This window comes from Rhinichthys klamathensis, unplaced genomic scaffold, assembly GCF_029890125.1.
Source record: "Rhinichthys klamathensis goyatoka isolate OS25496 unplaced genomic scaffold, OSU_Roscu_1.1 h1tg000635l_1, whole genome shotgun sequence".
NCBI lineage: Eukaryota > Metazoa > Chordata > Actinopteri > Cypriniformes > Leuciscidae > Rhinichthys > Rhinichthys klamathensis.
Genome location: NW_026607081.1, coordinates 17,982 through 267,500, shown reverse-complemented (window position 1 = coordinate 267,500; position 249,519 = coordinate 17,982). Strand labels below are relative to the sequence as shown.

General features: G+C 38.3%; 6 protein-coding genes and 2 long non-coding RNA genes across 9 annotated transcripts; 4 read left to right on the top strand and 4 right to left on the bottom strand.

Moving 5' to 3' along the window:
- Positions 1–7,346: 7,346 nt before the first annotated feature.
- On the bottom strand, positions 7,347–11,145 carry rnf146 (ring finger protein 146). The gene is made up of 2 exons (XM_056241247.1): positions 10,959–11,145; positions 7,347–9,293 (listed from the first exon to the last, which is right to left on the bottom strand). Exon 2 carries the CDS (start codon positions 9,290–9,292, stop codon positions 8,177–8,179), a length of 1,116 nt encoding a protein of 371 aa, XP_056097222.1. The 5' UTR covers position 9,293; positions 10,959–11,145; the 3' UTR covers positions 7,347–8,176.
- A 4,393-nt stretch (positions 11,146–15,538) lies between these two features.
- Positions 15,539–120,634, top strand: LOC130076234 (cadherin-11). The gene is made up of 14 exons (XM_056241249.1): positions 15,539–15,644; positions 35,102–36,137; positions 62,910–63,204; positions 63,346–63,465; positions 67,818–67,985; positions 97,563–97,744; positions 105,121–105,377; positions 107,080–107,216; positions 107,871–107,992; positions 110,492–110,609; positions 111,204–111,530; positions 114,300–114,504; positions 117,717–118,068; positions 119,560–120,634. The coding sequence occupies exons 2-14, from the start codon at positions 35,349–35,351 to the stop codon at positions 120,463–120,465; spliced, it is 3,978 nt and encodes a 1,325-aa protein (XP_056097224.1). The 5' UTR covers positions 15,539–15,644; positions 35,102–35,348; the 3' UTR covers positions 120,466–120,634.
- An 8,961-nt stretch (positions 120,635–129,595) lies between these two features.
- Positions 129,596–131,810, bottom strand: mdp1 (magnesium dependent phosphatase 1). Its single transcript, XM_056241254.1, has 6 exons — positions 131,770–131,810; positions 131,142–131,205; positions 130,925–131,032; positions 130,597–130,704; positions 130,039–130,124; positions 129,596–129,940 (listed from the first exon to the last, which is right to left on the bottom strand). Exons 1-6 carry the CDS (start codon positions 131,801–131,803, stop codon positions 129,861–129,863), a joined length of 480 nt encoding a protein of 159 aa, XP_056097229.1. The 5' UTR covers positions 131,804–131,810; the 3' UTR covers positions 129,596–129,860.
- A 2,679-nt stretch (positions 131,811–134,489) lies between these two features.
- On the bottom strand, positions 134,490–140,444 carry LOC130076253 (uncharacterized). The gene is made up of 7 exons (XM_056241276.1): positions 140,048–140,444; positions 139,075–139,389; positions 137,870–138,496; positions 136,210–137,308; positions 135,846–136,108; positions 135,481–135,765; positions 134,490–134,554 (listed from the first exon to the last, which is right to left on the bottom strand). The coding sequence occupies exons 1-7, from the start codon at positions 140,442–140,444 to the stop codon at positions 134,490–134,492; spliced, it is 3,051 nt and encodes a 1,016-aa protein (XP_056097251.1).
- Positions 140,445–160,852: 20,408 nt separating this feature from the next.
- On the bottom strand, positions 160,853–170,691 carry cltrn (collectrin, amino acid transport regulator). The gene is made up of 6 exons (XM_056241253.1): positions 170,563–170,691; positions 168,597–168,655; positions 168,379–168,473; positions 164,775–164,891; positions 163,064–163,258; positions 160,853–161,309 (listed from the first exon to the last, which is right to left on the bottom strand). The coding sequence occupies exons 1-6, from the start codon at positions 170,624–170,626 to the stop codon at positions 161,168–161,170; spliced, it is 672 nt and encodes a 223-aa protein (XP_056097228.1). The 5' UTR covers positions 170,627–170,691; the 3' UTR covers positions 160,853–161,167.
- Positions 170,692–174,546: 3,855 nt separating this feature from the next.
- Positions 174,547–235,564, top strand: reps2 (RALBP1 associated Eps domain containing 2). Of its 2 annotated transcripts, none has more exons than XM_056241252.1 (19): positions 174,547–174,806; positions 200,849–200,972; positions 204,404–204,579; positions 206,768–206,876; positions 210,733–210,836; positions 212,540–212,678; positions 212,766–212,829; positions 212,923–213,091; positions 213,262–213,318; positions 214,134–214,218; positions 215,678–215,746; positions 217,903–217,951; positions 218,878–219,014; positions 221,075–221,136; positions 221,805–221,894; positions 229,779–229,829; positions 230,027–230,160; positions 230,785–230,890; positions 235,393–235,564. In XM_056241252.1, exons 1-19 carry the CDS (start codon positions 174,627–174,629, stop codon positions 235,459–235,461), a joined length of 1,974 nt encoding a protein of 657 aa, XP_056097227.1. In that variant the 5' UTR covers positions 174,547–174,626; the 3' UTR covers positions 235,462–235,564. The 2 variants fall into 2 exon arrangements, with proteins under 2 accessions (XP_056097227.1, XP_056097225.1); XM_056241250.1 differs by having other exon boundaries at positions 229,776–229,829.
- LOC130076239 (uncharacterized) lies at positions 186,408–186,851 on the top strand. The gene is made up of 2 exons (XR_008805621.1): positions 186,408–186,550; positions 186,638–186,851. It is a non-coding gene; the product is annotated as an uncharacterized LOC130076239 (long non-coding RNA).
- On the top strand, positions 192,379–192,822 carry LOC130076238 (uncharacterized). The gene is made up of 2 exons (XR_008805620.1): positions 192,379–192,521; positions 192,609–192,822. It is a non-coding gene; the product is annotated as an uncharacterized LOC130076238 (long non-coding RNA).
- Positions 235,565–249,519: the final 13,955 nt, after the last annotated feature.

The following is a 249,519-nucleotide window of genomic DNA, read 5'->3' as shown; positions in this document are numbered from 1 at the left end:
TCTTACTGATAGCTAATTTTTTGAGATATCAAGTTCAAATTTGATAATTAAGTACCATAAAATCCCTTAAAAATTAAAAAACATTATCGAACTAAAATACAGAACATGAATTTATAAAATAATAAAAAAAAAAAAAAACATTTTTGACCGTCACAAGAAGAGCACCAGAAAGATATATATACACACAGATATATACACAGATGATAGATGATAGATAGATAGATAGATGATAGATAGATAGATAGATAGATAAATCTGCATTGTTTATACTTCCATAAAAAAAAAACAGGAAAAAAATCGAAAGATAATTGTGGCCAACGTGTATTAGTGAGCGCGTACAGGTGCTGGTCAACGAATTAGAATTATTTTAAATAGTGCAATCATGAAATTCTTTGAATGCATTTTTTGTGCAGAAAGCAAATCAGGTGTTCACCGCACCTGTCCTACTCGTTAGACTAATCACAGAACTCGTTATCTGGAAAAAAATTTGCTCAGCTGAGCTTTCCAAAAGGCCCATTTAGGCCATTTAACTGTGACACTGTTGTTTTATTGAATTAGAATAATGGTGAAAGCGTTTCATTGAATTAGAATAAATGCTCAAATTTTTGTTTTCTGTGAAGAGTGTTCACTGTGCAGTATAAAGTCAGGGTTGAGTAGAATTTCTAAGTTGTAAAATCAATCATGGGTAAGCAGCGCGACCTCTCAACCGGAATAGTGGCTCAAATTCAAGCCCTTCGCCAACAAGGCTTGACCCAAACTAAAATTGCTGAGCAGCTCGGCATCAGCCAGTCTTCCGTCTGCAAAGCTCTCAAGAAAAACTGCAGCAAGCGCACCAACTGTTCCGGCGTCCGAAAAACTTCTGCTCGCGACAACAAGCAGCTGAGAAAGATCGCAGTCAGCAACCGGTTCAAGTCCACTTCCGAGCTCACCGACTTGTGGAACAAGCAGACCGGCGCTGACGTCTCCAGATCAACCACTTACCGTCGTCTGCGCGAACTCGGCTTCAAATCTCGCGTTCCAGCAGTAAAACCGATGCTGAACAAGAAACAAATGGTGAAACGGCTGAAGTGGGCCAAAGAACACGGCGAGTGGACTGCTGAAGACTGGCAGAAAGTGGTCTTCAGTGACGAATCACGCTTCTGCATCTCCTTCGGTGACCAAGGTCCTCGTGTCTGGCGTCGTGGTGGCGAAACCTACAACCACGAGTGCGTGAAAAGATCCGTCAAGTTTCCCCAGAGCGTTATGGTCTGGGGATGCATGTCCGCTCGAGGTGTAGGGAAACTCTGCTTCCTCAAGAAGACTGTCAATGCTGCCGTATATCAAGATGTTCTGGAAACGTTCCTGATTCCGACTGTTGAGGAACAGTTCGGCGAAGAAGACTTCATATTTCAACAGGATCTTGCACCGGCTCATGCGGCAAAGTCGACCAAAGATTGGTTCACTAAAAAACAGCTTGAAGTTTTGGCATGGCCGGCCAACTCGCCTGACCTCAATGTCATTGAAAGCCTTTGGGCCATCGTCAAGCGGAAAATTCGCGACAGAAAGCCTACTACGCTGGACCAACTGAAGCAGAACATCGCCACTGCCTGGGAAGCTGTGAGTGCGGAAACTTGCGACAAGCTGGTCAAATCGATGCCGCGGAGACTTCAGGCAGTCATACAAGCCAAAGGGGCAGCCACAAAATACTGAGAAAGTGATGATTGTAATTATAATAAAAATTATTGCAATTCAATGAAACGCTTTCACCATTATTCTAATTCAATAAAACAACAGTGTCACAGTTAAATGGCCTAAATGGGCCTTTTGGAAAGCTCAGCTGAGCAAATTTTTTTCCAGATAACGAGTTCTGTGATTAGTCTAACGAGTAGGACAGGTGCGGTGAACACCTGATTTGCTTTCTGCACAAAAAATGCATTCAAAGAATTTCATGATTGCACTATTTAAAATAATTCTAATTCGTTGACCAGCACCTGTAGTTCACTAATACACGTTGGCCACAATTATTGGTACCCCTGGAAATTCTTATGAGTTCAATATCTCATATCTGTACATTTTTTAGCACACCAGGTGATACATAAATAACATATCCTTATTTTTATTTATTTACATTAAAAGGTTAGTTCACCCAAAAACGAAAAAAACAAAACAATTGTCATTAATTACAATTGTCCAGCCATTTCTTCTTGTTTCAAAGGAGTCATGGCCGGACACAAAGGTCAAATTCCCTTAATGGGTAAAACCAAAGAATATTCTGATGTGCAGAAAATTTTTTTTGAGCTTCACAAAATAAAAATTGTAAGAAAATAGCTAAAATAGCACCATTAGGGCAATAATTAAGAAGTTCCTATAGAAAATGTTGTGAATCTACATGGAAGAGGACGTGTGTCTACATCGTCCTAATGTACTAGGAGGAAGGTTTGAGTGGCCAAAGACTCTCCAAGGATCTCAGATGGAGAATTGCAGAAAATAGTTGTGTTGGGGTCAGAAAACATTATATATATACACACATATAAAAGTCTCATACATTTCTTACTACTCTCATCAAAAACAAACTCCAGCATATTCAGTTGTCAGACTTCAAGCGGGACTGGAATCTATGGTCAGATTAAAAAAAGAGAGAGCTTTTTGGCAGCAAACCCACCAGAGGGATAAAAAAATGTGTATGAATAAATATATTGCTGAATCTTATTGTTGTGGGCCTATTTTTGTTCAGATACATGGCATCATGGATTCTATCAAAAAACAACAGATTAAAAAAAAATTCAAACCTTGACAGCCTCTGCTAGCAATCTTATAATGGGCCGTGGTTGGATCTTCCATCAGGACAGTGATCCAAAACAAACATCACAATCAACACAAAAATGGGTCACTGATCACAAAATGAAGGTAATGCCATGACCTGAACCCTACAGAAAACAGAAGAGGAGAAAGTATCAACATGGACTTGTGTGGTTGTCAAATGAACAGATTCAATACGCTGACAAAATGTAGAAGAAGGGATCTACAAATCTAGTTTATGCCCCAAAAGCCTACAATCCCTCTAAAAAGCATAAATCAGTTTTTGCTTGAACTATTTATGCCCTTTCCCTGACAAAAACACATTGGCGGTTTAAGCACAATCATGTAAAATGACTCACGCTTACATTTGCACCAAAAGCTGATGACTATTAAAAATCAGCTCGTTATAAAACACAAGAAATAACATGACTGTTTTTTTAAACCAGCCCGACACAACATTGACTCAACTAAATGCGTGAGTTTAAGGAGAAATCACCTGTTTGTCCAAACAATAGCAGTCAGGAGAACTGTTGGGGAAACCTGTCTGAATACAATGATTATTATTCTATTTAGCGACGCTAGTGGCACATAAATTGCACTCTTTTAAGGTAATTATTTCACCGAGGCACATAAACACCACTGAGTAAGATGTGGTTTACAGTGGGGATACAGCTATTCAAATCAACATATTCAAACTCTAGCATACAGGCGGCCTTATTCCCAGTATATCGTGCCTTTAAAATCGTTGACTGGTTGAAAAGCCGACTGTGATCTGATCCCAGGGAATGACCCATGCATACTTGCCGGCGCCGTGACTAGAGCACAGCAGAAAATGAGCTGAGATATCATCAGCGGAGTGAGGTGTCATATGAAAGTTATTAATGATTACAGACATTACAGAATGAGATCATCTCAGATGCAGTGCCAACATGTTGGGCACATAGCGTCAGCCAGAGACACGACATTGTCCTTAAATACACACTCACATGCACAATAAAAACATGTTCGATTCTCAGAGAAAGAACATATAGGCCTAAGCATTATTTCCTTTATTTTAGGCATGTCCTGGAATATCAAGTTGCCAAGTTTGGTTAAAGCTAGGAAGGTGAACAGCGACTATACAAACATTCCCATTGCTATTCCAGGAGCGAGATGCTACTGCAGATCAGTCAGTCCACCCCCCCTGTAGTGGAGGGATAGAGATGCAATGACGGATGTCTGTCTGTTGGACAAGAGGAAGGGCGTGCCATCAGGGTCATCGCAGACTGAGTTTAACGAGTTTACTGGAGTGCCACAGGGGTCTGTCCTGGGAGATGCTCAGTTTCATGAACCTCGGACTCCACACTGTCTGAAGACGAGCATAAAACCCTCACTATGACACACTGATCACTATATATGTCACAATCGCACACATCCTTATACTGTACAGACAGTCATGCACACACAAATAGCATGATGACCTATTGCATCAGTTACAAAAATTTGAACTGGTTCGTTTAAAGACTTTGTTGGTGGTTTTTAGTCCATGTCTGTAAGCTTTGAGGATAATCTATATGGTAGTGTGAATTTAAAGAACACATGAAATCGCTTGACACTGAAAACAAGACAGACGAATTTCTATTTTAAATGTATAGAGGACCCCGAAGCAAACATATAAAAAGCACCACAAATCACATCACTTTAAAAGTACACAATAAGATTTTACTAGATGCACACTTAGGCCTGGTTTCACAGACAGGGCTTAGAATAAGCCAGGATTAGGCCTTAGTTCAATCAAGACATTTAAGTAGCTTTTATAAACGTGCCTTAGAAAAAAATCATTACTTGTGTTCATCTTACTTAAAAAAAAAGGAAAAAAAAGAAGTTGCTTTTAGTTAAAAGTTAAAACAACTCAAAAATGCATTTTAGTCTAGGACTAGGCTCAAGCTTTGTCTGTGAAACCGAGCAATAATGTTTAGGATAATATATAACAAAGAAATTGTAACTTATGTTGCAAACAGGGTTATCTAAACTTTGCTGAGTTGGGGAATTCAGCCTAAAACTTGTGATCTGCTGTACACAGAAACCCATGTATGATAAAAGTCGAGGGCTGCATCCGAAATCACATAATTTCCTACTATATAGACCTTATGCGAAACGAGGGCGCCGCCATCTTTAGAATGTTGTCTTTGAACTTCCGTTTTTGCAGTTGCTCTGTATATTTCTATGGCATCGCTGTCCAGGAGTAATTAGCTGGTGAAGTTGATTTACTTATTGTAGAGTTAACGAAAGTTATCATGAGCATTGTAATGTTTATGATAAGTATTGTAAAGCATATGTCTTAACAAATGGACCTTGGGAATTTTTTTTAACGAGCCGTTCATTCATAACTAGGCAAGATCGCTGTGAAAATACAGACCGGAAGTCAAAAGACAATGAGCGCAGCGCTGAAAAGGGGCGTGGCTACATAAGGTCTTATAGGTGGCGAAAAACAGTATGTGACAAAAGATGTCCGAATTCACAGTACTCATAAAAGTGTAGGCAAAATGTACCCGGAAGTCCTACAAATTCTGGTGAGATTCTGTGTGCATAGGATGGCCACTTTACTGTCCCATGAGGCCACGGGAGAGGATTTTGCAGTGGCAGTGAAGCGACGCAACTGACGCTGGTAGGTCACATGATAATGACAACATGGCAAATGTAGTACGTCGGTACGTCCAGATTACATTCATACTACATAAAACACACCTTTTTTTGTGGTCTTTACGTAATTACTTATTCAAAATAAGTATAATTAAGAGAGTGTGCGATTTCAGACACAGCCAAAGTGCATAGACATCAGCATAACTGAAGGTTAATATTAATAATAATAATAATTGCAAACACATTAAATTCAAGTCAGATGACTTTATGAATAGGACTTCTACAAGTTCTTTTTTTTTTGCTGGAAACTTATTTTACACATACTGTACATTACATACTTACTGCAAGTTTATGGCCATTTATTATTATTCTAATACTGTATCTTAAGATGCAAGTCTTACATCTTAAGATACAGTATTGGAATAATAATAAAACTTGAGTTTAAAGTCTTTGTTTCCATCTTACCCCGATTGTTGATCGCCTCAAGCTAGTTCCAGTATCATCTGCATATTGCTTTCTCAAAAATCTCGACTGCAATCAGCTGGCTTTACACAATTTCTAGAAGTCTGGGTGCACAAGATTTAAATCGGTTCAGCTGCAAACAATAAGTCAGTGAGCACTTTTCAGAAAGAACTCCTTTAAGGCCCGGTTTCACAGAGAGGGCTTAGATTAAGCCAGGATTAGGCCTTAGTTTAATCAGGGATTTTAAGTGGCTTTTATAAACGTGCCTTAGAAGAATAAAACATTACTGGTGTGCATCTCGAGACAAAACAATGTCTCTGACATATTTTAAGATACATCAGTGCAAATTCCTTTCAGGTAAACCAGCTCAAACATGCATTTTAGTCTGGGACTAGCTTAAGCCTTGTCTGTGAAACCGGGGGCAAGGAGGCCTCTACTTTAAACCTTATTAGCAAAAACAGGCTCAGAAGATGAGATTCACATTAGTAAATCTGTTCTTTCAACTGTCCGTTGTAATGAATTTTGAAGTCTTGAAGAGTAGAAAGTCTTGCTGCTGATTTTTGAAATTTTGTATTGGTGGCTAATTCTGGTTTCAACATGTTTGGATTAAAAATACAGAATAAAGAGAGTAGAGTAAACCTTCTTATATTGAGAAATACATCAGGACAGTTAACAGACAACACTTTATTTCTCAGATAAATCTTGTAACAAAACAACACATTTAAAACAGAAATACATCAAAAAGAAGTTATTCTCGATTTTAGTTTTCATTTAGTTTTGCCGACAACAAAGAACCTGAACAAATGGAGATGAGAATTAGCAGGGTTGAAAATAACGGATTAAAATGTCAAAAAACTTCAAATCGGACACCAATGCTGGAAACCCACTCGCTCAACTCAGTCTGAGGACTATAACAACTACAACTTATGACATCTGATAAAACTCGCCTTTCCCAGAGTTCAAAGCGCCATAGTCCAGGGCTCCATCCTCACTCACAGCAACACATGCAAATCAATGAAACGGATAAAGCACACAAGATGAGACAAGAGTAAAGACGAGTTGCGTAAAAATAAAAGCAAATGCACACACACGCAATTAAAGATTTTTAAACCTCACATTATGAAACACTAGAAGTAGTAAATGTAAGATGACTGAAGGTTTTCTAATGACTAGAGCTTAAAGAGGAATCCTTGGCAAAACTACAATAAATTCTCATTAGTTTCTGCATTTGAAATTATGCTGGTATTGCATCTAATGCTTGTCATTTTACCAACAAAAAAAAACATTCTTAACACTTGTTGCAGATTTAGAAGGATCTGTACCAGGTGGTTTCCATGAAAATGCTGATAGCAAAATAAATAATTTGATATACAGCATAACTGTCATATTCAAAACAGTAAAGATGCAACCTGTACAGGTTTCCAACCAAAAATATGCTAAGGGTAAAAACTGATATGGCATATTTTTTATGAAAAAAAACAAACAAAAAAACTTCCATTACACCACAGAACATTCATTTATTACTGTACGACTCTATAACCACTGGATAACGGTGTTGATCCATGCTAGATGTAATGAAATCTCGTGATTAGAAAATTGGGTGAATCTCACAAAACTTGTCAAGAACATGTTCAGGTCATATTTTTCACCCCAAAATCAAAAGAAAAAAATAAATAAATGATTAGTTATTTCACTGTTCACACATAAAGATGAAATGAATGCTGTGTTTAGGATCACTAACATATTTTTGCACTGTGAAATTAAGCACATTTCTTCTGAAATTCCCATTACTGTAATGCATAATGTATTGAGAATTAAGGTTCAAATGTACTTACAAAAACCCTCCTGAAAACGCAAAAATCTTAATGATCATAAAAGCGCTTAAAATAGCCTTGTGCAAAACATAATTCTGCACTTTTTTTCTTTTCATTTTAGGGTGAAAAGTGGTTTTACCATCACAGTTTTATTGTGAATAGGCGTTTTCTTTTCTTTTTTAAATGAATGACAAAGAAAAAGAAATGGCTGGACCGATTCATAAGAATTCTAGGCATGGTAAAAAGCAAGTATTATTGTAGTTTTGCCTGTAATTTCCATTAAAGAGTACAGCCCTGGTACAGTCCTCTAAAAGACTGATAGAGAAAGACAAGCACTATTCTTACACCAAAACCATCCGCGCCCCCTCAGCCTCCACCCTCATCCAAGACCGAGTCTCTGCGATTTGAATAATTCGTTCACTTTTTTTGCGTTTCAGAGATTGGTTCGAAATACCCAGCGGTTGTGGTGGTTGGGTAGGAGTTCTGTAGTTGTGCTGAGGTCAGACCTTCGTAACAGTGCACTGACCGTCGGGACACCCAGACCGATCGCCGCTACTCGCAGGCCCGCCACCAGGGGGCGGTCTGTCCAACTGCTGCAGTCTTTGCCTACTACCCTGAGAGCCCTCCGTGTTCTCCTCTTCACTTTCCTCCGCACCCTCCTCATCATTATCCTCACTCGTGCCAGACTCGGACTCGTACCCCGAGGCGTCCGGAGCGGCCGAATCCTCTTCGTTCTCTGCGTCTTCCTCTTCCGGCTCGGCGGGGTTCATATTGAGTTGGCCGAGAGCGTGTACGAGCTGAATGTCGCTTGAGGAAGCAGGGCTGGTCAGGTGACCTCCTAAGACAGTCGGCGGCCTTACGGGAGCCGGAGCAAAGACTCCCTGAGGACGTCCTCCGTTGATCCCAGTGATCCCAGTGTCCGCTCCATCCGCAGAGCTCTCTCGCTCCACTGTGGCTCCATCCACACTCACGTTTAAATCCGCGACGGCGGGCGCTGCAATGGGAACCGTTCCCGCTGTTACATTAGGATCCGGATCGAGTCTCAGCCCGGCTACGCCTTTTTTAGGGATGTCCATCACATCCCTCTTCATCCTCCGCCTACGCCCGTGTTCGTTCCTCCTGTACTGCACCATGTTCTCCAGATCGGCCACGTAGAGGAATCCGGCGATTAGCATCTCGGCGCTCTTTTTGCCCTTGTTGAAAGCATCCTCTAGCTCTCGGCTAGTCCTCTCGTCGTACTGCCACCATCCGTTACGCCCCTCGTAGTACCAAGCGTGCCCACCGGTCCCCGCGCCGCGTCCACCCGTCGCCGAAGCCTTCAGCTCATCGGGCGAGAGCAAAGTGGGACGCTCAAGGAAATCCTCAGGCACTTCTTGTCTGCAAAGTGCGCAGCGTTTGCTGTGCCACGAAGCGCCTTTCACGCAGAGGAAGCAGAAGACATGGCGGCAGGGCAGGCGCACGGGGTGGACGCAGCTCTGAAGGCAGATTGCGCACTCTGGGACGGGCAGGGAAGGAGACGACGGTGACGGACTTCCCTCAGTCACAGACTCCCCACTCACCTTCTTCCCCGAAGTCAGGGAGTCCATGGAAAGATTAACCTCGCCGCAACTAGCCATACTGTGAAGAAAACAAAAATACAATCAATTCACACGCAGATCAGGGAGAAATGTGCTGCCTACGCAAGATAATGTCAGCGGTACGTACGTAGATGTTACAAAGAAGGCACTGTTTACCAAACTATGTTGCCCAAGTCGACAAAAATCACGAGTAAACAGAGGCTTGCAGGAGTTCTTTGTTCATTGTGGCTCTGTATAATTAAAGCTTTTGCAATTCTACTCTCTCATCTGATAAGTATTACTCCACTTATATAAGAAAAAGAGCGCCATTCATGTAATATCTGTACATTTAAAAAAACTCATCAAGTGAATATAACTGTTAATATCGGGAAGCACATGTAAAGTGGAACCAGAAGCACAACGAATGAGACGAACGACTACACTTTAATGCTTTCTTGAAAACATTTCTACTGACTCTAACATAACCGTTTGGCTTGAATTTTGATTAGACAACCCGTGTAACATGCTCACAATAGCAGCCGGCCCAAATCTGATGCAGAAACGATCTAAATATATCATGACCCAAATCCTTCACATGCAAACCATTTACGGGACATTTTATGATGCTAACTACTAGCGGAAAATACTAGAATATCAGACATTCATTTTAGGTTAGGTTTATAATCAGGAAACGGCTAGAATGCAAAAGGCACAAACTGATAAAATAAATGATAAGTTACAAAATATAATGTTTCTATGCAAACATTTACAATAAATATCAGCTATAAATAATCAGTTGCATGTGTAGGCTATATTTGTTAACAAAATTTACAATAACATGTCAACTTGGCTGACTAGATGTTTAAAACTATTATTAATACTAATAGTGGTGATGATAATATCAAAATTCAATATACATATTTAAAAAAGTATTTTAAATAATCAATTTATAATTTATAAATCAGTAAAATGGTAAATGTACTAACAAAAGCTAAAAATTATCGGGGAAAAAAGGTAATAATATTAGTAAAACAATTAGTAAATTATTTATAAGCAAACATTTAAAATAAATGTCAGCCATAAAGAATTAGTTACATGTGTTTATTAACAAAAGTTACAATAAAATGTCAGCAAGGCTGGGTGGTTTAAAAGAACACCAAACATTAAAAAAAAACCCATTTAAACAGTAAAATACAAAAACAGCATATTAACAGACGCTAAAAAAAAAAGTAAGATAGATTGAAAAAATAATATTTATAAAACAATATTAATATACAAATATGTATATTCTAATAAAAAAATCAACTGGGTTCAATTGCGTTTGACTGTGATCATTGTGTTTTTAAATTGCATCACAGGCCCAAATCCCTCAACAACTCAAACACGAAACAGAAATCTATCCATTTATACTTTTAGCTATTATATTGGCAAATGATCTCACTCCATATGAAAGATTTCTGAGGCTTTGCTTGCGCTGATGTTGAGATCAGATCATTGATGGATCAGATTGAGGCCTGTCCACAAGACAACACCCCTGACCAAAACACAGCAACAACAGCCTAATTTCACACCAAACCACAATACCTGAACCCTTCACAATGGTCAAATCATAAGCTACAAACATGTAAAATGACAAATCTTCATAATCGGTAGGGTTGCTTGAATATGCGTTTCGATTTTTGCTGATTTTGCTGCGTGTTGTCTAAATGTCTTTCAGATTACTCACCTGAGAAAATATCCGAAATTTCGCCTCTTTCTTTCAGCGATGATCAGATTTGGCTCATCTGCTAGTCACCGGATGACCGATCATTGTTCGTTTATTGGCGTAAATTGATCGGTAACGCTAAAATTCGTTCGACGCAGATGAACACAATAATGTTTTCACGGCTCCTCTGTGATAACAAGAGCTCTGATGTGTGTTCGTGCGCATCCGCTCTGCGCAAAACTTACGCATTCAAAAATACTCTCTCATTCCATGAAATACAGTTATCGTGTTTTAGTAGTGTTTAAATCGCTGCGAAAGATTACATGAACGTGAACGGATCCGTATCATCCTGAGACCCAGCATAGAAGGGTTTACCACTTAAGAATTTTACATAATTATAGTATTTGGTACAAAACAATAACTCGACAAAGTATTAAAAAACAAACTTATTTCAAACAAAAAGCATGGCCTACCAGAAAATATTATAGTAGGCTACTCTCATAATTCATCAACTCAAGAGTTAAAAATCGGTCATTTGTATAATATTTTACCTTATATCTAACAATATAGTTTTATTAGTTTTGTAGGTTGGCTGTTGGCAGACGAAATTGGGGCCTGCCATTGAGTTATTTGAATATGATACGCATTTTGGACATGCACAACATATACCAACCATGGTATACTTTGGTTTGGAGCATCTTTTTAATACTATGGCAGCTACATTAATAGGGTAACCATACCATCGAATTCTGTACCATGGTACCACAAGACATTTTGTAAAATTATTATTATCGGTTAAGATAAAACATTTAGTTGTGAAAGGATGATTTGTAAAAGCATCTGATTTCACATGTCTGGAGTGTAACATTATCTTGCTGCTGAGACTTATTAATGAAATCATATGCATCCATTTTGTGTTTATTTTCAAGACATTGTCACTAGATGGCACAATTGTGTTAAAAAAGAAGAAGAGTTGAAACAGACGCTTGTGCTTTAGGGATTAGCAGTAAATCTGTCTACACAACGAACCAACTAATTCAACTAGAAAAGGAATCTATTTTTATTTTTTGCAAGTGGGTTAAGTCCACTTCCGGTTGTAGTTCTACTTACAATCAAACATATTTTTCTCTTAAAAATGTGATTGAATACTCAGCACCCTGGAACAGAGGATATCAGATTATAAAGTTGGCATCTTTCCTGTTATGCTCACCGAACTGCATAATCTCAATTATAGCAGGTATAGTAATAAACAGATCCGTGCCTATCCTATTCACACTGCACGCCTGCAGGATTTTGCTTAAGTAACAGCATGTTCACTGCAGCCCATCTGTAGGCCTTGTTCTTCCAGTATTACACTTTAAAATCTCACGTCGTTGGATGTTCTTTGTCACATCTGTGCTCGAGGGAATGCGGTTTCATAGAGGATCAAATAACTCTTCTCGGTGTCTTGGTGTTGTGATGCAGAGATAATCAGTTGATGCGTGCAATCGTGTGTAATACACGGCATTAAATGAGAAAAGTTCTTAAATTAGAACGGAAAAGAATGCGTTATTCCCTGTGGCTTTGTTACGCTAGGATGGCTGTGTGTTCAGTGTGTGTGTTTACATGTGTGGGAGCCAATGCATGAAATCAATGAGTGCTCATTTTCCACAGCTGTTATACGACGGCACATAAACCCTCTCAGTGTGAATGACAGAGATCTTCCACACGAGACCTCTCTCCTTCCTCGGGAGGGTTTCTTTCCCATGCGCCATCAGTCTCCATTTCACCCTTCTGCTCCGCAAACTTCCCTCTAATTCCCACTTTTTCATTCATTGGCACTTCTGAACTATTGCAGCGTTGGCTACCCAGGCCCTCGAGGATGATGGTATGAACCATCATCTAAAGCACAGGAACTCGCTGGAACGTTTCCCCGGGGATCTCGTTCCTAACATGGTTTCCTCATCCCCTACGCCGTCGCGAGGAAGAACCGCACTGCTCGCTTGTCCTCCTTTTTCACGTTTTTCTTTGAGCCGTGGCTTATTGTCAGCAGTTTTTCAAGGCTCCTGTCACTGGCAGCCACCTGGTAACAATAAGATACCATCAACTGCGGAGGAGAGGAGGCAGCTAAACTGGGGCGTTGTAATGAACGCACACACAGACTCGCAGTATAAGTACTATGCCACACATCCATCTTCTCCGGTTATTGGGGCTGCATGCAAGCAAATGTTCTCCCAGTCATTGTTGTATACGGTAAAATTAGAAATAAACATAGCTAGTGGAGCTGGATTCCTGCTGAAATTACACTCGCAGGGAAATGAGCTGACAGGAATTTCACTTGAGACCCCATTTGCAAACCCAGGTCACAGTTTGCATGGCACACATTTATCATTACATATTATGTAGGGGATTGCATGTAGATTATTAGGCGATAGTTCTAGTTCTAGATGTGCTGCACCAAAACTCCCAAGCAATATCCTCTGTGACAGACTATAAACTTCAGGGCAATTAAAAGGCAATTACGCTTCGATCTTGGATTTTGAACAGAAAAAGAGCAACGTCTAGAGAATGCATGCGAAATATGAAACTTTTATGGCTCTATAAAATCCCCAAATAGAACAAACTTTCTGTTTAAATTGAGAATCTTTCAATGAGCATTATATGGGTAATTTGTGGAACAATAATGATAATTAGGATGAGGCTTTATGTTAAGGTGGTATATAAAACAACCTGAGCTCTGTGTCCATAAATCTGAGCATTAATATCAGAATTTAAACTTCAAAGCAATGAAACCTCCACAAAACAGAGCAGCATTAATCTCAAGATTATGCAATATATTAAACATGCATGGTTGCATTACATCTGCAAATAGTTTTTGAGTTATGAAAGATTTCTATCTTGTGTTTAAGTTACTGTTGATAATAATTCAGTGAACATTACAGGCAGGTGATACATGGAACAGTTATGATAATAAGAATATGATTTTATGATTCTGTGGTATATAAAATATCCGTGTGTGTGTTCAGTAGACTTTAAATTTCAAGGCAATGAAACTCAATTTGGCAAAATAGAAAAAGAGCAACATTTAGATGAATTATTATATCCATTTCTGTTCTCCTACTGGAATAAAATGTGTGTGTGTGTGTGTGTGTGTGTGTGTGTGTGTGTGTGTGTGTGTGTGTGTGTGTGTGTGTGTGTGTGTGTGTGTGTGTGTGTGTGTGTGTGTGTGTGTGTGTGTGTGTGTGTGTGTGTGTGTGTGTGTGTGTGTGTGTAAAATACTGTTGCATGCAGGTAATTTGATGATCATTAATAAGTAGACTTCATGTGTTCTTCTCAAGAAAATGTGAGTGGTGCTTTACAAAAACCCCATCCCAACTGTGGGTTGTTGCCAGGGAATTGTTATGCAGTTGCTAAGGTGTTTTGGGTGATGCTTAGTGGGCCAAGTCAAAAATGTCCAGCCTAAAAAATGACAAATAAAATGGCTTAAAAAAATGTCCAGCCTATATTCAGGGTGCTACTGTATTTTGGTTTTATCATCCAACAGTTCAAAGTCATTTGGATGACATCAGTAATAAATTACAAAGAAAATGTGTTGCCTATTATATTTAACAAATTAATTCTGGTGCTTTGTGCCCAATAAAATATTGTTAAAAATATCGTGACATTTTTAGAAGTGAACTTATTCACATTTTTCTTATCAGTTTTTTACACTGGGTTTATGTTGCATCTTAATATTATTAATTATTAGTAAATATTCAGCACAATATCGTGCTGTGTGTGTGTTATTACCTCGTTTGCTGGAAGGCCAGGATCTATTATATTGTGTTGTTATCAGGACATTTTCGGTTACCAACATAATCTAATAGGTAAAAAATATTTGACATAATCATCAATGTGTCATTTTATTAAAAGATTCCCAGGCATGCTTAATTTTGTTTTTGTTTCAATTAGCGCATTCATCGGTCAAATATTTCTGAACAATCACCGCTCATCCCTCATATCATTCCGCGCGCTCTCTTTATAAAAGGTAGAACGTGGAATAGCACACGTCAGAAGTTTGAATAGCTAATTGGCGCCATCTAACGGTTCTAACAGTTATCCGACTGTGGGAAAATATTTTGTGTATAAAAAATGAAACATCGATTGAGAAAACAAAAAAAACGAACCGGTAAGAGGCACAAAAGAACTGGATAAAAAGAACTAGAATTTATTTAGAATCGCAAATGAATAGGCCTATTGATTTTTATTGTAGTTTTAGCGAATCAATATAGCCTACATGAATTTATTAATTAGTCTAGTAGCCGTGCAATAAGCTGAATAATGTAGCCTACTGTCAGCCGGCCAAACTTTTCTATCTCTGATTAGGACCGAATTGTAAAAAAAAAAAACTAAAAAAAAACATAATGCACAAAATGCCTCAAGTAGCTAGCCTAATGTTTGTGACATCCCGTATTTCTACGGTTAAGTTATTTGTTCCAAAGCTGGCCACCGTAAATTTAGGGGGGGAAAAATTATTTTGAGTGTGCGCGCGCAGATTTGAGCGCTGTATGATGATGCGGAGAGAGAGAGAGAGAGAGAGAGAGAGAGAGAGAGAGAGAGAGAGAGAGAGAGAGAGAGAGAGAGAGAGAGAGAGAGAGAACGCGCTCCTCTTTGTGCGCGTGTCTGTCTGTCAGACCTTCACCAACACAAGACTCAAGTCAAGACTCTCCAGCTGTCATGTAAAATCAGGTAAGACCTGATACCTTTTATAAGCGGCAGGTTTTGCATTTCTCATCATCAGCATTTCAAACTTATTAAAGCGGAAACATGCGCTGAATGTCTGGATATCTACAGGCACTTATGGTGAGTCCATAGACATGTGCTGTGGAAAACGACAGATACTCGCTGATGTGTTCTGGCTGGCTGGATGTGTCTCATGTGGCATGTGGATACATTTGGGGAAAAATACACCTTTTGCTTTCGCTCATGCTGAATTTCTGACAGATGGAGACGCTCCGCCGCCGCGCGCTGGTGACCGGTTACCGGAGCGCGCGGACTCGAAGTGCACTATAGGCTGCTCGTTTACTAATTAGTGCTCCAATCGTAGTGTCTTTGGGTCAGTTATTACGGGTTCAGTCATGTTTGAATAATCTGAGGTCAGCGGTCTATCGAAGGCACGTTGTAGTTTGTGATTCATGAACCGGTTCATGAACAATACAGTGGATAGTTCATCAAGCCTTCTGGGGTTTGAACCTACAACCTTAGCAGCTGCTCAAACTGTCTCAGTTAGGGCAGTTAACAGCTGTGTGCGCATGCGCTGTAGGAGACACCGGGGCAAGTTGTCACACCTCTAAATCAAAATTAAATTAGTCACCTAGGCTAGATAGATCACTACAGGGGGAAAAAAATATTTCTGTAATTGGACTTTTGACTCGAAATCTTATGCTATTTAAATATAGACCTTGTGACAACTTCCTCATGCAATTATAGACCTGCTCTCTCCTACTTGTGAGGAATCCAAAAATGTCTGTAAAGTTTGTAGTGATTATAAATTGCCTGATGTGAGAACAATTGAAGTTTATGGGAGGCCATCAGAAGTCTATGGCTCTATTCCAAAACCTAGCAAGCTGCATACGTGGGCCGCATCATAAGAACGTTCCAGACGTGAAGTCTTTTCCAAAAAAATACCTTCTTTGAGAATTTTTTGAAGCAGGCATTGCATGTATCATTTGCAAAACAGGTATTCCCACAATGCATTGTGAGTAAATTCCAAGATGGAAGAAAGAGTGAGTAGTTTAACATTTCTGCATTTCTATCTGCATATGTAAGCAATATAGTACTATAATTAAAAATAAATAAAAACAAAACGAGAAATATTACTCTTTTAATATTTCACTCTAAAATATTATTTTATAATAATTTTATTTTACATTACAACTGTAAAATTATAATAATAATGTCTTAATCTCTTCATTTTCAAACGTTAAACCATCAAAAAAATTACTGTATTCATATCCCATGTTATTATAAGAAGGAACTTTGTTAGTGATATTCGTGTGTGTGAGTAGAAACTTGGTTTCAGTACGTGTTGCAAGAAAATAATGATCTTTATGACAGCTCAAACCTGGCTGTCAGGCTATTGTGCTTGTTCATATGTCTTGGTTCATGTTTACCCTTTCAGTTTAGTCTTCATCGTGCCCTATTTAGTTTCCTTAGTTTCCTTAGTCACCTGTTGTTCATTTAGTGCCCTTGTTAACTCGGTGTGTAAATACTCCCAGTTCTGTTCAGTCCCTTCCGTTCTCGTGTGATGCAAGCGTGTTTGTTCCCTTGCGTATATTCTCTGTTTAATAAAAGTATCTCTATTGATTTCCTGCGTCATGCATCTCCTGAACACCAGCAAATTCGTGACACTGGCAAACTGGCATTAATAGGGAAGTGTTTTGTCTTCTCCTTGATTTCTAGTTTGTCTCTCTTAATGGATTCTATGCATCAGTCTGAGCATTAAAGCAATATTACTGCAACAACTCACTGTAATTAAATTCTCGCCCGGTCAGGGTGTGTGTAGGCCTATATGTGTGTGTGCGTTTGCTCCAGCTTGTTCATTAAGAACAAATTTGTTCAACAAATGTTCTGCGAATTATCAGTCCCGGACTGCCTGTTAAGGATGGATTCAGCTCAGCTTGCAAGAAGAAGCTCAGATCTGCGTGAGATACTCAAGTGAGTTTCATATCCAGTGCCTTTGTGGGGTCAACCATTTAAGGCTTTACCATTCTCTGAATCTCACACATGCAATATGTGTACGTCTCCTGTCATATGCCTGTGCGAATCTGACAAGCTCGTGGGTTATTTTTACTGGCGGCTGTGTTTGAGTCCAGTGAAGTGAGACTGGAACAGCGATTTGCCATTTGAGATGCAGTGACCATTCATCGTTACCCTTTCGAGCCTGCATGAATCAAAAATATTCATAAACCTCTCACATGCACTCTAAAATGTATTCGGTTTTATTTTTTGGCCACTTCCATAGCTCTCTTTTTTAATATGTAATACTCTTATTTAATATTATATTATTATGATGTTTTATTATTTTATTTTTAAATCTAACAAGCTGATGCATTCATTTTCAAATCGAAAACGAAATAAAAAAATATATATGTATTTTCTGAAGTTCTTATTTTGTTCTGTTAAGTTTCTTTTTAACCTTCACCCACAGCAGAAGTTCTCACTTGCTTTAAACACAGTTTTCCTATTACAGATTAAATCTTAATCAAAAGAACTTTTTAGAAGTTCTTATGCACCGGAGAAGCTGTGTGTCCCTAATGAACAGAGCTCTAATATCTGCTCTCCATAATAATGCGGAGTTTGTTTTTGATCATTTGGCCTGAAGACTGCATATTATTCATACTGACAGTCAGTTCAAATTTATGTTTTGAGGTAGTGCTAAATGATTTACTTTACACTTTGTAAGCTAAGCAATTCCAACGCAAACCTCTCTCTTTCACCGTCTAAAAGTTCAAAATTGTGCATTTATAATGTGGCTATTTCAGAAACTACGGAGTGGTGGATCCAAGCGCAGCAGAAACAGTTATTTAAAGAAAAGCAGCAAAAGTAAATCCAGGCAAAACTAGAACTAAAACAAACACACATGTATTATTCATCGAGGAAAACAACACACCAATAACATAGCAAACCACTCGGGTTTGAATACACAAGACAACCAGGGATGTAACAAGGAACAGGTGTAAGTGAGCTATGGAGATAAATATGGGCTGTGTCCGAAAATTGCCCCCTATACCCTACCCTTAAATAGGGCACGATTAAGCTTGTTTGAGATGCGCTTCGAACACAGCTATGGAAATAACCCAGTGACTAAGCCATCGGCAGGCGGGAGGAGCTGAAAACTGACACTTTCTGCTTCCCGTAGTGACCGCACGTGGTGTTTGCATACTTTATGAGTGAAATAAATGCAATATTTGTCAAATACACAGACGTTTCAGATACGTTTCCATAATACTTTATGTACTACAGCGTCTGTTTGTACAAGAATATTTGTTTGTTCAACATAAGCCTATACTATTTAAATATCCAACACTATCTCACGACCAATTCGTACGAATTCGTACGAGTGATTAAAAGGTGGCTAATTCGTACGATTTGTCTAAACCCACGTGATGGATAGGTTTAGGAGCGGGGTCAGGGGTAGGTCATTCATACAAATTTGGTAACTTGTAAAATATGTACGAATTAGCAAAAATCGTACGAATTTGTACGAGTGAGGTCGTATGAATTCGTACGAATTAGCCACCTTGTAAAGTTCGTACGAATTGCCGTGAGATCGGGTTGAAATATCAATGTAGTCTACGTTTTTTTTTTATTACAGGGTTTTATTTTGATAAACATGACACAATATAATAATGTGACTACATGAAAAGAGATTTTACTGTTGTAAAAATGCTGATTTGTGAGCATTAGTGGAACTGAAGGTGTTCGAACAAACACGAAACACACATGATCGTTGTCATGCGGTGAATCCGGCCAATCGCGAAACAGCATAAGACTGCCATAAATTCAAAATGATGTTATCCATCATTTAATCGTGATATTTGTTGGAAAACTAAGGTAATACAAACATTTATCAATCACAAAACCATTGTTAATTTTCCAGGAGCGGTGAACAGTCTTACGAAAAACGAGAGCTTACAAAAGCAACAGAAAACAATCCGTTCTCCATAAAATGTGCAGCGCACAGATAAACGTTTGGGTTTTAATGTTCAGGAACAGTGTTTAAAATACATTTTAACCACTGTAAGTTCATCAGCCTTAGGAAGGTCAAACAAATGAGTTTTGGAAATGTTGTGGAAAAAACAGCATCTCTTTGACATGGCAGCAGCTCAACCAGGCCTCGTCCCATTTTATTTAAATGATTTACCTTATGACTTCACAAAGCCCGGAAAAAAACACGTTGTAATCCAAATGAGCCGTTCGTTGTAGTTCTTGGAAAGTGGATTCTGTTTAATAAAATATATCCCTTTGGAGGGGACTTTGAGCTTTGTGCCTTCTCTGATTTTGTAATGCTCAAACAGCAACATTACACACTAACTAAAGTTGAAAAAGTGGAAAAGCATAATAGGACCCCTTTAAGAGTGATCTTGCCTATGCAAAAGTGACCATTGTGATTTCATAGCAATGCTTTGATGTTGTGAGTGTTGATTTTTTTCACTTGTTGCTATGCGGCCACTAGGGTGTTCTGGGTGGTTGCTATGTGATTGCTAGTTGAAGTCAAAAGAGCCATCTCGAGTCTCATGATATTCTGGTATCTGGTTCCCAGTTATTGTGCATACGGTATAATTTTATGTAAAGAAAGAAGACGCATTGCATTGTAAGTGTATTCTAGTTGTAATGCACATGTTGGCAAATGTATTAAGTCATCAGGGAGTGTAGTGCATTTAGGCAGTTGGCATACTGCAAAATTATATACCACAGGAATAGTACGAGTAGCATGGTAGTTTTCTCTTCCAAAGATAGCAAGAGCCAAAGTGAGTTTAATGGGTTGGGGAAAGGGGTTTAGGCCTCAGTGAAACTGAAGTGTATCAGAAGGAGCATGCGATGAGATGAGATGAAAAGGAAAGATACAAGTTTGATGTTAATATTGATGAGCAAGTGTTAATGTGATCCTAAAAGCAGCTCTAGCAGAGATGACATTATCCCCCCTTTTTTACCTTTGAGAAGGGCTTGAAAAATGGGACGAGAAAGAGGAAAAGAATAAAAAACACAGATTGAGCCATAGAGCAAGTCAAAGTTTTATGATCAGAAGCTCAAAACACTTACTGCGCTCCCCTATGACACAGAGCAACGCTGTGAAATTATAGAATAAACAAAAAGTTGTTGTCTTTTTTCATCTCTTTGGTAAACACTCCAGTTTGGGTCAATAAAAAGCAGCTGTACACACTCAGAGGGCCGGCCCGTTCCTCATTTCCATTTTAATGAATGAGGCTTAGTGAGCTATTGAGCAAGTTATAATTGTGTTGTGGTGTAGAGACCTGCGAAAGTGTAGGATACTAAAAAGGATTTGTAAAAGTGCGGTGTGCGTCTGTATATTTCAGAGGTGCAATGTTGGGCTTTTCTTTAGTGTAGGTATAAATACAAATACTTTAAAATATGTGACATCTAAACCAGTGTGTGGAGGTTTTATATTAGAAAGTAGAGGCACCAAAGCAAATACTGCATGCAAACACGACTTAAGCAATACACATCCTTTCATACACTCACCTAAAGGATTATTAGGAACACCATACTAATACTGTGATTGACCCCCTTTCGCCTTCAGAACTGCCTTAATTCTACGTGGCATTGATTCAACAAGGTGCTGAAAGCATTCTTTAGAAATGTTGGCCCATATTGATAGGATAGCATCTTGCAGTTGATGGAGATTTGTGGGATGCACATCCAGGGCACGAAGCTCCCGTTCCACCACATCCCAAAGATGCTCTATTGGGTTGAGATCTGGTGACTGTGGGGGCCATTTTAGTACAGTGAACTCATTGTCATGTTCAAGAAACCAATTTGAAATGATTCGAGCTTTGTGACATGGTGCATTATCCTGCTAGAAGAAGCCATCAGAGGATGAATACATGGTGGCCATAAAGGGATGGACATGGTCAGAAACAATGCTCAGGTAGGCCGTGGCATTTAAACGATGCCCAATTGGCACTAAGGGGCCTAAAGTGTGCCAAGAAAACATCCCCCACACCATTACACCACCACCACCAGCCTGCACAGTGGTAACAAGGCATGATGGATCCATGTTCTCATTCTGTTTACGCCAAATTCTGACTCTACCATCTGAATGTCTCAACAGAAATCGAGACTCATCAGACCAGGCAACATTTTTCCAGTCTTCAACTGTCCAATTTTGGTGAGCTCTTGCAAATTGTAGCCTCTTTTTCCTATTTGTAGTGGAGATGAGTGGTACCCGGTGGAGTCTTCTGCTGTTGTAGCCCATCCGCCTCAAGGTTGTGCGTGTTGTGGCTTCACAAATGCTTTGCTGCATACCTCGGTTGTAACGAGTGGTTATTTCAGTCAAAGTTGCTCTTCTATCAGCTTAAATCAGTCGGCCCATTCTCCTCTGACCTCTAGCATCAACAAGGCATTTTCGCCCACAGGACTGCCGCATACTGGATGTTTTTCCCTTTTCACACCATTCTTTGTAAACCCTAGAAATGGTTGTGCGTGAAAATCCCAGTAACTGAGCAGATTGTGAAATACTCAGACCGGCCCGTCTGGCACCAACAACCATGCCATAAAAATGTATCAGAATACACAGCTGATTATGAGTGGCTGTTAATGTAGAAAACACCATAATTTTGCTGCAAGATGGTGTACCAGCAGAAAAAGATTAAAAATGTCACTCCCGTCTGCCATTGGACAGACAAAACAGAGAGTCCCGCCTCAAAATCGTGCCATTTGTTAGCCAGAATTCGTGATGCTCAATAAGTGAGATACCTTTTTTGTGTGTGTTAAACTTTTCAGAAAAATTGAATGGGAAAACTTTGCATGTTAAGAAATATTTTAGCATCAAAAAAAATTCACACATCATCTTTAAGTCATAATCAAAAGATGCTTTTGAAGGTCTTACTCAGCAGGGAAGCTGTGTATATCCTATGTGAAAGAGCTGTAATATTTGCTCAGCATAATAATGCTGGGTTTGCTTTTGATCATTTGATCTGGTAAATTATCAGTCAGCGGAAGTGTGTTAATAAAGCTCAAATGCTAATTATTTATTACGCGTAAAATTTGTTAAGGAATGTCAGGCAAATCTCTCACTCTCTCAGCTTAAAAGACCTTAAAAAGTAAAAATGTTGATTCTGTATTTTGTGTTTTATTCTGAAAAGTGTCTAATACATTACCTTTCAAATGTTAACTTTATCTTATTCTTGATTACAATACAGTGAAAACATGCAGTAATATTGTGGAATATTGTTACAAATATGTTAATATAAAAAAAGAAAAATGTATTTTATTCCTGTGATGCAAAGCTGAATTTTCAGCATCATTGCTCCAGTCTTCAGTGTCACATGATCCTTCAGAAATCACTCTAATATGATGATTCGCTGCTTAAGAAACATCTCCATAGAAGTAAAATAATGACAAATTAAAAAAAAAAGCTTGTTGAATTGCACTTAATGAAAATAATGAAACCGTGTGTGAAATGTTTTGGATTGAAACATTCACAGCTTAAATATACAACCATGTTGAATTTCAGCCCATAAAAATACAGTGCATTAAAATACAAGCAGGGTTAATGGTGCAATGCATATTTTTTCAAGTAGTGCAATTCAACAAGCTTTTTTTGTTTCAAAACCATTTGTCATTATTTTACTTCCATACATCTCTTATGTTGAAAACAGTTGTGCTACTTAATGTTTTTTTTTTTTGGGGAAACCGTGTGATACATTTTTTTACAGGATTCTTTGGTGAATTGAAAGAGAACAGCGTTTATTTGAAATAGAAAACTTTTGTAACATTAAAAAAAATCTTTACTGTCACTTTTTGCACAATTTAATGCATCCTTGTTGGATAAAATTATACATTTCTTAAAAAACATTCTTACTGACCCCAAACTTTGAAACGGCAGTGTATTTTCTGAAAATAGTATCACCTTTAGTTTAAGAGCGTTATTGTGGGAGAATGATGGATGGAGGAGGGAGATGGGAAGGAGGATTGAGGAAGAGAAATGTCTGGTAATTATAGTTCTTAAGTCTCGTTATGTTGGTGACAGGCTCCATCATGGCCTGGGGCTCTTAAGATCAATGGCTGGGACCTGACTCTAATGCTAACGAACGCCAGATCGTTAAATGTATGGCTGCAGAACACAGGAATTAATTATGCCATTTATGGCTTCAATTTATCAGCTCAAGGAGATGTTTCTGATAGTTCGCACTCCTCGAGATGATTGGCCCGAGGGGTCCTAAGTCAGTAGATCCAATTTGGACCCATGACAAGAACTCCATTGAATTCTCGGCCTAGTAGAGCAACACTTTAGAGGAAGACTCTTGAAGTTCCTGCGGATTATGCTGTGTTTTGGCCCTCACAGTGGGAAATGAGATTCAAAATCAGGTCTCATGTTAATCATAAAAAATGCTAGCTCATATAAAGAATTCGATGGCACGTAAAAAAGGCCTTATAGCCGGTGTAGCGCTCATGAATACAAAGCAACCTCTGACAGTCAGAAACAATATTATCAGCTCAGAGGGACTGACACAATTCCCTGTTGCTCAGCAAGCATTAACTGGAAACACACTGACAAGGAAAAACATAGTTTGTCACAAGCTTTATTCATTTGTTCTGTCACTTCCGTCGGAGGCTGTTGATTAATTCCTCTTAGTTACGCAAAGAAGGCTTTGTAAAAGAAAGTACTGTAGCTATAGTTCGACTCCAATATTGCTAAATACTTTTGTTCTAGTAAAGCTTGAATATTGGGACATTTTGTAGTAAAAAAATGTAGTAAAGCTTAAACACGGTTAAATACTTCAAATTGAGGAAAGGGAGAATGTGGTCAAATAATAAAGCCAGAATGTGATAAAATAGATAAGTAAAGTGCAAATATGGTAAAATACTGCAGTTATTGTTAAATATTTAAGATGTATTATTGCTGGAACGTGGTAAAGTGCTTGATGTAGTAAAGCCAGAAAGTAGTAAAATACTTGATATGTGGTCAATCTTGCGTATGGTAAAATACTTAAAATATAGAAAAGCTAAAATATTGTAAAAAGTAGTAAAACTTGAATGCTATATAGAAAAATAAATATGGAAAATACTTAAGGTGTGGTAAAGCTGAATTTAAAATAGGCCTACTTGAGATGTAGTAAAACTTGAATATGGTAAAATGTTTGATGTAGTAAATCTGAAATATAGTAAAATACTTAACATGTAAAGCTTGAATATGGTAAATATACTTCATATGTGATAAAGCTGGATTATGGAGAAATGCTTGATGTAGTAAATCTGAAATATAGTAAAATACTTAACATGTAAAGCTTGAATATGGTAAAATATACTTCATATGTGATAAAGCTGGATTATGGAGAAATGCTTGATGTAATAAATCAGAAATATAGTAAAATACTTAACATGTAAAGGTTGAATATGGTAAAATATACCTCATAAAGCTGTATTTTGGTGAAATGCTTGATGTAATAAATCTGAAACATAGTAAAATACTTAACATGTAAAGCTGGAAGATGGTAAAATACTCGATGTAGCAAAGCCGAAATATTGTAATACAGAGATACATATGGAGATGTGGTAAAGCTAGTGTAGCAAAGCTATATGCTAAGATGCAACATGATTGGAAGTTGAACTATTCTTGACATACAGTATATTAAAGCAGCAATATGGTAAAATGCTTGATGTATTAGAGATAAATCGGTGTAAAAGGCTTGATTTAGTAGAGCTGGAATATGATGTGTTCAGATGTAATGAAGCACAAATGTTGCAGGCCTAACACAACCCCTTATTTCTCAGCATTAACTGAACACACAGTGACGAGGAAAAACACACACGGATGAGTTTGTCCTGATCTTTATTTGTTTGTTTGCTGTCACATCCATCAAAGGCTGCTGATTAATTGGATTCAGTTGCAAAAGTTTGGCCTTGGCGTTCCATTACAGCCATGTTCAGCCCACCCACTTCCACCTGTCTCTATTACTTTCTCCCGCGATACAGTTGCTGTCACCGCCGCTGATGTGTGGAAACAATATTGATCCACAGCCGGGGAGGCGGCGGCCCGAACAGACACTTTATTGCTTTCTATTAATGATGCGTTTCATGGCCGATGGTACAAGCTCTTGCGAGGTGAACAAAGACCCAGGGCAGGAAGACTGTCACGGGGATTTGTACTGTACATATCGCATTTGTTTTATTCAGCCGGGGCACGGGAGTGCTTCAGAATAATGAAAGTTAATGTACTTTGGGGTTTCATGGACTCGAGTGTGAATGCTGTGGCTTGGTGCAAAAGGTTTTCTCATCTCGGACATTGCTGAGTTTCAACTAAATGGCAATTCACTGCGATCGAAAACCAATCTTAGTCAAGGTCTAATGCGCTTGTCCTGCACTAGGTGCTGTCTTTATATTCTTCCTGAGAAGAATCTGTAAAAAAAGTTTTGGGTTGAGGTCCAGACATGACTGTCCTCCATTATAGAAAATCTATAATGTAAGAATATTATTATTATTGCTTATACTTCGGGTTATTGTCATTTGAACAAACCCCTAACTGTGCACTACTGGTCAAAATGTGAAACTTTTTTTTGCAAAAGAAGTGTCTTCTGCTCATCAAGGCTGCATTTATTCGATAAAAAAATTCACTAAAAACAGTAATATTGTGAAATATTATTACAATTTAAAATAACTGACCAGGTTACTTTTCGGTTACTTTTGATATTAAACATTAAACAAAGTCTCACCTTTCAAATTTGGTCATTTTTTAAAATGAAATTTAAACAATAAATACCGTTTTGTGGCTCTTTAATGTGTCGTGACAGACATGATTTATCTGTGCACTTCATTATTTTTTTTAAATTCATGTACCCTTATAATCTTTAATCAAATAAATTACCCTTCCCTCCCCCCTCGAAACGACCTCTCTTCTCTTTCGGTCACGTGCAATGGCGAAAGGGTGCGGCCAGAGCCGATGAGGGTGCGGCTATCGGTGCACCGCCTCTCAGAGAAGATGCATTCAAATCTGCCTCCATTTTGTTTGCAACACCCAACCTCCAACGATCCAATCAATTCCCGAACGACGAAATCAAGCCCCGCCCTACATTTTTTTTTCTAATTTCAGAAGCCGTTTCACTCGGATATACGTCACAACAAGGAAAAAATGACAATCTCAACTTCCGTTTCATGCCGACTTTAAAGCTGCTCGTGATCCGATCATCTCTTCCTTCTAGTTCATTTATAGCATCAAATAAACATGAACATCAGAAGGAATGTTGTTTTAACCGCAGAAAGGCATCAGTACATTCCGTTTTTCAAGTTCAAATCCTCCCATGTTAATCTACTAACTCTCCTGACTGCTTTGTCGGACAAAATGGCGGATGGCGAAGTATGATTGGTCAGATCACCTGTCAATCAAGCTCCCTGCGAAGGGTCAATTGATTATATTTTAATATGTGAATTTATTCCTGCCACATTACTCCAGTCTTCAGTGTCACATGATCCTTCAGAAATCATTCTGTTATGCTGATTTGCTGCTCAAGAAACATTTTTTATTTTTATCAATGTTGAAACTACGGAGCACTGCACATGACACACGGAAAAAAAAATATATCGTTCCACAAATTAAGAATTTGTTCTCATGTTTTAGTAAATCGTGTGCACAATAATTTGTTCCCTCGGTTTAGTAAATTGTGGCAACGTTGTACTAATTTTTTCTCTTGTTTTGATTGAACTAAATTGGAACAAATTATAATATCGTAAGCATGATTTTGTAAAACGAGGTAAAGAATTAATTATATCATTTGCACAATTTACTTAAAACGTGAAAACAAAATGGTCAAATGTGCTGATGTGTTAGTAAATTGGTAATTTGTGGCCACAATATACATTTTTTTTCCTGCATGTCATGTGTAGGGCTCTGCTTTGTTTTTTTGTGGGTTTTTTTTTTTCCACAGTTTTTGCTACTTAATATTTTTGTAGAAACTGTGATACACTACCATTCAAAAAACGTTTGGGGTTAAAAAAATACTTTCATTCAGCAAGGGCACATTAAATTGATCAAAAGTGACAGTAAAGGCATTTATAATGTTAAAAAATTATCACTGATTCCACAAAAATATGAAGCAACTGTTTTCAACATTGATAATAACAAATGTTTCTTGAGCACCAAATCAGCAATAGATACAATACATATTTTGCACAGACAAACACCACACATTTTATTCAGTAAATGTTCAAATCTAGTTTCTTCAAAGTTTCCTCTCTTGACTTTTCTGTGTTGCTCCCGGTTGTAAAGAAACACAATTACAAAATGTCCCTTCTGTGCAAACATCGAGGTTCACGAGTCACACAACTCTGATAATTGAAAGTTTGGATGTAGCCTGAGTCTCGGCTCTCAAACCATAGCCTGAGCTCAGAGACAGTCCAGATTGTGAAAGCTGACATTTGTGGTTTCCGTCTGAATCATTGATCAGAGATTACTTCCACCGCCGTGGTCTCCTGAGAGATGTGCCTATAGTTCAACATGACCGTATTGTTTTTCTGAGACACGCTAAGTACTGTAAGCAAGGCATTTGAAGCTGGATTTAGCCTCTTTTCTTTCCTTTTTTTTTTTTTGTAAATGAGACTCATTAGACAATCAGGGAAAAGGGAAAAATAACAGCTCTTAAATTTAGCTCCAGTGCCATGGCCATACGAATACATTTGCTGAAAGTGTGCTCTTATCTTCTGTCTCGCAGGAAACCCGAGTTGGATGTGTAAATGTGAGGAGAGTTACAAGGTTGACTGGTTCAGGACATGGCCATTTCTCTCCTGCTTTTAATCTGTTTAGGGAAAGCTGTCTGAATGTTTAGACAGCAGCAGGATTTGAGAGAAAGAGAAAAAATTACAAACATTACCAACATGGGTAAAATACATTAGATGCAGTAAAGCGAGAATATGGTCAAATAGATGTATATGTTAAAAAGTGCCCTTGATGTGTAGCCTACCTGTAGTGTATTTCAAATCTTACATTTATATATTAATACGGTAACACTTTACAATAAGGTTTGTTAACTACATTAGTTAACATGAACTACTAATGAACTGCATGTATACAGCATTCATTAATCTTTGTTCATGTTAATTTCAACATTTACTAATACTTTATGCAAATCTTGTTAACATTAGTTAATGCACTGTGAACTAACATGAACAAACAATGAACAGCTGTATTTTTATTAACATTAGGGTGGGAGACATATAAGCCTGAAAAAAGTTTTTATTTTTTACTTCAAATATTAGGCATAAAAAAAATTTAGTTGTGTTGTACTGACTCTTGCATTTCCCAAAATATATGTGGTCTTTTAGATTTTGTATTTGAAATTGGATTTATTCACCAATTTGTTGCATTCGTGCCTAAAATTGTCATATGGTGTGACAAAAGTTATTCTATTTAAAATTAAAATGGGATATACTCTCCCTAAGTAACTAACTTCAACATAAATCGTTACCATTACTATTTTAAGATTAAAAAAAAAATGTGCAGATTCATTAGATTTTGTATTGTTTTTCTAAATCATCATGCAAAGGAAATCTTCTTTCCTCAGCCTTTCCAGATATTTTAAATTAATTATGTTAAACCTGGTTATAAATCTATGAAAATGCTTGTGACTCTTGCTGATACTATTTCTCTTGTGTTCCGTTAACTTTTTATGATTTATAATTAAGAAAGTATTTTTAGTGGCACAATTCTGAATGTCACACCAAATTATATAGTGTCACACTAAATGATGAACTGCACCACACCACAATTTGTCAATGCAAAAAACTGTATTTTATTTGCATTTAACATTCAATTCAGTTAACATTAATCAAAATAAAAAACATACTAACATTGTTTTAAAACTTTTAAATTTATAAGAAACTCAGACAAATCAAGAGATGGAGGGATTAGGTTCATAATGGCATTCACTTCTTTTTTCCTTTTTCTGTATTTCTTTTGTGCATCTCTCCACATCTCTCTCATTTGTTCTTGTCTTGAAGGAGGAAGAGACTGTACACTGAATGCCTTGAGTTTTCCCTTTTGTTTCTTCTCTTTATACCTGGTAATGAAAAATATGTAATTAAGATATTTTCGTTCCTTTCAGGTTCACCATCTTGATAATAGTATCATGTGTTGAAGTTACACTATGTTGTGGCCTAGACTTTCATACCTATAGTAGGTGTCTATTCTGTGTGAACTGGCATGATCTCTTTACTTTTTCCTCCTTTCCCTCAGGACCTCCTCTCTCCTTTCATGGTCACCATTGAGTCTTTCCCTGTATTTTTGTGTCCTCTCTTTACTTGACATTTCTGCCTGACAGACAAAACATTGCATCTTTTAATAGGCAAATATGGTGAAACATGGTTAAATTAAGTATAAAATTGAAAAGAAATACATTAATTGTATAGGTAATTTAATGTTCACTATTAAATTAATTTAATATGTTTTGAATGGTTATTTATTTATCATTAAAAAAGGTGTATGTAATATTGTGTGACAAATATATCATATGGTGTGACTTAAAAAACAGTCACACCATATGATACAGTGTCACACCATATGACGTTTTGTTCAGTTAAGCTAATCTCTTGGTTAACTAAAAACAGCTAGCTTATACTTAGCATGCAAATTACCACATGGCAGGACTGATTTTTAAGAATTAATAAGTAAAATTAGTATAAAAGTGTTTAATTTTTATGTAAATAATGTCACACCATAAGACACAAAACATTGACCACTAGTGAGCATATCAGATACAGAGCTTTTTAATTAAAAATGAAAAAGCCAGAACTCACCTCTTGACCTTGCAAACCACTCCAGAGATGACACTGCAACTTCCTGGTTGAGTGTGGACTTCTTCATCATAATGATGTCCAAATTATTGCCCGTTCAAAATATAAATTGCAATGTCACACCATATGATGCCCATTTTACGGACAAAATGTATTTGGCCAGAACTTGCTTTAAAATTATACATAGACATCAACACTTTCTGTGTCTGTTGAAATAGCCTAATTCTGTTACTTAAACTGTAAATCTATCAATTATTTATACTTTGCTGAAATATATTGTCATATTTGTTAGGTCACACATATCCCGGACAGTCACACCACATGACAATTTTGATGTTTAGATAAAAATTTGAAGTAGAGGTCTTTATACACCAACTACAGCATCAACATGAAGATATATATTTTTAACAAATACCCATTTTTATTAGGTTATGACATCATGGACGGGTAGAATTGCATGTCATATCTCCCACCCATTAACAAAGATTAACAAATACAGTAACAGATGTATTCCTCGTGGTTTGTTCATGTTCGTTAAAGGCACACTGTGGAACTTTTCAACCTTTATAATATATTACCAAAACCCATTGAGATGGTACATCGACTTACAATAGGTTGAATGACACGTCTGCCGAAGCCTGAAGGTGTCTGTATCGCTTTTACCAGCACTATGTAACTTCGGGTTTCGGGTAGGAACCCGAGCACAAAAAGAACTACAAAATTCGACCGCTTTACGGCATACGTCACTTCCCCCACCAGCCCAACTTCCTCTAACGTGAGAGCTCAACTCGCGTTTGATTACCGGCTTCTGTATATTGTCGTCATGACTGAATCAACAGCTACTCGGAAGAAAGCGAAGAAAGCAAAGATTTTGTCAGAGGAGACCAAAAAAAGAAAAAGGGAGAGTTTAAAATAAACATCGGCATAAAAGTGTATATATAATGTAATATTTACTGCGAATTCGTGTAACAAAACTGATATAAGTCACAACATACTGCCGTATACAAATGTAAATGTTTTTTTTTTTCCTTTCAGCTCATATATGTTTGTATTTGTTTAAAATGAAAAACAAACTGAAGACTACAAATAACGGAAATATGTAGTGAGTTATATCAGTTTTGTTACACGATTTCCCGACTACTCGATTTCATCTCCAACCCATTGCAAAGATATCCTGAAGACGTTAATTGTTTGCTTCAGGTGTGTTTGATTAGGGTTGGAGATGAACTGTGCAGGACAGACGATCGGCAGGAGCAGGATTGGGCAACCCTTGTCAATGCGACTTACCTGATCAGACATTGTTTTCTGCGTATGCTACTTTTATTCAATTTGTTTTCTTTATAGGATTTATATTATTAATCTTATATTTATATTATTATTTTGGTCTGTAGTGAATCGATTAACTTTCTCCAACATACAAATCAAATGCCGTCTGCACACACATAAAGACACGGGAGGTTGACCGGTTGACTGTTTGTTGACTTTTGCGACAATGCTGCGGCGCTTGTGGCCTCTAGGGGCACTAGACGTGAAAATTACAGGTCGAGCGCACCCTAGTGGCCAAAAATTCCACAGTGTGCCTTTAATACAATAACTAATGAACCTTATTGTAAAGTGTTACCATTAATACAATTGCAGATAATAGGATTTTAATTAAATCAAAGGCCAGTTAAGAGTAGGCCTACTTAAAGAGAGTTCAATTTCATGACTATGTTTCTTAACACACCCAAGTGCATTTTTAAAACGTTAACTTTAATGTCAAATACATTTTTTTTTACTTTAAAGTACATTTTAAATCACTGTTGTATAAACCTTCTGTTGTGCAATTATTTTGATGTGTTGATGACTAACATACTAAAGCACATGTAAAGTAGTGTGTTATTCGATATTACATTGAAAGTTAATATATTGTAAATGTACTAAATTGCTGCTTCTTCATTTGAAATGTCTATTTACAAATATTTTTAAGTGCATGAGATACACGTTTCAGTAGAAATGACATTTAAGATATATTTAATTTTAGCATAAATGCTAACCAGTGGCGGATTTAGCAAATTGGGGGCCCAAAGCGAAGGTACGTATGCCACCCCCCCCCCCCCCCCCCCATCACATCTTTATGAGAACGGAAATTTTTTTTTACCGACTGAATGGTAGGAAAAGCTAATCTACGGGGAGGTAAAGGTTGGAGAGGAGAAAAAAAAGTCTTCCCCAACAAAGAATAGGGTTTCAGATAACACCTCTCTTTGCCAAAATGCCAGGAAACCCAGCACTGTTTATTCTTTTTTTAAGATCAAATCAATATCAATATAACCAGCAAGACAAGTAGTTAGGGTAAACCCCCACAAACAGCCATATACTTAGCAAATATTGCCAAGATGAATAATTGACTTTGTATGAGTGAGTGAGGTTGCAATTGGCATTTCAAATGAGATTGACATTTCAAACATTCTACAAACAAACATTTTTATAGGTTTGTATTAGTTTATATATTTTATAATGTAATAATTTCACAGTTAATCTACAAATGAATGTAGAGATAACATAAAGACAGTATATTTTAAATACTTGTTTAATGGCATCTTTTTATGAATGAAGGTCAGTACAGCTATTGATGTCTGGATAGAAAATATTTTTTCCCCTAATTTTAAACATTAATTATAGCCAGCCATCAAACATTACAGTGTAATTGAAAGCCAAAAAATTTACATTTTGTTAGGCTTCAAAAAAAAAACTTTTAATTTACGTGAACTTAAAACAATCATCAGATAAACCCATAATAAATGTCATATTTACTTTTGCCCTTTCAGTAGGATGTATACACGTTATCCTCAACTAGCGTTACTTCACAGCTGCTGCTGTAGCGGCATGTGTCCCCAACAGTAGGCGTAATGGTTTGTCATTTTTGGCAGCGTTGCCAAATACATATCGGCGTCTTTTGTCTTTTTTTCTTTTATTTGAGCCGCTTGGTCGTTTCATTTTCGCGTTTAGACTCGTCTTGCTTCGTTGTGTACTTCCCAGTCCTCCTGTCGTGTTTATCTTTCGCGGTTTCGCGCCGTGCACAATTACGGACTAGTCCATTTTATTGCGAAAGTAGGGGGTGTTATGTGTAGGGACAGATAACCATGAACTGGACATTTTAACTACTACTTCAACATTTCAACGTATTTCTTAAGAATATTAATAACATTTACTATGCTTTTGAAGCGTTCATGATGATAAGGGGCTTTTTCTTTTCTTTTATATATATATTTTTTGAGGTTGGCTGGGGGGCCCCCTACTACGACCGCTGGTAGGGGGCCCCAATCAGCCGCCTACCTATGCCTCTATGTTAAGACCGCCACTGATGCTAACCATATTTCAAAGATAATAGAAATAAATATGAAACTGCATTATAATACATTTTCATTGAATTTTAAATTTACATGCAAATGTAAATTTGCACGACTGTTTACACGACACCGTTTTCAACAAAAAAAAAAACGTAAACCTTTGTATGCATTTGGCCGTCTCGGTCTCTGTGTAATCACCAAAAACTCAAATCTCTGAAGATGATGACATCATGCACATGCGCTTTACTGGTTCATAAGTGTGTGAAAAAATGACATTACATTTGCACTTAGGAATATTCTTTTAGAGAATTTTTTTCTGTAGTAAGTGTTCTTTATAAAAGTATGCTAAAGTGTTCTTCTTATTCACAAGGGTGGTAAAGCTAGAACATTCAGTTGTAGTCAAAGACAGCTGCTGGATTATTATAAAATACTCGAGTCAGTTTTACGCTTTGATATTTTAAAAGGACAGTTAGTGACAAATAGCCTTGTTTAAAGATAGAGTCGGTATTGCTTGTTGAAATAGTCGAGCTGTAGTGCAGTTTAGAGCCTCCATGTGCCTCTAAAAATGTGCCGCATAAAAGTGAATGAGTGCCAGAATTTGAAATGGTCGAGTGTTAATGTGGATGGAAATAACCTCGTCCGTACAGTTAGAAACAGCCCTGTAAAATGCTCAATCACGCAAATCAACACGTTTTTAAGAACTAGCCTAAGTGATTGACTGTTTCAAAGTGCTTAGCCATCTAAAATGCAAGCGATTAATTACATTTCACGAGCATAAAGTTTGTGAGATGGCCAAGGGCAGTTTAAGGAATATTGCAATATTGTTTTTTGCTTCTAAAGCTGTTGCATAAAAGATGCATGATTGTCATTTATTTTGAACATGTTTAGACTAGAGAAGCTGTCTGTTTTTTTGTTGTTGTTGTTGTTGTTGTTTTTGCTTTTTACTTTTAATAGCATGCCATATCCTTAAATCAAGTATTGGATATCAGGATGTGTGACAAAAAGAAAATAAATTATAAGAAATAATGAATCACATTTGTCAATCACATGTTTTTTCTCAATTTGAATGCTCTAAAAGACTTTGAAATCCTCAACTCAACCTCATTTTGGGGAAGTAATGGAAATGAATGTGCTTTGGAAGGCTTCTTTGGAGCAGTCCCAGATTTTAAGAGATTGAAAGTTTTATGAACCTTGGCTAGTCATGCACGTTTCTGTACCCATGATCCTGCAGAGACCCCAAACTGTTACCTAATTGAAACTGTGCTAGTTTTCCAGTAATCCCAACAGCAAATCCCAATTAACTTTTCTCATGATCAGCACTGATTCTCATCCTCTTATCTCTTTGAACAGGTTTGCCCAATCAAACCCAAACCATGGGAATCGCCCTCTGTGTTTAACCCGACCCAAAGAGAGAAATGTAATCCACAAAAACGGATAAGATGCTAAATGACCACTGAGCCTCATGAAGAATAAGGAATTGAGAAGAGGAGATGAATGGAGCAGCCGCCCACTCAGCGAGACAGAGCGTGAGTGAAGGTCGATCTTATTGTTCTTCCCCCCGTGGCAAACATTGTGACTAATAACAAAGTGAGGCAAGATGAGTGGCAGTATCTGGGTTGCGTTGCTCTTTCTGTGCATGTGCTTGGAGCTCGGGGAAAGTAGTGCTCGTCTGAGAAAATGGAAAAGTGAGGAGCATTTGCAAACTGCAAGGGAAGACAGTCAGGTAGAAAGTCTAGACGTGGAGGAAGGGCAAAGTGAGATGTCATTTGCCAACAAAGCAGGAACACCAAGCTTGAGATTAGCACATAAAAATGAGGATGATTTGCCAAAAAGCAACAAAGACGCTATTGACTCTGTATCAGGATTGCATCACACACAGATTGAAGAAATTGCAAAAACTAGATTTGAAATCACATTGACTCCAGTTTTGTTGTCTGATGCAAGTGTGAACACAGATTCTACTCCACGTATTCTGAATCAATTTGATCCCAATTCCAAAGATATCCCAGAAATCACTAAGACAACAGTATCACCTCTTGACCAGAACTCCAAAATATCTAGAATATCTCAAGATCGCTTCGTTCCCGCTGATCTAACTCCTGCAGTAGAGGAAACTGAAGCTGAACCTGGTGAAAAAGGACCTCTATCAGACGCCAGCGTGATCCTGCTGAAGCCTCCTTCTGGGTTAAAAAACAGCACACAGGAAGTACAAACTATAATGATTGGCAGCCAAGATGCAGAGAGCAGTGGTGATTTCCACAGGACCTTTACTGGACCAAATCTGGATGAGATGCCCTCACAATCCCGGAGCCGGAGAAGCTGGATATGGAACCAGTTTTTTGTGATAGAGGAATATAGTGGACCAGAACCGGTGCTGATTGGACGGGTAAGGTGAACATTTGATTGTTATGGTTGCAGAACTTAATTTGATGAAACGGTGTTTGCAACTAATTGAGCGAAACATGATATCAATGTGAAAAATAAAAGGGCTTGGTGGCATAAGCCAAAGAGAAAAGTCTTTTCATAAGAGGTTTAGGTAGAAATTGTGATAGTATTACAAATGCATAGTTCACTCAAAATGATAATTTCTGGACATCCTTATGTTGTTCCAAGGCTAAGAAGATATTTAGAAAAATGTATTTTATTGTCCATCCGTGTTTTCAAAGAAAATTGTGGCCAGTGCATGAAGGTTTTGAACGACTCGATGGTAGGTAAAACACAATTCTTATCCCTTTAAAGTTGTGTCGATTTTCTTCAAGATGTTTTAATCTTGCAAACATGTAACACTATCCTTGTTGCTAAGCAGGTCAATTTGGGAGGTTCTTTTATATAAATCAAGGCTATTGCATTGCCTCAGAGTTTGTTAAACGCAGGATTTTGACAGTAATTATTAGATGTCACCAGAAAAAAAACTGCAAAACACAATTACATGCTCGGTGGTCACATTTAGTAACACATGCACAGACACATGCACTCAAAAACACAGATGCTCGCACACGCACTGCGGTAATGAGCTGCGCTGTATAGGTCGCATTAGCTGCGATTCACACTGAGTAAGTTTGCCAGCTGCTTATACAGAACACAAGGCTTTAAAGAGTCTGGCGCTAAACCAACACGAGATCAAGAGAGCGCACCTCATAAATGTTGCATCCGCTTCTCTGCCTGTCCCTGTGCTGACACTGTATCCTAGTAAATGTTTATCTGATGGGCCAGGACACGCTGTTGTCACTGTTGTTGTTCATCACGATGCACCGTTTACCTGTACGATCCAGAGAACTGCATTGTGAATCAGTTATGGCTGAATGGAGGGCAGCTGTCTTAGAGAAAACACTGAAGTTGACCATTCCACTGCTAAGAGTCGAAACACAAGCACTGACTTTGATGTATGAACTAGGAACTTTCCTATTGGACTTGTAGTAAAAGCAATTGAATCGGTGGGTTGTTCGACATGACATAGGCTGTGTTAGATGCCATGCAATTTAAAAGGCTTTTAGGAGGCGTTTGCACGACACTGAAAACTTTGGTTACACTTTATTTTGATGGTACCCTCTTGACATTCTGTTGACTATAAGTAACGTTGCACCTACATTTCAATTCATTCTCATTAGAGTATAGAGGGAATGCGTATGACGTCACCGTCAGCTGGAGTGATTGCGGTCACGCCCACTCGAGTGGCAAAAAGACTGAGCGGCAGCATTGGTTTTCAGCGTGAATGCCGTGAAAAACACAAAAAACACATCTAAAATGGGAAAGAGCTTTGCGATTGACTGTACAACTACATTTCACAAGAAATCTGAGGTATATTTTTACAGACTGCCAAAAGCTACAGAACAGAGAAGCAAATGGATCGATGCAATTCATAGAATCAACTTGACTCCAGAGAAAAGTGGATTTGCAGTTATCATTGAGCACGTTTACATGCACACCAGTAAGATGATAACTCACATATATCAGCTTATTGAAATAACCAGTTTCCCGTTTACATGCAAACCAGTAACCATGACAACACAAGTAAACCGTGTTTACATGACTTTATTAATAAATCAGGCCATGACCGTGTGACGACAAAACAATCATTTGCGTATCTGACTTCATTTGTTTTGTCGGTTGATGTTAAATAAAGCTTGCAACATGTCAGCGGGAAACTTACAGCTCGTATATTCTCTCATGTCATGCAGTTACAGATGCAGCGTTTTGACTGAACCACTTCTACTTCTGCTGCACGAGATGAGAAAAAAAAGCAGAAAGCAGGTTAATGCGTTTACATAATGCGAAATCCGAGTAAGAGGCAAAAAACTACCAGTGTAAAAGAAAACGGGTTTCCCGTGTTTACATGACCACATGCGTTGTCATGACAAAAAAAAACTATAGGCTACAAGTTTTAGGGCTGGACGATATGATTATAGCCTATATATAACATTGATATGAGTGATCACCTGGATTTAGACCTACCTATATTGTATTTATATAAAGCATTCACAGGCAAATTTGCTTCACGTATTTCCCCGGCGTCGAAATCAGGCACACAAATGTCAGGAAACACAATGGCTGCGTGTCAATATGGATCACTGGATCTTTGGTAGGCCTAAATTGTAAGGAACACTTATATCGAGTCCAAACATCGTTTGTTTTACTCTCGTTTCCGCAGTTTCCCCTATTAAATCCAGTCACGCAGCAGCTCTTTTGCCACTCAGTCCAGCTGAGGGGGCGTGTTCACGTGAGACACGTGACATCAATGCATTCCCTCTATTAGTTGAGTATGCGTAGACGGTTAGGGTTAGTAGATAAAAGGGTTAGACAAAAAGTTGACATGCACTTGCAAAGTAACTTATTGTGGACCAGTCTGTTGTGGACCATCATAATAAAGTGTTAGCAGATATTAGGGCTGGGTATTGACACAAATTTCACAATTCGATTCGATTTCGATTCACAAGCTTGCAATTCGATTCGATTCGATTCAATTATTGATTATTTTGGATATCAGGTACAATACATGGCAAATTTTTTCAAGGAAAACAAATCTCTTAACTAATGCTGTGGGAGTCAGTTGTAGCCTACTAGGCTTCATTAGCCTACTATAATATTGAAGGTAAAAATTAACTGATTTGTAGCTATACAAACACTTAAATTACACTTATTTATTTTTATAATAATAAAGTTATATGAAATATAAACATTTAAATGGTGGCTGTCATAAAAACTTGCCAGATTTATTCAAACATTCATTAAATATCGAAGAACATTAAAAATTATAATGAATATGTAATATGGTGCATATATTTAGCAAAATGCTCCTCTTTAGAGTTAATTTTTCTAGCTGACTAACGAGTTTATGGTCACATATGGTTTTTCTGAGGTAAATGTGATGTTACATGTTTTACTGACGTCCTTCCGCTGTTGAAACACTGATTGAGCGATTCCATGTGACATGATACGGATTTCGATAAGTTGTACTCTATCTTTTAACACACTTTCAGACGTTCATTCATGTTTATTTCGCACTGTAACTGGTATTATTAAGGCAGAAGAGGAGATCATGTGCTTCTCTTGAGCTGAGCCAGAGCGATCTCACGCCACAGCGCCAAAACGGTATTTCTGTTTTTGAATTTCGTAAGAAAATGGACGTAATTTGAAATTTGAGACTTTATTTAGTATCAATAGTAACAAAGCTCAAAGATTATTGCGATTTATTGGATGGGATGCACGCTACAATGTTCCATTCATTCATCAAATGAAAACAGGATGACTAATCGATTCTTGAGATTTAAGAATCGATATCGGTTCGAAAAATGAGAATCGATTAATATCGAGAAATCGATATTTTTTACCCAACCCTAGCAGATATTAAGCAGATTAACGAGAGTTAGTTGGCATGTTGGTGCAACATTACTTATAGTCAACAGAATGTCCATCAAAACCATTGAAGTCCCCCTTAATATGCAAATTAGCCCCGCCTCCACTCACTCACAGCAGCTCAGAGATCCACTCGTTGGCGATCACACGTTGACCTGATTGGTTACAAGGTAGTTTGTGACGTCAGAAACACCAGCGATTTCAAACCGTGTTTTTGAGACTGTCTTTGGTTCACTGCAGTTTTAAGGAGAAAATACTCAAATTTACACATGGTTTGTCTTAAAGCATATTAATAACACCACATAGATGTATAAACAACATTAAAAGCTTGATTTTCACTACAGGGGGACTTTGAAAATGAACCATGGTTTTAATACAAATACTAAAAATACGTGGTTATTGTAGTTAAACCATGGTAACCACAAATTAACCATGGTTTTGCTACACCTACCATAGATTAACAATGGCATTTTGTAGAAAAACTGTGGTTCTACAAATGCTAATCAATTCACAGCAGCGTTTTGGGGGCCTGAAACAAACTATTTTGAAAGCGCAAGGTTTTGAAAACGAGACAGTTATCATGACGTAATGCGCGTATTACATGTTCAGTCTATAGGCAGCGCAAGTTCTTGACAACCAAAAAACTATGGCGGACTGATTGTGTTTGTGCTGCTCAAGATACTGAGTTTATAAACACTTCTCCAGCAAAGTGTATCTGTTGGTATTCACTGCTCTACAGAAGAATGTGCATGTGCACAGGCACGTAGTGTTTCTTTACAAAGTGACATCGCCAACCATTCGCCAATTAATAATGACTCACCCTCATGTCGTTCCAAGCCCGTAAGACCTCCGTTCATCTTCAGAACACAGTTTAAGATATTTTAGATTTAGTCCGAGAGCTTTCTGTCCCTCCATTGAAAATGTATGTACGGTATACTGTCCTTGTCCAGAAAGGAAATAAAGACATCATCAAAGTAGTCCATGTGACATCAGTGGGTTAGTTAGAATGTTTTGAAGCATCGAAAATACATTTTGGTCCAAAAATAACAAAAACTAGGACTTTATTGAGCATTGTATTGTCTTCCGGTTCTGTTGTGGATCCGCGTTCAGTGCCGCTGCTGACGTAAGACGCTGCTGACGTGTGTCTGGTGTGTGTGTGTGTGTATTCTGGTTCTGTTGTGGATCCGCGTTCAGTGCCGCTGCTGACGTAAGACGCTGCTGACGTGTGTCTGGTGCGCCCGAGCTTCGTTTACAGTCTGAGGGAGACGCACGCTGGAAACAAAACAATCTTCGCAAACATGTCTAAGGATTTCCACACAGAGGAAGACTTGTATTTTTTTGCCCAGCCATATTTATTTGAACCCGAATACACGGACGCACCAGACACACGTCAGCAGCGTCTTACGTCAGCAGCGTCACTGTTACGATCCTTTTAAAGTCTAGGAGATGTTACGCAACATTTGTTTTATTAGTACTGCTGATGGATGAATACGGTGGAGAGGAAACCATGACAGACTCAACTTGAAGAGAAACAAACTGGATTTTTATTGTCACAAAGCCGAAGCCACTAGTTCCAGTTCGGATGATCAATGGGTGTGCTATTTACAATGTTTAAAGAATAACAATAATCAAATAATAGGAAAGAGAACCAAAAAGTGGCGCCAAAGAAAAGAACAGAATATAACAAAACAAGCCTTATACTAAACCTAAACCTAACCAAAGGAAAAGGTGAAAAGAAAACCGAAATCTTCAGTGCATTCGGCACCTAAATAAACTAACTATTAAACAAAACATACACAGAGTGGCGCTCACTCCTAACCTAGTGTATCTAACAAATAAACACTACGGGCATTATGTATACCGCGGCATACTGACCTGTCGTTCTCTTTCCCAGAGAGAGTCGAATTACAGGACCCCACAGCGTCAAACTGGGATACACATTGAAACTATGATCTCTACGACTAAAACATACTGAATATTAAGGTACATATAAACAAAGCATAAAGCACCCAACTCATTCCACTACAAAGAGCCAGTCATCACTATCTGAATCTCCATTCACAGGTTTAGTAACCTCACAACGCTACACGAGCTCATGGCCGCTTCCGAGAGATCGAATGAATGAAAACGCCATCCTTTTGAACCCAGCTGGACAACTCTGATTGGCTCCCGGGCGCCGCCCCAACGATGAGTGACGTCCCGCTAGGCCAATCACAACAGCCTGCCAGCCAAGAGTGAGCTAGAAACAGAAACAGATAATGAGCATATACTATCAACACGTGCGGAATATGCCAGCGTGCACAGACTAGTGAAAACAAAACAAACCCCACGTGGAACGTAACAGTCACTGAACGCGGATCCACAACAGAACCAGAATACACACACACACACACACAGACACCAGACACACGTCAGCAGCGTCTTACGTCAGCAGCGGCACTGAACGCGGATCCACAACAGAACCGGAAGACAATACAATGCTCAATAAAGTCCTAGTTTTTGTTATTTTTGGACCAAAATGTATTTTCGATGCTTCAAAACATTCTAACTAACCCACTGATGTCACATGGACTACTTTGATGATGTCTTTATTTCCTTTCTGGACAAGGACAGTATACCGTACATACATTTTCAATGGAGGGACAGAAAGCTCTCGGACTAAATCTAAAATATCTTAAACTGTGTTCCGAAGATGAACGGAGGTCTCACGGGCTTGGAACGACATAGGGGCGAGTCATTAATGACATAATTTTCCTTTTTGGGTGAACTAACCCTTTAATGGTAGTTAGTATATCATCAGTTGTGTGAGTTTGGCGCTATAGCCTATGTTTTGTCCAATCTATACAAGCTGTGCAGAGAATAACACACTTCACCTTTAAGAGATTCATACCCATCACTGCCTTTGCTCTACAAACACAAATAGGCCACTGAGGTCCATTTAGAAGTTACAATATTCTTCAAGAGTAGAGACGCAAATTAGAAGCATCTATTCAGTATTTTATTTTTCCCAAAAACTTCAAGGTCTGTATTTATTATTGAGAAGTTGAGTGTGCACATTTGTGCGTGCATGTGTTTAGGTATTTATGTGATGTGTGCATTTTGCCTTCTTTGAACCCATTAGTGGAGGAATCACACATAGGAGAGGAGTGCATGTGGTGTTTCTGAAAGAACATATTTGGACACTGTAGAATCAAAAAGAGGAAAAAATCGTATAGATCAAGGAGAAGAGTGCACAATGAAAGAAAATGAGAAGCGGGGAGGGGCTTTTCCTGCTGGGAAACTCTTGAGAGATCATTTCCCAAATTTCATTCTTTTTTTACCATCTCTTTTTTTTTTACGGTCTCTAATTTTGTTTTGCTTTTTTACGGATTGGATTCATTTAATTCCCACAGTGAAACATTTTGGTGTACAGATGACTGCAGTGGAGCAATTAAAGCACAAATCTGAGAGCAGATGATTAGGAGATTTATATAACAGATTTGAGAGGAGGTGAAAAAAACAGAGAAAATGGGATGCGGAAATACAGATTGAGGATAAAGATGGTGTCTCAAATCACATGCTTCTGCTGTAGAGTTTCTCTATTCTGCCCTACAAACTGAGGGAAAATGGATTCAGTTTATTTGATTGTGCAGCATTACCTTGTTAACAACTTGTTAAGTTCCAGTATTTGTAAAGCCATCGCACACCAGATATGGTAGGCAGATGACACACAGAGATACAGTACTTTAAAAATCATTTTAGAAATATTTTTTTGTGTAGTTAAGGACGTAAAGACTAGGCTATTTTGTAGAATTTGCATAATAAACATACTTTCTCATCTGTTGCATCTTTTTATCCTTTCAAACTCATCAACACTGTTCATTTTTGACGAAGTGCAAAAACATTTGTTTATGTCTGTACAGTGATTTGCCACATGTGTTAATTTATACAGCCTACTATTTGTCACGGTGTGGGTTTTGTGTCTTGTTCCTTGTTCTTGTTCTTGTCTGTCATGTGAGCCTGCCATGTGTCTTGTCAATTGTTAATTCTTGTCTCATGATTGTTCCCAGGTGTGTCTTGTTCGCCAATCTCCCCTTGAGTGTATATATACCCAAGTGTTTCTCATGTTCTTTGTCTTGTTGTCAGTTTTGTTCGCCTTCCTTGCATGTGTCTGCGTTTATCAGTTTTGCCTGGATTTACTTTTATTATGTTTGTTTGAATAAATGTTTTCTGCATATGGATCCCACTCTCGTTCCTCTGAAACAGCCACTCTTAAGGCCTGTTCACACCGGGACGAATTTTGTGCGCGTTATTCGCCGACGTTTAACGCCTCGTGACTAAACAAAGGGCGCCAATGTGAGTGTGCACACCGACGCGATAAACGGCACGCGTAAAAGCGTCATTTTAAAAAAAACGCCTCGGGTTCGTTTTTTTGGTTTGACGCGCGCCGCGTCAAAAACTATCCGACCAATGAGATTGCCGCTTTTGCTCACGTGTCTGGAGCTTCTGAAGTTACAGTAAAACACAACTTGGGGGCGCTCAAACACAAAACGGTCTTCCCGAGCACACATACGTAACGGCGAAAAAGACATACGCCAAGTAGCGTCTACGCCATAGATATCCATAATAAAGGCTAGATGTCTCGTCCGCGCTGCTGGCCAAATATGGCCTTTATTATGGATATCTATGGTCTACACTGCTGGGAAGAAATAACACGAGGAAGATGCAAGGCAAGATGAATGTAACGCTAGAGCTGCTGGTCTCGTTGGTGTCGGAACATAAAGAACTATATGACAAACGCGACAGCGACTACAAAATAGGACTATTTCTGTTTTACATTAAGCGCCATCTAATGTCAGGGAATGAATATGCATGTTCACTCGGCTCAACGTCAGCAAAAATCGCTTGGGTGTGAACACAAAAAATGCGTTGAAAAACGCTGACGAATAACGCGCGCCGATATTCGTCCCGGTGTGTACGGGGCTTTACACTATTATAGTATTTATTAATATTTTAAAAGAGCTCCTTTTTAATCATTTTTTAATCTCTTTTTTAATCGAGCTCTTGTTTTTGTCATTTGTATTAGTTTAATTAGTTATTAATTTTTGTTTAGCTTTCATTTATTTGTATTAAAGTTTTCTAATTTTAGTGCTTCAACTTATTTTACTTCCATAGTTTTTATTCAACTTTTTAAAAGTTTAAGTTTTTGCGTCCAATATTTTTATTTGATTATATTTCAGCTTTATTTTAATGTAATGAACTTATTTTTAGGTTTAATTTTAGTTGCACTCATTAAAATACTTATTTAGTTATGACATAACTCATATATGATTGTTTATTAATGCTACTAAATATTCCAGCCAAGAGCAGTGAGTGTTTTTTTTTTTCTCTTTTTTTTTCTTGTCGTCAATAGTGTTGGATAATTACTAACCACATAATATGGCACGAAGATTTCATTGCATTTGCAACAACATTTTTTGACATACCAATTTTACCCTGTCAATTTGGCCATTTTAAGCAAGATGTTTATTTTATCTCAATTAATATATGTGATATGCATTTACATTCTGACACATTTTAAAATGTGCGATGACTGCAAATTCATACCTGTGACACATTCTCTATTAATGACAGTCTCGAACAGCCCATGATTAGATGCAGTATAAATGCAGAATATTATTTGGTGGAAGAGTTGTTTATTCCATTAAATTTCACTTCTAGTGCACTTTGGCATCTTTCATCAAATTGCTGTTGCCGCTGGCTCACGTCGTGGCTAATAACACCCTGTAGCCGTGGTTAAGTCATACCGCTGACAACATGTCAATGAGCAACAAAGAATAAGAGCTTGTCGTCGTTTTTACTCTGAATGGCTAAATATGGACGAGACAGTGGTTGAGGAGACGTGGGCAGAAGTTTGTTTCGCTCTTCGACACTTCCCACTGTCTTGGCCTTCTCTTGCGCTCTTTCGTTTTCTCGCAGTTTCATTGGCTGGTGGTCATTGCAGTTATTTAGTTTGACTAGTCGCAGTGCTTGTATGTACTCTGTGCATGGAGGCTATATTTGTATCCCAAATGACCCACTAGATCTACACCTCTACTCGATCGTGTAATGTGAGAATTTGATAAGGTTATTTCAGCGGAGTCGCATGATTGGTTGCATGAACGTGCACGCGTGATTTTTCAGGTTGATTGAAGTGCATCATCTGCATATTTAAAGTGCAATTTTCTTTTTGGTATTTTCAGTGTGAACGCTACCACTATTTACAGTATAGGCCTATTACAAAACGGCATAGAATAATGCATAAGTATGTGAATTGGGACACACCTTATGACCTGTTTATTATTTTCATTTTTTATGTGAATGGTGAAGTTTTATGGGATTTGCTACCTGTATACTGCAGATTTTAGCAAATTGGTCATCTTTCTACGAATTCAGAAAATAGTAAGAGCAATTTGGTCGTGTTTAATAATGGGCGTAATTTTTTGAAAATGCCAATGAAAGGTGTTAATGTGCCTACTATATACGTACCTATCTAATGTATATGAGAACATGTTTGTGAGAGGATGTGTTGAGAGACGTTTGTTCTTTGTATTTTGTACTGTCTTTGTAAAAACTGCAGAAGGGACAGAGTCCAAAACAAATTTCCCTTCGGGGTCAATAAAGTATATCTTATCTTATCTCAATTCCGAACACATCTGAGGTTAAAACACTGAATACTAGAGCTAAAGGAGGCAGTGTGTGTTCTGTCAGCCTGCTGTTAATTGGCAGGTTTAAAGGTGCCATTTATCACCGTTTATTATTGAGGAGAGAAAGCTAAAGTTGGTTCTGGCGGTCCTGAGCTAGCAGTGGTGGGTTTATCTCTGCCTGTTTACTTATGGGTTGGCACTTTTGGAAGCTTTTGGCTGCTCTTTGCTGTGTGTGTCTGTTAAGCTCAGGGTCTTAGTTTACATGTAGGCGGTAAACCTGCCCATCACTGGACCATGAGCGCCGCTGAAGCCCCTCTTAGCATGTGGTCAGATTCGACACACTCTGTGAGCAGCGCGATACAGTCCCTGCACAATCTGGGCTCTTATAGTGTTTGTGTTTATGTGTGCTGTGAAAATTCATGTGTGCATTTTTGCATTAATCATTTGTCATTTTATTTTGTGTTTTTAATTCATATCATGGGAACTTTTTGGCTGTTTGTTTCTGTTGTTTTATATATTCTTTTGACAATAATAAAATAAAATAAAGTCAAATAATTTTATTTTATTCACTTGTTATTTGTGTTAATGATTTAGCAATACTAGAGAATAGACAAATCAATTAAAATAAATAAAAACAGAATTAATAAATCACTTAAAGGGTAACTAAACACCAAACCAACTTTTTTTAGTTAATGATCTGTAAGACTGGGGCTTTATTAGTGCTGTTCATTGATTCGAGTAACTTTTTTGACATTTGGGTATAAAGTGTTTTAATTCTACAATATATGGTGTAAAAACGTCTGAGTGCTGCCCTCTTCAGGTTGAACAGTGGCTACTGCACTTGAATTTTCCTATTGGATGTTTGCGGTAGTTCGTGACGGTAGCGGTGAGAGCTGACGTAAGCAGGTTTCAGCTTAACACGCCCTTGGTACGAGCTACCACGCCCATGGCAGTATAAAAACCATCTTGTTTCGTCAAAACCACTGTAGCGAGTCAGGAGTTGGAATTGCGAGTATTGAAAACGATCAGGATAGAGTATCCTGTGGAGTCAGGCTCTGACCAGGGGTTTAGTTACCCTTTAATACATTATTTAAAAAGTAATTGGTTTATTAAAGCTGCAGTCCGTAGTTTTTCCTCTTTGTCGCCATCTTTGTTCGAAATCTGCAATTGCAGTTATTTGCGGAATTATCAACTTAATGTGGGTTGTGCCTCGGCACCCTCGGCAGATGAACACAATGTTTTGAGGAGAATGTGCAGCTGTCAGTCGCCACGCTGGTGTGGATACCTTTTTGCAAGTATGACCAACATACGAATTTTCACCGGAAAATGTAATCTGAACAAGTAAGTAACATCCATGTTTGTTCTGACCAACTAAGGGGAAAAAAGCTAAATCTAACGATCGCTTATCATATCACGTCAAACCGTGCAAATTATACTTTGTTCTCAAATTGTTTATGTTAACAACATCAGCATTGCGTAACTACATGTTATGTCCTTCCGATATTATCCTTGTTTTCGCCCGGTTGCAGTCTCTTTTTTTCTGTAGCCACTCCGAAGTCTTTTGCATTTTACAGCGGGTGAATCTCTAGTTGTCACTGGTGATTGTCGTTTGAACCTTTCTGGATCCGCCATCAAATTGATAAGTTTAATTATATCAAGTGCTGTGAGAAAAGGCTATAAATCTCCACCTTCAGCATCCCCACACGCAATATAACCTACTAGCCGAGACTCTTCTTTATGTGTACAGATGTGTGTGTGCAGATGTGACGTAATGACGCAAACACATGCTCGAATTTGGAAATCCACCAGTACAAGGGTCAATGACATGACATGTATTTTTTGTGTCCAAATGCATTATTTTCCTAAAAAGAATTTGAATAAATACATGTCATATATCAAATGGATCTAAAATATCTCCTTTATAAGAAACCCTCTTCATTTTATTGAAGTTTTTCATTTTTTTTTTTTTTTGGTGTTTGAAAGACCAAAAATGTCAGGTGGTGCGACCGTCCGAACGTACAAGCAGAGAAAAAAACTGCAATAAAAAGGTTAATTTTCTCAAAAAAATTCTTAATCAAATAGTTTGGCATGATTTTATGTTAAATTCCTTATAAATGAGGGGAAATAGTGTATCGGTCCTATTTCAAAACTATTCTATTACTTAAACAACTTTTGTCCGAAAAATTTACTTCTACCAATGTCAGGGAGGGCGACCGACATAAAAATGCAATTTTATGCAATGTTCCTTTAATAAAACCATGTGACAGCATATGACATCACACAGAAGACCCCAAAGGACCCCTTTGATGCAGTAACAAGGTTAATCACCCTCCCATAAATATTAGATAATTTGACATTTTGGAGTAATGATGAGGTTGATTCAAATGATCATGTCAGGTGGTATGACCCCTGGAAAACTTTGAAAATGTGTTGTTATTATAAAAATGTGTATTGGATTTAGAAAATGTATGTATAACCTTGAGCACATGGTCAAACATTTGTATAGGTGTCCAAGTTAATGCCTGCTAGATTTGAATTGAGTTTGAAATGTCAGGTGGTGTGACCAATATGTCAGGTGTCGCGACCAGAGTTACAGTTAAACCAACAAAAAAAGTCATGTTAATTCACGTTTTTGAATATATTAAATACATTTTAATAAATATATAAAGCTTTTAATTTGTTTAAAGGTGTGATCTACATATGCATATATATATATTTTTATTTTATTATGGTATGGGTGACAATTAAAAGAGCACATTGTCCATCTTAAAGTCCTATTCTTCAAGAATATAGGACTGTATGACCAACATTGATACTAACACAATTGCATCTTTAAATTAATCTATTTTAATTTGTTTTTGTATACTGTGTATGTCATTATCAAGCAAGGATAAAACAGCACGACACAGAGCTTGTTTAAAAAGTGATCCAGTTGCAAGGGCAGAGTACATTGTAAAAATATCTAGATAAATTACAACTTAAGTTAATATGGTGTTCTGTTATTTTTTGTGTGGTAATTACAGTTATTACATGTTAATAATACATACTTTATAGCAGTGTCATACAGAATTACAGAAGAGACCATTATATAATTAACAAACCACTACCCATTCTATTCAATATTTAAACTAAAATAATTTATTTTACAAATGATATAGTACAGGTGAAACTCAAAAAAAAAATTAAATCGTGCAAAAGTTCATTTATTTCACTAATTCAACTTAAAAGGTGAAACTAATATAGACTCATTACATGCAAAGTGAAATATTTCAAGCCTTTGTTGGGGTTTTCATAAGCTGTAAGCCATAATCAACAAAATTATAACAAATGTACTCTGTACTCTGTACTCATCAAATGTTTTCATAACATGCTGTATTGTTTAGCAATTTCTTGTTAATGAAATTTAATTATATGATGGAGATACACTATAAATTGGTCAGAGGATTAAATTAAATTAAATTAATTGACATATCTTTCTTTTTATTTTGTGAATATCAATCATTATTGATCACAACGTCAGGTGGTGCGATCGGTCATGGTCAGGTGGTGCAACCAGCAAATTTACATTTAACTGTTTCAATTCCCACTGCAATTGCAAAATGAAGTAAGAAATATAACTCTAAACCTTTATATAATGTATACAAAAAATTGTCACAGTTAAAAACAAAACATAAAAATTTCTTATGGAAAAATGGGTGTTTGAACACAGAAAAGCAGCCGTTTATATGATTTGGAATAAAAGGGCAATAAATAAAGAAATGGAAAGGAAATTTACCATGTGACATGCATTTTAGACACTACAACGATTCATATTTACAAGTCTCAGTAGTGCTAAGTACATTAAATGTATATTATTTTAAATTAATATATGGTCGCACCACCTGACATTTTCTGGGTGGTAAAATCAGAAATCTTGTTTAATAATGAATTAATGCTGCCTAAAATGCTTTAAAACCAATATGAATCAACACCATACATTTTTTTGGACATAAAAATGCATTTTAATACTGTTTTGCTTAAAATATATATTTTTTCATCTTGAAAATCTTATTTGTCATTGACCCACAACTGGAGTTAAAAACATTATTACAAGCTTACCGCTTTGAATCGAGCTAAGGCAAGCAGAGAGTTTTGAACACTGGCTGGTTATGTACCTGCTCAAACAAGTATTTTGAATCATTTTTAACCTAAAAAAGTTACGGACTGCAGCTTTAACTTAATTTTAATTTGTTTTATTATTACATTTTACTTATCACTGGCACCTTTGCTTTAGCTATATTGGGGGGGAAAAACACACTATAAAATGCAATAAATATTCCATTTACTGAGTGATTATTACTTAATCATTCAATAATTAAAATAATTAATGTATATTGTATTTTTAGTTTATTTGTAAATATTATAATTTATTGTTAATATTATATAATTTTATTTTTACCACCATCACTGCCATCTTTTCTCTGTTGTTGTTTCTGTTATTTGTGTAGATGCTTTGAATTTTCACATTGTAATGTAATTGCATTGATTCAACCAATCACGTGACTTTGGGACGAGATTACTTGAAAACGGTCATTGTTTTTGCATTTCATTTGGAAATGCTAGTCAGAAACCATTAGTTTGCAACCCCTTTTTACTTCTGTAATGTGATATTATTTTCGGAATGGGATATTCAGCTGGGGGGGAAAAAATGTAGGGTGGAGATTTTTGACAAGTTGTGTGTACAACAACACCAAACCAGTAATGTGAATCACAGAAGTAAATAGGGTGCGTTTTGATTTTATGTTTGCTTTAAATACGTGTACATCTGTGTTAGTGTGTGTGTGTGTTTTGACTGGTTAGAGTAATAGGCAGTGAATGTGCTTTGACATCATGGCCATGCTGTGTTCTGGAACTCACACACGCGTGAACGCAGACTGCTCAGCCCGGGGCTTCATGTAGCTCACCACAGAGAGAGAGAGAGAGAGCGAGGCTCCTCTAAGCTGCACTTTGATGCCGTGCTTCTTTCCTTGTCTGACACACAGCAATGTTTGCTTTATTGCCTCCCAAAATCAACCAAGCGTGCTCCTATGTGACCCCCTCAGGACAGGAAGTCTCTCTGACTGCAGGAAGTGTAAATCTCTCCCACTTTTCATCACTCGGGGCTGAATTTGTCTTTGGCTTTGCGCTCTTAGGTTTTCAAGGATGAATTTCCTGTATTTCAGAGAACATTTGTCAGTTTGTCGGGTTTGGGACCGCTGTCAGCGGGTTTGTAAATATATTACAGAAGGATTCTGGAATGAAACACGGAGGACTGTGTGGTTTTTTTCTGTCCGTTACGACTGTTACTTGTCAGATTGTGTTATATGATGAGATTTGGGGTAAAAGCCAAGGTAGGCTGTGCAACGTCACTGTACGTCTTTTATGATGGTCTAGATGATTAATGTTTTACGACTGGTCACTACTGACAGTGTTTACACAGTGTCTTCAATCATGTCATGCTCTGACATCCTCGTTGATGTGTGAAATTGAAAGGGTACAACAAAAACTCAAGCAAGATTTTGGCTAATTTTGGCAACATTTCGTCTACATACAAAAAGAAACAAATTAGAATATACGTATATTTGTCCGTCCATCCATCCATCCACCCATCCATCCATCCATCCATCCATCCATCCATCCATCCATCCATCCATCCATCCATCCATCCATCTATCCATCCACCCATTCATCCATCCACCCATCCATCCATCCATCCACCCATCCATCCATCCACCCATCCATCCATCCACCCATCCATCCATCCACCCACCCATCCATCCACCCACCCACCCATCCATCCACCCATCCATCCACCCACCCATCCATCCATCCACCCATCCATCCATCCATCCATCCATCCATCCATCCATCCACTCATCCATCACCCATCCACCCATCCACCCACCCACCCATCCATCCATCCACCCACCCACCCATCCATCCATCCATCCATCACCCATCCACCCATCCACCCACCCATCCATCCATCCATCCACCCACCCACCCACCCATCCATCCATCCATCCATCCACTCATCCATCACCCATCCACCCATCCATCCACCCACCCATCCATCCATCCATCCATCCACCCATTCATCCATCCACCCATCCATCCATCCATCCACCCATCCATCCATCCACCCATCCATCCATCCATCCACCCACCCATCCATCCACCCATCCATCCATCCACCCATCCATCCACCCATCCATCCATCCATCCATCCATCCATCCATCCATCCATCCATCCATCCACTCATCCATCACCCATCCACCCATCCATCCATCCATCCACCCATCCACCCACCCACCCATCCATCCATCCACCCACCCACCCATCCATCCATCCATCCATCCATCCATCCATCCACTCATCCATCACCCATCCACCCATCCATCCACCCATCCATCCACCCATCCATCCATCCATCCATCCACCCATCCATCCACCCACCCATCCATCCATCCATCCACCCACCCATCCACCCATCCATCCATCCATCCATCCACCCATCCATGTCTGTCCAAATAATTACAGTTTTTCTCAGTCGCTTTGGAACATTTCTTGAATCATCCTCGACATTTGCAAAACAGTAAGTGCATTTCTCAAAACAACTCGTACAAATAGCAAAACACCATGGATTTCCTGCAAAAGCCAGTCTCTTGCTCAAAATCCTTAGTTCATCTCTCAAAGGTGAATATCTGTGTCAATGAACATGTCAGTGCCATCAGAATGACAAGTCCTTGTGTCATTGTGTACGGATAAGACAGTCAAATTGCTAAGTCATGTTGTCAATATAACAGTGTCCCTGGAGGGATGTTCTGATGTAAACTATGGCTAAAGTTTTGATGACAATTATTGTAAATTGTAGGTTACACACATTAGTGTATGTGGGAGTGTGATTGCAAGAGACTGGACAAGATTCACATACACTTTTACTGTTTGTACTGTAATTTGTTGACAGACCATGTCATTGCAATACAGAAAGGAAAAGACAGCACTGCAAAGCACAAAGAAAAAACCCCAGAAATGTGAACAGGACAGATTTAGAAGTCTAATGGAAATGTATAGAAATATGCTTGATTATGACAACTTGTTCAACCATTTTGCATGTAAAGACTTATGCTATGAACTAATGCCTAAATGTTGTGGGGTGAGACTATTCAACAGACCCATTATAATACATTTTGATCAACACAACATAAGCAACTGATAATTTAGGAAACAGCAGGGAATTCTACATAATCATTTGCATGCATGTACCAAAGCATTTGCAACTTGTTCAAAGAAATGAGAAACGGCTTTTTTGATGTGCACAAGTGACACAATGACGTGAAGATTGAACAGGTAGTTTTGAGAATTTCAGTTCTGATCTGAGAAATGTACCAAAGCGACTGAGAAAAACTGTAAAACTAGTTACATTTATTTGAATTTCAGTTGATCATAACTCTACTTTCTTGCATTCAAATTCGAATCGCAATTCTGCATCCTGCTTGCTTCCTAAATTCAGATTCAGTTCAAATGCAATACTGGCACTTCTATATTTGAATCTGTAGCATACCCTCACTTTTTCTTGAGTACCAGCACTTCTAACTTGTTGCTGGTACTCTGAACGCGACTTGTTTTCCCCACTTCAAGCACAGACTCAAATAGAATTGAAGAGGAATTATCAATTCTGAATGCAATATTCTCCTTTTCCGGCCATTTAAATCATAGTGCATTCTTCTTCAGTAGCTCTGTTGATCATGTCCATCCTCTCTCTGATTTCAGAATAAACGTGTTTGTCTCTCACGGCTCTGAGATCTGTCGGGTCTTGCTGCTCTGGTGCTAATATCTATTAGAGTTGATTCTGAGATCTACTTGACGCTTTGTTCTGTGTCTATCTTTCTTTGTTTCTTTCTTTCAGAGGAGCAACTCCTCCTCTGTCTCTTGCTGTCACACATACATCCTCTCTCTCTCTGACTACAAATGGCTTCAGAGTGCACTAAAGAAAAGCACTCGGCGTACCTCAGAGCTCTTATTATGATCAAAAGCCTTCATGCCTCTCAAAATTTGAACCAACCATATGGTACAAGTTTCTCTGGCTGTGTTTGGAAAAGCACACTACCATGCAGTGTTGAGGAGCAGCTAACTATAAAAGTACTGACGCTACATGCTTAAATACATTTCTTCAGTGTAATTTACATTTATGCATTTGGCAGACGCTTTTATCTAAAGCGACTTACATTGTATTTCAGGGTACACATTTACATTGTTATCAGTTCTTGCTTTCCCTGGGAATCGAACCCATGACCTTAGCGTTGCAAGCGCTAACACATACTGTTTGAGCTACAGGAAAGCTAATAACAAGTTCAGCTGTTTTAAAAAAGCTACTTTTCTAATCTAGTAGTAGTTTAGCATGAAAAAATAGCTGTTTTTATTTATTTTATTGTGTATTGGATTGTATTGTGCATGCATCTTTACAGATGAGCGAGTTAATGAAACACACTCTCCTTCAAATCTCCCTATCAAGCGACTTTAGGAAATTCAGATTACCAAATTGCTTAGTTCATGTTAATGTAAATCTGTGTGTTTTTGGGACTTTCTGGTTGTTTTTAGTGTAAATTGAACTGTTCAAGTGTGATGCTGTCGCCCTAATTAGGAACTGCTCATGCATGCAATTGTTTTTGTGCTGGAATTTGCTGGTGTTAATACGATTTTTAAATCAATTAATACTTTTATTTAGCATTTAGTGATCAAAAATGACAGTACAGACATGGCAATGTTACAAAAGATTTCTGTTTCAAATAAACGTTCTTGTACTGTATTATCTTTTGAACTTTCTAAGCTGGAACCTGGAAAAAATGATCACGATTTCCACCAAAATATGATGCATGAATAAATGTTTCTTGAGCATCAAATCATCATATTAGAATGATTTCTGAAGGATCATGTGACACTGAAGACTGGAGTAATGATGATGAAAATTCAGATTTTGTATAAATTACATTTTACAATATATTGCAGACTTGGTAAACATGAGAAACTTCTTTCAAAAACATTTAAAAATCCTACAGACACCAAACTTTTGAACGGAAGTGTATTTAAAAATATATTTTTGTAAACATGTTGTATAGCTATTTACTTTTCTAAAGACTATAGTTTGACTGCGATTTAATTAGTAGATTGTAGCTTGAACTGGAAAAGATATCAAACATCAATTTTTAACATTTCCGTCAAGTAATTTTTTGAACAGAATGACAAGAGATACAATTCCTATGCTAAAATCAGTTAAAAATGCAGTTACCACGTCCTACTGACAGTCCTTCCAACAGTTAAAATAGATGTTTAATTCTGTAATTTGAGCGAAACAAGCACAATTTATGATACCAAACTTGACTAATTTTGGTCTTCCCCCATTCTGAGCTGACTTATCTTAATGTTTACTCATTTACTTTTTTTTAAAAAAATTTTATAGAATGCAATAATTATCCAAACATCATTCCAAGCATCTGTCTCTGTAGCAAATGCAGGGCTTTTCTCCATAGAAGGACGAGCGTTAATATGAGATTATGAATCCATGTTCTTTACCTCACTTATTTAAAACACTCTGACAGCTTGTGCACTCGTGTTCTGCTACGGCTGAGCGCTGCCATGTCTGAATTTACAGCTCCGGTCTGACGTATGCAAATGCATTTGTGTGTGTGTGTGTAAGGTACTTTCCGTGCTAATTTGTAGATTTAAAGACCTATGCTGTCAGATGCACAGCAGTGCAGTGGTGGTGTGTGTGTGTGTGTGTGTGTGTGTGTGTGTGTGTGTGTGTGTGTGTGTGTGTGTGTGTGTGTGTGTGTGTGTGTGTGTGTGTGTGGAGAGGAGACATGGTAATGAGGGATGATCAATGCACAGATCCATTAATCCAGACGTCTTGACAGAACTGCAGAGCTCCGGTCCATCTATGTATTTATTTATATGTATGTAGAAATACACACTATGTTCTTAGTGTGTGTGTTTCTGCAAGAAAAGATTAATAATACCAGCTTATTGAATAATAATAGAATAGAATATTTTTCAGCCAAAAGTGACAAAAAGCATCATAAGAGTTCATAAAACTTGAGCGCTGTATTCCAAGTCTGACATGACATCATTCAGACTGGATCTGATTGTGTGTGTGTGTGTGTGTGCGTGTGTGTGTGTGTGACATGACATCATTCAGATGGGATCTGAGTGTGTGTGTGTGTGTGTGACATCATTCAGACGGGATCTGTGTGCTTTTGTTTTTGTGATATATGAGGACACAAATGTGTATAATGACATGCATATTACACTGGTATTACAACTTACACGTCATATATGAGGACATTGCATGAGTCCTCATTTTTCAAATGAATTTTCATTTTTCTAAAAAATTATTTATACTTTAAGTATTATAGAACTAAGGGGAACTTATTCTACTATTATGATATAACATTCTTACATTTGGGAGCAATTTAGCGAGAACACTGCGTACCTTTTTGAAATAATGGTGAACCAATACATACTGTATATAGGCTTTATAAATGCATAGATATGTACCCTGTAATTTTTAAAATGTAATCTTTTTAACTAAAGTGCACTGAAAACGAAAACTATTGCAACTTTTGCTTAAATATTGTGGAAAGATACTCTTGTTCCATGTAGTTACAGGGTAACAATAAAAATGCATACACACAATCTTATATCACTCAGTGTTCTCGCTAAATTGCTCCCAAATGTAAGATTGTTGTATCATAATAGTAGAATAAGTTCCCCTTAGTTCTATAATACTTACAGTATAAATATTTTTTTAATTCTCCTGGTTGTTTCCCCTTTATTCCCCAAACTTTACATATATTGTTCCCTTATACTTACATGCAAGTACTTTATAGGTACACTATAATTACATAAAGTTACACTGTAAATTCCTCTTAATTACACAGTACTTTCCGGGCTGAAATCTAAAGCGTTACCGTTTTTTTTTTTTTACATTTTTGCTTTTTACATTTTTTTTTGACATAAAAAGCCATATGAATTCATAAAATCACAAGTACTGACATTTAAATATGAAAAATTGTTGCACAAAACAATCACTGTATTTGCAAAAGTTTGCAAGGTTAATATCATCAATATGAAAATATATTTAGAGTTTAGTTTGAGACTGCCGTGCTATTATTACCACGGTATGTTAGTATGGTATCATAGTTTAGATAATCCTGCCCTTAAACAATATGATCTGTGATTGATCCTGAGCAATTCTTAACCAGAATAATCTGATAGTCAAGGCTAGCCTCCACCAGACTATATGTATATCTACAGCACAGGTTGTACGTATGTGTGCACTCACTGGATGTTTGTGCTGAGGATGTGGGTGTGTGTTCGACATCTTGGTAATTGAGTCTAAAAAATAGTCTGAAAGTCTAAAAGTACTGGAAAATGGGTTTGGAGAGACTCAAACAAATGAAAAAGATGGAAAGTTGTCACTGTTTTAAGACTAAAAGCAGGGGGAAGAGATTTTAGATGCTGGAGGAAAGAGCCTAAGAGCTCCTTTAATCACAAACTCCCTCAACTCACTTCAGTTTCCCAGCATGCCAAGCTTGAGTGTGATCACAGGATGGGAAACCACTGTAAAGCCGCCTTCTGACCACACACACACACACACACTCTCCTTCTGTACTAAAGTACTACTCCAAAAAGCTGTGAGAACAAGACAAAGATAAGACGGAGAAAGAGACCGGAGTGAAGGATGAATAATCCCTTCAGCTCCCTCTAGCTGGCCGTCAGCTCACTCTCTCTCTCTCACCCTGACCCAGCTTAGAAATAATAACTTAATTCCCATTAAACTCTCCTCTCCTCCCTCACACACACTTACAGAAGCAGACAAAGGCAGAATATTAGCTGTCGGAAACGTGCAGGATGGATGAACATGACAGAGAGGTGTTAGATGAGGGTTAAACAGATGGACAAACAGAAAGAGAGAGAGGGAGAGAGCGAAACAGATGGACTAAGAGGGTGAGAGGCAAACAGCTGAGAGATGAGGACAACACAGATGGACATGTAGACTGCTATTGTGCATGCGTGTGTGTGTGTGTAGGTGAGGGGAAAATCCAGAGAATTGTTATGCCACAATAACATACTGCTCATATACTACATCTGCACTGTGTGGATAAAGAGATATTGCCACCGAATAAGTAGCTTCAATGTACAACAGTTTACTACTTTTTGTTAGTAGCCTGAAGTGTTGGGGAAGTAATTCAGCTGTGTAATATAGCATTTATTTATTTTGTATTTGATCGGAAGCCAGCTTGAACTAGGTAATTACCATAAATGGTCCAGCTAATGCTAATTACATTTTAAATCAATATTTTTTTGTAATTGACCATTCAGTCATCACTTAAAAATAATAAAGTAAAATAAAAAGAAAAAAGAAAATAAGCGGGTGATTCATAGTTTAAAGGAGTCATAATGTAGTATTAACTTTGATACCCACGCTCTATTATAGTAATTTCATGCCCTTCTAAAAAAGAAAAATTGGAAAAAAATAAACACAGAGCTCGTTTGACCCTTATTTCTAAATGCATTATTGTCTCGCGAGATCTGTTGCGAGGTTTTGGCTGTCGTGACGGTCATTTTAATAATGCAAATGAGGGGCGCGTTGATTGGTGGCAGGAAGGAGGAGGCTTGACACCGCAGGTAACTTCAGCATATCATTCCAAAAAGAGATCATGGCGCAAGTTGTTAATGAACCCGACCTGGCCGCGACCTACGGGATTCAACCGTATATGTTTGAGCCAGACTCTGAACCAGAGCTGGAAACGGAAGAGGAACAACAGTCAATTGAAGGACGTCTACATCAACATGTCTCTGAATGGTAAAGACAATTTTTTTGACTGAGACATACATTAACATCAGTAACGAGCTAAAACGTTTTTTTTGCTATTTTCTCCCACATAAGTTTAGCTTTAATTTAATGTAGATTACATTAACGGAGATGTAGTCTACTTTATTTTCAGTTTACAGTGGTTGTAGAGATTAACGTTTGCTATAATGTGTTGTTTTTGCCTTTTTTGACGTTGTGGTTTTTTAGATATTTAATCATTTTCATCTGCAGACATGTAACGTTATGTTTTTCTTTATGTTTATTAATTCTTGACTGTTTTTTAAATGTATCTATCCTTATCACATACATTAACCGTATTAGTAGTTAGCTGTTTGTTACACAAATTATAGTAATAGAAACACAGTCTTACCGTTTCAAATTCAGGCAAGTCCCTGATTGTTGGAATGGCACCTTTTTCCAAACGTAGCTTCGATGCCAACTTCGCCTGATATTGCCCCAAATTTGTAATTGTAAAAGATTATTTTGTGAAATGTTTAGCGCAGACACCTAACGTTGAGCAAGTTGAGATGGTTGTTGGAACAGCGTCATTAAAAATAAGTTTCATCCACTTGTCCCTTGTAGTTTGGTCAGTTTTGGGTAAAGAAAAAACATTAGAATGTGGATTATGACAGTCAACCACAGAGCAACTCACGTGTGCACTACGTTTCTGCATCTTTCTTGACTGAATATGATGGGGAGAGGGGCAGGGCGGGCCTCCTCTGCGGTGTCCATATATGGTATATCCGGCCCCGTCTTGACGTCAAGTCGGGGGAGAAATTGAAATCTCGTATTTGAGTGCGCGTGCACGTTGGCTAGTTTAAGAACCCTGGGGTAAACAAACGCTTCACTTTTGAATATCGGCATCCCGGCCAATGTATAATCGTTAGTCAATCATAACATACATTGATTCTCATGGAAAAGTGAAAATTGCACATTATGACTCCTTTAAATCATTCATTTATTTAATTTTAATTTTTGGAAGCCAGCTCCAGCTCGAACCATGCGATAAGGTCCAGCTAGAAACCACATTAAAAATGAAATTCAATTTTAAATCATATAATTTTTTATATGTCATCATAACCTAAAATTACAATGATAGTGATTTATAGTTTAAATCTTTTATTTATTTAAATGCTATACTGTTTTTAAAGTCCTGTTGTTTGCGAACGGTAGCTTCGAAAAGTTTGATTTCCATTTAGTGAATCGGTTCGTTTGTACAGTTAAAGGGTTAGTTCACCCAAAAATGAAAATTCTGTCAGTAATTACTCTCCCTCGTGTTGTTCCAACCCCGTAAGACCTTCGTTCATCTTCGGAACACGAATTAAGATATTTTTGATGAAATCTGAGAGCTGGATCACTCCTCCATAGGCTTCTTCAGGGATTGAACTTGCCGGCCTCGAAAAGTTATTAAAGACATCGTTAAAATAGTCCAAGTGACTACAGTGGCTCAATCTTAAGTTTATCAAGCGACGAGAATACTTTTTGTGCGAAAAAAACAACAAAAATAACGACTTTATTCAACTATTCGGGAGTGAGACAGCTCTCAGATTTAATCAAAAATATTTTAATTTGTGTTCCAAAGATGAACGAATGTCTTACGGGGTTGGAACAACATGAGGGTGAGTAATTACATTTTTGGGTGAACTATCCCTTTAATAAATCCCAGTCAGCGGAAGATTGTGCGCACATGCGTCTCCTCCCCGCAGTAACCATATATGGAGCTGACAACGCCTAGTTTTACTATGCATATCCTCATCTGCATATCATTTGCATATGCATATTCATCCACGTGATACCATGATTAACGGTACAAGACATTAGGAACATATGAAATACGGACGTGCCGTCACATTACATTGCTAAAAATCATTTAGTACCCTATCCTTGCCTGAAAAATATACTTTTTAACGCTGTTTGAGCATAAGAAACAACATTTATGGGACAGTTCAATTCAGATTTTTTTTTTTTTTTTTGGGATTTGAAATGTGTTATTTAATTGTGAGTTTGGCAAGCAGTTTTTGAGTGAAACAACAAAGAGAATGAAATTTTGCTCAGAATTCAGACAATACTACAAAATGTTTGACACTTGATATAGTGCAGCATTTATGGAATCCAAAACAATTTCAGACACATAATATTATCAACATGTGATTTTGAATTTTTTTTTTTTTAAATCATTATTTAATCAGATTGCCATGAGTTTTTAAACATTTTCACACATACTGGATTAAAAATGTTTTATTTTTTCGCAGTAATGACAGGCTGCGTTGTTTACAATTATAAAAAAATAGAAAGGCAATAAGCAGTGAACACTATTCTATTGTTTCTTCATAGCCAAAGCATGTTTGGTTTTCAGGTTTATTTGGCACGTTTATGTTCCATGTTTCTCACAGGTCCCCTGTGACCTTATTGGTCGGCTGAGCTAATGAATTTTCTGCCCGGCCAATCATCAGCCCCGTATCAGTCCAAAAACACCTGGTGCTCCTCGTATCAGACACACTGGATATCTGGACACAGAGGTCTTTTTTAGCCCCTGGTGAAAGGTGCCCTTTCACAGTGATCCTGGATTAGTCTGCCTGCCCAGAGCTCAACCATAGCAATTATGACTTTGTCGGAAAGTATTAAAAAGGGAAATGCCTTTTTATTAGTAAAGCTGCACTTTTATTACAGACAGTTTTTCCCTCATGTCATTTTTTTATGCTCGGATGTTACATTTGTGTGGTTAGGCCGTAGAGGATCTCAGTTACTGAAAACAACAAACACATCTCATTACCTCATGGAGTTATTTATTCACATGGAACCAAACGGTCTCTGAAGTCATTATTTTCACGGGATGTTTTTAGAAAAGAGTATTATCCAAGTGAGAAAATAGCATTAGATTTAGGTAACACCTTCTGTTGGGCCTGTGTACTGTATAAAATGCATTATAAATTTAGGGGAAATTGTTCTTCATATCTCAAAGTCTACTTCAGATTTACCTGCTGCCTTCCTGGTATGCAATATAATTTATTCCTGTGATCAAAGCTGAATTTTCATCATCATTATTCCAGTCTTCAGTGTCACATGATCCTTCAGAAATCATTCGAATATGCGGATTTGATGCTAAAAAATCATTTCTGATTATTATCAATGTTGTGCAGTTTGTACTGTCATATTTTTGTGGAAATTGTGATTCATTTTTTTCTGGAATCTTTGATGAATAGAAAGTTCTAATTTATTGAGTCTTTATTTACTGTCACTATTGATCAATTAAATGCGTCCTTGCTGAAAATTTCTTTCAACAACAAGAACAAAAAAATTCTTTTTGCCCCCAAACATTTCAACCTTGGCATTATGTGCCAACAGTAATAGTATCTTTAATATATTAATTTTTAGAAAGACTTGAGCATATTGCATTTACAGAATGAAACAATCACCCTAAATATCAAATGAGACCACACATAAAAGCCTTAGAAAGCCATAATAAATAAAAATAAAAATAAAAAAGCCTTTAATAAATAATAATATTATTGAATAATTTTCATCTTTTCATCTTTGTGTTTTACATAAGCTAAAATATTTTGATCAGCTGAAGTCTTCAACCAAATTATTTGCAAACTATTAAAAATATGTTGTATTACACTACAGATCATATTATAATTCCCTTTAATACTGTATAGACAGGCTTCATAGAAATGGAATTTGGGAATGATTTTGGGAATTTCTTAACATATTTTGTGTTTTTCTACCTTTTATTCATTCCTTCAGCTTCATTCGAGTGTGGACAGGGGTGATGGACGCACGAAATACATTTTAAAAGGTGAAGGGGCCGGCTCGGTGTTCGTCATTGACAGCAGGACGGGGAATATCCACGTCACCAAACCCCTAGACCGCGAGGAGAAGGACCAGTACCGCCTTATCGCCACGGCAACAGACCGACAGACCGGCCGAGCCCTGGAGCCATCCTCCCAGTTCATCATCCGCGTGCAAGACATCAACGATAACCCACCTGTGTTCCAGGGCGATCTGTACAGCGCCACCGTGCCTGAGATGGCCAACATCGGTACTGCGCTCGGATGCACACGCAAATGTCCTCTGACTGCTGTCATTGAGCTGTGTTTGGAAGAAAAGATGGAGGGTCACATGCTCATTGAACCTTGACTTTGTCAAAAACGTCTCTTATTTCGTCTCTTTCTTTCCCTAGGCACATCGGTTATTCAAGTGACAGCCACAGATGCTGATGACCCAACGTATGGGAGCAGTGCCAAACTGGTGTATTCAGTGATTCAAGGCCAGCAATACTTCACTGTGGACCCGCAGTCAGGTGTGTGTTCTGTTAGATTCTGTAAAATTTCTTATTTTTAAGTGAAGGGTTATTGACTATTGGGCTGTGGTCCAAAAACCTCATTAAAAACATGCACTCAGCTTTTTTAACAAAATGACTATGGTTAAATGTGCACCATCAGAGTAAGGGCTTAATCGCAGAAAGATGTTAACATGACACGAGCAACCCTCTTCACTCCCGTTTACATGCAATCTTCATTATTCTGAATATGCTAAGAAGTGTGGTTATTTTTAACACCATTATTCACATATGCACAGCACAAATGATGGCCACTGTTGTAATCCACTTTCATCAAGTGCAAAACACATTTCTATGTGTAACCGCTCCTACTCGACTCGCTCTGAGGTGCGTTTCCCAAAAGCATCGTCAGCCAACTATGTTCACAAGCTCCGTCGTTATCAGCATAGTTCAACGAGTCCAACGAACATTCCCAAGCAGCATCGCAAAGTTGTGTGGTTGGAACGACAGCTCTCGACCTGTGCTTAGAAGCAGAGTTTCTTGTCAGCAAAATAAGCAAGCTGACATTCAGTACAATCTGTGTCTTTTATTTAGAATACATACAAATGTCATTTATGTCTTTTAGTTTGTCAAGAGATTTAAAGCACCGTTTTTGAAGAGTGCGCATGAGCTATGATTGAATCTGGAAATAAAGCAAAATAACTGAGAAAAATTAGAAATACTCCTAATTTATAGCAAAACATCTAGCATTAATTCGATCTCAAACAGATTAATTAAAAGAAGTTATTACTCCAAAACCTGCTTGACATCATTAATCAACGACCACTTTGCAACAATACGGTTTCGTCGTGACTAGCTAGTTGATTTCTTCAACGATGCCTCGTACAATGGGAGTTAAGCAGCGAGTTTAGTCGTTGTATGGGAAATGCACCCCTGAGCGGGATTCGAACCTGGGTCTCCGGCGTGGGAGGCGGGTGCTCTAACAAGGACGTTACCAACTGCAGTCGCTAGTGTGCCTCTTGAGATTTGAATGAGTGAGGTTCACACAGCTCTTTCTGGTCTACTTTACACTCACCCCCTAAACCTCATTCCCATCTGGGTCGCGGCAAATGTAACCGGTCCTTCTCAACCCGCTCCGAGGAGGATTCGAACCAGGGTCACCGGCATGAGCTGCGGTCTTTAGCATCCTTGTTAGCACGCCCGTTTCCCATGCAGACAACCCCGATTTGAATCCCGCTCAGAGCGGGTCGAGTAGGTCCGGATACATATAGACGTATTGGATATTATTCTGCGCCGTGATGCCACTGTAACCATTGTAATTGTAAGATAAGGAGCAGAGACAGATTTCAGCTATTCGGAGTAGACGGAAAACTTCATGAAATAATTTCATGAAGTTGTGTGAACAACACACGGCATCTGTGTACGTCCGAGCGCATGCACACTTCGGTCAGAGAGGTAATGCGATTAAGGCGTTTGCATGCCAGTTTATTGCGATTAAAATCGCTGTACCCACATATTTAACTGCGATTATGGTTACTATGATTATGAGCTTAATCGCATTTGTTTGATCGGAATTTTATGTTTACATGTGGTAAAGTTTAATCGCAACATTGCCAAAATCCCATTATAATTGTGCATGTGTAACCCCTCCACCCAGGGTCCTACTCGCCCCGCTCTGTGCCTAAACCTCACTCCCATCCAGGTCACGGCACCAATGTAACCCCTCCACCCAGGGTCCTACTCGCCCCGCTCTGTGCCTAAACTTCACTCCCATCCGGGTCACGGCACCAATGTAACCCCTCCACCCGGGTCCTACTCGCCCCGCTCTGTGCCTAAACCTCACTCCCATCCGGGTCACGGCACCAATGTAACCCCTCCACCCGGGTCCTACTCGTCCCGCTCTGTGCCTAAACCTCACTCCCATCCGGGTCACGGCACCAATGTAACCCCTCCGCCCGGGTCCTACTTGCCCCGCTCTGTGCCTAAACCTCACTCCCATCCGGGTCACGGCACCAATGTAACCCCTCCACCCGGGTCCTACTCGCCTCTGTGCGGGCCTCGAAACCGGGTCTCCGGCGTGAGAGTCGGGCGCTCTAACAAGGAGGCTAAAGACTGCAGCCTCTAGTGTCTATCGCTAGAGCTCTTACTGAGATCAGAGGAGTGAGGTTTACTTGCACAGCAACTACTAACTGGCCTCCGTTACACATGTAAGCGTACTCATTTGTAGTGCAAGAATGAGACTGAGTCATGTTCAAAATCACCCCAGCTCAGTCGGGCATGATCATTGCAGTGAGCAAGTGAACACCTCCCATTATACGAGTGTACAGAACTTTGTAGAATTTGAGTACATGTAATTAGTTACTGTATCTTTTTGGCTACTTTTCTCTTGTATTCTCTACTTGACTACATTTTTGAAGTATATGTACACTTTACTCCAATACATTTGTAAAGAGTAATGCATAAATCATTAGGTTTTGTATGGCACCTAACTTTTTCTGCAGCAGTTTATTTCTGCTACAAAAGAAGCGATATCGCCATCTACAGGGCATTGAAGGTACTATACATTGTGTGTTTTGCTCTTACTCTCCCAAACTTGTCAGCATGGCTACTTTAAGCATATGTGAGTGCATTAGCAGGTAGTTGTGAATTCCAGGTGTTTCTTCATACATGAGATTAGGACATGACTGCAGACCGAAACTAAGCAAGTAGGATTTGACTATTTCATTTCACGTAACACTATTATATTTATCGTTATATTGAAGAAACCTCTTTGAATGATATTGGTTTACTTATGCCCTTTTTGAGCACTTGAGCTTAATTAAAACTTGAGTGTCTGTAGACGCTTAAGAGGCTGTGGTGTCGACCTTGATTTATTGCAATATTGAGGTTCAGTTTTATTTCGACTTTAGAAAATAAATATGTGATTGCTCTCCTCACAAATCAACTGTTTCTTATTTTCACTGGCATGTCTCTTAGGTGTGGAGAACTAGTGCATCTTTGAGCCTACATTCAGTACAAGTAAAATATTTAAGCACTGATAAAACCAGATACTCTAAGACTTTTACTCAAGTGGTATTGGAATTGGTGAACTTGTAATGGAGTCCTTTTTGCTATTTTCACTTTTATTTGAGTGTGGTTTTCAGGTGCGCTTCACACCTCTGCGAAAATGAAAAGACCCAGGCTTTAGGAAGTGATGTAATCCTGAAAAGTCATCATGATTTTGAATAGTCAAAAATGATCATAAAAGACCAGAATTTAAATGTAACATTTTGTTTAAAACAAAATCTAAAGTGACTGTAAAGAAAATTGTAATCTCTTTCTATTTAAAATAAATGTTGTTCTTTTGAACTTTCTATTCTACAAATAATTATGTTGTTTCTTAAAAATATATATAAATCAGCATATTAGAATTATTTCTGAAGGATCATGTGACACTGAAGACTGGAGTAATGATGCTGAATAGATTACTACTTTCAAACGCTCCTGTGTGTATCTGTGTAACCGCTCGGTGAAAAGCATCATTGATGTATATTTACAACATGTTTTTGAAGCACTGATCATTGTTGTCAATCACATATTTGATGAGCGCGTGAACACAATGGCCAATCAGAGGGGTTTACGATTCCGCTCAACAGCGCTCAATGCGTCACATTTTTTAAATTTCAGTACCGACTTGGTACCGAAGTCGGTACTTTTGACAACACTAGCGCAGGCTGATAGGTCCTTAACTCAATCTGTGTAGAATCACATCATTCTCTATAGGGCACAGCTGATTGGTTCCTGCTGTATCAGTAGCCAATGAACTCGCTGCTCAACCTTCAATACTGGTCAGCATTTGCTGTAGCAGTTGCAGTGCGCTTTCAGAAACCCTCCACCTTCCCCAGTTCCACCTGTATAGATCTGCTATGGGTAACTTATGAATATTGCACACCAGCAGCATGTCTTGTATGTATTGGCAGTAGCAAGTCCCGTACTCGCTCTGCAGCAGCAACAACCATCATCAGATCTATTCCACCAAGACCAAACATATCAACATTATCATATTCATTACCATCCCAAACACTCAGAGTTTTCATGGCATAAATAATATTGTACAGTGTCACTGTTTTTTACTGTTATTTTGATCAAATAAATGCATCTTACCGACCCCAAATTCAAAACGCAGTGAATGTTCCATATACTGTAAGATTTGTTTGACCCATTAGTCAAGTAGTCAGATCTCCAGCAGTGTGATGGTGTGGGATGTTCAATGTGATTCCTTTTAATTCAGTTTAACCTAATTAACTCACTGGCATGAAAAATGCTCAGTATTGCCAAAGTGAGATATGCTGTGAGTGATCTGCACCTGTCTCTCTCTCTGTGTGTCTCTGCAGGTATAGTTCGTACGGCAGTCCCAGATATGGACAGAGAAGCTCAGGCGCAGTACCATGTGGTGCTTCAGGCAAGAGACATGGGCGGCCATCAGGGGGGTCTGACAGGGACCACCACTCTCACTGTGCACCTTAGTGACGTCAATGACAACCCACCGCGCTTCACTCAAAGTGAGTCACACATCCAGCTCTGTTCCAGAACCTCCAAACACGTCTGTCTACTGTGATCTGCTTCACTCTTCTGTTCTGTTCTATTCTATTCTATTCTATTCTATTCTATTCTATTCTATTCTATTCTATTCTATTCTATTCTTTTCTATTCTATTCTATTCTATTCTATTCTATTATATTCAATTCTATTCTGTTCTATTCTATTCTATTATATTATATTCAATTCTATTCTGTTCTATTCTATTAAATTCTATTCTGTTCTATTATATTCAATTATATTCTGTTCTGTTCTGTTCTATTCTATTCTATTATATTGTAATCTGCTCTAGTCTACTAAACTTTATTTTATTCTAGTTGTCTAATCTGGTCTAGTCTAGTCTGGTTTCCTCTGTTGTAGTCTAGTCTGTCTAGTCTATCTAGACTGGTACATCTGTTGCACTTTACTGTTCTATTCCATTCTGTTCTTTTTAAGATATTATATTCTGTTGTGATTCTATCAGCTGCATTTATTACTCTATTTAAGTTTATTGTCCTAGTCTAGTCTAGTGTAATCTACTTTGTTTTATTCTAGTTGTCTACTTTGGTCTGATCTATTCTAGTCCATTCTAGTGTACTCTGTTATATTCTAGTCTAGTCTATCTGCTTTAATCTACTTCACTTTACTCTTCTATTCAATTCTATGAAGGATCATATCTGCTCTACTCCACCAAACTGTTTGATTCTGTTCTATTCTATTTTTTTCTATTCTGATAATCTAATCTGCTATACTTTGTTACTCAATGAAATTTTATTGTATTATGTTCTAGTCTAGCCTGTCTGGTCTATCTAGACTAGTAAGTCTATTCCACTCTATTTAATTAGTTATTTATTGTAATCTGTTTTAGTCTAGTCTAGTTTAGTCTACTAAGATTTGTTTTATTCTAGTTGTCTACTTTGGTCTGGTCTAGTCTAGTCTAAGCCCTTTGAGTACCCAGAAAAGCGCTATGTAAATTTAACAAAATTATTATAATTATTATTATTAGTCTATTCTGTTCTATTCTATTCTAATCTATTCTGTTCTGTTCTGTTTTGTTCTGTTGTAATCATCTGCTGTATTTTATTACTGTATTTAATTGTTTTGTAATCTGTTCTTGTCTAATCTAGTTTTATAATCTGTCCCAGCCTATTAGTTTTAGTTTAACTTACTTTATTTTCTAGTCTTGTCTATATACTATAATAATTGTAGAAAATCCTGCTGAGATCTGATTGGCTGATTGAGTCCTGATAAGATCACCTGTTGCCACTAACTAATCATGCTTCAGTCTCAGTTTGCTTGTATATAAGAAGCCGTCTCCCCCATTCATACATGGTCTGTGTGGAATTGTTGCGTTGTTGACAATGTACGTTTCTTTCTGATTGTTTGTTTAAAGGATTGTGTTTGATATGATATATTGAATTCTAGTTATGTATAGTTTCTCTTTGGTGTTATATTCATTTGAATTGTTAAAGTTGATATCAGATGTATGGTTTAAGATCTGCAGATGTGTTTGTAATCTATTAATTGTTTCTATGTTTATGTTTAGAAACCAACAATTACCACCATAAGAAATGTCTACTCCTACATGTTGAGTACAATAAACTGAGAGCAATAACTGATGACTGAATGAGTTTTAATGGACCCACCGTTCCAGTAGCAACAGCTGAATCAGCCTAAATGTACCACTAGTTTTTACATGGTCCTTCGAGCCGGAGAGGCTGCTGAAATGGAGACTGAGGATGACTGTGTGAGACCTAAACGTTCATCTAGGATCGTAAAACCTCCAAGATGGCACCAAGATTATATGATGGCTCAGTCAAATCCATCAATTCATCCAATTGGACAATTGTCAAATCAGCCAGAGGATTTGAGCCATTTTGTTGCCTCACAAGGAGCTTCCATTACCGCAACTCAAAATGAAGTGAAGTCTTTATCTGAGGAGATTAAACAAATGAAAGGAATGTTGTTGGATGTGGGACAAATGATAAAAGATCTGCAAAGGAAAAGACATTCTTCATTTTCTACTAGCTCTGAATGCAGTTCTATTCAAGCATCCCCAGTTCATATCCCAATGCAAGCAAAGCAGCAAGAAGAGATGAATGCTAGAGATTCTATTGTGGATGAGTTGAGTGAATGTATGCGACAACATCAAACCAGGCCGGACAATGTGCTTTCTACACCACCAAAGATTCAGGGACAAAATACTTTGCCCCCCGCACAGTATGCGCAGCCTACCATCCCATTAGCGACCACTAGAGAGCCATCAGAGAGACAACACCAGCAGCTTTCTGATCCATGTCTACTTAATAGGCCATCAACTCCTTTACCAGAAAACCTCAGGTCACAACCTTTAATGGATCCCATCGCCAGGGGTGACAGCTTAATCCAGCCACAACGTAATGGTCCTCCATGGCTATCTTCAGTCAGTCATCAAATGAATCCCAGTTTCTATCCAAGTGATCAACAAGTAGGAAGGGATCAAAGCTTATTGCCATCTGGTCAAATGCAGGGAAATGCATTTTGTATGCCCGGTCATCAATGGATGCCTCCAAGTTGGCCAACCTACTTCCCAAGTGGAGGCTTGTTAAACCCACCGTACCTACCTGATATCCCTTATCCAGTATTATATCCATCTCATAGTCAAAATGCTCCACTTAATTGGGTTCCTCCTAGAGTTGCCACGTTGCCTCCTAGAGATTTATCAGTTGGATTTCCTTATACTTCTCTTGGACATTTACATCAAACTTCCTTAGAACAGCAGACAGCTAGAACAGCTGTACGTCAGCAAGATAACCCTTCCATTATGTTGCCACAGAATCATTTGACACCAAGAGTTATTACTACGGCATCAGCACCTCAGGGCCAGCAAAGAGATGTGAATCAAATAACTGCATTCTCCCCAAATGGAATTCAGATGATGGTACCTGATCAGCATACGTCTATTCATTCAGCAGTGAATGTGCCCCACCCAGCTATGTCAGCTCTACTTCCTTCCAGGTCAGCCCGTATTGAGCGACTTTCATTTCCAAATTTGAAGAGTGATGACCCCCAAGAGTTTGCCATGCTGAATATGGCTCTGAAGAATTTGTTACCCTTAGAGGAAACTGAGCAATATAAGTACCATATTCTTCTGGATCATTTGAAGTTGGATGCAGCTCGACTTCTTGCCTTAGCTTATGCCCATCATTCGCAGCCTTATACCATGGCCTTAAAGGCTCTACAGAAGAGATATGGTCAACAACCCCAGCTGGTGCTCCGAGAGATTGCTACTATTAAGAACTTGCCCGCTGTACGTTCAGGCGATTCTGCTGGATTTGGCGCATTTGCTGTACGAGTTCAAGCTCTTGTGGGAATGCTTCAATCCTGGGATCATGAAGAAGGAGCAAAGGAGTTATCATGTGCATCCCATGTCCATCAGTTACTCAGTAAACTTCCAGCACATCAGGTTGCTAGTTTTGCAAGATATGCCAAAACAACCCGACCAGACCAGTCCTATGACTTAGTGAATTTCTCAGTTTGGTTAGAAGAGGAATCAGATTGTCAGAATCTAGCAACCCAAGTGTTTGAACAACACCAAGGTATGAAGAAGTTCCAGGTAAGAGAAGGAAGGCCTACCAAGAGCCAATACCACACAGCTACTTTCCTTCATGGTGTGAGTCAAGAAGTTTATCCCACTCAAAGGAACACTGAAACTGCGAACCATGAAATTAATCAGCGACAGGGCAAGAAGGAGGGCCTTAAACCATCATGTGCATACTGTGGCAGTAAGGATCATCATCTCAGTCATTGTCCTGAATTTCAGAGCTTTGATATGGTAGCCAAACGGAAATGGATTGTTGACAACAATCGTTGTTGGAGATGTGGTTGGGCCCATAGATCATCCAAGTGTGACTTAAGAGGAAAATGTCCGTTGTGTCAGGATCGTCACTTAGGAGTATTGCATGAAGTAAATGCTCGCAAACCAGACTCTAGGATATTCTATTTGAGCCGAGCAAGTGGCCTTAACTCTGTTCTTCTGAAAATTGTGAAGGTAGTTCTGAGCCACAAAGGAAATACTCTGGAGACATATGCCATCCTAGATGATGGTTCAGAAAGATCCATGCTAATGTCTTCTGCAGCAGAGAGTTTAGGTCTTCATGGGGCGGCAGAATCATTGGTTCTTCGAACCATTCGGCAAGACACAGAGAAAATTGAAGGTGCAACAGTTTCCTTTTCCATATCTCCAGCTTCTCATAAGCAAAGTAAATACCAGATACAAGGTGCCTTTACTGCTCAAATGATTGATTTACCCGAACAGACTTATCCTGTGCAAATCTTACAGCGACGCTACCAACATCTAAGAGGCCTCCCTCTGGAGGAGTTTCAGAAAGTTAAACCTTTGCTACTAGTGGGAGCTGATCATCCTCACCTTCTTAGCCCCAAAGAGCGAGTACGTTTTGGACCACCTGGAAGTCCAGCAGCTTTGCATACTCGACTGGGGTGGGCATTACAAGGACCTACTTCTTTGGGTGAAAAGACAAATCCCCAGACTCAGTGTTTCTTCCAAGCTTCTCGCTCAATGGACCAATTGCATAACGATGTGGAGAAGTTATGGCAAGTTGACGTACTTCCTTTTTCTCAGAATCCTAGGCATGCTCTGCGTTCTAAGCAAGATAAGGATGCTATCGAGTGTCTAGACCAGAAAACAAAGCGTGAAGAAATCAATGGTATCAAAAGATATGCGACTCCTTTACTTCGTGTCAAGAATGCACCTCTCCTTAAAGCATCTCCGGAGGCAGTGATGCCAGCTTTGCGTAGAATGGAGAGACAACTAGCCAAGGATCCTGATCATGCAGCTATCTATGAGCATGAGATTCAGAAACTCATTGAAGCTGGATGTGTTAAGAAACTGAAACCAAATGAGATTGACCTCAGAGATGAATCTTGGTACATTCCTCACCATCTTGTGGAACATAATGGCAAACATCGTGTGGTATTTAATTGTTCCCATCAGTATCGAGGTGAGAGTTTGAATGCCTATTTGTTACCTGGACCGGTACTGGGCCCTTCCTTGATTGGAGTTTTACTTCGGTTTAGAGAACATCAAGTTGCTATAAGTGGAGACATCAAATCCATGTTTCATCAAGTCCGCCTCTTGTCTTCTGATTCGCCTTTGCTACGCTTCTTGTGGCGAAATATGAGAAGAAATGATTCAGCCGATGTCTACGAGTGGCAGGTTTTGCCTTTTGGTGCTACATGTAGTCCGTGTTGTGCGACCTATGTGCTCCAGAAATGTGTTCAGAGCCTTCCTGTTGAGTTTCAAGATGTGCAATCTTCTGTCATGCATTCCTTTTATGTGGATAATTGCCTACAAAGTTTTCCAACTACTAAAGAGGCTAAGGAGATGCTGATGAACTTACGTTCTTCCTTGGCTGAAGGCGGTTTTGAGATTCGGCAGTGGGCCAGTAACCATATTTCTGTGATTGACCACTTACCAACAGAAGCTCGTTCAGTAAGCACTGACTTGTGGTTAAGTCATAATTGCACCGATCCGTGCGAGGGTACTCTTGGGCTCAGTTGGCATTGCTTGCAGGATACTTTGAGCTACAAGCACCGTCTAGTGGAGTATCCTGTCCTAACATTGCGGGTTGTATATCGGGTACTTGCTCGTCAGTACGACCCTCTGGGTTTCATTATTCCATTTACGACACGTGCTAAAGTTCTTCTGCAACAATTGTGGATGAAACCTAATAGAGGATGGGATAATCCAGATATCCCAGAGGGGATTAAAACCGCCTGGATGGCATGGGAAGGAGAGTTGCCAGATTTGGTCAAGATCCAAGTACCTCGATGGTGTGGTCAAAAAACCCACAGGGAAGATCCAGTCATCCGAGAGCTTCACATATTCTGCGACGCATCCGAAAAGGCATATGGTTCAGTTGCCTACTTGCATATGAGAAATGGAATTGGTGAGATTTCTATATCTCTGGTCATGGCTCGTTCAAGGGTAGCACCGAAGAAGACCATTTCTATTCCTCGTTTGGAACTGTGTGCTGCTCTGACTGGGGCACAGCTAGCTAACCTGTTGCAAAAGGAACTTACCTTGGCTGTTCAAAAAGTGACACTTTGGTCTGATTCTACAACTGTGTTGACCTGGATCCAGTCCGAATCCTGTCGGTACAAGATCTTCGTGGCAAACCGCATTACGGAGATTCTTGATTATACTAGACCGGATCAGTGGAGATATGTTGACACTGCCAGTAATCCAGCAGATGACATCACTCGAGGCAAGAGACTTGCTGAATTGTCTGCAAATAGTTCTTGGTTTCAAGGACCTACCTTTCTCTATTTGCCCCATCAGCAATGGCCAAAATCTCCAGCCTTAATGACAGAGGAGGTTGGGACAGAGCTGAGAAAACCTTTGTTTTGTGGGCTTAATCAAGCACCAGTTAACTCTCCAAAGTCTAGTGAGTCTCAGTTTAATACCTGGTCAGAGCTGATTGCAGCAACTGTTGAAAACCTCTCGTTGGACTTGGGAGCTGAGATCAAACCTTCTCAAACTGAAGCAGAAGTATATATCCTGCGTCAAGCCCAGATGGAAGATTTCCCTGAGGAATATAAGCTGCTTAAAGATGGTCATGGAGTTCCTTCGCACAGCCGTTTAGTTGGTCTGGCACCAGAGTATGATCCCGTTACAGAGCTAATAAGAGTGGGTGGACGTCTTCGTCAAAGCGAGGATTTGGATCTTGAAGCTATTTACCCAATTGTCTTAGATCCTAAGAATCATGTAACCAAACTTTTGGTTGCTAACTATGATACAACTCTGTATCATCCCGGACCACAAAGAGTATTCGCCCAGCTTCGCCGGAAATACTGGGTTCTGAGAGGGCGACAGTTAATCAAGAAAATCCAGAGATCATGCTTTGAGTGTAGGAAGTGGAAAGGTGTGCCTTCAGTTCCCAGAATGGCTGATTTACCCGTTTCCAGACTTCGCTTGTATAAGCCTCCATTTTGGTCGACGGGTATGGATTGTTTCGGGCCTTTAACCATCAAAGTAGGTCGCCGACATGAGAAGAGGTGGGGCATTATATTTAAATGCCAGACGACCCGATGTCTTCATTTGGAACTACTTTCTAGTATGGATACTGACAGTTTCCTTATGGCCCTTCGAAGATTTGTAGCCCGTAGAGGTAGGCCCCATGAAATATTATCTGATCAAGGGACTAATTTCAAGGGAGGAGAAAGAGAACTCCGGGAGGCATTTTCGCAGCTTAGTCCCTCCTTTCAGGAGATACTTGCCCAACAGCAAATTAAATTCTCATTTAATCCGCCATATTCCCCCCATTTTGGAGGTACTTGGGAGAGAGAGGTACGGTCTGTTAAGACGGCATTACGAGCAGTCTTGGGAAAACAAGTAGTTTCAGAGGAAGTTCTGTATACAGTGCTCGTTGAAATTGAGGAGTTGCTAAACTCAAAACCTCTTGGCTATGTGTCTTCAAATCTTTCAGACCCTGATCCAATCACCCCAAATATCCTACTGATGGGGCGGCGAGATGCCTCTCTTCCACAAGTGATGTATGCAGATTCAGAACTACTTACTCGTAGAAAGTGGAGACACAGTCAAGTTCTTGCGGATCGATTCTGGGTCAGTTTTGTCCGAGATTATCTTCCAAGTCTTCAGACTCGTCAAAAGTGGGAACGTGATGGTAATCCTATTGCTCCTTCTGCCATTGTCATGATTGTGGACCCTCAGCTTCCGCGTGGACACTGGCCTATCGGGACTGTTAGTAAGATTTTGCCAAGTCCTGATGGAAGAGTGAGAGTTGCTGAGATCTTCAGCAAAGGGAAATCTTTAATTCGTCCTGTCAGCCGTCTAATTGTTCTTTCTGAATTGACTGATACGGATCATCCAATTGTATGAATTTCCTGTAGATACAAATATGTTAACATATTTGGGGGCGGCTGTAGAAAATCCTGCTGAGATCTGATTGGCTGATTGAGTCCTGATAAGATCACCTGTTGCCACTAACTAATCATGCTTCAGTCTCAGTTTGCTTGTATATAAGAAGCCGTCTCCCCCATTCATACATGGTCTGTGTGGAATTGTTGCGTTGTTGACAATGTACGTTTCTTTCTGATTGTTTGTTTAAAGGATTGTGTTTGATATGATATATTGAATTCTAGTTATGTATAGTTTCTCTTTGGTGTTATATTCATTTGAATTGTTAAAGTTGATATCAGATGTATGGTTTAAGATCTGCAGATGTGTTTGTAATCTATTAATTGTTTCTATGTTTATGTTTAGAAACCAACAATTACCACCATAAGAAATGTCTACTCCTACATGTTGAGTACAATAAACTGAGAGCAATAACTGATGACTGAATGAGTTTTAATGGACCCACCGTTCCAGTAGCAACAGCTGAATCAGCCTAAATGTACCACTAGTTTTTACAATAATCTATTCCACTTTACTGTTCTGTTCTATTCGGTTTAAGATATTCAATTCTGTTTTAATCTAATCTACTGTATTTTACTACTCAATTTTATTCTAATCTATAGTCTAGCCTACTGAACTCTTTTCCATTCTAGTCACCTAATTTGGTCTGGACTACTCTGTTATGTTCTATTCTAGAGTAGTCTGCCATATCTCGTCTAGTGTTCTATTCTATTCTATTCTGATAATCTAATCTGCTATACTTTATTATTTAATTTTATTGTAATATGTTCTATAGTCTAATCTAGTCTGGATTACTCCGTTCTATTCTAGAGTAGTCTGTCATATTGTAGTCTCATCAAGTGTTCTATTCTGTTCTATTCTATTCTATTCTGATATATGTGTATATATATATGTATGTATATATGTTCTAGTCTAGTCTTTGTCTGTTTCTGGTCTCGTCTAGTGTTCTCTGTTCTGTTCCAGTCTGTTTTGGTCTGTTCTAGTCTAATTTTTGTCCATGTACTCTGTTTCAAGAATATAAACTCAGAATTCAATAGCTATTTTGTTGAAGATCAAAGAGTTGTGGTGGTGTGGGCTCTTTATATCTCTGTCAGCATGTACGGTGCCCATTAGCTGGTCTAATGACACGCAGTTCACTGTTTGCTAACATCACAAGTGCTGTTTCCACGTCCGCGGTTAGACTAACCACCAGCAGGAAGAGAAGACATGTGGGCGTTCAGATTTGTGTGTGACATGATGTAACCTTTTGAAATGGATTCATGCTTTATTTCTCTTCTGCTTTAAGTCTCTCTGTCCTATTTTCCTGACTGCACTTCTGTCCACTTGTTAGCTGCAGCGAGCTTATTACACACGTTCTATTCATGCTGCGGATGCGGTCTTATTGAAGTAATTGATTGACAGCTCAAAGACGTGAGTGGTGGTTTGGAGACTGTGGGCGTGATGTCAGAAGACGACACATGAGGGACCGACTTGCGTCTGCTGTATTATATTCTCTCTGATTGGGATGCGATCTTATCAGTCGTACGCTAGAGAGTCATGACGTACACAATTACTTAGCCGCATAAATTGTATCCCAAGTCAGATTTTTGCGAAATAGATTATTTCCCTTGAAATGTGTAATACTGTTAGTTGAATTTTGCGGCGTATCATATTTGTTGTGCTTCAATTATAGATTCGCTTGTGTTCATCGGCTCCCTGAATCAATCTCTCTAATCACAAGCACTTAAACCAACTGTTGTTTGTTTCTCTCACAAAAATGGGCTGTTCTGTTCTGAAAAGATGGATAATAGAAGACAAAATAATTTACACAAATATCTTGTTTCTAAGTTTTACATACCCCTGGTTGTTTAATATCGCATGTTGCCTTCTTGAGCATCAATAACGGCTTGTGATAGTTGTGTTTGAGTCCCTCAGAAAAGTTGGACCTCAACATTCATTGATTAATACAGAAATTTCGACATGCATTAAATCAATTCTTTATACTGTGTGAATGCTGATTCATACTTATATTTGCCCCATATGTTTGTAATTAAAGCCATCAGCAGTTTAAAACCTAATGGAGTGATGAATTCGTCTCATATACCATCTGATTGTAATCCTGAATCCGCAACCATTGCATCCAATTACTATGAGAGAGCACCATCTCTCAAATTTATAGTGAATTTGCTGTCTTGAATATGAAGAAGATATTTGCATCTGAAGATGAAATGGTAATGCATTTATGTTATCGTGTTTACAGTACAATTCACACGACTTCATGTTATGGGAAGTAAAAAGGGTCTTCCATAGACCAATCAGCACTTATGGCTGTTTTGATTAATGAGGTAATAAAAAAAAATGAGGCTGATCTAAGATTGGTTGTGGTTGTTGATGGATTTTGCACATTTTAAAAACATTAAGTTATGCATATTGGGCTGCTTAATTCACTGCCCATGGTCACTCATCTTAAAAAAAAAAAGAAGTTTATAAAGATTGTAATATGAAAAATAAAGTTTGCTTTAATGTAGCATATCAAGTAAAAATCATAAAATAAAAACTTTCCTTAACATCCAATCCTGCTCAACTAATATTAAATATTAAAATATTAAAACTGTGCATGAGCCACTTGGTCATGCTTAAAAATGACAGCCTATAAGGCCAATTAAAAAATGATAATAATAAAAAAAAAACATGCCAAAGCATTAAAATGAGATATGTTCCCCGTTTTTCCTGGATTTTTAATTAAAAGAAGCAGTACTGGACCCTCAGAGTTAAAACTTTCTTTTTTTAAATTATTGAGGGTCTCTTAGCACTGATAACAAAACAGTTAATTGTCTTTTTGAACTATTCATTTTATTCAGGTTTAAAGGCGTCCATTTATCACCGTTTATTATTGAGGAGAGAAAGCTAAAGTTGGTTCTGGCGGTCCTGAGCTAGCAGTGGTGGGTTTATCTCTGCCTGTTTACTTATGGGTTGGCACTTTTGGAAGCTTTTGGCTGCTCTTTGCTGTGTGTGTCTGTTAAGCTCAGGGTCTTAGTTTACATGTAGGCGGTAAACCTGCCCATCACTGGACCATGAGCGCCGCTGAAGCCCCTCTTAGCATGTGGTCAGATTCGACACACTCTGTGAGCAGCGCGATACAGTCCCTGCACAATCTGGGCTCTTATAGTGTTTGTGTTTATGTGTGCTGTGAAAATTCATGTGTGCATTTTTGCATTAATCATTTGTCATTTTATTTTGTGTTTTTAATTCATATCATGGGAACTTTTTGGCTGTTTGTTTCTGTTGTTTTATATATTCTTTTGACAATAATAAAATAAAATAAAGTCAAATAATTTTATTTTATTCACTTGTTATTTGTGTTGATGATTTAACAATACTAGAGAATAGAGAAATCAATTAAAATAAATAAAAACAGAATTAATAAATCACTTAAAGGGTAACTAAACACCAAACCAACTTTTTTTAGTTAATGATCTGTAAGACTGGGGCTTTATTAGTGCTGTTCATTGATTCGAGTAACTTTTTTGACATTTGGGTATAAAGTGTTTTAATTCTACAATATATGGTGTAAAAACGTCTGAGTGCTGCCCTCTTCAGGTTGAACAGTGGCTACTGCACTTGAATTTTCCTATTGGATGTTTGCGGTAGTTCGTGACGTAGCGGTGAGAGCTGACGTAAGCAGGTTTCAGCTTAACACGCCCTTGGTACGAGCTACCACGCCCATGGCAGTATAAAAACCATCTTGTTTCGTCAAAACCACTGTTTTGCAACACATCAGGAGTTGGAATTGCGAGTATTGAAAACGATCAGGATAGAGTATCCTGTGGAGTCAGGCTCTGACCAGGGGTTTAGTTACCCTTTAATACATTATTTAAAAAGTAATTGGTTTATTAAAGCTGCAGTCCGTAGTTTTTCCTCTTTGTCGCCATCTTTGTTCGAAATCTGCAATTGCAGTTATTTGCGGAATTATCAACTTAATGTGGGTTGTGCCTCGGCACCCTCGGCAGATGAACACAATGTTTTGAGGAGAATGTGCAGCTGTCAGTCGCCACGCTGGTGTGGATACCTTTTTGCAAGTATGACCAACATACGTATTTTCACCGGAAAATGTAATCTGAACAAGTAAGTAACATCCACGTTTGTTCTGACCAACTAAGGGGAAAAAAAGCTAAATCTAACGATCGCTTATCATATCACGTCAAACCGTGCAAATTATACTTTGTTCTCAAATTGTTTATGTTAACAACATCAGCATTGCGTAACTACATGTTATGTCCTTCCGATATTATCCTTGTTTTCGCCCGGTTGCAGTCTCTTTTTTTCTGTAGCCACTCCGAAGTCTTTTGCATTTTACAGCGGGTGAATCTCTAGTTGTCACTGGTGATTGTCGTTTGAACCTTTCTGGATCCGCCATCAAATTGATAAGTTTAATTATATCAAGTGCTGTGAGAAAAGGCTATAAATCTCCAGCTTCAGCATCCCCACACGCAATATAGCCTACTAGCTGAGACTCTTCTTTATGTGTACAGATGTGTGTGTGCAGATGTGACGTAATGACGCAAACACATGCTCGAATTTGGAAATCCACCAGTACAACTGGAGTTAAAAACATTATTACAAGCTTACCGCTTTGAATCGAGCTAAGGCAAGCAGAGAGTTTTGAACACTGGCTGGTTATGTACCTGCTCAAACAAGTATTTTGGATCATTTTTAACCTAAAAAAGTTACGGACTGCAGCTTTAACTTAATTTTAATTTGTTTTATTATTACATTTTACTTATCACTGGCACCTTTGCTTTAGCTATATTGGGGGGAAAAACACACTATAAAATGCAATAAATATTCCATTTACTGAGTGATTATTACTTAATCATTCAATAATTAAAATAATTAATGTATATTGTATTTTTAGTTTATTTGTAAATATTATAATTTATTGTTAATATTATATAATTTTATTTTTACCACCATCACTGCCATCTTTTCTCTGTTGTTGTTTCTGTTATTTGTGTAGATGCTTTGAATTTTCACATTGTAATTTAATTGCATTGATTCAACCAATCACGTGACTTTGGGACGAGATTACTTGAAAACGGTCATTGTTTTTGCATTTCATTTGGAAATGCTAGTCAGAAACCATTAGTTTGCAACCCCTTTTTACTTCTGTAATGTGATATTATTTTCGGAATGGGATATTCAGCTGGGGGGGAAAAAATGTAGGGTGGAGATTTTTGACAAGTTGTGTGTACAACAACACCAAACCAGTAATGTGAATCACAGAAGTAAATAGGGTGCGTTTTGTTTTATGTTTCTACATGGAGCGTTAAAGTCGCGTGACGTCACCCATAGGAATAAAGCCGTGACCGTGACGGTGCAGATCCACTTGTCCGCGCGACACTTCTGTTGCGGTGCGCTCCACTTTATTCCTATGGGTGACGTCACGCGACTTTAACGCGCCCGCAAAGCATCCCGGGAAGGCGCCGCTTCATTTGGAAAAATGCTGCGCGTCAAAAAGCTGGCCGATGCCCATCTTTATGCAAATGAATTCCGTTGAACGCGACGCGACTATCCAATAGAAGTAGAGCACATGGAGACGGGGGGGAAGTCTCTCGCAGGTCCTCTGTTCTAGACTGGCCGCTGGCTCAAAACCACGCCCATAGCGGTAAACTTGAGGAACGCCCATCAACAGTGGCGGCTGGTGAAAAATATCTTAGGTGGGGCTGTGTCATATTCTGTCGGTTTCAATAGTCTGGTAACATGGGAGTCTTTTAGTGTAGTGGCTTCAAGGTTGTGGAATGCTCTTCCTCAAGACATCCGGCCAACATCCACCCTTCTCTCCTTCAAAAACACATATTTTATCTGTATATTACTCTTCAGCTCGTCTGTAAATTATACATTGTTATTGATATGCTATTTGTTTGAATCCCTCTTTGTTTGTATCTTTAACCTAACTTTATAAGTGACCTCTGTATATTAGGCCTACTTTCTGCCCTTGGTATGTGTATTGTGCTTTGATGTTGATTGTTCCATTGGTTCTCAATCTTTTTAGAGTTGTACCCCATGAGGCTTTTAACATCCTTCTGCGTACCCCCACTCTTCAGTCACACCTTTTTCAGTAAGGGACCATATTTGCCCCCTTAAATCGATTTTTCCAGTATTTTTTTCATCTTTACAAATATCTTTATAAAATAAATAATGCTTAAAAAAAAAAAAAAAAATTCAATAGAGAAATGTGAAATGATGGTAAAAACTAAGTGATGCTTTTAAATATTTAATTAAAACCGCCATTCACACAGGGAATGTGTCTGTATCGAAGAGAGTTTGAATCTTAGATCGATCTCCATGCACAGCCTGTGTCTATATTTGTTCTGCATGCTAGTTAGTGCTAAATCCCTTATTTAACAAAGGTACATTGTCTAGAAAAGTAGTATAGTGTGATTTGCCATGGCAGCAATCTGCACGAGGATGTCATATATTATTTACAGAATTTTACCTGATAGAAAAACATGCTCAGTTTAAATCTTATTGAGGTAGAATTAAATGAACGGCAAAATTCAGCATTTTGTTCCCGTTCCCCCTTCTGTCACCTCCTCACGTACTCCAGTTTGAGAACCACTGCCTTTACATATATTTGTAAAGGGACCTTGGGTACTGGAAAGACACTAAATACAAATAATAATAATAATAATTATTATTAATAACCACCCAAACACATTTTAACACAAACTGCATGACACCAGTGCTTTATGATAAAGTCAGTAATTATTTAATGCCATATTACAAGGCTGAGGCATTCTTACACAAAAACAAACAAATTGCACAAACTTTCCATTTGCTTTTGAAATTTAACTCAAATTGTTTAGTTACTTTCTCAGATAGGTGCTGCTTCCCTCACTCCGGTAACTGTCCATGCTGGATCTGTCACTGTTGTTTTAAAAATTAATAACCAAAACAAGGCATTAGCATGACCGCGTCCAGCTAGCCAGGCCTTTCTAGTGTACAGCTCCGATAGTCCGCAGTCTGATAGAGATGCGCGCGCAGCTTGGGGCGCTAGAAGAATCGCCCATAGCTGACCTGATTTGAGCACGCTGATTGGCTACAGTTTATGTCAAACATTTATATCTTAAATCAGCAATTGACTAAACTGCTCTAGAGACCCGCCTTTCTGGGGCGATTTCTCCAGCGCCCCAGAGCTGATCACGTGCACAGAGCTGGAGGGGACGTGTAGAAAAAACAGAGATTTTGAATTTCTATCATATTTTTCCACATATACTGGGTGCATTTAATATCTCAAACACACAAATATTGACAATTTGTATATATTATTTATTTATGTATGTGGCTCATAAACTGTGGTCTGGCTCATGGGGGGGCGGCGCCCTAGCGCCCTCTATTGGCCAGCCGCCCCTGCCCATCAATGTACAAATGTGGGGAGGCGTCGCGACAACACGTGACTGTCGTGTCGCAAAAGTGGATCTCTACCGTGAGAGTCATTCGTTTTGGGTACTACATTGGTCGCACTCTATTTCTGATTCACCAAAAGAACCGACACATTAGAGTCATTCATTTGGCAAAAGCTGTATGTATTTGATTTCCTACAAAGAACTGTGTCATATTATTAATTCGTTCGGGAATCAGAATACTATGATTGTGCTTTATGTATTTGATTTACAAAAAACAAACCAGTGTATATCAGCCATTTGTGGTCTAATCGAACTAAACTGGTCACATTGTAGAAATATTGTAAGAATACTTTTAGTGTTGAGCTTTGTTTAATATTTTGTGTTTGCATTTAATTCGACTGACTTGATTCTTCAAGTGTGACAGTGGATTTTCCATACTGAACTGACCATTTTGTTTTGCGCTATTTGTTATTTGCTTTTAGTACACTGCTTTACCAAAACTTGGCGACATGAACAAAATAAGGATGCTTTCATGCACCCGTAAAATAAGGGATATGATTTTAATGAAATTAATTTGTTTAATTAATACATCAAATAAGTAGCATATCATGTAATTAAGTCAATTAAATTTGTAATCATCTGTAGGCTTTAAAGAGACACCCACTCTTTCATTGCACAGAAGAGAATTAATCAGTTATAATGTCACACAGTGATATACAATGGATAGAGAGCATACTGTGGTTACTATTACTATAGATACAGGATAAATCATAAGAGTATGATATTCTGAATTTAGCTGATGTGCTCATTTGCACATATAAGAACTGCATGATCACAGAAATGCATGATTTTTTTCTGATCCTGTTCCTCTTCTTTCTCTCTATTCCTCCACTGTCCAATATAATACATGACAAAAAGGCCTATAAATAAGATATGGGGATGTAAAAAAATGTTTAAAAATGATTTTTTTTATTACGCACAAGTTTGGTATTGTTGTAAAGCACAGCATTCCAACTTTGTGAAAATTCATAGTAATTTCTCAATGGCATGAGTCATGAACCAATGAAATGTGATTTTCAATCTAATTTTCTTATGCAAACAAAACGATCTTTCTCGCACTGACTGATGCCTCTCAGACAGCACGCGATCCCGATATATAGCATACACATATATACACACAATTACGGTATTTCAAAATATTTGTCTTGGCGAGTATTGACACAAACATTCTCTGTTATGTCTTAAGTGAACGTTTGGTTAACTGTTGGGGAAAAACATCTGATGTATAACATTATATTACATCCGTCCTGTACAGTAGGTCGGACTGTCTGTTTCATTAACGTTAAAGGGGTCATATAATGGTACATGCACTTGTTGATTGTACTGAAATGTGTGTTGGCAGTGCCTGTACACAACCATCATATAATGATAAAAATCCATCCAGTGTTTTTGTTTTAATTTCCTTATATGTTTTCCCCTTCCTCAAATTGAGCCGTTCGTTTTTGTGACGTCACACGCTCGGAAGCCCCTCCCACGATTGTTGATTGACAGCAGCATTTCAACACAGACCCGCCCTGAGCGAGCTGTCATAATAGTCCGCCATTGTCGATACGCTGGAGCAGAATGGCGTCTAAGAGATTGTGGTGTTTGTTCTTGGGTGTAATAATAAACAGAGGGTACATTACGGCATGTTTTCTATACGACGTTCTCAATATAATTCATAATCCCACGTTTATAATGAACAATGCGTTATGGTTATTACAAACTGAGTATGTATACATCAGTAATAAACACACAGCGTTCGTACATCTCACTAAGTTACTTTACCCTGCCAGTACACAAAGATAGATCAAAGTAACATTATGTTAACCAACCATTCAGAAGCGTCCTGTTCGAGCCTTAATTGTCGAACTTCTTCGGGCCGTCATCTTGTTCCGGGTCCGACTCCGGTTTAAACTGATACGGTTGCACAGATGTGTCCTCAGAGACTCCCGCTGCCTTTCTTTCTCCAAAATATACCCTCAACCGTTGTCAAGGCAACACTCCACATGCGTTGTCAAAACGTCCGCAGAACAGAGGGGCGGAGTCAGCGAAGCTCATTATCATTTAAAGGCACATGCACTGAAACAGCGTGCTGTTTTTGACCAGGTAAAATGAGTGTTTTCTTACAATACTAATGATAATTTTTAATTAAAGTATATTACAAACTTTTCATTTAGACCCTAAAGAATCAAATTAACTTGTATGAAAATCACATTATATGACCCCTTTAATCAAACAATTGTGGTATCATGGGAAAAAAGTTGAATATATATTTTTCCTATAGATATTTGGTTTTGACTTGGTGTGTGCCAAATTTGGTGGGGATTTTAACCCTCATGTGGTGTTCAAAACCCTATAACACCTGTGGTGTTCCCGGTCAAAAATGACCGGGCCATAAAAAAAACCTTATAAATCACTCATTATACCATATTTTCACCCAATCTTGGATTCAATCTTTTTGTCAACATGTTCTCTTTCAATTAGGACTGGTTTTATATTTTGATTTGCATCTGAATAACCATAGGCCTCATTTATTTGAGAGTAGGCATTTCATTTTTTGAGTAATTTTTGTACAATTTTTGAATAATTTTGGAAATATTAAATAAAATCTGAAGAAAATTGGTATTGTTGATCACACTAGTCAACTTAACATTTTCACCAGGAATTTTGTTTTGATACTTTTGTTTTGTAAAAAATATGGCACATAGTCACACTTGTGGTGTTCCCGGTCAAAAATGACCGGCCTATAAAAAATAGCTTATAAGTCACTCATTATACCATATTTTCACCCAATCTTGGATTCAATCTTTTTGTCAACTTGTTCTCTTTCAATTAGGACTGGTTTTATATTTCTGTTTGCATCTGATTAATCGTGGGCCTCATTTGTCTGAGAGTAGGCATCTCATTTTTTTAGTAAAAAACAAATCATTTATGAGTAAATTTGGAAATATGAAAAAAAAAAAGAAAAAAAATGGCTACTGTTGATCACACTAGTCTACTCTAATGTTTCACCAGGAATTTTGTTTTGAAACTTTTGTTTTGTAAAAAATATGGCACATAGTCACACTTGTGGTGTTCCCGGTCAAAAATGACCGGCCTATAAAAAATAGCTTATAAATCACTCATTATACCATATTTTCACCCAATCTTGGATTCAATCTTTTTGTCAACTTGTTCTCTTTCAATTAGGACTGGTTTTATATTTCTGTTTGCATCTGATTAATCGTGGGCCTCATTTGTCTGAGAGTAGGCATCTCATTTTTTGAGTAAAAAACAAATAATTTATGAGTAAATTTGGAAATATGAAAAGTAAATATGAAAAAAATGGCTACTGTTAATCACACTAGTCTACTCTAATGTTTCACAAGGAATTTTGTTATGAAACTTTTGTTTTGTAAAAAATATGGCACATAGTCACACTTGTGGTGTTCCCGGTCAAAAATGACCGGCCTATAAAAAATAGTTTATAAATCACTCATAATACCATATTTTCACCCAATCTTGGATTCAATCTTTTTGTCAACTTGTTCTCTTTCAATTAGGACTGGTTTTATATTTCTGTTTGCATCTGATTAGTCGTGGGCCTCATTTATCTGAGAGTAGGCATGGTCAAAAATGGTCACAATGGCCGACCATTGAAAGTGAATGGGAGAGACTGAAAATAACAGAACAATTTAGTTTTCAGGAGCATGTTCATTATTTTCATGTACACATATGAGCATGTGTGCTTGCAAACATCGAGCCCTTGGACCTGTGCATGTATCGATACATTTATACACACGCTACCCAGACACACACGTTAAAACACACAAACTTTTTTAAATATTACACACATTCTTTTCCACAGAGAGAAATTTGATCCTACCCTAACCTGCATCTAATATACATTTATCCATCTGACATTACCACACACACACACACACACACACACACACACACACACACACAGGCCGTGATCAGATTTTTGACTCAGAAACTAGTGAGGAGGAGGAAATTCAGGATGCATCTTGCAGTGAAGATGTTTCTGAAGAGGAAGGCACCACTGAATCGGCTACGGAGCTTGAAACAACTGATGAGGAGCAGTCTTCCAGTGATGAGGGCCCAGCTGAGGTTACCGTTTCATTCTGGTCAAAAGATGGAACTTTGTCCTGGCGTTCATCCCCACCTATGAGGCAAGGCAGGTTTTCTTCTGAAGGCCTTCCTCTTCAGAAACATCTTCACTGCAAGATGCATCCTGCATGTCCTCCTCCTCACTAGTTTCTGAGTCAAAAATCTGATGAATAACATCATGTGCAGAGAGCTGTTTTGCATTGTGCTGCCACAAATGAATGACAAGCAAGGTGCTGTGAGGCATTTTATATATGCCTGTGCTATCACATGATGTATATTTGTAAATATTGTCTAGTTCTGTTTGAGAACCTCACAGTTCCAAAACAAAATGTCATAATATTTTGTCTGAAAGCTGTGATGAAACAAGACCATGAAAGAAAGATTCTTTTGAAGCCGGGTCACTGCAGTCATGGCCAGTTTGTGTGTGTGTGTGTGTGTGTGTGGTAATGTCAGATGGATAAATGTATACTAGATGCAGGTTAGGGTAGGATCAAATTTCTCTCTGTGGAAAATAATGTGTGTAATACTCAAAAAAGTTTGTGTGTTTTAACGTGTGTGTGTGTCTGGGTAGCGTGTGTATAAATGTATCGATACATGCACAGGTCCAAGGGCTCGATGTTTGCAAGCACACATGCTCATATGTGTACATGAAAATAATGAACATGCTCCTGAAAACTAAATTGTTCTGTTATTTTCAGTCTCTCCCATTCACTTTCAATGGTCGGCCATTGTGACCATTTTTGACCATGCCTACTCTCAGATAAATGAGGCCCACGATTAATCAGATGCAAACAGAAATATAAAACCAGTCCTAATTGAAAGAGAACAAGTTGACAAAAAGATTGAATCCAAGATTGGGTGAAAATATGGTATTATGAGTGATTTATAAACTATTTTTTGTAGGCCGGTCATTTTTGACCGGGAACACCACAAGTGTGACTATGTGCCATATTTTTTACAAAACAAAAGTTTCAAAACAAAATTCCTTGTGAAACATTAGAGTAGACTAGTGTGATTAACAGTAGCCATTTTTTTCATATTTTCTTTTCATATTTCCAAATTTACTCATAAATTATTTGTTTTTTACTCAAAAAATGAGATGCCTACTCTCAGACAAATGAGGCCCACGATTAATCAGATGCAAACAGAAATATAAAACCAGTCCTAATTGAAAGAGAACAAGTTGACAAAAAGATTGAATCCAAGATTGGGTGAAAATATGGTATAATGAGTGATTTATAAGCTATTTTTTATAGGCCGGTCATTTTTGACCGGGAACACCACAAGTGTGACTATGTGCCATATTTTTTACAAAACAAAAGTTTCAAAACAAAATTCCTGGTGAAACATTAGAGTAGACTAGTGTGATCAACAGTAGCCATTTTTTTCATTTTTTTTTTCATATTTCCAAATTTACTCATAAATTATTTGTTTTTTACTCAAAAAATGAGATGCCTACTTTCAGACAAATGAGGCCCACGATTAATCAGATGCAAACAGAAATATAAAACCAGTCCTAATTGAAAGAGAACAAGTTGACAAAAAGATTGAATCCAAGATTGGGTGAAAATATGGTATAATGAGTGACTTATAAGCTATTTTTTATAGGCCGGTCATTTTTGACCGGGAACACCACAAGTGTAACAAGGTAACAAAACTCCCACAAAAAAATAAGAAAATTTTCAAAAAACCCCTGAGATTTAGTTAAACCGTTTGGGAACAAAGTCACTAAGTTTCAGTCCAAAGCGATAACATTAACTAGTATTTTCGGGAAAAAGAAAATCTTCTCCGGGTCAAATTGACCCGAACACCACATGAGGGTTAAGGTATGGTTGCTAGGTGAATTTGTTTTGAAACCTTCAGAAACCTTTAACTCGATTTTTCTCAAAATTGACTCTGCTGACTGTATCGACTTCAAACAGGTGTAGCTCTGTCATTTTTTCTGATTCCAACAAGCCATGCATCATTTTGAAGGTTTTTTAATAGAGAATGTGAAAATAACAATAACTCATTTTCTGACTCATTTTGCAGGCACGGGTCACAAATGCAGCCTTAGTGAGCAGAAGATACTACTTTAAAAAAACATTAAAAAATCTCACAGATCCCAGACTTTTGAATGGTGGAGTGCAAATTTAATTCATATTGAGTGTTAAGTCCTATTTTACGATTAAAAGAGACAGTCGCCTGTTTGTTTTACTCTAGAATATGCATGCCCATAGACCACCATGAAAAATACAGATTTTTGTGTGTGATTTAAGCCAAGAAGATGCCATTGTTGTCAGATTTTATTCCAGATTTGAAATAATTTAGGCGAATAAGTATGCAAATGTTGATGTTTCTCCATTGAAATAGATAGGAGCTGTACTTGCATGATTGAAAATAGCCTTATGAGTATGTTCCCTGATTCAATTTGCATTAAAGGAAAAAAAAATCTGATCTTGTAGGCTTTTCCAATGAGTTAAATCAGGTGCATTGGATTAGGAAGCCATCTAAATTGTGTGTTTTTGGGTCAGTGATTGTGTGTGATGATCCTCTACAGGATCTGACAGTGATCACAGAGTGAAGTCACTGAGCATCTTAACCTTATCCTCCGTGTCTCTCGGGAAGCTGTGCTTTATTTCCAGGTCTGGCCTGTGTGTTACGGACGTTGTTTTCTGGTGTGTGGATTGAATCCTGGCTCTTAGCAGGAACTGATTCACAGTATTGTGAAAAGTGTCGCTGAATCTCTCAAACAAGCCTTGTGCCCACTGACCCGTGATGACTGCTTTCATTCTCTGTGCAGCTCTCTGGAAGTGCTAAAAACCTCTGCGCTGGGTGTTTGAAGGAGAGATATGAAAGTGTGGTTTGGTGTCGTGGGGGTGGGAAGCATCTGTGTGTACGTGTGGATGAAGTATTTGATGATGTCTATGAAGATAGGACGCTTGTGGTATGTGCTGTGTGTGAGAGATATCAAACTTTGAGAGGTGAGTGTGAGTAACTGTGGATTTGATAAGGCTTATGGGTTTCTGTCAGTCCATATCCGTCGACTTTAATAAATGCGTGTGCGAGTGAGTAAACAAAGCCTGAAGCCATTCACAGCGTCTGAGTCACCTCTGAGCAAGAGAGGTCCGGTGAGTTGGCGCGAGTCTTAGACTCGTAACTCAATGTGGCCCTCCCAAGTTCAACAGTTCTGCTCATTTTGGCGATATAAATCACCATCCAGATCAGCTCAGAGCTTCACTCGCAAAAACCCTCGACTATAAAGGATCCAAATAGGGGCTTTTGCAGCTATGCCTTAGATAGAAGAACCATTTCTGTGCCATTAGCCACGTTTCCATTACAGATTTGCGCAAAACTTTTGTAATATTTTCGAAATGTTGATAGAAACCTACTGTGAAATGACGGCGTTTCCATTAACCGAAGTTATGCGACTAAAATGTAATTTTATTCCTCTCGCGATAAGTCATTCCAAAAATCATGGCAACGGATGTTGGTAGGTTTAAGTACTGCATATCCCAGCAAAGGCCCTTATACTTGGGAGTGGCACATATGAGGTGTTTCTGGGTGTTTCTCCCTCATATCTGCTTCAAGGTCTTGATAAATTGTGGCATTTTTTGGTTGTTTAGAATCCAGTATTCCCGTAATACTTTTGTCTTTTATGAGTTTAATAAGAACCCTGTTTCGTCTTCTGTCTAAACCAGTGTTGTGCCTGAACGCATTCAATGAACTCGTTCATATTTTGGGGCGAACGTGAACTGAACGTACTGAATTACTGCCTGATGAACGTTACTATGAACGCGTTCATTCTGGTGTCTGTGAACGCACGCTCTCTCAGTTTAACTTCGTTCAATAGGGTGCCAGATTTCTATAGAGCCTTCCAGGCGAAAACCCGGCTAAAACATGCGTAAACAGGCCTTAATATGTAGCGAAAAAAACACCCAATCTGGCAACACCAGCCACCAGTGTCGCACCGCGGCCGCCGCATGCGTCATCAAGACAAGAAGCAGCATGTAGTCGACAAAGCAGGTCGGTGATGATGGGAAAAATCGGACATTTCTGTGCAAAATTTGCCCGTCGATAAAATAATCGCCGTCTGTGGTTGTATATGGGCTGTGGCAATAATAAAAAAAAAAAAAAAAAAAACCTTGCAGCAACATATGGAAAAAAAAGAACTATGACCTAGTTCCTTTTTTGAAGTATGACCTATGAACTGAATTAGTTCATTTTAAAATTTATGAACTGAACTTTGAACTAGTTCATGTAGAAAATGAACTTTCCCAACACTGATCTAAACATCCCGCTCCATCTATGTCAAGTGACCTAATCCTTTTTCGAATTGCCTGAAAAACCACCTCATGCGAGCGTAAAAACTTTTTTGCAATATATGGGAGTTTTTTGCGAAATTGATGTGTTTCCAATGGGCGTATTTTCAATTTTCATATTCAATTTGCACAATTTGAAGGGTAATGGAAATGCGGCTATTGAGGAACCTTTCAGTGAACATTTCTTAAAAGAACCATTATTTTTCTTAGTGTTAAGAACATTTTTTATAATCAAATGAACTGCTACGCAGTCACAAGCTTATCATTTGCATGTAATTTTAAGTATTGCAGTTTAAAAACAAGTGAATTTAAACTATTGAAGCGCAGTTAGCAGCGACAGACAACTTATTTTGCTATATGTGCGCGCTCTCTGAGAGACTGTTTCTCAGCACTGTCTGAGAGACACACGACACGAAGCCGCTGCTCATAGAGCGTGAGAGCTTTTTGCCAAATAATTTGGCTTGAACGGTTAAATACACATACTCATATGTCCAAGTGACTTTGTCTTTGCAAGTAAACAGTCATTTATGTCTTAAAGGGATACTCCACTTTTTTTGGAAATAGGCTCATTTTACAACTCCCCCAGAGTTAAACTGTTGAGTTTTACCGTTTTTGAATCCATTCAGCCGATCTCCGGTTCTGGCGGTACCACTTTTAGCATAGCTTAGCATACATCATTGAAGTGGACAAGACCATTAGCATTTCTAAAAAAAAAATGACCAAAGAGTTTCGATATTTTTCCTATTTAAAACTTGACTCTTCTGTAGTTACATCGTGCACTAAGACCGACGGAAAATGTAAAGTTGCGATTTTCTAGGCTGATATGGCTAGGAACTATACTCTCATTCCTGCGTAATAATCAAGAAACTTTACTGCCGTACCATGAGAGCAGCAGGCGTAATGATATGACGCAGCGCCTGAAAATAGTTCCGTTGTGTTGACGGAAGGTGGCCTATTTTCAGGCGCTGCGTCATATCATTACGCCTGCTGCTCTCATGGTACGGCAGTGAAGTTTAAACTTTACATTTTCCGTCGGTCTTAGTGCACGATGTAACTACAGAAGAGTCAAGTTTTAAATAGGAAAAATATCGAAACTCTTTGGTCATTTTTTTTTTTAGAAATGCTAATGGTCTTGTCCACTTCAATGATGTATGCTAAGCTATGCTAAAAGTGGTACCGCCAGAACCAGAGATCGGCTGAATGGATTCAAAAACGGTAAAACTCGACAGTTTAACTCTGGGGGAGTTGTAAAATGAGCCTATTTCCAAAAAAAGTGGAGTATCCCTTTAAGTGAACATAAACAGTTGAGAAAGAAAACGTACAAGTATATTGGATACGTACAGTCGGTCTTAAAGTGACAGCAGCCTTATAAACCTACTGTCATTATTAATGTTAATCAAACAAGAAACAACAATTGAAAATCACTTTGTAACTTTAATATGAATTAATGTAGATTTAATTTACACAGGGAAGACTATGCAATGCTTTTTTATACATTTGATTACTTATTTATGTAGTACAATTTAAAACAATTGTGTTTCTTTTTTCTAGTGCTTGAAGTTTTTCAGGTAGGTCTATTTCATTTGTGTCTTTGTTTTCTTTGCTCTTTCTTTATCACTGTTTACTTTCAGTAAGCTTGAGAGGTTTTTTTCTTAGGCTAGTATTAGTTTTTTGTGATATTGAAAATGGTGACAAGAATGATGCAATATCAATGGAATCAAACATTGTTATATCATAAAAACCTTATTTAAAGCAACAAAAAAAAAAAAAAAACTACAGTATATCGTGATCTATATCGTTATCGTGAAATAAAATTACTCGTATCGTGATATAAGATTTTTTTTCATTATAAAGAACCTTTTTTGGAATGGAAAGATTCCAGGGATATTAAAGGTTCTTAATCAAATCATAGATGCCAATAAAGAACCGTTATGCTTCTGAAAGTGTAAATATTTCAGTCAAATTCATGTAAACCTGTTTATCTGATGCTTCCCTGTTAAAAAATACAGATGCCAACAAACCTGTTTTTCCCTTCTAGTTTTTGAGTGATTCCCAGCATACTTTTTTGGGTTTGTCTAAACTTTCTGAAGTTTACAGAGTAGATTGTAATGCTTGTGTTTGTTGGGATTGCCGGGTTTGGTTCCGGAGCGCCGCTCGTTTTCCACCTCGTTAGTCTGAATTTTTGTTTACAACAACAAAGATGTTGACCCCGTGAACTTAGAATTAGAGTTTTCTGTTTTTTTATTGTGTGTTTGTTAGCTTTTAGAGTAGTGTAGCTACACTTGACAGAATACACTTTTAGCAGATGTTTGTGTTTAAAATGCTCTGTTTCTGCCTCTTCTGGAAAAACAGACCTCTAATACCACTGCTGACTAGCAAGAAGCAAATCGTAGTTTGGCCTTTAATCTTTAAACTTGTCATATGCGGGTGTTTCTTCCGCTTCAGGCACTTAAATGTCTCAGGGATTGATTTAAAAAAAAAAAAAAAAAAACTGATTTCAATGTTTGTTTTTTTAACATGAAAATGATTGTCTTGGAAACTTGACCATACCTTCATCATGTATTTTTGCTGCCTTTCAAATAACTTTTATATGTCGATTTTATTGTTTTACCCTGGTCCCAGGCCTAGATTTTTAATCTTACAGTATAAAATCCATTATATAACGTGTTTAAATGTACAATAATCTAAATCAAAAGTGAGAGTAAAGACTGTAGGAAAATATTTCTATTTCAAATAAATGTTGTTCTTTTGAACTTTCTATTCATTAAAGAATCCCGAAAAAAATGTTTCAAAGTTTCAGTTTTCAACATTGATAATAATAATAAATGCTTCTTGAGCAGCAAATCATCATATTAGAATGAATTCTGGAGGATCATGTGACACTGAAGACTGGAGTAATGATGCTGAAAATTGGAATACAGTAAATACATTTTGCAATATATTCACATAGAAAACAGTTTTTTACAATATTACTGTTTTTGCTCAATTTTGATTTTGTGGTGAACAGAAGAGACTTTAAAAACATTAAAGAAATCTTACAGACCTTAAACTTTTTAACATGTACATAATGTGCTATCTATGAAATTAGGCTTAACCAGATAAAGGATTTGTCCAGGATTTTACAGTTTAATTTAAACCCTGTAAACTACACCGTTCAAGAGTTTTGAATGTCTCTTCTGCTCACCTGCATTTATTCGATCAAAAATACAGTAAAGACAGTAGTATTGTGTAATATTAAATCATGAAAACTCATCCTTGGGACTAGTGATATGCCCTAAAGTATACTCAAACAGTATAATAGCTAATTATTAGTGATATTTATTCCAAACTCAACAATGATCTTTAATGGCGAACGCTACAAAGATTGACTGTTGTTGGCCCTCTGAGAAACGATTACGGTATATAGTGCATATCATAATTATAAAGTGGATTACGGTGCTGATGATGCTCTTGACTATTATCAGCGTTCCAGAGATAATGATAATCTGTGTTACGTTTCTTTCAGAGGGCTTCGGTCTGTCTGTGGAGTGCAGGGGTTTCTATCCGCCTTCCCTACGGATTCTCTCTTCAAAATCAGCGTGTTTAATATTTCATTTAAAGTTCAGAGCTTTCTGCATCAGTGCGCAGTAAAATCACAGCTGAAAGATACAGCTTGGAGACCAACAATACATCTTCCTCCCTCTCCCTCCTACATGAATACACTCTTTCTGCCTGTATTTTGCTCTCTGCCTCCTTTTCCCGGCTCTCCTACTGCCTTTCCCTCTTTTGTTCTTTCTATCTCTCCCCTAATCTCTCCTCATCCCTTTCTCCTCCTATGAATAATACACAGTGATAATACACTGTGCAAAGAAGCCATATTGTATTCCCACAGTGTGTTTCTGTGATCATCTTCTCTTGGCTGCACTCAGCTTTAATGAATGTTAGGAGTTATTAGCTGGCACAAACTGCCTCTGGTGAATCACACTGTCTCAGCCTTTGTTGTTTGCATGATTCATTTTCTGTTCTGGAGCAAATTTGGCTCTTAAAAGAAGCAAGGAATCATCAGTGTCCCGCTTTATATTTCTATCACACTCTCTTCTTGGACCTTTTTCATCCTGTCTCTTTGAAATTCTCTTTCCAAAAGCATGTTTGGAATTTGTGGAATTAATCATTTCAGTGTTTGTGTAGCAGTACTGGAGTGATCTTCCTCAAACCTTCTGCTTATGGGGTTTTATAAATCCCCTTTAATGTTATTATCCTCAGGTCTTTATCTATCCATCCATCCATCCATCCATCGGCCTTTTTGTCTGTCTATCGGCTCTATTGGCTTTTTTTGTCTGTCTGTCTGTCTATCCATCCGTCCATCCATCCATCCATCCATCCATCCATCCATCCATCCATCCATCCATCCATCGGCCTTTTTGTCTGTCTGTCGGCTCTATTGGCTTTTTTGTCCGTCTATCTATCTATCTATCTATCTATCTATCTATCTATCTATCTATCTATCTATCTATCTATCTATCTATCTATCTATCTATCTATCTATCTATCTATCTATCTGTCTGTCTGTCTGTCTGTCTGTCTGTCTGTCTGTCTGTCTATCTATCTATCGGCCTTTTTGTCTGTCTATCTATCTATCTATCTATCTATCTATCTATCTATCTATCTATCTATCTATCTATCTATCTATCTATCTATCTATCTATCTATCTATCTATCTATCTATCTATCTATCGGCCTTTTTGTCTATCTATCTATCTATCTATCTATCTATCTATCTATCTATCTATCTATCTATCTATCTATCTATCTATCTATCTATCTATCTATCTATCTATCTATCTATCTATCTGTCTGTCTGTCTGTCTGTCTGTCTGTCTGTCTATCAGCCTTTTTGTCTGTCTGTCTGTCTGTCTATCTATCTATTTATTGGCTCTGTTGGCTTTTTTTGTCTGTCTGTCTGTCTATCATCTATCTATCTTTTGTTAATGGCGCTTACATCACAGATATTGTTACTCATATTTGAAAATTAGGGATTGATTCAATTAACTAACTAAACTAAGTAAACAAAATGTAAGGAGCATAACTCATATGTTTGTGCTATGGGCAAATGACCCCATATGTCTTGTTGAGGAGAGTTGTGCTGTTACTTTTTTAAGCAGTCAGACACATGACTTTTGCCTTGTGGGTGATAAAACGGATGGAAAAATTCAGACATACATTGTAGCGGCACCCAAGCCATATTTTGGGATCAGAATATCACTTTTTTGACTTGATCCGGTAAGCAACCACCCAAAACACCCTAATATCCAAATAAAAGTTAACTCAGAACCACTCAGAACCCTTTGGCAACACATTTGTTTTTATTACTGAGATTGATCATGGTATAAGATATGATGTGTGTCTCTAGTGTGAGATGAGAAACACTTTTCATTCTGTTATGGAATGCAGTAGATTGCCTGTGTTATTTGCTGTCTCTAATTAGGTTTAAACAGACTCAGGCAGGTTTTTTCTTCTTTTATTTTTGGCCCATGATATAGCCACCGCATACAAAGACTGTAGAGCCAGTTATTAAACTGCAGAAAAAATGTCTATGTGAACAAAAGGCAAGCCATGGCCTCCTTTGCAGTGTCTTTTTATGGAAGTCTAGTTTTGGGTAGGGGTTAAATTGATTTGAAAAGCTGTTCGATGCTTTAGGGGGTTTGCCTTACGTATCTAATGAGATTAATGATGATGTTCTAATTTTAGGTTATCGGCATGTTTTGCCTGATTATTTACTTCACCCTCTCGATCTGTCTCCTTTAGGTATGTGGTCGTTTTCGGTGTCTGAGTTGGCCGTCGCCGGGGTGGAGATCGGTCGTCTCTCGGCAACAGATGCAGACCTGGGTGAAAATGCACGGGTGGACTTTACGATCGTGGACGGAGAGGCAGGGGACACTTTCAACATAACTGGATTGAACCAAGAGGCAGTGATTTTGTTAAACAAGGTGGGAGTGGTGAAACGGAAATACCTACAGTAATGTTGTTTTCTTCCATGCATTCCCAAATCAAAACCAAATCCAATTTTATGGTGTATCTGACTCAAAACTGTTATTAGTTTGTAGTCTTAACAGTGAAAACCACATGAATAGTAAATGAGTGAGTGGGTTCGGACACATCATATGTATAAATATGCATATGAGCAGAGATGATCGCAAACGTTCCCATTTTTTGTCCTCTTTTTCTCCAGAGACATTCTCTTACGTCTTTTGGCATCATACTAATGCTTACATTTCTATGGCAACCAATGTAGCCCCACCAGATATGGATTACATTAACTGTCTGGACAAATGGATTCGATTTCATTACTTGCAAAATGACAGTGCAAATAGTCAGTCCCAACGGTTGAGTGCGGTAAATATGCAGTGTTAGAAAAGCCATATTGGGGTGGGCTCTTTTGAGTGTGGCTAATGAGCAACTACTTAACGCTCCCTAGCAACTGCATAGCAACCAGTATTATTTTAGTATATACTATAGTATTTATTCATATTTTGAATTAGCTTTTATTAGCAATATGTTAATCCAACCAGAACACCTATGCAACTGCATAGCAGCACATTAAAAACACTCCAAAAACAACCCCATAGCAATGTAAAAATGCAAATAAATAAATCAATAAACTGGAAAACCCTAGCAACCACACGGCAACGCGCTAAAATGCTCAAAACACTCTAGCATGGCAATGTCCTAAATCCATGCAGAACAACATAGCAGCCGTATAGCAACACCCTGGCAACCACATAGGAACATTCTAGCAGCCATTTAGTGCACTAAAAATGTGCTGAAAAGGTCTCGGTTATGTATGGTAACCCTTGTTCCCTGAAGGAGTGAACGGAGACGTACGTCGGAGTGACCGAATGAAATGGAACCCAAACACCCTAGCATAGTAATGTTAAACCCATGCAGAACACCTTATCAGATGCATAGCAACACCCTGGCAACCACCCAGAACACCCTAGCTACCAAATAGCAAAACGTAAAAAAAAACACACTCAGAACACCCTAGCAACCGCCTAGCAAAGCTTTAGTCTAAACCACCTAGAACACACTAGCAACCATACAGCAATGTGCTAAAAATGCTCAAAACACCCTAGCATAGCAATGTTCTAAATCCATGCAGAACAACTTAGCAACAACATAGCAACACCCTGGCAACTGCCCATAACACCCTAGCTACCACATAGCAATCTGCTGAAAACCCTAACAACCTCAAAGAAGCATGCTGAAAACACTCAAATCATCTTAGCAACTGCATAGCAACACCCTGTTATCTACCCAGAGCACCCTAGCAACCACATTGAAGTACATTAAACAAAAACACTCAGAACACCCTAGAAACCACATAGCAACATTCTAGCAACCATTTGGTGCACTAAAAATGTGCTGAAAACCTTAACCACCTCAAAGCAACACTTGAAAACAATCAGAACATCTTAGCAACTGCATAGCAACACCCTGGCAACCGCCGAGAACACCCTAGCTACCACATAGGAACATTCTAGCAACCATTTACTGCACTAGATGTGTGCTGAAAACCCTAAGAATATCTTAGCAACTGCATAGCAACACTGTAGCAACCACATAGCAACAAATGAAAAAACACTCAGATCACCTTAGCAACTGCATAGCAACACCCAGGCAACCACCCACAACCTCAGCATTGTGGTAATGACTTTTTTGGCACTGGCTTCGTAGTTTCTTCAGAAAATGAAAAACTTTAATTGTATTTTTGTTGTATTTATTTTAGTGAGAGGGCAGAGGGAAAAGCAAAGCAATAACAAAGAAAGAAGGTACAGCAGAATGAATCACAAATGAGTTAAATTGAATCTGAGTTCAAATGTAAATGAGGATAATCTGCACCACAAACGTCTGCCAGCGAACATGCATATTAGTGCCGGCGGAAAGAGAAGGTAACCTGCGGCCCCGTGAGAGACCTCATCACAGCACACACAGGGAGCCGTTTATTTAAATACAAACTTTGCAAGGATTGAAAATGTGCATTTCATATAAAAGGACTTTGTGTGGTGCCAAGTCACACGTAACTAATTGAAAAGTGAAGAGATTCCACCTTTTTTTAGCCGAATCAAAATAAGAAAACTGGATAATGAAAAGCAAGCTATTTTCTGCCCTGATAAGTGCTTATAAAGACGTGTGTGTGTGTGTGTGTGTGTGTGTGAATGAGTGATCCTTACCCATCTGCACCTCCACTCAATACTTCAATGACAGGTATGTGTGCTAGTTAAAGACACAGCCAGAACAAACAGATCGAGGAGAGGAGCTGATAAAAAGAAAAACAGGAAAGAGCAGGTTGTGAGGAACAAGATGAATCAGAGACGTGGGGGGGCGGGGGGGGGGGGGGGGGGGGGGGGGGGTGAGGAAAAAAAGAGTGCATACGAAAAGCAAATTAGAGGAAGAGTGAAGGGAGACTAATGCCGCTGAGTAACAAGGGAGAGGAAGCGAGTGGAGATGTTGATTAACACACGGCTGTAGTTCAAGTGACAGAGCTTGTTGTGTATTTGTGTGTGTGTGTGTGTGTGTGTGTGTGTGTGTTAGTGGCTCTCAGCACTCCTCATGCCCACTGCTCCAGTACAGTGACAACATTACACACTAGATACAGTCTTTCAGTGTGTCACCACGCGCTACATTCTACACTTTTGCAACGTTTTATTTTTCCCATGAAGTCCACTTATACTCTTAGTTATGAGTGGGTGTTGTGACCCAAATTTTGTATCACGACACAAGTAATATCTATCCATCTATCTATCTATCCATCTATCCATCCATCCATCTATCCATCTATAAATAGCTTTATTGGCATGGTGAAAAAATAAAATCAATTTTTACATGAAAATAAACATAGCAATAAAAATGTTAAATCTTCTAATATTTATACGTCTCTAGGCGTAGTTGGTAGCTCTGTCCTGCCGGAGGCTCTTTCGTCGTGACAGGACCTCACACACCTGGCAGCCAGGTTTGAGCTCGCTGGGCTTTCTCCTCGCAGGAGTGGGAGTTTGTCCATATTTGATTTCTGATGGAAGTCTTTCTGGAGGGATGTGAAAAGGTGATAGAAAGTGTCCCTAATGTTTGTATAATTGGGGGCAGCATGTCAAAAAGTGGAGCTCTGTTTCCACTTGATTCTCTGTGCAGTGAGGGCACAGACACTCTTCCTTCAGCAGCCAGGTCTGTGTGTGTGTGTGTGTGTGTGTGTGTGCAGTGAGGGCACAGACACTCTTCCTTCAGCAGCCAGGTCTGCGTGTGTGTGTGTGTGTGTGCAGTGAGGGCACAGACACTCTTCCTTCAGCAGCCAGGTCTGTGTGTGTGTGTGTGTGTGTGTGCAGTGAGGGCACAGACACTCTTCCTTCAGCAGCCAGGTCTGTGTGTGTGTGTGTGTGTGTGTGCAGTGAGGGCACAGACACTCTTCCTTCAGCAGCCAGGTCTGTGTGTGTGTGTGTGTGTGTGTGTGTGTGTGTGTGTGTGCAGTGAGGGCACAGACACTCTTCCTTCAGCAGCCAGGTCTGTGTGTGTGTGTGTGCAGTGAGGGCACAGACACTCTTCCTTCAGCAGCCAGGTCTGTGTGTGTGTGTGTGTGTGTGTGTGTGCAGTGAGGGCACAGACACTCTTCCTTCAGCAGCCAGGTCTGTGTGTGTGTGTGTGTGTGTGTGTGTGTGCAGTGAGGGCACAGACACTCTTCCTTCAGCAGCCAGGTCTGTGTGTGTGTGTGTGTGTGTGTGTGTGTGCAGTGAGGGCAGACATTCTTCCTTCAGCAGCCAGGTCTCTGTGTGTGTGTGTGTGTGTGTGTGTGTGTGTGTGTGTGTGTGTGCAGTGAGGGCACAGACACTCTTCCTTCAGCAGCCAGGTCTGTGTGTGTGTGTGTGTGTGTGTGTGTGCAGTGAGGGCACAGACACTCTTCCTTCAGCAGCCAGGTCTGTGTGTGTGTGTGTGTGTGTGCAGTGAGGGCAGACATTCTTCCTTCAGCAGCCAGGTCTCTGTGTGTGTGTGTGTGTGTGTGTGTGTGTGTGTGTGTGTGTGTGTGTGTGTGTGCAGTGAGGGCACAGACACTCTTCCTTCAGCAGCCAGGTCTGTGTGTGTGTGTGTGTGTGTGTGCAGTGAGGGCAGACATTCTTCCTTCAGCAGCCAGGTCTCTGTGTGTGTGTGTGTGTGCAGTGAGGGCACACACACACACACAGACCTGGCTGCTAAAGGAAGAGTGTCTGTGCCCTCACTGCACACACACACACACACACACACACAGACCTGGCTGCTGAAGGAAGAGTGCCTGTGGCCTCACTGCACACACACACACACACACAGACCTGGCTGCTGAAGGAAGAGTGCCTGTGGCCTCACTGCACACACACACACACACACAGACCTGGCTGGCACAGACACTGTGTGCAGTGAGGGCACAGACAGGTTTAGCTCCGCAGTACTTGAGCGAGCTTTTAACGCATTATAGTCCTTCACGTCTATTGCGATCTCAAAATTCCGGCCAGTTGATAATACCTAGAATATCTAAATCGACTGCAGGCGGGAGATCCTTTTCCTATTTAGCACCAAAACTTTGGAACAGTCTTCCTACCATTGTCCGGGAAGCAGACACACTCTGTCAGTTCAAAGCTAGACTAAAAACACATCTCTTTGACCTAGCATACACATAATACATTATAGACTTCTATAATTCAATGTTAGGCTGCATAGATTAGGACAGCCGGAACTGGGAACACTTCCCTTAAATCTTGATGTACTCGCTACATCATAAGAAGAATGGCATCTACGCTAATATTAGTGTCTTTGTTTCTCCCGAGGTTTTCCCGCAGCCTGCCGGATCCAGGCCGTGTCCAGATCTGACGAGGGAGCTTTGCCTGGACCCGATGACAATGCAGTGCTGAAGTATCCACTATCCTCTCCCTATGGAGGATCCCTTTCCCACTCTACAGATAAAGCGCTGTGAATTCCGGCTCGCGTACCCCGAAGTGATAAAATAAAACAAAATTCTGTATCAAAATTTTTAGGCAAGAAAAGTAGTTTGTTTAGGCTGGGTTGTATGAATTACAAACCTGCGCACATATTTTAAAAAGCACATAACTATAGAATTCTGAATGAGCATGTGAACGCCGTCAGCGTTAATCACAGGTTCGCGTTTAAAGTCTGATCATTTCGACGGAGGTGAATCAATCAAAGTTAACTTTAGCTGGAAGTAACATTATTCAAGAACCGCTATAACGCCAAAACAATCTGTTACCTTAAATTATATGTTTATCTCTGTAAAGCTGCTTTGAAACAATCCATTGTTAAAAGCGCTATATAAATGAAGATGACTTGACTTGACTTCCTTCAGCAGCCAGGTCTGTGTGTGTGTGTGTGTGTGTGTGCAGTGAGGGCACAGACACTCTTCCTTCAGCAGCCAGGTCTGCGTGTGTGTGTGTGTGTGTGTGCAGTGAGGGCACAGACACTCTTCCTTCAGCAGCCAGGTCTGTGTGTGTGTGTGTGTGTGTGTGTGTGTGTGTGTGTGTGCAGTGAGGGCACAGACACTCTTCCTTCAGCAGCCAGGTCTGTGTGTGTGTGTGTGTGTGTGTGCAGTGAGGGCACAGACACTCTTCCTTCAGCAGCCAGGTCTGTGTGTGTGTGTGTGTGTGTGTGTGTGTGTGTGCAGTGAGGGCACAGACACTCTTCCTTCAGCAGCCAGGTCTGTGTGTGTGTGTGTGTGTGTAGTGAGGGCACAGACACTCTTCCTTCAGCAGCCAGGTCTGTGTGTGTGTGTGTGTGTGTGTGTGCAGTGAGGGCACAGACACTCTTCCTTCAGCAGCCAGGTCTGTGTGTGTGTGTGTGTGTGTAGTGAGGGCACAGACACTCTTCCTTCAGCAGCCAGGTCTGTGTGTGTGTGTGTGTGTGTGTGTGTGTGTGTGTGCAGTGAGGGCACAGACACTCTTCCTTCAGCAGCCAGGTCTGTGTGTGTGTGTGTGTGTGTGTGTGTGTGTGCAGTGAGGGCACAGACACTCTTCCTTCAGCAGCCAGGTCTGTGTGTGTGTGTGTGTGCAGTGAGGGCACAGACACTCTTCCTTCAGCAGCCAGGTCTGCGTGTGTGTGTGTGTGTGTGTGTGTGTGCAGTGAGGGCACAGACACTCTTCCTTCAGCAGCCAGGTCTGTGTGTGTGTGTGTGTGTGTGTGTGCAGTGAGGGCACAGACACTCTTCCTTCAGCAGCCAGGTCTGCGTGTGTGTGTGTGTGTGTGCAGTGAGGGCACAGACACTCTTCCTTCAGCAGCCAGGTCTGCGTGTGTGTGTGTGCAGTGAGGGCAAAGACACTCTTCCTTCAGCAGCCAGGTCTGCGTGTGTGTGTGTGTGTGTGTGTGTGCAGTGAGGGCACAGACACTCTTCCTTCAGCAGCCAGGTCTGTGTGTGTGTGTGTGTGTGTGTGTGCAGTGAGGGCACAGACACTCTTCCTTCAGCAGCCAGGTCTGTGTGTGTGTGTGTGTGTGTGTGTGTGCAGTGAGGGCACAGACACTCTTCCTTCAGCAGCCAGGTCTGTGTGTGTGTGTGCAGTAAGGGCACAGACACTTCCTTCGGCAGCCAGGTCTGTCTGCGTGTGTGTGTGTGTCCATCTATCCATCTGTCTTTTATTACGTTTTTCACGACTATTTTCCACTTTCTCTTTGATTCTTTTGGCCAAAACTACGCAAAATATGTAAGTGCAGATGTAAGCTCTTAGCCAGTGCTTTTCATGCTTGCGTTTCAGAACGCAACAATGCATGAAATTGAGCTTCGGTAGCCATCGCTACTGCACCTTTAAATTCTCTTTATGTTATGTAAATACGGTTGGTCATATGTGCTCATGTCACTCCCGGTTTACTTGACGCCTCCTTTAAAGTCAACATGACATTAAATAGACCCCATTTACTTTCTTGACAGGCTTTTAATATGTGTCTAATTAATTTACATTGCTCCTACGGTTCTCCACTCTCATCGTGTCCAGCGTCACAAGTGCATCCATAACCCCTAATACAGTTCTGAAGCAGTTATGGATGTTAATATAACCAAATCCATGACTTCCTTCCATCTTAATACCAGCAGAACAAGCCCTGCAGTCGTTTAAGTTATGAAATGCTGAAACCCAGACACATTGCTTTTTCTTCTTCTTCTATTTTGGTAATCTACAGGGGTGCAGGAATGAAAAAGAAGTGTATGTGGGAGTTTCAACATCTCACTGAAATGAAAAGATATTTTAGTGCGCCTTCTGGAGCCAAAACACAGTATAAAGAATGATGGCATATGTGAGTTTCAATAAATGAGTGTTTTATGAGGATGTGTTTTTATCTTCAACACCAGGCCGTGGACTATGAGAGGCGAAGCACCTACTCTTTCACTGTGGAGGTGCAAAATCCAAACGTGGACTCGCGGTTCCTCAGGCGAGGTCCGTTTAAGGACCGTGCTATGGTGCGCATCACGGTTCTGAATGCAGACGAGCCGCCGCGCTTCTCCCGCTCTCGGTACCGGCTCGACGTGTCGGAAAACTGTCCTCCGGCATGTGTGGTGGGGAGAGTGGCCGCCGTGGACCCGGATACAGGCCTCAGTAACAACATTAAGTAAACACACTCTTTTTACCTTGTTTACTCAGTATGGTTTGCTCTGTAGTCATACGTGTAAATGGGTGAATCTCACAAGAACACATGTGGGTCACATTCACCCCAAAATCAATGCAAAATGCAAATATTTTAGGAATGTTACATTGTTTTATATACATAGACATTATTTTCATGACAATTAAGCACATTTTCCCTATATTCTCATTACTATAATGTGTCCATACATTTTACTTTTTGAGTTTTTGAGTGTGTGCTTTTTTATGATTTTAATGACTTTTATTTTATTTTTTTAATTCATCAGCATAAATTAAAAGGCAGCATACACAAGTACTTGTATTTATGAGTGAGTTTCTTCAATTATACTTTTATGTCCCATGGACATTGTATTTATATTAAAATTAGCAGATTAAAATGTTTTCTTATTTTTAAATGAAGGCCACATTAAAGCTATTTTGGAATCTTTTCACCATTTATTTGTGCTAGTTTTCAAATTAATTGCATGTATGTATTTTTTTTTTACCCAAAATATGAAAATGAATTACCGGTATACAAAAATGAATTAGTATTTTTAAAACTAGTTCTAAAATAAGAGCTGTTTCATTATAAATCATGACTACTATGCGTAAAACTTGCTATGCATTATTTTCGCATTTCCACTATTGCCACTAAAAAAGGTTTGTGAAAAAAAGTGTATTATTTTCAATTAAGCTGTAATTACCAAATTATGCAAAAAGTGTAAAAACTTCCAACACCATTTGTGAAAGTATTGAATTTGATTCGAGTCATTTCCAGCAGGTTGTGTTTGAGATTTGTGTTTTTGTTTCAGATTTCTAAGATTAAGAATTTCCACAAATTCATTTATCATACAAGCAGTCAGAATGTTTTCATGGCAAAAGTTTAGTGATCTAGTGATTGTCGAACACGACCGAATCATCCCACATCAAACCACGTTTACAGTATTAAACCGAGGTGAATATATGGAGGTTATCAAGCGTTTTAGGTTTCTTCTCATCATTTACGTGCATGCTATCACTTTTAGAAAACCAGAGAAAATAAAAATATTTACAGATGACTGTACCAAATATAATGCTGTATGAACCATTTATGTTAAATATGGTCTGGACACAATTGTATTATTTTATTGTGTTTATTTAGGGTTTACAATGTTATTAGCCTTATTAAAATAAAGGAGTATCTTATTCCCCCCACCATAGAATGCTAAATATTGAGATGTGATGGAAATGACATTTCTTGGCTCTGAAAAATGATGTCTAGGATAAAATGTGACAATTCTCCTGTGATGCATGTATATGCACTGTCCACAGAGAAAGAAGAAAGTAGTGGGGGTGTAAAAGTGTTTATTTTCTACAAGTCCACAAGGACAAAAGTGCCCACAGGTGCATGATGTGGGTTTCTGTTTTGCATTACAGTAATGAGAATGAGATTGTATAGTTTTCTTCCTGTAGATTTTGAGTTGAAATATCACCTGGGCATGTTCTAATCGTGACAGGTTTTTGTGAGTTTTGCTCATACAGCACATGCATTATTAGTTATAAATGTTGCATCATGTTTCTGTCTTTCACAGGAGCTATGTGGGCTGTTTTCACTTAACCTGCTCCTTTTCACTTGCTAAACCCTGTTATCCTTTATATCTTCTAATCTGTCTGCCCTCCTTCTTTTATTCCTGTCCATTTCTTCTCAGGTACTCAATTGATCCCGAGTCAGACCCCGAGGCGCTGTTCCGTATCGCCTCTGACAATGGTCTCATCACCACGGCCGTGGAATTAGATCGGGAACAGGAGCGATGGCATAACATTACTGTCATCGCCACACAGAGAGGTATACCAGAACTCCTCGCCTTCACTCTTAAAGGGACATTGCATCAATTCTGAGCGCTTGACGATTTCACACAGGTAGCAGCGTGAAATCGGTCCACAGGAAAGCTATTACTTCTGCAGCGGCTGTGAACATGAAAGCTCAAGGCAGAGACACGCGCAAACAGAAAGGGAAGAGTAAGAATGATAGAATGATAACTCAAATTGCTTTTGAGTCTGGTCCACACAAGCTCAAGGTCGCCCATTTGTGCTCCCCGTTGGCCCTCATAAAACACTATCTTGCATCCTCAGAAGTGACTCTGAGAATGGAGTGGATTTGTTCAGCTCATATTCAGTAATTACTTTCATATTAGACACACACACACACTAAATGCGATAAGTGTGGCTTTGTTATGTCTTTATATAATGTCATATTCTGAACATCAGATGTCGACGTTCGGGCCACTTCTGGTCGTGATGTAACGTTATGTCCCAAGAGAGCACAGAGCGTATGGAGAACAGTAAACCAGACAGATTGGAGTTAGCTTCTGTTTTCATGGTCAGTAAGATTTAGCTGACCTACTTGGGGCTTAAAAGCTTTTGATTTCTAACTTCCTTGCTTTTTTATATAGTGTACTTCTCAGAATTTCCCATCACCCTGTTCTTTTCTCTTTCTTAGACAGCCCCAACCAAGTTACCAGGGTAGCGGTTGCCATAGAGACACTGGACATCAATGACAACGCCCCCGAGCTGGACCGACAATATAACACTGCCGTGTGTGACTCCAGCGCTGCTGGACAGGTCAGTGACCCGATGAAGCCTGCTATGAAGAGATTATACAGTCCACTTTGAAAGATTATTCTTGTCAAGAAGCGCCCACTTAAGGCCCTTGCACACTGAGTCCGAAATTTGCGTCCGAAATTTTCGCACGTTAAAAAATAAATACAACCTCACGTTATGCCAATCACGCTTGTACACTGCCTCCGAAACTTTCGTCCGTCATTAAAAAAAATCTGATTTTCTGCTTTTTTCGCATCAATAGCAAGCAGTTTGAATCCGAATCACGAATACGAAAAAACGCATACGAAAATTTCGGACTCAGTGTGCAAGGGCCTTTACAAGGAAAGACTTATAAAACAACCAGAAACATATATTATTTATTTCATTTTGCTTAGATCTATAAGTTGTTGCCTCACAACACCCGTTAACTATGTTAAAATTACTAATGCATGTCGTCTCTTGTCATATTGGCTTTAGAAAATGGTGGCAAAGCAATATGATAAATTAGAAATGTGTATGTGGATTATGATTGTTTTAATGTTTTTTTAGTTTGTGATGTGATGCCACTGCCCTAATGTAATTGCCCCTTGTGGGATTAATAAAGTGGCTAACTTAACTTAAAATACACCAGTGTTCAATAAACTGGAATAAACAGTTCTTCTGCCAAGTAACATAATTGAATATCTGAGATGCTTGATTCTGATTGGTCAGTTGCAGCATTCTGCATTAAAATATTATTGGGTAATTAATCGCTGCCCCAGGCAACAGATTTCCTACAATAGCTGTGCCAGCTTTATGTTTGTTATATCTGTTTCTTCTCGCATATTTAGATAATGAACACAAAATAAATCCCTTCAGGGTGAGACCTATTTCTGATCACCCTGGCAGGGTTTTATTTTGCAATAATGATCAGCTCACTGCAAATTGTCTTATATTTATAATACTTTCTATATCTGACCAAACTAGTATGGTAAAACTGACCCTATGCAATCTTGCAAAGAGATTCGATTAACAAAGGCATTTCAGAACAGCATTTCGATTTAACCGACTGATGTTATTAGTGATGCCAGTGCACACAGTGAGTCAGCCTAATCATGACGTGCTGTTAAACTGCTAATCCTTGCTGTTCAGTGGCAAAAAAACTGACTTATTTGTGCAAATCATGAACACAGAAAAATAATGTGCGCACATTGAAATTACAGCTCCAATGTATTTATAAACAGTGCAACGTTTCGACCAAAAAGGTCTTCATCGGTGAAGTGTGAGATGCAACTTGTTATAAGCACTGGTGATAAACATTAATTAGAAGCACAGTCAGAATGGTGTGTTACGTGGTGTGTTAGTGTAACGGAGGCCAGCTAACAAGGGCTGTGGCCTTTAGCATCTGTGTTAGCTCGCCTGCATCCCATGCTGGAAACGCTGGTTGGAATCTCGCTCGCTCGATGCAAGTAGAACCGAATGGGTTACATTGGTGCCGTGACCCGGATAGGAGAGAGGTGTAGGGGAGTTAGTGTTGAGTCCGAAATTCTTGAAATTTTTTGCACGTTAAAAATCAAATACGACCTCATGTTGTGTCAATCACGTTTACACACTGCCTCCGAAACGTCTGTCCGTCATAAAAAAAATTCACATCCGTAGCAAGCATTTTAAAAGGTGTTTTGACAATTCAGAGCCACCGTACAAGCGAACGCCAAAATCCAGCAAAGCATCAAACTGAGACACTGACATCCTGAAGTAAACTTTGAATCGCTTGGGATAATCCCGCAGCTCCTTAATAGGGAGGTGGAACTTTCTCTCTACGCAATCTCAGGATGCGTTGGATAGACCCAATATTTCCTCATTCTTTTTATCTTTCTAAGAAGAGAGAGGACAAAATCATCCTCAATGCTTGAAGACTCCATTTTGTTTAGTTTTGCAATTTTTTTCACAACAGATTAATTAATGCGCATCGGACTAAGTGTGTAAGGTTTCAGTGCGTGACAAATTTTTTAGCTTGACGAATACAAAAAAAAACGCATACGAAAATTTCAGACTCAGTGTGCAAGGACTTCACTCCCCTGGCCTCAATAGGTGTGCTAGTGACTGATGCTAAAGGCTGTGGTCTTTAGTGTCCTTGTTAGCGCCCTCGCCTCCCGTGCTGGAAACGGCAGTTTGAATCCCACTCGGAGCGATGCAAGTAGAACCAGAGGGGTAAAATTGGTGCCGTGACCCGGATGGGAGTGAGGTTTAGGGAGGTGAGTGTAACAGAGGCTAGCTAGTAAGAGCTGTGCGAGTAAACGTCACTCCCCTGGCCTTAAGAGGCACATTAGCGACTGACACTAGAGGCTGTGGTCTTTAGTGTCTTTGTTAGCGCGCCCGCCTCCCATGCCGGAAACGCCGGTTTGAATCTTGCGGGGAGTATAGAACCAGAGGGATTACATTAGACTGCAAATCCTTGCTGTTCAGTGGCAAAAAAACAACAAAAAAACCTGACTTATTTATGAAAATCATTGTGTCAGTCTTTCTCCATTTGCGTTTCAGGTGGTGCAGGTGATTCGAGCGATAGATAAAGACCAAAGCAGCTCCAACTCTCCCATCCACTTCAGTATTCCCGCAGAATCCAGCAGTGCGCTCAACTTCTCCGTCAGAGAGCGAGGAGGTGCGCTCTCCAGATATCTCCTGTCATCCATCCGTCTTCTCTTCCCCATCAGTTTCCCTCATCTCCCTCCCGGTCTCTGTCCAGACATATATCCTCCTTCATTACGCTCATCCATTTATCTTTTTTTGTCACATTCCGCTCAGATGAACACAGCAAACTCCCTGCTCTGTGCTCCAGCAATCCTTTCTTTCATTATCCTGTTCTCCGCTTCAATCTGCTGGTTTCTAATTTGCACCCCAGAATAAAAAATTATTCATCATTCATTTCTCTCTAAACCTGAATGCTGTTATTTTTGCTGTGGAACACAAAGGGAGAAATTTGAGAAATCTGGTGTAAGGAAAATATCTGTATTATATATTGTATAAAATGGTATAATATGATATGATAATAATTTATTATATAAATATAACAAATATAGTTAGTGTGTGTGTGTGTATATATATACCGGTATATATATACTAAATATGTTTGTTATATTTCTATATATAATAAATTATTATATTATTATCATATCATATTATACCTTTTCATTTAATTTTTCATAATGAGTCACATGACTGATGATTGTTTATGTTCCATTTCTTTTGCTTCCAGACCACACGGCGAGTCTGGTGCTTTTGTCGTCCCTGAAGGCTTTTCCTCGCTCTTCCTCTTTACCAACTCTAAACATACCCATAATGCTCCATGACGGTGCGTCAGACCTCAGGAGCACAGGAACGATTACCGTTACGGTGTGTCCGTGCCAAAACGGAGGCATGTGGACAGAGGAACAGAAACAACAAACGGACGAGAAGGATAAACCATCTTTGCCGGACTGGGAGAGGCAAGCGGCGTGTTCGCCTGTACCGTCGAACTCCTCGCTGCTGGGAATCAGCTCGGCCGCCATGTTGGCGATCCTGGCCTGTGCGTCAACTTTTCTGGGTCAGTTTTGATTTCCAGTCCATTTCATCAGATTTATGTTTGCTACTTGCCCTTCGCTCCGCCTCTATAACCGGCTGGTATAATGATGTGTTGTTGCTACATCTGTCCATCATTCCCTGTCTTCATCCACCATTGCCTCCTGGTGTGTCTTAAAATTGCTGCTTTTCTTCCATATATGTATGTTTTTGTGGGTCGTTCGAACTTTCCACCAACCTGCCTCATTTTTTCTGCTCTGTTTGTCAGTTGGGCTTGCTAATGGACATGTTTGGGTTTGATTTCTGCTCTAAGTCAGTCATAATAAATAGCATTTGATGAGTGCTGACGGCATCGTATGGCATTTTGAGATTGCGGAACAACCCTTTCCCTCCCTCAAGGTACCCCAAATGACATTGAACACTCAAACCCCACTAAGTAAGTAAGTAAGTGAGAGGTGGAATAGGCATTTTCTACAAATACACTTTGATGTCTTCCAATGAAGCCATATGGCAACATATCATTTTCCTTCACTGTGCAAAAACCCCCCAATAATATACTGCTTTTAAAGGAGAACTCCGGCGCAAAATGAACCTTTGGTCTAATTACACATTGTTACCTAGTCAACCGTTATCTGAGATTTGTTTTCATGATTATCGAATGTAAATAGTTTTATCTCTAAAAACAGTTTAGCCTATAAAGCTAGTATAACGCTAGTATATTGGGCATAGTGTAATGACAAATAAAAATCGCTTGTTAATACCACTAACAAGGCTCAAAATAGCCCCACACTAACACGGTAGCATAATGAGGGTCCCTACCTTCAAACCGAAGCATTGAGAACTTTGTCAGTGTCCAGACAGTTTAATAAGAAGATATTTTAAACATACAGTCAACTTCGTGTATACAGGCAGAAGCCATCTTTGAAATACAGCCTTTACCAGTCGATCTACGAACGCCGATCCAAGCCTGCTGTTCGCGCTCACCTTATCATTCTCACCAGCGCACTTGGATCGGCGTTCGTAGATCGACTGGTAAAGACTGTATTTCAAAGATGGCTTCTGCCTGTATACACGAAGTTGACTGTATGTTTAAAATATCTTCTTATTAAACTGTCTGTACACTTACAAAGTTCTCAATGCTTCGGTTTGAAGGTAGGGACCCTCATTATGCTACCGTGTTAGTGTGGGGCTATTTTGAGCCTTGTTAGTGGTATTAACAAGCGATTTTTATTTGTCATTACACTATGCCCAATATCCTAGCGTTATACTAGCTTTATAGGCTAAACTGTTTTTAGAGATAAAACTATTTACATTCGATAATCATGAAAACAAATCTCAGATAACGGTTGACTAGGTAACAATGTGTAATTAGACCAAAGGTTCATTTTGCGCCGGAGTTCTCCTTTAAACCCCATTACTCCTTCAAAACTCTTTACATGGACACTTGCTGAAATGCTCTACAAATTGCTTTGTTAAACACATTTTGATATGTTGCTTGAAGTAAATCATTACTTTCATCAAGTTATTTAGTTGCTGTTGTTAACAACAGTTAACAGTTGTTATCAACTTTATATGACATCGTTTTACAGAAAATTAGGAAAATATGTACTGTGCCATAATGGAAAAAATGCTTAGAATTGGAACCGGTCTAATATATTTTCTCAGTGGGAATTTTATAGATATTGGCATCAGTTATGTTATTACATTTTCTTGGAAGTGTTTACCATGATATAATTGCATTTCTGCAGAAATAACAATTTTCATTTGTATTTATTATTTTTTTTAGCCAAAAATCAAAAATGAACCGTGAGAAAAAGCATTTAGGAACGACGTGGAAGAAACCTTGAGAATGATTCACTCAATTTTAGTTTTAAAGATATTTCAATTTAGTACATTATAAATCATTTTTAAGATAGAACTATTTTTTAAGAATAAGAATACGTTTAAGAATAGTTTTTAAACCATTTTCCCTTGCCGTATGGCAATGTTTCCCCCATTTTTTTCCCTTAAATATCCTTGAATACATTTTCATTATTAGAGCTATTTTTAAACTGACAGTTATGAATCATCAGAAGTTAGCACTGAAACTAAAATGAATCATATTGGTAACTTTGAAGAAGCTGATGTAGTATATTTGTTCTGACTGAAAGACTGATGGTTGGTGCACTAGATGCAGGTTTTCCTTTAAAAGGTTGAAGGTTTATTCTTTTAGGAACAATATTGAAGAAACATTGATAATTATTGATTTGATTAAATATGAATTTAGTTCAAGGAGATATTCATAATTTTGAAGAAACATTGAGCTACAGAGTTGCCACATGGCAATGTTTCCTTTTGTATCTGTTATTAAAGCTATTTTATATCTGAAAACTAAAGGGAAAAATATTCCACGGTTTGAACACAGTGCACAGTTGCACACATTACTTATAATGAAACCCAATTAGCAATCTAAAATAAGATGTTTAACTTACTTAGGTTGACTGTGAACAATTTCTGAAGGTTACACACCTTTTGTTACAGATTATTAAAAAAAAGAAATAGTCTATTTTGCACCATATTTAGCCTCTACATCTTCCTATGGCTCAAACAGTGGAGAATGGCGCCTAGCAACATCATGGTCATGGGTTCAATTCCCAGGGAATGCATTAATTGGAAAAATAAATGTATAGCATGAATTCAGTGCAAGTCGCTTCGGATAAAAGTGTCAGTCAAAAGCTTAAACGAATGTACTTGTATCTGTGGAAAGTGGCTGTAACTTCCTCTGGTTTTTTTCTCGCTGTCTTTTGTCCGATAGTGGTGGCTGCTCTTTCGCTATCGTTGCGAAGGCAGAAGCGGGACACTCAGTCTCCTGTGGAAGATGATGAGATCAGGGAGAACATCATCACGTATGATGACGAGGGAGGCGGGGAGGCGGACACGGCCGCGTTCGATATCGCGACCCTGAAGAGCGCCCCCCAGAGCATGCGCAGGGCACAGCGCCTTCGAGACAACAACAACATGTGAGTGTGTTTGTGCATGTGTTCACATAAATAGACGTCTCATTTCATTTTTCCAATCGCCTTGGTCTAATGCTGCCACTATCTGATCTTTCAAATCACATGTCATTTCTTGACATTTGGTTTAGAAAATGCCATATTATATTATAAGCCCATGTGAATCATTCAGCTGACATTCGCAACAAACACAAACTTGTGTATCTTTCCCTGGAATCTCTGGTTACTCGAAATACGTTCAGTCGCTCTAAATGATGTTAACTGTTTATCTGATTAATGAGGGCTCTGTACTCGGGGTGTGTGTGTGATTTAATGAGCCTTCACATGCAAATCTGACAGCTGTTTCAGTGCAAAGTTCATCTAGTTAATATTTATGCTGTTCAAACCCACACGGTGTCCTCTATCCATCATATTCCTGTTAGATGTCATTGTAATACTCCTGGGCAGGTTGACGAAAGTACATCACATGCAACTATGTTTAAAGATACAACTGGCAGTTTTTGAATCGTTGCATCAGGAGTCACAACTCTGGGACTAACAGATCTTTTAATTAAAACGAAACAACTTACTGTAACTCAGAAGTATCTGGTTTTGGTGAAATAGCTGGATGCAGTTTTCCTTTAAAAGCCCCATTAAAAGCTTAGAGCTGTACAGTTTTCTTGAATTTGGTGATGTATTACCCAATTACACAGAGGGGTTATGCAATATTTGCATAACTAGCCCAAAGGCTTAACTATGGAAGCCCATTTCTGCCACATAAGAGACTTTTTTTTTTTCGAAACTATGAGATAAAAAGTCAAAACTGTAAGATACTGTTATAATGTTGAGATAAAGTTGAAGTTGAAAGTTATAATGACAAGTCTTGAACAATATTAGACTAAAGGGGGTCGCACACCGAACGAGAAGCGCCACGTCTTTAAAATTCGAACATATATTATTCTCTATGAGTGGACACACACCGGTGGCACCATTCGACGTCTGTCCGCGGCGCCCAGCAATGGCTCACGACCTTGTTCAAAAGGTCAGAACAGAGCTCCATTTACATAGTTTTATATTAAAGTTAAATTTTAATTTCATAATGTCCTTAAACATAACAATATTGATGGCCATAAACTGAGAAAGTGCGCGTACGGTGTGCGATACCTCGAGTTGTCCTAAACGCGGCGGTGCGCTTCTCGTCCAGTGTGCGACCCCCTTAAGTTGCAATTATTATGAGATAAAAACTGAAATTATGGCAAACTACACTCACCGGCCACTTTATTAGGTACACCTGTCCAACTGCTCGTTAACACTTAATTTCTAAGCAGCCAATCACATGGCGGCAACTCAGTGCATTTAGGCATGTAGACATGGTCAAGACAATCTCCTGCAGTTCAAACCGAGCATCAGTATGGGGAAGAAAGTTGATTTGAGTGACTTTGAACGTGGCATGATTGTTGGTGCCAGAAGGGCTGGTCTGAGTATTTCAGAAACTGCTAATCTACTGGGATTTTCACACACAACCATCTCTAGGGTTTACAGAGAATGGTCCGAAAAAGAAAAAACATCCAGTGAGCGGCAGTTCTGTGGGCGGAAATGCCTTGTTGATGCCAGAGGTCAGAGGAGAATGGCCAGACTGGTTCGAGCTGATAGAAGGGCAACAGTGACTGAAATAACCACTCGTTACAACCGAGGTATGCAGCAAAGCATTTGTGAAGCCACAACACGCACAACCTTGAGGCGGATGGGCTACAACAGCAGAAGACTCCACCGGGTACCACTCATCTCCACTACAAATAGGAAAAAGAGGCTACAATTTGCAAGAGCTCACCAAAATTGAACAGTTGAAGACTGGAAAAATGTTGCCTGGTCTGATGAGTCTCGATTTCTGTTGAGACATTCAGATGTTAGAGTCAGAATTTGGCGTAAACAGAATGAGAACATGGAACCATCATGCCTTGTTACCACTGTGCAGGCTGGTGGTGGTGGTGTAATGGTGTGGGGGATGTTTTCCTGGCACACTTTAGGCCCCTTAGTGCCAATTGGGCATCGTTTAAATGCCACGGCCTACCTGAGCATTGTTTCTGACCATGTCCATCCCTTTATGGCCACCATGTACCCATCCTCTGATGGCTACTTCCACCATGTCACAAAGCTCTAATCATTTCAAATTGGTTTCTTGAACATGACAATGAGTTCACTGTACTAAAATGGCCTCCACAGTCACCAGATCTCAACCCAATAGAGCATCTTTGGGATGTGGTGGAACGGGAGATTCGCATCATGGATGTGCAGCCGACAAATCTGCGGCAACTGTGTGATGCCATCATGTCAATATGGACCAAACTCCCTGAGGAATGCTTCCAGCACCTTGTTGAATCTATGCCACGAAGAATTGAGGCAGTTCTGAAGGCAAAAGGGGGTCCAACCCGTTACTAGCATGGGGTACCTAATAAAGTGGCCGGTGAGTGTAAGTCACAATTAAGAGTTAAAAAGTTGAAACTTTATCTGTTGTGATTTCTTATTTCTTAAAAAGTCTTAAATATGAGATACTATGTCATAATTTTGAGATAAAAAGGCAAAATTGTAAGATGACATAAAGTTGAAATTGACATGACAAGTCAAAATATAAGATAGTATGTTGTAATTTTATAAAAATTCGAAATTATGAGATACAAGTTGAAACTGACAGTTATAATTATAAGTCAAAATATTAGATATGTCAAAATGATAAATTATGAAAATTATAACACACTAAGGAGTTAAAAAGATGCCATTTTATCTCAGTTATGATGGGTCTAATTTCTTTTATGTCATATTTTGACATTACAAGTCGAAATTATGAGATACTATGTCATAATTATGAGATAAAAAGTCAAAATTGTAAGATACCGTAATAATTTTGAGATAAAGTTGAAATTGACAAAGAGTTATAATTATAAGACAAACTGTCACAATTAGATACAATTTTGACAAAGTTGAAATGGACAGGCCAAGTAATAATTCTGATGAAAACTTTGAAATGATGACATACTAAGTCATAATTTGGAGTTAAAAAGTTTTATGCAATAATTATAATTTCTTTTTAGGTCATATTGTCGACTTCATAATTATGATTTACCAAAGCCCCCCCCCCCCCCCCCCCCCCCCCCCCGTATGTGGCAGAAATGGGCTTCCATACTTAACTGCTATAATAATTGAACCATTTTAGTTTCTTAATTTCTCTGTTATTATAACAGGTATTCTCAGGATAACCTGGACAGCGTCAGAACCTTCAGCTGGAGTCAGAGTTTGGGTTTGGACCCACGGCGTCCCGTCTCTGCACCCCTCTACGGACGGTACTGTTACACCATCCAGACCCTTCCAGCTCCGAGAAACAGACTCGGCCTCGACCTCGCCAAACTGCCGTACGTTCTCCCCGCCAGCCAGGGCCAGTCCCGCGGCCCTTTAGAATCCGCTTCTGTGTTTATTGACAAAATCAGGGAGGGATCAGAATGTAAAGGAGCAGACGGATCCACCGACAGCATTCCGAAAGAGAGCGAGACAGGAAGTGAGGTCATCTCTGAGAGCCACACACTCAGCCAGGATCAGGTAAACTAATATTATCACACGGCAATCCTAAAAATCCCAATTATTGTCTTAATAAACTAATAGATTTTTATAAACTTACCTAAACAGACCTATGATGAGCTCTGGAGTTGGTTAGCTATGAGATGTGCTTCTTTTAAAGCAACAAATCAGTGTGATTTAAGATCAAATTGACACATTTTCTTTGGAGACTTAAACTACCCATAATCCTGAAGAGACATCCACCAATCAGAGAAGTCGCTGTTGCAATGGAAATGAAAAAGTAGTGATCAATAGTGAGTTCCTATAATCTCAAACTACTTATATTAGTATATTTCTGAATATTTTGCTAAATATATTGTTTTATAGTTATAATAATAAACAATATACATAAAAAACATTTATATTAATTTTATATAGTAGATTACATCATGCACAGTGCTTCTTGGGATATGAAGTTTGATTTAAAATACTTTCTTTGATTTAAGTCAAGTCATGTTGCCGAGGTCCAGGGAGTTCAGGGTTCAAGGTTTAGGGTCATTACATTTTTTTTATTTTTTTGAAAGAAATTAATACTTCGGAAATTAATTCTTCAGCAAGAACATATTAAATTGTTCAAAAGTGACAGCAAAGACATTTACAATGTTACAAAAGATTTATATTTCATATAAATGCTGTTCTTTTGAATGTTCTGTTCATCAAATTTTCCACAAAAATATGAAGCAGCCAACATTGATAATAAAAATGATCTTCTTGATTTCTGAAGGATCATGTGACACTGAAGACAAATATATTCAAATAAAAAAAACAGTTATTTTAAATTGTAATAATATTTCACAATATTACCGTCTTAAAGGATTAGTTCACTTTTAAAAAAACTTTTGCTGATAATTTACTCACCCCCATGTCATCCAAGATGTCCATGTCTTTCTTTCTTCAGTCGAAAAGAAATTAAGGTTTTTGATGAAAACATTCCAGGATTTTTCTCCATATAATGCACTTTACTGGGCACCAAACGGTCCAAGGTCCAAATGACAGTTTCAGTGCAAACTCCAAACTGTTCAAATGGTTTTAAACGACACCAGACGATGAATAAGGGTCTTATCAAGCGAAACGATTGGTCATTTAAAAAAAAAACCCCAAAGTTTAAGTTTGATAAGCTCAAATGCTCGCCTTGCTCTGTTCTGTGTAACTCTCCTGTTCGAACTCGTTCATCAAAATGAACAAATCTTTTTCCGAGTCAATTCGTTCATTTCGGTCGTTAAATGAATCAAATGACTCGTAAAAAGATTCGACATCTTGGATGACATGGGGGTGAGTAAATTATCAGCAAAAGTTTTTTTAAAAGTGAACTAATCCTTTAACTATTTTTGATCAAATAAATGCAGCCTTGGTGAGCAAAAGAAATCAAAAAAATGTTTTATGATAGAGCATATATAAATATGAAGTAACTTAAATGGCTTAAGGTTTAAATATGTCATGTACCTCACCGTTTTCGATTGTTTTCTTCCTCAGTCTGTTCATTCAGACCAGGCTCTGTTTGTGAAGGGCTCCAGTTCCTACTCGGAGACCTCCAGCTCTTCAGTGGGCCATAAACCGGAGTCGTCCCCTCACTGCTTGACCACGCGAGCCTCCATTTCCACCATCACCACGGACGACTCCGCCCCCGCCTCGGCTTTGGACAAGAACGGAGACGTTACTCCCATCAGCACCAGCCAGAGCACAGCCAGCCTCGCCACGACGGAGATGCCCTTCAGGACGATGGAAGGTACTCTTCTGAGGGTCGGCGGAGGGGTACCTGTGACCGGGACCACGCTCCTCTACCCAGAAGCTGTCGGCCTAATGGGCTTGTACGGGGTGGGCGGGCAGAACTATGTGCCACACCTAGTGATGCCCCTCCCTGGAGGGGCGGGGCTGTATGAAAGGGGGTGGGGCTTGGGGAATGGGACGGTTGGACAAGCGAACTCGGAAAAGGCAAGCGGCGATTCGCTGACTAACAGAATGGGCGACTTCCTGCAACATCGGCTTGCCCTGGTGACCTTTGACCCCATGCAGCCGCCATACGACTCGCTGCAGACGTACGGATTGGAGGGGGGCGGCTCTCAGGCGACGTCTCTCAGCTCGCTTGAAAGCGAGGCCGAAAAAGATGCAGAGGGACAGAAAGACAGATTTGAGGAATGGGGACCCAAGTTTGACAAGCTGTTTGATATTTTCAGGGAACGAGCGAAGGAAAAAGAGGAGGACAGAAAGCACGAGGGTGATTTGTTAAACGATGAACACCAGGAAGAGGAAATGAACAAGACAGAGAGTGAGACAGAAACGAGAAAAGAGGACGAAGCGACTGAATCGAACGAGACACGACGGGTCGAGGAGGAAAACACTGAAGAAATGGAACAAATGCAAAACAGAAAGAGACACTAAATAGGAAATGGGAACAAAGAGAGAGGATGTGATGTCACATCGTGAGCGTTCAAAAGCAATAAGTGCTGAAAGGAGCCAATGAGCACAATCTGGACAAAGAGAATTTTATATGGACCTGCCAAAAACTAGTATGTCAGTGTTTTAGAGGAGCAGTCGGTCTTATGTAAGTCACTCGCTCAGTTTTTACACTCGTCCAGCCACACTCACAGTGCTTACATCGTAACATACAAGCTCATCTTTATCTTAATAAATCTTGCATTTATTTTCAGGCTTAAATCTCAGATTTTCAATGTGGTCTCAGACTTTTATACCCAGCATTAACCAGTGTTTTTAGTATAAAAACATTTATAAACAAAGTATTTATTGTTGTATTATTTATAAATATTTTGAATTAGCTTTTATTTTTATATTTTTCGTTTTCATTTGAATTCTAGCTCAAGTTTGAACTTGTCATTTTTTTTTTATTTCTGTATGGGTTTAATTTATTTCAGATTTAGTTTGTAATTACTTGAGCTTAAATCAACTTAGATATATTTCAGTTATTTGCCTGAATAAGTAACCTTTCTAAGTTTAGTTAAAACAATGTTTTCAATTACCGAAAATAGCAATAGCAAAACACTGAATTACGCCTGGAATCTTGTTTCTCTCCCTAATGAGAGCACTTTAAAGCTTTTTCTCACCTTTTCTTCACTTCTGATAACTATTGAAATCCTTGCTGAGGGGTAAGTGAAGAAAAGAAATGCAAGAAATGCTGAAAAACATTCGTCAATGTTTTAAAAATTCCATAAATGGCAGGAATGTTTCAGTTATTAGAACCTGCATTTTTCCAAGAAAAGGTTCTATATAGAACCTTTAAGGGTTCCGTCAGGTGCCTCATACACTGTATAGAACCTTCAATGAGTTTTTTTTTTTATGAGTAAAATAAAGCCTGTGGTAAATGATATTTTGACGTTTTGTTCTACAATGTATATTACATGCACCCATACCAAAAACATGAATTTTGAAGGAGTTATGTTTCATTTTGAATATGTTTCTAATAAGTTACTATTAGGCAGCTTGGGGTGCGAGTGTGTGCAATTTAAGTTATAGAACAAAAGGTCGAAGTATTGTCAAGTTACTGTATGTTTACCACAGGCTTTATTTAACTCATGAATAAAAAAACAACAACATTATAAAACCCCACTGGCAAATCTCGAGGGAACCATGGCGAATTGATCTTCCGGGTTTTGGCGTTAACCCTGCATCACACAATTGTGCAATCATTTTAGACATTTCTCCTTTTTGGTATACAGTAAATGGTCCTTTAAAATTGAGCAAAGAACCTTAAAGTTCTAAATAGAACACAAATTAACCTTTTTTTTTTCTAAGAGTGTGTAATAAATTGCAACAGTCAGGCTCCAGAAGTAAAAACTTCATTTATTTTCTCTATAGGGAAATTTAAAAAAAAGAAACGTATAAACCGTTCAAGACAGCCCTACTGTGAGCGACGAGGTTGCTAATCGATAGTATTGAAGCCGTCAGCCCGCATTATTTAAACTTATTCTTAAAATAATCGTGTTTAACAGTGGAATTCGTGGTGAAAACTACATTACCCATGATGCTGTACAGAAAATTCCACCAATCAGAGTCGTCACAATCAAATTGTGCCAAAATTTGCTCTTTAGCTCCGCCCCCTCTCATGAAGCACTGGAGTGACGTAATCGAGAATCCGTTTTCTCTCTCAAAATACTTAAATATTTGTGTATATGTGCATATTTTATTGCATTAAATTAAAATATATTGTTATATATATAAAAATAAAGTCGACATTTGTAAATGAGTAGTTTTATATTTCTCCAATGTTTTTAATTTGATTATGCTGTTTGCAATGCTTCATGGGATTGTAGTTCTTTCCGTCACTAAAGCCGTTAAGTACACAGTCTTTACCTTTGTATTTTTATCTGATTTAATCAAGGTTTGTAATGTTGTGATTCACCTCGTAGCTGGTTGGATGGTTCATGGCTTATAACGCTTCAACAAAGCCTTTTTTTAAAATCCCTATGGGAGAAATGAATGGAAAAAATACTTCTGAAACCAACGCCTCTGAAAAAGTGGGCGGGCACTAATGCACTCTATATGTAAGCGGTGATTTGCCTTGATTTTTCTTCAAACATGTACAGGTCAGAGCATAAATATGAGCTGGGGGATCCACTAAAACCTGGCCTGTCTCGTTCAGCAGACACACATTAGCAGCACACGTCTTAGTCGGCTCTCTCAGCGCTCTCGTGTTACACTTAAGTTAATAATTCACATCGGCGTGACAAGTCAAAGTTATGAAACATCTCATTTTTGAAATATTGATTTCAGGCCTGCGAGCGGCATTGTTTGAAAAATAGGTCTCATTAAATATGTACAATCGCTAATAAATTCATATTGACGCTTGTGTATTAATAAGGCAGCTCTTTCGCACGGATTTTGATCCGAGAAAGCTAAGCTTAAAATGGTTCGACAAAAGGCTGTTTTTACTAGGTCACCGCAACCACACACACGTCAGTGCATAAAGACGATTTGCGCATGGCTTACTTCTATCTGTTTTTAGATCAGTTTTCCTGTGTTCACTAGTCAGGATGCTTTGTCTGGTTTAGCTGAACTGCTTCTTCTTTTACCCTCTTAAGTTTTAAAGGAAGACCTATGCAACTGAAACTCTGAGAACATTAACTTCTGAACTGAATGTGATCATGTTTCATGTGGGTTTTTTTTTCAGCCTGTAACGCTGTTTGCATTCTCATGTACAGATGTAAATATCGTTGGAGAACTGACAAGCTTTTTTGGACCTGAGAGTTTATGTAAATCTGAATCTGTTCATGTAAATGTTGAATTCAATCCTAAAAAACCACAGCAGGAAGATCCTGAGAATTTCCCAATGTGTTGTATGGTCTCTTGTCAAACTGATAATGAACTGTCATCTGATGTTTAATAAATGGTGTACAGTGAACTTTGGTTAATGTGGACGCACAGAAGTATGACTTCATTTCTTCAGTAAAGCACTTAAAGGGATACTTCACCTCTGGAAAGATTAATGTGTATTTAAAATGGGTCATTTGTGTAGAAAAATGTGAAATTATTTTTGAATTTGGAGCTTTCTAGACTGAGAAAAGCCAGAAAATGTATTTTTGGCTTATGTGGATGAAAGACAACAACTCCCAGAATGCACTTGCTTCGCTGCCCTAGGAGGCCACGCCTACCGGTAACAGAGCGCAGTAGTTAAACAACAAGTCTAGGCTACTAGTGAGTCTCCGTGATGAGTCTGCCCGGGATTTCGAGATCGCCCAAAATGTCCGGGATTCGGCTTTTGCGTTCTACAGTCGCCATTAATTATGTTTACTGTGGCGAGCAGGACGAGTGAGGGCCGCGGGAGAACGACACGAGTCATGTTTACAGTAGCGAGCAGGACGAGTGAGGGCCGCGGGAGAACGACACGAGTCATGTTTACTGTGGCGAGCAGGACGAGTGAGGGCCGCGGGAGAACGACACGAGTCATGTTTACTGTAGCAAGCAGGACGAGTGAGGGCCGCGGGAGAACGACACGAGTCATGTTTACTGTGGCGAGCAGGACGAGTGAGGGCCGCGGGAGAACGACGCGAGACATGTTTACTGTGGCGAGCAGGACGAGTGAGGGCCGCGGGAGAACGACGCGAGTCATGTTTACTGTGGCGAGCAGGACGAGTGAGGGCCGCGGGAGAACGACACAAGTCATGTTTACTGTGGCGAGCAGGACGAGTGAGGGCCGCGGGAGAACGACACGAGTCATGTTTACTGTGGCGAGCAGGACGAGTGAGGGCCGCGGGAGAACGACACGAGTCATGTTTACTGTGGCGAGCAGGACGAGTGAGGGCCGCGGGAGAACGACACGAGTCATGTTTACTGTGGCGAGCAGGACGAGTGAGGGCCGCGGGAGAACGACACGAGTCATGTTTACAGTAGCGAGCAGGACGAGTGAGGGCCGCGGGAGAACGACACGAGTCATGTTTACTGTGGCGAGCAGGACGAGTGAGGGCCGCGGGAGAACGACACGAGTCATGTTTACTGTGGCGAGCAGGACGAGTGAGGGCCGCGGGAGAACGACACGAGTCATGTTTACTGTGGCGAGCAGGACGAGTGAGGGCCGCGGGAGAACGACACGAGTCATGTTTACTGTGGCGAGCAGGACGAGTGAGGGCCGCGGGAGAACGACACGAGTCATGTTTACTGTGGCGAGCAGGACGAGTGAGGGCCGCGGGAGAACGACACGAGTCATGTTTACTGTGGCGAGCAGGACGAGTGAGGGCTGCGGGAGAACGACACGAGTCATGTTTACTGTGGCGAGCAGGACGAGTGAGGGCCGCGGGAGAACGACACGAGTCATGTTTACTGTGGCGAGCAGGACGAGTGAGGGCCGCGGGAGAACGACACGAGTCATGTTTACAGTAGCGAGCAGGACGAGTGAGGGCCGCGGGAGAACGACACGAGTCATGTTTACTGTGGCGAGCAGGACGAGTGAGGGCCGCGGGAGAACGACACAAGTCATGTTTACTGTGGCGAGCAGGACGAGTGAGGGCCGCGGGAGAACGACACGAGTCATGTTTACTGTGGCGAGCAGGACGAGTGAGGGCCGCGGGAGAACGACACAAGTCATGTTTACTGTGGCGAGCAGGCAAGTGAGGGCCGCGGGAGAACGACACGAGTCATGTTTACTGTGGCGAGCAGGACGAGTGAGGGCCGCGGGAGAACGACACGAGTCATGTTTACTGTGGCGAGCAGGACGAGTGAGGGCCGCGGGAGAACGGCACGAGTCATGTTTACTGTGGCGAGCAGGACGAGTGAGGGCCGCGGGAGAACGACACGAGTCATGTTTACTGTGGCGAGCAGGACGAGTGAGGGCCGCGGGAGAACGACACGAGTCATGTTTACTGTGGCGAGCAGGACGAGTGAGGGCCGCGGGAGAACGACACGAGTCATGTTTACTGTGGCGAGCAGGACGAGCGAGGGCAGTGGGAGAACGACACGAGTCATGTTTACTGTGGCGAGCAGGACGAGTGAGGGCCGCGGGAGAACGACACGAGTCATGTTTACTGTGGCGAGCAGGACGAGTGAGGGCCGCGGGAGAACGCCGCGAGTCATGTTTACTGTGGCGAGCAGGACGAGTGAGGGCCGCGGGAGAACGACACGAGTCATGTTTACTGTGGCGAGCAGGACGAGTGAGGGCCGCGGGAGAACGACACGAGTCATGTTTACTGTGGCGAGCAGGACGAGTGAGGGCCGCGGGAGAACGACACGAGTCATGTTTACTGTGGCGAGCAGGACGAGTGAGGGCCGCGGGAGAACGACACGAGTCATGTTTACTGTGGCGAGCAGGACGAGTGAGGGCCGCGGGAGAACGACACGAGTCATGTTTACTGTGGCGAGCAGGACGAGTGAGGGCCGCGGGAGAACGACACGAGTCATGTTTACTGTGGCGAGCAGGACGAGTGAGGGCCGCGGGAGAACGACACGAGTCATGTTTACAGTAGCGAGCAGGACGAGTGAGGGCCGCGGGAGAACGGCGCGAGTCATGTTTACTGTGGCGAGCAGGACGAGTGAGGGCTGCGGGAGAACGACACGAGTCATGTTTACAGTAGCGAGCAGGACGAGTGAGGGCCGCGGGAGAACGACACGAGTCATGTTTACTGTGGCGAGCAGGACGAGTGAGGGCCGCGGGAGAACGACACGAGTCATGTTTACTGTGGCGAGCAGGACGAGTGAGGGCTGCGGGAGAACGACACGAGTCATGTTTACTGTGGCGAGCAGGACGAGTGAGGGCCGCGGGAGAACGACACGAGTCATGTTTACAGTAGCGAGCAGGACGAGTGAGGGCCGCGGGAGAACGACACGAGTCATGTTTACAGTAGCGAGCAGGACAAGTGAGGGCCGCGGGAGAACGACACGAGTCATGTTTACTGTGGCGAGCAGGACGAGGCTAGGGCCGCGGGAGAACGGCGCGAGGCCGGTGGCGTGATTACCGATGAGCGACACCTGTGAGACGCACCGGTCTCGTATCTCTCACAGAGGAGCGGGAATTTTCTTAGCAATGTTAAAACGCACATCAACCGATCACTTGTTTAGCGTTTATGTAAACACTACATTCAGATTCACCAATCGGAATGAATTCAGTTAGATTGAAACAAAAGGTGTGCATGTAAACAATGAATGGCGACTGCAGAAAGCAAAAGCTGAATTCCGGACATCGACGGCCGGACATGTCCGGGAAAAAGAGGATGGTAACCCCTACTACTCAGCTTTCTCCACAGAACAAGAGCCTGCTAGCTTAGCTTCCAAAAAAAGATGGCTGACACTGTGTACATTCTGTGAGTGAGATCCCACCCTCTATGGGCGGGTTGAGAACATGCGGGACAGCCCCTACTGACTGTAAGCTTTAGCCTCTGGCCAGAAAATCCTCCGAAAATGATGATTTTTGCGTCATCGGAGGATTTTTCCAGACAAAAAAATACATAAATCTCTCGTCTCAGGGGATGTTCACGCTGCTCTTTTCCATGCAGTGAAAGTTTGCAGTGATCAGGCTCTCAGACGGACAAAATGCACCACACAAGCATTATAAAAGTAGTCCATATGACAACTGTCTGAATAGTTTTAGCATGTTATTGAATATGGCAATGTTAATGTATTTGGTCTGGGTGAACTAGATCTGATACACTGATGCTGCCGCAGAGCAATATGGATTTATATATACACTCGCTGCTGTAAACATGTAATAAATGCTGCTGCTGCATGAATAGACATATAAATCCTGTAGCAGATCTAGACAGGTGGAGCTGGGGGAGGTGGAGGGGTTCAGAGGAACTCTACAGGACCAGCTTACAGCAAACAATGAACCAGACTATTTAAATGTTGAGCAAGCAATCTCATTGGCTGCAGGATGAGCAGAGGCCAATCAGCTTGTGCCATGCTGTAATGATGTGATTGCTTGCAGATTGCAATCACATCATTGTGATTGCATTGTGATTAAATCTTGTGAAGTCATTGTGATGAACAGATTGAACTGCAAGTCATTATTAACTGAAAATGTTTGCATCTGAAATATAATTTGGGCTTATTCATATTCAAAATTAGCACAAATTCGATGCACAAAAAACAGTAATGTTTGACCTGGAGTAATGTTTGATGCAGATCCTTGAATACGTGCAAGTATTAAAGCAGGGTTATTATAGTTAACTACACTGTATGTATATATATATATATATATATATGTTGTTAGTTAAAATAAATGTTAATTGAAATAAAAATAAAATTTCCAAAATACAACAAAATGACTAAAACTTAAGTAAAATTAAAATGAAAGCAGCAATTCCATATTACTAGGCTAATTCAAAACTAATTAAAAACATTAAAAAAACTCAACAATACTAAAATAACACTGTTAATAAGATTTGAAAGCAATTTATTCCACAAAAAAGTATTGCACATAAACTTCAGATTATAAATTCATATATTTAGGAGGAGTGAAAGTGTCACTGACTGCACTCAAGCATATGTTTTGATTTAACAATAAAACCTGTTTTTCTTTGGGTTGGGTGCTGTGAATCACATAACTGAATGGAATGTGTGAGATCCACCTATAAGATAATTGTTTAATTATGAATGATAACTTTTGACCGGCGCACATTTATATCAGTCATCGTAGTAACAGGTTCTACAGTAGCTTCATGGCATAGCATTTTAATTTGAACGCATGTTTTGGTTAATTATATCTTCCATGTTCAATCTGTCAATTATCATAGAATTAAAAAAATATATTTCAAAACTTTTGCGTTCCCCTGAGAAACTTTAAGTTTGCTTTTGCGAGTGAACACAAAGTTTCTTGGGCGAATGGAAACATTTTGTGAGGGAATACAAAATGTATTTGTCCCTGTAGGGGCTCCGTCATATTCATAGTCACATAATGCTTATTTTTGTATTTTAAGTGCTTATAATGGGCGGTGCATTACAATAACGAGACTTGGTGTTTTAATGAGGAATATTAAAAGGTCCCTGCATGTATCTGATATGAAATCATAAAATTGATAAATCAGAATAATTCCCAGGACTCCAGCTTGTGTATCTTTAATGCATTGAGAATAGAAACGCTTATTAAAATGAACTGTTTCTTTCAAAAGCCATTAATATGACTCAACTCAAACACGTTTTTAAACATTTATCATACGCAAAGGATTTCATTTAGCGGTTCATTGAAACCTTTAAATATACATTGTTTCCAGTCCGTAATTATAATCCACTGCATACATTTTTAAGACGGCGTGAATTATTAAAATAATTTTAAGATTTAGCATCACACGACAGACACACCGCAAACTTCCCAACTACAGTCCTCATCTGACACGGAGACGCTGTGATGTTCGTCGGGGAATGCTAAAGCTCACATCACATTCATTGCACTGTCACTTCGCTTTCTGCACGAGACGGAGGAGAAGAAAGAGAGGAAGAAGCACGCTTTAGGCTTCAGACCTCAGGATGAGAAATCCAGATCAAGTGCATCTTTCCGTCTGTCTCTTCAACTGTGTGATGTGCAGCACTTTCTGCTTTTATCTAAACAGGTTGTCAGCGAGACAGAATCACTTATTCAGAAGAGAGGCAAAGGCACACCGCCATTAATATACCCGGAGCCGGAATAGCGTTAAATTAGAGGAAAAGGAGGCCAGCGGGCTTTTAGACCTTTAGCGATGTGGCCCGCTGTTGCTCCTGACGCTAAATTATTCAGCAAAACACACAAACCGCCACAGAGCGATAAAATGTTATTAAAGTTTAAAGCGGCTATACCTTCCAGACAGTATTATCTGCTGTATGTAATTCCAGTGGCTTAACTTTGTTTAAAAAAGTGGGTGGGACAGATGTGTGTGTGGGTTGCTAAATCAGATATATTTACAAAAAAATAACATTACAATGTCCAGAAATAAACTTCAATAGTACATTGCATTGGGTTAAATTGGTCGTTTAATGAGATCTACTAATATATTGTTAGTACTAATATATTGTCACGTGAATGAATTTCTAGATCTGCAAAATTTGTGTATGTACTTCAGTAGTCTTGTGGTATAACTTTAACAAACGAACTAAATGAATGCTCTGCTGCTGGTTAACCGGAGATGTTTTATCTATTTGTGTTAGATACACCCGTCCCGCGAGATGTTTTAAAAAGTGGTGGGGACATGTCCCACCCGTCCTACTTTGCAAGTTACACCTATACAAATAATTTAAAAACATTGAACAGTTGATTACACAGACAGAACCACTGAACACGACAGTCCTAGTTCTCTCTACCAGTCAGTTTTTGGGATTGTTCTTGATTGGCAGCCGCTGCTTCTCTGCGGGACCAGACGCCGTCACTACTTCTTGCTGAACTGCTCCAGTGCTTTATGGACTAGATCAGAGGTCATCTCATCACGAACCAACACGCAGTGAACCCCTGAAAGAGCGGGAAACAGCTGGTGATTCAACCCAACCAACAGTCTCCATCTCTCTATAAAGGTTTGAGTCGGAGAATGAGCCGAGAGCGAGACCTACCCAGCCTGCCCACCTCCATGATGTTCCTACTCTCATCATCAAAGAACATCATGTCAGAAAACTGGACGCCGCTGTCAGCTTTCAGCCTGGAGACAGAACAACAGTCGTCAGACGGTCTAAGGTAGCACGCTCTCACACACACACACACAATGATTGATGGCATTGCTATGGGTTTACTCGTGTTCTGATTGTTTTCCAGCGTTGCTATGTGGTTGCTAGGGGGAAAAAGAGCTCATCCTATCCACCCATAGACTGTAAAAAAAGATGGACGACGCCCCTTCGCTCTCTTCCATTGGTCAGAAGTGAAGCCGCCAGTGTCCCGATATGGCGCTGACATCTTGGGACTTGAGTCTGCACAGAAGCGATCTCGGGACCAGACATGCGCAGTCGTGAGCCGGAAGTAAAGCTGCGAAATCAAGGCCCCGCCCTCACTCTCGCAGAATCAATCGCAAGAACACGCTCCAGCACTTTTTTTAAAAATGAATTATAGAAATTTAGATATTAAATTCAAAGCTACAATCTCCTCAGTCGTCCGAAGATCCCGAGCTCATCCTATACCTCTTAAAGTGAGTGACCTTTGACCCAGGGTAGATCTCTTTGAAGGAGATGTATTGGTTGAAATTATAGAGTGACAGCAGCTGATTGGCTCCTTCTGGATCAGTGGATCTTTGAGAAACAGAGAAAGACCACAGCTTTGATATATATATAGTCAACGTTTGAAGTGGATCAAAAAAGTTCATCAAAGTTGTCCTAAGACATGAACGGGTATTCTCAAAATTCATGTATAACTTTGATGAAAGGTTTTGATCCACTTCAAATGTTGACTACTGTATATACAGTATATATATATATAGATCAGATGATATTTTCTGATTTCAAATCTTACCGTGATGCAATGGCGATCTTGAATCCCTGACTATGGAGTGAGCTCAGGATCTTTTCAGTATCTTGATAAACGGGAACAAAGGCAAATCTTGAATCTCGCACCACTCCGCTGGAAACGAGTCAGAGTGTCAGCAAAGAAACAACAGCAAAAACAACTGGGTAAACATCTTTACATCAAAACAACAAACAATGAATGAACACTATAGCTGAACACAAACCTGTCATCGATGTGGAAAGGTGGATCAACATGAGCATCAGAATATAATGGCCAGAGGGTGAAATCTGAAAAATAAAATAAATAAAATGTATATATACACACACACACACACACACACACACACAATGCCGTTCAAAAGTTTGGGATCGGTAAGATTTTTTATGTTTTTAAAAGAAGTCTCTTCTGATCACCAACGCTACATTTATTTAATTAAAAATACAGTAAAAACAGTAATATTGTAAAATATTATTATAATTTAAAAGAATAAAATAAATGCAGCCTTGGTAAGCATAAGAGACTTTGGCTTTTAACAACATTAAAAAAACTTACCCCTCCCAAAATTTTGAACGGCATTGTACACTATAAAAGTATTTTATTTCTAATAATATTTCTCTCTCTCTCTCTCTCTCTACACATAGATACAAAAAAAAAAAAACATAGTACAGCTATTGTTACAGTAAAACTTATTTGGTATCAGCCACGGGTGTCCTCAAAAATATTCTGTGGTGTTTACAATATGAAAGATCAAATAAGGAAGTCAAGTGTATTTATCCTCTCATTTACTGAGGCTTATAAAACCATACAGTTATTCTGAAGTAAAACGCTAAAAATTAACTGTGAAAACTTACCGAGGTCGAACACTATTAATTTCGGTTTAGACATCTTTGATTCGCGACTGACAGGCAGAAAAACTTAACCGAACTCGAACCACATGAACAGACTGAACACTTTCGTTTACCGGTATTGCGGAAGTGGCGTCGTGACGTCATCGACGCGTAGGAGGTGAAGACAAAACAACAATAAAGACTGGTCGTGTTTCTATGGTTTCTATACCAAACTACTATGGACAAATATTGACATATATATTAAAGATAATATCCAGCAAGATATATCAGTAACCTTTAAAGACATTATTTGTTGATACTTTGATTCTGACCCCACTAAAGCCTGCTTTGTTGCTAAATTTTATTGGCAAATTTTATATCCATACATGTAAATTAACCAACAACAAACCACTTTTTTTTTTTTTTAAAGAATTTAAAATGTACCTTAACACTATTTCATCCTCAGTAAACAAGAAAGCAATTAAAACAATTTTAAATTGTAATTTAATTTGTGTACACTAATGATGTATAAAATAATATCTTACCCTCATCTCCTTTTTTTTATTATTTACTTTATTTATTGTTTTTTTCTATCATCTATTGCTCTTTTTTTCCTTTTTCTTTAGTCAGTTATACATTGCTAACTTCCTTTATTCTGTATGTTCAGATGACATTGTACATTTTATTGTTATATTTGTACAGACATGTTTGCAATTTTGTTACAAAATTGTATACCATGATTGTCATCTTTGTATTGTTTGCAAGCATAATAAAAAAAAAATACAGACAAAGAGAAACACATAGCTTTTTTAGAAGCTCTGAAACATTTTGACAAACTCATTTTTTTCCCCATTTACAAGGATGGATTTGGTATTTACCCATCAATAAACAAAATCTACTACATCAGAGAAGGGTGAATTAAAATCACACTTAAACAAAAATTATAGGAGGAATTTTTACTGAGAACCAGCTATGCATATCAGCCCAAAAATGAGAAGTAACCTCCCAGTAAAAGAATAGGTGACAGTGTTTCAGGAAGAGAAGAACAAAAGCCACAAGGATCCACCTCGAAATGAAATAGTTTCTGTATAAAATCACTAACTGGGTAAATCTTAAACATAATATTTTAATGAGTCTCCTTGACCTTTGGAGAAACCATGCCATGCCATCATATGTAAAAGAAAATAACACTGATAATCACCAGTGATACGTTTAAGTTCTTCGTACCTTATAATATTATTTATTGTAATTCTAACTCTATATGTATTATTAAAATCATTATGAGATAAGAAACACCCATTATCATCTAATAGATCATGAATAAAATACAAACAGATTTTAAACAGAGATTTCCTATTAATAACTACAGGCCTATTATTCCAAAGAGTGGAGTTGTGAGGGGATTTTTTTGTTCATTTGTTATGAATAGAGACATTAATTCGACTGCAAGATTAAAAAGTAATGGTGAAATAAGGCATCCCTGTCGGTTTCCTCGTTTAATTTGAATTCTGGGTGAAGAACGGGAAACACTTCTAAAAATCTCACTATAGAACATGGAAATTACTCTACAAAGTATTGGACCAAAGCCAAACAAAAATACTAAAGACTTAAACAGAAAAGGGTGTTCGAGGGTATCAAACGCCTCAAAGAAGTCTGAAATAAAAGTATAAGCTTTTATTTTATAATTAAATAATTACAATACGTCTCCCTTTGATAAAAGCTGATTGTGTTTCACTGATAATTTCACAAATGCCTTTTTAAAGTCGATTTGCAAAAACACGAGAAAGCGATTTGAAATCGTTACGTAAAAGAGTTGTTGTCTAAATATAATTTATCCTTGTTCGACTTTGGAACTAGAATAATTAAACCATGCTTCATTGATGGCCATAATTCAGCTTTATCTATACGCTCTTTTAGTGCTTCAAGATTCTAATTTCAGGCCAATTTCTTTTTTATATAGTTCTACTGTGATGTCATCAGTACCTGGAGACTTTCCATTGGACATTTGTTTAATAGCAATGTCTAATTCTGAAATCTCAATGTCAGCTTCCATCATATTTATATAAGTCTATAATATGAACTTTATCTTTTAAGAAGGAAAAGTAAAGATCACGTCTCTCTCTGTATATTTTGATTTATAAAAATCATTATAGAAGGAATGAATCTAATCATCATATACCTGTACTGTTGTTGTATTGTTGTTTGTTTTTATGAATATTGCAAAGCACATTGGACAATGTAAATTGTATTTAATCGTGCTATATAAATAAATTACCATACCATACCAGTTAATCAGTGTTTTCTCTTCACCTATATAGTTATTGATGCTAAGTGTATTAATAGGTAGCCTAAGGCTTGTTTGTCTTTTTTCTAAGTTAAAGAAATATACAAAGAAATATAAAGAATTGTTTTCCCCCTCCTCAATCCACCTGGCTCTAGATCGTATAAACGCTCCTTTAGTCTTTTCTGTATAAAAATCATCCAGCTCTGATTGAAGAAAGTGAAGTTCTCTCTCACACACACAAAGGATGTCTTTATTGCCTAAATAATTATAATTGTTATCTGCCTTAATTTTCTAACAATTACAATTCGTTTTTCTTTAATTGCCAATATTTTAATGCTAAATTTAACCCAATCCCATTTGCCAATTGAAGTTTAATTCAGACATAGTTTTAACATTGTTAATCATCAACAGAACAGAATTACAAAAGGATTCACATTTGAACGTATTATTGTTAAACTTCTCATGAGTTCTGGTAGGCGGTGAGCTGCCATTGAGAGAGTGATATGGCACTGTGATCAGGTGAAACTGAAGGAGAAATATTACAGTCAAATGGGGAAGAAAGAAGAGTACTAGTTATCAACCAAAAATCCAATGTAGAATGTTGAATGCGCCCTGAAAATGATTATTTTTTTAATGTGGGTTCTTTACACGCCAAGAAACTGGGATATATTATTAATCAGGGGGTTAAAGGAAAAAGTGTTGAAAGGAATGGGGTATCTATCCTGCCATTCATCTGGAACAGAGTTAAAATCATAATAATTTTGTCTGTAAAATATGTGTTCTTCCAGTCAACTTAATAACATAACTTGTTAGTGTAACCATAAACATTAATCAAGATGTAATTACATTAATTTGATCCACCATAATCCAGTGACCCTCCTTATCAACTTATAGTTCAGGGTATTATGTTATGGTAAGTTAACCTTGCTTTCTGGAATACCCCCAGGAAACTGCTGCCATTAAAACCAGATGTCACCAACCAACCAATTGTACGGAAGCGTATTGCAGAAAAAAAAAATCAACTCTGTTTTTCTGAATTACTCATAATTTTGAGATAATTAAGTCATTAATTCAGAAAAACAGAGCAAAAACTTTTTTCCATGAAAAATTCTCTCGTAATTCTGAGATAATTAACTCGTTAATTCAGAAAAACAGAGTAGATTTTTTTTTTCCTCAAGTGAATGCAATACGCTTCTGTACAATTCTCTCACTTTTCCTCTTCGGAAAACTGGTTTCTAAAAAGTTTGGTATTTGTTTTTAGAAAAAGACATTAATGTGAAGACGAGTGTCATATCAAACGCACACCACAAGCAGATTAAGAAGTGATGTGAACACTGACAACACTGCATCTCAAATTGTAATATTTTTATTGAAAAGGTTTAAGGTTGCACTTTTTTAATATGTGCGATAAAAAGATCTAAAAAGTGCGCATTTTCTCTTAATCCGTCCACACTTCTTAATCTGTGTCCTGCAGCACTTTTTTTGCAGTATTTTGGCTGCCAGCTTCTTTATCCAGATGTTGTTTTCCCTTCTATATGTTGTAGCTGTATTGTGCTTAAGTTCCTCATTGAGGATTTCCAGCTGCTTCAGGAAGTCTACGTCAGGCTTGATGTATCTTACCTGTATGAGATAATCAATGGCTTCCTCCGCTGTCATGTAATGGTGGATCATGAGGTATGCCAGAAAAAGAGTAGGGGCGTAGCTGACACCCTCAGTGCAGTGAATGAACACCTTATCTGTTGAAATAAAATCAGAAAGACAGTCAGAAAAGTCCCAAACAGTTTGACACTCCAGAACACTTGATAAAAGATCTTACTTTCTGGGTTTTTCCTGGCCTTGTGGATGAATTTGGCAGCTGGCAAGAAGTACTTGCTGATGTTGGAACTGTGCGTTGTAGGCAAGCCACAATAAGTGATGTTCATGCCTCTGTAGTATTTCGCCCCTGTATTAACTGCTTCTCTCAGGTCTTGCTCCCATGGGACTCCCAACATGACCCTCAGCTTCTTCTTCACAGCAGCAGCATTGAGGATGTGAGTAATACCCAGCTCCTTCAGTATCATTCGGTCCTCTGCTATCTCTCTGCACAACAACACAACAATTACAATGTAGAAATGCATGTAATCCTGCATTACATTATTAATCACATGGTTTATATTAGTCTAAATGTGTTGTAGACTTACTGATTTCCAATGAAGATGTTGTTCCAGACCTCTGTGACAGATTTCAGATGCTTTGTACAGCCCTTCACACGCTCCTCCAATCGGAAACCAGTTTCTTCTTGAACTAGTTCCTGCTCGGAAGTGCATGCATAAGGAACGCTTGGACCTGCAACACACGATTCATCTGAATCGGACAGATCCCATTCGAAATCCATCTCAGGAAAGCTTGGACCTGCAACACACGATTCATCTGAATCGGACAGATCCGATTCAGAATCCATCTCAGGAAAGCTTGGACCTGAAACACACGATTCATATGAATCGGACAGATCCGATTCAGAATCCATCTCAGGAAAGCTTGGACCTGAAACACACGATTCATATGAATCGGACAGATCCGATTCAGAATCCATCTCAAGAAAGCTTGGACCTGCAACACACGATTCATATGAATCGGACAGATCCGATTCAGAATCCATCTCAGGAACGCTTGGACCTGGGACACACGATTCATCTGAATCAGCCAGATCCAAATTAGATTTCGACTCAGGAACGCTTGGAACCGGGACACACGATTCCTTGGGATCGAACAGATCCAATTCAGGTTCCGGCTCAGGATTGCTTGGTAACGGGACACACGATTCCTTGGGATCGACCAGATCGAATTCAGGTTCCGGCTCAGGATTGCTTGGAAACGGGACACACGATTCCTTGGGATCGACCAGATCCAATTCAGGTTCTGGCTCAGGATTGCTTGGAACCAGGACACACGATTCCTTGGGATCGACCAGATCCAATTCAGGTTCCGGCTCAGGATTGCTTGGAAACGGGACACACGATTCCTTGGGATCGACCAGATCCAATTCAGGTTCCGGCTCAGGATTGCTTGGAAACGGGACACACGATTCCTTGGGATCGACCAGATCCAATTCAGGTTCCGGCTCAGGATTGCTTGGAAACGGGACACACGATTCCTTGGGATCGACCAAATCTAATTCAGGTTCCGGCTCAGGAACGCTTGCATCTGGGAGACACAAGGTCTCTGGAACAGCCGGATCAATCCTAAAAAGCTTTTGGAAGAATGCCCCAATTTTTCCCTTCTTCCTCACTTTAGTACTTTCTAAAAAAAGAAGAAAACAAATATGTTATTAGAAACATCACTAACCACAGATTAAAAATGAATAATTAGTCCAACTTGAAAGACATTTCTGTTTGCATCTCATTTGTTCCACACACAGTTCAGTGTGTGACAACTGCAATTACAAAAATTCTACACAGTGTGTACGGAACCGAACTGGACAACTAGTTGTTAATGATGTACGACTAGAGATATGACAGATGTGTATCTCGTCTTTATGTGCGGTGCAAGACAGTGGTATGAGCCTTGACTCATTCTTGTTGTTAGACATTGCAAGCAAATCGGTGAACAAGCCCATACAAAAGCGAAATAAATTAAATACTGTGACCCGCACCTGCTCACTTTAATAACGCCATATTCGATCGCTGTGTGAGCCAAGCTTAAACAAAAACGCTTATAATAAAAGCATATAGCAACACTGCAGGAGTCGTGATAATTTAGTGGACTCGCTCCTGCATTTAAATGTGGTTGTCACCCCTAAAACTTTACAGAGTGTACATAGCCATTGTAATGTTGCATCTCAAATGCTCTGTTGACATTCACCTTTTGGGCTGATCTTTACAGGGGTTTCAGGAGAAGCATCCATGCCACCCTGATCGATCCCGCTGGTTCTCCCTGAAGGCCCTGCGGAGTCGCTCAGATCGTCACACACCAGAGTAGGGCTCTTCAGATCTGAGATGGCATCCCTGACTTCAACTTCCTGACCTTCAGAGGACACTGGTTCTGGCTCAGAACGGTTTAGACCTGAGACACTGGACTCCTCTAGATCAACCAGATCCACTTGAGTTTCCTGCTCAGAAACTCTTGGACCTGGGACACACGATTCATCTGAATCAGCCAGATCCAAATTAGATTTCGACTCAGGATTGCTTGGAAACGGGACACACGATTCCTTGGGATCGACCAGATCCAATTCAGGTTCTGGCTCAGGATTGCTTGGAAACGGGACACACGATTCCTTGGGATCGACCAGATCCAATTCAGGTTCTGGCTCAGGATTGCTTGGAAACGGGACACACGATTCCTTGGGATCGACCAAATCTAATTCAGGTTCCGGCTCAGGAACGCTTGCATCTGGGAGACACAAGGTCTCTGGAACAGCCGGATCAATCCTAAAAAGCTTTTGGAAGAATACCCCAATTTTTCCCTTCTTCCTCACTTTAGTACTTTCTAAAAATAAGAAGAAAACAAATATGTTATTAGAAACATCACTAACCACAGATTAAAAATGAATAATTAGTCCAACTTGAAAGACATTTCTGTTTGCATCTCATTTGTTCTGTACACACACAGTTCAGTGTGTGACAACTGCATTTACAAAAATTCTACAGTGTGTACGGAACCGAACTGGACAACTAGTTGTCAATGATGTACGACGAGAGATATGAGAGATGACAGATGTGTATCTCGTCTTTATGTGCGGTGCAAGACAGTGGTATGAGCCTTGACTCATTTTTGTTGTTGTTAGACATTGCAAGCAAATCGGTGAACAAGCCCATACAAAAGCGAAATAAATTAAATACTGTGACCCGCACCTGCTCACTTTAATAACGCCATATTCGATCGCTGTGTGAGCCAAGCTTAAACAAAAACGCTTATAATAAAAGCATATGGCAACACTGCAGGAGTCGTGATAATTTAGTGGACTCGCTCCTGCATTTAAATGTGGTTGTCAGTCACCACTAAAACTTTACAGAGTGTACATAGCCATTGTAATGTTGCATCTCAAATGCTCTGTTGACATTCACCTTTTGGGCTGATCTTTACAGGGGTTTCAGGAGAAGCATCCATGCCACCCTGATCGATCCCGCTGGTTCTCCCTGAAGGCCCTGCGGAGTCGCTCAGATCGTCACACACCAGAGTAGGGCTCTTCAGATCTGAGATGGCATCCCTGACTTCAACTTCCTGACCTTCAGAGGACACTGGTTCTGGCTCAGAACGGTTTAGACCTGAGACACTGGACTCCTCTAGATCAACCAGATCCACTTGAGTTTCCTGCTCAGAAACTCTTGGACCTGGGACACACGATTCATCTGAATCAGCCAGATCCAAATTAGAAGGCCCTGCGGAGTCGATAAATAATGGATAAATGGATATGAGAACGTATGCATACAACTAAATTGAATGAACTTGGACCTTTCATTAAAAAGGCTTATTCTATTTTAGGCTCATTTTGTAAATGTGATCAACTAATTTAGACATTCGCAAACTGGGTGCTGGTGTGATGAGACATGCTCGGCCAGATTTGCCTCGAAGTCGTGCATCTTCGGAAGCGGAGCCGCGCGATAAGTTACAAAAAATGGCGTGCACGCGCACTCAACCCGCACACCGCGATGACGTCATTTTTGAAGCGCTCAGGAGTTTGTTTTATTTTAATTGAAAAATAAACAAATTTACATACAAAATAAGCATCGAACAAACTATATTAATGTTAAACAATATTAACACCTTACAATTCTCAAAAGGCAGACGTCTGCAAGGGTCACACATATGACGTCACACACTGCGCGCACTTTTTAAAAAACATAATTCAACATTTCGATGACACTTTTTGATAGCCCACTTAAAGTGTTTATTACAAATAAATTACTAATGCTAAAAATGTATGTAATAAATATAAATTAAATCGGTTTTCGTTGCGTTTACAATCCTATGAAAAGTTCCCCACTCCCCGTGCCCCTGCCCTGAATATATAGAAAATTTATCAGTGGTCATGTTAACCTGTTGGGCTGTTCTCAGGGGTTTCAGGAGAAGCGTCGATCCCGCTGCTGCTCCCTGCCACTTCTGTTGGTGACACCAACACTGAGAAGACATTTTTGGCGTCATTCTCCAGCTGCCCATCTCTCTCAACACTAGCTGAGGTTGAGTCCTTCACATCAAAGCCATCCTGCACAGCGCCCCCCTCTAAAACACTGGAACTGACTGGCATGTCCTCAGGTGTATCAACCTCCACCTGGGAATTGATCACTGCCGAGCTACCGAAAATGTCGTAGATGGCATCGGTGACCCTAAACTCCACCTCCGCATCTTCCTCTGCTGATATCTGGAAACTCTTACTGCTATGGAACACGCCGTTGACGTAAATCTCCAGACTCACATCTCTGAAGCTTGTAGACATTGCGATTTTGGTATATAATGCCGACAAATCAAAGACGTAACTTACAGTTGTCAAACTGTATGCGACAGTTACACACTGTGCGTGACTCTGTACAGTTTGAGTCTATCAACCGAGTATGTAGGCTACACGCTGAGAATAGACTCTGTTTGTAAAGAATGACGTCTTATTGCAGTGTTTCTAAAGTTTGTATCGGTAGGTTTCTGCTGTTATGTATAGGTATATAACTTGCTTCTGACCGGAATATCGCTCAACTGCAGTGACTGCAAGCGAGTCTTTATAGTCTGCTGTCTGTGACGTAATCGAACTCGATGACGCGCAGCCATGGTTGCCATAGAAACAGATTGTTTGGCAATCGCAGTGGGCTCAACGGTTTGTTTTTGCTTATAGCTGGGTTTCAGTCACGTGATTATGATGACGCGCGAAATTCAGATGGAGGGCAGGGAGTGAAGAGCGCAATGGACGAGATGGAGGAAAGTCCGTACTGTACTACTTTACACGCTATTACAAGAGAAAGAAATAAACAAAAAATCAAACATATGTTGGACGTGATCCTTACGTTATGAAGAGGAGCGATTTTTCAACTGAATTTAAAGATTTTCCTGCTATCGAGGCGGTAGATATCAGCAACTACCTCGTCTTACAGACATACTTTGACTTTACAAAGTTCGGAAACGTTACACAAACATAGCCACTTAAGTTGCATTAACTCACCTTTGACGAAGTGATCACTGCACACACGGGTATTTTCCCATTCGGCTCCTCCCGACCGCAGACGTAGGTTTGCAAGCCGTTTTTCCGGAGTTTTTCGGTCAATTTCTTGCATTTTCCCCCCTTATGAACAACAACTTTTGGTACACGATAAAAACTCATCGTGGTTTGATCGATTTAAGAAACCATAAACGACGCAAAACATAGGCATTTTGAGTTTGTTATAGTGCTTTCTAAATACAGCAAATCACTTCCTGCCCTCCATTTGCATTTCGCGCCATGGCAACGCAGTGGCGTGACGTCATATGAAAACAAGCTATTCTCGAATTATATATATATAATTATATTATTATTATTATTAATAATAATATAAATTAAACAATTTAACACAAATTTATGTACTCAGAATACCTTTACTAAATCGATTTCAATCACCTCAGAAGTGGGCAATATATCGGTGATTTACTGGTTTTCGCGTAACGTTATTCTTTCAGTGTGTGCGATGCGAATTCTCCAGCGTCACAATATATATATATATATATATATATATATATATATATATATATATATATATATAAATCAGTTTTGAAGGCTGTATTGAATGTGGTAATAAAAACACAATTTGTCCTATCCTCGCGAGCTGAATGCCAAAAACAAACAATGTTAACTTTAGTGTAACGTTTGTTCGATTCACGAACAAATGACTGAGCAGCTTCTTTTCATGATTCATTTTATTTTCCCCCACTTAAGTTACTGGTGGTTTGAACCAGTCTACTCATTCACAGAATGAACCTCAGGAATTCGCCAGAGCGGTTAGTAACGTTACTGAACCAACATTAACGCAAGTTATCGTTCTTTCAACGATGCTCGTTTCAAGACGAGTGTAAGTTACCGAAGACTCGTGCAACGTAATTCGTAATTTCTGACTGGTTATGTGGAAGTGAAGTGAACCCACACAGCCCACCGCTAAGTCCCGCTGTCAAGTTTAGGCCTAACGTTAACGTTACATGTTGCCTAACTTACCTGCTGTCAAACTCTGAACCGACGAGTGATGTGAGTGAATCAACTGTTACCTCATGAAATATAGATTCATATTTGGATAAAGCATGCATTTGCGTCGAGTAGTTGCTGAAAGTTTTTCGGGTAAGTTACAATGGGGCTTTATAACGGGGTATTTTTAAAGGAACATATTTTAATGTCATAATTTAGTTTATTTGCTGAATAAAAATACATTATTTATCAAAATAAACAAAATATGGTTGGCAAACTTCAGAATTGCTGAAAAACTTCAGAATTGCTGATTCTTTTGAAAAAGAATGAAACAAAACATGAAAATGCTCAATGCTAAACTAGGATGGTTAAACTTCCCTGTTTAAATGGGAAATGTGACATTATAAATAAGACATATTTTTTTGTGTTAGAAATAGATAAAACAGTATTTATTTATTAAGCCATTTCATTGCAGTGTTACTTTGGAAATAATCTCAAGGAAGGACCATTATTTTTCAGTACTTCCATCAAAATGTGTATACAAACACTCGAGCTGGTATATCACTGTGCGTGACAAAGTTATCACAACCACACTTTCCTGTTTTAATATTAAAAAGCAAGCACAGACTACTTAAAAGCGACGCAATCGATGCCTGAATTCGCACTACAGTATGTCTCTGCCATCTTTCATTTCCTGCTCGAATGAAATGACATGAAATATCATGGATGTTACAGATGGTATCCCTCTCTTACTCTTTCCCTCTCTTCAGGCGTGTTTGATTAAACTCTCTTCTGAGCCTGAAGGCTGTGGTGTGAGAGGACAATGCCCATCAGAAGCGTCCGCCACAGGAGGCTGAGAGGAACTGGGTTGCTAGGAGACATTCAAATTCCACACTCATCTTTGAAGAAGCTGCTATTGATGCATTCCTGGGATAACTGAAGTAAACAGACATGAAAGTGAAGCACTAATGATTTACAACCACCCTGATGTGTTGTGAGTAATTATTCACTCATTCTCAACCAATCATTCATAGATAATGTCACTGGTGAAAATATGTTAAGCTGTCAGATTTGTGAAAGTTGATGATTATAGTCACTCATTACTCAAGGCTTTAAGACTCTTGATTAACCCTATAAAGTTCTGTGTCATATTTGATACTCAAATTTTTAAGACCTCTAAATAATCAAAACGGCTGAAAAACCTGTTGCACACAATAACATGCCTTCTGTCGTCTGATTGATAGTCTATTCGTTTTTATCAAGCAAAAGGTCATTTAGTATAATTCTGTACGACTTTTAGGTTAAGACTGAGCATTATAAAGTAAATGTAAGAATACATTTGATATAAGCAGGAGGTTGAACAACTTGCTGTTAGTAATGGAAAGTTCGATTCTTTTCCACGAACTTGTTCTTTCGGACAGTTCGCTTCAATGAACCGTTTAAAAAAAACAATTCACCATTTACATAATCACACAATGATGTCACATAAACACAATTCTATTATTAAAGCACCCAATAATGATGTGAAACGCGGATGTTTTACATAAAGCATATAGTGAATAAGTAAGGAATAATTGACGACGGGCCGTTGAATTATTAGAAAAAATAATGCACAACCGAGGTTGTGATGCAGCTATGACGCGGAGCAGAGTAATATGAAACTGTAATGCGGTCAAGACCTGCCTGGAACTATTTTAGCCGTGTGTTTCCCTGAAATTAACAGAGGGTATGCGAGTGACGTCACCGTCGGCCGGAGTGACTGCGTTTACACACACTGAGTGGCAAAAAGGCTGAGCGGCAGCATTGGTTTTCAGCGTGAATGCAGCAAAAAACACACAAAACATTTAAAACAGGAAAGAGCTTTGAGATTGACTGTATAAACATATTTGACAAGAAATCTGAGGTATAATATTTCTACAGACTTCTGAAAGCTACAGAAAAGAGACGCAAATGGACCGCTGCAATTCACAGAAACAACTGGACTCCAGGCAGCGAAAGGTGGATTTGCATTTATCATTTTGTCTCAATATACTGAATTTTGGGGTAAAATCATAGCCTATACATATTGTATATTGTATATTGTTATATATTGTATCGACAACTCATCATTTAACTATTTACCATCGTATATTTTGCCTAATTTGATGTTTTTTTTTTTTTTTAAATAAACACTGACAAAAACTATAGGCTACAAGTTTAAGGGCTGGACGATATGATGATATATATATATAACACTGATAGCCTATAAGTGATCACCCGGATTTGACCTACCTATATTGTTTTTTATATAAAGTGATCACAGGCAGATTTGCTTTATGTATTTCCCTGGTGTCGAAATCAGGCACATAAATGTCAGGAAACACGTTTCCTGGCTGGATGTCAATATCCATGGATCACTGGATATTTGAAAGTCCATGAAAACAAACTAACTGAACATAGAGAGTCGTGTTATTGTAAGTTGAAATTATAATGAAACAAGCCTTATTTATTGCTGGTAATTTACAGTAGTACTTCCCAGTCAGCTCCTCAGCTTCCTGAATCTACATTACACCCCCCCCCCCCCTTGGCCTGCAGTGTGTTAAAAATGACAATTAACCTCCATTTGACATTAAGTAAGAGCTTAAGGGTAAGAATTTTGTAGAAACACCTTTGAAGAGATACCTTCAGGGATACCCTTCGGTCCAACTTCTTCAGGCATTTTTTGATGAACATTAAGCTCAATGAAAAGACCACTTTTAACCAGCCTAGGTGGTTTGCTGGTCTAACTAGTCTGAGTCTTCAGCCTATAAAGTGCCCAAAACTCCTCTAAAATCCTAACATCATTTCTAAAACACTCCGTTCTGCAACGCATATGACGGTATAATACTTGACCTCCAGACCATCACAGCTGCTGGCCATAATTACTGCCTTCATCTGATTGGTGTAGAGGGAGGGACGAGGCTGTAATTGAGGGTCATCAGAGCTGCGGCTGATGAACTGAATTTAATGACCAACTTGATAATGTAGGTTCAGTTGTAAGGATCAAATAGGCTACATTCATTCTTGCTGATAATGTTGTGATTTTAAAATGTATTTTGGACAACCAACAGAAAACTTTCTTGAACTGCAAAAATACCCATTATGCTTCACACATCCTTAAACGCACCAGTGAGATTCAAAGAGAGTCATTTTTTTAATGATTAAAACAGGTTTTAACTTTTTTGGTGTACGAAGGTCATATTGAAATGGTCTTGTGAACCATTTTATCCTATCTTCATTTATTTTTTATTTTGTTTTTAAAAAATGCATTTTATGTCATATATTTTAATGTTTTTTGCCTTAGATTTTTATTTTCTATCAGACAAATATGAATAATTATATAGTTACAAATATATGTATTGTTGTTTAAATGTGCAATAATTATAAGCTACTTCAATATTTATTGTTTGAATACATTCCTTCAGTTTTGGTGACATTACCAATAGTCTACTCTAGAACAAACAATCTTGCCCCTAATATTTTTTTTTCTTTTTTCCCCCTCAGTGTACCGGTACTTGATTATCAAGGAGACAACAGTGTCAGTAAGAGCCTGAGATGGAATATGACACAACAAAGAAATTTCAAGGTAAATCTCACAGCTTTTTTATTGTGTAATTTCCTAGCTCTCAAGCTGTAAGTTTGTCGAACTTACTATGCAAAAAGTTTTAAAATATGATTTCATTGTGTAGGCCTACATTTAGAATACATAATGTGCTAGCCATTTCATTCCAGACGGTGTTTAAATTGTCATTTCAGTGATGTTATTGTAAATCACACTGCATCATTTGAGATGTGGTGGAAATGCTCGTTACTTTCAGGGGGAAAAAAAATAAAAAAGTTTGTTTTAAGATATAATTTCTTTGAACGACAGCCTGCAAAATGGACATTACAACGTTCCTTTTGTCTTTTGAACATTCAAAACCGACGGCTCATTTCAGGACACTTGAACAGATGCAGATTGAGTTGAGATTGAAGAACAGGAAGTTCACCCGCTGCTCGTCGTAATGAAATTCTAGCGCAATTGCAGGTTTAAGCAAGTACACTTCATTCTCACTTCACGGATCTTCGCTAAGTGAATCTCTCTTTTCATTTCCTTCTTTTTGTCATTCATTTCTCCTAAGTTCACTCTGCCTTTCTCCATTTGATCTGTCAGACCGAGTGTTGCTGCATTTCACTGTTTCTACATCACGTCCTCTTTCACAGCAATTCCCAATTCTTACAGTCATTTTCCTCAGATGGATTCACCTGCTCCCGCTGAGATTTGATTGACAGGCTCTTAAGTTCAGATGTTGCCGACTAAACAGCCCTTCCCTCTGCGAGCTTCCCTTTGAAGACATCCGAATCTGTAGAGTATAGAAAGTACACGGAAATATAAAAGAACTCATTGCAAAGTTTTCCGGCACGGCGCAGGTTTATGTAACCGATTTGGGTACAAATCTAATTCACTCCCCCAACAGCACACAAAAAACATTATCTGTTAATCTTCCTGCAGAGAAAAACTTTAAAAGTGATTCTGAGGGCAAGCGGGCATTTATTTGAGAATTACATTTTTATTTTTATAGCCTCAAACAACGCAGCTGTGCGTCAATCTAATCAACACGCGGATCTCATTCATAATGCTCCTCTTAACGAGACATCTATAACAATGATTATTGTAATACTTACAGGACTAGTGTATCATCATCACAAGCCTTTATGGTTCCCCAGCAGGAATTTGTTCTACCTAACCGTGTATATTCATATTCAAACAATAATCAACGAATCCCCGCAGGGAAGAGTAATCACAAATGAGACCTTTTTAATATCGCAATGATTTCTTCAACACTGCAATTCTACAGTTCAATCTTCAATGAGAAAAAGATCCCAGGATTCTTACACGTCCGCTAGAGTTTCAGAAAATCTCTTAAACTTTGCTCAGATATGCCAATATAAGTCAGCAATCAAAAGTTAATTTGAACTCAAACATTTCTCATCAAATTTGTCCAAGACCAAGTTATGGTAAAATATAAATTGTATTAATGTTAGAGCTGCATGATTCGGGATAAATTGAGAATCACAATTTGTTACAGTTATTTTTGTGACAATAGAGATCACGATTCTTGTCTCAGTGATTTACAAAACCTGCACTAAACATAGTTGTAGCTCTTTTAATAATACAGTAAACAATGAAACAATGTGAATCAAAAATATAAATGAAAGTTTAAATAAACTGTTTAGCTGTTAAACCATTTTAGAACGCCAGACTCTCTTTGAAGAGATGAGCAGACATTGAAAAAGACTTTTAACGTTTTTACACAAATATTTATTCATTTGAAGTAATTGATTCTCAAATAAATCAGCTGTATGAATGTTTCAGTGACTCATTTACTAAAGCCCTGTAGTCAATAATTTTATCCCTTAAAACTCATCTTTGATCACCAAAATTATTTAAAGGGCATATTGCAGGTTAGAGGACCCAACGAGTAAATGTATAGAAAAACAATGTAGTAATTAGATTTTCTTTAAAATATACTTATAAATACGTTACATTGGCTTCTGGAGTCGTTTTTGTGAGAGAATTTTACTTCCGCATCTGAAAATGGGCGTGACGGTCGTGACGTAACGGGCGGGAGAGCGGTCGATTCAAACCATTCAAACAACAGGAAAACAATGGATCGCAATGGCATTTCGGACTTACTCGTATGACAGACCACGGACGACAGCCTTACAATTATGAGCCTGCTATGCTGCTGAGAGAGCAGGGACAGGCCAGGATTAAATGTTAGACAGAACAACGGTCAGAGGACACACACATTATTGCAAAAGTATTATTATAAAAAAACTTGTGTGGAGTGAGTGTGCGCAGCCGCAGTTTATTGCATCACTTAATCGCACGTATTTTTGATTAGCCTAGCTGTCAGATACTGAGTAAACATTAAAAGAACAGGCCTATTCAATCTTCCCTGGATGTTTTTTTAAGAAGAAATTAAATAATAGCAATCAGGAGAATGGAAGCAGCAATAAAAAAATGAGGACTGTAGTGCTGTCGGCAAAACATTATACCACTGCAATAAACACTGCACTGCAACAAAAAGGTAAGGCATATGTGTTTTTATATTTAATGCTGTTCACTGTGAGTTTTAATTAATAGTGTAATAGAGTTAACAGAGCATCGTTCATTCTGTTTGGTAAAATGAGGTGTATATCGATTATTACCATCGTATCAGTTAATAGCAAAGCTATTATTGGTCATCTAGGAGTATTAGATTTTACCATTATCAGAATAAACTATATAAGCTTTGATCAGGCGCGTATGTCATGCTCATTAATATCCGTCCAGACTAACGTTACGTAATATAACTTAGCTCATCGAGAGACACATAGATATTTTTATTCCTGATATACACGTTTTTGTTCCTCAGATCTGGTGTACGCTACACACGATCGCGTTTTTGGAAGCCGATGCGGAAGAGAAATCCTGTCTCTACAGCTGCACACACCGCACACAGGCACGATAGACAGCACCGTCCCTTTTCTTGTTAGGAAACCTGACTCGATGTCCTGACAGGCCGGAGTTTTTGCAACCTCCACAAACACAATAATTTACAATGATGACGATGATAAATTAAAATATAAAAACTACCGAAAACACTGATTCACGACCGCTCTTACTGACTTTTTTTTTAAATTCGATGCCACAAGAACAAAAGGGTTTTACATATTCACAATATCACATTAACATTAGCTGCCAGGAATAAAAAAAAAAAAAAAAAAGTTTTACATAAAATCCTGTGCTTTCAAAGCATTACATGTTTTCATTGCTTTTTTGTTTTTAGTTTGTTTGTTCCAAAAGATGTACATATAATGTGAAGTCATTTATAAAACGTGAAAAAAGCCCAATCCTTTTTTGTACATGGTATTTTCCTAATGAAACAAATAACTGTATAATATGTTGTTCTTTACATTCCAAATTGTCATTCTGAGTATAAAAAAGCAAATTTACCCGCTCTACTGAATACAAACCTATCTGCGCTACTGAGGCTCCCTCCCTCTGGTGACGTAAAATGACGCGATGCTGAAAAAAAAAAACGGGTTTTACGAGCAGTCGAAGAAACGCTCACTTTATCTACTAAATGTGTGCCCTTATGTCGTTTTAAAACATTTTAAATCCTGCATTACCTTTTCATATGGTATTTTCATACAAGGTTAGATATTAATTTAGATTTTTTTTTAACCTGCAATATGCTCTTTAAACGTTTTTCCTTGAAAAAAAATTCTTCATGCCTTAAAGGGATACTCCACCCAAAAATGAAAATTCTCATACAGGTTTGCAACAACTTGAGGGTGAGTAAATGATGACAGAATTTTCATTTTTGGGTGGAGTATCCCTTTAAAATAGCTTGAATGTATCTCTACACCCTTGCCTCATTTAGTATGTGCGGTTTTATAAGTATGCAAATGAGCCCCGCCTCCACTCACTCACAGCGGCTCAGAGATCCTTTCATTGACGATCACACGTTGACCTGATTGGTTACAAGGTAGTTTGTGACGTCAGAAACACCAGCGATTTCAAACCGTGTTTTTGAGACTGTCTTTTGTTCACTGCAGTTTTAAGGAGAAAATACTCAGCAATGGTGTTGACATGAATTTACACATGGTTTGTCTCAAAGCATTAATAACACCACATAGATATATAAACAACATTAAAAGCTTGATTTTCACCACAGGGATCCTCAACCATCCAATCAATCCCCATGGACAAAGTCACTCAGACTTATACAAAGTTTCTAGTATCTAAAAAGTTTATAAAATCATAAAGTGAAGTTCATCACTTTGGAGCTGTACTCTTAGATTTGTGTTTCCCTGGGGAAATACACAACATTTGCTTAATTATTTCTAAAGATGCCAAAACAACAGACAGACTGTTAAATCACCAATTACGCTGGTTGCTACATTTATTTATTTAGTGTTTATCCATTTATCCCTTCAAAACAAGGAAACCACTGTCTTCATGGTTGCTAAGTGAAAAGAATCTGGATAATTGCAATTGACCTCAAAAGTCACTCATCACAACTCGTAGTATTTAAATAAATGTTAATCTACCACAGCTTTCTTCAGGGATGCTTCTTTCAGAAGATGTGCTTCTCCAGCACTGTGATCTAAAATCCATCCATCTGAATGTTTAAATTATGACAAAAAGTTTAGGGTAGGTGCTATGATTGAATATGACTAAGTTTTAACAACAGTCTAGTAAGATAAATGATCATCTGTTAATGATTTAAATAGTTATCTTGTGTCAGCTGGCAGCAAGGGGTCGGCAAGCCTGCAACTAATTTTCATGATGGATGGTGGAATTCAATTACCCTTAATCTGTAATTAAAGTGAGAAGAGGCAGCCAGTGGCTGTGATTTATTACATCAGAAATGTTCGAGACACAATCAGGATAGCAATCTATAATTGTATATGTGAGAAGGGTCGCTCGCCTTATCCGAGTTTCTTTTTTGAGTAAAAACCTTTTTATGATCTACCTTCTTAAAAATAAAGGTTCTTACGGGTCTTTAACATAGATGGAACTTTTCAAAGCTCAAAGATGCTTAGATTATTAAAGTTGCTATAGTCTTTTCTTCTCTATTGTGACACATATCAGAGTGAAACTGCCTTTTGAGCAAGAAAAATTGTTGGGCGGGACTTGATTTGTTCATGGAGAATACTGCAATATTCTAGCTTGGGAAAACCCAGACAACTTCCGGCAAATTTAGATTTGCTCTGAAAGTTAGTCTGGCAAAGAGCTCATTCAAACCCATTTCCAATCCGGCGAAATCGCGGCACCAATCAGAAACGTTGGGGCGGGCTTCACACGATGACGACAGCGCTGGGATTTTGAAGCAGATTTTGTAGCCTACATTACAAAGATGGATGCCGCCGTCGAACATCACTCGTTCCTATCAGCTATCGGGTCTGTTTTAAGCGATTTGAACGTTTCCTTTTTGTTAAAAACCGAGCAAAGAACAACACTCGGAGATGTTTCTCCGCCGCTCTGCATACGTCATCTCCTTCACCGCTCTGATTGGGTTAAGGTCTATCCGCGACGTCCGTTGGTGACGCCCCTCTGGAAATGATTTGTCAATGACGCTTGACTCAGTTACAACTGAGAATGGTCTGGTTTTAACCAGGCTAGCAATATTCCATTATTGTCAACATAATTGGTGACTAACACACTTGGTTCTTTTAAGTGAACTTCTTACTGAAATTCAAAATGGTTTTTCTATGGCACCCCCTTTTGGAAACTTTATTTATAATAGTTGAGAAAACATCTAGTACCAGTGCTCTAAAGAACCCAGACACGAATATACTGATCGAAAGAAGCTGTATTGTCACATCAAGAACTTTTTTAGCTCTACAGAACGTCGTGAACTCTATTCGGTGAAAATTAGGTTGCGATGAGTCCTTATATAAGAGTGTGAAGAACATTCCATGATGCCTTTGCAATTCTTTATCGAAGTGTTCACCACATGGAAGTTGAAGAATAAGGAATTTGACGGTTTTTCAATATCGTGGCCAATTTTGGAACATTTCTAAGTGCATAAATACGATGTCTTGCCAGGTCTGGGATATCTAGCTCTGAGCAGGCACTGCAGATTTGTAGTGATGTCAAATGATGTCAAGCCACTGGCTTATTTCACCAAGGTGTTTCACCAAGTGCTCCTGGGATGTTTTTCTGCCTGCTGTCATCAGACTGTACAACGCCTCCTCATCTTCCGGTCCTCACAGGAGTCTGGGCTGCCTCCCCAGTCACGATTAATGATGCTGTCTCTGCTCCTGGTGCTTGTGCAGTTGAGGACTGAGCACTTTACAATCATGCTGCTGTTTATGCATCAAACATCCTTTTGGGGTTCAGTAATGACCGATTCAGTCTAGTGAATCACTTAGTGTGGACATGCACTGATTCAGTGAGTCTTATGTTTTTTGTCTTCTTTTTGTACTACATTTCAGTGCTGCTGGATGGACGAAAGTGTGAAACGACCGACCGACGTCCAAATGAACGAACAATCTCAATTACGGTGACAGAATTAAACTTGCACATACACTACTGTTCAAACGTTTGGGGGCTTTTTCATGCATTAAATTGAGCAAACATGGCAAAGACATGTGAAAATATTACAAAAAAAATATATTTCAAATAAATGCTGTTCTTTTGAACTTTCTGTTCATCAAAGAATCCAGATTTACACAAAAATATATAGCAGCACAACTGTTTTTAACATTGATAATAATAAGAAATATACCAAATCATCATATTAGAGTGATTTCTAAAGGATCTTGTGACACTGAAGACTGGAGTAATGATGCTGAAAATTCAGCTTTGATCACAGGAATAAAGTACATTTTACAATATATTCAAATAGAAAACTATAATATAATATTTCAAAATATTAATTCTTTTCTGTATTTTTGATCAAATAAGCACAGCCTTGGTGAGAAGAAGAGACTTCTTTCAAGAACATCAAAACTTTTTACCAACCCCGCGTAGTGTAACTCAAGTCGAAACAGTAATGAACAACCGCAAATACTTTGCTATAAAAAGACAACTTAAATGGGACATAAATCAGGAAATCATTTTACATTTACATTGACTGTCCGATCAAAATGATTCATTGGAATGAACTGGACTTTCAAAAACATTAAAAAGAAAACCTTTCAGACCTCAAACCTTTTAACGGTAGGGTTAGTTTACACTAACTAGAAACTACATTCATAAAACATATTAATCTATAATAGCATATTCTTTCAGTATAAAAAAGAAGACCTAAAATGCCAGTTGAATCAGTTCATGTCCGAACAAACGCTCGCTCGGCTTTAATTAAAATGTGATGTTAAAAACAGTCTTGTCAAGTTACACTACAGTTTGTTGGAAAACAAATCGCATGTCAATTTAATGCTAAATGTAAGTTAACAGCTAGAAACACAATAACACCAGGCCTCTTAATAAAATAAAAAATAAAGACAAAACGAATCTTCACCGCTCAAATGCAGTTTTAAATCATTTCAGTACAGCTGCCATTAAACTTCATTAGCTTCTCTATGAAATTAAAAAATCATGGAACTATAAAATAACTGCCAGTATCTTGCAGCTAGAAATCTAGTTTATGAGAAAACAAAAAGAGTTAGTGAATATAATGACTCCATAATGGCACTTTAATGACAATCAATATTGCCCAAAAACATCCCATTCATCTTCAGGAGTGAGATGAGTCTGAGGAGGCTCTTTCATTAGTTACACACAACTACAATACATTACAATGCTTACCTGTTCCTAGTTAAACATACAAGTTTAAAGGGTTAGTTCACCCAAAAATGAAAATTCTGTCATTAATTACTCGCCCTCATGTCATTCCAGACCCGTAAGACCTTCGTTCATCTTCGAAACACAAATGAAGATATTTTTGATGAAATCCGATGGCTCAGGGCGGGCTCCATTGACAGCTATTTAATTAACAATTTGAAGGCCCAGAAAGGTAGGAAAGACATCGTTAAAATAGTCCATGTGACTACAGTGGTTAAACCTTGATTTTATGAAGCGACGAGAATACTTTTTGTGCACCACAAAAACAAAATAACGACTTTATTCAACAATTTCTTCTCTTCCGTATCAGTCTCCGACGCGCGTTCACGAGAGCACCACATGCGTGTGTCTTCCTCTGCTTGTAGGTCATTACAAGCATTCTTTAAAAAAAAAATATTTATTGAACTTTTAAAATTACTGAATTCAATAGCAAGTTCTTGACACATTTCTTTTACACATTTTCACAAGTATAAATTGAAACAACAATAATTTGAACAAAAAGAAACAAAAAATATGAAACTTAAAAATAAAAGGCATCACAAACTAAATTCATTTAGCAGAGATACAGTTCTTTGGGCTTTTCGATTTTTTAAAAAACTTTACAGATATACACTACCGTTCAAAAGTTTGGGGTCAGTGAGAATTTTATTTTTATTTTTTGGAGGAAAGAAATCAATACTTTTATTTATTAAGGAATAATTAATTTGATCGAAAGTGACAGTAAAGACATTTATAATGTTACAAAAGTCTTTTGAACTTCCAATTCATCAAAGAATCCTAAAAAAAAAAAAAAAAAAAACTACAACTGACAGACCAACAACTGTTTCAACATTGATAATAATAATAAATGTTTCTTGAGCATCAAATCCTCATATTATACTGATTTGTGAAGGATCATTTGACACTGAAGACACTGACACTGGTGATGCTGAAAATTCAGCTTTGATCACAGGAATAAATTACACTTTACTATATATTCACACAGAAAACAGCTGATTTACACTGGAATAATATTTAACACTATAACTGATTTTTGTTGTATTTTTAATCAAATAAGCGCAGCCATGGTTAGCAGAAGAGAATTCTTTTAAAAGTATTTAAAATCGTACCGACCCCAAACTTTTGAACGGTAGTGTATATTTCATTTGAATGAAGTCTGACATATGACCTACAAGCAGAGGAAGACACACGCGAGGTCACGCATGTGGTGCTCTCGTGAACGCGCGTCGGAGACTGATACGGAAGAGAAGAAATTGTTGAATAAAGTCGTTATTTTGTTTTGTGGTGCACAAAAAGTATTCTCGTCGCTTCATAAAATCAAGGTTTAACCACTGTAGTCACATGGACTATTTTAACAATGTCTTTCCTACCTTTCTGGGCCTTCAAATTGTTAATTAAATAGCTGTCAATGGAGCCCGCCCTGAGCCATCGGATTTCATCCAAAATATCTTCATTTGTGTTTCGAAGATGAACGGAGGTCTTACAGGTTTGGAATGACATGAGGGCGAGTAATTAATGACAGAATTTAAATTTTTGGGTGAACTAACCCTTTAATGCATTGTTTCTTAATGCATCATACAAGTTAAAGGTGCAAAATAAAATACATTACAAAAAGATAATGCATTACAACAATATGTATTATAAGAAATTATATTAAAAAAAACAGCATCATTGTCATAATTATGATTTTTTAATTGTTTTTGAAAGAAGTCTCTTCTGCTCACCGAGGCTGTATTTATTTGATTAAAATACAGTAAAAACAGCAATATTGTGAAATATTATTATAATTTAAAATATACTTTATTCCTGTGATCAAAGCTGAATTTTCAGCATCATTACTCCAGTCTTCAGTGTCACATGATCCTTCAGAAATCATTCCAATGAATGCTACTGTATCACAGTTTCCAAAAAATTATGAAGCAGCACAATTATTTTCAACATTGATAATAATCAAAAATGTTTCTTGAGCGGCAAATCATCATTAGAATGATTTCTGAATCATGTGACACTGAAGACTGAAGTAATGATGCTGAAAATTCATCTTTGATCACAGGAATAAATTACATTTGAAAATATATTCAAATAGAAAACATTTCTTTTAAATTGTAATATTATTTTATAATAATATTTTACTGTATTTTTGATGCAGCCTTGGTAAACATAAGAAAAAATCTAAACTTTTGAATGGTATATAGAAAATGGAAATAATAATAAAAAAATGATGCATCCCATTATTTGAGAATGGTGTGTAATCATATGCCAGCTGACTAAATATATATTTAAAGATTTAATATTTGGAGCCATATGAGATCATATCTGTTTTTTTCAGCTCAAAGGCCAGACATAATAGCAGGTAAATCGTTTTAATGGTCACATAACGCCGGGCAGATATATGACATTACATCTGTTTCAGCTCAGTCCGTTTAACCGGCAGCGTCAAATGTCATGGTTTATGAACTCAGCGACATATCTCCTCATTTTATGTTTATTTGATGACTCATAATAGTTAAAGATCTTCCCAAACTCATCTGCGTTCTAATGGCTACAGAACTTTGTCCCCTGCTGTACTCGAGGTTAAACGATTGTGTACACGTGCTGTGACTGGCATGCACTTATTATAGCCATATTTTCAAATATCATCTTTTTCACTGTGATCATTTCTAGAACTGACTGTTTCCATGGTGATATTCAAATGACTTGACATCAATTTTCTTAACTTTTCTTTGATGCTACATCGTTAAAATCCCATAGTAACCTCCGATACCTTTGAGATCTTACTGCGTGGCAACTGTTGTTTCATAGCAAAATGATTTAACACCAGGTTAATGCGTAACCAAATATAGTTCTCATCCCCGTGGAACTAACGTGTGCGTGCCATCTAAACTCAGTCAAATCTTTAAAAAAAGGTTGTGACATTCTTGAAATTGACTCGAAAAACTCTCTTATTGCTTTAATATAAGCACAATCAACTTGTTTCGATTCTTGTTCTCATGTTAAAATGCCGTTCGAGGCTGTAAATTACACTGTACGTGAGTTTAGCCATTATATGCTTTTAAAATAGAAAGGTAAATGGCAATTTTACAGGTTATTGTTCTTATCGCAAAAGCAGAGGTGGAAATGTCAAACACACGCTGCTTTAGGCTGAGATACGCTTCATAAAGAAGATTAGCCGACTAGATTAGACACAGTCAATTAAAAGCACTTTAAATGCTATTATTAATGCAAATGCACAAGCACAATCCTTCTGGCAGACGTACAATGGGAAGCATACATTATGTATGGATGTAAAAGAAAAACAATCAAAGGGTGTTATTCATTAGGATGCCAGAAAATTCTGTGTTCAGTGTTTATAGTTTTATCAAAGAGAGCAAAAACAGAATGTGAGATTGCATAAGCCTTGACAAGTCAACTATGTATTGAAAAAAAAAAAAGAAGAGCAACAGCAACAACAAACAAATTGGGATCCGAATACAAGGAAGGTGAATCACGTAAAATAAAAACCATAAATTCCAGCTGCATCTTTAGAAGTGACAGATGTGGTGCTTGCCAGTCATCAGCTCCGATGGGAGTTTAATATTTTTCTGTGCGGTTTCATCTCCTTCAAACTCGCTAGATTCTGAATATTACCTGTGCATTTTTCTTAACTCTGGAAAAGTACAACATCAAAGCATTGACACATTCAATTTATATATGAACAATTCTGGGTAGATTACTTTTACAAATTGAATAAAAATTACATGATGAAAACTGTAGTTAGTAACATAATCTATTACATTACACATTTTCCGTAACATAATCGGACTACTTTTTGATGACTTTTTAGATTACTTTTGACCTAGCGTGCTTATCACATAGATTTAAATAGGATAATCTTGTACCATTTTGATATAAAATACAAAAAATAATAATCTTGAATCTTGAATTATCTTGAAAATTTGTTATCAACAACAGGAAGTGCATTAAACATTACATTACATCAGGGTTTTGGAGAGGGAACTGCAGGAAGTTTCTAAGTTAATAATAAGGTAATAAGTAAGTAAATAATTATTAATAATAACTAAAGTAATTATTAAAAACATAAAAATGTGCAATGAAAAAAAAAAGTGTATTTAACTATTATTTTATTTTTTCTAAATAAAACAAAAGATTAAATATTTTGTTTGTTTATGCCTCTCAATTTTCTGCAATAGGCTGTTTTAAAATGGAAAGAATCAATTAATTATGAATAATATACTACCATTTTGTGAATATTAAGTAATCATGAAATCAATTAAAATGTAACTTTAGTCTGATTATGAATCTAATTGAGTCTAAACATCTAATTACAAGTATATACATTTTGTAATCTGATTATGTAATCAGTTGCTACCCAGCACTGTATATGAACAACCTTAGAGACGGGCAAATGCAACACTAGAGCGAGCGAGAGCAATGCCGAGGTTCGATTCCCAGCTGATAAAAAATCAGTGTAAATCACTTTGGATAAAAGCATCTGCCATATGCATAAAAACAGAAATGTAAGACATGATGGAAACCTTCAATATGGATGGAGAAGCATACTGGTATTCAATATGGAGAAACATAGTGGGATTCTCATACATGATGGAGAGACTTAGTCAGAGAAAGATCTTTTTCATGGTAAATTTATTCGTAAATGAATCCAGATGGGATGTGTAATTAAATTATTGTAATTTGCACTCTTTATATGGTGGAAGTTATTCATCATTAAAGCTCTACAAGTATAACATATAAGCGAAACACTTGATTTTTATGACAAAAGCAAACTATTGTGACCAGTCTAACCATTAAAAAAAAAAATCATAAAACATAAAATAAAGCCGTTTTAATACAAAATGAGATGTTAAATAAATTTACCAGCATTAAAAATACTTTGATTTATTATAAATACAAGTCTATGAATTCCATATATTCAATATTGTATGAACCCCAAATATTTCATTGTTTTTCTAAAGTTATATGCAAGTATTTACATTTTAATTGCTGTCAAAACAAAGATATTGTATGCTTCAGTGTGTATCCAAATGTAAAAATGACAACATTAAACAAGTTTAGCTATGACAAATTCTGGGTTTGAACCTTCGCCCTTTTAGTCAGCAGCCGAGTTCATTAACCACTACCTGAAGAACTTATTAAATTCGGCAGTAGGACTCTAGTGATGATCTATTGTATTGGTCTCTGTATTCTTACAGGGCATCAATACAATAATGAGCTTTCTTGTGATATCGGTCCAATATCTCCCTGTGACTGTAGCCCGGCGTGCGGCTCCTGAAGATGGAGGATCCAATTAGTGGAAGAGCGTGCCGTAAATCTCAAGATAGAAACCTTCTCAGAAGTTCAACATCTAATATTCCTCAGGGAGATCTTCTCTTAATATTCTTCAATCTTCTTTCTCACTCAGTGGAGGATCAAATCAATTAAAGTAGTTGAAGTGTGATGGATGCACAAACCCACATATCGTAAGGGGGAAAAAAACGCTTGTTTTTGACACTAGAAAATTGCCTAATCTGTTACTGTGTGGAAGCGTATCATATTTTCATAAATTATTGATTCTGTCTAATAATTCATTAAACAATGTTGCTGAATAAACAGGCAGATGAGAGCATAATTCAGACGTCAGCGTTTACTATGGATTACCCTGTAGCATTGTCAGCTAAATGAAAAACCTCATAAAATGCTTTGATGAGCACAGTTTTTTTTGTTTTTGTTTTTTGTGGTTCAATTATTTTCTATTTTAACTGGACGTTGCGGGCAGGACATATTGCAAAAAAAATAGATTTTAAAAATGTTTGTCAGCTTTTAGTAGTACACTAGCATATTGATTTGTCAGCCTTGAAACTTAACACCCAGCTAACAGGGAACGTCCTGGAACTCAGAACGCAAGATTCAAAGTTCCAGAACGTTCCGGCAAGGTTCTCTCAAAGTGAAGAACAAACAAACGTTAATAGAATGTTCATTCAAATGTATCTGGTCTTTAATGACGTCAGCAAAACATTACCACGAAAACATTAATTATACATTGTTCATGGAGCGTTTTTGTCTGTAAACTTATTTCAAAACGTCCAGAGAACATTCAAAAGTAATATTCCCATAACGTTTGCTCAATTATAAACTGGACTGTTTAACGTTCACACAACCAAGAATTGTTTTTGTTTTTTTAAACTAGACGTTTTGAACGTTCAGGGAACATTCAGAAATAATGTTTTCATATCTTAATGGGAACATTAGCAAAACGTTCTGGTAGCTGGTGTGGAAGCAATTTAATATGTTCTATGTGCATTTTCTTATATTCATAGTAATTCGATTAAGGTAGTAAAATGCACGAGGATTGCATGTGGAGTCCCATGATTCTCGGCTACATTGATGGGACAAAGAACTATTAACCCTTATCTGTGTGTGTATGTGTATGACCTTGTATACGTGACTTGACAAAAAGTAATGCATGACTGAGACAAAGGGCCTTTTACACATTAGTAGTGGGATGCAACAATGTGTTAGTTATGGGACATGTTGTTCATGATGACATAGAGGGAGTCAACTATAAAGAAGAAAGGATGACCTCCCTTCTCTTTCACACTCTGCAGGCACTCTGTGTGACTGTTGGCCTTTTCTTGCAAGAGAATAAATAACCTTTAAAGACAATTGGTCTCAAATAATTGTATTTCTGTGCAGGCCAGGATAGTCTTGAGTATCCACCTTTTCCCTAACTGTGTTTTAGATTATGGGAGGCACTTCCGGTTTGGGGAAGTTCCACTCAAAAAGACTGAAACAAATCATTTCAGATCATAAGGTTGCGCTACAAATACTCCTTATCCGTCAGTTTGACTGAATGAGCTGTACAATTTCCTTCATGTTCTATTTTCAGACTTCAAGTCTTCAGACTTCAATGTGACACGGTATAACAAGGATATCTGTCAAGAACTCTTTTACAGTCGCTGGATTTTTTCCCCTCCTGATTATTTTCTTTTTTTCCTTTATATTCCGCTGTAACAGAATGAAAAAGCATAACATATACTGCGCATTGATGATCTGCTCTGATCTGATTTAATTTACGATATATCTCATTAATAATTCACTGAAACGCACTAAGAATTGTTTCTCCTCAAATCCTCACGTCTCTTTCCTGGTTTGTTTTCACATGGATGCTTTCAAATGTAATTGTCTCCCCTTTTTCCTTCTAATCTTAAATTAGTATTAGCAATGTTTACTGGAATGCTTCGAGAGCAGGTCAATATAATATGTATTGTCTGTCGCAATGACGGAAGCCAATTTGAATTATCAGTCAATGTTCCAGTTAATGAACATTTTTGATTAAGGCAACGCATGTTAGATAATACAGACATATATTACTACAGTGATATTTATTCATGGTCTGTTGTAGTAATTTCTTAATGCTTTTACACTTTTAAATGTCCTTTTATTGTTCAATGGTTGAAGGGTGTGTAGAATAACGTCATCTCAGTTTACCCAGTTTTTGAAAATGCTTATTACATTCATAGAGCGAATCTTTCGCTGATTGTTTACAGTTTAACGGAAGTTACTCCCATAATTTGTGCAAAGCATCATGGGTTGTAGGAAAAAGGTGAATACATGAATATCATTCTTTGGGATATCTGAAGCATTTTAGAGGTTATGTGATACTGAATGGCTTTACTTTTCTCTGTGTCTACAGCTGGGTGAAGCGGTCGTCGTTTGAGAACGCGTGATTATAGACACCATCTTTCCCTTTAAGGCTTGAAAGTGTGGTTACGTTATCTTTGGCTATTCCGCCGTCCTCTTCTGCAAAACCAGCAGCTTTGTCTTTGGCTCTGTGGTGGGTAAAGCATCATAAACAGGTCAGATCAGAATACAGGGAAGGTAACATCAAGGTATGTTAGTATCTAAGGCCCTGTTTACACCTGGTATTAAGATGTGTTTCGGTCGATCGGATCACATGTGGACGACACGACAGGTGTAAACGGGGTCTAAAACGTTTTGAGCTTTCGTAGTGTAAACGGTCATGTGGTCGAATGTGTTCGAACAGCCACAAAACACCGTCTGCTCTCCACCTACTGACCTAATGGGTAAAAATGATGGGAAACGCGCTAGACAGACGGATTTAAACCATGACTAAAGACCCAAGTTTGGTTTGAAGATGAAAAATGTACCAAACACAATGTTCTCTCACCATTCCGGATTTCTAACACACACTTACAGCGTTCTGCTGGTCTTACGGCTGTCAGAACAGAAATAAAAGCTGTTGCTCTCCGAATGTTTTTCCGTCGTCTCCGGTCGTGTTCATATGTAAAATGCGCAAGCTTATTTCGTCCATTAGATTGAAAGATCTGAAAAAGCCCAAACAAAGACCCTCCCCTCGAATAAATCAGGACAGAAGTGGTTGAAAGTGGACAAAAGAGACGGATTAAAACACCAGGTGTAAACGGGAATGTGTCTCCCTCGTCTACTTGTGATCCGATCGACCAAAACGCATCTTAATACCAGGTGTAAACAGGGCCTTGAAGACATCCAACAGTTTTACACAGGGATCATCGACTTTACATTTTCACACCCCTAAACATGACGCATTAAAACAGTTTACCAACCCCAAATTTTTGAATGGTAGAGTTGAAACAGAAATGAACAACTGCAACCAAATATTTTGGGGGGGGGGGACTGTACAGACCTTATGCGGCAGAGAACATTCTTTAGAATTTTGTCTTTAAACTTGTTTTTGCGGTAGCTCTGTATATTTCTATTCTAGTTACTGTAAATTCGGCCTCTACTTCATAAACGCCAGAGGATAACTGGCCCCGACTGAGCCTGGGTTCTCCCAAGGTTTTCTTTCTCCATTGGGTCATCTGATGGAGTTTTAGGACACCATCGGGTCACTTGATGGAGTTTTTTCGGTTCCTTGCCACTGTTGCCTTTGGCTTGCTCAGTTGGGGATATTCAAATTAAATGACCCATCATACCACTGATCAGCTCTACCAAACTTGGATGTCTTTTTCCAGTAACAAACAAACACTGTTAAGTTGTTTTGATTGATACTGTGAAGCAGCTTTGATACAATCTGTATTGTGAAAAGCGCTATATACATATATTTGACTTGACTGGACTATTGCATTGCTGTCGAAGAGTAATTAGCTAGTGAAGTGGATTTAGTCATTGTAGAGTTAATGAAAGTTATCATGAGCATTGTAATGTTCGAAACGGATGTCATAACAAATGTCAGTAGACCGCAAAGATTTTAAGACAAGCGGTTCATTCATAAATCCGTAAGATCTGACCTCCATGCTGTTGAAATACAAACTGGAAGCCAGAACACAACGAGCGCAGCGCTGAAAAGGGGGCGGAGCTACATAAGCTCTATACAGTACATATGAGAAAGGACAGTTTAACATTTAGTTTAGTTTGCTCTGCTGTAATGTAATCACGCCTATACAAAAGCTTAGACAAAATGTGATCACTTGTGGGCACAGGAGATTAAATGTGTGGTTAAACCTCAGTCTGTCTTGTGATCAGATCGCCTGAGATGGATGTTAATAATTTAAATGAAATGGTCTGCCAAAAGAACATTACTGACCGTCGTCTTTTGCTAACTGTAGACGTCAGTAAAGCCATGATCCCCACAGCCACAGCACCTATGACCACACCAAACACGATGAGCCATGGAGGAGTGTCGTATGTGACCGGGGCCGCCAGCGTCGGCGGGATTCCCACGAACTCCAGGGTCATGTCCGATAACAGGAACGCACTGTTTATGCGATGCTTACTCAACCTGGAATTATAAATCACGTGTTAGGGAATCTGGCAAGCTAAAGGATAATCTTCACAGGTCTAGATGACCTATCCACCTGATTTTGCAAGACAGAAGTGAAGAATTCATTAGCTGCAATACACTCTTAGGAAAAAAAGGTTCAATGAGGTTCTAATTAAAACCCTAGGGTTCATGACTTTAAAGAACGCTTTATGCCAAAAAGGCTCTATATAAGGAGAAATGTCTTAAATGACTGGAAAATACTTTCATGTTTATTTAAAAAAAGTATGAGCTGTTTAATTCATAAAATATTAAATATTATATTATCTGCGAAAACAGTTTAAGATTTGAAATACACTACAAGTGCACATTAAATACAGTTAAGCGCACAAGGATAGTAAGCATTCAGCAAGGCGACTCAGTTGAAGTGTTTAAAGGTACAATATGTAAGATTTTGTAATAAAATATCCAAAAATCACTTGCACAGTGTGATATATTTCCTGCAGTTGGGTACTTACAATATCCCAAAAGTATCCAAAGATTTTTTATTTCAGAGAAATCCCAATTTTAAATAAGTGGCCATCCCGGAAAAAAATGTCGCCTGTCAATGACGCAATATCCGCGCTATCCTCGGTTTCCGTTCATACTGCCATAGCCATGACGTAACCATGGCGACAGACGCGGACAACTGCGTAGTGCATAACGTTTAGCGGCACAAAGTTCTTGTTTCTTTCAAACATAGACCATGGCAAGCAGACTTTAGGACAAACAAGGAGAACTAAGATGAGGATCAATATCAGCGTGGCGTTTTTGAGATGCCGAGAGCTCCACGTCCGCGACTAACTTGGACTCGACAGAGCTTCACGAGTCACGACTTGACAGCTTTATTAGACAGGTGAGCAAATGTACATAAAACAAATCAATGTTATATAACGTTAGCTCAACATGATGAAATGTTAGAATATGGTCAGTATGTTATTCTAATGTTGATCTAGCTCACTGCTAGTTTCGTATAGCAAACGAACTAACACGTAGTATAACATTATAACTTTCAACACACATTTAAATGCCGTTTAGTGTGATAGTGTAACGTTAGACCAAGTGAACCAGCGCTGCGTTCCCTCACATGTTTAATTCGTCTAATAAACTGACCTGTGTCAGCACTTGCGGGTAGTTCAGTAGAATTAAATGTCCTTATTCCTTTATATCCGCGGGACTCGCGTGTGATATCTGTCTCTTTAGCAATCGCGACCTGCTTCATACCACTGTAATGTTAAAAACATGAATGTTTGAACTCATCTATAAACATTATTAGATCCATCAGCTTGACAGCAAGTCCCATCATTCAGCTCATCACTGCGTCATCAACCTACGCCTTTGTTATTGTTGGAAACTGCACCCTCTTGTGGCGGAAAAAAACCTACATATTGTGCCTTTAAAACAGCCGTCACGTTGATGGCCATGTGCAGTCTACCAGTTAGTGAGCTATCTGCACATAAAGGCTAACCCTATAACCTGCAGCACAGCATTGACTCACCTCACTGCTTCCTCCACTTGTTCTTTGGGGATCAGTTGGGTTGGATCATCTGGCGATGTCACCACGAACACGAACGACACTCTTTGGGTATCATTGCACACCAGTATGTTTGCAATACTGGAAAAGATTATTTAAATGAGAAAAATAGATGTAATCATTATTTTTGTGAGGCTAATGGTGTGGCTGGTGTTTGTTATGTGGTGATTTTGGTTGCAGTACAGGAAAAAATAAATTAAATTTTTTTTGTAATAGAGGGCATAGAAAATGCACTGGAAATGATAAAACAGCCTCAGACAAACACACATACACTTACACAGCAAAAAACAACAACATTTTGGTCATTGATATAAGAAGAAAAAATTGTGTGAGATAATAAAGCTTTTTTTTTTAGAATACATTTTGAATTTATGTTTATTAACTATGTTTCTTAACAAATTTTTTTTTCATGTTTTAAATCTAATTTGTCTAATTTAAATCATCTAGTGTAAAATTGTGTGAGATCGTAAGGCTTTTTTTAGAGAATATATTTTAAATCTTTTGTTTCGTAATTGTTTGTTAACTAATTGTTTTTTCATGTTTTAAATCTAATTAGTGTACACATTGTTGACAAAGTTAACTTTTAGCAGTCACAAACATTTCAAATGTACATGTTTATTACCCAGAAGAAGGCTGTTTGCGCCGCTACACGTGGGTCGCTTCTCCTTATGTCTTTTAATTTTCTATCATGAAATAGCCAGTAAATAAAGGCTTTGTAAATAATTTTGAAGAAGAGTGCCTTGGATTTTTTCTTTTCTACATTTAAAATGTACAGTCTGGGAAAACAAAGAAAAAATCAAAGACTTTGATTTGATCAAATGCTCTTACTAATAAGATTGTCCCTTCTACTAATATCTACTATAACTGTGATGCTAAATCCTATTGGATATATATATATACATTTTTTTTTTTTTTTTTTTTTTTTGGAGGATGAGGATGAGCCCTTTAACATGTCCCAAATTTCCTACTTAAAAAGGAAATGTGTCAATAAATACTTAAAAAAATATTTATTTGCCAATTTCAACATAATATGATATAATGATGATTATGATTATCAGAAATGTTTTTTGAGCATCAAATTATCATATTAGAATGATTTCTGAAGGATCATGTGACACTGAAGATGGGAGTAATGATGCTGAAAATTCAGCTTTGCATTACAGGAATAAATTCCATTTTAAAATATATTTAAATTGAATATACAGCTTATATATTACATTATTTTTGTTCAAAGAAATGCTGCTCTTACCCCAAAATTTTGAACGTTAGTGTATATATTCTCTTAAGTCTTATTATTTGATGCAGTTTTGCTTCTCAAGTAAATAAATAAAAAAGTATCTCGTTTTAAGGATGCATAGTTATTAATAAAATAATTGCCAATAAATCAGTAAATCACAATAATGTCAGTAGACTTAGTTTCCGGGTTGTATACTGGATGCAGCCAGTAAGAATCAAGCAGACGCAGGCGTCTCATCAATGTAACATGATGCTGCAAAAGAACCACACGCTCCCTATCCAGCGTCCCGCCATCAATCAATACTGCGCTTCTCTCACAAACAAGCCTCAAGCATCTCTGCAACACTTCAGCTGTGAGATTTCACAATCGTTAGGGGCCGATATCTGGCTGGGAAAGGTTAACCGCAATTGATTTCCCTTGACCCATTAGCATCTATATCGGCCCGTAATTACACCCGCAAAATTAATCAGTCTTGCTTTCCCTACAACTGAGAGCGGCTCAATTGCATGAATAGAATTAAGGGGAAAAACATTTAATCCACTAAAACAGGACAGTCCTAAAAAAACATCATGCATTTTTCTTTTCACCTGTAGATGATCACTGTTATTATTAAATGTGTAAAATTACTGCTAGATCATTGGGCTTTGGTAATAATCCGTCATTACACAAAATGATATCTACTCATTGCACATCAAACCTCATTCGGAGAAAAAGCATATCCAGCGGACAGCAACATTACCTGATATGTGATATTTTGTCAGATTTCATTTTAAAGCACATCAATTATCTAATCTTAATATAATCTTAACAAATGTAATTGGAAAGCTTCTTTGAATTATCTGTCAAATGAATAATATGTGATATAAATAACTCGGTCGAATCTATCACACTGAGCGTAACGCTTCATTTCACTAAATTCACTAGCATTTTATAATACATTTTTGAAGCAATGTGAGCGGTCCTTGCCTGTACAAAAGGTGTTGTTGCTATGGGAGTATTTTCACCTGTTTTAAACCCGCTAGGCGAAAATCATAGGTCTGAGCACAAATCATAGACATATTATCCCAGGGCAAACAGAGTGTGATGAGAAACATGGCAAAGTATGCTACTTAGGGTTAGGAGTTTGTTCAAATTCCTAACTCAAGTGAGAAAAAGAAAAGTAACTGGAAAGAAAGATAAGGAAGGCTGTTGAAATGCTGGTCTGGCCTGGAAGCTGATATAGATTTGCGTGTCAGCAGCGTAGCAATGGAATCTGAGACCGTGCCGTCAAATTATTTGCCGAAGGGGAGGCACATAAATTGGAAAGAGGAGAGGGCCGTGATTGGAGCCTTGGGGGACACACCGCGTTAGACTGGAACAGTACATGATCTATGTTCCTCAATAGATACAAATTACTGCCTTGTGCTAAGAAATGATGTTAGCCAGAGGAAAACTCTACCAGTGATGCCGATGGCTGATAAGCGGTGCGTAGAACATAACGGCAGACCAGCTCCAAAACTGACGGATATTAAGATTTCATGCTTGAAATGGAAAACACCTCTGTAATTTTTTACACAAAAATACACGTTACACAAAACAATGCAAAGCAATGTAACGTTATATAATCTTAGTTAATCTGAAATTGTTAACCCCTTTGTCATTGTGTAACATGTAATGTAATGCAAAGTTACAACATAAAACAATGCAAAGCAATGGAGCTCAACGAAAGCAATGCAAAGCGATATAAACTCATATAAACTTGCTTCATCTGAAAGCATGTTCTCATTTGAATATTTATGAGATTAATAACATTGACAGGACAAGTACAGCATGCAGCAATCAGGCCAGATTTAATAACTGTTTTTCCATCTAGAAATGTTGCCAAATAATTCACTTTAGTTGTCTCAAGTCCTCTGAAACACTACCAGATTCCCTCAGGTACTAAAAGTGCACCCAGCATTTGAAAGTGTCTGCAGCCGTGCAAAGCACATGCATATTTAATGAAGCAAGCGTCGAGGAAGCTTGCGATTGGCTGTCTGTGTCTAAACAACCCATGTTGCATTTTAGCAGCTCAATGTTTCACACTGTTGCAACCGTTGACTGGTTTATAGCCTTGTCGGGACATTTGCTCCTGACAGCGATGACAAAATCTGCCCCTCTCCCCCACATGCATGACTAACACAGAGACATGACTCTTACTAACCGGCTGTGGTCAAACCATTCCGCTCACGTTTTCAATCACAATCAAAGTGGTCATCGCACACACAGCCATGGATTGACCAGTTTTGCCGTTGATTATCTTGTGTTAAGTGTGTCATCATGTCGTGTGTGGGCGAGTGGCGGTCTACTCACTTGTAGTTTGTGTCCTGATTAGATTTATTAGCGCGATTCATCGCAAACGCCAGAGTAGATTGGAAGAGAAACATCTCACTCTTATTCCACTCATACTGAGAGAGAGAGAGAGAGAGAGAGAAAATGTTTAATTATTTAACATTCTGCACAGGAGATCAATATGCCTGAATAAAATTATGAAACTAAATGAAAAGAGGTGAAACAAAACCAAACCCTACTGCTTTATCTCCGAGGGCCGTCTTAATGCTGAGTCTGACTTTAAATCCAGCGATGCTGTCTACAGAGAGAGAGACAGAGAGTTTATTCACAAATAATCTTGTGTTGTTGTTGTGTAGACCCGTGTACTTCCTGTTCTTTGTGGGCTGATAAGGTTTCTGCAGTGTGTGTCCTTATTTACCGTCCTCCTAAAAGATCCTCGTTTGGGAATTGATTCGTCACTTTATTTCTCAGTGGTTTCTCAAGTGGATGAGATAAGATGCCAAACAAGAAACTGAGTCTGTATTTTTGGTCAGACAACAAAGTGGCATAATCAAGTTTAGGATGTTTAGATGCTGCAGCGATGCTTTTTTATCCTTATTTAAACTCTCTTGAAGACATTTCACTGGAATTTCACACTCCCTCTGAACAGTTTCACTTTCTTCTTTCCCTGAAACGTATCCTGAATTGAGTTCCCTGGCCTTTTCCTGGCGAATATCTCAAAAACATCACAAAATAATAGCGAAAAAGGTTTTGTATAAACACAGTGAAGCCTATTTTAGGGGCATTATGATTTGTCAATTAAATGCAGGATTATTATTGTTAACTTAATCTGAACTCATAAACAACATTTTTGTTGAAACAAAATAAATGTTAAGTCAAATAAAATAAAAATAAATAAATAAAACAAGGTAACATCTCATTTATTGTAACTTGAAGTACTAAAATAACTAATAAATCAATTTAATTAATTCATATTATATAGACATATTTTAAAAACCTAATAAAATAACAAAATTGAACACAACAAAACAATAAAAGCAAAGTGAAAACAGAAAATATATATAAAAAAAATAATTCTAATTAAAATATTAATAAAAACTATAATAAAATAACATTGATTAAATGACAATAAAGGACATTTTCTGTAAAATTAGAGAGATTTTACTTTTTATATTTTTTTGTAAATAAGTATTTTTTTAAGTGTTTTATTACATAAAATGTAAATACATTACATTTAAAAAGGCAGTACAAAATACTTGCAATTCAAATCATATATAATTTTTTTTTTTTTTGCATTGCAGTAACAATGAGATGTTTTCCCAAAAACTATTATAATGAGATTTTTACAATGAGAAGTGTGGAAAAGTGTGCTTGTAAATAGGGCAGCAAGACATTGAAGAAAAGTGCTATAACTCGTTAAATAATGCAATATGCGTTACAATAATGTGCAAAACAGAAATTGAATCATCAAATGTAAAAATAAAACTTCCCTGTATGAATTAAATAAACACTTATTAAGACTTAAAGCTATAAAAGTTATTCAGTCAAGAGCAGCGAGTGATTTTCTCTTTGATTTGATCATAACCGACGCGAGTAGGATATTCACATTTATGATATTTCGATATATTGTGTTGCCCTACATGAAATATAAAATTATAAAAAAAAAAGTTTTTTAAGATCCTCCAGTTTATTAATTAAACTGAAAAAGAAAGACATTATTATCTGTAAATTCTCAATTGTAACTAGATGAATTTTCTAGTATATTAGTCAAAGTCAAAGTCAAATTTATTTATAAAGCACATTTAAAACAACTTCTGCTGACCAAAGTGCTGTACATATGGAATCAGTTAATCAGAATAAAATAACAAAATAATAAATACAATAGAACATAGAACAAAGTAGTGGGACGGCCAATGTAACCTGCTTATTCAGTGTTGAAAGCTATAGAGAACAGGTGTGTTTTTAGCCTGCATTTAATCTCTATCTTTAGCATATTAATCTTTAGCACTACTACTCAGCTCCTCAAACGGCTCAAAGAGTGCTCCAGGTTTTCTTTCCACTTTGAAAAAAGACTGCGAGATTAAACATGACTGTTAGTCTGAACTGAGAACAGATGACCAACCCTCGGCAGGCACAAAGATCACAGGAAAACAATTCACTCAAACAGACACAGTTTCTCACACAACTCCACTTGAGATGTTTTACCTTTACACAGATCTTTGGCTGCCGTGGGCGGCAGGAGTATCAGGAGAAGAACTGCGATGCGCATCTCTGGATATTTGGATGAGCTTTAACACATACGCCACTGAATTCAGCGCTCAAGAGATTATAAACCGCTCAGAACATGAGATACAAAGGGCTGGACGGAGCCGCTTAATGGTTAAGCAATGACTAGACCTTCCTCCAGAGAGAGAGAGAGAGAGAGAGAACAAACACCATATATTCACATAGTCTAAAAACTGTCAGCCGAGAACATAAATGTACATGTAAAAGGATTGCTGCTTGCTTGGCTGGCTCGGGTTGTTTCTGCTGTGAAATTATAATGGGAGTGTGTAAACAGCTGTTCTGTTTGCTCTCAGGTCTGTGAGTGCATATGAACGTTAACGCGTATGATTTCTCTTCATCATATTCATAACAACAGATGCGTCTGCGCTGACCTGCGTTGTTTTCATCCCTGCGCTGTTTTTTCTTCTGTTATGCCTGTCTTCTCGTCTCTATATGTAAACACAGGCTGTTTACAGCGGTGCCGTGTGTGATATCAATATGAATCTGAACGTCATTTTGACTTCTGACTTTCTTCTGTTGTGTAAAGTTGCGTTGTTTTGTTTTTATGATGCGTTTCCGAGTACGCCGTCGGTAACTGCACTTCAGAGTGACGGCGTACTCACGAACGTGGGTCAGGCATGGGGCGTGTCTGATGCTGGGTTGTTTCAACCCAAATTTGGGTCAAATATGGACAAACCCAAATGTTGGGTTAAAAATGTAATTAAAAAATGTACAGGTGAAAGTTGAAGTTGGGTTAAAATTTTAAATTACGTTTTTAACCCAACATTTGGGTTTGTCCATATTTGACCCAAATTTGGGTTAAAACAACCCAGCATTGTTTAAAGGGAAATCAGTTCTCAGATGAAGGCTGTTCTTTCTGTGAACCCCTGATGATTGAATCAAACCACTTCTTCCGCATCTTTCCTTGAAAGCTTTTCAAGACCAGGAAAAGACACGTCAGACAAGAAACAAGTTTGATGGTTAACCAATCCTCTGACACTGCGAGATGAGGAAACATTCAGTCAGTTAATTTGTCACCTAATAAAGAGACCAGGTTTACTCATTTATTGTCACACTTCAAGTGCCATTATATACACTACCGTTCAAAAGTTTGGGGTCGGTACGATTTTAAATACTTTTAAAAGAATTCTCTTCTGCTAACCATGGCTGCGCTTATTTGATTAAAAATACAACAAAAATCAGTTATAGTGTTAAATATTATTCCAGTGTAAATCAGCTGTTTTCTGTGTGAATATATAGTAAAGTGTAATTTATTCCTGTGATCAAAGCTGAATTTTCAGCATCACCAGTGTCAGTGTCTTCAGTGTCAAATGATCCTTCACAAATCAGTATAATATGAGGATTTGATGCTCAAGAAACATTTATTATTATTATCAATGTTGAAACAGTTGTTGGTCTGTCAGTTGTACAGTTTTTTTTTTTTTTTTTTTTTTAGGATTCTTTGATGAATTGGAAGTTCAAAAGACTTTTGTAACATTATAAATGTCTTTACTGTCACTTTCGATCAAATTAATTATTCCTTGATAAATAAAAGTATTGATTTCTTTCCTCCAAAAAATAAAAATAAAATTCTCACTGACCCCAAACTTTTGAACAGTAGTGTATATTTTAGGCTCGGTATTTAAAAGAAAAATAAATGACTACTTTTATTCGGCTGATAAAAAGGAACAGTAAGGACAATTTTAGGCTTAAATTTCTGTCAAATAAATGCTGTTCTTTTGAACTTGAAGTATCATATTGTTGTTTTCGATCGATAATAGTATATAGCATATTAGAATGATTTCTGAAGGATCATGCGACACTGAAGACTGGAGTAATGATGCTGAAAATTCAGATTTGATCACTGGAATAAATTACTTTTTATCTGTTTTCTATTTGAATATATTTTATTTTGAATTGAAATACTTTCCCACACAATATTATACTGTTTTTAACTGGATTTTGTTTAAATAAATGCAGCCTTGGTGAGCATAAGAGACTTGCTTAAAAAAAAAAAAACTTTCTAAAACTCTAACACACACCATTTAAAAGTTTGAGGTTGGTGTATATATATACTCTTTGAATATTAGATAAAAGCAAATATTGTAACTTGCTGTAAGAACACTAAAATAAATAATTTGCTTAAGATAAGATAAAATAAACAACCTTACAACAAGATAAATGTATTTGATAAGCAAAATAGCATCAGATATTAGATTTTCAGAGAATATATCTTGAACAATGTTTTTTCTTATAGCCCGTGGCAATTTTCTAAGCATAAACTCACTAAATTTTGTTACATTTATGCTTAAAACAAGAAACAATACTGCCAACAGGGTAAAAAAACAACAATGCCTAATTCAAGAAATCTGAAAACAAGACAGAACATCTAACTCGTGGAAATATATCTTATTTTCAGAGGTTTAATTAGATTTTTTTAAATGGGATTCTGCTGTGTGCTTCATAGGATTTTGGTGCCGTTTCAATTACTTTTTCCACTTCAGCAAATTCCAAACCGGATAAAGTCATATGAGACTCTCTTTAGAAGTTGTTAGATAAGTGTCTGTCATGTAAATGTCATAAAATGTCACGCTTTGCTAACTGAGTGAACTATTGTTCACGTGAGAGTTTCAGTCAACACTCAAGAGCTCATCCTTTATAGTGGGACTGAGGATGCATTAACTCGAGCAAAGTCCAAGATGACCCGAGGTGGAGGGAAGTAGGCCTATACGGCCGTGCATGTATTTCAGTCCTCAGTACGCTTTCAGACAGTATTCGAATCGAGGCGATACTGTAAGTTGCTGTGTGAACGGGACATTTCGAGACTCACACCTGTAAGTAAATGCGGTTGTCAATCCAAAAAACTGCGGTGTGAACTTAGTCAGTTGTGTTATTAGAAATAAAATCTGGCTGAGGTTATGACAGGTTCAGTTCTTCTTGTGTGGCCTGTGAAGTGTCTGTTCTGTTGATGATAGTTCATGAACTAACTCAACCTTTCATTACCATTTCATTATCATTTATCACCCCATTAGTCTGAGTGCACTTACCCGACACAAGATGGCAGTACCGATCTAATGGAGTCTTCTCAAACTCTAACGGAAGTCATTAATACAGACCAACAAAGTTGATTCATCCAAAATATTCAAAATATCTGTGACTTTTTTTTTTTTTTTTACCATTTGATCCATGTCAAAAACATAGATTAATACAATTTACCATTTGAAATTGCAACTCTCTTTCAAGTTGAAATAAATAAACAGATAAGTATAAACAAATGCCTCTAGCAATTTAATTTTTTTTCCTAATATTAAATATTTTAAATCAAATGCAAATGTAGCCCACATATAAATATTTGATATAAATATAAAATGTTAAATAATGTCAATGTTAAGTCTTTAAACATTGAATATAAAATGTAAATATAAATATTTTATATAAATGTAACTTTTTAAATGCAAATGAAATTAGGCATTTTTAAATGCAAATCTTGAATATAAATTGAAATATCAATTCAATATTAAATAATGTGAAAATAAATATTACATCTAATAGTCTAAAATAAATCTCAATCTTCAAAAGAAACGTAGATATTAAATCTGCATTATTTGAAATAAATTTTAGTTTTGAAGCAAGTGCACTGAAATATTTTTTTATCTAAATTGTGTTGACACAATTTAAACATTTATTTTTAAAGTCTCTCTCTGTATATATTAAAATAGATTTCATATATATCTATTTTAATGTGCATCAGTAGAATTACTCAATAAATTGTAGATATTACCACTAAATATTAAACCTGGTGTGTAGTGAGGGTTTTGTGTGGTTGTGTGGCGCCTCCGTGCGGTCGGATGTGGAACTGAGAGAGATTTAGCAAATCTCCATCTGAGTTCACAGTGTGAGTGTGTGTGTGTGTGTTAATATGTGCCTGTGCTAGAGCACCGCAGAGCGCCTCCCTCCGCCACAGGGCCACGGAGAGGCCGTTCGTCTGCGGCTCGCGCTCGGGCATGGATCCGGGATCTGCCGCGGGCACCGGAGGGACCTTCCTCTCCCTGAGCGACAGTGAGCAGAGATGTTACTCCGGGCTGTACGCGCTCTGTCAGCCCGACAGCCTCGGCAAACCGGCGGCGGGGAAAGTGGCGGATCTGTTCCGGGCGTCGCAGCTGCCGGCCGAGACGCTGCACCAGGTGAGGGGGTTCACGCGGGTCTCAGCGACGCGACGCCCCTGAACGCGTGTCTGGGGGACGCCCTGAGATATTCAGATCTGCGCTGGTGTCTGTCTGGATGTACAGTACAGTACAGTATCAGTGTGTTCAGGAAAGAGTGAAGTTGAGGAACCAGCTTGTGGTTCGAGCTCATATGGTATCAGATGTTAATATAGTTCTCTAATATAGGCTACTATGGATGAATGATTACCATATTCATTCGCCATTGTAGTGACACAGTTCTCCAAGATACTTAAATTAATTTCATAGTATTCCCATGATACCATGTGCAAAAACATGTGCTTTTTGGCACTTGAATATACATGTGCTTTACATTGTGTAGTGTACATGGAGTATTAGATGCAATAGTGTTGATATTAAAGTATACACATAGATCATACAATATATAGCCTACACCTTCATAGTATACTACATAGTATATTATACTCATTTGATATCTTGTTTGTTCTTTGTGCAGTTGATGGAATAATATGGTAACACGATGGTCTAGTGATATATTTTGACCATGGTATTGAATGATTGCCATATTTATATACTGTGTTGTTGCTGTATACCATGTCAAAACGTGTTTATACTAGATGCTACTAGTATGCACTCGTTTTAGTGGGATATTATTTTCTTACAGATGCTTATCTGAGTCTCACTTGATAGTGTTTGAGGAATACTATGATTTATCTTGTTGTAAATAATTCAAAGTAATTGCAGTTACATGATTGTAAAAGTATGGTCATGTGCTTGTTTTGAAGGCGTTTCGCTGGTTTAATCAGTTTTAAACACTTCTATCAGTTCTGTCTGATAATCTATCACTTCTGTCAGTTTTGAGGAGCATCTGAAGCCTCGTTCTTTGCAAACATCAGTGTAGTGAAGCGGTTCTGCTGATCTTACTAGGCACTTTTGTAGAGTACTAGTAAATGACGTGTCGTGTGTCAGTTGACACGTCATGTGAGTCAGGTGAAAGGTGTTTACCATGTTCAGCCAGTCTTAGTCTCCGTGGGTGGTGTTCAAATACTGCTACTCGGTCCAAATGTGTCTGTTGTCACTGAGGGTGCTGAATAGCTGTGTGTTTGTAAGTGTGTGAAATGTGTGTGAGATGACAGGAAGGGTGCTGCCTCGTTCACACACAGATAACACTGGGCTGGACTGCCTCACCATCCACAATAATTCCTAGTTTCACTTCAGTATCCTTGGAAAGTTTTGCATGTTGCTCTGGTTTACATAAACCAGTAAAAGGGTTTAACAACATTGACCATATTTAGAAACGTATTTTATTGTAGTATGTCCGAATGGGTCGGCTCGGCTGTTTGTTCACACTAAATGTGTGTTTTTCTGTGTGATGTTGATCTGTTTTTTGGATGGCAGTGTGTAACTAACTAAAATCACATTAAATTTGAAATTTTGCAGATCCAATCTCTGCCACATTCATATTTGGAATTGGAACAGTGTTATTTTATGATCGTTGATTATAGTTTTTATTAATATTTTGAATTTGTTTTATTTTTATATTTTAAGTTTTAATTTTCGTTTAAGTTAAGGTCATTTAGTTCTCTTGTCATCTTAGTTTATTTTTAATATGTCTGTAGTTTCTATCATTTTTTATTTCAGTTTTTTTTTTGGTATATTTTTTTAATTTCTGTTCATATGTAACTTTTTTTTGTTAAATAACTTTTTTAAATGGTTTTAGTTTACTAAAAAGTTAATAAAACCCTGATTTGGAAGTAAGTAAATATGATACAGATTTTATTTTATTTTTTATTTTATTTTTTTGCTATGTGACTTCAAGATCACTATTTCAAATAAATACTGTTCTTTTGAACTTTCTATTCATCAAAGAATCCTGAAAGAAATTTATCACGTGACGGTTTACAAAAAAAATGAAGCAGCACAACCGTTTTCAACATTGATAATAAGCATCATATTAGAGTGATTTCTGAAGGATCATGTGACTGAAGGATCATGTGACACTGAAGACTGGAGTAATGATGCTGAAAATTCAGCTTTGATCACAGGAATAAATTACATTTTACAATATATTCACATAAAAAACATAAAATATACTAATTTTAAATTAAATTTCACAATAATACTCTTTTTACTGTATTTTTGATCAAACAAATGCAGCCTTAGTGATCAGAAGAGACTTCTTTCAAAAACAATAAAAAAAATCTTACAGACCCCAACCCTTTGTAGGCCTCATGATCTCATATCATGTAGAAGATGATTTCTAAGATCTTTGTGTTCTGGCTCATGCTATAGATTTCCTACAATTTCAGACACAAATAATTGAGTGTAAACATAAACGTATATAAAAAGAGCTGTGTGTCAGCAGGCTTTGGCATGGCGTACAGTTGCAGTGTGTCATCTCGTGGTGTTCTTGCACAGACAGGAAGTCCAGCTCGTCCTTCTGCTCTGTTTCCTGTCCGTTTGCCCCGGTGTGGCGACCCATACTGACTTCACCCCTCGACAGACATGCGAACAGCAACACACACACACACACATGCGCAAAGATATTTAGGGAGGCCGTATTTTCAGGAAGTTTCACACACCTAGACATGACATAGACATCATCAGAATGATTTTTGGATGTCATTTTTCTCTTGAACTGTTTGTTGTTGCTCTGCTGTTTTGTCAAATGCATGTTTTCCCTTAAAGACAGTCACAGCATGAAATCAGTTTGGACCCTTTCATCCTGAAGAAGGCTGTGCTGATGAAACTCGAGAGGAACAGGAGAGTCGAGGTGCGCGTTTGATTCTGCTGTGAGTTGGGCAGCTGTGGTTTATGTTTGAGTACCTGGACATCCCTTTCAGTCATCTTCCTCTTGCGTCGACGCTTCCTCCTGTTGGATGAGGTTTGTCCGACATTACCCTGGATTAGGGGTGTAACAGTATATCGTGTCACAATATATCGCAATACAAAAATGCAACAATATCTATCATGGATATTAGGGCTGCACAATATTGAATAAAAAGTGATATGCGATAACTCATTAAATAATGCGATATTTGAAATGTGATATGATAATGATAAAAAAGTGTGTAATGTAAACTTAAATTATCTTTAGAATGTATTTAAAATAATATAACTACATACACTCACCTAAAGGATTATTAGGAACACCTGTTCAATTTCTCATTAATGCAATTATCTAATTGCACAATCTGCTCAGTTACTGGGATTTTCACGCACAACCATTTCTAGGGTTTACAAAGAATGGTGTGAAAAGGGAAAAACATCCAGTATGCGGCAGTCCTGTGGGCGAAAATGCCTTGTTGATGCTAGAGGTCAGAGGAGAATGGGCCGACTGATTCAAGCTGATAGAAGAGCAACTTTGACTGAAATAACCACTCGTTACAACCGAGGTATGCAGCAAAGCATTTGTGAAGCCACAACACGCACAACCTTGAGGCGGATGGGCTACAACAGCAGAAGACCCCACCGGGTACCACTCATCTCCACCACAAATAGGAAAAAGAGGCTACAATTTGCAAGAGCTCACCAAAGTTGGACAGTTGAAGACTGGAAAAATGTTGCCTGGTCTGATGAGTCTCGATTTCTGTTGAGACGTTCAGATGGTAGAGTCAGAATTTGGCGTAAACAGAATGAGAACATGGAACCATCATGCCTTGTTACCACTGTGCAGGCTGGTGGTGGTGGTGTAATGGTGTGGGGGAGGTTTTCTTGGCACACTTTAGGCCCCTTAGTGCCAATTGGGCATCGTTTAAATGCCACGGCCTACCTGAGCATTGTTTCTGACCATGTTTTACTGTAGCATAAGAAGTAAGTGTTATTTTAACATCAGTGTAAACCACAGGGTTTAGGGTTTCAGGAAAGCCTACATTAGGTTTATTTAAAAACAGAAACCGAATAATCAAATGTAAAAATAAACACCGCTTAGTTATCACTGTATGAATTAAATATATACTGATTCTTATTAAAGCTACACAAGTTATTCAGCCAAGAGCAGTGATTTTCTCTTTGTCTTTTGTTCATGATCCCAGTTATTGCAAGCTTTTGCAATATGCATAATGCGATGTATACATTTGCAATATTTCAATAATTTCTATATATTGTGCAGCCCTAGTGGATATGACAATATGTATTGTGTGTAGTTAAAAAAAAATCTAGTTTTTAGTTACCAGTAAAAAGTGGCCTATACATCTAGTCAGTGAAAGAGTGCAAGCATATTCGCTTCAGAATCATGAATTCGTTTTCAGCTTCAGAATCATAAATATTTTTATTCTAGTGTGTCACCATTGTCCTGTGCATTGGGTTTCCAGCACCAAGTCCAAGCCTATTCATTTACACCCCCAATGTAATACCAAATTTTGAATCAACAGTTTCATGTCTTGGGGTATCGCAATAATATGGTATTGTGAGTTCAGTATCGTGACTTGAGGGTATTGTTACACCCCTACGGCCTGGAGAGACCAACATGGCTCTCGATACACCACAAAGACTTGCTGTCCTGGTCACAGTGAGACCTGAGACCTTGCTCACCTGGAGCCAGTGAGACACACCAACAATTTGTCCTCTTTTGAACTCTGATATGTCTCACGTTGTTGTGTGGATTGCAAAAGCTATGCTATTGCTCTGCTAATTCAACCTTCACACTCTGCTCTCTCACTGAGGGAATGTAAAATCAGTGAAGATTGGCCACAAGGCGCGTTTATTAAGTAATGAAGTAATGCACTTTTTTTTCTGTGATTTTAGTTAGTTTAATAACCCTGGCCCTCGGTGTCTCGATAATCTCCAGTGTCCCCTCAGACCCTCATTAAAAGTCAGTCGAGTGAAGTGAGATGATGTGAGATAATTAAAGCGATACACCGCTGAGAGAGAGGCGTGTGTGTGACGGGGAATAGAGGAGGCATTGTGTGTCTGTCAGTAAGCTCTTATGAGTCTGCGGGATTCATATCAGCTCTCAGCCGCTCAGACCCTGGTGTTGATCTCTGCTCTGTAATGATGGATGAGTGTTTCTCTGCTGTGTGAATATGATAGTCCCTGGCTCACTGTCAAAACAGGAAGTGGTTGATGTGTTGATTTCCATGAATGACAATCAAAAGATTTTCACTGCTTTAATTACATTACACAGTTTCCCTTCATTTGTTGTTGCAATCCACAACGGCCAGCTCAACCACAACTAGATGTTTGTTTTCTGAAGAACGCAAGTTATTTGCTTGTTCTGTGGTTACTAGGGCATTGCTTTTTTGTTATTCTTATGTGTTGCTGAAGTTTTCTGAATTATTGTGCATGATCTGTAGTGAAAGTTTTTTCCTGCAACATGAGCAATAATAGCTGGTGCTGATATGACGTTTGAGCTGATTTTATGCAAATGATAAAATACACTGACTATCATTGGTGGTTCTCACGTGATCTTCTGTGTGTCGGACGCCAGGAACAGATCCAATCAAATCAGCATCTTTAAGTTCATCTTAGTCTTTCATAAAGAGCAGTCATTTGAACAGTGCTATTTTATGAGACGCAGTACTATTATAGTTTCTATTAAAGGGATTACCTCAAGGGCATCCAAGATGTAGGTGTCTTTGTTTCCGCAGTAGTTTCAATTTTGATATTTTTAGGTCAAACCGTTCTTGTCTGTCAGTCATATAATGCAGGTCTATGGTCACTTCCTCAAAGAGCATGCACAGAGAAGTCCAAATTAAACATGATTTAATGACTCGTAAATGTACAGTAAGTACACATTGATGGCCTAAGACACGAAACGAGCGGTTTGTGTGAGAAAACGAACAGTATTTATATCGTTTTTGCCTCTTGTAAACACAGCCACGCTCAAGTACTCTGAGGGCGCGGGCGCTTCAGGTCTGCGCAAGCGCCGGAAAGTGCCGAAAGTGATCTCTCGCGCGTGTACGTCACTCATACAATTGCGCACTTTCCGGCGCTTGCGCAGACCGAAGCGCCGGCGCCCTCAGAATCAGATCACTTGGACGTGGCTGTGGTTACAAGAGGTAAAAACGATATAAATACTGTTCGTTTTCTCACACAAACCGCTCGTTTCGTGTCTCAGGCCATCAATGTGTACTTCCATTTACGAGTCATTAAATCATGTTTAATTTGGACTTCTCTGTGCATGCTCTTTGAGGTGGTGACCATAGACCTGCATTATATGACTGACAGACAAGAACGTTTGACCTAAAAATATCAAAATTGAAACTACAGCGGAAACAAAGACACCTACATCTTGGATGCCCTTGAGGTAAGCCAAAACATACCAAAAATGTATTTCAAGGTGAACTATCCCTAATATTCTAGTTTAGTTTTTGTTGTGTATTTTTGGAATTGTTTTGTCTATATAATGTTTATAATTTTGATATGTTAGTTATTTTAGCACATCAAGTTGAAGAATGATAAATGTTGCCTTGCCCAACTAGCTGTTTTTTTTTAATATATATATATATTTTATTTTGTTTCAAGGTTTTAAGCCCTATTTGGACTTGACTAGTTTTCCAGGGGGAAATTTGTGTTTGTAAAATCGTTACTATTTTAACCCCATCCGAATCGGCCATGTCTTTGTTTTTCTGACGCTTCTCCTCATGGTTTTTTTTTTTCCTACCTGAGCTACTGTTTGGTTTGCCGTGTAGATTTACTGGCTTGCTCACAGCAGAATAAGTCTGTTGTGGGATTTGCACTAGCTTTAAGTCTCCATCTGTCTCTTGGACAAAAGCGTTGGGATGTTAACTGCTTGACTAAGGATGTGTTCACACTTGTAGTTCGATTCTTTCGGTTGGACCAAAAAGAAAATGATACATTAGCAAAAAGAACATAAATGGCCTGTTTACATGGATAACTATCTGATTTGTTAAAACTGTTTAATTTACACTTGGCCACATAAAGTCTCTGGGCAACTAATATAAATCCTTTCTTCAATTCCATGCTATATGGAAATTTAACAGTTCACTACCGATATGAGCTGCATTTTATTTATCATCAGCTAATATCAAGATAAAAGATTCCAATAGGAGAGAGAATCTCCATCAGCACTGGTAAGATCATTTGGTCTCACTACTTTTAGATTATTGTGCGTCTGCGTCTCCATTTGCGCGTTGGCTTGTTGAAGAGATGCTTAGCTACTCATCTGTGGCAATGCGAGTTGCAGTATCGCTGTCATATCTGGCTATTAAGTATCATATAGCCTATGACGCTCTCACACTTTTATTTTTTTTTACATTTTGGGAGGAGTAAAATTAGGGATGCACAATGTAACGGCCACCATATTGGTTATCGGCCCAAAAAGAAAAGTTGCCCGATGTATTGAAGCTGAAAAATAATGGATTATTTCCTTAAGATACGCACTGTTCACCATGATGGTTTTGAATTGCTTGAAATATGATTGGTATCACTTCAAAAAAGGAAAATACAGTAAAGTGCAACATGTGCAGCGCAAGTCTGTCATATAGGCTACATAAAATTATAATGAGAACTTCATAATTGTGTGCTAGGGACATGGCTTTTAATGGCGAGACTAAAAATTATATAAAAATTTAGATTTATCTGCCAATATATTATTGCCTATCGGCTTTCAAATATATAAAATTATTGGTATCAGCCAAAATGTTCATATCATTGCATCCTTTACATGTGTGGCTTCAACAACCAGATACATTTACACCTAATATCATGTGGTGCATCTGGCGTGTATGTTACGCACCCTTAGACAAAAGGTCTTTAAAGGGGCAACATTGAGGTCGTGACCAGAAGATGGTGTATTTAAGGTGGCAAGAGACGACACAACAAAGTATTATGAAAGAAAATAAAGTACGGTTTATTGTACTTGAAGTGTAAATGCAAAAGATGGACAATAATAATAATGATGATAAATATATTTGTGGACACCAAGAAAATAAACAAAATATAAACAGATTGAGAGTTCAAAAAAATAAACAACCCAAGAGAATAAGGACATAAATAGTGACGCCAAATAAAAGAAAGAAACAAAACAAACTCCGACTATCTAGTCCCAACCTCTTACTAACTAATAACAAAAAGAAAAGAAAAGACAGTAATCTTCAGCGCCTAAGCGCCCTCTCTAGCTGTTCTAACTAATAACAAAACATCCATGGGTGGCGTTCACTTCCCTACCTGGGGTTTGTATACATCGAGTTTGCTAAGTGTTGCTTTGTGTACGTCACGTGACATATTACCTGTCCGAATTTCTCTTGGTAACCTCAAAACACGCCATCATGGCAGAACACATTACTCTTAGCAATCTCAGAACACGCCGTCATGGCAAAACACATTACACTTGGTAATCTCAAAACACGCCGTCATGGCAGAACACATTACACTTGGTAATCTCAAAACACGCCGTCATGGCAGAAAGAAAAAACAACAGGACAATATCTGTAACGGAAAATAAACACAAAGGCGGCAAGCAAAGCGACAGAAAAGAAAGCAAGCCGACATGCGTTCCTCTCCCGCTTCCCTTTAAACTCGAGTGTTGAACTTGATAGGCGGCGGGAAGGAGATGACGTCACGATGTAATGATGATTGACATCTCTCCCAGCCAACAGCAGATGAGTGAGGACGCACACCTAAGAAGGTGATAGCAGAGAAAGAGAAACCAAAAGAAAAAACATACGCGGAACCACAGGGACGTAACACTCCCACCCTTAAGAGCAAACCTGTTTGTGAAAAACAAGTTAAAACAGACAATATTTTTACACTCTCGAAAGAGCGTCAGCCAAAACATTATCAACACCCTTTTTGTGCTTGATCTCCAAATTATAATTCTGGAGTACTAGAGCCCAGCGCATCAAACGCTGGTTTTGATTGTACATCCTGGATAAAAACACTAGAGGGTTATGATCGGTGAAGACTGTGATAGGAAGACTACTGGAACCGAGGTAAACTTCGAAATGCTGGAGAGCAAGCAAGAGAGCAAGTGCTTCTTTTTCAATGGTAGAATAGTTAAGCTGATGTTTATTAAACTTACGGGAATAATAACTCACAGGATGATCTATACCATGGGTATCCTCCTGAAGAAGAACAGCTCCTGCTCCAACAGCACTGGCATCGACCTCAAGCTTGAAAGTATGCGTACAATCAGGTGCAACGAGAACAGGTGCATTACATAAAAGCATTTTGACACAATCAAAAGCATTCTGACACTCCACAGACCATTTAAAAAGTTTAGATGGACTAAGCAACGAGGTGAGAGGAGTAACAACGGTTGAGAAGTTTTTACAGAAACTGCGGTAATAACCAGCCATACCTAGAAATCTTCGCAACTGTCGTCGAGTGGTAGGGACTGGAAAATCTGCAATAGCGGTAACCTTAGCCTCCACTGGTCGTACCTGGCCTTGTCCAACCTCTTTACCCAGATAAGTGACAGTCGCTCGACCAAACTCACACTTTGCCAAGTTGAGAGTTAAGTTAGCTGCACGTAGACGTTCGAACACAGTTCTCAACAAGCACACATGTTCCTTCCAAGTCACTGAATATAAAACTAAATCATCAAGATACGCATTGCAATTCGGTACATCAGCTAAGACGATATTTACAAGACGCTGAAAGGTGGCTGGAGCGTTTCTGAGTCCGAAAGCCATCGCTGTGTATTGGAGGAACTTGTCTGGTGTTACAAATGCTGAGATATCTGACGCTTGTGGAGTAAGTGGTACCTGCCAGTACCCTTTCAGCATATCCAGCTTTGTAACAAAGCGAGCAGACCCAAGATTATCAATACAGTCTTCCATTCGCGGTAACGGATAACTGTCTGGCACCGTTACGGCGTTCACTTTACGGAAATCCGTACAAAATCTATACGTGCCGTCAGGTTTAGGAACGAGAAGACACGGAGAACTCCAGGGACTGCAACTAGGCCTGGCTAAATTATTCTCAAGCAGATAATTCACTTCTTGACGCATAACAGATTTCTTGACTGCATTTATGCGATAAGCATGTTGCTTAATAGGACGAGCATCATTTACAACAATATCATGTTGTAAAACATTTGTTTGTTTAGGAACATCACTAAACAGACAGTTAAAATCAGATATTATTTTAACAATGTCAGTTCTCTGGTCAGGAGTTAAATGATTCAGATACGAGTGAAGATCTTTTAAAATCTCGGAATTAGCTAACCTTGCACACTGCTGAGGAGCATTGCGAAGCACGACCCCATCCTCGTCAGCCCCCGAGATATCAACAGGTTTTAACAGATCCACGGCTAATGCGACAGATGAGACAGCGGGCCCTGCAGTCTCCTCTGAAGTTTTCACCTCAGGCATCTCCCTGTCATGGTAAGCTTTTAGCATGTTTATGTGACAAACTCGGGTTTGACGTTTTCTGTCAGGTGTGTAAAGCACATAGTCAGTTTCACTCATTTTCTGTTTCACCACATAAGGACCAAAGAAACGGGCGGACAAAGATGATCCTGGAACAGGTAAAAGCACCAACACTTTATCACCGGCTGAAAACGAACGCGCAACTGCTCTCTGATCATACTTGCGCTTCATGCTTTTCTGAGCATTTCCTAGAGATTCTTTAGCTAGTGACCAAGCAGTATGCAAACGATCTCGAAACTTACTCACATAATCCAGTACATTCGTGTGAGGACTTGAAACAGTGGTCAAAATGTGTTCTTTAAAAACTTTCAAAGGTCCTCTCATCTGATGTCCGAATACAAGTTCGGCTGGACTGAAACCAAGAGATTCTTGTACAGTCTCTCTTACCGCGAATAATACTAAGGGAACCCCCTCATCCCAGTCTTTAGCAGTGTCCATGCAGTACTTCTTAAGCATCGACTTAAGTGTCTGGTGAAAGCGTTCAAGTGCGCCCTGGCTTTGTGGATGGTACGCACTTGAAACTCGGTGAGAAATTTCTAAAGACTCCAGCACTTGTTTAAAAAGTCTTGATAAAAAATTTGTGCCCTGATCGCTTTGTACTATTTTCGGAAGACCGAAAGTGGAAAAGAACTTCACTAATGCTTTGACAATAACGGGTGCGGTGATTTTTCTCAGTGGAATTGCCTCTGGAAACCTAGTAGACATGCACATTATGGTAAACAAAAACTGGTTACCCGATTTTGTTTTAGGCAACGGCCCAACACAGTCTATGAGCACATGCTCGAACGGCTCCCCGATTGCTGGTATGGGAAACAGTGGAGCAGGACGAATCACCTGGTTCGGCTTCCCAACAGTTTGACATGTGTGACAAGTACGGCAGTACTGAGCAACATCCTTCTTCAAGCATGGCCAAAAGAAGTGCTGTAAAATCCTATCATACGTTTTCGTAATTCCTAAGTGACCGGCAAGCTGATGATCATGCGCTAAACATAACACATGCTGACGATAAGGAGAAGGAATGACCACCTGATACACAACATTCCAATCTGAATCGTTTGTGCTAGAACACCACTTTCTCATCAATAACTCATTCTCAAGAAAATAAGCAACTTTCTGATTTTTAGCTACCTCAAGAGAGACAGCAGAATTAAAAGCAGTAATGAGAGATTTATCTTCTTTCTGTGCAGAAATAATTTTCTCTCGTGACACGGACATTTTCAATTCTGGTGCGTCAGACACATTTTCTCTCATTTTCTCTGACTGTGATTTATCTATTTTTGATGACGTAACAGTGCACAATGATTCGTCACCAGCAAGAAGAGGGATAAAAACAGAGTCAGACAAATCCACCATATCACCCACTTTACGCGACTGAGCGCGAGTGACAGCGCATGCGGGAAAAACTTCAGGGTAAGTATGTGACACATCATCTGATTGACTACACACATCTGGTTTTGCAACAACTTCTAACACAGGCAAGATTTTTCCTCCAGCTAGATCATTTCCAAGGATAAAATCAACGCCCTGAACAGGAAGAGAAGGACGTACCGCCACTCTTACAAATCCCGTACATAACTCACTCTGTAAATGTATACGATGTAATGGCACAGTTATACAACTCATGTCAATGCCCTGAACTATCACACTTGAGCCACAGAAAGTGTCCTCAGACAATGGTAATCTATCTGCCACAATAAAAGATTGCATTGCACCGGTGTCTCTGAGCATTCTTATTTCTTTCTGGTCGTCACAATTTCCGTTTAAAGAAATTAACCCTTTCAAGATAAAAGGTTGATAACTGTCATCAATTTTCCTCACATTAGGCACACTAACAGTCGGCTTAACAGTTTTCACAAACCCTACGCTTTTAGGCTGCTGCTTGCGTTTTAACGTCAAACAATCTGCGATCACATGTCCTTGTTTGTGACAATAAAAACATTCTCGATCCTCTCTAGCACGAGGTGGACTGTTTTTAGAACGAAACGTTTGGGTTTGCACAGGAGCAGGCTGTGACCTCTCTGAACGTGCAAGTGAAAAAACATTTTTGTGGGTTAAAACAAATTCATCCGCTAACACGGCTGCGTGAGACAACGAAGTTACCTTCTGTTCATTTAGATAGACCACAACACGATCAGGCAAACACCCTTTGAACTCTTCGAGCAGTACAAGTTCTCTTAACTCATTAAAGTCACTCACTTTGCTAGCTGTGCACCACTTGTCAAATAAAATTCCTTTGTCTCTTGCAAATTCCACGAATGTCTGTGCCGAATTTTTTTTATGCCCTCGAAACTTCTGCCGATAAGCCTCTGGGACTAACTCATAAGCACGAAGTATCGAAGCTTTCATAAAGTCATATTTTAAACTTTCTTCTAGAGATAAAGTAGAACAAACCTCTTGAGCTTTTCCAATCAATTTACACTGTAATAACAGAGACCAGACGTCTTTAGGCCAATGAAGAGAAGTAGCTATGCGTTCAAATGCAGTGAAATAAGAATCCACCTCTGATTCTCTGAACTGAGGAACTAAGACAATGTGCTTACTTATGTCAAATCTTACCTGGGATGAATCAGACCGCGGAGGAACATCAGAGACCGGACCTGGATTCAACTGCGCAGCCGAACTGGCAGTGATCTGCATCGCGTCCAGATCGAGCTGTCGCAGCTTTACCTGAGTCTCAGCCTCAATTTCAAGCCTGCGTACTTCCAAACGCAGATTTATCTCAGCTTGACGTGCCTCGGCTTTCTCCTGCGCCTCATATTGTAAACGGGCTAAGCGGACTTTCAGTCGCGCGCCGTCTCTCGAATCAACAGAACTGGGAGAGAATGGATCAAACGGTGGCAAGCCGGCCTTAGCCTCGGCTCTCACCTCCGCCTCAGCATCAGCTCTACCGCTCCGCTTATCCTCATCATCCACAAAACTGCGATGTGCCACTGCAACGTCACTCACACCAACACCTCCGCTAGCCTCCTCATCACCCACGGCATTTGACATAGGAAGAACATTGATCTCTTTTAAACGTTGTATCAACTTACTTTTTATCTCACTCTTAAGAGCTTGTCTACTCACAACAACCTGATAGTGATCAGCTATCAGCACTAAATCTTGCTTCTTACATGAACTAATCTGTTCAAAAGACGGGTTGGCAATGAACTTCTGCAAGCTAAACATTTCCATGATGCACAACCAGCAAACGAGTACAAAAATACTACTCTGCATGAATATGCCGCCAAACTAACGTAACGTCACTCACCACTAGCATACACACATACAACTGATCACAACTAAATTAACTTGGGATTAAATATCCCGGATGAGCCCCCATTAAATGTTACGCACCCTTAGACAAAAGGTCTTTAAAGGGGCAACATTGAGGTCGTGACCAGAAGATGGTGTATTTAAGGTGGCAAGAGACGACACAACAAAGTATTATGAAAGAAAATAAAGTACGGTTTATTGTACTTGAAGTGTAAATGCAAAAGATGGACAATAATAATAATGATGATAAATATATTTGTGGACACCAAGAAAATAAACAAAATATAAACAGATTGAGAGTTCAAAAAAATAAACAACCCAAGAGAATAAGGACATAAATAGTGACGCCAAATAAAAGAAAGAAACAAAACAAACTCCGACTATCTAGTCCCAACCTCTTACTAACTAATAACAAAAAGAAAAGAAAAGACAGTAATCTTCAGCGCCTAAGCGCCCTCTCTAGCTGTTCTAACTAATAACAAAACATCCATGGGTGGCGTTCACTTCCCTACCTGGGGTTTGTATACATCGAGTTTGCTAAGTGTTGCTTTGTGTACGTCACGTGACATATTACCTGTCCGAATTTCTCTTGGTAACCTCAAAACACGCCATCATGGCAGAACACATTACTCTTAGCAATCTCAGAACACGCCGTCATGGCAAAACACATTACACTTGGTAATCTCAAAACACGCCGTCATGGCAGAACACATTACACTTGGTAATCTCAAAACACGCCGTCATGGCAGAAAGAAAAAACAACAGGACAATATCTGTAACGGAAAATAAACACAAAGGCGGCAAGCAAAGCGACAGAAAAGAAAGCAAGCCGACATGCGTTCCTCTCCCGCTTCCCTTTAAACTCGAGTGTTGAACTTGATAGGCGGCGGGAAGGAGATGACGTCACGATGTAATGATGATTGACATCTCTCCCAGCCAACAGCAGATGAGTGAGGACGCACACCTAAGAAGGTGATAGCAGAGAAAGAGAAACCAAAAGAAAAAACATACGCGGAACCACAGGGACGTAACACTCCCACCCTTAAGAGCAAACCTGTTTGTGAAAAACAAGTTAAAACAGACAATATTTTTACACTCTCGAAAGAGCGTCAGCCAAAACATTATCAACACCCTTTTTGTGCTTGATCTCCAAATTATAATTCTGGAGTACTAGAGCCCAGCGCATCAAACGCTGGTTTTGATTGTACATCCTGGATAAAAACACTAGAGGGTTATGATCGGTGAAGACTGTGATAGGAAGACTACTGGAACCGAGGTAAACTTCGAAATGCTGGAGAGCAAGCAAGAGAGCAAGTGCTTCTTTTTCAATGGTAGAATAGTTAAGCTGATGTTTATTAAACTTACGGGAATAATAACTCACAGGATGATCTATACCATGGGTATCCTCCTGAAGAAGAACAGCTCCTGCTCCAACAGCACTGGCATCGACCTCAAGCTTGAAAGTATGCGTACAATCAGGTGCAACGAGAACAGGTGCATTACATAAAAGCATTTTGACACAATCAAAAGCATTCTGACACTCCACAGACCATTTAAAAAGTTTAGATGGACTAAGCAACGAGGTGAGAGGAGTAACAACGGTTGAGAAGTTTTTACAGAAACTGCGGTAATAACCAGCCATACCTAGAAATCTTCGCAACTGTCGTCGAGTGGTAGGGACTGGAAAATCTGCAATAGCGGTAACCTTAGCCTCCACTGGTCGTACCTGGCCTTGTCCAACCTCTTTACCCAGATAAGTGACAGTCGCTCGACCAAACTCACACTTTGCCAAGTTGAGAGTTAAGTTAGCTGCACGTAGACGTTCGAACACAGTTCTCAACAAGCACACATGTTCCTTCCAAGTCACTGAATATAAAACTAAATCATCAAGATACGCATTGCAATTCGGTACATCAGCTAAGACGATATTTACAAGACGCTGAAAGGTGGCTGGAGCGTTTCTGAGTCCGAAAGCCATCGCTGTGTATTGGAGGAACTTGTCTGGTGTTACAAATGCTGAGATATCTGACGCTTGTGGAGTAAGTGGTACCTGCCAGTACCCTTTCAGCATATCCAGCTTTGTAACAAAGCGAGCAGACCCAAGATTATCAATACAGTCTTCCATTCGCGGTAACGGATAACTGTCTGGCACCGTTACGGCGTTCACTTTACGGAAATCCGTACAAAATCTATACGTGCCGTCAGGTTTAGGAACGAGAAGACACGGAGAACTCCAGGGACTGCAACTAGGCCTGGCTAAATTATTCTCAAGCAGATAATTCACTTCTTGACGCATAACAGATTTCTTGACTGCATTTATGCGATAAGCATGTTGCTTAATAGGACGAGCATCATTTACAACAATATCATGTTGTAAAACATTTGTTTGTTTAGGAACATCACTAAACAGACAGTTAAAATCAGATATTATTTTAACAATGTCAGTTCTCTGGTCAGGAGTTAAATGATTCAGATACGAGTGAAGATCTTTTAAAATCTCGGAATTAGCTAACCTTGCACACTGCTGAGGAGCATTGCGAAGCACGACCCCATCCTCGTCAGCCCCCGAGATATCAACAGGTTTTAACAGATCCACGGCTAATGCGACAGATGAGACAGCGGGCCCTGCAGTCTCCTCTGAAGTTTTCACCTCAGGCATCTCCCTGTCATGGTAAGCTTTTAGCATGTTTATGTGACAAACTCGGGTTTGACGTTTTCTGTCAGGTGTGTAAAGCACATAGTCAGTTTCACTCATTTTCTGTTTCACCACATAAGGACCAAAGAAACGGGCGGACAAAGATGATCCTGGAACAGGTAAAAGCACCAACACTTTATCACCGGCTGAAAACGAACGCGCAACTGCTCTCTGATCATACTTGCGCTTCATGCTTTTCTGAGCATTTCCTAGAGATTCTTTAGCTAGTGACCAAGCAGTATGCAAACGATCTCGAAACTTACTCACATAATCCAGTACATTCGTGTGAGGACTTGAAACAGTGGTCAAAATGTGTTCTTTAAAAACTTTCAAAGGTCCTCTCATCTGATGTCCGAATACAAGTTCGGCTGGACTGAAACCAAGAGATTCTTGTACAGTCTCTCTTACCGCGAATAATACTAAGGGAACCCCCTCATCCCAGTCTTTAGCAGTGTCCATGCAGTACTTCTTAAGCATCGACTTAAGTGTCTGGTGAAAGCGTTCAAGTGCGCCCTGGCTTTGTGGATGGTACGCACTTGAAACTCGGTGAGAAATTTCTAAAGACTCCAGCACTTGTTTAAAAAGTCTTGATAAAAAATTTGTGCCCTGATCGCTTTGTACTATTTTCGGAAGACCGAAAGTGGAAAAGAACTTCACTAATGCTTTGACAATAACGGGTGCGGTGATTTTTCTCAGTGGAATTGCCTCTGGAAACCTAGTAGACATGCACATTATGGTAAACAAAAACTGGTTACCCGATTTTGTTTTAGGCAACGGCCCAACACAGTCTATGAGCACATGCTCGAACGGCTCCCCGATTGCTGGTATGGGAAACAGTGGAGCAGGACGAATCACCTGGTTCGGCTTCCCAACAGTTTGACATGTGTGACAAGTACGGCAGTACTGAGCAACATCCTTCTTCAAGCATGGCCAAAAGAAGTGCTGTAAAATCCTATCATACGTTTTCGTAATTCCTAAGTGACCGGCAAGCTGATGATCATGCGCTAAACATAACACATGCTGACGATAAGGAGAAGGAATGACCACCTGATACACAACATTCCAATCTGAATCGTTTGTGCTAGAACACCACTTTCTCATCAATAACTCATTCTCAAGAAAATAAGCAACTTTCTGATTTTTAGCTACCTCAAGAGAGACAGCAGAATTAAAAGCAGTAATGAGAGATTTATCTTCTTTCTGTGCAGAAATAATTTTCTCTCGTGACACGGACATTTTCAATTCTGGTGCGTCAGACACATTTTCTCTCATTTTCTCTGACTGTGATTTATCTATTTTTGATGACGTAACAGTGCACAATGATTCGTCACCAGCAAGAAGAGGGATAAAAACAGAGTCAGACAAATCCACCATATCACCCACTTTACGCGACTGAGCGCGAGTGACAGCGCATGCGGGAAAAACTTCAGGGTAAGTATGTGACACATCATCTGATTGACTACACACATCTGGTTTTGCAACAACTTCTAACACAGGCAAGATTTTTCCTCCAGCTAGATCATTTCCAAGGATAAAATCAACGCCCTGAACAGGAAGAGAAGGACGTACCGCCACTCTTACAAATCCCGTACATAACTCACTCTGTAAATGTATACGATGTAATGGCACAGTTATACAACTCATGTCAATGCCCTGAACTATCACACTTGAGCCACAGAAAGTGTCCTCAGACAATGGTAATCTATCTGCCACAATAAAAGATTGCATTGCACCGGTGTCTCTGAGCATTCTTATTTCTTTCTGGTCGTCACAATTTCCGTTTAAAGAAATTAACCCTTTCAAGATAAAAGGTTGATAACTGTCATCAATTTTCCTCACATTAGGCACACTAACAGTCGGCTTAACAGTTTTCACAAACCCTACGCTTTTAGGCTGCTGCTTGCGTTTTAACGTCAAACAATCTGCGATCACATGTCCTTGTTTGTGACAATAAAAACATTCTCGATCCTCTCTAGCACGAGGTGGACTGTTTTTAGAACGAAACGTTTGGGTTTGCACAGGAGCAGGCTGTGACCTCTCTGAACGTGCAAGTGAAAAAACATTTTTGTGGGTTAAAACAAATTCATCCGCTAACACGGCTGCGTGAGACAACGAAGTTACCTTCTGTTCATTTAGATAGACCACAACACGATCAGGCAAACACCCTTTGAACTCTTCGAGCAGTACAAGTTCTCTTAACTCATTAAAGTCACTCACTTTGCTAGCTGTGCACCACTTGTCAAATAAAATTCCTTTGTCTCTTGCAAATTCCACGAATGTCTGTGCCGAATTTTTTTTATGCCCTCGAAACTTCTGCCGATAAGCCTCTGGGACTAACTCATAAGCACGAAGTATCGAAGCTTTCATAAAGTCATATTTTAAACTTTCTTCTAGAGATAAAGTAGAACAAACCTCTTGAGCTTTTCCAATCAATTTACACTGTAATAACAGAGACCAGACGTCTTTAGGCCAATGAAGAGAAGTAGCTATGCGTTCAAATGCAGTGAAATAAGAATCCACCTCTGATTCTCTGAACTGAGGAACTAAGACAATGTGCTTACTTATGTCAAATCTTACCTGGGATGAATCAGACCGCGGAGGAACATCAGAGACCGGACCTGGATTCAACTGCGCAGCCGAACTGGCAGTGATCTGCATCGCGTCCAGATCGAGCTGTCGCAGCTTTACCTGAGTCTCAGCCTCAATTTCAAGCCTGCGTACTTCCAAACGCAGATTTATCTCAGCTTGACGTGCCTCGGCTTTCTCCTGCGCCTCATATTGTAAACGGGCTAAGCGGACTTTCAGTCGCGCGCCGTCTCTCGAATCAACAGAACTGGGAGAGAATGGATCAAACGGTGGCAAGCCGGCCTTAGCCTCGGCTCTCACCTCCGCCTCAGCATCAGCTCTACCGCTCCGCTTATCCTCATCATCCACAAAACTGCGATGTGCCACTGCAACGTCACTCACACCAACACCTCCGCTAGCCTCCTCATCACCCACGGCATTTGACATAGGAAGAACATTGATCTCTTTTAAACGTTGTATCAACTTACTTTTTATCTCACTCTTAAGAGCTTGTCTACTCACAACAACCTGATAGTGATCAGCTATCAGCACTAAATCTTGCTTCTTACATGAACTAATCTGTTCAAAAGACGGGTTGGCAATGAACTTCTGCAAGCTAAACATTTCCATGATGCACAACCAGCAAACGAGTACAAAAATACTACTCTGCATGAATATGCCGCCAAACTAACGTAACGTCACTCACCACTAGCATACACACATACAACTGATCACAACTAAATTAACTTGGGATTAAATATCCCGGATGAGCCCCCATTAAATGTTACGCACCCTTAGACAAAAGGTCTTTAAAGGGGCAACATTGAGGTCGTGACCAGAAGATGGTGTATTTAAGGTGGCAAGAGACGACACAACAAAGTATTATGAAAGAAAATAAAGTACGGTTTATTGTACTTGAAGTGTAAATGCAAAAGATGGACAATAATAATAATGATGATAAATATATTTGTGGACACCAAGAAAATAAACAAAATATAAACAGATTGAGAGTTCAAAAAAATAAACAACCCAAGAGAATAAGGACATAAATAGTGACGCCAAATAAAAGAAAGAAACAAAACAAACTCCGACTATCTAGTCCCAACCTCTTACTAACTAATAACAAAAAGAAAAGAAAAGACAGTAATCTTCAGCGCCTAAGCGCCCTCTCTAGCTGTTCTAACTAATAACAAAACATCCATGGGTGGCGTTCACTTCCCTACCTGGGGTTTGTATACATCGAGTTTGCTAAGTGTTGCTTTGTGTACGTCACGTGACATATTACCTGTCCGAATTTCTCTTGGTAACCTCAAAACACTCCATCATGGCAGAACACATTACTCTTAGCAATCTCAGAACACGCCGTCATGGCAAAACACATTACACTTGGTAATCTCAAAACACGCCGTCATGGCAGAACACATTACACTTGGTAATCTCAAAACACGCCGTCATGGCAGAAAGAAAAAACAACAGGACAATATCTGTAACGGAAAATAAACACAAAGGCGGCAAGCAAAGCGACAGAAAAGAAAGCAAGCCGACATGCGTTCCTCTCCCGCTTCCCTTTAAACTCGAGTGTTGAACTTGATAGGCGGCGGGAAGGAGATGACGTCACGATGTAATGATGATTGACATCTCTCCCAGCCAACAGCAGATGAGTGAGGACGCACACCTAAGAAGGTGATAGCAGAGAAAGAGAAACCAAAAGAAAACACATACGCGGAACCACAGGGACGTAACAGTGTACATATGGTGGTATTTTTACCAGCTGAGAACTCACAAAGAGCTTATAAAATGTGTAAAGGAGGATTTTCACACTTCTAATGAACCACACTAACAGAGTTCCCTTTAACCGGACCAAACCTGCCAAGTGTGAACACACCCTGAGAGGCTTTATACAGTACCACTAAGGGATATAGAATGCATTTGTCACTCACCAGGAAACTTTTTGAGACAGTGTAGGTGTAAATGTAGCAATGGTTGGATATGTTTTATGTCTGTAAACAGTTGCAGTGTGCTTTCCTCCTGAGGTATACTTCATTTCACCACAGCTTCTGGAATTCCCAAAACACAAACACAGTTCCTTCCTCAAATGCAGAGATCCGTCTCCGGACCAGACCAACCTGTTCGACAGCTGCTGTCGGGGCAGAAAACAAAGTCAAATTTCTTGTGAACGTCCTTGTCTGGAAGTTGCTTTGGACAAAAGAGTCTGCTGAATGAATGAATGTCAACATATTTAAACCGATCATGTATTTAAATTTAATTGCAACTTTGAATTCAAATGTAGGGATTGAATGTTTCATAACCCTGGCTTTTGTAAGCCCTGTTGCAGCAATTTCACACTGGGTCTTTATTTAACAGGCCAACATAGTAAACATAATTTTCCAGCAGAAATAATAATTTAACGGGCGTGTCATGTGAAGTGATGTCTGTTGCCATGGGGATACAAACTGTTTTGGCATGTTCACGTTTGTTTTCTGAAGCTGTGAAAACTCTTCCCAACCCCACATGGAGGAAACAGACGGAACATGATCTTACGTTTGATCCGGTTGTACAGAAGTGGATTACTCTATAGACGAGATCTGTAAAGTTCTGGTTATACTATAGAGGAATTTATTTGTTTATAAGTGCTTTCGTTGACTAGATGATTAATTTTTATTTGTATATCACTCATACCACAGTTGTCCTTCGGATACGATCAAGTCCTGTCAAATCAAAGGTGATTGGGCTCTCGGGCGCGATCCCAATATGTCGGTACGTCGACGTAACGTCGAACGTGACGAAGTGAGAAATGCCGGATGAATGTTTTAAAAAAAGCATACATAATCTTTTGTGTCCCTGACCTCCCGTATACACACATCCCATAAGCCACCATAAGGAGGGTTGGGTGGGGAGGTTTCTAACCTATTTTATTATCCTTCCCCCATTATGTACATGTATAGAGTAAGATTATATCTGTTCTGTGTGGATCAGGAGAATGCAGGTCAGGCTTAAGTAATACTGACGGTCAGATGATTAAACTGAGTTTAAGCCACACACACACACACAGACACACACTGTCTCTTGATTTCAAGACGAGGAGTTGGGTCACGCTCAGAGCGCGTGAGGCTCTCGTCAAAAGCCATTGTAATTTCCATCAGTCACAGTAACAGCTGACTTTAGCGGCTAGAAGCTCAGAGCTGCTTTTCATGAGCCCAAAGTATTAAACCGTTTGTTCTACAGACATGCTAACTCATGCAGATTATTGAATAAAATTCAGGAGTTTAACTTGGGTGGATGATAAAACTTAAACCTAGATTGAAGGAGGGACCTGATCCATATATCAGAGGTTCGAGTCCAGCCTGCCCACTTTCTCCACCAGAATATGCCCTAAAATAATTCAGTGTATTTTCTTAAAAAACTAATCCATTTAATCCCCTAGTTCAGTAACTTCAGTATGAATGCAGACATGTAAGCATTTCCCATAATTCCTTGCATCTAGTACACAAACAATATATAATAGGATAAGATTTAATGATTGTTATGTGTGTGTGTTACCATCTGTTAGTTTTGACTGTAGGAGGAAAGTGAATTTTAAGCTTTTTTGCACTATTTTCATCTTCCGGGTTCAAATTTGTCTTCGTGTCAATGTCACAGGATGTGTTTTCTTGCACTACAGTACATCGATGACTCCTCTGTGTCTCATAAGTATTCATGAGACTGAGTGTCCTTATCCTATGAGAAGACTTGCGCTGAGTCCGAAATCGAATACTTCCCTACTATATAGGGTAGTATGCGAAAACCAGTACGTCATTTCACACATATTTTGTTTTTGTGTTGATTCTATATTAAAATGTCGATACAATGCAACGTATTTTCTCTGGCTCTTGTTTTAAATTATTTTTTTTTGTTATTATGCTTGTTATCTGTTGACGTTGTGCGAGCAGAATGTGGCGGTTGGTCGGTGTGGTATTAGTCCCGCCTCTCCTCCACTGTGATTGGACGGTTGGGTAAAAAGTGACTGATGAGCGCTGCGTTTTACCCAAAGTTGAACATTCTTCAACTCTCGGCGACCGGTAAAAAACGCTGGCCGTTGCTCCCATTGAAAACAATTGGAAAAATACGCCAGCTGCGTGAAAAAAAACGCTTTGATGGACACAGGTCCTTAGGACCAATTACTAACAGCTTGCTCCAGTGCAAACCCTCTTTCAACGTTAAAAAACTACTGTCAGGATTTACTAAAGGCACACAGTGAAAAATGAGCGCTGAAAAGGCGTGGACATTGTTATTTTTGCAGCTGACTATTGTATATGCATTTAAAGTAGTTTTCCTTTCAGACACAAAATGTATGGGAGGAGAATATTTAAATGAATCATGTAAGGTGATTTACTAAGGTTACTAGTCAATTTACGGGTATTTGCACCATTATTTAACAGCCAATAAAAGCACGTCTGTGTTCTTAAATTTGCGCATCGTCAGTAGTTCGCGCGATGGGATTTCGCTCTCACGCTAATTATCCCTGTTTAGTAAATCTGGCCCATAGTATTTGATAAACATTAGGCGAAAAGTCCCCGGTGACCTACTACTTCCACTGAGATTCTGAAGTGCGCATTCGATGGACACTTTACTAGGCCACAGGAGAGGATTATGAATGGCAGTGAAGCGACACAACTGACGCTGATAGGTCACGTGTGTTTGTTTTTGCTTTGAAAGAGTTTCTGTGTATCATTAGTTCTCTTCAATAGAGTCTTTGACACAAGCGTGATTTATCCACACTGTGAGTTTCCGGTCTTTACGGCCCTAAACCAATCCAGCGGCTTATAAAAATACAGCAAAATACGCCTCAAAAGTTATTAAAGATGCAACAGCGACAACAGAGTACAAATACGAACGGCTGAATGTAGATGTAAATTCAAATTCAGATGTTTCAGATATTATTTGATAATTTGGCCAGGGTCCCGGCTTTCTTTAGGAATGAGTAGAAATGTGTTTTGGAGACAAATGTCCATCTAGTCACGGGACTCCTGCGATTGATTAGATAAGAGTATTGCAGAAAACATCTTGTTGTTTCAGTCGTATTTGGCTGAAGTTCTCAGCTGTGAGTCATGAGCCATCAGCACTGCAGGGATGGAAGGAGGACACGATCAATAATCCTCATCACACCTGGTCGAACAGGGACGCCGAGTCAATGTTTGAGGAGTTCCTCATAATGTTTGGAAAGGTGGAGGAACGCCGTAGGTGAGATTGTAGTTTAGAGAACAAGGACGACCTTACTTGCATTGACAAATGTTTTTTTATTATCAGGAGGTATGTGTGTTCAGTTGTGCTATTTCTACAATCTGAAGAGAAAATATTATTTGAAGAGAAGTTTGGCTTGAGCAGCACAAATGCTTTTGTTATATTTAACAGCACACTCAACACAATGTGCTGCTATTTAAAGCGCACAGATCTTTTCCTGTGTGTGTGAAGACGTTTACAATGAATCCCAGAGCTCAACTCTATTGATTATTTCGTTACGGAAGGATGGATTTCAGCAGCGTGGAGTGATAAAACAATGACTCTAATGCTACTGTGTGCTCTTTTCTCCAGAGGAAACACTAGTTTATGTCTCATTGTACTGAAGGATAGTGATTCAGCGATGATTTAGACTTGGTTTGAGTGTTTGTATATAGGTATTCAAAATCACAGGAATTGAAATGGAGCCTATTTACTTTCTTAATGCACGATTGTGGTGTTATCGTGAGTTAATGGTACGTCATGTTTACTTGTTTGTCTTTGTAATGGACTAACTTGTTCCTTTTCTGCTGGCATCATCAAGTCCTTTTATTTGCAACCCCTCCCATCCACAACCAGTATGAAACACCCACTTTTCACCATCCAATCAGGATTCTGAATGCATAAACTCAAGTCCCGCCCTCCCTTTTCCATTTTAATATTGTGTTATACACTGCAGTGCAAAGGTTTTTTTGAAAGAAGTCTCTTCTGCTCCCCAAGGATGCATTTGATTGATACAAAATACAGTAAAAACAGTTATATTGTGAAATATATTTACAATTTAAAATAACAGTTTTCTATTATGATATATTTTAAAACGCAATGTATTCCTGTGATCAAAGCTGAAATTTCAGCATCACTACTCCAGTCTTCAGTGTCACATGATCCTTCAGAAATCATTCTAATATGATGATTTGATGCTCAAGAAACATTTCTGGCCATTATCAATGTTGAAAACAGTTGTGCTACTTTATATGTTTTGTGAAAACAAATTTTTTCAGGATTGTTTGATGAATAGAAAGTTCAAAAGAGCAGCATTTATTTTAAATGTAAGTTTTTTTAACATTATGAATGTCTTTACTGTCACTTTTGATCAATTTAATGTATTCTTGAATTTCTTCAACAACAAAAAAACTGTAATGTAGCTTGGATTATGGAAATAAAAATAGGTTGTAAATGGCATTTCATGTTGTTTTGCAGTGTTTAAGTTTATCTCCTCAATGATGTCTTCAATCTCGAAAAGACATCAGAAACCAGCCTAGTAGTTAACTAGTCTTAACTGGTCTGAGCCTGTTTTAGCTGCTCTGTTAAGTCCTTTAAAGTGGTTTTGGCCATTTTTCAGCAGGCCAAGCCAGAAGACCATCTTAAACCGGCTAAGACCAGCAAACCATGTTTAAGCGTGTGTTTTCAGCAGGGATAGATGATTTTAACATCTATGTCTGTCCAAAGTGAATTATGTTATTATTAATCTGTTAAGGTCTGTATTGGTACACACTTCCTATTTCTTATCGCTCCGCTTGTGGCTGTCATTAAAGCGAGTTTTCAATTACAGAAGCACAGATAATAGTGAAGTTCAGCCTGTTCAAAGTGCAGTTTATCTTCAGCCGGCTATTCTTTCCACTGGAGAGCCAATAATGAGGATTTAGCTATTATCTTTTCATTTTCCCATGTTAGCAATTTAACCCATTAAGATAGAAGCCATGAATTCCACTTCACATAATGAACTCTTTTTAAATATTAAAGCTTAATTCACTGAACTAAATGTTTTGTATACGGTAATGTGGTTTTAAAGTCTCCATATGGCCCTTTATTAATCTCTCTCTCTCTCTCTCTCTCTCTCTCTCTCTCTCTCTCTCTCTCTCTCTCTCTCTCTCTCTCTCTCTCTCTCTCTCTCTCTCTCTCTCTCTCTCTCTCTCTCTCTCTCTCTCTCTCTGCAGGTAACAGAGGTGTGTGGTGCTAAGCGGCTCGGGTTCTTTGGCTGTGGGCAGTTGTACGTGGCTCTGAAGCTGATGGCCGCGGCACAGGCTGGTTTGCCAGTACGTCTGGAGAGCATCGCAGGGGGTAAGTCGAGTCGTCCGCCGTGAACGGAGGGAGAAGCAAACGCCATCAGGGATTTGGCCATCGCATGCTTGGATTTACTCTAAAGAGGGATAACACACAGAGGTCGTGCTGCGCAGAGAGAGCGCCACACGCTGAGCCAAACTCACTGAGAACAAGCCGTGTGTGTACACTGAACCACAGGACGGTTTCCTTAAACGCTCGAGACTACCTCCTCTTATTGTCTAGACTCTTTAATCTGTGTTTACAGTAAACATAAGTTCACTTGACTTGAATTATGAATTGATCCTGACAACCAAAGTACCATTTAAAAGCTTAAACACAAGATTCTGAGAGGATAAAAAATATTATTTTTATTGTTAATCTTTATTCAATTATTCTATTAATTATTGTTATGGTAAAATATCGTATAAAATATTGTTATTTATAAAAATGATTGTTGCATTTGTATAACCAAATTATTAGTTATTATTCTAAAAGACATAATATGCATTATTTTATTATTATTAATTTATATAATTTGTATTGCTTCTTTTTTATAAAATTGTTTGAATTTTTGTAATGGTTTATAATTTCTATATTTGTTTATTTATTTTTTTACTATTTTTAAAATGATTTGTTGCATATGCATAACAGTAATTAATTATAAATCCTATAAAATACAAAATTATTATACATTATTATTTTAATATATTTATAAATATTATTATTTATATTATTTATTTAATTATTTTTATGGTTAATAATGTATAGTTAATAATAATATATATTTTTTTTAAATTTATTGTTTAATAATCTACAGTTTTGCTTGGGAAAGCACCACAAGTTTCTAGTTTCAATAATATTATTCAAAATGCTGCCATGTAACTTTTGGGCTCGAGCTCATAAAGTAACTTGAATGTAAACACAGCACAGACAAAACAGTCATTTCCTAAATGTATTTACTTTACTAAAGTAATATTGAGCACTAGGCTGACTCCGAGCTCAGCGCAGCTCCAGGCCACCCTGCCGGGCTGAAATGTGGCGAACGGAGCCTGGATTAGTGTTTAATCCTGGTACAGACTGTTACTGAAGGACCCCAGGGCCCGCGAGACCCCACACGAGACCTCACACAGCAGGTTCAGCGCCTCTGATCAGTGAAGGTCATGCACCTTCTGTTTACTCCACAAATCATCTGGAAAGGGAAGGATAAAGACCCAGTTTGTGGATAGGAAAGACAGATTTATCGAGATGACCTCAGAGGGACCTTTTGAGAGATGACTGGCTAGGTTATGTTTACTTTTTAAAGAAGATCAGATCTTAGATCAGAGGTTTGTCGTTCTAGCTCACATGTAACATTTAACACAGCTGCATGGTCATGTTCTTGAGGTTCACGAAGGCCTTGTTTGAAAAGGAACATAAGTCACATGGCCTCAACATGCTTTGTGTTTCGTTGAGCCAGTGTAATCCAGTTAGAAGTCAAAAATAAAGCTTGAAAGTTATTTAGCTGCTTTAATCCACTGTGCACAGAAATATTATGAGGAGCAGGGCACCAAAATGAACAGAAATGCCCCACAAATTCAAGATAAGAGGACAAAAAAATGCCCCCGCACAATTAAACTAAATCTACTACAGGCGCGCGATTAAAGTGAAATGTGAAAATGAATGAAAAGTGTCAATTTTGTGGCATTACATTTAGATCTGCTTATATCGCATCGGATTTCTTTTTACGTGTTTTTGATTTTGATTTTTACTGTGTTGAGCATTATACCCAATCAGAAATGTTTTTGTTGAGCTTATTAATGCAATGGCCAATCAGAAGCGTTTAGTTTTCGCTGAAAGAACCGGATTTTTGTCGGCTCACCGACTGAATTTTACACTCTTGCAAATTCTCTCATCATAAACAATAAAGTGCAGATACAATGCAAGTAGAGCTGCACGATTCTGAAAAAAAAAATTAATTGCTGCAGTCTATTTAAAAATGTTTAATTAATTAGAATGAATAAAAAAAAATTGGTTTCAACGAATGATTCAAGTACTCACTCGTACTCTAAATACTTCACTTGTTTCATTACTGGATGAATCAACGTTTTTAAACAAATCTCTTGAATAAATGATTCAATGACTCACTCATAAATAGTTCACTTGTTTCATTACTGGATGAATCAGCGTTTTTTAAAGAATCTCTTGGTTTCAACGAATGATTCAATAACTCGCATATAAATACTTCCCTTGTTTCATTACTAGACGAATCAGCGTTTTTGAACAAATCTTTTGAATGAATGATCCAATGACTCACTCATAAATACTTCACTTGTTTCATTACTAGACGAATCAGCGTTTTTGAACAAATCTTTTGAATGAATGATCCAATGACTCTCATAAATACTTCACTTGTTTCATTACTAGACGAATCAGTGTTTGAACAAATCTTTTAAATGAATGATCCAATGACTGACTCATAAATACTTCACTTGTTTCATTACTAGACGAATCAGCGTTTGAACAAATCTTTTAAATGAATGATCCAATGACTGACTCATAAATACTTCACTTGTTTCATTACTAGACGAATCAGTGTTTGAACAAATCTTTTGAATGAATGAACCAATGACTCACTCATAAATACTTCACTTGTTTCATTACTAGACGAATCAGTGTTTGAACAAATCTTTTGAATGAATGATCCAATGACTCACTCATAAATACTTCACTTGTTTCATTACTAGACGAATCAGTGTTTGAACAAATCTTTTAAATGAATGATCCAATGACTGACTCATAAATACTTCACTTGTTTCATTACTAGACGAATCAGTGTTTGAACAAATCTTTTGAATGAATGAACCAATGACTCACTCATAAATACTTCACTTGTTTCATTACTAGACGAATCAGTGTTTGAACAAATCTTTTGAATGAATGATCCAATGACTCACTCATAAATACTTCACTTGTTTCATTACTAGACGAATCAGCGTTTTTGAACAAATCTCTTGAATGAATGATCCAATGACAAATAAAAAATGTTAAGTCTCTTGTCGCCACCTACACGATCTGTTCAATTTCCATCGCGACCGTAGACATCAGTGTTTATCCGAACTATAAACCTTTATCCCAGTACTCCTGTGATCATTTGAATTATTGTAAGACAGAAATAATGATACTGTGTAGTTGTAAAAACTGCTCTCTCTCTCTGGCTCAGCTGCAGTGCACACAGATTTGAATGATCCGGTATGATTTTGTCAAAGGGCAATAATCAACAATTATGACTTTTGTCATAATATTACAGCCTTGATAATGCTTTTTTTAATTGTATAATGTATATTTTTTTACATTCTGCAGTTGTTGTGTACATACATGTATGCCACCTTTGAGCAGCATTAAACAGCTGCATTCTATTTAATCCTCTGTGAAAATAGCATCAGTATGCTGTCTTTTATCTTTCCCCGCAGAACTTCCTCTTCCTGTGTTTGTTGGGATAACGAATGAGCTTGAGATGCGTTACGCCAATCACCCCTCAACCAATGAGAGCCAGCCGCACATCCTGGGCTCAGTTCCAGGCTCCGCCCCTCGTCCCCCTGCAGACAGACCTGTACTGAGACACCCTGACACCAGCATGGACAAACAGGTCAGACATCAGAGTACTTTTGAGGTTTAAACTATCATTTTATCATAAACTATCATGTTTACACTATCATTTGAGAACAAAACTTGATGATGATGTGATTGTCTCCTGTAGAGCTGATTGATTGCCGAATCGAATTTGTTTCATAATTGATGAATTTTGAATCTTTGACACTGTTATTGAACCGAATTGAATCAACATTAAACTGAATAATGACAAACTCGTCTCATAATTTGATGAACTTTACGTGGTAATTATTATTGAACTGAACTGAAATGAGCTGAATAATGACACTATTGTCTTCAGAAGAGCTGCTTTATAGTTTGATTTGAGTTCACTTCATAACTAATGAACTTTAAAGGATTAGTTCACTTTTAAAAACAACTTTTGCTGATAATTTACTCACCCCCATGTCATCCAAGATGTCCATGTCTTTCTTTCTTCAGTCGGAAAGAAATTAAGGTTTTTGATGAAAACATTCCAGGATTTTTCTCCATATAATGCACTCTGCTGGGCACCAAACGGTTCAAGGTCCAAAAGACCGTTTCAGTGCAAACTGCAAACTGTTCAAATTAGAGGCCTGCATTTCAGCCCGAGCCCGACGGGCCCCGACTTATTTACGCTTCTAGGGCCGGGCTTCGGGCCAATTTTCACGTCATAGTTCACACGCGGGCCGGGCCTCGGGCCTAAGGCTTATCTTTTTTTATAGCCTATTTTAGACATTAATTAAAATAAAATATGAGAAGATGACGATTGAAAAGCAAACATAGAAAGACGTTTTATAACCTATCACACTGACATGACTGACACATGACAGTCTGCTCACGCACACGCACAGGTTTCCCGGCGGCGCGATCTGAGATTCGTGCGACCGGCTCGTTCTGTGTTTAGTGTCCCGGTGGCGAGCGTGACTTCAGCGCAGCTGGAAAAAGTACGACTGGATTAAAACCTTCCACTGTGGATGCTGTGCTTTTTCTTCACGATGCTCTGAGACTGTTCTTAGCCATGTTAGGAGGTTGTTTTTTGTTTGATTGGACTTTATTTTCATGAGTCTGTTGAAAACTATTGGAAATAAGAATGGCCATGTTCTGTAGTGAAGACTTGATTTTTGAGGTAAGATAACCTGCATGTTTGTTTTTAATGTAATTTATTTGATTTGTTTAGATTGCATTCTCTGTATTGTATTGTAAACTCATTTAGTTTGCGAGCGCTGTTGCGACTGAGCAGCAGAGCAGTTTGCCTCAGCTTTTCAAAAATGACAATAAACGTTTAAACAAACGTTAACTGTCTGTGTGATATGCTTAAGTTGTTTTATATATATGGATTGTATTGTAGCCAAGTAAAGTGTTGATTTGAGAGGCTATAAATGGATCAAACATGTTTAACTCACTGTCGGCTGCTTGGTCGTCATAAAAAAAAAAAAACATTTTTCTAAATTAACTTTATAAAGAAATGAAAATAAACTTACTGGTAAATACTTTGCCATTGAGAAGAAAAAAATATCTGTTTTACTGACTGCAGCATAGGGCAGGCTGTGAATTTTTTTTTTTTTTTTTTTTTTTTTTTTTTTTTTTTATACGGGCTCGGGTCGGACTCGGGCTGATCATTCTAATGAGCTGTCGGACACGGGCCGGGCTAGGGCCTGAGCGTCTCGGGCCAGGGCCGGGCTAGGGCCTAGATTTGAGGCCCGTGCAGGGCTCTAGTTCAAATGGTTTTAAACGACACCAGACGATGAATAAGGGTCTTATCAAGCGAAACGATCGCTCATTTAAAAAAGAAATAACAAAGTTTAAGTTTTATAAGCTCAAATGCTCGCCTTGCTCTGTTCTGTGTGACTCTCCTGTTCGAACTCGTTCATCAAAATGAACGAATCTTTTTCAGAGTCAATTCGTTCATTTCGTTCGTTAAATGAACCAAATGACTCGAAAAAAGATTTGTTCATTCATCTTGGATGACATGGGGGTGAGTAAATTATCAGCAAAAGTTTTTTTAAAAGTGAACTAATCCTTTAAGCACATTTACATGCACACAAATACACTGATAACTACCAAAATGTGTCTGTTGAAATAACCTGATTTACTGGTTTACATGCAAATCAATAACCTGGCAATGCAAGTAAACCAAGTTTACAAGACTGTATTAAAAAAACAGATTGTTCACCTTACAATTATTGTGTATTTGTATCTGACAGGAGGCGTGGTCTCCACCGCGGTCACCCGCCATCTCCCCGCCCCGCTCACCGTCAGCCTATCGCAACTATCCATATGCTGCACAGAGAAACGGAACAGACACGCTATTGGGTGAGAGTCACTGTCAGTCATTCCGCATCCGGACCGGCCCATGAACCTAGGCATGACTGGAAATTGATGCTTTTTATTTAAAAATGTTCACCGTTCAAGATTTTGGCGACAGTATTTTTTTTTATTATCATTCTCTTTGGCTGCAGTATTAAGACATTAATACTTTTTTTAGCAAGGATGCATTAAATTGATCAAAAGCAACAGTAAAATATATATACACTCACCGGCCACTTTATTAGGTACCCCATGCTAGTAACGGGTTAGACCCCCTTTTGCCTTCAGAACTGCCTCAATTCTTCGTGGCATAGATTCAACAAGGTGCTGGAAGCATTCCTCAGGGAGTTTGGTCCATATTGACATGATGGCATCACACAGTTGCCGCAGATTTGTCGGCTGCACATCCATGATGCGAATCTCCCGTTCCACCACATCCCAAAGATGCTCTATTGGGTTGAGATCTGGTGACTGTGGAGGCCATTTTAGTACAGTGAACTCATTGTCATGTTCAAGAAACCAATTTGAAATGATTAGAGCTTTGTGACATGGTGGAAGTAGCCATCAGAGGATGGGTACATGGTGGCCATAAAGGGATGGACATGGTCAGAAACAATGCTCAGGTAGGCCGTGGCATTTAAACGATGCCCAATTGGCACTAAGGGGCCTAAAGTGTGCCAGGAAAACATCCCCCACACCATTACACCACCACCACCAGCCTGCACAGTGGTAACAAGGCATGATGGTTCCATGTTCTCATTCTGTTTACGCCAAATTCTGACTCTAACATCTGAATGTTTTAACAGAAATCGAGACTCATCAGACCAGGCAACATTTTTCCAGTCTTCAACTGTTCAATTTTGGTGAGCTCTTGCAAATTGTAGCCTCTTTTTCCTATTTGTAGTGGAGATGAGTGGTACCCGGTGGAGTCTTCTGCTGTTGTAGCCCATCCGCCTCAAGGTTGTGCATGTTGTGGCTTCACAAATGCTTTGCTGCATACCTCGGTTGTAACGAGTGGTTATTTCAGTCACTGTTGCCCTTCTATCAGCTCGAACCAGTCTGGCCATTCTCCTCTGACCTCTGGCATCAACAAGGCATTTCCGCCCACAGAACTGCCGCTCACTGGATGTTTTTTTCTTTTTCGGACCATTCTCTGTAAACCCTAGAGATGGTTGTGCGTGAAAATCCCAGTAGATTAGCAGTTTCTGAAATACTCAGACCAGCCCTTCTGGCACCAACAATCATGCCACGTTCAAAGTCACTCAAATCAACTTTCTTCCCCATACTGATGCTCGGTTTGAACTGCAGGAGATTGTCTTGACCATGTCTACATGCCTAAATGCACTGAGTTGCCGCCATGTGATTGGCTGCTTAGAAATTAAGTGTTAACGAGCAGTTGGACAGGTGTACGTAATAAAGTGGCCGGTGAGTGTATATGTATATATATAAATATAATTTCTATTCATCAAAGAATCATTTAAAAATGTATCACGGTGTCCACAAAATAAGAAGCTGCACAACTGTTTTCAACATTGATGATAATAATAATAAATGTTTCTTGAGCAGCAAATCATCATATTAGAATGATTTCTGAAGGATCATGTGACACTGAAGACTAGAGAAATATTCAAATAGAAAACTTTTATTTTAAATTGTAATCATTTTTCACAATATTACTGTTTTTATAAATATTTGATCAAATAAATGCAGCCTTAATGCAACCAGAATATGTAGCTTTTTTATCACCATAATTATTATTATTATTATTAATATTTATTTATTTTTACCTGTAGAGAGTTTTTAAAAAAAAATTAATTATTATACAATTTTGACTTCTAGATGATCATTTTGCATCAGTAAATACTCAGGACGAATGCTCATCTTAAATGCTGTATCAAGGAATTTTCCCAGCAAAGATCCTGATGATGTTCTTTTTCCCAACAATCCCAATGGAAAAGTGAGAGCAGATTTTTCCACACTCACACATACCGTGATGCTGTTATTAGATAACACAAGCACATATCACACATCCGGCGTGTTTCACACACTGTGACCGTGGTTGTCAGACAGCTGTGTGTGTGTTTGTGAGCGTTCAGCCTTGAGCCCTCAGAAAGCAGTTGTCTAATTGTTGCTCTCCTGTGGCGTATTGATATCTCACTCGTTTAATCACACACCTGTTGAGTCACAAGTCCTTCAGCCCGCCAACAGTCAGCACAACACACTCGCCATTCTGATGAAGCAGACACTCTCATGCTCTTTCCTGAGAAAATGCATTGAGCCTGCATATAACCACAGTGGTATGCTTCATTTAATAACATGCGCTTAGTGTGTTTCATTTAGTGATAGTTGTCCCTCTTGGACATTTGCACTCTAAATAAAAAAATAAAAAATAGTGAAGCACCTTTGCACTGTAACTTTCTTATCCATTTGTTGGAAAGCGAAAACCCCCCCCCCACATTTTTGCATGTTACCAAAAATTATGAGATGGTCTGTTATAATCGATTATAATTTGAGCCAAAATGGCAAATTATGCAATAGATTATTAATTTATATACAAAATAAGGACAGATTGCCATAATTACACATACAATAGCGCCCCCTCCAGCACAGTAGAAGGTAGTGCATCTGTCTGTCTGTCTGTCTGTCTGTCTGTCTGTCTGTCTGTCTGTCTGTCTGTCTATCTGTCTGTCTGTCTGTCTGTCTGTCTGTCTGTCTGTCTGTCTATCTATCTATCTATCTATCTATCTATCTATCTATCTATCTATCTATCTATCTATCTATCTATCTATCTATCTATCTATCTATCTATCTATCTATCTATCTATCTATCTATCTATCTATCTATCTATCTATCTATCTATCTATCTATCTATCTCTCTGTCTGTCTGTCTGTTTATATATCTATCTGTCTGTCTGTCTGTTTATATATCTGTCTGTCTGTATATCTATCAATCTGTCTGTCTATCTGTCTGTCTGTCTGTCTATCTATCTATCTGTCTATCTATCTATCTGTCTGTCTATCTGTCTATATGTCTATCTGTCTGTCTGTCTGTCTATATGTCTATCTGTCTGTCTATCTATCTGTCTGTCTATCTATCTATCCATCCATCCGTCCGTCCGTCCGTCTATCATTCTATTATTATATCATTGTTTATCATCTGATTGTGTTTATTAAGCATGCAGTATTTTTGTGTTCAAATAAACAGATATTCAATAATCTCCACAAAAGCAAATAATTGTGAATATTAAGTGTAGATGCTCTCAGTGAGGGATAAACGCAGTGAATGGATACCGCTGCGACAGGAAAGTGTTTTTTATCTCAGTGTTAACTCCGGCCATGAACAGAGAAACGTCAGCGTTATTGAATGTGGATCAGCTTTCTTCATTAGTCAGCAGAGGCCATTAATACTTTATTTAAAATCTACACATAAAAGACACGAGGTTCTGGAAGGGCTTCAGATGTAAAGAACATTCACCAGATCAAAGTGCAGTCAGGCCTCTTTTATTCTTTCAGATTACAGTCATATCAAAGATCATGGTAATCAATGACCTCCTTCCGAATAATTCATGCTCGTTCAGTAATTAATCACTTTTTTTCTTTCATTTTCCCCCATTTATTATTCCATTAAGTCTTCTTTAAAATGTTCACTCTTGTTCGGTGTCAGTCGAGTCTGAAACGGGCGTCTTTATCTCGCTAGCATCTGCTGATAGTGTTTAATGCCATTTCTCTCAGTCATCATTTACAGTGCTGTCAAATGTTTACATGCCAAAAGCATTGATCACAGTAATGGAAAAGCTATCAACTTTTGTCTGTCTTGACCTTGAAACATTCACTCTTTCATCTTTTGGTTTTCGTTCACAGCGTATGACGGGAAAGTGCCGTCTCGTCCCAGTGTTCCTCAGGAAAACTCCTCTCCCAGTCATTATTCTCTCAAGCCTCAGCCGGAGCAGCCTGTCATTACACGCGTGAGCATTTCCTCACAACTCCTCGTTCTTGCATCCGATTGGACAATCGAGCAGAACTCTGGGTGTCAGTGTTATATAAGGACAGACATCATGACATTTAAAATTATATTTTTTGCTTGAATATCAGTAATAGCACGCCAGAGCACATGCATTACCCAACAGGTCCCGTATTTGGATAGACATGCTTACAAACAATAGATAAATAATCATCACATCCCGAATAATTACATGCATAAGTGTAAGATGTCCAAAAAATATGAAGGGGAAAATGGAAAAAATCCCACACGCTACTTTCGCTTGGAAAATCAATTAGTATTTATTGTAACATTTTAATCATGTGGTCTTTTTTAAGCATTTCATAATTCCATGATGCTTGATGAATATCAATTGACTGACACATTAATATGTTAACACATCATTTTAATAAATGTTTTCACGCTACAGTAGTGTGCAGTGGGCCTTTTTCTTTTCTGTCATTAAACATGGATTTAAAATGCATTTTTACTTTAAGTAACCAACTAATTTATCTAAATTTATCTACCCATCTATCCATCAATCCATCATTCTATCTATCTATCTATCTATCTATCTATCTATCTATCTATCTATCTATCTATCTATCTATCTATCTATCTATCTATCTATCTATCTATCTATCTATCTATCTATCTATCTATCTGTCTGTCTGTCTGTCTGTCTGTCTGTCTGTCTATCTACCCATCTATCCATCAATCCATCATTCTATCTATCTATCTATCTGTCTGTCTGTCTGTCTGTCTGTCTGTCTGTCTGTCTGTCTGTCTGTCTGTCTGTCTGTCTGTCTGTCTGTCTATCTATCTATCTATCTATCTATCTATCTATCTGTCTGTCTGTCTGTCTGTCTGTCTGTCTGTCTGTCTGTCTGTCTGTCTGTCTGTCTGTCTGTCTGTCTGTCTGTCTGTCTGTCTGTCTGTCTGTCTGTCTGTCTGTCTGTCTGTCTGTCTGTCTGTCTGTCTGTCTGTCTGTCTATCTATCTATCTATCTATCTATCTATCTATCTATCTATCTATCTATCTATCTATCTATCTATCTATCTATCTATCTATCTATCTATCTATCTGTCTGTCTGTCTGTCTGTCTGTCTGTCTGTCTGTCTGTCTGTCTGTCTGTCTGTCTGTCTGTCTGTCTATCTATCTACCCATCTATCCATCAATCCATCATTCTATCTATCTATCTATCTATCTATCTATCTATCTATCTATCTATCTATCTATCTATCTGTCTGTCTGTCTGTCTGTCTGTCTGTCTGTCTGTCTGTCTGTCTGTCTGTCTGTCTGTGACAAAAATTAAGATGAATTAATTGTTTTAATATTTATATTTATTTATTTCAGGTGATATCAAACTATAAATATCTTATTTATGCATTAAGTTTGTAATAGTAAGATATGTTAAAAAAACTAAACACTTCATCTCTAAGAAATAATAGAAAGATATTATCATTAATATTAGTACCATTGAAGGTGTGATATTAAAAAACCGTTGAGCTTTTATTGTAATTAATTACATTCTGCCATACAAGGATTGCAAATGACTTTTAAAAAGTATTTGCATTTTTATTCATTTTTATATCACATAAAACATTCAGAAGTAATGAAAGGCATATGTACTATGTAATTGTAAAATCTTTCATCCACTTGACATCTTGATGTTTTCGTGTGGTTCAGGTTGGCTCTGTGGAGCGTCTGGTGGAGAGAGCAGAGGTGGATTACTCCGACGACCCCTGGAGGATCACCGAGGAGCAGCGGGAATATTACACCATCCAGTTCAGGAGTCTCCAGCCTGACCTCAGCGCTCTCATCGTGGGTAAGAGAGCTCCACAAACACTCCTCATACTGTTACATTCATGATCTTACCTGGACAGTTTGAACTTTGCATTGATTTTCCTTTCAGGAACTGTTGCAAAACACTTCTTCACCAAGTCGAAGCTTCCGATTCCAGAGCTGTCGCATATATGGTGACGACCAAACCTCAGTTCTACTGAAACATGTCATGAACGGTCTCTTTACACATGTGGAAAAACCAATCATTTTTGTTCAATGTCCTTCAGGGAGCTGAGCGATGTTGACAAGGACGGCGCTCTCACTTTCCCAGAGTTCTGCACCGCCTTCCATCTGATTGTGGCCCGGAAAAATGGTTTCCTCCTTCCTGAAACTCTCCCCGCCACGCTGAGACCGGGATTTGTGGAACCAGGTGTGGTTACAGCGCCACCATCTGAGGTACGCAATCTAAAACTCGCAACACGCCTACAGTGTTTGCACCTGAAGTGTTTAGTTTCAACTGTTTAGGGTTTCTCATCCAGTATTATGTTGTATGATGCAACCATGAGATGTGAGCAAGTTTCAGATTGACAAGTTTGAACTGAGCTCTAAATGTGGTTCTTTTACAGGCGACTCAACCTCTCATTGTCTTTGATGACAATATGAGGCCTGGAGCCAATCCACCGGTAAGAAGAACTTCATTTAACATGTATGCCAAGATCACCATGTTCTGCACATTTCGTTCTGTCCTTTCCTCTGTCTTTTTCCTTCTGTCTCTCTTTTGTGGTTTTTAATATCAAAATTGTCATGATGATCGACACACAATATCGCCAACGCATCAAAATAAATTACAAGAACAGTCACAAGAGAGATGCCATTGATGGTTGGATAAATAAATACGCTTTTTTTTTAGTTTATTGCTAAAAAAAACATTTTATTATATACTATGATAGTATTTATTAATATTTTTAATTAGCTACTTTTTTATTATTTATTTAAGTTTTTGTTTTTTTCTTCAAAATTTCTATTTAGTGTTCATTTATTTCTATTTTACTTTTAATAATTTTAGTACTTTAACTTCTAAATATTTTAAAACCGTTAGTTGCCGATTTAACATTTCTTGTTTTTTTGTACGTATTTTATTTCTACTGTATTTCAATAAATGAAAACAGTGTTTATAGTTTTAATTTTAGCTAACAATATCATCGCTGGTTTATTGTGATGAGAATATTTAGTTAGTTAGTTGCATTTATAGCTTCCATATAGAACAAGTATACGTTAATTTAAGAAGAAGAATAATAAAAGAAGATATAAGTAGTTCTATAACTCTCTCTCTCTCTCTCTAGGCATGTGTGTTTGGCTGAAGGCAGAGGGTGCTAATGAGTCTTATATGAGATCTCGAAAAGACAAAAATCCAACTTGTCCGCCCCTTATAAACGAGTAAACCTCTACATGTGCTCATATCAGTCATTTTGTGCTGGCATTTCATTTTCCCAAACAGGAAATGTGTTCTGCTGGCCTTCAGGTGACCTCTAGACCAGGTGTGACCGCTAAACAGGACACGAGAGATGAAAGCAGGAAACCGGGTAATGACTTCAGAGACAGACCTCAATAATCATGAACAGGATTAAAGGGGAAAAAAAAGAAATGTGTTTTAAACGGTGGCCCAAAAAGTATTTGGACATTTAAGCCACTGTGTGGATGGATATGTTTATCCCACTGCTTATAAAACATTCACTACTAGGCTTAAGAGAGATAACCAGTTTAGATGGAAAGGATCTCAAGCTCACTCATTAATAGACGCGGTACTTTCTTGAAAATAAATTCCAGCACAGCGCTACAACAACCATAATGACGCCTCAAAATAGATAATGCTTTACAATTCACTTTAGTTAGAGAGCCACATATGGCAATTTATCTGGTCGCTAAAACACCTTACTCGCATGTTGAGTAATAAAAACACCATCATCTCCGCGTCGCTTTTACAACATTTTAAATCCCTCATCTGACGAGACACACACACAGGCGAGTGGCGCATGTACACAATCTACAATCGAAAACCATCCCGACAGGTCTAAAATATAAACACTTATAATACGTTTACCGTAGTGAATCAGGGTAAGACAAAACCCCAAAATTGATGATTTATTGACTCATTTCAATTTTGTTAATTTTGAACAAAGAAGTTGCATAGTGTACATTTAAGTGTCAAACTTAACTCTTTCCTCGCCAGCATTTAAAAAAAAAAAGTTGCCCGCCACCACCAGCGTTTTTGATCATTTTCACAAAAACTTCATATTATTTTGTTGAATGAATATCTGAACATGCAATACATCAAAAGAAGGAACAGAACCTCTGCTTTTAAACAAAAAGAAAATCTGTTTTATTCTCGTTTCATGCATTCTTTTTTATCAACACTTGAATATGGGTAAGTTTCATAAAAAAAGGCAACATTTTGAGCAAAAATCTGAGAAAATCGTGTGGTTTTTTTCATAGACTACTTTCAGAAGGATGATCTAAACACAGATGGAGTAGATCGAGTCCATCAACACCACTAATGCTTGCACAGTCTTGTAACTCATCCTGGGTCGACATATCATTCAGTAACATTAGGCAGTTTTGATTTATATGCTTTAATTTGATTTATAATGTTGGTGATCGCGTTATATTACATATGCATATGATTACATATGAGATCGCTTGTTTCTGCATCTTCTTCGAATGTGTTTTTATCAGGAGATTCAGTACTCTTTCAAAAGATGTGTAAGAGCGCCCCCTAGCGTATAACAGTAAAACACAGAAAATTCTGTGTTTGGCTGGGAAAAAGTTAAATTAAGTTTTTTTTTTAAAGTGAATGCCACTTGCTTTGATATATTTAATTATCTAATGCAATGCCATTTCTTCAGTGTCTTCAGTGTGCAAATATTTTTGGGACCACTCTTCCACACTTAAGAGGGCAAATGCCATGTAAACTCATTAATATTCTCATGCAGATGTTCCTATTTCACTGCTCTTATTGTGCTTTTTTTATTGCTGTGTCCGCAGAATTCAGCCCAAAGAGAATTCCAGACCTGCATGAAAAGCCAATCCAGCGTGTCAGCACTTTAAAACCAGGTGACTCACTGTCCTGAGGCGCAGCACACACCCCTGACCCACACCAGATCAACCAAAGCCTCTAATTTACCTGAGCTTTACTGTCTGTGTACACTAGAGGAAAAAGTGCAGGCAAAAGATTACAATTCTGTCATCATTTACTCATCCTTTTTTTTTTTTAGCTCAAGAGAGTTCATTCCTTTTCATTTCCATTGTATGGAAAAGAGCCGCATGAAAAATCTGTGATGACCTCAAGATTAAAATGTTATGTTGTATTTTGTATTATAAATGAATGTATATATGTAAAATAAATGTATTATTATTATTATTATTATATTTAAACCCTAATAATCTGTTCAAAATGTGTTTACATTTTATTAACAAATGTATTATTATAATTAAAATAAATAAATAAATACTTATGTTATATTTATTATATTATTTAAAGCTGCAGTCCGTAACTTTTTTGTGTTAAAAATAATCCAAAATAAATTTGAGCAAGTACATAACCAGCCAGTGTTCAAAACTTGCCTTAGCTCGATTCAAAATGCTTGTAATAATGTTTTTAACTCCAGTGGTACTGGTGGATTTCCAAATTCTTGCATGTGTTTGCGTCATTACATCACATCTGTACACACACATCTGTACACATAAAGAATGAGTCTCGGCTAGTAGGCTATATTGTGTGTGAGGATGCTGGAGGTGGAGATTTATAGCCTTTTCTCACAGCACTTGATATAATTAAACTTATCAATTGGATGGCGGATCCAGAAAGGTTCAAACGACAATCACCAGTGACAACAGATTCACCCGCTGTAAAATGCAAAAAACTTCGGAGTGGCTACAGAAAAAAAGAGACTGCAACCGGCCTATGGAAAAACAAGGATACATATCAGAAGGGCATTAAATGTAGTCATGCAATGCTGATGTTGAACATTAACAATTTGAGAACAAAGTATAATTTGCACGGTTTGACGTGATATGATAAGCGATCGTTAGATTTAATCAGCGCGATTTACTGCAATGCTTTTTTTCCCCTTAGTTGGTCAGAACAAACGTGGATGTTACTTGTTCAGATTACATTTTCCGGTGAAAATTCTTATGTCGGTCATACTTGCAAAAAGCAGAATCTGTGATTGCGAATGCCAGTATCCACACCGGCGCGACTGACAGCTGCTCAAATCATTGTGTTCATCCGCGCTGTGCCGTGCCGAGGCACAACTCACGTAAAGTTGATAATTCCGCAAATAACTGCAATTGCAGATTTCGAACAGAGATGAGATGACGACAAAGAGGAAAAACTGCGGACTGCAGCTTTAAACAAACCCTAAACCTAAAAAGTTTTTTTAGCTCAATAGTGTCCATTCATGTTCTTTGTATGGAAAAGAGCAGCATGAACACTCTGCAAAACATCTTCTTTTTCTGTTTGTAATTTTGCAGCAACATGAGTAAATAATACTGACAGAATATTCCTCATGATGAGATTTAACCCGCTCGTATTGTCTTGAGATGAAGCTGTATAGCGGAGGCCTGTTTGTTATTTTCTCTGCTGATGGGTGTGATGTTATGGAGTATAACCCCTCAGCGCCTCTGGGTGTGGACACAAATCCTGTTATATCCACAGCGCTGACCTTTTGTGCTGATATTTCATGCAGTCTGCTCTGATCCCATAACGGCTTATATTTATTGAAGTGCCCAGATCCCTGGGCGTTCACAAATAATCCCGCACTCTCCCTGCTTTATTACTTGGGTTTGAATGCGATGTTGACCTGCACTTTGCTTCCAAGATGGTTTTTATGAAATGCTTTTTCCCCTAGTGTTGGTAGAAAAGAGAGAGTCTTCGTCAATGCCGCAGTGCATGATGGGATAGGAGACAGGCCTGTTTGAGGTGTTCAGATGGGATTGTTTGGATAGTATCGAGTGTGTTTGATGTTTTATTGTTACGATTCAGTGTTTCTGTTGAGATGTGAGAGAGCAGTTCAGCTCAGGAACGTCTTATAACTTTAGGTTTTCTTGTAGATGACGGGTAAATAAAATAATACTTTTATTTTGTTTCTGAACAGAATGCTTTTGTTTGTTTTTTTAAATGAAATAAATATGCTTTTACTTTAGGGGTTTAATGCAGAAATAATACTTTTACTGTATCACTGTGTAATTAACATACAAATATTTTACAGATTCTCCACAAGAGCTTGACGCGAATATGAAGTCAAGAACACGACCCAGGTAAAAACTCACTACCGTTACACTACTGTTCAAAAGTTTTGGGGTCAATTTTTTTTAATAAACACTTTTATTTAGTAAGGATGCATTAAATTGATCAAAATTGACTGCAAAGACCCTTATAATGTTACAAACGATTTCTATTTGAAATAACTGCTGTTCTTTGAAACTTTCTGTTCATCACAGAATCCTGAAAATAAATGTAACACTGTTTTCACTAAAATATGAAGCAGCACAACTGTTTTCAACATTAATAATAATCAGAAATGTTTCCTGAGCATCAAATCATATTAGAGTGATTTCTGAAGGATCATGTGACACTGAAGACTGGAGTAATGATGCTGAAAATTCAGCTTTGATCACAGGAATAAATTACAGTTTAAAATATATTCACATAGAAAACTGTTATTTTAAATTGTAATAATATTTCACAATATTACTGATTGTACTGTACTTTTGATCAAATAAAAACAGCCGCATTAGAGACTTCTTTCAGAAACATTAAAAAAAAAATCATACTGACCTCAAACTTTTGAACAGTAGTGCATATATAATTTATGAATTATTAATTAGGGTATACATTTGATTCTGTATATATAAAAACACAGGCTTCGGGGTTTGTTTAAATGTATTAAGACATTATTATTATTATTATAATGAATTATTCCATTTATTAATTATTCAATTTGAAGTGAGCTAAACCTGACAAAATCTTCCAAAATCCCCTTTAGGGGACATTCTCGTTTGTAAAAAATGAAAAGTTTTCTTTTAAGGTTAGTCTGTGGGTTAGAGTTAGGTTATGATATTTATAACAAGCTCAAGTTGTGTGTGTGTGTGTGTGTGTCTCCGTGTGTGTCTCCGTGTGTGTCTCCGTGTGTGTGTCCGTGTGTGTGTGTGTGTGTGTGTGTGTGTGTGTGTGTTACCCCCAGGTCATATTCCAGCACGTCTATAGATGATGCCATGAAGAAGGTGGAGGAGCCGCCCACTCCTCCTCCTCGACCCCAGAAGACTCACTCCCGCGCCTCCTCTCTCGACCTCAACAAGCTCTTCCAACAGAGCAGTCAAGGTTCACACCCATCCCGACATTCCTCACGTCTTTCAACTGTATACACACACAGACTTTCATATACTGAGAATATAAAGTACAGACGTTGAGATAAATTCAAATGAATGTAATAAAAGTAAACATTTGACTGTGTCGATGCGGTATTGGCACGTTCTAGGGTTGTGTTGGCACATTAGACGTCGAAGCACCTTTAGTTTTGTGGATTCTTTCACTGCTGTTTTTTGCAGATGTTGTAACAGGATTGACTGAGAATATATTGAAAGTTTATTCTTTAAATGTATGAAGCTGCAGGTTTACACAGTGAGAGTAATGCACTGCCATACCAATGCTTGAGAAGAGCGTTGACAAGAAACGTATCTGCTTGAAAAACAAGTCTATGTGCTTGTAGTTTTTAGATCAAGTTCTGGCCCCAGTTGTGAAAAACCCCAGAAGTTAAGAAAATTCTGAGTCGGTCTTAATCATTTTAAAGATAATGTTACTTGTAAAAATACAGCAGCCGCACAATTAAATTGATCTTGCACAGTGTTTGAGTGTGCGGCTGCTGTATTTTTAACAATTTTCCATGATGATTTCATGTAGCAGCTCTCTACAAGACTATTTTTGACGAATGAGCGGTGGTTCTTTTCTATTTTTTCTATCTTGAAAGACAATGTTACTAAATGTTGAGAGGTTTGTTACAAGCTCTGAATGACTCAAATGTGTTCACATGTGAACAGAGACACATGAACACACATCCGGAATCCAGTGCTATTAAACCGCTGTCTGAGCCAACTAAATGTTTCAAGGAGTAAAATTTCCATAAATCATTTTTGCACTAAATCTATAAACAGAGTGCAATGCTGAATTCTCATCATTCTTTAAATGCTCAGTGAGTTTTCATGGCATGCAAACAATTACAAAAATTACCTAGTCTTGATTTTTAGTACATTGAACTCACTGTAGCTTCCAAAATGTTCTATGTATATATATATATATATATATATATATATATATATATATATGTGTGTGTGTGTGTGTTCTTACACACACACACACACACACACACACACACACACACACACACACACACACACACACACACACACTACTGTTCAAAGGTTTGGGGTCAATAAGATTAAGTAAAGACTTTTATACTCATCAAGGCTGCATTTATTTGCTTGAAAATATAGTTTAAAAAAAAATACTGTGAAAAATTATTACAATTTAAAATAACTGTTTTCTATGTGAATATATTGTCAAATATAGTTTATTCCTGTGATCTAAGGTGAATTTTCATCATCATTACTCCAGTCTTCAGAGTCACATGATCCTTCAGAAATCATTCTGAGGATGATTTGCTGCTCAAGAAACATTTCTGATTATTATCAATGTTGAAAACAGTGATGCATTTTCTTCAGGATTTTTTTTTTTATAAACAGCCTTTATTTTAGATAGAAATCTTTAAAAAACATTATGTCTTTACTGTTAGTTTTGATTAATTGAATGCTTGCACAATAAATATTTTTAATTTCTTAAAAATAAAAAAAAACGGTAACACTTTATTTTGATGGTCCCTTTTGAACATTCTACTTACTAGAAGTAACGTTGCAACTACATGTCAACTAACTCTCAGTAGAGTATTAGTAGATTGTCTGCTTAATATATGCTAACTCTTTATTGTGATGCTCCTTAAACAGACACTCTGCTGACTATAAGTAACTCTGAAACTACATGGCAACTTATTCTAACCCTGACCCTGCCAGTCTACTAACACTCTAATGAGAGTTAGTAGACATGTAGTTGCAGAATGTGTTAAAGGGACCATCAAAATAAACCAAACAATCTTACTGACACCTTGTTTTCTTGTGATTACTTCTCAATATTTTACTGCGAAAATTGGTGCGAAAGCAATAGATGATTGCAGTACACACAGTACTGGCTGTGAAGTCATTTATATTCATTTAATTGTTTTATTTAAATATTGTTGTGCAGAATATTTGTCCTGAAAAAGAACATCAGTACAGTAGCAGCAGTTTCAGCTTGGCCGTGAAGTGTTTCTGAATATGTTGTTCCTGTCTCAGGTGGTAAAAGTGTGTGGTTGCCTCCTCCTCCAGCTCTTCCTCCACGACCCCCAGCGACGCAGGTGAACTCCACAGCATCTCCTCATTTCACGTATTTGCTGATTGCAAATCCAGTTTAAGATGGGATCTGTGCTCTAAAGGGGCTATATGTAAGAATTTTCATGTATGCAATCTGTTTTTTATTGCCAACAGCTTTTAACGACACTTAAAAAGCAGACAACCTAGGAAGTGGGGGTAGGTGTCGTTTTTTAAGTTTCGTTAAAAGCTGTTGGCAATAGAAAACAGATTGCATACATGAATATTCTTACATATAGCCGCTTTAGAGCACAGTTGTTTCTGCCTGCAGTTCACTTAACGGCCACCAGTGTCACTAATAACAAGCGTTTCTGAATTCTACATACTGCCCCTTTAAAACATGGTAACTGGTTTCTAGCTTGTCATTAGATGTTTGACCAGCTTCCGTGTTCCACAAACCAATTGACTGATTTTTTTGCTGGTCAAAGATGGTCTATTTTATAGCAACTTTGGTGCATTGATGTAGAATTTAACTGATGTGCAGTTTATATCAGCTGTTTTACTATGGTTTTAAACATGGCTCATTTAATCAGATTGTATATCTGTTTCAGTGATTGGATACCTACCTTTTAGTTTGCTTTAAAATATTTAATTGTCTTTTGTACTTTACTATTCTGTGTTGTATAATAACTTGTGTCCTAATTCAATGTCTCAGATCTTCAGCTTCATGCCTGGCTCAGAGAAGAGTTCCCAGAAGGCCGTTCATCAGCCAAACTTTGCAGATTTCAGCAAGTTTAGTGAGGAGGTGAGTAGACGTTCACATTGATCCTCTCTATTAAAAACACACAATTTGTTAACCTCAGATGTGAGAATCACTGAACTGACATTTGAGCAACATAAACCAACATTTAACTTCTGATGTGACATAGTTCTGACTGAAACAGAATATCCAGCAGGAAATAATGTAGGGCGGGACTGGAATCAAGTTAATTTTATTTTTTTAGAACATTCATTTTGTATTCATACAATAGTAAATGAACTGTGTACTATTGAAGCTTGTTTCCGCCACTGAATAAAAAATAAATAAAAAATAATTGCGACTTTTTATCTCACAATTGCGAGATATGAAGTCAGAATTGTGAGAAATAAAGTCGCAATTGCGAGATATAAAGTCGCAATTCTGAGAAATAAAGTCGCAATTCTGAGAAATAACGTCGCAATTATGAGAAATAAAGTCGCAATTGCGAGAAAAAAAAAGTTAGTCTTTTTTCCCCTCAGAATAGTTTATATCTCACAATTCTGACTTTACAACACGCAATTTCAACTTTATATCACGCAATTCTGACTTTATATCTCGCAATTCTGACTTTATAACACGCAATTTCGACTTTATATCACGCAATTTCGACTTTATATCACGCAATTCCGACTTTATATCACGCAATTCCGACTTTATATCACGCAATTCTGACTTTATATCACGCAATTCTGACTTTATATCTCGCAATTCTGACTTTATATCTCGCAATTCTGACTTTATAACACGCAATTTCGACTTTATATCACGCAATTTCGACTTTATATCACGCAATTCCGACTTTATATCACGCAATTCCGACTTTATATCACGCAATTCTGACTTTATATCTCGCAATTCTGACTTTATATCTCGCAATTCTGACTTTATAACACGCAATTCCGACTTTATATCACGCAATTCCGACTTTATATCACGCAATTCTGACTTTATAACCTGCAATTGCGACTTTATATCAATAAATTCTGACTTTATATCTCGCAATTCTGACTTTATAACACGCAATTGCGATTTTATATCACGCAATTCTGAATTTATATCTCGCAATTCTGAGAAATAAAGTCAGAATTGCGAGATGTAAACGCAATTGTGAGAAAAAAAGTCAGAATTGTGAGATAAAAAGTCGCAATTACCTTTTTTATTTTTCATTCTGTGGCGGAAACAAGCTTCCATAGTGTACAGTAAGAATGAGGACATTTACATAATTTTGGTGACACTTTACAGTAAGTTTCCATATGTTAACGTTAGTTAAAGGGATAGTTCACCCAAAAATTTAAATTCTGTCATTATTTACTCACCCTAATGTCGTTCCAAGCCCGTAAGACTTTTATTCAATTTCGAAACACAAATAAAGATTTCTGTCCCTCAATGAGACACTTTCATGCTTGATTCAAAAAGTTTATAAAGAGATTATAAAACTAATCCATATGAATTAAATGGTTTAGTCAACATTTTCTGAAGAGACTTACTATAAAACAATATACTGTCCGCCTCATTCTATAAGAAGCCACATCAGCTCACAAAAGGCCATTTGAAACACTTGCCTGACGATATGAAGTGAGTAAAAACATGTTATTAAATGTTTGTTGGACAACAGGTTTATAAACGCTTCACATTGCAAGTTTGGGAAGATGTTTGACGTGTGTTGCTTTTTCAAATGAACGTTATAAGCGACTCAAACTCGCAGTGCTTTCAGATGGAGCAGCGTTTACTACTGATCACAGATCAGATACAATTTCATAAATCGCAATAAGCCAAAACTTGATTTTGATTTGATTTCAATGAATCGTGCAGCTCTAGTTAGGCAGAATATTTGACCTTCAGCCAGAACCAATGAGGTTCGTTCTCGCGTGTCAAGCAGGTTCGGTTGAGCTTCTGTTTATGTTCGCTGATCAATGTTTAAATTTGAATAATCTCTTCAATCTTCAATGATATAAAGCGATTGAGTCTCTTCAGAAAATGTTGGACTAAACCGCTCAATTCATATGGATTAGTTTTACGATCTCTTTATGAACGTTTTGAAGCATCAAAGTATCAGTTGCGCAGCTGTATATGGAGCTGTCTAAAGAATATATATGTAACTCATTTTTTATATATTTGTTCGTTCTACGAACTCAAATCTGCCTTTTTAATCACATAAATTGGTTCATTGAAATGAATATATCCTCAGTGAAATTCTGCACACACAGTCTTCCTGCTGTCTGTCATCGTTTCTTTCTCAGTTATTAATTACGTGTCCTCTTTGAAAAGTCTGCACTTCCTCTTTTCAGTGTGTGTGAACACGTTCACCCGTTCTGTCCACACACACTCGCTGATGTGTGTCTTCTCATGTTTCTGTGGCTGCAGGCTGGGAAGAGACGGCAGTTTCCCACAGTTTAATAAGAGTATAAAGCCACAGGAGCCCAATGAAAACACACACACTCATCAGCGTTACACAACCTCAGCTTACATTACACACACACACACACTGTTTTGACAGCACAGGCACCTGCAAATATCTGTGCTCAAGCCCTGTCTATGAAAGCTAATACTCGTATAAGATATGAAGATATGAGCGCAGACTCTATATGAAGGGATTCTGGCTTGATCAAATCCTCATAACTCCCCTGAAGCCTCCAGAGAGCTTTAACCATCTCGGACCGCAAGCGTTCCTTCATCTTTATGGCCTTTTTACCCCTTCACGCTTTTAACTTTTGGCTTCTGTAAAGCGGTGAGGGGGAATGTGATCACTGCGTGAAATTCATTTGTCATAGTTGTGTGAGTTATGGCTTTCTGAGGTCATTATTGGACAGAGAAACACAGTGTCTTAATCAGGCACATCTGACAAGTACGCTTTCAGAACCTAGAAAGTCGCTATTCTGCATTTTTGAGGCATCATAGTAATATTATTAGTGTTTTAAAAGTTTATGATGGGAATTTGGAATTGTTTGACCATTATTTTTTTGTATGCTTTTTATACTCCTTAAAATAAATCCATTTTAAATAAATAGGAAATATTGTTATTTTATTTTATATATTCAATAAAGTTGTATTGAATAAAAGCATTGAATAAAATCTGACTGAATAAAAATATAAAATATATATTTTAATATATATATATATATATATAATATTTATTATATAAAATATAATAAAAAATATTTTTTTTATGCTTTTTATACTCATTAAAAAAGTGAGAATAATAGTAATAAATAAGAAAGATTTTTTTATTTTATTTTCAATAAAGTTGTATTGAATAAAAGCATTGAATAAAATCTGAATGAATAAAAATATAAAATATATATTTTAATATATATATATATAATATTTATTATATAAAATATAATAAAAATGATTTTTTGTATACTTTTTATACTCATTAAAAAAGTGAGAATAATAGTAATAAATAAGAAATATTTTTTTATTTTATTTTCAATAAAGTTGTTTTGAATAAAAGCATTGCATAAAAATGTATTAAATAAAAATAAATCTAAATAATATTGGACTTCTTTTTGGAATTGTTTTACCTTTATTGTTTGGATGTTTTTTATACTCGTTAAAATATATTTAAAACAATTGTGAGAGAATAATAGCAATAAATAGTTATTTAATTTTTTATATATTATTATAATATTTAATTATATTTCCAATAAAGTAGTATTGAATAAAAGCATTGACTAAAAAATACAGATTAAAAAAAATATAAACAACAATGGACTTGTTTTTGGAATTGTTTTACTTTCATTTATTTTATGCCTTTTTTGCTCCTTAAAATAATCCAAATTAATAAATAGGAAAGCATAAATATAAATAGGAAATAAAGGATTTTTTTTTTTTTTTTTTTTTTTTTTTACATTTTATGTATATATATTTTTTCCCAATAAAGTGGTATTAAAAAATCTATATAATAATGGACTTGTTTTTAAAAATGTTTTACCTTCAATTTTTTTGTATGCTTTTGTATTTGTATGCTTTAATGAGTATTGTATCATTAGCTTGGCAAACTCTATCAATTATGAATCGCGTCTCTTGTGCATTCGGGTTGTTGAGCGCTATTTCTGTGACGTTGTTTATGGTGCTTTGTCACGGATGCCATAAATCTAGCAAATTTTCTTTCGCCGCGACAAGTTTTCCTTTCTATAAGTGCCAAATTCTGGCAAAGATGATTGTTTTGCTCACATGACCTGACCTACTGTCAGATGTTGACTTCTCCTGTCATATATATAACACTGACACAGGATCTCGTTTTAGGACTAGACCTGACAGCTTCCGATTAATTGTATCTGGGTTCAATTTCATATTGCATTTGATTTGTTCTTTGTCTCTTTTTATGTCCATTGTTATCTAAAGACAACACAGCATCCCTGAGGTGTTCGTTATTCACTTGAGCTTCATCCAGAGCTCAGGGCACATGTCATGGAAACACAGTCTCAGAAAACATCCTCCATCACTTACTTTCCACTCGTTTACATCTCAGATCTGTCAGTTTCCTTCAGGGGGAAGCGCTCATTCCTAATTAAACTCTGAGCAGGAACCAAGAGATTCATGTTTGACCTTGAATCACACCGTGTTATTATCATCATCTCTCCTGAGTGCGGACGAATGAGAGACGGAGTATATTTATGCAGTGTTCAGTATTATGATGTGATATTAAAGAAACAGCCATGCTTTGTTTCAGTTCCTGTTACAGAAACATTTTATAATCATTTATTGACTTATTAAGCTTATATAGTTATACGCAGGGCTCGATTTGAGGGGGGGATCAGGGCTGGATTTATTTCTCCAGTTACGATGAGGATAAATATTTCTTTTTAATTATTATTAATAATTTCACTCTAATGGTAAAACAAATTTCTCCATATTTTTTCATTTTTTCACCTTTATGTCTGTCTGTGGGTTTCGCAAATATTTAACCAATGAAAAGTATTAAAAAGAGCTTGTGACTGAACCTCATATCTCCATTGGATCCTCAAACTGTCAATCAAACCTCATAACTCTGAATGAAGTGCCGCACACAGTCTCTTTACTCAATAAACACTATATATAAAGGCTAATATTTTATGTATTTGAGGAGTGGAGAAGAGTATTTTAGTCTAGCATTTGTCGTCGAGTCACCCGAAACTGTCTTAACTCTTTCACTGCCATTGACTTTCTTTGACTTGGCTTTCTTTGTTTTTTCGGAAAAATAGAATTAATATTTGGAGAGAATAATAGCAGCATTATTATTTTATTATATTATATTATATAACAATAGTAATATTATTATTTTATTATATTATTAATTATAATAATCATAATTTTATTTTAAACAAAGTCGTTTTTTAAAACTAGAAATTGTTTAAAAATGTTCTGTGCTTTTATATTTGTATGCTTTTTGGACTATTGCGTCATTGGCTTAGCAAACTCTATCAGAAACAATTATGAATCATGTCACCTAAAAGTTAACTATTTATTTAAATATTACATTTTTTAAAAATCAATTGAGTAATTATAAAAGAACATACAAACTGCAAAATAAATCTGCAGGTATAAAGGAACCTTTTTTTCTTTGAGCTTTGCTATCCTCTGGTAAATAGAAATAATTCTGTGAGCTTATTCTTTTATATTTTGTGTAATATTACCATGTGACATGAATTCACAGCTCATTACATTATACAAACAACAGGTGGCGCTGTTGTGAATGCAGATGACTGTATCCATGTGCTAAACAGCTTTAGCTGACCGGTTTAGGATATTTGACCCTATCTAACTAAGCGATGTTTCTCTCACACAGCAGGTTACACTGGGCAGGTGTTCGGCCCGGTCACAACTTGTCCAAGTCGCTGTGCTATTTGTAGGAACACTTGTTTTTATTTAACACTCCTTTGCCCATGTAATGGTCCTTCTGAGTTTTATAGGCGGCGATGGGCACCGTTACCTTCACGCGGCTGTATGGCGGTCATAACTCTTGTGTTTTGTCCCGAGGGTAGCTGGGTGAAATAACTCCTGTCGCAGCAAATCAAATCATTTATGACTTTTTAGACAAATTTACAGCCTTGCAATTGGCCTGTTTCTGCTATTACTTTTCATTGTGCCATAAAGAACAGATTCCCTGTGCCACAACGACCACAGTCCTGGGCGCCGGGGGCTTTTTAGCCAACGTATTGCATTTTCTTACGAAGTGATTGAATGTTTACACTACACTGACAGAGTACGATAGCGTGGAAATATGGACGTTTCAGTCACGCGTGATTGAATAAACAGTAGTCACATTTGTGTGAAATACAGCAGTGTAAGTGGGATGTTGTAAGCCAGAGAGTGTTTGCTGAGAATGTCGGGATTGATGTTACGCCCTCAGTGATCCATGAACGCACACTGTGTCGTATCCTGAGCCAGCGTTGAGGGAGAGCTGTGTAATTCACTTTAAAGAATTTAATGCGGCCTTCACTTCTACGTCTCGACTTTTTCTTTGCCCACATCCTCTGTGTGAGAGACTCGGAAATTGCAGCTTTTGGAAAGAGAGGACTAAGGGAAAATGCAGACTAGTATGCCCCTGTTATGATATTTTAAAGGTTCCTAATTTTTTTTTGTGGAGTCTCACAGTGTCTGAATGGTTCAATCAAGGATTCAGTCTCTCTAAACCCCTCCTTTCTGAGAGCTACTCTGCTCTGATTGGTCAGACGGCCCAGGCTGTTGTGATTGGTCTACTCTGCTCTGATTGGTCAGACGGCCCAGTCTGTTGTGATTGGTCTACTCTGCTCTGATTGGTCAGACGGCCCAGGCTGTTGTGATTTGGTCTACTCTGCTCTGATTGGTCAGACGGCCCAGTCTGTTGTGATTGGTCTACTCTGCTCTGATTGGTCAGACGGCCCAGGCTGTTGTGATTGGTCTACTCTGCTCTGATTGGTCAGACGGCCCAGGCTGTTGTGATTTGGTCTACTCTGCTCTGATTGGTCAGACGGCCCAGTCTGTTGTGATTGGTCTACTCTGCTCTGATTGGTCAGATGGCCCAGGCTGTTGTGATTGGTCTACTCTGCTCTGATTGGTCAGATGGCCCAGGCTGTTGTGATTGGTCTACTCTGCTCTGATTGGTCAGATGGCCCAGGCTGTTGTGATTGTTCTACTCTGCTCTGATTGGTCAGTTTGAAAAGGCCATTACCATATCTGAATTTCAGCTCTGGATCTTCCTCAGCGTGTGATACGAACAGTAGCGATGGTTTTACCGTATCAATTCCAGCGCGAGTCCTCATGCTTTGGAAGCGTTGTAAAGAGGATTTGCTTTCGCAGAAAACGGCGTCTTCTCAACATATCGACACACGAACCAAACTCTTCCAGTCTCCACTACAACTACAGTGTTTGAGGGTCAAAGTAGATGTCGTTCGCCGGCCGCCAATGAAGACCATAGACTGGCATTAAGCGAATTTGTTACATTGTTACTTGGGTATGTAGCAGGAATTACTGACGACTCGTTACAGCAGTTCAGAATCGGTTCTTTCTTTTAGGAGACACTAACTCTATTTATCTGCACTTTGACCTTTGAAACTTCGCAGACCTTTCACATTCACAAACAGCTATATTACACTCTGCATGAAAGGTCATATTCAAAAAAAGCATAATAGAGGCCCTTTAAGGAAGTCTGTTGTATATGTGGATAAATTAACTTTCATCTATCTTCTTATTCTTCTCTCCATTTAAGCTTAAAATTTCAAATTGAATTGCATGCGTGTGTAAAATAAACATAATCTTACCGATCCTTTTGAACAGTAGTGTAAATAAAAAATAAGGAATGAATGAAGCCCAGCATGATAACAGATCCTCATAAACGTCCTGTTGTCTTGGTTAATGTTACAAATTGCTTTGGAAAACTAACATTGAAAGCCTCCTGATCTCAAACTCCTCTTCCTCTGACAGCAGGAGACCATTGTGACAGGAGCTCTCAGCACAGAAGACCTGGCACCCAAATCGGTAAGACCTGACCCCTTTCCATTAAACCAGCACCTAACGCCTCATCTGAGACCCTTAAATAGGGCTCCATATCTCACAGATGCTCACAGACCATGAACATAATGCATCTTCTACTGCTCCTCAGTGTACTGATGTTTAGGGCATGTTTGATGAAGTTTCTCTCAAAGTCTACCTGAAACATTTAAACCACTTCCCAGGATTCCACAGTGGTGCAACAAGGCCACGCCCCTCAGAAGCCAGTCCGAAGAAAGCTCCACCCAGAAAGCCTGAGTGCCACGCCCCCCTTGGCCACGCCCTACTCTGCTGCCACATTGACCAAATCTACACAGAGGTCCATATATCTTTATTTTATTCATTTTTATTGATCTAAAAAATGAACAAGAATGGCAATCTTTACAACAGCATATTATAGTTTAAAGATTACATATTGCAAATAAATTAGAAAAAAATGCAATAATAATATTAAATATACAAGAATGGATATTATATGTGATTCATAATGTGACCCCCCCCCACACACACACACACACACACACACACACACACACTTTCAATTATTTTACTTCAATGAAAGGTTATATTTTTGCTGTTTTTTTTAATGAAAGATCAAAAGGATAAACAATGCAGATTTATTTTTTACAGCCATTTTTGATCATATTTACCAGGGGTGCCATTAATTCTGGCCACAACTGTATATATATATATATATATATATATATAAAGCTAATATGTACATTAGAAACTTCAAAAATAATAATTTATACAACTATATAATATTAAATATGAATCCTAAAATGAATATATCAATAAACACCCCTCTTACACAAAACATTAGGGAACAAACAGCATGTATCAGTGATTTATAAACGCTAAACAAGTGGGATCCTGAATTGAACATCATTAAAGCTCATCCACACGTGCAGACAGCGCTCGTGATTATCGTGTTGTGTTCCAGGCCTCCACCCAAGCAGAAGAGAGAGATCCAGATGGCCATCAGGAAGAACCGAGAAACCAACGCAGTCCTGACACGTCTCAACAGTGAACTACAGCAACAGCTAAAGGTGTGTCAGCCAGATCCACACACACACTGTACAGGAATAGTTCTTACACATGCTTATTCCAAGAAGCATTAATAAATAAACGCCGGCCAGTGATGCTGAAGATGTTAGCAGTCTCATATGATAGGATCTGAAGATTGAAGCTGTCTGCTCACACATTAGTTTTAGGTTAGTTGGCAGCTCATACTATTTCCGACACCCCTACCCTGACTGATCACATATCTCTAGTCTCGTATCGAGCGCATGCTGCTTTTATATATACACACACAGACGGCTTGTGTTACCTTCAAGAGTTATTGAGTGACTGAAGATGGTTTACAGTTGCGGTCCTCAATTTATTCAGAGATCCGCTCAATGAACACATACACACACACACACACACAGTCTGGCTTTCTGAAAATGCAAGCTTAGACTCGGCCTCAAGCAGTTGTCTTCTTTAAAATAGTGCATCCTGCAGCAGCTGTGTGTGTGTGTGTGTGTGTGTGTGTGTGTGTGTGTGTGTGTGTGTGTGTGTGTGTGTGTGTGTGTGTGTGTGTGTGTGTGTGTGTGTGTGTGTGTGTGTGTGTGCTTGGAAATGCATTTTACCCACTGACTGTGAGAGCAGAAAGAAAGTGAGGGAAATGAAAAGTGAAAGACGCTAGACTCTTGTTCATTAATGCTCATGTGCAGATCAGGTTGCACTGCATTCTGGGAAACGGTTAACCTGCAGACCACTGCACGCTATGCTATGAATCTCACATTAGAAAGTGTTTGCTTTTGTTTTCAATTGAATTATTTATTTAATTTGTACGTTTATTCATTTAGCTAAATGAATAAATGTAAATATATATTTAAAACAACATTTTAAAGTAAATTTTAAATGTAATAAATTTAATTAATCATATCATTTTAAAGGGGTCATGAACTGCATTGTTTTATAATGTTTCCTGGGGTGCACTTATAATGTTAGTATTATTTTTGCATCAAAAATGATCATAATTTAGAAATAAAAGTAATTTTTCCTACCCTGATTTTGACCTGATTTGAACGCTCTGTTTAAGGGTCGTGTCTGTGTGAGACTTCAGTGTAATCGTCCACTGCTGTGATTGGCTGTGAGACTTCAGTGTAATTGTCCACTGCTGTGATTGGCTGTGAGACTTCAGTGTAATCGTCCACAGCTGTGATTGGCTGTGAGACTTCAATGTAATCGTCCACTGCTGTGATTGGCTGACATCTTTGCATATGGAATAGCTAGGATTACATGTGGAACTCTCGTGAATTTTTTTTGCGCGTTTTTACTATTACAGCTTTAATGGTTAACTAATCGCGAAAAGTGTTGATTATAGCATTATATTTAGATCTATAGCATTATATGCAGATCGTGCCATAAAAGGTTGCAGTGATGAGCTTGTAAGCTGATCACAGACATGTTGAGCGCAGTGATCTTGTCATTGCAACTCAATTTCTGCACACTAACGAATGCTTTCATCATAACTAACAGTGCAAACACAATGTAAATACGAGATTAGTTGATTATAACGGGAGTTTTGGCAAGAGTCACAGATAAACTTGTGCTGTTTGATTGACAGCTCCAGTGATTGCAAAGTGAGCGTTCTTTGATCACTTTCTATATATAATTAATCCCAGTTTAAATAACAGATTATTTTCATCCTACTAAGAGAAACAATGTGAAGTTGACCGTTTAGTCACTGGTTTGATTTACTGACACACAGACAAAGAACCTCTGACTGTACATGAATCATTACATATCAGAAATCACTGATCACAGACCAGGCATTAGAATTAACACAGTTACTTACATGTTGTGGCATTACTGTCGAGTCCATATCGTAAAAGTCTGTCTGCAAAGCATGCGCCGAAATTGCGACTGATTTACCAAAGAATCCACAGTGAAATGTACCGAATACAAATAAATAATGCTCAACTGAGACATACACATTATTGAAAATAAATAACCACAATCCTAGCATTAGGATCCTTTGGAAGGTAATGTTATATAGTCCAGTGATCCACTGATAGCTCTCCGCTCCTCGTTCTCTTCGTCTCACTAACACGCCAGTGGGCGGGGCCAAAGTTGCAATGATGAAGGCGGCATGATTTTCTTCTGCAGAGGCTTCAGAAGATCTATACATGAATATCAGTCACGTGACCTCTTACGTCAACCACTCTTTTTCCAGTTGGCTGCCGCCATCTTGAGTACCTACCGAATACTGTCTATGGTACTGACAAGCCTATTATCTTAAGTCTTGTTAGAAAACAAACAACAAAATAACTATTCTTGACTAATAAACATTATTTGACTTCTTTTTTTCTTAATTATTGTATGGAATAGAATAGCTCCTGCAGCAGGTGCATTAGCACAACAGGTAGCATAAAGCTACATGACACAATTTAATTGATTAATATTACACTTTTACTTAACTCACTTTAAAACACCATCGAGTATTTGTATCATATTCCGGTCGCGGCTTAAATTGGTTTCAAGTCAAACTATTTTTTTTAAATATGTTATATTTAGCATTGTATACGAAGCTATGGGCTATCCTTACCTAGCATGCATACTGTAAACATTCTTTTTTTCGTATGAATACCCCAATCGCAAGATCACACACAAATCACATATACTTCAAATCGTGCATTTATTAGCTTCTTGTTTCAGGTGAAGAGATGTTACTTTAGCTTTGTTATCACGGATGTCAGAATGAGGAGGCAGGATAATGGTCACGTTGAACCACGTAACGTTAAGATGATTGACAGCTGTACAGCGAATGAGCGCGCGCTGAGATCATAATTTGACGCAAATCAGGAAAAGGAGACACAGATCTCGCTGCATTCGCTGTTTGAGCTCTTCAGATCGCATAATTCAGTGGGAAATAAATAGAAATGTCATTCTGTATGACGAAATATTTTACAAACGTGATAATTAATCATTATTTCTCCAAAAATGCGCACCATTGGACTAATAGCCCTGGCGGATGCTATATATCGCATGTATTTGAACACAAATGAACCGGAGAAGACGTGAATGAATGCTTTGAGCGATGATTTCTATTCAAAATAACGAACGTTACAGATTTATGTTGCGACTGCCGTATCGATCTTGCCGAATCAGGTACTCAAGATGGCGGCAGACAAGTTTTAGAAGTGAGTGACGTCAGTGAGGAGACGTTGGCGACATCATCTGATATTCATGTATAGACACATTCCACAACGAGTCGTTCGCTGGGCTTGGTCACAATAAAAGCTGTTTTTGCATGTAACATTACATGGATGTTTTCAGTTCTGAAACTTGCAGGATATTCTTATAGTATGATGACCTCTTATGTGTCAAAAGCTCAAGAAAAATTTGATTTCTGTGTTCATGACCCCTTTAAATAATAAAATAATGTCATCCTAAGCTTGTTTTGCTATAACAGTTAGATATTATTTAAGTATAATTGACTAAATTTAATCATTTTATTTAATTTGGCTGGAGAAAATAAAGTATAGTGTAGCTGTACAGACTAAGAATAGGATGACCGTGAATGGATGAGGACGTGTGCATTTTAAGATATAATTGTTGCATTAATTCTTATTAAATTCTATAAATAATAAAAAATAAAACGCCAAATCAATTGTTTTAAATGCTCCAAGTGAATTTAGGCGTTAGAACTTTAAAATGTACAATATGAAAATGGATGTTCATTTTGAAATTTGCTAAAAATTATATGTACAATGTTATTAAATTATAAGTGTTTTAAAGCATTATATGATGGCAGAGGTAATAATATAAATGTAAAAAGGTGAGAAATGAGCATGCACAGTGAAATTTCCAGAAGTGCCTATACATTTCATGGTGAAAATGCATGAAGTCTGGGAGAATATCAGACACACTGAATCAAAAGCAGTCAGACCTGTGCAGATATTTGAGAAGATGTTCCTGATGGGTGTCAGATGACGTGAACTGAAGGCTGTTTGACAGTGTGTGTCTGTATTGTTCTGGAAGATATGTGATATTCGGGACTTTAATGACAAATGAAGACAGGTCGAAATAAACGTGTCTGTGAGTGTCAGACCAGTTGCTTTTATCCTTTCTGTCTGATGTCATCTGAAGGTCATGACCTCGGGTCACTTTGTCTAGCAGTGGCATTCCTTATGTGACACATGTCTGTGTGCTCACCAACATCTGTCAATTGAGGATCAGCTTGTTAGTGCTTACTCAAGCATCACTGGTACTATTGCTCATATAAGGTTAGCAACCACTCAAATGATGTAAATTCAAGCTTTAGGGGATTTGGATTTGATAAATCTATATCAGATCACTTACTTTTGGCTTCAGGTCGCAAGAGTGCTTTTTATATATTTATTTGATTTGATATCATCCAGGCCTGAAGGAAATGTTGAAATGAAAGTGAGTTTAATTTGATCGAGTCGGCTTAGCTTATCTCAAATAATCAGAGCACTTTTAGTTCACCTCTTCTTCTTCTCTCTCTCTCTCTCTCTCTCTCTCTCTCTCTCTCCGTAAGGTTGTGCACCGGGAGCGAGTCACTCTGGAATCCCAGCTGGAGTTGCTGCGGCCCGTGGCGTCAACCTGACCCGACACACACTCGCTTTCTCTCGCTCTCTGTCCTTCTCGTGCGTGCGCTGGACTCTGGGTTCTGTCTAATACTCTGAGTTACAATTCAGGCACGCGACAGGAGACTTGCTTTAAGTGACCAAACACTTTTAAGACGCCACAAACACTGTGTCAGAACCACAGCAAAAGCATTTTATCTCCACAGGAGAGCGCCAAGAGTTCTAGCAAGTTCTATAGTTCTATAAAAAACTATAGATGTTTTTTTGGTTTTGTGTTTGTGTTTGTATGTTCCTGCCTGTTTTTATCCAGCAGAATCATGCGAACACGACTAACTGTTAGTTCTGCAGGCCAATGAAAAGGAAAAGCTTCAGTATTCAACTTCATTCCAGCAAATTGGTAATCAATTTATGGTTTATGCAATGGATCTGATTTCCTAATGTTTTATCCAATTACTGCACCATTATGTCAGATTATGATTTAAATCACTTTTTTTGTGTGTATTTTCTGTTACCATAATTTCAATAAACGTGAATATGTTTGAAGCGGATCCTGTTCCACCAAGAATAAGCTTATAAGGGTGAGTCTCATTTCACCCCAAGAGCAGACGAATAAAATAACTAATAATATAATAATGATTACTTAATTATTATAACTAATATTGTAATTTATATGGATAAAATATAGCCTGTAAAGATTTTTTTTTAATGACAATAAGTACATTTTAATCAGTAAAGTAAGCACAACAAATAATGACCTGATCATCTAGAATCTAGATGACTAGTTAGACTAATCGCATCTACCATAAAAGTTTGTTTACATTATATGTGTGTGTGTGTGTGTGTATAATATATAATAATATATGTCTGTGTGTGGGGGTCTGTGTATATACAGTATACACACACACACACACACACACATATATATATATATATATATACACATACACAAATATTATGTAAACGCAAACTTTTATGTTAAATGTGATTAATCGCAATTAATCGATCTTACAGCACTATATATATTACATTACAGGAATTATTAATAATAATTTGGGGATGGAAAACTGTTTAATTATCGTGAAAATTATATCAGAATACAAAAAAAAAATCGAGCTTGATTTTCTTTTAGAAACATATTCTTTCACAATTTCTGTTATTTTTCTTTATTTTTTCTTTTGGTTTTGGGGTTAAATATGAGCCTTGACAGATGCTGTGTGATTTTTCCCATGCAGAACATTGATGATAATGTAGATGAATGTAGAATAATCTTTCATTTGTGTGCTGGGACAAAGAGTTTGCAAAGATGGATGTGTCCTAAAGACTACGTGTTCATGCATGAAGACTTATTTTTACACGACTAGTTCTGCCGGCATGTTGTATGTGAGTAGTTTGACAGTACAGGACAGGAATATTTCGAATATCTAGACGTACGTGTTGAATGCCACGTTAACCTCAGATCAGTGATTGTGCTTGTAATGTATTACAAAAAACATTCATCAAAATGTCCTTTTTTTTTTCTTTTACATTTCCTTTTATGGCTTGCCATGTCCTTTACTATTATTTAAAAATTTTAGTAATTTCTACTAGCCTTAAAATTATTTTGGGGGGTAATAACAGTAATTATGAAAAAAAAGTTGATTGTTTAAAAAAAACTGCATCAAATAAAAACCAGTGACTGCAAAAATAAATAAATACATGTTTTTGTTCAAAAGTGTGCTAAATACTTTTCTATGCAAAAAAAAAAAAGCGGACTGCAAGCTTGTTGTTTGCCACGTTGTGTGTTTTTTGATACTGAACGAATCTCTCATACACTGTGTTCTGATGCAGGAGTGGGAATGTTCTGTCTATAAGTGTGTCAATAAACCTGTGAATTATGTGAGAATATGACAGATGTGGTGTGTTTTGCCTTGCACATTTATAGAATCTGTTTTAAGTTGCTCATGATGAATATATAACAGGGTTTCTGTGGGTCTTAAAAAGCGCTTAAAGTCACCATGAAATCAAAATTGAAGTTTTTTGTCTTTTAGTATGAATGTATTGGCCTCACTGTTATCTATGAGCTATTGCGCTCCAAATCAATGACAACATTCACATTTAGAAGTTATAAGCATTCAAAACTTAGTCTCTCACTTCCACCAATATGGATCAGTGATTTTGATGACATCACTCTGCACTTCATCTTCTCATCAGATTTTCTGTCCAATCAAATGCTTTCTAGAATCTGAAGCTCCGCCCCCTACATTATATAAATAGACACTGAAGCTGCGGCTGAAATTAGTCACTTGTTCACACATTTACTATTTTCTTCATGGTGAATGGCACATAGTGCACTATCTAGGGGATAGGGAACAATTCAGACAGTGTAAATATGCTTACCATATCCATCGGGGCGAATGAAGTCTGGTTTCACGTGTCTGACCCATTTGAACTCTACACAGAATGCTGTATTTTAAAGCGATATGGAGGAGATTAGGAGAAGAAACGGTTAGAGATTAGAAGAAAACTGCTGATATAAATACTGCGCTATTGGCTATTTAAAAAAGGGGGAGGAGCTGTTCGATATGTCCCGCCCTGTCTTCCTGTCTCAGCGGAATTACTTCTACACATTAAATAATGCTGCATGTTTCACGGCACTTCAGTGGGCTTTTAAAAGTCCTAATTCACCCTTTCACAAATTAAAGTTCATAAAGTGTCATGAAATGTTGAATGCACTTCAAAAGATTAATATCTATACCAGTATTTGTGTATTGTTTTGTTTTCCCATAAAAATATCTAAACTTTTTTAAATCAAAATAGTTTTACTTCTCAAAATTAAGTGAGTTTACGCTTAATACAATAACAAATATGTCAATGGGTTCTGCGAACTTGTTTTGCCTTTAAAGTTGATTTTTCTCGGCCTATTGGCACATATTCTTGTTTTGAACTTTATTTTGATCAAATTCTCAGAAAACAGGACTACTTGTGTCGTTTTGCTTCTCAAGTAAACGTATCTTGATTTAAGAATCTTCAGAAATTTTCACTGGAAAACAAGACAAAAATACTGAGGAAGAAGAACATACATTTTTTTGCATCGTGATCAGAGGGTAAACAGTAAAAGTTATTTTCCATATTTCCATAGAGTTAACTTGTATGGAACCTGAAACTATTCACGCTTTCGCCGTGAGTTCATCTCTCTGGTTTTCTCATATCTGACTCAAGCATGAAGACCGTAGAGAATCAATTGTGCAGGCATGGCGAGTGGAGCGACAGGTCGTGACCTCTGAAGACCCTCTTCTGTTTGTTTCACTGCATAATCTCATGTGTTTCACATTGTTTGTGTTGGAAATTGATAGGTTCCCCCAACATGGACAAGATATCACCATTTGTGGCATGGGAAACAAGAACTGAAGTACTAGTCATGAAGAGTCTTCAGGTATTCAACCGTATCAATGAATGAATGAGGCATTTATATAGTGCTTTCATATGTACTATAGAGTTGTGGACTACTGGTCGGGTTTATTTCTGTTTGTGATGTTATTATCAATACTCAAAATATTGCTAGGCCCACAATCTACAAACCTTTAAATAAATCTTCCAGAGCCCCTAACAGGAATCATGTTGTTAGCCTGTGCAAATTGTTTCTGAACTATTATTAATTGTAAACTGAATTTCTCTGGTGGACCTTATTTGCAAGAAAGCGAATCAGAGGTTTTTCTTCTTAAGGAAACAGATTTTTTTTTTTTTTTTTTTTTTTTTAGCCATTGTGTTTTGCAAAAATAATTACGTCAGTATAGTTCTGTCACGACAACTCTCTTGAGTTTTTGCCATGGTTATGGATATGACAATGTTGATATGTTTAGTCTTTGCAGAATAGATCTGCTACAATGCTTCTGCTGAGCAAGACACACTGCTGTGAGCAAGTAAGACACGCTGCTGCTGTACAATATACATGAATTACCCGTATCAGATCTATACAGGTGGAGCTGGGGAAGGTGGAGGGTTTCTGAAAGCGCACTGCAACTGCTACAGCAAATGCTGACCAGTATTGAAGTTTGAGCAGCGAGTTCATTGGCTACTGATACAGCAGGAACCAATCAGCTGTGCCCTATAGAGAATGATGTGATTCTACACAGATTGAGTTAAGGACTATCAGCCTAGAGTTTCATGACAGAACTTTGTATTTGAAAATGTTTTAGGCTATAATATAACGTCTTGGTTCTGACTAAAAACATCTGCAAATAAGTTACACTAAGTGTGTGTATTGTATGTATAGCGAGGCCAAAGACCAATTTTCAGCTCAAGCTGGACAATAAAGTTTTAACTAACTAAGAAAATGTCATATGCACATTGTGGTAATTATCGTGGAAAATATTATAATACATTTGTTTTTAAGATTAATAATATAGAATGGACTTTAATACAGTAAAATGTGTTAAATAGAGCGAACCTCATATATCTTTAACAGAAAACGTCGTCAAAATGGCCGAAACACTTAATAAACAAGCGTTTAGTGCCGTGAGGTATTCGGCCCTTGTCAAAAGATCCTAAAGGAATGCTAGTCGAAATCCTATCGTTTGGAACCAATCCTAAAAGGATCAATTAAGATCCTACTGGATAAACAGCTGGATTCTTATTTCTTTAGATTTGATTCCAAATTCCAATTCCGATTCATTTGTAACTTTGTAAACAACAGGCATTCGAATGCAGAATTCCATCGACGAAGATTCCAAACGGGCCTGATAACAACAACCACGCATCAGTCCAGATAAATATAGAATTCCAGCTATTGATCCAAACATTTCTTTTAGCGGTTTTAAATGTAACTATTGAGGAAATAGAGAAGTTGTGGTAAATGTTTGTATTGAGTGTGTAATGGTGTGGATGCGAGCGTGACCTCAGTGTCTGATATCGGCATCATTGTTCTGTCCATCACGCGCGCAGCAGATCCACTGTGGAATGAAGCCAAACAACAGGACAATAGAGACCGACATGCTTATGAAAACATATGACAGAAACCACGTCCGGGCCTCACGTCCACAGAGTCCACAACGTACTTGGACACTTAGATCACACCTAATGTGTGAAACGTCAGTGTTAGTGGCGTTTATTTGAAAGAAAGCCCACACAGGCTCACTTTTCAGGCAAAACTATATATATAAAAAAAAAAACGTTTAAAATGCTAAAACAAGAGATCTAGTGTTGAAAATGAAGACACAAATCTCTAAAGCACTAATTCATTAAAAGACATTGAGCATAACTGATGCGAAAGCAGTTGCTTTGCTATTCTGCTATTAAAATGCAGTGACATGTTGACATGTTGAAGTGTGAATCCAGCATCTAAATGCTTTTTAGGGTCATTAAGCTGCCTTTTTTTCTCAATTACTCATTCATATTTAATATCTACGCCCAACCCCCAAAGCAAACAATCGCATCAATACAGACGGATTTAGGTCACGTGAGGGTTTTTTACAGATTCAAATCCAGTTCAACAACAACAGTTTCTGTGGCTCGTTCCTCTCGGCCTGCTCTGCTCACAGAAATAAAAGACCGTAATTGCGATGTCAAGCCTATGCGATTATATGACGCAAAATACTGCGGTTTTATATGAAATAAACAAATTAGGGCTGTTAACGCAGCATCTGTTATTTTTTTGTCATCATTTGGCTAGTGTTACACGATCCTGCTCTTATTCATGCGAATGCTTTAAACCATTCAGCGAGACACGTCAAAAGAGAGCGCGCTCCCTGTGTATGTCCTGACTGAAAGAAGCGCGCCAGTATCATGCGCATGCACAGACCGCACGCCAGAATACAGTTCTCTTTCCGCTTAAAGTGAACGAACAATAACACACACAATTATGCCAAAATATCATTTGTCGAGTGTCTTCATAACATAAGAGCAGTCTTAGGATGGTCGGAAAGAGTTGTGAGAGAATAAGGCGCGTGTGAGATCTGCGTCTCTGTCAGCAACTCTTAAAGGGCCAGCATCCAATAATGCTTTCGGTCAGTAAAGTTAATCAAAGAACAAAGGAAACAGAGAAAAACACTCACTGCTCTTGACCAAATAACTTGTGTAGCTTTAAATATGATTTTAGTCCATATAATTTATGCAGCGCAGACTGTTTGATAACTTTATTCGATTTCTGTATATGTCCTACCTGTTAGACAGGAAGAGCACGGGTAAATATGACATTTATTATGGGTTTATGTGAGGATTGCTTGAAGTTCACTTAAATTAAAATTAAATTAATTTTTATGCAGACATCAATGGCTTATTGATCATTATAGGTGTTATCAATCATTTAGTTGTTGTTGCTAGTTTGAGTTGAGAAATACACATTTCAGAATGATCACTAATCTGTGTGTGCATTTTGATTTAGAACCAAGCAAGTTGACTCATGAAACCATTTGTTTATTATATCGCATATCGCAATATTGACCTCAATAATCGCAATATGACATTTTCCCCAAATCGTGCTGCCCCAAAACACCGCCTTCTGAAAGCGTCTGAATCACTGCTCTCGCGGGTGTAGTGTCTCGAGCAGTTGGAGTCACAGATGAGACGGCCGTATATTTAGACAAACGTCCGGACATAAATAGACGTATATATAGAAACACACTCACTTGTGGCAGCTGAGCCGGTCTCACATAGACACCAGCGTTGTAGAGGTCAGAGGTCAAACGACTGAGGCTCACACTCTCTCCATGAGCCCAAAATATTCTCGTCTTCCTCTCTCACGTGGATGTATGGAGGCAGTTCTCCTCAAGTTCACACTGGTGTCGGTCACCCCATTGACTATATGAACATGTTGGACTGATACCTGTTATTTAAGTCTATTATTTAATTCTCCGCCTGTCTGGTGTCACTGTCCAAGAAAACCTTTTAAAGCCAGTTCATGCATTATATCATGAACTAATAATGAACAAAAATTTTTAACATTTATTATTCTTATAAATATATTTGTACAGTATAGTTGTATGAATTTAAGTAAATATGTATTAATTTACTAATTATATATACATTTATTTATTTTTATTTATTATTTTATATTATGATAATTTTATTCATATATTTTTTTTTTTTAATAATAAAACATTTATTTTGTTTTATTTTTAGTTAGTAATCTAAAAGGGTAATGTTAATTTATAAATATATTCATAGTTTTCTAAAATATTTTTAATTTTAGTTATAAAATTTTGTGTTGTATTTTTTATTAATCTATGATAATGTTTTTTTATAAATATACTTTTACACTCACCGGCCACTTTATTAGGTACCCCATGCTAGTAACGGGTTGGACCCCCTTTTGCCTTCAGAACTGCCTCAATTCTTCGTGGCATAGATTCAACAAGGTGCTGGAAGCATTCCTCAGGGAGTTTGGTCCATATTGACATGATGGCATCACACAGTTGCCGCAGATTTGTCGGCTGCACATCCATGATGCGAATCTCCCGTTCCACCACATCCCAAAGATGCTCTATTGGGTTGAGATCTGGTGACTGTGGAGGCCATTTTAGTACAGTGAACTCATTGTCATGTTCAAGAAACCAATTTGAAATGATTAGAGCTTTGTGACATGGTGGAAGTAGCCATCAGAGGATGGGTACATGGTGGCCATAAAGGGATGGACATGGTCAGAAACAATGCTCAGGTAGGCCGTGGCATTTAAACGATGCCCAATTGGCACTAAGGGGCCTAAAGTGTGCCAGGAAAACATCCCCCACACCATTACACCACCACCACCAGCCTGCACAGTGGTAACAAGGCATGATGGTTCCATGTTCTCATTCTGTTTACGCCAAATTCTGACTCTAACATCTGAATGTCTCAACAGAAATCGAGACTCATCAGACCAGGCAACATTTTTCCAGTCTTCAACTGTTCAATTTTGGTGAGCTCTTGCAAATTGTAGCCTCTTTTTCCTATTTGTAGTGGAGATGAGTGGTACCCGGTGGAGTCTTCTGCTGTTGTAGCCCATCCGCCTCAAGGTTGTGCGTGTTGTGGCTTCACAAATGCTTTGCTGCATACCTCGGTTGTAACGAGTGGTTATTTCAGTCACTGTTGCCCTTCTATCAGCTCGAACCAGTCTGGCCATTCTCCTCTGACCTCTGGCATCAACAAGGCATTTCCGCCCACAGAACTGCCGCTCACTGGATGTTTTTTCTTTTTCGGACCATTCTCTGTAAACCCTAGAGATGGTTGTGCGTGAAAATCCCAGTAGATTAGCAGTTTCTGAAATACTCAGACCAGCCCTTCTGGCACCAACAATCATGCCACGTTCAAAGTCACTCAAATCAACTTTCTTCCCCATACTGATGCTCGGTTTGAACTGCAGGAGATTGTCTTGACCATGTCTACATGCCTAAATGCACTGAGTTGCCGCCATGTGATTGGCTGCTTAGAAATTAAGTGTTAACGAGCAGTTGGACAGGTGTACCTAATAAAGTGGCCGGTGAGTGTAAGTATACTGTTCAATTTCAATTTTATTTTATTCTTCTTACATTTTATTAATATAAGATGTATTTATTTTCATAACACAATATTATATTTTATTGTTGGTTATTAATCTAATTAATCCATTATATCATGAACTAATAATTTGTTACAACATTTATTATCTAGGTTGTTAATTTATAAATATACCTGTATATATAGTTACTGTATGTATCTATTTATTTATTATGTATTATTTATATATGTTATGTTTTATTTATAATGGTTTATTTATTGTGTTGTATTTATATTTTATTTATTAATCTAGGTTAATGTACATTTATAAATATACTTATAATGTATTAATATATTTTATTTTAGTTATAAAATATTTTATTATGTTTTATTTTTATTTATTAAACTAGGGTAATGTTTTTTTTTTTATTATAGTACATTTAAATATACAGTTTATTCAGATTTATTGTATTGATCTTAACTGTTATTAATAGAAGATTAATTTATTTTCATAATAAATTTATATATTTAGTTTATGGTGTTAATGTAGTTTCATATTTATTAGCCTATATAATAATATATAATAATATATAAATATAAAATATATATTCATATTGTGTAGCTTATATTCCTATTAGTGGATGTAGATAAATTCAGTGTTTCAGAAACAGTCTGTGCAAACCTCTGCACTGTATTTTTAGCATTTTAATTAAGTTAGATAACTTGAATATAATTTATTTTAAATACTATTGTAAGCTTGTTGGCCCCAAAAACTCCCTGAGTGTGAACCATGTGTGTCCAGATCAGACAGAAAGCATCTTCTGCCACTAGAGGGATCTGAGTGTGTGAGGACCTGAGCTCATGAGGAGCTTTACTGGTGAATCCATGACATACATCAGTCTGATTTCACGGATTTTCAGCACTGCGCCTTCATTCATTCATGTGTGTGTGTGTGTGTGTGTGTGTTTGCAGCGATGGCAGTTCTGTGTGAGTACTCTAGTGTTAGTGGCGCAGTAGGAAGGGCTTTAGGGACGTGAGCTCTTCTGTTCTTATCAGGCTTTAGTGAAATCCTCACTCAGCAAATGTGAATGAGACACTCTCAGTGACGCGTCCCCACAGGAATCTCTCTCTCTCACTCACACACACACACACTTACCTGCATGGAATTGAAGTGTGGAAACGCATTATGACTGATGTTTCACACCAACAATGCAAAGAAGAATATTTGTCCACTAAAAGGTCAGTTATTGTTTTGCGGGTTATTAAACGAGCTAATATTTCTATTCTGTTCTATTCTATAGGAGAAACCAGGGCAAGTTGTCATCATATTTAAGTGTTTTAAGTCAAAATAAAATGTAATAAATGTATGACTTAATACCAGTGTTGTTCTTTTTAACTGAAAATAGTTATTAAGGTGACGTAGTTACATTGTACTTACTTAAATAAGTTCTGGGTAATATTAATTAAACGCATGTACTTATTATAGAGTTAGGGTTTGGTTTAAGGTTAGTTACTTGTAATTATGCATAATTTACTGTTATTACTATAGTAAGTATGTAGTAACATGCAACTGCGTCACCTTAAAATAAAGGGTTACCTGAGACTTAAATAAAATATAAATATTATTAAAAGCTTAAATAAAACAAACTTAAACAAAACATTTAAATTGGCGACTAAGTTCTAAAATGACTAAAACTGAAATAAAAAAAAGTTAAAAGTTTAAATGAATAATAAAAATGATAAGCACAAACAAAATGATTAAAACTTGAAATTAACTTAAAATAGAAACTGGTCATGTTAATACATAGCCTATAACAGTAAATAAATAATAGCCTATTAAAATAGCACATTTATTTTAACTTTATTTTTATTTTTATTTTATTTTTTTAAATGCTCCGTTTCTCTATCCAGCAAGGGATGACAAAAGTTTCAGACCTCTTCTTGAAGCTCGTTCGCTGTACATAAAGTGACTTTGAAAACATCTGTCTGTCTCGTGAATGGAAGCTGCTGCTCCGGATCCAGTTGACGCTTCGCTCCGCTCCAGGTTTTCACTCCGACTTTCCTTAAAAGCATTCGGAGTTTAAAGCGCAGAAAAACACGCCAGCGAGTGTGAGAGGGATCAGAGCGGCGGAGGCGGATCTCAGTGCGGTTCAGTGTGTGTGTGTGTCCGGAGAGAACGAGTGGAGGATGGAGGACGAGCCGCGAGAGACCCTGGACTAACGGAGGAGGAGGAGGGGGGGTCTTGCTTTTTACATGGAACCTGTTTGTGTTTCCCTCCAAAGGTGGATTTTATACTGAAACACTACATGACAAAATGCCATTCGCCAAGCGGATCGTGGAGCCCCAGTGGCTGTGCAGGCGCACGGACGCGGACGAGGAGTGTGTCCTGCTCCAGGACCTGTGCGCCCTCAGTAATGTGTCTCTGTCCCGGACCCTGCGCCAGCTGTCGGATCTGGCCAAACACGCTTGCTCGCTCTTCCACGAGCTGGAGCACGAGCTGCTCGCCACGAGCCGGCGCGTCTGCGCGCTCCGGGACAAGATGAGCCGGATCCAGGAGACCACCGGTGCGCTCGACCCCAAACAGGAGGCAGTGCGTGAGTACCACACTACAGGAGACACTTTTATTTCAATCCAAAATGTGCTAAAGAGTTGATTTTTCTCATTTAGTCCTTCACCCTGTGCGTAATGGTGATCGATCGCACTTGCGGTGCTTGTGTGACCAGCCCAAATGCTTTACCGCTACATCATAAACCAGCCCTTTAGTAAGACACTGAAAGTGTTATGTAATAACGCAAATATTTGTTTACTTTTGCGCGCTCTTGTCTCCTCGTTAGCGCGCATGGCTGGTGTGTTCCAGTTAAAGATCTTGGCTGGTGACCCAAAACTTGTGGTTTCTTACCCAATATGAGGTGATTCATAGACTATTCACACTGAAGCCTTGATCAAAACTCCTAACCCCAGGGAACATGTTTTAGGTGAGCTCCCTGCTATAGATATTCAGCATAACTGGGTTTTATCTAAGGCATCTTGATCAATCTGGTTTGTGGAACATGATATTACCACCCTAGCCCGGTTATAAACCAGCAAACATGTTTCTGAACGCAGCTGGAGGGTTGTGAAAGGAGGAGGTTTATCTAGTGCAGGACAGGAGAAGGGCTGGTCTCCTCACACAGATGTCATTGGGAAAATAGGATTCTTGTTATACAGAGAACATCATTTCCGTGTTGCATAAGAACAGATTCTGTCATTCATGCCAAAGTGAAACAAGCCTTTCTCCTGTCTGTGTGTGTGTGTGTTTCTGGTGCAGGTTGAACTTAGTTTGTGTGGTAGGCTATAATTAGTTTAGTACATTTAGGTGTGTTGTGTGTGTTTGGTGATTTGCATCACATGTGTAATGCAGTTCATATGCACCGCAAGAGTGAAAGAGAAAGGTTTTTTTTCTGTTTTGAGAGTGTTTTGGAACCTTTGGCCTTTTGGATTAAATAATAATAATATAAAAATGTGTATTTTGTTTTTATATATATTATATATATATATTATACAATTATTAATTTTTCATTGTATTGATATTTTGTTTAATATTTATTAAATAATAATAATTAAACAATTATAAATATTGTATAAAATATTTTAAAACAATAACATGAATCAGATATAATAATCATCATCATTTAATGTATTATTTTTATTATTTCATCAGTATTTTATTGTTTAATATTTATTTTAAATATCTTATAAAATAAAAATAACACATATTTTGTAAAACATAAAGACATATTAAACCTTAAATATAAATAAAATAATACAAAAATAAAACATAACAACATAAAATATATAGTATTGTTGTTGTTGGTCAAAATATATGTAATTGTGGAAAAGCCCATAATGTTCTCTTTAAGAGACACCTGGACTTAAATACAGTAGCATGTATGATATTTAAGATATTAATAAAAACAGATGTCTGCTATAGTGGACATTGGTGAAAGAATCAGAACTACGAGACTTATTTACAATAAGGTTTCATTAGTTAACTACTTCAGTTATACATAAACTAGGAACAATACTTCTACATCATTTATGAATCTAAATTAAAGTTAATTTGAACATTTGCTATGCATTATTAAAATCAAAGGTTGTATTTGTTAAGATTGGTTAATGCACTGTGAACTAACAATAAACAAAATGTGTAAATGTAGACTTGAAGAGTTCAGCAGAGAATGTGTGTGTGTGTGTGTGTGTTATATCAGAAGACGTTTAGTCTCTCCATTCCGTCTGAATCTCCTGATCTTCAGGGTCAGTTTGAGAGTGTGTGGTGTTTATGCAATAACACTCAACCCAGCGTGTCCTTCCAGCGCTCCTTCCTTCCCTGTCCTGTCCTGTCCTGTCCTGTCTGTCTTTCTTTAGACACTAATAGTTTGTTTTACTCTGGGAGGTCTCATTGAACCCCTTCCCTCATGCCGTCCCGTCTCTAGTGTGTCCGCTTCAGGAGGAAGTCTGAGGAAAGTTCAGAACACACCAGCTTTTGCAATGCAGGTCCCAGTAGACAATCCATGAGGACAGTCGAACCAGTGCTTGTGTTCTCAGTCCTGTTGAACCTGCCGTCTGGGGTCAAAGGTCACTAATGCACCTCGTCCAGCTCTACCTGTGGGTCATCTCAGGTCAGACTGATAGATCCCGCCATTAATCAGATAGATTGGCATCTTTTGTTTGTGTCGGTTTGCTAAACATGACATCGTAATTATGGTAATCCGTCAAACTGACCCTATAAACGTTTGACTTTTTATTTTAGGAGAGTCTAAAATGTCTACTAAATAACTTTGTTTTGCTTGCTGATAAGACATATATAATCGTGCAAAAGGAAGAAAAAAATCTTCATGCGTTGTCGATTTATTCTGCGGTCGAAAATGTGGCAGTAAATTTGATACCGGCAGCCGCCACTCATGTTTTCTCCAGGACAATGTCAAAATAATGTCTGAGCCAACAGCTGGTATTGTGAGGATGATGTCGGTTCTCCTATCAGAGGAACTTTTGAAGAGTGTGTTATTGTTGTGGTAATGATATATATTGAATAGATGTGTGGACCCCCTCCCCCAGAACCCTAATTACCCTCCATCATCCCTTTCAGTGTGAGTCGAACCACACAGCAGCTCATATCAATCTGAATCAGTGCAAATGTGAGTGTGTGTGTGTGTGTGTGTGTGTGTGAGTGTGAGTGTGGGCTTTGGAAGGTTCTTTGGTACCGTTCAAAGTCAGCATGGCCACATTAGGATCTGTTTATGTTGCTTGTGCTGCACATGGCATTCTGGCTGTGTGTGTGTGTGTGTGTGTGTGTGTGTGTGTGTGTGTGTGTGTGTGTGTGTGTGTTCATCTCTGTGATATCAGGCATGATGCTGACACAATTAGGTCATACACTGTAAACACTGTTTTGCACATGCTCCCTAAGCCATATCCCTGTTCAACACACACACTCTCTCTCTCTCTCTCTCTCTCTCTCTCTCTCTCTCTCTCTCTCTCTCTCTCTCTCTCTCTCTCTCTCTCTCTCTCTCTCTCTCTCTCTCTCTCTCTCTCTCTCTCTCTCTCTCTCTCTCTCTCTCTCTCATATAAACATGTGCCCTTCCTCATGCATTGTCTAAATGCTAATAATGCTCTTA

Bases quoted from the DNA above. Each gene is read 5' to 3' on its own strand.
- LOC130076234 (XM_056241249.1), top strand. From the start codon at position 35,349: ATGAGTGGCAGTATCTGGGTTGCGTTGCTCTTTCTGTGCATGTGCTTG. The intron at 63,466-67,817 runs GTGTGTGTTCTG...GTGTCTCTGCAG, and splicing joins CACTGTGGACCCGCAGTCAG to GTATAGTTCGTACGGCAGTC. The intron at 110,610-111,203 runs GTGCGCTCTCCA...TTTTGCTTCCAG, and splicing joins CTCCGTCAGAGAGCGAGGAG to ACCACACGGCGAGTCTGGTG.
- rnf146 (XM_056241247.1), bottom strand. From the start codon at position 9,292: ATGGCTAGTTGCGGCGAGGTTAATCTTTCCATGGACTCCCTGACTTCG.
- cltrn (XM_056241253.1), bottom strand. From the start codon at position 170,626: ATGCGCATCGCAGTTCTTCTCCTGATACTCCTGCCGCCCACGGCAGCC. The intron at 168,474-168,596 runs GTAGGGTTTGGT...TCTCTCTCTCAG, and splicing joins CGGCCCTCGGAGATAAAGCA to TATGAGTGGAATAAGAGTGA. The intron at 161,310-163,063 runs GTCAGTAATGTT...TACCCACCACAG, and splicing joins ACAGTTAGCAAAAGACGACG to AGCCAAAGACAAAGCTGCTG.
- LOC130076253 (XM_056241276.1), bottom strand. From the start codon at position 140,444: ATGTCTACAAGCTTCAGAGATGTGAGTCTGGAGATTTACGTCAACGGC. The intron at 139,390-140,047 runs GTTAACATGACC...TCGACTCCGCAG, and splicing joins CCCTGAGAACAGCCCAACAG to GGCCTTCTAATTTGGATCTG. The intron at 135,766-135,845 runs GTAAGATCTTTT...TTATTTCAACAG, and splicing joins GGCCAGGAAAAACCCAGAAA to ATAAGGTGTTCATTCACTGC.
- mdp1 (XM_056241254.1), bottom strand. From the start codon at position 131,803: ATGTCTAAACCGAAATTAATAGTGTTCGACCTCG. The intron at 131,033-131,141 runs GTTTGTGTTCAG...ACTCGTTTCCAG, and splicing joins CCTTTCCACATCGATGACAG to CGGAGTGGTGCGAGATTCAA. The intron at 129,941-130,038 runs GTAGGTCTCGCT...CCGCTCTTTCAG, and splicing joins CATGGAGGTGGGCAGGCTGG to GGGTTCACTGCGTGTTGGTT.
- reps2 (XM_056241250.1), top strand. From the start codon at position 174,627: ATGGATCCGGGATCTGCCGCGGGCACCGGAGGGACCTTCCTCTCCCTG. The intron at 204,580-206,767 runs GTCAGACATCAG...TGTATCTGACAG, and splicing joins ACACCAGCATGGACAAACAG to GAGGCGTGGTCTCCACCGCG. The intron at 213,092-213,261 runs GTACGCAATCTA...GTTCTTTTACAG, and splicing joins TTACAGCGCCACCATCTGAG to GCGACTCAACCTCTCATTGT.